Here is a 224959-nt window from a genome sequence, read left to right as displayed (position 1 = left end):
CCTCATTTCTATGTTTGTTCTCCCCAGGTTTTCTTTACCTACTTTCCTGCATCCTGGTTGGTCTCTTCTCCCCCCTGCAGAGGCCCTAGTCAGTGAGAAAGGACAATAGTTTTAAAATGTCAACCATCTCTGGAGAAAACCTTCCTCAAAAACTAAATGCAGGCTGATTTGGGGAGTGGAATGTGCTTCCACTTTATTAGAGTGTTTTCTCCTTCAAAAAGCCAGCCAGCTGGCAAGACAGGGAAGCTAGCCAGCGGGACCTGATTGGCGGTGCCTGTACAATTTGCAGATAGATGGGTTTTGTACCTATAAGCTGGCCAGGACAGTGGAATTTGAAGCCACGGGAGCAGGGTAGTCGCTGCGGCAGGCATAGAAGTTAGCCCAGGGCTCCTGAGCTTTGACTGGTTGTCACTGAATTGGGTTGACTCTCCAGGTTTCTTTGAGGTAGCAATGTTTGACTTTAAACAGATGTACTGCCCCTGGGTATAGTCAGAAAGTGGTGATAGTGCTGGGAGTTTACAATTGGAGTTGGCTTTATCACAGTGCTGAGGTGCTAGGTGAACCAATGAAGCTGATTTAGGCATAGCTCATGGACGATGACTAGGGTGGAACAGAGTAAAATTCAGGCTGCCTTGAGCCTTGTTTGTGCCTTGAGCTGAGAATGCCATGATTCTTCTCCCCACATGGTCTACCATGGTACCCCACAATGCTATGGAAATGCTCAAAGATTCTTTGCTCTACTGTCTCACTGCAAAACATACAGAATCACATGGAATTCCACTTGTGGGTGACAAGAAAAGAACTGATAGGATCTCAGCATTAAGCTAAATGGCAGCCTAGTAACTGGCTCTCTGAGAGAGCTGTAATTAGAAATTAGCTTTAGAATGAGCTAATTGGTTAGGAATGATTTTTTTTCTTTTATTCCTGGCTACTTATAATAGCTTACCCTTAGAGGATAAAGAGATAGTGAAAAAGAAACATGCGAGGATGCACCCTTACCTTCATTAGTTTGAGATTAGTGGGATGGAGAGAAGAAGGATGACTCATGATATTTTTTTTAAATGTAAAATTATCCTTTAGAAAGTATTGTCGGGAAAGATTTGGTAAAAAAAAAAAAAAGATTGCTCTCATTTGAAAACCGTCTCTTAAAGAAGCAGAAAAGAGGAAGAACAGAAAACATAGGTAAAATATGTATTTGAAACTGGCTCTATCACCCTGGTGATGGAAAGAGAAAACTGTCTTCCTGTGGCAAGAAATGAATTGCAATGGGTACCCATAGGGTGGCACCCTATATTGACACAGCATAAACAGAGGCTACAAATTCTGATTCCTAGATGCACTCCTCAGGTGGGTCACAAACAGTGTTTTATTGCTTAAAAAAAAATAAAGTTGACAAAAGTTTTCCAAAGAATGAATGGTCCAGCCTTCCATGGAGCACTTGAAGAAAGTTTTGGGGAGCGCTGGTACTGGAGCTCTCTGTCTTCAGGTTCACACACCTGGCTGTGGCTCCCTGCCCCCCTCCACTTGTAGGTGTCAATGCTTGTTTGTTTAAACCTCGCTTAACATAGCCAGAAAAAAACAACACAACACGCTGGCTTGTCTGGGCATTGAAAGTTCTTCCTGAATTTTTCTGTCCTGCCTACTACCCCCGAGGCATATGGGTGGAATGGGTGGGGTGAGTTTCGGCGTTGGTTGGAGAAGTTTCGAGAACAGGCTGTGGGCTGGGTCTGTTGGTTTTAGTCATTTTGGAACATCTGCAGGGTCAGGAGCATGGCCATCTGGCTACTGGAGGTTGTCATGTTCTTGTTCTACAGTGTGCTCGCAGATGCACCTCTGGGGTCCATTATGGCAGGGAGTGTGCAGTCCTCTTCCATGCTGTGTTCTTACCTGGACACCTGAAAGGCGTGCAGTGTAGAAAAGCCACAGGTAGACCAGTAGCCTCCATCCCAGCCATGTACTTGGCAGCCGATAAAAGTGGGGTACGTGGGCCTCATCCCCAGAAGTCCTTTGCCACTTGTGGTGACTTAACATTTGGCTGCCATCACAAGTTCAGCAAGCTTATATGGTGGTGAGCCTGTCACAGGGAAGTGTCCACAGCCCAACATGAAGCTCTCTGTGGTTCATTCTCCGTGCCCAGCCCCCGTGCCTCTATTTGGGATTCTTAAGTTCAAGTGACACTGTTCAGTGTGGCCAGGCCTGCCTCACTTACCAACACATGACGTGTGGCTCCCATGGGCTTGCAGAGTCCACTGGTGACTTGGATAAAGCCATTCCTGGAGCCTCTCATTCAGATAACTGGGTGGCTGTTTCCAACAAGTTCTTGTGTTTCTACTGAGTTTTCTTTAGCAATTCCCAAGGCTGCTGTGCTGCTGGTCCAGGGAACACAATTGGAGAACCATTGCTTTAGTGTAAGGAAGCTTGCCTTCCTTTAAGGTGAGGGTCTTGAAAAACCGTCCTTCATTTTGCCTAGCCTCAGTTGACTCATTAGCAAAATGGGAACAATACTTACTCCAAGACTTGCTGATGGGTTTGGGGGTGCGAGCAGCCCAGGGGAGGCTTCTAGTAGCTTGTCACTGAGGCTGTGTACAGAGGTGTGCTAGGGGTAGGCACAGGGCATCCTGTCTCTTCAGCCATGCGCCCATCTGAGCTCTCGATGACATAGCAAGCTGATGGGAGCAGGGGATGAGCTCATAGGAGTAGCCATGCCACCTCCCAGGTTGCTGGTGGAATTCTGCCATCTTTCATGTCCTGGCCTCAGAATCCCCACTTCACCCTCTCTGTGTTCTTTATGCAGGGCCTGGAGTCCATTCTCCTTATTCAATGGCTTTAAGTTCTTTTTATCCATTTTTATCCCCTTACCCGCAAACATGCCTGACTGACATGGAAACAAATACCACACACACACACAAGTACGTAGTAAGCTTTTCATTGTTTACAGCGTATGTTTGTATGTGTGCATAAAGATATATCATGAGTTTGCTGAGCATGTTGGCAGCAGTGTTAGTGTGGCTAGCATAATGTTTGCTGTCCACAGGTCACCCTTCCCTCTTTCAGAGACATTGGATATTTGCTGTGGGGCTGTCTAATTTATTCAGTAACAATCCTATTAAGATGAAGTCCAGGAGTCCGTTGAATTTCATGGTTAAATATTTGTTCACATAGGTCACAGAGATGAGATGGCTCTCAAAACCTTAAACTAGTTTTACCACTGTCCCTGCGAATGCCGCTTGTTACCACTAGAGGGCAGTGGCTGCACTGCTGGCTTATCACAGGTGCACGGACGCCCGGGCTTTGCCTGTCCTAGTGGGCTGACCTCAGAGAGCCTGAAGCTTGGTCCTCCCGGCCTGGCCCATCTCTTGCTCCACGAGCACCCAGGCGCTCTGCCACATGTCTGGGGCCATCCTGTGGTCAGAGCTCAGGCGCTGCAGCAGCTCATGGGATCCTGTCACTATGGACTAAGCAACACCAGTGCGTGACTTGTCAGGCTACCATAGAAGCCATTCAGTATTCTGTAAGCTGAGGCTGTTTAAGAACAGTTTGGGCACATCTGTAGATCCGCCTGGGTTGTGGGAGAAATCAGACATTCACACGTAGATCCTCAGCCTGTTCTCTGGGTCTCATGAGCCCCACTGCCCTTCCCTGACCTTGCTGCTCCTCTCTCATTCCTCAGCCACCTGCTCGCACTCCTATCTTCCCTGGCTGTGCCAGGGCTTTTGAGAGAGAAGGGTTCTATCTTTTTCACTTCTGGATTTCCACTCACCCCCACCTACATCCCACTGGGAAAATTCTTTGTGTGGATCACCGGGCATCCTTGTGGCCACAACGAGTGGACTCAATTTCGGCTCTCACCTTCTGTGCCTGTCTGCACCCTGGGCTCTGTGACAGGGCTCTCCTCCGTGGAATGCCAGCCTTGGTGCTTTTCCAACTTTTGGAGCACAACTCAGGAAGGAACCTTTTGCATAGCAACCCAGTAAACTTGTATATGTCCCCACAAGAGTTCCCTAACATTGCATTTATCCATAGAGTATGCAGGAAGAACTCTGGCATCCCCAATTGAATTCTTCTTTAGGTGTTGATCACAACTGAATAAACTTATGGTGCAGCTAGTTAGTGGGCCAGGACATTTTATGTCTTAGCCTTTTGTGACTCTCCTTTCTCTGCTTCTCCCCAGTGTTTTACCATGTTCTCAGACTCTCCCTCAGCCTTCTGTTCTCCATGGATGAATCTTCCTACCATGTCCAGCCCTACACCCCCAAATCAACTTCTGTGTAGAAGTGAGTATTGGCCGTTCAGTTCCCAGAGTCCTGCACTGGGTGATGCTGAGAGGAAATTGGTTACTGGGTGGATCCTGAGTCTCACCCAGGACAAAGCTGAAGGGACAATCCAAATTAGTCTCTGCAAGGGCCCAGCACAGAACAGGTGTCTCTAATGGTGCTGGTTTTTATTTTCATATTGTTACTTTTGAATGTGGGTCTCTAAGTCATCTTGCAACCGGCATTATATAGTCTGCTGTCGGTCTGTCAAGAAGAGATAATGCCTTCCTTTGCTGTGTGGCTGTTATTCTGTGTCAGGTTCTCTAGACTGCAGTGTATCCATTAGCTCAGTTCTGCTTGAGGCATTATCCCCATTGGAAAGGCTGAAAGGCCAGGCCATTGAGGCGTAAACGCTGTGATGGACTTGCCTGTAGTGTCTGCTCTTGTGCAGAAGTCAAGACAATTTGACACCGCCGTGCCTTTTCAAGGCACAACTCCAGCTCTAGAGTTTACAGAAGTCTTCTGATTAAATGGAATTGTGGTGGGGACTGGCACCACGACAGAGATGTAAACAATGACAGCAGTCCCGGTCCAGCTCTGTGGTTTCCCCAGGCTAGCAGCCCCTTCCCCTGGCTATAAAAGTGAGTGGGGAATAAAGCCTCCAAGGGGCATGGCCTGTGGAGGGGGCTTCTCGCCTGCCAGCCTGGATGGCCTGGCTTGACTGGAGAGGCTTGTGCTGGAAGGGAAGCTTGCTTGCTTGAAGGGCGGCATGAGGCAGAGAGAACAGGGAGACACAGTGGTGGGCGGTGCTTGTGTTGGTGGAGTGCAAGGTATGATAACTGGAGAGAAATTGGGTTTGTAACTACAACAGTGTTGATAGCAAAAGGGTACAGAATAAGAATTGCCTGTTGGACAGGCTTCTAGTGAAAACTAACCTCCTGAGGGAGTAGAGCTCTCGAGTGGTTCCTGGCACTTTGGGAGGAAAGCGAATGCAGCCAGGAGGAGTCTGGCAGCATCTGGGCATAGATTCCCGTGGTCGCTTCTCCATTGTGTGCAGGAGAGCTCTGCATTCCTCTGGGCCTTTCAGGAAGAGCTGGTGAGCCTGAGGACAGGAACTCTGCAGGGCTGTGACCCAAGTGATTGCATCTGTGAATACCTCTGGTCCTCAGCACAGCCCGGCTTTGGAGATTTGAAGGAATGTACTGTTTCTAAATCCTGGCTGCTCAACTTTCACTGACATGTTTTCTTACCAACTTTGAATGGCGTGAAAAGGGGATTGCTTCCTGGTTTTATTCTAAAATCCCATGTTTTTTTGATTTGTGTTTTACTGTTGTAAACTGAGTCCCCGATGAGTGGGCTTCCAGGTGGAGATTTGCTCTGGGGAAGGAGCTCAGAGCCACAGTCTTGAGCGAGAAAGTGGGCTGGGCAGGGGGACAAGGTGACGGCTGGTGCAGCTCCACACAGCTCTGGCCGGGCCAGCAGGGAGGTCAGGAGTGGTAGCAGGCCGGAGTGTGTCCTGGTACCAGGATTAGCTTTGGGCTGGCGACGAGGCTCAGGCCTTGGTGGAGGGCAGTGCAGGGAAGGGGACTGAGGGGAGACAGCCAGTGTGTGCGTTCTAGAGGAATTTAGAGCCGCCGTCACCACATCCACCACACACGAGGTCTGACACTCATCGCAGTACTTAAGTGTAAATAATTTCAAAGATTCTGCTGTTTTCAACTCATTTTTATTACTATTGGTTTCATCTAATGAGAAAAATTACGATTCATTGATTTACTGAATTCTTAGCTCATTCCACATGTCCAAAAATGGTCTTCTGAGTCAGAAAAATGCAGTTGACCTTTGTCTTTTGGTTTGCCACACAATCTCAAGTTCCAGTTCAGAAACGCCCTTGACTTTGTGCATCCCAGCCATTCACGATACCTGTATGCCACCAGCCAATCCTTTAGTAATACTTACTGTTAGTTCAAAGGCTGAATAGGTAGTATTATTTTCCTTGTCTTTTCAGAGTCTATATAAAAGAAAGTTTACAAGTATACATTCCGTATGTCTTTATTCATTCCCGTTTCATTCATTCCTCTTGCAAATCGAGTTTTATCCATTTTATTGAACTTCTAAGAATGTTTTAATAGCTGAACTGGACTACAAGCCTGCCCGCCAGTTCCTGTACATCCTCTTTCCTTCTACTGTATTTTGTAGCCTCTAAGACACCATTATGATAAGATGCACCACTGTTTATCTTACCCCTGGGAAAGAAAACACACCAAGAATGAGGTGTAAATGCCCCCAAAGCGAAGTGAAACCCCAGAGTTCTGTTCCTCAGGGAAGGTGAACTGGGGATCACGGCTCCCACTCAACCCTCATCTCCCCCAGAGCAATGAGAGCAGGAAGTAAACACATCACCACAAGGGAAGGGAAAAGAGACGTTTCCCTGGAGAACTATTTCTCGTATTGGTCTGTGGCCCAAATTCATACCAACTGTGGTTTAAATCAAAGCAAAACAAAACAAAACGCACGCATGGCATTTAATTAAAGCTGTTTCATGCAGGGCATGCTCCTGGATTATTGCATGAAGAGACACCAGTCCACTCTGGAAGAAGCAACTTCAGGTCACCAGGGATGACACAAGGGGTCCTGAGAAATGTGAACACATTGCTCTCTTGGGGGAGACAAGATACAGTGGTGGTGATTTCATGGAGACCCAGCCAGGTGGCCAGAAGTAGCCTTTCTCAGGCTGCTCTGCAGCAAAGCGGTATCTGTTTTGAGGCTGACCAGCAGCTTCTGCCCCCCTCCTCCTTCTTTTCCCCAACTGAAAAGAAGGCTATCATTGCAGGACCCTTCAGAGCCCAGGGTCTTCAGACTGGGCCTGGATGACCTGATTGGAGACGGATTATTGATGTGGCAGCCCAGGCGGACTGGATAGCAAAACGAACAGTTTAGGCCCCTCCTGGCCATAGGTGTCTGTTAGAGATCCTCAGCCTTGTTCTTATGGAGGGGAACTGGGGAGAGGACACAGAGCAATGGCTGGGCCTGCCTGGGGGTATAGACAAGTTTATTTACTACACAGATGGCAGCCTGGGTTTGGCCCCTGCTGTGCATTTGGCTGGCCCCTGACTTGGGTACTCACATTTGCATACTAAATGACAGAGAAGAAATGTTGGTAGTGGTTAAGTCATTGTATTTTTTTTTTTTGCTTTTGTACTTATGTATGCATTGTAAGTAATACAGAAGCTCCTGAAAAATCTCTCTAAGTAGTTCTACTGGCCCAGCTCCTGAGTTAGGGTAAGGGTTGGGCCAGAGGAAGAATGGGTTGGGGAGATAGTACTTAATGTGTTGCTTCTGCTTCCACTTTCCAAAACCCATGTCCATATCTCCTCCTCTAACCTGGAATCCTCCCCAAACGTGTCTCCCGATTTCCTTCTTGAAGTGTCTTGTGTGTGCGCCAATTAAAGCCCTTTCCTGTATCTTCTCACCATGGCATTTGAAGCCCAGTGCTCAGGGGATTCTCTTTTATCATGTGTCCACTTTCCTGTGCAAGCAGAGACGCACTGGCCTGGCTTGTTCATTGGTAAAGCGAGCTGGTCATGAAATGGTGTCTGAAATCCTTACCAGAGTGAAGCTCAGTCCTTGTTTGTGAGCAGTCAGTGGGCAGAGCAGGCTCACAGTTACTGAGTGTCTTTCCCTCAGGAAAGTAGGGGGGGGGCTGCCCCTCCCCACAGCTCCCAGCAGGGCAGCCTGGGCCCAGGCAGGCCTGCAGTGAGTGGGGACCCGAGGCCAGTACTCCTGAGGACTCTGAAGGCGGGAGAGCGGCTTGCCTGGATGGGAGGTGGGCAGACCTCTCAGAACTGTCACGCCTCTCCTGGTGACACTGGTGCACATGAGAGAACTCCTGTCCGAGTCTCTCAATTCATATGTTGTTAGTTTTGAATTTTATTTAATAGTTTTAAAGATTATCTTCAGGTAGTTGTTCAAAATAATTACCATTTAACAAAGCAGTATGTGCATACAATGCAACTTGATCCATGTCACCCTCTCAACAGTTCTTACTCACTCTCCCAACCCACCCCTCTGCTTACTGTGCTTAGTCCTGAAGGCTATCCATTGGATTCTTGACTGCATTCTTCTCCTCTTTTCATCTTTATTTTTCTACTCATCCATTGTCCTGCCCCCTCCTTTCTAGTTCCTGCTTCCTAGTATTCTGTCGAATTTTGCCTTTGCCTTTTTTTTTTTTGCCAGTCCTGGGTCTTGAACTCAGGGACTGGGCACTGTCCTTGGACTTTCTCAAGGCTAGAGCTCTACCACTAGAGCCACAGCACCATTTTCAGCTTTTTTCTATGTATGTGGTACTGAGGAATCTAACCCCGGTCTTCGTGCATGTTAGGCAAGCACTCTACCACTAGGCTAAGCTCCCGGCCCCTGCCTTTGCCTTTCTAAGGAATTACACTATTTGAGTTCTCCCTTGAAGCTCCCATATTTCAGTGAATACATTTGTATATACTTGTATATCACCCAATGTATTTGCATATAAGTTTATAATCTAAATCTAGCTTCCACACAGAAGGGAAAACATGCATTCTTTGTCTCCCTGGGCCTGACTTCCTTCATGTGACATGATGTTTTCCCAGGTCTTCCCATGTCTTTTCAAATGGCATGATATTCTTTCCAATGAATGAGCAGAGTTCCATTACACACACACACACACACACACACACACACACACACACACACACACACAGACACACACCACCTTTTTTCTTTTGCCAGTCGTGAGCTTGGGCTCAGGGTTTGAGCACTGTCCTTGGACTTTCTCAAGGCTAGCACTCTACCACTTGAGTCTCAGCACCACTTCTGGTTGTTTTCTATGTATGTGGTACCGAGGAATCGAACCCGGGTCTTCGTGCATGCTAGGCAAGCATTCTACCACTAGGCCAAACTCCCAGCCCACACCACCTTTTCTTGATCCATTTGTCCATTGAGGGACATCCAGGCTTCTAGGAGGATTCTATACCTTAGCTATGGCGAATATTGCTGCAATGCTACCACCCCACCCTTGAGCCAAGCCCTCTTCCTATTTTCTAGAGGTTAATTGGAGATAAGAGTCTCAGGTCATTTTGTGCCTGGGCTGGCTTTGAGCCTTGATCCTCAGGTCTCAGCTTTCTGAGTAGCTAGGATTACAGATGAGAGCTATCCAGCTCAGCTTGAATCTCAATTTTTTTTAAAGAAGTTTTTATGCTGGTTCTGGGGCTTGAACCTAGGGTCTTGGCCCTGTCCATGGACTTTTGTGCTCAAGGCTAGCACTCTACTACTCTGAGCCATAATGTGATTTCTGGCTTTTTGGAAGTTAATTGGTGATGTGTCTCATGGACTTACTTGTCTTGAACTGTAATCCTCAGATCTCAGCCTTCTGAGTAGTGAGGATTACAGATGGTGGTGGTGGTAGAGGTGGAGATGGTGGAGGGGGCTGGGAGGATACAGCTCGGCAGAGAAGCTGAAGCTGGGTCGGATTGCTGGGAGCCAGGATAGACATAGGCCTGGGGCAAGAGAGTCTTGGGGAAATATGGCACCTTTTAAGCCTAGCAAAATGCCAGCAAGGAAAACAGTCTGCTGTATGCCATTGCCAGGGACAGGGACAGGAAGTGAGCTTTGGGCAGTGCCTACCTGGGCTAGCTTTCCTTCCCTTGGCAACAGGTGAGCAAGCTGGCGAGGTAGAGGAGAGCTGCCGCAGCCCCACTGGGCGTGGACAGAAGGCAGCTGCGTTCTCCTGTGCCCACAGCCTCAGGTCTCTGCATTGAGGAGGTTGTGTCAACTACGAGTGCCCGGAAAAGCCGTAGGGACAGGTGGCTTGGTAACTGGGAGCCTGATGGAAGCAGAGCACACAAACAGCATTGTTCTGTGATCCACTTTCTCCACTTCAGACCTGCTCAACAAATCAATGAAAATGTTCTCACCTGTATTTTGAAGTTGTGAAAATAGCATTATGTTTATAATTCACAGTTATTTATTTGCCAAAATGCAAGAAGTTTGGAAGGAGGAATAGCATAGCTTTTGAACCCCAGTCTATACACAGAAGAAGGTGTTATTTGTTAAAAGTGAAAAAATAAAAGAGGCTAGAAATAACGAGCACAAAGAGCAGGAGAGCTGCGTTCTCCGAAGTCTTGTGAGCATATCAGAGAGCATTTTTCATATGTCACATGTCTCTGCGTGAGGACTGTGTGCTATTTTCCATGCCTCTTCTACAGGTTTTTGAAGGGCAAGGCAAACTATTCAAGCTCCTGAGTAGCCGGGATTATAGGTGTGAACCACCAGGACCCACTCATTTTTAATTGGTGAAAGAGGTTTCACCCTGAATACTAAAAAAGAACAAAACAACAACTTTGTTTTGAAAGGACTGGCAGATAGCTCTCAATTTCAGCTCTGGCTAAAATATCCTTATACATCACTGAGATGAATTCTGTGTTATATTCTCATAAAAGACCATGTTTGCTTAAAATTCTGGCCCCCTGGGCTCATCCAATCATTTTAATATACTCTTTTATTGCCCTGTCCTGTTTACCTCAGTTATTTGCTAAAATTATTCTTGTAAAATCTCGAGTGGCTTCTTGTTCTAGGGAGCTGAGAAGTACCTCCATAACAGTGTGTACAAAGAAGAGCGTGCCTCTCACGGCTTTGTCTTCTGCTCAGTTGTGCTCTGCTACTTTGGCCATGTCATTGAAAAACAAAAGCAAAAGAAAAGAAAACCTTTCAAGTTGGGCATTTCAGTTTTCTTGCCCGTTTTTAGCGTTTGCTGAGCGAGTTGGTTTTGGTCTGTATGCAGCAGGCCTCACTGCCCTCGGGGCTGCCTCTGCTCCCTCAGCCATGCCCACAGGCTTCACCAAGGCACAGCTGTAGTTTCCTGCTTGGGGCTGAGCTGGGCTTATCTGAGCTGGAGCCAAGAGACTCAGGGATCTTTCTGATCCACTCACTGTGTGAGATTCTCACCCAGGGTGAACCATGTCTGCTTTCTTCTCAGGTGCCCGGGCTGTAGAGGCAGCCACTGGAAGCTGGGCGGATGGAGGCTGTTCTGTAGTCACAGCAGGACGATTGTGAAGCGGTAATTGGTTTGATGTTGGCCATATCAGGGACAGAACTCCCTGCAGAATTCCTAGTTCATTCATCACATTCACCTGTGGCAGGAAAAACACATTGCCCAAAAACTGAGACTGGATTATCTTTACTAAACAAAAGGCAATGTTGGCGGAATAAGCAATGGCTAGACAAAGTAAACAAAACAAAACAAACAAAGAAACAACAACCCAAAACTCCAATAGCCCATAGAACATTAAAAAGCAATCTCATTTGCTCATAGTGAGGAAACATTATAGCTCGACGTTCCTGTCAGCCATCTCCCACGAGAGCTTGTCTTCAGGGACGTGGACAGGTACTTCCAGGTACTCCCACTGCACCAGCACAGCCACGTTCCTCCAGCTCTGGGCCCCACTTCAAATGCTTTTTTCAGAGTGCTGAAGTCATTCACAAAGCTATTTAAATTAGGAACAACTGTCTTTCTTCAAAGCTATCCATGTCTTTAAAGGTAAACGTAATTCTCATACTTTATACTGTTGACATGTTTAAGAGTACTTTCTGGAATTTTCCACGTACTCTAGAAGTGAAAAGAGCAACTTGTACTGAGGGCAATTATGTATCATTAACTTGACTAAAAGTGGATTCTAGCAAAGCCGTTGGGTACACACCGCACGTATATGAAATGCATTTTAAAACAAATAAATCATCAGCCATGTGGTGGGTCATGAGCTAGGATTATTGGGCCTGGTGGGTGTAGGGTTTGGGGTATGAAGAATGCAGGCTAGCACTGCTGGAGAGACACGGGTCTTCTCACCGCAGAGCCACCCGGGAGCTGGGTTCCCCTCCTGCAGCCCACTCTCCTGAAGGCATCTTAACTGCCTCAAGAAAGTGCACTGTTTTTATAAACGGTAGAACCTAAGTCATCCACCTTCCTGGCACTTTGCCATAAACCCCCACTTTCTCCTGGGGAGGGAGACTTGTGGCTAGATTCTCCGGGTGTTCATTTAGAGAGAATTCATGCTCGCTGCACAAAGGACAGGTTTCCTGGGAGAGCTTCTGCTGCCGAGTTAGGGGAGACAGTAAACACTTGCTGAATACTCACTAAAGGCAGACCCTGCCTGTAGGAATGCACCCTGCAAAGATGGGTGCTGGCCGCTCAGCTGGGCATCTTAGTGACATGGGGGATCCAGCTCAAAGCCAGCCAGGGCTGGCTCTTAGCTCCAATTAACCAGTGAAAGCTAGGGCTGGAGACATGACTCGAATAGGAGAGTGTGAGCTCAGCAAGCAAGAGAGTGAACAGAGGCCCTGAGTTCCAATCCCAGTACCTTTCCCACTAAAAAATTCTCTGCCTAATGTGGCAGCTGTGGGACACTTTGCTTCTGAGCAATGTGAATACAGCAAGATCCAGTGGAGATGAGCCAGAGACAGCACAGACTCTGGATTTTGAAGGCTTGATATAAGAAAGAAAAATTTCTGGGTAGGGGGAGGGAAATGGGGACGAAGACATGAGAAAGGGATCCAAGTATGTGAAGTGATGTGCCTTCTAGCTGGTGAATATCATGTAACCCTTCTAGTAATTACAATAAAAATACATGAAAAAAAGAAAAACTTCCACCAGGAGTATCGACTATTAGTTGAGGTAATATTTCAGATTAAATATAGTATGTAATTAAGAGACTAATCAATTTCTTTGTAGGTTTTCTTGTGGGGGTGGGTAGGGAGGTTGGTCATGGGGCTTGAACTCAGGGCCCGTGCTATCCCTGAGTGTTTTTGCTCAAGGCTAGTACTCTACCACTTGAGCCATCGTGTCATGTCTGGCCTTTTCTGAGTAGTTTATTGGAGATAAAAGAGTCTCACAGGCTTTCCCACCTCACATTCCAGCCTCCTGAGTAGCTGGAAGTATAGGCGTGAGCCACTGGTACTTGGCTCTTTTTAGTTTTCAGTGAGAAGTTGTATATGTGACTCACATTTGTGGTTCCCCTTAGCAGCAGACAGTACTGCTTTAGAGTTTGCATTAGCCTAGTAATATACACAAGCTGTCCTCAATCCCAGGAAGACTGTCTTCAAGGAGGCATCCATGAAGTGAGAAAGAGCTGCAAGCGGTGAGCTCTGAGAAACAGCCAGAGGGCTGGCCTGTGAAACAAGCCTTAAAAGAAAGAGCACAGTTTTCCCGTGCAGGTTACAAAGTCAAGTCAAGGAGAGAAAGACAAGTCTGCCTAAAGCAAGGGAAAAGATCACTTGAGGTTTACAGACGTATCTTCCTTTAGAGAGAGAATGGCTCTGAGGAGGTAGAGGCAGGAGGATTGTGAGTTTGAGGCTGGCCTTGGCTCCGCAGCAAGACCTGTCAAGTTCCAGGAAACTTCAGAAGCAGCTTTCATAATTTCCTTTGGGTCGACTCAAATTCTGTGTCACTTCTTTAGAGCATTTTTATTTGTCCTGCTGTCTAAATGTCAAGAATATTTGACCAGAACCACTGCTTAAGATGACGCATGCAGTACCACAGGGGTCCGCCAGATGGCACTGTGCTCTCCAATCGATAAAAGGCTGGTATTTTTTTTTGTTGTTCTTGTTCTTTTTTTTTTTTTTGCCAGTCCGGGGCTTGAGCTCAGGGCCTGAGCACTGTCCTTGGACTTTCTCAAGGCTAGAGCTCTAACACTTGAGCCTCAGCACCACTTCTGGCTTTTTTTCTATATGTGGTACCAAGGAATCGAACCCGGGTCTTCATGCATGCTAGGCAAGCACTTTAACCACTAGGCCAAACTCCCGGCCCTTGTTTTTGTTTTAAATTAAAACAACACCCTCCCCCCACCACCCCCGAGAAATTTCTTGGCTTAGTGGTGTCTCAGCTTTTCAAAGAAGGATTTCTGTCATTTTTGAGCATAAGAAACAATGTTTCCTTTGTTTTTAAATTATTCAACCAAAACTGTACAAATAGGCTCTGTCACATCTAGAAAGCCATAGAGAGAAGGTGAAATGTAGCAAGTCCTGTTAACTGATGTTCTAATGCTTCCTTCCAGCCCCCAGTGGATATTCTGGGTATACATTCTTGAGCTGTGTGCACCGTACTTTTGGTAAAATGGTGTGCTTCAGGAATTTACTTTTTTAAAGTTCAGATAAACATGCACAAATCTAAAACCCCTTTTAATATGTTCACATATTAAAATATGGATCGTAATTCCATGTCAACCAGTTTAAGTCAAGACAAAAGTAAAACAGAAGTCAAACTTCTTTGTGATATTTATGTATTTTAATTTTACACTAGAGTTTGTCCAGTAAATCAATTATAAATAAGTTAAAGAGGCAGCCTAGATCTTGATAGATTTTTCTCCTCTGATTCAGCATTTGTCATTTAAAAAATCAAAGAGATTCAATATTTAAAGCAATAAAACTAGGAAACAACCCAAGGCTGGATGTCAATAGCTTAGTTAGTGATTGTACCCATAAGAAATAAATGGGTAGAAGTGAGGTAAAATAAAACCCCAAAGGAAAATATCTCTTAGCAGAATATAATCTTATTCCCCCTATTCCATACAACTGACACTATATGATTTTTTCCTTTCAATAATACTGTTCCAAATTCTGGATTTCAGAGCATGCTTTGTTCTTACTGTTTGAGGCTCCTCGCTGGACACAGGGTCCCACTTCACGGGAGATCATCTCATGACTGGGCACTTGTCCCCACGTAGCCAGCTGTGTGGGCCTCTTCCACCCTGGCCTCTGGGCTCCAGCTTCCACTCTCACGGCAGCCTCGCTTCAACTCTTTGACGCGAGACTATGATCCATACTTTATTTACTTAGTTTTTTGGTCAGTCCTGGGGCTTGAGCTCTGGGCCTGGGCGCTGTCCCTGAGCTCTTGATCTCAGGGCTAGCGCTCTGTCCCTTGAGCTCTGGGCCTGGGCGCTGTCCCTGAGCTCTTGATCTCAAGGCTAGCGCTCTGCCCCTTGAGCCAGGGCCCCACTTCCATAGGATCCATATTTTAATATCCGCCCCTATTAGAAGTGGATTTAGAGGTGTGTGTGTGTTTATCCAAATGTTAAAAAGGTAAATTCCTGATCAGATAGGTTAAGTCATGAAGCAAAGCCAGTTGATGAGCTAACTCGTTTTTGCCCCTCAGGAAAGCGCCGTCCCAGAGGCTGGCTCACCTGACCTGGGCAGTGACTCGCCTGAGGGTGTCCACTCAGGAAAGTGAACCATGGAACCCGTGTAAGTTGCCCTGTGTCAGGGTGCTGGCTGTAGGTGCTCTGTTCAGGCCAGTACTTCACCCCCTGTCTGTCTAATGCCTCGCGTCTGCCACATTAAGTCAATATGAAGAGCTGCTTTCTTTTTCTTTTTCAAAAGCTTACAACGAAGCTAATAATGTTGCCCAGACTGGCCTTGAACTTGAGATCCTCCTCCTGAGTCTTCTGAATGCTAGGACTGCTGGTGTCTGCCCGCACACTTGGTAGGAGTTACATCGTTTTGTGGTTGTTACGGGTGCTGAACTCAGGGCCTGGGTTCTGTCCCTCAGTGCTTTTTGCTCAAGGCTAGTGCTTACCACTCCACTTCCGGTTTCCTGGTGGTGAATGAGTGTCTCCTGGCTTTGCTGCCTTTGAACCACGATCGTCTCGTCTCAGCCTCCTGAGTAGCCACCAGTGCCTGGCAAAAGCTGCATTTTTATGATACAGAATTAGTTCCAGATGTCTCTGGACTTTCACTCTGCCATGTTGAAGATCAAGTCCTTGGATTTCCCAGAACGTCAAGTGTAAGACAAACTCATGAGTGTCCTTAGATTGAAGAAAACTTTTGTTCCCTTGCAGAATTAACTGAAGTAGCAACAGGCTGTGATAATATGAAACTCAGTGAGGTCATTGGCGTTTCCGTTGACTTTTCCTGCCGCACACTTCTGCTTTTAGCTCTATTCGTATTAGTGATTTTCACAGTTTTATGACTGTCACGTGGGTCAAAGTCCAAGAACTTTATTATTGGTTTAAAATGCTTGTAACCTGGGGACTGCACTGCAAGGCAGTGTGTCATTTTTCTCATGATAGACTATTCTTTATTGTATTTCCATACCTTGGGAACTTTGTTAGGGAGAAGAGACACCATGTACATGTGTAGTATTTAAATTCACCATGCTATTATTCTCCTTTGCACATTAGAAAAATGTATGGAATTATAGGATCCCATCATAGATCCTGATTTCTCCATAGGAAATGCGGAGGCCCGGCCGGCTGCGAGCTTGGCTGGGCCGCTGTCTCCAGAGGCTCCCGAGACCAACTGCAGCTTGAGAGCAGCCCTGAATGTGTCACCTTGCAAACTGTCCTTGGACCTCCCCTCCCTTCCCTTCCCTCCCCCTCCCTTTCGTTCCCCTCCCCTCCCGTCCTGCTTCACGGCCCCAGGACTTCTCTATTGTCTTTCTGCTGGTGCACATTTGCCTCTCTTTCTGAATCCTGCCCCAGTCTCTAGATTCCTCTCCACATATTTTCTTCTTTCTAGTTTAGGTCTGCTTCTCCTCATTGGTTGGGCTGTCTTCGGCCTTGACTCTCGGTGAAGATGCAGTTATTGGTCACTAACACTCCTACCAGGGATGGAGAACAGGAAGCAGTTTCTGTAAGCTGTGTGGGCTCATTCCTTCTCTCAGTGTGAAGTGTGTTTATCATTAGTCCCCCGGTGCCTTCTGCAGGACCCCCTCTCCATCTGGGAATAGCTTTGGGGTTCTAGGCAGGCCTGGCATCTAGAAGGCTTGGCTCCAGTGGCTGGCCAGCAGGGGGCAGTCTCTCCCAACAGAAAACAGCATGCCTGGTGAGTTTCCTTGGTTGGCAATTGGCCTCTTTTTGTTTTTCAATGAACTTTTGAAGCAGTAAAGTTCTATTTTTATATATTTCAAGCAAACACTAAGTCGGCTTAAAAAGACAGACCAGGTGTGCATCCACCCAGCTTAATCCCCCCAGACTCTGAGGAGTATGCACGCTCTTGCTTACACTGCGGGACGGAGGTGTAGCTCATCATTGTGTTCAGATGGTTCCCATTTTCATTCCACCTGGAGCCGCTCTCCCTCTGTTCCAGCCAGGCCCGCTGTCCTCTGCCTGCGCCATCTGAACTTAAGGAAACAGGCCCAGAAAAGAGTTGCTCACAGACTCCCAGCTGGGAGGAAGAAGGTCAGAATTAGGATTCAGAGCGTGAGCCTGCGTGGCATGTCCGGGCGTGCAGTGGGCCTGAGCTGGGCCACTGTGGTTGCCTAGCGTGGCTGCCATCCTCTGGGATGTCTGTGTGTTCTCGGAGCCTGCAGGGTGGGGAGCTTCAGGCTGTGGTCGCTGCAGCTAGAGTCCCCATGGCAACGCAGCCAAGTGCCTGCTCTTACTGGTGAGAAAGATGATTGCGGGAGGAAAGGAAGGCTTGACAGGAGGTGTTGGGGGCTTGCCTCCTCCCGGGGCCGCCATGGGGAGTGCTGTGAGCAGGCACCCGCCTCTCCCCTCAGAAGAAGAGGGTGGGCAGGAATGGTGTTTGTGGGTGTGTCAGAGCTCTTAGGGGAAGCACTTGGCAAGCCAGGGTGGACTTGTTTCCTTTGCCCACTCCTCCCTTCTCCCCCACCCCACATCCATGTCTTCTTGAGCTGGGAGAGAAGTGCGAGCAGGACGAGTTTGGGGCACAGAGCCCATGCCTCTAAACACTCTTGGGATCATGCAAGGGCTCAACTCTGTTTACACCAGTGAGGAAAGGCTCACCTTGTCAACATCTCAGGAAAAATCTGGCGAGCATTTAACACTGTGAAACTAGTTGGGTCTATCAGTTCTCAACATCATCAACATTTGACGATGGGGAGGAAAAGTTCCTGAGTTGTTGATTTGCCAGAATCATACCTGGAAGCTTTCCCCACTCAGCAACTTCTTAAAGATTGTCTTCCCCTTTTCTCCTGGCTTCTCCGGGTGCTCTGTAGTTCCGTCTACATTCCCAGCTGGGTGCGTCAGTTTCCTTCTAGAACTTGCAGGTCTGCTCTTGGCTTTTTAATGATCTAATTGGCGGGTTGGGGACAGTTTGGAATTTAATGGCTTGGATCAGAGAAGGAGAGAGTCCAAAGGGATAAATGGTCTTGTCTGGATGCCAGTGGGGTTGATATGTGAGCCCTGCTCAATTCTCTGTGCGTAATGGAGTTGATCGTGAGCTGGATGTGAGCTGCAATGTGATATTAGTGTGTGTGTGAAATCTGCAGAATGTGTAATTAAAAGTGACATGGTTACGAGGCCTAGGTCAGATGGTGCACTGGTTTTAATATGATTCTGAGGGCTGCACCAGGGCTGATGATGTCTCCCTCTTATCTGTGTTTCAGGAAGCTTTCTTATTAGAACCATCTCCTGGAAAAAGGAAAAGTTATATTAGAAAGATTGAAACATGAGTTAGTTTCTAGAAGGATGGGACCCAAGATGTGAATCTCCTGGAAAATGGAGTAGCATGGATGGATACCTTAAACAAGGCGCTCCCTAGGGGACTGGTCTTTATTTCTGGGGTTGATCACTTTTGATCAAGCCCAGGACTAGCAAAAAAGAAAGGAGGGGAGGCCTAGCTCAAGGGGTAGAGCACCTGCTTATCAAGCCCTGAGTTCAAACCCTAGCACTACAAAACCAGAATGTGCTGGCACACTTCATAGGGGTCTTTGAATGTCAGCATCATATCTAAGATACACAAAGCCAGAACAGGGAGGAAAAACGCAACTCCCCACCCCTCTCCTGCCTACTCTTTCTTTCTTTCTTTCTTTCTTTCTTTCTTTCTTTCTTTCTTTCTTTCTTTCTTTCTCTCTCTCTCTCTCTCTCTCTCTCTCTCTCTCTTTCTTTCTTTCTTTCTTTCTTTCTTTCTTTCTTTCTTTCTTTCTCTCTCTTTCTCTCTTTCTTGCAGAACTATCCTGGAGATATCAAGACAGTTTGAAGTTCCCCTTCTCACTGTTTCTCATTTCTTTTTTTTTTTTTTTTGCCACTCCTGGGCTTGTGCTCAGGGCCTGAGCACTGTCCTTGGACTTTCTCAAGGCTGGAGCTCTACCAGTTGAGCTTTTTTCTTTTTCTATATCTGTGGTACTGAGGAATCAAACCTGGGTCTTCATGCATCCTAGGCAAGTACTCTACCATTAGGCCAAACTCCCAGCCCCTGTTCTCATTTCTTTATGCTGTGTCAGTGCTTCATTTTTCTTTCCCACTGAGGGTGCTCTCGTTCTGTCATAAAGCAAAAGAAGTCTCTTGGAGGAAGTCTCTGACTTTTCCTTCCTCACTCTGTCGCTCACTCTGGTCTCTGAGGCATCGCTCCGAGGACTGTAAAGGGATGTTGGCTGTTCTGAGAGCGTGTACTCGAGCAAACGTCCAGGGGAGGTTTGTGACTCTGCATGACGTGAAGAGGGGCCAGAGGCCTCCCCTGATTCTGGGCCTGCTTGTCAGCCACTGAGCGGCAAGGACCAAGCCGGGCAGGGGCCCTTCAGAAGATGACCTTTCTGGAGGACAGGGGCCCTGGAGTTGGCTGGACAGCTGGGCACGGGCTGCAGACCAGCGGGGAAGCTCGCTCAGATCATTAGCTCCGATTTCACCACCTCTGAGAATCCACTGTTCTCATCTAAATGAACATTCACCTGTCTTCTGTCTCTTCACGCTGTCGAGTCATGACTGAAAATCTGGCATGGTATGCTATCTTGATAAGGGGAGGAAAACCGTGAATCTTCCCAGAACAAGTTTTCCTTTCTAATCGATTTTGATGGCATTTTGAAGTTGACCAGTCTGTCTGTAAATCACTGCAGTGCCAGCACAATCTAGTGTGAACCCTAACAAGGAATTCATTTTGTGAATTTCCATTCCTCCCATCGTTGCGTCTGCTTGCCTGTCCTGCCTGGTGGCACTTCTGTGCTGCTGTGGTTTCCACTGTGCTTTCCTCCATTCCCTTGGCTGGGCACGCCTGCTCACACTCAGAAATGCATCCACATCTGGGATCTCCTGTTCTGTTTCCCTGCACAGCTGGTGAAGAGCAAACTTGAGTGTGAATGCAGTGGTAAGAACAGAGACATGGACGTGGCTTTCCCAGCGAGGGTCTTCTCCCTGATGTCTGGGACTGTTGTGCAGGGTAGGCGCCCCCCACCCCAACCCGGCCACACACTGCACGTCAGAGGGGCAGAGCAGATCTCCCACAGTCTCCCAAGCTCCGTTCACAGCCCTGCGCTGCCCGGACCTGACGCGCCATTCTACTGACCTTCCAGAAGGAGGAAGAGGAAGATGGTGCCTCATTATTATTATTATTATTTTTTTGAGGCCAGCTCTTCCTGTGTAATCCAGGCTGGCCTTGAACTTTCAGTCCTCCTGCTTCCTGAGCGTGCAGCACCGGCTGGCGTTGAGTCTGCTCTTAATTACAGGTGGCTCTTCTTGCTCATGACAGTGAAGTCAACATTATAAAAGAAGCCACTGCCACTGATATTAATTATAGACATGAAGAAAAGGCAAAATGAGAAGAGAAATAGAAGATAACTGGATACTAATTATAGACATTTAGGCCCACGGCTTATTATTTATTCCTAATTAGCATGCAGTGCAATAACAGTGACAGAAACTGAATGCACCACGCCCGTGACTCGCTGTGTTCAGGTGTGTGGTAAGTTCTCCCTGCGAACGCTGGGCCAGGCAAGGCAAGCTTGTTGTTCAGGTAGCAAACAGTTTGCTTGTCAACAATTTAGCATGATTAGGGGAAGGCAGTTCCCCGCAGACAACACAGACATGCGGGGCCACTGCTGGCATTTCTCCTGTTAATAAGAAGAAAGTTTCCATTCCCACTCTCCCGATAAGAAACAGCTTCAGGGAATGCCCACAACTGCCCTTGCTCAAAGGCTCACACCACTCAAATGCTTAGCTTTTTTCCAGGTTTTTCTTTGGCCCTCCATGGCTTAGCTGATTGGCTGGAAGATGGCAATATGCCTAAATATCTTTAGTCATGGAAATGTGAAGAGAATTAGATTTGCAAAAATCAAGACTTGCAGGTAGAGGGATACATTCTAGATTCAGGGTGTGACTGTTCATTTTCTCCTGTTATTTGGTAGTTGTGCCTGCCTGCACTTTATAGTCAGACTGTAAAAGCTCCAACATCTTAAACAATTCTTTAGTCTCTGTGACGGACCTGACGGGTAAGGAATTCTGCTTCTAGCAGACATTCCCTGCACCCTCCCTCCACCTTCACTGACTCTGCAGTACTCTGCATGCCTGACATGCTCTTGAGAAAAGAAGCCAAGCATTCTTGGCCACATCTGTACAGATCTGTAATCCCAGCACTCTAGAGGCTGGGGCAGGAAAAGAATGAGTTAAAGCCACCTTGGGCTACATAGCTTTTTTTTTTTAAGATGAATTTATGGCTTTCCATGGCTCTTTGATTAGACTAATTCATATTCCTTCTTGCTCTAAAGGGATGGTCTGCGGTCTGTCTGCAGGTATGTGGAGGAGAATTAATTTGGAAGGAAGAGACAATGGCGCGAATGAGACATGTAAAATGCTCTTGGTCTTGAGGCGTTCCTGTGCCCTGTCTGGCCAAAGGCTCTTTGGGTTGCACTTTTTCTAGTTTGCTTGGGAAGCTATTTCGTGGCCCCTGGGAATGATGGATTTACCCAGTGCTTAGTACTCCAATTATGGCGTGGACGTGAAGATGAAAGGCGATCTCTTAATGCGGTGTGAGTTTGATTTTCATAAGGAGGTAGACAAACTCTGGGCTTTATCAACCTCAAGTGTTGAAATTGAAACAAAATTAGTAACACTTGTTTTTATACTTCCTATAAAGGGAGTGATTATTTTCCTCTGAATAATGATAATGAACAAGTTTCCTCTTGTGTTCCTGATCACCTCTGCCTTGAAGCTGGCCCTCCCATCATCACTTGGATGGCTTCATACTTGGGAGTGCATTAACTTGCCCGAGCCTACTAATTCTGAGTTATCCTTCAATAAAAATGTCACATTGTGAGGGATACAGTAAGAGAGAGAGACAGAGACAGAGAAAGGAGGAGGAGGAATGAGAGGGAGAAGAAGGAGGGAGAAGAGGTGGGAAGGAGACAGAGACAGGAGAGGAAGGAGAGGTGGGGGGGGAAGGGAGAGACAGACAGAGGCAGAGAGGAGAGAAGAAGACGACCAGGGAGAGGGGGAAAAGGGGGGAGGAAGGATGAGGGAGGAAGAAGGAGGGAGAAGTGAGATGTCTCCTATTCCTGAAGTTCTGGTTACCGCAGGGCTTGGGTGACGCCTTTTTCAGCGCCCTTCTCCAGCTCAGCAGGCCGGCCTGTGGCCAGCGGCCTGGGTCGAGGATGAAGTGTTCGGGCTGTGACTCACTTCAGAACAGTTTGAACAGCTCGGGCTGTTCTGAAGTCAAGGCTGGGAGCAGAGCTGGGGGTGTGGTGAGGGAGGAGGTGCAGGCAGGTGCAGAGGCCTGCCCGGGTGGCCTCTCCCTCTCTCCTGGACCGCTGTCTCTGTCACAGCCTTGTGTCACTGTTCCTGCACCATGAGGATGATGCATGAATTAGATTTCTAAATTCCCAACAGTGATGGCTGCTGATACTGCTCAGTCTGTGTTTCTGGGTTGGCGAAGGCTGGCTAGCATGTGGGGACTGAGCCTCCGACTTATGCTCCTCATCGTAGGAATAGCAGCAAATGTTCTATCTGCCTCTTGTTTTTGCTAAGGAAACCATTCAGTACAATAGTATTGGAGTCTAATGAGGACAGGTGAAAGCTACTAAAAACTGGGAGAATGAAAACAAGTATCAAACTATAGGACTATAAATATAGTTCAGCATCCCCTTTGGAAAAGAAATTTAGCAGTGCCTATCAAAAAGTTGGATAGAAATTATTTTCTACAATCTGGTGAAATTCAACTTTGGAAGACCACTTTAATTAAATACTTCTATTAGAAAGAATACTTTGTAATAGAAAAACACAGGAAGTCTATACCATTAAATGTAAGTACAGGAAAAGGATAGGAGAAAAATCTTTCCAAATAGCAATATATTTTGGTTATGATTTTGATTTTTTATTCTCCCAGTTTTTAGTAGATCCATATAACAATGCTTTCAGAGCCCCTTGGTGTAGGGAGAGCTCTCCTATGTCTCCCCCACACCCCATCTTGGTGTAAGGAGAACTCTCTTACGTCCCCCTTCTCTTCCCCTGCCATCTTGGTGTAGGGAGGGCTCTCCACTGTCCCTTCCTGTCCTCGGCCCCACTTCCCATAGCAGCTGGCATCATGATGGAAACCTCATTCAGATTGAGCAAATTGGATTTTTTTTTCTCCCGGGAATTTAGATTTGAGACTCCAGAGAGCACAAACTCATCTGCATTCATGCCTCCGATGGAAGGACATGCAAATTTTAGACAAGAGGTGAAGAAATCTTCTCTCCCTTGCACAAAGAAAGCAAATTTTGAGAATAAGAAAGTAGATACATACACAAAAAATAAGAGCTTTATCCAGAGTAAAGAAGTTTTCCAGTGACTTCCAGTGTTTGGTTTTTCTTCCCTTGGGATCTAATGACTCCCTTGAGATATTCTTGAGCAATTCAGTATTACTTTTTTTTCCTCCAGTCAGTGCCTGTTATTAGCAATCAAATCTAAGTAAATCATGCACCATTACCTTTGGCTGTTTGGAAAAACGTCTCTAATGAACGTGCCTTGCTATAATGTTGTTATAGTAACTTCAATGATGGATGTATATTTTAACCAACAACAGATGTTTTGTAGAGTTGTTTTGGCATACCATTCATAGCCTGTTAGACACAGAGGTCACTTAGATCATAGAATCACAGTGTCACCAGGTCTCACTTTTCTTGCTTTTTGGGAAGTCTGATCATTTCATTTGCTTCTCCCATGCAGTTATTTACTAAGCTAAGCAAGCTTACGGTGGCTGGTTTCATTTGTTTTTTTTTGTTGTTGTAGTTTTGATTCTTGGTTGGTCATAGGGCTTGAGCTCAGGGCCTCACCACTGTCCCTGAGCTGTTTTGTTCAAGGCTTACAGCTCTAACAACTTGAGCCACAGCACCACTTCTGTTTTTTGAACAGTTAATTGGAGATCAGAGTCTCATATGGACTTTTCTGCCTGGGTTGGCTTCAAATTGTGATGCTCAGATCTCAGCCTCCTGAGTAGCTAGGTTTACAGGTGTGAGCCACCAGTACCTGGCCTATTTCACTTTAAAATGGTGGCAGGAAGAGCTAGCCTCTAAGGCATGTTATGACATACCCGCCTGCCACTTACCTCTGTGTCTAACCTTTGTCTGTGGCTATTGGCCATGAGCAAAGGTTCAATTTCTCACCATCCAGCCATTTGAAATACCGTTAGATAGAAATACTATTGTGAAGGGAATGGCTCATGTTTCTCAATAAAACACAGGTTATAGAACAACATGCCCCCCCATACTCCAAACACATTAGGAACAGAGATAATATAAAAACTGTGATAGAAATATACACTTTAAGCCGGTGTGGTGGCTCGTGCCTATAATCTAAGCTACTCAGGAGGCTGAGATCTGAGGATTGAGGTTCAAAGCCACTAAAGACCTTGAGACTCTTATCTCTAGTTTTAAACCAGAAGTAGCACCGTGGCTCAAGGGGTAGGATGGTAGCCTTGAGCTGAAGAGCTCAGGGACTGTGCCCAGGCCCAGAGTTCAAACCCCATGACCACCAACAACAGTATAAAGAAATATATGCCTTAACCCTTACTCTGGTATATTTTAGTTGTGGCTTTTTAGCTAACTAAAACTTCCTTTTTTTCGTACGTTCTACGTTTATTTTTGTTTCAAATTTTCTATATTGTCTCTATAGTCATTTGGCACTGAAATAAAGGTGAGTTATACTTTTCATGAAAGAAATAGTAGCCATCTTCACAAAACAGAATAATAGCATCAGTCTTCCTTCCTGATTCCAGGGCTCAGGTCCCCGTGTTCTCATTTGTGAGGTGGTGGAGAGGTGGGGAGCACGCAGTGAGTGGAGCTGCTTTACGGTGGTGGAGTCTTCTTTCTAGCAGAGAACTATGGACTCCATCAGTTCTCCATCCCCGCTTGACAGTCAAGGCCAGGATTCTTGTTCTGAGTTTCCCTGTGCATGTGACTGCCTGGCCATCCTTCTAAGAGCAGTTAACCGGGCTCCTCCTCCCATGTAGTGCCCCAGGGAGAGTCACAGGAGGATCTTGGTTTTTAGTCTTTCTCATTTTTTATTGTAATTAATAGAGGGGTTACGAGACAGAAGGAGCATTACTTCACACACGTTGATACCTCTTCTCATGTTTTTGTCCCCACTTTCCTCCCCCACCCCCTCCCCTCATCTTGTTTTCCCCCTTCCCTATTTCAAATAACAGATAAGCGTATGTACAATATACCCGATAATAAGGTAAGATACTGTAACAACATGAGACTAACCAAGGGACAACTAAGAGATGAGAAATAACATAGTAAAGACATTACGGATAACAATCACTCATTATATGTCTCTTGTTTCTATATCCTGGAGGTCCTTTCATTTAGCCTCATCCTATATGACCTTATGTATCTAGGTTTAGTCTATTGTAAATCTCTTCTAGGAGAGCCCAAGGTTTGTACTGATTATGACGAATGAGGGAAACTATTGAGCCTAAGTTCCTTTGAGTCTGGCTTACTTCACTTAATATGATTGTTTCTAAGTCTTTCCATTTCCTTACAAATGGGGCAATGTCATTCTTTCTGACAGCAGCATAGAATTCCATTGTGTATAAATACCACATCTTATTGATCCACTCATCAACTGAGGGGCATCTGGGTTGGTTCCATATCTTCACTATGGTAAATAGTGCATCTTTTTCAAGGGCAGATCTCAGCTCTCCAGGTCTGGGTGGCACCCGGGACTTGAGGTTTTAGCAGGCCCCACAGCAGGGGTCACCTGCCTCTCTTTTGAGTAGTGAGGACTAGAATGGCCCAGCGAGCCAGATCTGTGAAGGGTCACAGGCTGTGTCCCCACCATTCATCCAAGCGTGTTGTTTCTCCGTGCCATCCAGCAGTGCTTTGGTGTACCTCTGTGATTCTTGATGGAGTGCTCTGCTTCCAGACGTGAACAGAGCCAGTGCAGGGATGCAGAGCTGTGTGGACTCCCCATTTCTAACTTGCTGAGCTGGATAAAACAGAATAAAAATGCTGCCTCAAAATGGCATTGATGGGCCAGATGCCCGGATCTGGGCCCCTCTTGAGTCTGCATTGCTGGCTTCCTTTCACTTCCCAATGCTTAAGAAATATAGTGTGGACATTTTTGCGATCTGAACATTAAGTTAGAAATTTCCAACCCAAAACTGGGCTAGAAGAAATCACGTAAGTCAGTAGAGAGTTGTAGTGAAACGCTGATATATAGTTGTGCGTCCTCCACCCCCCCTTCTTTTTGAAGTGTCCTTTTCTACATCATGGGATGTGGGGAGGGCTGGCATGGTAGGTGGATGGCAAAGCCAGTGTGGGAGAACCACACTCCACACACAATCAGGTACGTGGAGAATCATTTGTTTTCCAGATTCCAAGTCCCTTATGCCATGGTTGGTTTAAATGGTACCTCCGAGAGTACCAGAGCCCAGAGCCGGCGCCTGATTGTGGGCTGGGTGTCCAGTCCCCCAAGCCTGGGGCCACCAGCCCCAGCCCAGAACTGTCTAATTGCTTGTTAAGTTTTTATCAGCATAAATTAATTATACAAAGGAGTGTCATGGTGGCATTTACGTGCACGCATCAATCAAACTGCTGAACTGGGTGAAGTTGAATCCAATGTGCTCTTCTACTTTTGCATGTACATTAATTGCATGGAGGCTGCCTATGGGATTCGTGCCTTCAGGCTGGTCTGGACTGGCTTCTGCGAAAGGTAGCTCTGGAGGAGATTGGGTGGGTGGAGGAGGGGCGGCGGCAGTCCTCTCTGGACACATCTTGCCGGTTGGCTAGCTAGAAATGGCCCTGCTTGATTGTGGAATTTGTTCAGCCTTGTCATGGGCCATCTGGCATATAATTCTGGCTTTTCTTCTCTGGAGAAACTGGCATTTTATTTCAGGAGAACTTTCTATTTAACTTAAAAAAAAAGCCATTCAATTGGAATGGGAAAAGCTCCATTTCAGTGACCTTTCCCTGCCACTTACGTCTTCAGGGAAGCCTGAAGGAGTTTCATCAGCACGCCAAAGAGTGGATGGCTGGAGAGGCTGCACAACCTTTCAACCCTTGACTCTTGAGTCCCACACTGGTGAAGGCTTCTTGTAGGAAAGTCATTTGGGGGACTTACCAGCTGCTGCGTGCATAAAGTGACCGCAGGAGGATGAGGCTCGCTCTCTCTCTCTCTCTCTGTCTCTCTCTCTCTCTCTCTCTCTCTCTCTCTCTCTCTCTCTCTCTCTCTCTCTCTCTCTCTCTCTCTCTCTCTCTGTCCCTCCCCCCTTTTAATTTAGCTTCTGATCTTGTGCCCAACAATCCATTATTAGTTACAGAGTAAACAGTATTTTCTGGAGACAGACAGGGTCAGCTGCCCTGGGAATGTGGTGATGGCTTCTCTGACGGGCTAGTGTCCTGCAGCCGCTTCCACGCCAGCGGGAAGGTAAATATTCTTTCTGCATCGGTGTGCAGGCCGCCTTGGCTCCCCTCTCGCTCTCTCTGGCTAGAGTGGACAGTGCATTCCAGGCGTTGTCCCGAGGGCATGGAGCTGCTCCCGTGGGGGTACAGTGATTGTCATGTCCATGCCGCCATGACCTCTGAGCTGCCGTGGGTAGAGGGCTGGGCCATAGCGGGAGGGGGGCTGCTTTCATGAGGAAGCCCCGCAAATGCGGGAAGCCTTCCACCCCTTCTCCTTAGGAGTCAAGAATGTGCTCTTGTTCATGGTGTGGTCAGTTTAAGTTGGCTGCACTCTGTGAGAGTGGGGTGGGGGAGGGAGAGGAGGAGAGGGAGGGGTGGGGAGAGGCAGGCCTGACTGCTAGGACCCACGTCCATGGGTCAGGAAATGTAACAAACACGAGGGTGAAGCCCTGCCCCGTGGAGCAGCTGTGAGGCAGTGCAGGAACATGAGAAAATGGACCAGAAGCACCAGACAGTCACACCTGCCAGGGGTGGGAGAACTGAAAACAGCGCACGCTGGGCCCTTGTGTTCCTATCTGCTTTTAGTGATGTGTTAAAAAGGCTGTGTGGATGGGTTCCACTGAAACCATTAACATCTCCAGCAGTGCTTTGTAGAAATTGCCAGTTTTGAAAATATTTAGTGTTTTTCCTTTTTTCCGACGTACTGGGGTTTCAGATCTGGGTCTCAGGCTTGCTAGGCAGGCGCTCTACTACTTAGGCCCTGCTTCTAGCCATTTTTTTCCCTAAGAGCTTGGCATTTCTGCCTGACTTAGCCTTAGACCCTGATTCTCCTCCTCAGCTTATTCGCTGAGATGAGCTCCCCTCCCGATTTGCCCAAATGGCCCCGAGCCACGGTCTACCCGATCTTACTTCCTATGCAGCTGCTAGGAGCCCGTAATATTCTTACACCCTCAGATTTTACTTTTCAATAAATTCTGATAAGAAGTGCATTACATACTTAGAGAAAAGAATACTTTTCAAAACTCTGACAGCCCTCATTTAATTAATGTATTTTTTTTGTTGTTGTTTCTTCTGCTCCCAATAATTGCTGAACCTCAGAGCCAAGAAAACAAGTTTCTTTGCATGGATGGAAAATTTTTCTCATCATTTGAACATAGGGCCCAGAGCTTAGATAAGGAAGGAAGTGCTAGAGGGAAAGAGCGATCGTATTTCAGTAGGAAAGGTTGCTTTTTCACTGAAGATTGGTCATTGTAAAGGCACAGTTTTTTTCTGGTTGCTATCGCCATTACCATTCAGTGTGACTTTGAGCTTTTGGCAGTGTCAGCTGACACTCAGCTTTCAGATGGCCGCCCGTGGCCTTTGGCTTTTCACAAGCTGTAGACTTTCCACAGATTTTCTCCCATTGGTGATGGTGGGAGGGGAGAAGTTTGTTGTTTACTCATCTGAGATGTACAGAGAGGAAGAAGCTAGTTGTTGGAGGAAACTTCCAGAGGGTTGACAGGAGCTGTGTCAGTTTGAAGCTGCTTGAGAGGCGGGTTGGAATACTAGACCAGCAGGGGCCTCTTGTTGGCAGTATTCTGCTCTTTCCTTGCCTGGTTGTATGCCATCTCAGGGAACAGGTTCCTGCCCGGGCTCCCGGCAGTGACGGATGGGGACCCCTTTGCGGTTTGCTGCGTTGTTGGAGTGGGACATGTTCTCTGTGCGGCATCTTGGCATGGTTAGGGGCGCTGGATGGTCCCGGAGGCCATGCTGAGCACAGCATCCATGCCCTGGGCAGGAGCGCGGCATCACGGCCTCCGGGGAGCTCTCGGGACCATGCCTCCTCTGGCTGGGGTGGAATCTATGAAAGTATCCTGAGGAGGCCCTGGGTCTTTGTGGAAATGACGAGTGTTGGTGTCTCCTCAGCACACAGGTGGAGAGTTTCCTCCTCTGTGATGTGCGAACGGTGGTTCTTTCCAACAACACTGCACTTGTTCATCCTTCCTTGTGAGTGGCCCGCCATGTGGAGGTGTCAGCGCAAGCGCAGGGGTGTCCTCTGAACGGCAGGTGGGGCCATCACCACCAGGAAAGGCCTCGTGGGTGAATTAACGCGTGTGATTGCCTAGAGCCCACACCACCACCTGCGTGATTTATTGTTTGTTTGCAGAACGCAGGGGGAGGTGGAAAGGAGTGCGCGCTGTGTCTGGACGTGAACCCACTCCTGTGGGGCCATTTCACTGTTGAGTGGAGTTCTTGCTCGCCGGTTGTGGCAGGCGTTTTAATTTCCTGTGTGGAGCCACCCATTGTGTGAATTTATGTTCCTGGGAAAGAACTTTCCAGCCCAGAAGGGAGCTGTGGCCGTGTCCTGCAGCAGCAGTGTCGAGGTACAGCCCGCCATCCCGGAATGCATGCAACCCATGCATGTGGGCATGGCCACAGGTGTGTGTTGTCACACTTATGCCCACAAGGGACCCTGTACCCCTGAGCCGTCTCTCTGAAGCTCGCGCCCCAGCCCCTGGAAGGCATAGCTTTTCTTTGCTTCCACGATTTACCCATTGGGAACATTGTTTCAAGAGAGTCCTACAGTGTGGGACTTCTGGTATTTCTCAAGGTTTATCGATGTTATTGCATGTCCCGATATTTCACCTCTTTCTGGAAATACTGAACAGTATTCCATGAATAATTTGCTCTGCTTACTCTACCATTCCCTCATTTACACACACACACACACACACACACACACGCACACACACACACACACACACACACACACACACACACACACACACACGCATGTCCACTTCTTATGATGAACAGTGTGTTCTGAACGCTGTGTCAACGTGTTCGTGTGGACGTATCCTCCCTTTGTCCACGCACGGGCTGCTGGTCAGGTGGAAGTCTGGGGCCTGACACTTTGAGATCTTCTGTGTTGTCGTCTACAGTGGCCAGACCTGGCTGGACTCTCAGCTTTTCCTTCTTCCACATCCTGTCCATGTTCTGCAGACGTGTGAAGCACTGACTTTGTGATGCATGCTGGCGTCACCTCACGGCTGTATTCATGTCCCCTGGTCGCCATGATGATAAACACGTGCTCAAACAATTCTCCCACAAATGAGCAATAAACCCATAAAACATTATTTATTTTGCACATACCACCACTTTCTCTTCCCTCCATGGTACGACTGATGCATCTTGGAGTGCGGTATCTGCTAAGCTCATGCGTGGTAGAAACCCAGACAGCTGGATGGTGGTTCTCCTGTTTGTGCTTCCTACCATAACTGGGTATGACAGACATGAACCACCACAACCAGTTTTCTTTTTTCTTTTTGTTTCTGTGAGGTGAGATCTCTGGAACTTTTGCTCCCGTTGGCCTTGAGCTCCATCTTGTGATTTCAGCCTTTCCAGTAGCTAAAAAGATAGGGCAGCCACTGTGCTGTGAGGCTCAAGACCATGAAGAAAATCTTGTTTCATGTGCATAAATGTCATGTCACCCAGGGAAGTAACGACATACAGTTTTACTGACAGTGTATTTAATGCATTCAGACAGACAGCTTGTGTTAACTTCTTTGTGCACGATTCATTTCTGTAATAACTCTGGAGCCTGGCATCCTTCCACTGACAGGAAAGGAAATGTAAACTTACAATTCAGTAATTTGCTCAGTGACCCAAGTAGAAAGTGGCAGAATTTCCAAATGAATAAATATTCTTCCCAAGTCAGTTCATTTATTCTTTAATACTTGTTGGAGTAAGTTCAGTGTTTTGGGCAGTATGTATGATCTAGGATAGCATCTTTAACTTTATTCATTTGTTGTTCTTTAAAAGTCAACCTGATTCTTGATACTCACACACAGTGAAACCTAAAGAGGATACTCTTGGGGGAGAATTACAAAGATGCAATTCCTCCATGCCTCTTTGTATTTATATAAAATTATATATATAATATCTCTTTCTATGTAGGCCCCCCCCCCTCTCCTGTTGTGGAGTTTGTACTCTAGGTCTGGGCACTGTCTCTGATCTCTTCTTTGCTCAATGCTCTACTGATTTGAGCCACAGCTCCACTTATGGTTTTCTGATGGTTAAGTGAAGATAAGAGTCTCACAGACTTAACTTTCTGGGCTGGCTTTGAACTGGGATTCTCAGAGCTCAGCCTCCTTCCTGAGGATCTGGGATTACAGGTGTGAGCCATTAATGCCTGATTATTTATTTATTTTTCATTTACTCATTTATTTATTTTTTTTGCCAGTCCTGGGCTTGAGCTCAGGGCCTGAGCACTGTCCTTGGACTTTCTCAAGGCTAAAGCTCTACCACTTGAGCCTCAGCACCACTTCCGGCTTTTTTTTCTATGTATGTGGTACCGAGGAATCGAACCTGGGTCTTCATGCATGCTAGGCAAGCACTCTGCCATTAGGCCAAACTCCCGGCCCCTCATTGATTTATTTTTGATGATTCTTCTTCTTTATGTATGGTGTAGTCACATGTATATCTTTGGGGAGAGGGCATGGAACTCGAAGGAGAAAGGGTGAAAAAGTGCTCGCAGTGGAGCTCACTGGACTCAGAGGAGAGTGAACTCTACGCCTGGTGGGTGGAGGTGGGAGGCGGGGACTGGGAGGGAGGGAAGGAACAGAAAACACTGCACATACGAAAGGAGATGCACTCGTTTCCTGTCTTGTGCCATTGTGATCCCTCTGTACCCCACTTTGTAAAAACGCCTTTTCCCATTGGCAGGGTAACCCCTTCTGTGCTGGAACTCAGCCCCCAGCACTTCTACCTCCTCCCTGTGATCCTGTCTGCTCTCCTACACAGCGTGGCACCGTGGGCTCCTCTTATCCCCCACGCCAGGCCGGGCTGTCACTTCAGGCACTCAGCTGGCATGTGTAGCCGTGTGACTGGATGGCCCATTCCATGCCTTTTCACCAGTGGACTCAGCCCCGATCCTCCATGGGGAGGACTGGGGACGGCAGCTTTCCTCTGTGGTGTCCTCTGCAGCTCAGGGTTGAGCCCAAGGAGGAAGGTAATAGTGGGTTTGAATTCAGCACCCCGAAGCAGGAGGCATTCCTTTCCTATCAATGACTTCACTTCCAAACCCAGCCCTCCTGCCATGTGAACCCGAGAGCCCCGAGCTTGCCGCGGAGAATCTGCTGCTGTCTGTCAAGGCCAGAGCCTTGCAGTCCATTGTCTAGAAAGTCTTCTTAGGAGGCGGAGGGAAAATGGAGGAGACACTTGAGGGGACAGTCGGCACCTCTGCTGCTCCACAGCCATCTGCCTTCCCTCCCATCATGCACCTGGCTGTTTTGCACAACGTACAGGAAGAATGTGTCACCACCAAGCTGTGCAATTGGTTTTCTTGAAGGGCTGTAACATTTCCCAAAGAAATCCAGATCTCATAGCTTATGTCCTCTAACTTTGTCCCCGGAGGGGAAGCGAGGGTATCAAGGAACAAAATAGGTTTCTGGTATTTCTAAACACCATTTGCCAGGTTTTTTTTTCAGAATGAAATAGACGGCAACCTTTTAATATTTCATTGGGCCCCTTTATAGTTCAAATTAATTATCCCTTTGTTTCTTCTGTTTCAGTGCCTTTTTCCAAAAAAAAAAAAAAAAAAAAGACGTGTGTCTCCACTGCCCAGGTGCTGGCATCCTTGGAATTTAAGAGAACTAACCTGGTTTGTCCGTGTTTACCCCTCACTGTTGCAGTCATCCTTTCAACTGGACTGTTACCTCTCTATTCTAAAATATGTTTAACTCTGCTTTTACATCAAGTACTGAATTCTCTGGTTGGGGACTTTTGTTGTGAGCATCTTTCCAGGTTCCGGGAAAACGACGTGTTGGATATTTCTCCTATTGGAGAGTTTGCGTTTGTGTTGAGTGACATTTATCATTCTCTCCGGCCAGCTGCTTGACTCCCTCCGTGCTGTGCTTGTGGGGTTTGGGCATCTATAATTGGAAACACTAGCTAACCAGAAATTATCGCCAGGGTTGTGATAGCAGCCGAGCTCTCACAACCTGGAATGGGCAGCAACATCTCACATGTAAGCACGTCGAGTCATTTTCTAGACTGAATCTGGACCTCTGTTTCTCTCCCTGGCGCTCTCTCTCTTTCCCTCTCTCTTTCGCTGACTTTCTCTCTCTCCCTCAACATGGAATTTAAAAAGAATGTAAAGGAAAGCTTATTGGACGAGGATGTAGAGGAGAAACAGCCGGTAAGATGGAGCGTGCACAGATTTGAAATGTGGTGGTCAGGGCGGAAGAGCGGGTGGTGAGACCGGGAAGCAGGTATGCCTCGCTCGTCAATGACCTGAAAAAGCATGACTTCCATGCTTATCCCGAAAACAACGCCACAGCGCTCTGTGTAGAATTCCATTTACCAGAAAGTGGGCCAGCGTGATTCTAGTTAGAGTGTGCCTGACCTTCATTTTGAAAACTGAAATCCTTCAACTTTGTACTCTTCTGTGATTCAGCATTGGAAGATTGTTTTATTTATTGATCAAAAGCTCTTAGCAAGCATTCCAAGCCCGATTTCTTGTGAGGATTAACAGGAGTATCTGATATGGGAAATATCTAAGCATTAGAGGATTTCGAATGATTTAGAGTACCAGTGAGCTTGTGTTGTAAGCATATAGCTTGCTCTTCAGAAATTTCTGAAGTCCCTTGGCTTGTTTTTGCTGTGTAGGTTGTATAAATGATTTTACCTTGATGCGAAGCAATTAACTGGTAATACATGAAGCAGCTGCTTGCATTTACTGCAACATGATTCAGGCTACCCTCGAGTAGAATGTGTCACCCATGGCTTTTTACTCTAATGGGTATAAGTGTTTGATTATATTGATAAATATACTTAGGGTTATAGAGTTCACATTAGGAAATGGCATGACAAATTGTAATCGCCATTTTAGAAAGTAACAGATAAAGGAGTGTTGACTAGAATGTTTCCACTCCTTCAGAGCAGCATTCATATTCCTGCCCGAAATTGATCTTCACAGCCAAGTGATGATCTTAAAACTTGGGAAATGGAAGAGAACCAGACTGGACTGAAATATAGAAATATCATGGTCTTATATTTTCTCTCTTGGCTATCGAGATCATCATTTTAAATAGAGGTAGGCTTTTGCCTGGGCAAATGTGCAGTGGTTACAGGCAGTTCTGCTTTTTGACTGGATTGGAAGGTCAAGGTAGATAGAATTAAGCAGTGATTGTGACTTAGAGAGGACTAAGGGGAAACTTTTGCTCCTTAACTTCTGAACAGAACGCCCTGGAATTGCGTTGAATCTCACTCAACTTGTTTGTAAGACAAGAACAATAATTCTTAATTTGAAGACTTTTGTGAAGCTTAAAAGTTACATAATCAATGTGGATTTTCTAATTTGAGCCTGTTTTCAGATTATTTTGGCCTGACTTAAAAAGAGCAAGATTGAAGAGTGTGTGTGTGTGTGTGTGTGTGTGTGTGTGTGTGTGTGTGTGTGTGTGTGTGTGTGAAAGAGAGAGGCAGGGAGTGTGCATGCTCAAATTGCACATATAAATATATAAAGAAGGCCAGGAGTTTGGCGGAGTGATAGAATGCTTGCCTAGCATGCATGAAGATCCAAGTTTGATTCCTCAGTACCACATACATAGAAAAAAACAGAAGTGGTGCTGAGGCTCAAGTGGTAGAGCTCTAGCCTTGAGAAATCCAAGGATAGTGGTCAGGCCCTGAGCTCAAGCCCAGGACTGGCAGAAACAAATATATAAAGAAGATACTGGAAAGCATTTCAAAGTAAAAGAAAAACTTGGATGTCGTGTATGTAAAGGTTTGGTGATTATAAATTTGTGGAATCAGACGTGGAGTAAATAGATTTGCACATCAACAGACGCCCTGAACGAATGTGGACATGACCTGAGTTTCCTAACCCTCTGCTGTAGGAAGCTTGGCAAATCAACCCAGGGGATGCAGGGCAAGCATACACAGTGAAAACGACCTCTTAGGATTGGACGTGATTTGATGCATTAGCGGTTCACTTTCTGGAAGGTCAGACATTCTGCCTGCACAGCTCTCCCTTGAAAATAGCTATAAATCCAGAAGTGAGTTAAAAAATGTCTCCTTAGGGGAAGCAGCTGTCATAAAACTCATGAACATTACTCTAGCTGTGCCTAAGGCTAGTCTCTGATTAACTTCCAGAAGATTGAAGAAAGAGTATGGCACAGGTCAGGAGCCATGAGAGCCGCCAACCTGTCGGCAGGGAGGGAGGGCGCTTGAGAGCCGGTCTCTGAAACAAGCGAGGGCACAGGCCCATCCTCTCCTCACACCTGCCACTCTCACTTCAAACATCAGCTTCTCTAAGCCCCTGGATGATGGCTTTTTCTTTGCTTTATTTCTTATTTTATTGATTGATTTGCTTTTGGTGCCACCATGCGAAATGCTGGGCATTCAGCATCCTGGATAATGTGGCAGGTCTCTTTCCTTTTTGCTCGCTCTCTCTCTCTCTCTCTCTCTCTCTCTCTCTCTCTCTCTCTCTCTCTCTCTCTCTCTCTCTCTCTCTCTCTCTCACCCTCTCTGTTTCCCTCTCTCTCTCCCTCCCTCTCTCTTGCTCTCATGCTTTGTTGCCTGCTGTACTCTCAGCCTTCCTTCTTGTACATTCCCTATATGGCCCATTTATCATCAGTATACTTTAAATTTGTTATCCACCTTTCTCTGGAGAATGGCAGAGCTCAGTAATAAATTGGTATTCCAAAATCCTCTTTGGAAGTAATTATTTCCAAGAAACAGATGGGCATCAGTCCACAGAACTGCATGGAAAGTTTCTCAATAAGTCCCCTCAACTGGAAAGCCAGTGGAAAGATTTCAGAACCAGATTCTTGACATTTCTTAACTCAGTGTCACTTGTGGATGGTTAGCCATGATACTGATAATTTTTATTTATTTTTACTCATTAGTTTATCCTCCTCCTTAGTTTATTATTTATGTCTGGGAGTCCACGCTAGGGACTGTGAGGGCGTTGCTGATTTAGGGGGTGTGCCTGAAGGGGAAGAAAGAAACAGTGGTTCCGAGTCAGATGAGCCCGTGTGATGTGGAAGACCAAGTGAATAGTTCCTGTGACTTGTTTTTGTCGTGAGAAGTGATGCCGTCTTCTTCCTCTTTTGAGTCTTCTCTGTAGGGCCCCTGGCAAACTTTCGAGTTCTTGAAGCACTAAATAAGAAAACAGAGTGGAGAGTGTCCCGTGGGGATGGTGGTGGGTCCTGGGGACCAGCGGGGACTTCCTCCCCTGGAGCCCGCGGCTGGCCGGCTGGCGTGATGGCTGGGGGTGGAGGAGCACCGACCAGTGTTCTGGGTGTGCGTCTGACCATCGACTGGGGTCCAGATGGAGACGCTGCCTGTGTCCTTGGGCGGAGGACGTGTGGGGATGGTGAGGAACTTCCAGAAAGCTAGGAGCACACTGAGATTTTTGTTGGCCCAGGCTGGGAGGGACCTGTGTTAGAACAGATTGTGTTTGCGTAGCCTTTAGCAAACCACTTAACCTTGGCTTGCTTTCCTTATCTACAAAGCTCGAGGCGGGGCTGGGGCTGCAGGAATGCTGTGCTCCTGGCATTTTCTTTTTTAAAAAAAATTTTTTATTGTAGTTAATAAAAGGGTTACATGATATTTGCCAGATCTTCCGCCTGCGGGCTCTGAAGTCCTTCCTGGGCCAAACCAGGAATCTTGAAATAGTTTAGATTTGATGTCATCACCAGCTAAAGGGAGAAGAGAAGCTCTTGTGAGACCAAAGCTTCCTCTAGTACACAAAGTTCCCAGCTCAGTACCCAGGGATCAAACTGATTCCCCCCCCCCCTGTTTTTACTAAGAAACTACAAAAATTCAGGATTTGCACCATGGGAGAAGATTGTGAAGTAGCTGGATAAAGTAGCACGTAAGTGCCTTGATCTTAGAAATATAAAAAAGATTTAATTTTCTCATAACATTACATAACATAAAATGGGTGCTGTGATTTCATCAGGAATAAAATATTAGGAAAAAGTAGTTTGTTTCATATGATATTTCTAAAATGGCTCCTTTAGCTTTTATTCGTTCCCTGCTCCACTGCTTACCTTGTGTCTGCAAAGTGCATGGCACAGATAGCTTTATCCCTTTGCTGCTTTAATTTTAGCCCCATTTTCATTTTCTGTCTTCCTTAAAAAGAAAAAAAATGAGGGCTGTGACTATTAGAACCTCAGGAGGGGAGCTGAGAGTTGAGAACTGAAATGGAAAAGGGCCCGGAGTTCTATTTTGCTGCTCAAGTCTTGAAGCCATCCAGCCTTTTGAAAACTGCTGCTAATTAAAAGTCTGCTGATAACGTGAGTCTGAGGCTCAGCGCTTTTGAAGGGATCTTTTTGATGTAGATGGGTGAGGAGGAAGGCAGAAGGACCAGGGGTGGCGGAGGCTGTCAGGGCAGTGGAGTCTCACAGAAACGCTTACAGCTCTGTGCACAGGAGGATTTCTGGGTCCTTGTGGGAATTAAAATTACATATCTAGTCATTCTGTGGGGGAGCGAATGACAAATAGACTTGTCACATTACAGCAGAGACTCATTGACTTGATTTTGCTACATGACCTTCATGAAAACAAGATGATTTTGAAAGAAAAAGAAAGATTAGAGGATGTTTGTGTTTTAGTCCTTGGTCTTTTTGCCATTGTTTACAACTCAAATGTTTCTCGGGGATGCTTGTATGGAATTTCTTCTGGGTGAGTGGACGAGTCCTTTCCTGTATCCCCCGGAGGAGATGTCACCTGGATCTCAGCTTGTTTGCAGAACTAGGCCTTGATGACTAGCAATCCAGAGCTGATCTCGTGGTTTTCAATAAGAACTTGGTACCTTTTATGTGAGAAGAAGGTAGACGAGCCTTAGGAGGGCTTCCTCAAGCCTCTTACCATTTCTCCGGGGCCTCTTGCCGCCGTGGCAGGCCAGTGGAGGGGAGGTCAGCACGAATGAGTGGGCTGTGCTAGCTCGGAGTGGGAGGGGATCTGGGAAGCACTGTCTCTTTCTAGCTCTACGTTGCTCTTCCAGTTGTGCTCGGCTCTCTGCCTGGGAACTCCCCACTGCTCTCTTGACTGGGGTTCTTCTCTCCCGACAGAGCTCCATGCCAGCTCTGACTCTTAGACCCGGAGAACACGTGTGCTGCTGTCACCAAAACCTTACTACATTTCAATTTTGTCTCTGTCCAAGAAAGTTTCAAAAATAAGAATGCTGAAAATAGCTGCTGCTCGTTGTAGAAGGTGCTATGGCCTAGTTCCCGTGGAGAGTGATTATAGTGTAAACAGCTACACGAATGCAAGTGTCATGTAAGAATAAATGGATAAATGATGGGAGTGCAAATTATGAAGACTGGATTAATAATAATAAAACCAAAAGGTTGCTAGGCCTGTCAAGGTGGGATGCTTGTGAGAGGAGAAGGATGTGAGAAGGAGGAGAGCCTGGAGAGGGATGTGGTCTCTGTGTGTGAACGTGTGTGAATGTGGTAGTGTGTGTGCAGGCACGTGGATATGCATGTGTAGCTGTGTGTGTGTGTGTGTGAGTGTGTGTGTGTGAACATGTGTGTAGAATGTTCTAAAGAAGAGAGGTACCCAGCTAATAGAACCAGGTGATTCAAAGAAGTGTCATTAAAACAATTCTTTCTCTGATGCCGAGGATGGGTCAGAGTGCCTCAGACACGACAGGAAATGGGCAGTGCCCTCCGCAGCACCCACAGCCTCTTAACTTCAGCTGGCAGTTTTCTTCCTTGTGCGTAAAATATTTTCTAGGAAACCAACACTTCCAATGGTTTCCTTTCTTTTTCCTTAGTTTTTCTTTCTTCATCTAGTAAAGCTTCCGGGTGGGGTTTAAAGCGTGCAGCCTTTGGTGTGTCGGGTCCCGAGGCCCACTCTCCGGACTGAAGGCCTGTGGGCCTTGTAATCTGGTGTTTTCCCCATTAGCTATTTTCAAGTCCCTGGAAATTCTCCATCAGGACTGCGCCAACTGGTAGCTGAGGACACGAGGAGGAAGGGTGGGGCCGCTGGTGGCAGGGAGCACGAGGCATGCTCCAGGACTGGAGGGCCCGGCCTGGTTCTCCCTGGGCTCTGGGAGGTGCTCCCCCTCGTCTCCACCTCGGGGACTCCCGTCCTGGGTCAGGGATATCATTCCTCTAAGATTCCAGATGATAATACTTTAACCATCTCCTAACTTCACTTCCTATCTGTTAATTTCTTCTGTAAATAAAGAAATGCCACTAGCTAATCTGTTGAAACTTCACCGGGACCCATTTAAATCGAGAGGCATCTCGTGAGGCCTCTTGTTGAAACATGACAGCTTTGGGAGACTCCGTCTACCGGCCAACTACTAGCTAATCTGAGTGGCAAATCTAGGAATGTAGTAGATTCATAACCTATTTTCGCTTCACCTAATTTTAAATAATCTGTTTGGGTGTCTGGTCAGTCACTCAAAGGACGATTTGGAAGTTTCTTTTTCTGACCGTGGCAGTATTGGAGTTCGAAACCAGGCCCTCGCGCTTGCTAATGCCCTGTGACTAATCTCTTCTCTCCCTACACACATCGACACGGTCATCCAAAAGCGTAACCATGTATTATCACCAATGGGAAGCAGAATTAACAGTTCAGACGCTTTTGAGATTGGCTCTTTGCCAGTAAGCACACTTTCTTCGAGGCAGCACAGTTGTGTGGGTGTCTCCTGGTCCCTGTTTACTGCCGAGTAATATTCCAGAGGATGGATACGTGACAGTCTGCTTCAGGGTTCACCTGTTGACGACATGCATGCTCTTTCCAGTCTTTCCCTGGTGTAAAGCAAGCTTCTGCGAACATTTGTGTGTGTGTTTCTGTGTGAAATGCCAACCTAGGAAGGAAAGTCGGAGACTCTTATCTTCAATTAACCACCAGAAAGCCAGAAGTAGTTCAAGTGGGAGAGATCTAGCCTGGTGCACAAAAGCTTAGCAGTCAGGCCCCGAGTTCCAGCCCTACCCAGGATGGGCACAGATCTCGCTTGGCGCCTCGACTCAGCGCACCCCGGAAGGGACCAGGGGGCCTCAGGGGACACTGCCAGTTCCTGGGCTCTAAATGTTGAAAGGACGTCCTGACGGATGAATGGCGCTCAGCGCTGCCCAGCCAAGAGGACGAGGAGCCGCGACAGGACGGCAGGGCCGCTTGCTGGCCTTCGCTTTAAGAGCCAAAGCTTGGCTTAGCTTTGTGTTCATTATGTCTTGCTTCGTTTGGGCAGCTGTGTGTCTGTAAGTGATGGAAACCCACTTCCCACAGCAGGGAGGCTGGCGGCAGGATCTGGATTTCAGCAGGACGGGGCTCTGTTGAGGGCCCTCTTCCGAGTTACACAGCCCACTATTGCACTTGCAGGGGCAGAAGGAGGGTGGGGGGAGAGCTGGGCGCAGCCCATTTCTATGAGGTGCCAGCCCGTGTATGTGGACGCTGCACACGGGCTGCTGGGGCTCAGGACTCGGGTACTTGAGGATGATTGTGAAATGGCACCATGCAGGGTCCCTCCCTAGGTCAGTGGAGTAGCCAGCCTTGAGAGGTAAGGAGAGCAGAGAAACTCAGTGCCTTCCTGCATGGTGCCTCATTTTGCTTGTCAAATGAGAATCCAGGGAGAGGAAGACAATGGCTGTGGTGAATGGCTGTGGCGCCACCGACTTCTCCATGGACAGAACATCGTATTATTTGGTCCGGAGGTGGGGAAATGTTTTATTGAAAGGTATAAATCACGCTCCTTTCCCAGGGCTTGCAGGGGCCGTTGTTCTCATCCTGGCCTTCCTGTGCAGTCAGTGAGTGGGGCCGTATGATATCAGAACAAAACAGGCCAGGGCCCCGATTTAAGGCTAAGTCAAATGGTTTAACCTCAGCCTCCTTGCATTTCAACTTCCTCACACACACACAAAAGGAAAATACTGAAGCAGATCAAATGAAGTTTCTCCTGGTTTCACTTTATGTAATTCTAGAAATTCTTAGGAGAATAGAACTTGTGTTCCTGGAAGCTCTGACTTGGATAACCTCATGCCTAGATTATATAATTTATTGGCAGAAAGAGTCAAATCTGAAAGATCTTTGGATTTGTTATTTTAAACACACACACACACACACACACAGGAGTAACAACTCTTTGTACCAGCATACTTATTAACTAATATCTTTAAAAGCACATATCTGCATATAACAGGAGAGCCATTTTCTGGTGACTCTTTAAATTTGGACAATATAGAAAAAGTATGGAGTAAAGATTTTTTTAAAAAAGAAATAGCTTGTTAATGTAAAATAGTCCCAGCTGGCTTGGCCCTCTGTGCTTGAAGACGAGGGAATTACCTTGGGAAGACTCAGGCGTCCTGGAGGGTCAGGCCATGTGATCTCCTGGCCTCTGCCACTTTCGAGAGATGGAATTAAGGGCAAGTCCTTTGCCTTCTGTGAACACCAGAGCCCTGTCTGTCATAATATGACGACTACAGGCCTATGGCTGCCCAGGGGCTTGTGGGAAGCGCTCGGGAGCTTATTCTAGTCAGCCGCCAAGGCTTTAGTGGGAAGCTATCAAGCTTTATCGGCGCGTATTGCAGAGTGGTCTGTCTAAACTGCTACTGTACGTGGACAGCATACATCACTCAAGCTAGTGGAATCCCACTTTCTGTCTCACACCGTAGCTCTGGAAGTCCAGAACTGGACTCTGCCATGTGTGTTCTCAGCGACTCCACAGCGACTCCAAGGTGGATGTTAGAGTTTAGTTGCTGGTGCTTTGGGGACTGGGGCAAAATGCACCTTACAGACCAGGCCAAGGCCAGGGCCCTTCAGCCCCTCCCTCTGAGTGGGAGGGGGGCGAGGGAGGCGCGTTTGTCATGCTTGTTGCTCTTGTCCTTGGTGCACTCTGGAAGCTGGGCTTTGTCAGGGATTGCAAAATCATTCTCCATGTCCTCGGCTTGATCACGCCGTGTTTGCTCTGTGGAGGGCTGGAGGGCTGCTGAGAACACACGCTGCGTCTCTCGGGTCCTCGGAAGCCAGGTCCATGTCATACACCTGTGGCCAATGGCTGTCTAGGGTGTATCTGGACTCTTCTGCAGTCTTCCTGGATTGACACCATGACTTAGTATGACCGTGTGGCCTTTAAAGAGTATTTGTAGGGTATTAAATCCTTCCAAGATGGAAACGGATGTAAACATGAGAAAAGAGGCCTTGCTGTATGGCTCTCAACAACAACATAATCCTATCTCATGGTTTGAATATCAGGGTTTTATTCTTTGTGGGGTGGAAATGTCTATTAAAGGGAGAAAGGAGAAGCCAGAATGGAGACACAGTCCTGGTCCTGGATGCTCAAGCTGATGTGGAAGCTCTTTTATATTTATGAGGTCAGCAAAAGTTCCACTCATTAAAGTGCAGCTAGAGCTGCAGAAAATCTTTGGATATTGGTATTTCCAGTGACTTTTTAGATTGCATTATGTAAAGTGTTTAAATTTGATTTTCCTCTTGGTTTCCTGGATAATTTGCTAGAGAGAGTGGAACTGGGTGGTGACATTTTATGAACTTTAAATCGTTTTCTTCTGAAAATCATGCTGGGAGCTGCCATTTAAAAACAAACAAACACAAGTAAAATAACTCAAGGGGAATAAATGTGTTGGATTTAAAATGGGTGGATGTTATTGAAGTGTTTTAATGGCCAACCCTGGTCTCCAAGCTTGCCTGTCTTTCCGAATGAAAGACACCGGGCTCCCTTGAGATGGTGAGATGTGCACAATTGTACAGCTGAGATGTCAGGACTGAAAGAGAAACCTTCCATTCAGCATGGCGCTAACTATGAATTGGGCTTCAAATGAGCAAATGGGTAGTAGCTGCTTGGATGGAATGACAGGGTGCTGGTCTACTGACTGACCTAAACAGCCAGAGCGGGGAATAAACAATGGTGCAGATAACTCTGCCCTAAAATGACCCAATCTGTTGACTTTTTAAATTAATGATGGGGGGTATGTGATTTCACAGTTCCATGCATTTCCAATGTGTTCCAATCAACCTCACCTTCTCTGTTACACTCTCTTCGGTTCGCATTCTCAGAACAATTTCACTCGAGTTTATTGTTGTTTTCATAATGCGAATAACCTATTTTAATTGTGTCTGCCTCGTTCTCCTCCCTGTTAGCCCAGTTCTCTCCTATAAGCCCTCATGTCACATCCTTACTGTCTGTTTCTCCTTCCCGGAGCTCCCCACTTCCCTCCTCAATAGCGTTCAGATTCGTAATATTTTCATTTATGTGCGAATGTATTACAAAGTTATTTAGTCTTTCTTTTTCCCCTTCTCCTCAGCAGTTTCCTATTTGATTCCTCTCCAATCTTTATTCATATGAACAATGATATACATGGATATCTATTGAGTTTTTTTAAAAAAATACTTAAAAGTGAAGTTGAAGAGAGTATGGGCAGCCAGACTGAGTGGTGTATGCCTGCAGTCCTAGCTGTTGAGGAGGCTAAAGTGAGAGGGTCGATCGAGTTCAAGGCCACTCTGTGAGATGGCGTAGGGAGGAAGGAAGGAAGAAAGGAAGGAAGGGAGGGAGGAAGGCAAGGAGGGAAGGCGCGAGTTGAGAAATCTTACTGTCTGCTTCCACATAAGTGATTTCTCTTCTTGAATTTTGGGTTTGTTCTAAATATTTTCATTCATGCCCACCCTCAACTTTCTCTAGTGGAAGTTGCTCTACCCACAGCACCGTGACTTGTGCCAAATGTGTTCTCTCCACCCACGTCTGTGTTTAATTTACCAGGAGCCTGGGGCACCCACGGGCCCGCCGGGCGATGGCCCCGGGAGCCCTCCGCTTCTGAGGCAGGCAGAGCCTGCCTGAGCATTACAGAGGAGGGAGGATGTGAAGCACTCGTGCAAGTCACAGCCGAAAGTACCTTCAGAAGAGTCACATTTGTCCAGGCAACAGCGTGAGGAGTGGATAAGCGTGAAGAGAACGGGAAGCACAGGGCATTCTGATGCATTAGTTCTAGTCCCATGGAATTCTTAGAACAAAATATTCAAGGCTGAGAGCTGTATGAAGAAAAGAAATGCATGTGGCTTACAATATGCTCAACAAAAAGCAGGGTGGGCCCACAGGGCCAGGGCCCTCTCCTCCTCCTCTCTCCCTCCTCTGCTCCCTCCTCTCCTCCTCCTCTCTCCCTCCTCTCCTCCTCCTCTCTCTCTCCTCTGCTCCCTCCTTTCCTCCTCTCTCTCTTCTCTGCTCCCTCCTCTCCTCCTTCTCTCTCCCTCCTCTGCTCCCTCCTTTCCTCCTCTCTCTCTTCTCTGTTCCCTCCTCTCCTCCTTCTCTCTCCCTCCTCTGCTCCCGCTCTCCCCCTCTTCCTTCTCTCCTCCTCTGCTCCCTCCTTCTCCTCCCATTCCCTTTGGCACTGGGGATGACACCTGTCTCCTCCAGGCATGGAGTGTGCTTCCTTGCTGTCCTGCCTTGTGAAGGCTCTGCTGCGTCTGAACACCAGCACAGTGAGTGTGCTTCCTTGGCCCTGCCTTGTGAAGGCTCTGCTGCGTCTGAACACCAGCACAGTGAGTGTGAGCTGAGCTTCATGCACACCACAGCGCCCTGTCCATGGAACCCAGGGGTCCAGGGCGATGGGAGCTTGTGTGTTTTGTTATTTTTGTTTTTAATCTTTGAGTCACCAAGGGGGAGGTGCCTCCCCCTCCCCCTGGAAAAGTGGAGTTGGGTGAGATTTCCAGGCCCACTCGGGAACTGGCGTGGCGTGGGCAGTGCCTGGACACAGAAGAGGCCAGCCCAGCGGGCAGTGCTCCAGAGTTGATTTAAAATGATGACTGTCTCACTCACAGGCCTTACCAGGAAACGCTGGAGTGTAAACTTGAAACAAGTATATTTTATATCATGAAAAATAACATCAAAAAAGCCATGATTTTTAAAGGCCAAATCCTCAGATTAAAAAAAAAAAAACAACCCGCCCCATTCTGTTGGGAGAATCAGTGCTGTGCGGCAGCCCAGCCATTTGGTATGTAGTTGTTGAATTTGACAAATGTGCCAACAACCTTGGTCTCTGGCTCTGGGTTCAAGAATTAAAAGCCACCTGTCATGTGAGAAGAAGCCACAGGGTCTCCAGTGAGGGGGACAGACTCCCCCCCCCCCAGGAGCTGCAGGCTTTCTGTGGGAAGCACACCCCAATTTTTCTGCAGAACTCTCCTGGCTCTGTCCCTGTCTGTGTGTCAGGATTGCCTGGCACTGTTAAAAATGTGCCTGCTGCTTCCCCCTCCCAAGCAGTGTGGTGTGAGGATGATTTCAGACCAGCAGGGCTTTGCTCCTGCCTGTCCGTCAGCCACACGCATGGCTGCTTTTGCCTAGAGCTTTGAAAGGAAATCTATTGCACTAACCACATTATTTCTAAAGAAGACCTTGAGGTTCATTTTTAGACCATTACTTTGTGCTCTGAAGCCCTTAGTGGGCTTGAAGCCAGTGAAGCCAATGCTACAGGAATTGAAAAGAGCTCGGGTATTGAAGAATTCCTAGTTCTACGCCATCTACTCCATCTCCTGTGGCGTCTGGGTTGGCGTCGGGGTTTGTGCCTGCTCTGTCGCTGGAAGACAGAGTAAAACTTCCTACAAGAAATCGTTGCTGGGCTTACGCTTAATGCTTGACATGTAGGGATAGAAAATTTTATGTGTTTATCTTTTGTCAGTCATAGAGCTTGAACTCAGGACCTGGCGCTGTCTCTGAACTCTTTGGCTCAAGGATAGTGCTCTACCGCTTGGAGCCACAGTGCCACTTCTGCTCTGTGAGTGGTTAATTGGAGATGACTTTCCTTCCTGGCCTGGCTTTGAACCCTGCTCCTCCGATCTGAGCCTCCGGAGTAGCTGGGATTACAGGTGTGAGCCACTGGCACCCAGCCTAGACATTTTTATCTGAAAACCTTCTATTTAAACATAGTTCTTGTCAACTCCAGTTCAAATTGCCAAGTAATAGCCTCCTTCGTTAGACATTCATGAGGTGCGGTGGCTCAGCACACAGGCCACGTGCTGAGAGCTTTCAGCGGCTCAAGGGCTCTGCGGGCGGGGGCCTCTGATGGGGTTCTCTGTGAATCCTGCCGCCTGTCTTACAGTGCTGGAGCCGCTGGCAGAGGCCGCCCGCCCGCGGCTGCGTTCCTCTCAGGCCAGGGTTTGGCCCAGCTCTCTCTGGCAGGAGGTAATGCGAAGCAAGGATTTTTATCTGCCTCACCTCCAACTTGAGCTCAGTCATGGTGGCTGGGTTTCCTCTCTCCCTGCTTGTGCCTGTCCTTTCTCCAGTCTCTCACCATACGCTTTCCACACGTGTAAAATCTCCTCATTCACATGAACTTACACGCAGCCTCTCATCTCTCAAGGCGTAGGCCTTTCTTAGGTTTTTCTTTATTTTGGGGGGAGGAATGCCATTCTAAATGCTAAGAACACTCTTTTATCCTCCTAATAATGCTTTTTAAATTGAGGTTAATTAAAAGAGTATCTTTAAGTAGATGCACGAAGGGATTTCAAGTCACCGATTCCATCTATGATGGAAATGCGTCTTCAGCAGTGTTTCCCCATGCGCCATGTGTCGCCTTTTTATTGTAAGAAAATATGGGAAGCGGATATCCAATCCAAATGCTTTTAACCAAAGGAATTTATTAGTCAACATCATGAATCCCTGGGAAGCTCTGGGGGCCACAGATTGTAGGTGCAGCGGAAGCAGGAGCTGCAGTGACTGAGTTGGAGCTCGGGCTTTGTCTCCCAGCCTTTTCTCCTTTTTTCGCTAAGGCAAAAAAGATGGAAAGCTAATAGACTGTAATAAGAAGGGCAGTGATAGCTGCACGCAATACAGAAGTATGATGAGGACATGTCTAGCTTTGATCACAGGCATGATTCAGGAAGATTCTCTCTCTCTCTCTCTCTCTCTCTCTCTCTCTCTCTCTCTCTCTCTCTCTCTTTCTCTCTAATTATCCATCTGTCAGTCTGACGGTCTGTCCCTAATCCTGGAGGAAGCTGGATGAACACTAGCTGGGTGGTTCTGGTGAATGTGACCAGCGGACCAGGACCAAGTAGAAGAGGAGGCAGAGGCGAGAGGGCATCAGGGACCGCCAGGAAGCGCGTTCCGCTCCCAGACGCGGCAGAGCTCTCCTACGCAGAAAGAAATTGAACATTCATCCAGGTGGTGTTCAACCATCCAAGAAAGCTGGTCCATTTCCTGAAAAGTCTGGCACAAAAAAACACACTGATTTTTTTTATTAGAAAATTAAGTAGAGCCCAGTGCAACGGCCTAGCTGCTCAGGAGGATGAAGTCTGAGGATCTCGGTTCAAAGCCAGCTGGGCACTGAAGTCCATCAGACTCCCATCTCCAATTAACCACTAGAAAACCAGAAGTGCGGCTGTGACTCAAGGGGTAGGGTGGTTGCCTTGAGCTGAAGAGCTCAGGGACAGCGCCCAGGCCCAGAGTTCAAGTCCCATGACCCACAACAAACAAAAGAAAAGAAAAGAAACAAAAAAGAAAATTAAGTAGACATTTGGGTTTTAGTCAGAATTTTAAAAGACACAGACACTTATTTTTCTTTTATAAAAGCAACTAAAAAAAACTTAAGGATTATTTACCAAAAAATGAACAAACACTGCTAAGTGTTTAAATAAAATGCTCTCAGTGTCATAGAATATAATCGATGTTTTACAACTTAGTCACGTATAGGAGAAGGGAGTAGATGATTGCAGGATGCTTTATTGGCTCCTCAGGAGAGTTGGACACGTGTTTCACAGAAAAGGGGTCTGAGTTGGGGCTAGGGGTCCATCCTGTGTTCTGATCTTCTCCCCACAGAGGCAGTGTGTGAGGAAGGTGCACGCACACACACACACACACGCACACGTGCATGCACACGCGCACCCACATGTGCACGTGGTTTGGAGGGGTCAGGACATTCAGAGGCAAGCGTGCATTCGCTTACAGAAGCCCAGGTAGGGGCGCCAGTGCCACCCTCAGCTTGGTGCCACAGTGGCTCCAGCCTGGCTGCCCCTCCCTGGGTAGCTGTGGATGGAGCCACGTGGAACGTCCACTTCTGTGGCTGTGGACCTCGCCAGCCTGTAGGTGCCTGTGAACAGACGAGTGCAGTTCTCCAGGAGCTCGGGAAGCCTGGAGCGCGACCCTTCTTTCATTGCAGAGAGGAATCACCTTTCATATCCCTGAATTCTTTTTTTCATATATTTTTTATTGTAATTACTGGAAGGGTTACATGATATTCACCAGATGGAAGGTGCATGACTTCACACACATTGACACCCTTTCTCATGTCTTGGTCCCCATTTCCCTCCCCCCAATCATTTCCCTGAATTCTTAATTTAGGCAAATTCAGTCTAAAGTCTGACGCAGCCTCAAGTAGACATGGGGGGTTTGTGCTAAAATCTCAGGGTTCTGTTCAGATGACATTTTCATGTTTTGGGTTTTCCACGGTGTGTCGTTGTGAAACGCACACAGATGCCTGCCTGGTGACACTGGCGTACAGCTTGCACACTTCCACATTAATGACATCTGAACCTCATCCAGTCATTAAGATCTAGGATTGACGCTGCTTCGTAACATCCTGGGGAAATTAAATTAGAACACCATGGAAAAGACTCAGCACAGTGCTCTGATGAACAAATTTTCCCCATTGCAATTTTTTTGTTTTAATTGCGCTTCTGGATTTCAAGTGTGTATTTGAGAACTGTGACTGTGGGGCGATGTGAGAAGTTTGGCTGACACAGTTGTACTAATGACGTAATCAACAATGCAGGCATGACTGCAAATGAGGACGTGTGGAACCCTCCAGCACCCCCGCAAGATGACTTCAGAGTTTAAATTGTCTGCCGTGGAAGCCGACAGCTGCCCCGAGCTCTCCCAGCAATACAGTGTGTGTAAAAGCTGGCTCTTGTGTTGGGGGTCAGGGAGGAGGGGATAGGGCCTTGGCTCCCTTGGGGGTCAGCGCCTCCCCTGGGCCATCTCCAGGCCGGTCCAGAGCTTCTCGGCAGGCGGCTTAGAGTCAAGCCCTGCAGCTATTCTTAGCTGTTCCACACCCTGTGGTGGGTGATATCAGGGGACTGGTGAGTGACACAGCCCAGGGGTGACACGGCCCGGGGGTGCCCGGCCCAGGCTCTCAACCTCTGCTTTCTTCCATGTGCTGAGGAGTGGGGGGGAGGAGGACAAGGCAGAAAAGATGGCCCTCTTGGGCTTGGAGTTTGGTAGAGTGCTTGCCTAGCATGCACAAAGACCCGGGTTCGGTTCCTTGGTATCACATACTTAGAAAAAGCCAGAAGTGGTGCTGAAGCTCAAGTGGTAGAGCTCTAGCCTTGAGAAAGTCCACGGACAGTGCTCAGGCCCTGAGCTCAAGCCCAGGACTGGCAAAAAAAAAAATTAAAAAAAAGATGGCCCTCTGAGATTCAGGGCTCAGATGAAGCAGCTCCTGGTCCATGTCTCTGAATGCACACACATGCACATAGCACACATGCACCCACACCCCACGAATACACACATGCATACATGCACTCATGCATACATGCGCTGCGAGCATACATGCACACATGTATACACATGCATACACACACGCGCACGCACACACCTTCCTACCAGTGAGATGTACAAGGGGTCTCATTCACATTCAGGGTCAGGTTAAAATGTAGCAAGGCAATACGATCTTCTGCTTCACTCACGTGGCTGTGCATGGCCGTGCTCCTCAGATCTCAGCCTCCTGAGTGGCTAGGACTGCAGGAGTGAGCCTGGCTTACCTTTGCATTTTTGCTTAGCCATTTTTACTTTAGTGAGTAAGATTGCCTGTTTTTGTTGGGACTAGCCATAGACTGTAATCTCTTACTCGTGCTTCCTGTATAACCGGGACACCAAGCTTATAGATGTGGCTTACCATGCTTGCCTTGTTTGTGGAGAGGCGGACTTGCTGACCTCTTACCTGGGTTGGTCTAGAACTGCCGTTCTCTGGATATGTCCCCTGCATAATGGAAATGTGATATCTGTCTGTCTGTCTTTTATCTGTGAATCATCTATCATCTCTCTCTATAGCAATATCAGCACATGTGGATATATGTATATATCACATCACACATGTCTGTCTATCTGTTTCATAATTTCAAAATTCTTACAGCTGTTTGCCACTGCGTAATGGAAAAATGACATGTTTTGGTGTGTGTGTGTGTGTGTGTGTGTGTGTGTGTGTGTGTGTGTGTGTGTGTGTGTTGCTTAGGACAAACCTTGTGAGTGCAAGGCAGGGAGAAAGGCTACCTCTGAGCCCAGCCACTGGGCATCCTAATTTTAAAAATATTTGCTGCACGGATTTTGTGAGTGGCCAGCCCGGCCCTCTGGACACAGCCAGGCCACGTGTGCCAACAGCTGCTTCCCCTGCAACCCTTCCTTTACCTGGCCTGCTGCTTGTGCTGGGCTTCTGAGCTGGGCCTAAGGCAGCCCTGTCCTTGACCTAACAGCAGGGCCGTGTGTTTCGTGTGTTTGAGTTAAACAAGTGTGAGAACTGGAAGATTTCCATGGGAAACTGAAGTGGGGTACACTGTGCAGAGGTTGGAACGTGAAAGGTCAGGCAGACCTTCGGGAACAATCCCCAGTCTCGGTCCTCCCACTGTCTTCCCTCTACCAGGCTTCGGAAGACATGGCCGGCTTCTACCCTGCCCTGAGGTCACGCTGTCCCCTGCTCTGAGCTCTGAGGCACTGGGGATACTCACAGAAGCCACCAGTGCCAGGGCCACTCTGCTTCTGGACAATGCCTCCAGAAGCAGAGTGCAGCGTGGTTTTAGTTCACACTGTGATTCTGAAAAGGCCCCATTCTTCTATATGTAGAAAAATGCTAAATCCGTCTCTGAAAGCTGACCATGAAGAAGACCTTTATTCCTATAGCTTTTCCACAGTGATTCTGAACTCTTAGCTCATTTTTCAGTGAAAACAGTTCTCTTACATGAAGAAGAAAGTTTCAAACAGTGCTTTCAACTGCAGGAAGAAAGGAAATAATTTCCTTAGCTGTTTATAGTATTAGCTATATTCATCCTGGCATTTGCATAAATGGTGAAGTATTCCGAAGCATTTTTATATCTGTCTTGTGACTTCCACAGAGCTCTTAGGTAGTAAAGTTATTTTTGTTCATGTTTTATAAATGAGGGAGCAAAGATACAGAAAGGCTTTTACAGGCTCTAGAGTAGTATTTATTGGGTGTGCTCCTGTGCCTGGGACAGTTAGAAGAACTTTATATGCATTCATCAGTTCACCTCTCTAACCAGCCCAGGTGATTGCAATAGTATTTCTACCCTGGCTTTTCATATTACAAGATGACATTAAGAAGCAGAGACTAGTTCAAGGGCATTCCGTGTTAGCACCAGAGACACACCCAGAGCCCTTCCCTTAACCTTCCCCTAACTGAGTTCTATACAGGTCACTCCATGGAGCTGATGGAGTGGGGGCGGAAGACTCGTGGGTCAGCTACATAAAGCTTTTAAGGTCAGGGGTTGTAACCGCTGATAAAATGGGAATTTCTCAGGCTCTGCCTTGCTGGTGCAGTGAACTCCCACCAGCACACATGCCTAATGCTTTTATTATTTTATTTAGCCGAGGTGGCCAGGTAATACATTTGCAGGCGCATTTGTTGCTTTCTTTGCTCGTGTGTAGTTTTTTGGGAAGGTGGGGGCAGACACAGAACCGGAGGGAGGAGGGGGAGAGCTCAGCAGTGAAGATGGCTGGACACGGTGAGAGTGAACTCTACAACTCATGGGTGGAGGCGAGAGGGAGGGGCTGGGAGAGAGGGAGAGCTCGGAGAGGCTGTCCACTATCTGACCCGTGTCCTGGTGGTCTCTCTGTACATCCCCTTTCTAAAAAGGTGGCTGACGTACAGCGTTGTGTAAAGTATGTTTGAATGTAAGGGATGTTCTGACCAAGACACTTTGGTAGTGAATTTATGTTGCAGCAAAGATTTCTCTGATGACAAACTGGAGAATAATATCAACATTTGCTTTTAGGAGAGTAGTAGTTTATCATTTGGTAGAAAGATGTATGTTCTCAGGCAACAACAAGAATGCAGACTTCTCGAGACCTTTTTCCTTCTGTAGAAGCCTCTGCAGAGACTCCATGACAGATGCTAATCTGCCTCTATGTCATGGAACCTGCTGGCGGCAAGTCTACCAAGGCTTTCAGAAAGTTTGTGCTGCTTGGTAATAACTTTATTTTTTTTTAAGTAGTGGGTTGAGGGCTGGGAGTTTGGCCTAGTGGTTGAGTGCTTGCCTAGCATGCATGAAGACCCAGGTACCACATCCATAGAAAAAAGCCAGAAGTGGTGCTGAGGCTCAAGTGGTAGAGCTCTAGCCTTGAGAAAGTCCAAGGACAGTGCTCAGGCCCTGAGTTCAAGCCCAGGACTGGCAAAAAAAAAAAACAGTAGTGGATTGAATCTATCTCAGAAATGCAGTAAAATGTTTTGATTTAAAAATCTCCAAGATACATAAGGAATTCCTTTGATGAGGTTGAGCACCTGTTTTACCCGGGGAATGCAAGAAGCCTTGACAGACTGTTCGGGACAGGGAGGTAAAAATAGAGACTAAACATTCAACAAGTTTATTAATAGCATTTGACAGGAGCGGGAAGCTTGGCCGCGGTGACGCTCTCTCCGCTCACACAGTGGCTGCCATTTCTCCCCTGGGTAAGTTATGCAGAAGGTGATTTGGTCCCCGGGGCCTTGTGCTGCCTTGTGCATGCGTGTACAGGATGGAGAAAGGAGGCAAGCGGGGCTGGCATACCCCCAAACCCATTTCCTCGATGCACCAGCCTGTTCCATAGTGATGGCGTTTGTCCATTCAAGAGGCCTAAGCCCACTTCAAGGTCTGGCCTCTGGGTACTGTTGCCATGGTAACTCCAATCAGCATCATTTGGGAGGGGGCCTGGAACTGCGATTAAAATTGTGTGTATTCAGTAGTGGATGAATTGTCTAAGCGGCTTGCTTGTCTCTTCCCTTCCTGCATTTCTTTCAGTCCAAGTGTGTTGACTCTACTTTTTTTTTTTTTTTGAAAAAAGCAAAAGTCTATGCTTTAGTTCTCAAATAACATTCAGTCTTTTAACTGGAAAGGCTGCTTGGACAGGTGTGAGAATGGGGCTTTGACTTTCTTCCTGCGTCTGACTCTTATAAAAACTCATTGGGTTTGAACTGGCTTATGGAACTCAGGCATCCCGTGTTGTCTTGCGATTCTGTTAATGTGGGACTGTGAATTCTGTCAATACCTCTTTCCTGTAGACACTGAGAAGCAACAAGTAATAGATGAGAAGAAATATCGTCTGAATAAAGAGGGTCTGAAAACAGTGAGTGAGAGAGAGAAAGGGTGGGGGGAGAGAACAATGGAACTTTGTAATCTACTTCTTTGTTTTGTAAATAGAACAATCTTTCCATCAACCTGGCCATGAATTTGATGCCATTCTCCCCTCCTCCCACCCCATGGTTATTTTCCTAACACAAAATATTTTGAAGTCTGATTTCACTCATAATGGGAGTTTGTTGACTCTCTCTCTGCCCCATCTCATCCATACAAGTAGACTAGTTTACAGATTTGTGGTAAGTGTGATGCTCCTGTACATTTCTGAGGCATTCATGTTACACCTGTAGAATGATGTATGAAATTTCAGTGTGTGACCACAGGCACACCTGAGGTGTGCAGAGGCTTTCGAGCCTCTGCAAACCAGGTGCCTCTGCTCTGCTTTTCCAAGACAGCACAGTATCGTGTCTTAACTATTTGGCATTCTTCACAAAATTCTAGCTTCACACTTACGTGACATGTCTTTCCTGAATCTCAGTTATTTTGGTAACTCTCTCTTCCTTCCAAGTTCAAGTGAAATGTACGTAATGTGGCTAGTCAGTGTTAACACGATAGGGAGAGCAGGAGGGCACCCTGGCTGGGCGAGGTGGCTGCTGGGCAGTGTCCTGTGGAGACGCAGGCTGCAGGGTGTACCCCTGACCTTTCGTCTGCTCTGACCTGGCCACCTCCGGGGACGGCCACCTGCCACTTGGACAAGGTAACATTTGATGTCTTCAGATGAACACAAACATCCATGCAAGAATGGATTCCACTCTGAAGTGCAGTTTATTCAGTGTGGATTATAGAAGAGAGGATAGCTCTAACGTCTCATTTTTGAAGATAATGGAAACACAGAACAAAGAGGAGAAAGCATTTAAATGAGGACAGCTAGCTAGAAGGGAGTTAGAAAATTCAGAAAGGAGGGGAATTAGAAAACATGCACGTAGAGAAGAAATACGTATGTGGATTCAGAGAGAGCAGAGTCCAGTGCTCAGTGAGGATGCCGACGGGGTGTGGATGGGCGGGGCAGCCGTTTCTGCTCAGGAGCCTCGAGATGCCAGAGTCCGCTGATGGCTGGAGGATGAGTTTCAAGAGTTTCACATCTGTGTGTTGTGAGTCTAGCCTTGTGGTGCCGACAGTGGTGGAAAGTTCACGGAGGCCCTGAGCAGGCTCAATGCCAGGCGTCCCCAGACTGATACACGCATTTCCGTTTCTGCCAACACCATGTGTGTACAGCATCTTGGGCTCACAAAACGCCCATTATCCTGATTCCTGCAGCTTTCGGAAGGACTAAGGTGTCTGATGTAGGTGTCGTGGATGTGATGGATGGTGATGGCCCGTGGCAGAAATGGCTTCTCAACTCTGTGTCTGTGGACGTGTATCTGCAGCCACAGGGTTGAGAGGGAACTAAATTCTCCTCGAAGGCCGGGTGCCGCAGATGTGGCGGTCAGCCTCTGATGCCATGGGGAGGTGTTGGGGCCTGGAGGCGAGGCAGGTCTCATGTCTCTGGGTGCCTCTGATGGAGGGCATCTGGTTACCCTCTGCCCCCCGAGTTTGCTGACTGAGGGCAGCTAGGCGAGCAGAGCTCAGGGAGATACTACAGGCAGGTAGGGACGGGCACTCGCTGTCGTGATAGTTGGGTGCAGAGTGGGTAGTGTTTGCATATGAAGTGTGACTTCAGCAAGGCCAGAGGGATGAGTAGCTCCTCGGAGGGCAAGGTGGGGCCTGCGCAGATGAGCAAGGCCTGCACTCAGCGTGGACACGCATCCTAAAGGCCCCGTGGGAGGTAGGGGGCAGATTTCAAACCCAGACACGCACCGGGTGACATCCAGATGGGGAAAAGTCCACTTCTGTTTCTAGTTTAAGGTCCAGGACAATGTTTTCAACTCTTGTGCTTGCTTCTGTGGCACTGACGTGGGGAAACGTGTGAGAAATGTTCTGAAATTCCAGCACTCTTGTGGAAAGCCAACATATTGTAATTTGCTTCAGGCATTTATTTACCGAGGCATGATCTCTTTGGGGGGAGATGGAGGTTAAGATTAATGAGAAGACCAGTGTGAATTTTAAAATTCATGAGTTGGCATTTGATCTTTAGTGTGGCACTAAGATTAATTCAGTATATTGCATGCATTTGTAGCTGCATTAATCAGATGTACTGAAATTGATAAAAAGAAGAAGGAAATTGATTTTGACAGACTGTTTGATCGTTGCCATTAATTAAATGCCCACCAAGTTCAATAACATACACAGTTAGTATAGAATAAAACTTTAATTCTTTATTTGAGAATTGCCCCTAATTAACTTTCAGTAGGTTTGACAGCATGCTAAAAGCAATTGCTTCTTTAGCAACAGTCACACAACACTAACGTCTTTACAATTATCAGCTCATTCCAATTGCTTTCCAGAGTTAGATTCCATCTCTTTTCCAAGTCAGGGATAAATAAATTGCACTGCTCCCTTCTGAACTGGTAACCAGCCCTCTGAGATTCTCTTATGTTGAGCTGCACATCTTGTGAAGAAAAGTCTGTATTTTAATATTCAAGGCACAGAGGCAGGAAAGTTAAAAGCTCTCCTGTGCATATCTTATCCCTTGTAAGTCAAGACCCGGGGTACCACGTCTCTCAGTGACCGGGATGAAAACTTCATGCAGCGCAGGTCAAATATGTATTGACTGACCCCTACCTCCAGCTAAGACTGGAAACCCGGGTCTCAGTGGAGACAAAAAATGCACAGGCCTGCAGGGACGCTTGAAGCCAGGGTTTGAAAGGTTCTGGTTGTTTCCGGGGCGCTGTGTCTAGGTTAGTGTCAGCTGCCTGCTTTCTCACCCATGCTGGGTCACCCATTCGGCCGGAAGGCCCAGTACCTCCTGACATTCACATTCTTGTGCTCTGCTGTCTAAGCCGGGGGATTTCAAAAGCTACTTGGCTCTGGCCATGGTGGAAGTGCTAAGGACAATACTGGACGTTCTGAGCACTGGCGGGAGAACCCTTAGACACTTGAGGTGGGAGTTACATTTTTATTTGCCACATGACCTAATGGAGACTGAAAAAGTTGGATAACTTGGGCCAGGAGTTTGGCCTAGTGGTTAAAGTGCTTGCCTAGCATGCATAAAGACCTGGGTTCGATTCCTCGGTACCACATATATAGAAAAAAGCCAGAAGTGGTGCTGAGGCTTAAGTGGTAGAGCTCTAGCCTTGAGAAAGTCCAAGGACAGTGCTCAGGCCCTGAGCTCAAGCCCAGGACTGGCAAAAAAAAAAAAAGTTGGATAACTTGTTAGCAAATCACCAGTTAGTCAACCTCAGGGTCGGAGCCAGGGACTCAGGCTTGGATTCCGTCTTTTTCTAGAACTCTTGTTATCTTCCCTGTCTGTCCTTTGGCTGGCTAGCTTTTTCTGGGTGAGTCCGGATGATGTGAAGGCAGTGGGGAAGACCCCAGAAGATGGGATGGGAGGCGACTGTACCCATCCCTTCGTTCCCGCCCTCAGGTGTGAGATTTCATGGGTCTGCCTCAGCTGGTGTGCTGGCTGCTTTCCAGGGACACAGCTGGTGATTGGTCCCTTCCCGTCAGTCAGTCTGCCTACCATGGACTCCCATTGTCCCCAGTCCACAGGGCTCTCCAGGCCTCCAGGTCAGGGTTGCAAGTTGACTATTTTCATTTACCCCCTTGTATTTGTTTCTTCTAGAGATGATGTTGGGCTTATTCAAAGGATGCCATCCTTGCTTTCTTAAATAAGTAAGTTTGTATTTCTCTTTAGGACGTTTCACACATATGTGTTCAGATAGACACTGGTATAATTGCAAAGCAGTAGAGTAACAAATCAAAACTACTCAACATTTACTAAATATGTCTTTAAAGAGGTAGCACTCAGTTTTGTTTTTATTTCAAACACAGGAGACTGAACCATAAAATAAGCTTAAACTGAATCCCGTTTGTCTGGTTGACAAAATGCTTTGAAGGTTATCAGAAAAAAAAAAAAAACTTCACAAAATGGAGAGTGGTTAGGTTAGATTTAAAAGTGAAGCATTTTGGCTGTCCACAACTTGCTTTATGTAACCTTTTCAAGGTGTGTCCATTAAAGCCATTCCTCATTTTATTTCATTTTTTTTTTTTGGCCAGTCCTAGGCCTTGAATCAGAGCCTGAGCACTGTCCTTGGACTTTCTGAAGGCTAGAGCTCTACCACTTGAGCCTCAGCACCACCTTCAGCTTTTTTCTATGTATGTGGTACTAAGAAATTGAACTCTGGTCTTCCTGCATGCTAGGCAAGCACTCTACCACTAGGCCAAACTCCCGGCCCATTTTATTCCATTTTTAACTCTCTTACTTTTAGGATAAACTGTGCCAAACAATTGTTTTCTCTCCTCATTGCTTTAAAGGGTGGGCACGCAATGCCTGCACATGATGCTTCCTTATTTACTAGCGCCTCCCCCCCCTGTGGCCCCCACCACTCATTTCTGTCACTCCTCACCTCCCCCAGGCAGTGAGTGCCACGCTGCTTTGGTACAGCTTGGCATCCTGTCAGAATTCTCACTCTTTCTCCATGCCTGATATCCTGGTCATGGTCCAGTTCCAAACTGGAATGATCAGGCATTGACCCTCTGCCAGCCAGGTGTACCTGCTAGGTGGTTTCAAAGCCGGTGGCCAGTGTGATATGTCTCTAGAACCACACTATTACTTTTAGTCCTCTACAAAGATGGCCCATGCCAGTTCTTATAGGAAACTCCTGCCCATCTTTACCCATGTCTTGTGAGCCTTCGAGGTACGGGTCCAAGAGAAACAAAATACCTAACAAATGAATTCATTGCACCAGGCAAGGATTCCTATGCTCTGTAGAGCTGTAGCTTTGAGAAAGCCCAAGGACAGTGTCCAGGACCTGAGTTCGACCCCAGGCCTGGCAAAAACAAAACAAAAGAAAGCAAACCAAATTTCCCGCAGTCCTTAGGGCCACTCTGAACACCGCGAGGCAGTGTCTCCCAGCGTGCGTCACCTCTCTCGGCTAGAACCACTACTCCCGGGTTTGTCTAACTTCCAAAACTTCCTGGAAACCATTGTTTCCTGTCTCCTTCACAGTCAGAGAACCTCGCCGGTGACAGTCAGGGGTCCTGGTTGTTCAAAGCTGCTTTTACTTTCTGAAAGAGCCAAAAACTTGTTCAGGATGTTAAAAGAAAAAAAAAAAAAGCCAAAAAATGGTGTGAAGGCAGTGAGACTGATTTTCTTAAATGATGAATTCAGCTTTTAAGATCATTCCAGGGGAGAAATGGAGGGCTATTCTGAAGAATGCCAGAAACAGGAAAATAAAGACACGTCTTTCCTGGGGTGATTTTATAATTCTGTTTCTATCACTGTGAGGCATGGGACGAGACGGGGCCTCCCGCCTGCCTGGAGCCGTCTTCATCCTGCATCTTCCAAGACAGCACTGCACCTAACTGCATTCGTACCCATATGAAGTTGGTTTTTTAAAGTCTATTTTAAATCATACTTTCCGAGACGTGGCTGCGTATATAATGTGCAGGGGGGATGTTGCCTTTGAACTCCCAGCCCACGATTTCGGAGTCTCCCTAGGGTCTGGCTGGGCTGGTCTCCTCCACATTGTACCGCCGGCTGACTGGAGGGGAGGACTGCCCCCTGCAGGCAGCTCCCCGCAGTGCCAGCAATGCCATGGCACCCAGCATGGAGGCCACCTTGACCCCCACTGAGGCCCTGACAAGTCACCCTGCAGAAGCACTAAGCCGGGTAAAACAGAGAGGCTTGTCCAAACTTGTCCGCAGAAGTCATGGCTTCCTTCCGCCATCGTGTCGTGTAAGCGTCGAGTGACCCATGGCCCAGACTCATCATCCTACTTCCCTGCCCCCTTGCTTGTGCTTACGTCACCAGGCTCTGTAGAGGGAGCTGGGTGCTTTCTCTGGCATTTTGCCTCTGCTCAGAAGCCTCTCTGGGCTTCTGTTGAGAACCAGTACTCTTGTCTTTTTTTTTTTTTTTTTTTTTTTTTTTTTTTTTTGCCAGTCCTGGGCTTGAGCTCAGGGCCTGAGCACTGTCCTTGGACTTTCTCAAGGCTAGAGCTCTACCACTTGAGCCTCAGCACCACTTCCGGCTTTTTTCTATGTATGTGGTACTGAGGAATCGAACCCAGGTCTTTGTGCATGCTAGGCAAGCACTCTACCACTAGGCCAAACTCCCGTCCCCTGTTCTTGTCTTTTTTAAAAAAATAATTGTATTGCTCTTTTTAAAGTGTTGTACAGAGGTGCTTCCATTTTGATAACCAGTACTCTTGATTCCTGGAAATTTCTGCCATTATCCTTCCAGCCTCGTCTGAATTCCTAAGACCCATGGTGGAAATCATGCCTCACTCTCTCTTCCTGCTGGAAGGGACAGCTGCCACCCTTCCCCCAGACCCTCACCCAGCTTCCAGACCCTATTGTGTATCAGGTGTAATGGATGGCCCGGAAGTGTGTGTGTGTGTGTGTGTGTGTGTGTGTGTGTGTGTGTGTGTGTGTGTGTGTATGTATAGTTGTATTGCCTTGTGTGGCAGCAAGCCATCACTTCCTGTACCCTGACCCCTCCTGCATATAGTTTTCAGGTTTCCATGGTGACCTGTCTGGCAGCATATTCCTTTAGGATACCCATTAAATGGCAGGTCCAGGACACATCCTCTCATCCTCTCAGTTAAATTGGTTTTGTGGATATTTACTGTATTTACCTAGTAGATTCTTATAGGAAAGATCATGTTCGTGAACTTTGGTTGCACGTAGGTCGAGAATTGCTGTCATCCGCCAGCCCTTGTTGCATCTACTTAAATCAGTGCTCCTAAAGTAGGTCACGGCATTTATGCAGCCTCCAACAGATTCTAGAGCAAAGTCCTCAAACACAGCTCCTGTCCTTTCTCCAGCCCTGAGAATTCCGCTTAGGAACACTCGACTGCGAGTTGGCCTTTCTAATAGTCCAGAAATTGCAATTAATTTGTATAGTTTAATACAATTTGAATATTTATTTATTTATGCCAGTCCTGGGGCTTGAACTCAGGACGAAATCTTATTTTTATTTTATTTTATTTTTTATTTTTTGGCCAGTCCTGGGTTTGAGCTCAGGGCCTGAGCACTGTCCTTGGGCTTTCTTAGGGCTAGAACTCTACCACTTGAGCCACAGCACCACTTCCGGCTTTTTTCTATGTATGTGGTACTGAGGAATGGAACCCAGGGTCTTTGTGCATGCTAGTGAAGCACTCTACCACTAGGCCAAACTCCCGGCCCCGAATCTTATTTTTTATAGGAATGTATTTTAAAATCTTTTACTAAAGATACAACTAAGTGGAAATAAATCCAAGCTCATTTCCTTGTTTACTAACCTCCGCACTTGTGATCAGATGTGAACTCCAGTTCCTCTCTTTTTGGCATGCTGGATTTTGAACTTGTAATCAGATGTGAACTCCCATTCCTCTCTTTTTGGCTGGGATAGCAGGCAGGAGGCCCTGTGCCCACATACTGGGTGAGTGAGAATACTGTGAATTTTTTCGCTTGGGCTGACTTTGAACCTCTGTCCTCCCAGTTTTAAGCTTCAGAGTAGCTAGGATTACAAGAATGAGCCACAGGCCTGGCCTAACTCTAGAATTTATAATAAAAGATTCTTACAAAATGGCATAGTATTCATGAGCTCACATTTTAACTCTGTGCCCAAACAAACTAAATGTATTTATTTGCCATCATTTTTCCTGTCCTTTTTTTTTTTTTTTGCATTTTACCTACATTTTCTTCAGAAATGTCTTTTCATAGTTTTAAAGAATAAGTTGGTTATCTTTTTAGTTTGAAGTTGGTTTTACTTCTGAGACAATACAGATAAATGGCTCCCAGATTGTTCCTGCTGCAATAGGTGGAAAATGTGACAGATTTTATTGTGGCCTCAGTGCTGAGTTCTGGAACCTGCCTGCACTTTGCAGATGTATGAAATGAGTTGCGCCCTCCCCACCCCGAGCTGATTAGGAGACTCATGGCAGAAGATTGCTTTTCTATTCTTGAGCAAAAATGAAATAAAGACTACAGCATCTTCCCCTTTTCTCTCTTGGTGCTTAAGTTCTCCCTGTGAAAGACATTTTCGCTCACTCATCTTCCTTTCTGAAATGTTCGTAATTTGGGTAGCTGGGGCTGGGAAGATTTGCAGATTGGTGAAGCTAGCTGGTTTGGGGGAATAATTTATGCACAAAGATGGAGTGTCTTCTCATCCCAGTATGCTGGCTGAGGACCCCGTGGGCTCTGAGGCACCCACACAACTGAGGAAGAAAGTGGTGTCACAGAGTGAGACCAAACACAGACATTGTTCTGGAGTCTAAAGCTGAGCTACGACTCTTTGTCACCTCAGGCAAACCATGTTCGTCCTTTACTGTCACAGATCTTCAGTTTTCTTGTCTAAGGAATGGGAACAAATGATTCAGAGCCTGCAGGGCTGGAGGAGTTAGAAATACTCAGCTAGTCCCGAGCCGCTGCGGGGGAAGGAGAGCGGGCATGTGCTGTAACCAGCGCAGCTCGTGATGCCTGTATGTCCAGCCACCCGTGCCCACTCCCCCCTTGTTGGTCTTCTCTGTCCCTTCCGGAGGCTCTGGACCCTGCTTCTGAAGAGAAGCCCACCTACCACACAGCGGGGTGAGTTAACAGAGGTGTGTGGCGGCCCAGGTGCTTTCTGAACTGCGATGTGCCTGGAACTGAGGCTTGCAGAGTTAGTGGAGAAGAGGGGAGTGGCTCAGTTTGTGGGGCTCAGCCACTGTCTCCAGGACTCCGAGAGTAAGTTTTACGTCGTGTCCTGAAGATGCCATGAAGCTATCATCCAGACTGAAGCCCAAAGACAACTTGGTCTGAACGGCCTGGCCCAACAATATCCCTCTTCTGTGTTCGCTAAGCTAGTATCGCAGGCCAGCCAGGTGGTGTCATCTCCAGACTTGATTCGGGTGGGATTCCCTCATGGTGAGTGGGATTTTCCAGGGCTGGAACTCGAAGGAGCGTTAGATTTTTTAAAAAAGGTCTGTGTGGGGGGAGGTTTGGGGGGGGGAAGACCGTTGGCCTGATTCTTGTAGCAACTGCATCACTCTTCCTTAGCTCTTCTTCCAGAAACAAAGCGCTGAGGTGAAAGGTGGAAGGAGGCCACTTTCATATTAGAACAACAGTTGTTGTTTTACTGACATTTTTACATCGATGCGTTTCACTGTCTTCGTCTCTGTCGCTCTGTCGTCTCTCTGGTATGCAGTGTAAATTATCGGAGTGGCCATCCTTGGTCCTCTCAAATGTGTCTAACCCAGCCCCAGAGAAATGTTCAGTGCACTCAGCATTGAAAATGTTTAGACCAGAGAAAGGCAAATCATTTCATGTGTCGGACCAGATAGTATTCCAGGCTCCCCTGCTTTCATGTAGAAGTGACCGGGGCTCTCTATGTTTGTGGAAAATGTCACTTTCCACATAGATCTAGAGGCAGAGTTGAGGAGTGAGCCTCTGTGCAGATCCTTGAAAAGCAGATTAAATTATATGTGTCAGCATTCAAAGGAACCATTGAGTATGATTTGCTTCGCTAATGTGCCACATTCCCTCTTTTCCTTAAGAAATATGAAAAAGAAGTCACTCATCTGTAGCAGTGGGAACCAGACCTCTCCAATGTTAGGAAAAGGCCAGGGCTGCATACTTACACACTGGTGCTGACATACTGCTTATAGTGTTTGCAAGCATGCGCATGTCTTCAGAAGTAGAAGATGAAATCCAATCAAGTACATTTATTTTCAAGCACATGGCTCAAAACATATGTTTTCTCACCCAGCATACAGTTGAATTATTTAAACCATCTCTTGAGAATGATGTGAGAAAATAGCCTTGCCTGTGGCACAAATGAGCAGTGAGTCCTCTCCATCTAGAATTCACTCCGCTACAATCCACACCACTCTCATCTCCACCCAGCAATTTCACACAGCCATGGAATGGTGACCTGAATAGGCTGAATGCCCACAGACCCGTCACTTTGGCAGACGTGTTTCCACCAGCTTCGTTTACTTCTCTTTGTGGGATCAAAGCGGCTGTCTTGGAGATACCTAGTGCTTCTTATTGCGACTGATTAGGCTAAGAGTGCTTGAAAGTGGCTTTGTCATCAATTCATTTTCTCTTTAAGAATGGGGGTGTCTGAAACCCCACACAGGTGAGTCTAAGTTGCCCCTCATGCTTGTTACGGTATTAGCTCAGGATATAGGAATAGTGTTGCCAGATTTAGCGGGTGGAACTATAGGACACTCAGTGAAACTTGAATTTCAGATATATACATTTTAGTGTATTTAGTTATAGACTGTTTGGGATAGGCTTTTACTGAACTATTTATTCCAAGGATTTGATTTGAAAATTGATCTAGTATTTATCTCCAAGGATTTGATTTGAAAATTGATCTAGTATTTATCTGAAAGTCAAATTAGGTGGCACAACACAAGCCAACTTGCTTCAGTAAGTGCAGCTTTCAACAGTGTAAAAATATACTTTTACACCTGATACTACTGAAGTTTAAAAGTGTAAATGAGACGGCAAGAGTGGCTCACGGCTGCCAGCCTCATGTCTCAGGAGGCTGAGATATGAGGACTGCAGCTGAAAGCCCAAAGGACCGTCCGTGAGCCTCTGTCTCCACTGATCACATGAAACCACAAGTGGAGCTGTGGCTCCAGTGGTAGAGCAAGTAGCTGTGAGCAAAACCAAAACCTCAGGGATGACATCCAGGCCTTGAGTTCAAACCCCAGGACAGTATACACACATGTGTACCCGCCGTCTTGCTGTGAATCCCTGGGTGCAGTGCCTGTCTTGCTGCTCTCCAGTGCATTTGCAGCAGCGTCATCTGTAAAGGCGCTGGCTGTCTTGCGCTATGGGATGTGTGTTTCTTCACCTCATAACTCATAAATTCCCTCACAATAGCCTCAAAATCACCTAGCAGGAATCCTGAAGAAAGCTACAAAGGAAAGAATGAAACACCGAAGAAAGAAATAGAAGCCAAGGCGCACGGGCGCCGGTGTGCGGGCAGACGTCGTTGTGGGAGCGGTCTTGACGCCCAGTGCGTGTGGAGAGTCAGTGTCTTCTCCCTCAACACCAGTGCCATGCTTCTCGGAACCGGCATCAACACAAATTCACCAGACCCCACATTGCCAAGTCGCCCGTGGAGACAGCGGTGGAGACTGCCGTGCCCTCTTCCTCCAGATCATAGAGCCCTGCAGCGCCCCAGGCAGCGGGTGGCAGCCGCAGACCACAGGAAGCACCTGTATGTCAGCGCGGGCACCGAGTTCACGGCTGGTCCTCCCCACAGCCAGGAAACAGAAGCACCACGAAGCGAGAAGAAAGCCCGTGGAGCTGACCACTGCCCGCATTCCTCCGGCAGATGGTGAAGATGCGGGTCAGGAAGAGAGGGACGACGGCAGGAGCAAAACCCTTACTCAGAAGAGCCCGATCCCCATCAGCTGCCATGGGGCCTCCGGGCCTGGCGTTGGGTTTCAGCCCGGGGGGCGTTCGGGGCGTCAGTTCATGTAGCCTGACATCTTCCGTTTCTTGTCATCTCAGGGTCAGTTAGCTTCAAGCAGGATGGCTGCCCTCTGGGTTTCTGGTTTTGAGCTGATTTCTTAGCATTGAACACTACGTGGGGCCCCTGGCCAGGAGATGTAACAAACTTTTACTCTGAACGGGTGCTTCTGTGACTTCTCCCAGTTTCCAGTGCCGGACTTAGTGTCCCCAGTCCTTACGAGGGTTTATATGAACACTGGTGGGTAAGAAGCTCAGACATGACACATGATTGCGCTGTGCTTTTGCAGATATTATACATACCACCGTTCTTCCTCTCTTCCAACACTGCATTCCTGAGATGTAGGTGTGTGGAGCCATACGATCTTGTAAAACTCTTAGCCCTGCCCTGGGTCCCTCAATGGACACACTGCCTGTGTCTCTCTTCTTCCCCGAGGACGCGTTACCATGTCTGGCCCAGAGCTGCTGGGGAAGCCAGCAGGAAGGAGAGAGACTGCGCAGGTCTCTGCTGTCTCTGCCACTCTTCAGCACCAGCAGCTGACCCAGCAGGGAGGTGATGGCGAGCTCTGTGGTGACACGACCTCTCGTCACGACGTTCTCCACGTCTTATGTGTGACACACGCCAGGGGCCCTGCGTGAATTCGTCCGTGGGCTTAGCGGCACACCTGCGGGCCCCTGTCACGTCTCTGACATCAGCCACCACGGGGCACCACCTTTTGTGTGTGTTGTGCCACAGCTCGGTCTTTGCATGTAGGGGGAGAGTGGCTGTGTCTGACGCTGGCGGATGGAGATGTGAGATCAGCTCTGCACGAAGCCCCCTCAGTTTTGGAGCTGCTCCGGGAAAAGTGGATTTTACAACTGAATATCATGGTTAGGGCTGTGCATCGTGAATTGGAGAAGATGTTTTGCATTGAATATATAACTGTTTTTAAGAGAACACTAAGATTTTGTATATCTAATTAAACATTTCTAACTAGGAAGAACTTGGGAACATAGAAATGTATCACAGTTTTAATGACTCTATTGTGAACTTGGTTTCAAAATATATAATTCAGTTAACATAGCCTTAGTTATGGCTAAGAAATTACATGGCTATGAAAATGTGGAAGCCACACTTTCTACTCTTTCTATTCCCCGTTTTTAACCCTTCCTGAACCTCTGACCTCCCTTTTTCCCAGCCTGCCATCTGAGTATTTTTGTTGTTGTTGTTGTTGGTGGTGGTGGTGGTGTGTGTGTGTGTGTCCATGTGTGTGCATACGCTGGTTGGTCCTGGGTCTTGAACTTAGGGCCTGGGCTCTGTTCCCCAGGCCCTAAGTTTCCCTTCTGGCCTTTTGGTGATGAACTGGAAATTTACAGTCTCACAAATGTGAGACAACCTGCCTGGGTTGGATTTGAACTACGATCCTTAGATCTCAGCCTTTTGAGGAGCAGACAGGCAGGAGCCCCTGGTGCCTGTCAGCATTCTTGGTTCTTACAAGCTTGTGGTGAGCTGAGGACTGACCCCTGGCGACATCTCATCAGCTGCTCTTGTCCAGTGGTGTCCTTTCTCCCGAGAATTCCCTTCAGCAGTCACTGGAGAGCCCTGCTGTTCCCAGTTTCCTGTGGTGGCTGATTGGGGACCAGAGTCTCCCGACTTTCCAGCACAGGGCTGGCTCTGCAGTGTGAAACTCAGATCTCAGCCTCCTGAGGCGCCAGGAGCGAGACACCGTGCCTAGCAACGCAGCCACTGGTCAGTGTGCAAGCTCCCTTCCTCACAAGGATGCAGCAGTCTCTGATGTTGCGAGGGCTCAGTGAGAAAGTGCTCCACGCATCATTTCCCGTGGTGAACATCATGTTAGCTCCCGACTCGTTCATCATGGCGTCCTACCCCTCGCCCGCTGGCCCCAGCGGCGTCCGCACTCTGTGGGGGAATCTGAAGAGCCGGAGACAGGAAAACAAAAGGCTCCGTGAGATTAAAGCACGAAGCCCAGCTCTTAGAGTTTTGCAAGTACAGCGGCAGGATTCTGGGAGAAGCCTCCAGCTTGCCAAGTGTAGAGGAGTCCTTTGAAAAGGTCACCACGTCGCAGCCGCCCCGTTCTCCTGCCCGGTTCCTGAGCCTCGGCGTTCACTGCAGAGTCCCAGCCAGGTCCCAGCCAGGTCCCAGCCAGGTCCCAGCCACGTCCCAGCCTCGTCCCAGCCTTGTCCCAGCCACGTCCCAGCCTCGTCCCAGCCTCGTCCCAGCACCTGCATTATCTCCCAGGAAGCCTGTTTGCTGGGTGTTCGTGGTCTCACCACTTCTCTTCTTACTTTCCAATTCAGATGGGGTGATTTGCTGCTGGACTCTGGGCCCTCTTGCACTCTTTCTTAGCCTTGCTAAATTAGTGCAAACTTCTCCGGCTGTGATTCATGTGCCCTCCATTCTGGACCACCCTGAACTGCTGTATGCATTCTGTGCACACTCCTAGCTCCCCCTGGCAAGTTTGCTCAGGTGATTTCCATAGCTATTTCTTCTTTAGGGTGAGATGATGGAATGCATTTGAGCTCTAGACTCAAATCCAGTTCTAGAGCCTTCAACTGATTGTCTAAGGGACCCCTTCAGTCTACCACAGCTGAAATGAGCTCATACTTTCTCTCCATCATGATGTGTGCATGGGTTACAGCCAGTCTCACCTTGAACTTTAATTCTTGGAATCATTCATTTCTCCTTGGAGCCCTGGCTCAGTTTAGCGGGATGGCAAAGGGGAACCAAGCGTTGGGTGTGTCTGTGTGCTCGGTGCTCCAGGGAGGGAGATCACATTACTACTTTGGTGCAAATATTCTAGAAGATTCTTATGATGGCTTTCCATTAGAGTCATTGACCTGTACTGCACCAGCCCCCACAGTTGGTCTGGATGCTCTTTCATTGCTGGGTTTGAATTCTATGGCTCCTTTCTAATGGGGAATCGGCACGGCTCAGTGCTTCAGTCCCTTACAGACTTTCCTCAAAAATCACCTGTTCATAGGTCTTCTCCCCTCTGATAATAATCACTATCAGATAATGTCACCCTGATCATTTTATTTCACAGTTCCATCCCTTCTAATACATTACATCACATTTGTCTTATTTACTGTCCTTTGTCTTCTTCATGTTCAACATCACAAGATGGGCTTGGAAGTACTGAGTTCAGGGTTCTGTTCCCTGGATCTAGCTCACGGCATGTATCTGGCTAGTACTCTTAGTGGCCAATGAACCAATGCACAGAAGGGAAAAGGCAGAAGTAGGGCGTGGTCTCCCCCATCCCTCCTGATGTGTCAAAGCCCCAAGGGCTGTGCTGTCCCTGGCTAGATCTCTTCTCACCTCAGAGGGCCGGGAGGCGGCCAGGAGGTGTCACAGAGTTTGCCACCCTCCACCCCGTTGGTTCCAAAGAAGAAATGCACACATTCTTAAGCAATGTAGTCTCCAACTTCAGACATAGCGTTCAAGCAATGTGGATTTAGAACTAAGGTGAAATAGTGTGTCTCCTCTGAAAGAAAATACAAGGAAAAGAAAGAAAATTCTATAAGGCCTCTGAGGCATTGAATTCCCTAAATACAGTCAAGACCCGTGCTGGACCGCTGGGGAAGAGTTGAGATCTGTCTGCAAAGGTCCAAGGAACAGGGCAAGGTAGACGCATGGGTCTCACGCAGTTTTAGAAGTTTGTCTTACCTTCCAAGGTAAAGCACACCGACCAGCCATCATTCATTTGTGAGCAGGCAGCGTCGGGCCTGCGAGGTGAGCTATGGCATGAGCCACCTCGCCCGGCTTATAAGGCTTTTATAAGGATGTTTCACATAATACCCAATGCGGGGCCATGAGTTCTCTATTAGCGTGAGCCTTTCTATTAGATGTGCCTTTCTGCACTAGCCCTTAGCACAGTTTTCTGCCTGATTTTGGGTTTTCAACTTCCAATACTGTGGTTTTATTCCTGTTTGGAGCAACTTCCTTTGGCTGAGATGGTCTTATTTTCCCCCCTTTTCTGTTTTCCTCCTCTGTGGAGTGGACTCAAGATTCTTGGGTATCTGCAAGCTCCCTGCACATTGTATTCATGTTAAGTCACCTCAGCAGCTGGCTGGGATGGGAAACAGCCTTCACAAGGAAGCGAGCACAAGTTGTGTGCAAACAGTGCAGTGTGTGTGTGTGTGTGTGTGTGTGTGTGTGTGTGTATGTGTGTGTGTATGTGTGTGTATGTGTGTGTGTATGTGTGTGTGTGTATGTGTGTGTGTATGTGTGTGTGTGTGTGTGTGTATGTGTGCGTGCGCGTGCTCACTCGGTTGGTTGAGAGGGGTTATCTGAGTCTGAGAACCATTTCTGGAAATACCTGGGTGATGAATGAGAACAGAGCCATCACCAATCATTTCTATAGATGCGTGGCTGTTCCTTGGGCTCTGTTCCCAAGGACATCCACCATTCACAAAACTATCACGTACCTGCTTTCATTCTGAGGCATTTGTTAAATATGGAAACAGTACGAGATCACTGAGAGATTATATAACAGAGGCTTCTTAAGTTACATTTAGTAGTTTGAGCTGAATATTATTCTATTTTCCGGTTGAGTATCACTGCACTCAATATAGACATGCTTCTTAACACTAAGAGAAATTATTTGTCATGAGATGTAGGGGACAATAGTTGCTGGGAAGAACTTGACAGAAGGCTGGATTAGTCTTGCATAAAAGATAGAGGGGAGGATGAAATATTCCAGGACTCACAGAAGAAAAACTATGAAGTTTAAAATAAATGGCGACCCTCTGCCAGTGACACTGAGCCACCCCCTGTCCGTGAGTGACCCCGCGTGCAGGCACCGCTCTCCCGATCAACTCCCACCACCGAGCCTCAGTTATCAGTCCTTTAATTGTATTCTCACCTCTGGTCCCATGACTTGTACACACCACTAAATTATTACCGCTGTCTCTCTCCTTTTGTATTTAGCTGATTTTTAAAAAATCAATCCTTCCTCTACTTCTTCAGCTCCAAGCCCCTTCTCTGCTCACAATGACTGACACCATCTGACCCTGTGTCTCTGAATACTAATTCACTAGATGGTTTCCAGAGGGGAAATTGCAGCTAAGCGAAGCGCTGATAATTTGTCATCCTGGATGCTTTATACAGCATGGCGTGACTAGAACTTGGAATTAAATACCCGAGAGAGGGTTAGAAATAGGAAGGGTTTCAATGTCAGAAAACGAATTCTTGAGGTATGTTTTTCTGCCTCTTTCATTTGGTTTATCACACACACATGCACACTCATGCATAGATACACACACTGTCTGCGTCACGTCTGCAAATGAGGCAGTGTGTCCTCTAGGGCTTCCAGAGTGAAACCCAGGCGGAAGGGCTGAGTTCTTTGGCCGGCTGGTTCTACCTGCTGGTGGATTGTGATTGCAAAGCAACTCGTAATTATTGGACTCAGCGGCAGCTACCATAGCCTCTACTTGGAACCGAGAAGTGGAATGTTTTGTTATGGATCCTGATGGAAGTTTGAAACATTTCAAAATTATCCTCTACTTAACAAGCCACAAGCATCTTATTAGATCTTATTAGATGGTACTGTTTTATTTATGGATTTATTTATAGGTAGGCAAATAGCTTCACAAAAACCAGGTGAGATAAGAAGGACTTTAAAAAATATTATCTTCCCAATCAAAACATTTTCTTAAAATGTAGAAATATGGGACCAGGAGTTTGGCCTAGTGGTAGAGTGCTTGCCTAGCATGTACAGAGACCCAGGTTCCATTCCTTGGTACCACCTACATAGAAAAGACAGAACTGGTGCTGTGGCTCAAGTGGTAGCACACTAACCTTGAGGAAAGCCCAAGGACAGTGCTCAGGCCCTGAGTTCAGTCTCTGGGACTGGGAGAAAAAAAAAGGAAATAATCACATATACTTGTGATAGAGCAAAAGTGTCATTACTATTAATATACTACTGTGGAGACTGTCCTATAATAATGAAATAAATAGAAACAGACAACATGAAACATACGATAATAATAATAGTAGAATGATCTTATACAGTCTCAGCCATTATAAGACTGAGACACAGGCGGCTTTGTGATGGTGAGGAGGGCTCATTAAATCTCTGCAGCAGCGTGCAGTGCCATGCTCAGAGCGCTCAGATCTCCCAGCCACTGGCTGTCAGGTTTGTGACCACAAGTGCACTGGTCTATGTGTGAAATCTGAGTCCCTGGAATGGTGTTGCATAGAAAACCTCTAAGGTCAAACTGTTCTAATCCATTCTGGATTTCTCCCTTAAAGATGGTGAATAGGGTTCCCTGGTAGTTAAAATTCTGTTGAAAATCACCTGTTTTTACAGAAAAGCTGGGGGCCCGCCAAAGTCAAATGACTCAGAAGTTGAGATAAGTGGTCTTTGAAGAACACGTATGGACTTTTAAGGAACCTCCATACTGCTTTCCGGAGTGGTTGAACAAGTTCCACTTCCATTCCCAGTGTGGTAGCATTCCCGCTGGCCGCATCCCCGCCAGCATCTGTTATTTTAGTTTTCCTGATCATGGCCATTCAACTGGAGTGAGGAGGAATCTCAATGTTGTTTTGATTTGCATGTCTTTTATGGGCAGAGAGAAGTTCAACACTCCTTCATGTGTCTATTGGCCATTCTTTACGTTTTCCTCTCTTAAAGAGAAATCTGTCTTTAAGTCTTCAGCCAGTTTACTGATTGGGTTGTTGAGTGTTTAAGGGTTTGTTTTGGGAATGCTTAATGATGTTTTTAGCTCTAAGTATATTTTAGATATGAGGTCTTTGTCTGGTGTACAGCTAGTGAAGATTTTCTCCCACTCTGTGATCTATTTGTCTTGCTACCAAATGTCTTTTGCCCTGCAGAAGCTCTGCAGTTTGATACAATCCATTTCCCTATGACCAAGCAATCCCACTCCTGGGCATTTATCCAGTGAACCAGGCCACCAAAGCCACCAGCACAACCATGATCGTGGCAGCTTTGTTACCAGAGCCTAGGGATGGAATCAGCCTGGATGTCCCTGAGTGGATGAATGAACTGAGGAAATGTGATACACACACATGATGGAATTCTACTCATCCATCAGAAAGAATCGTCGTGTACCCTTTGTAAGGAAATGGAAAGACTTGGGAAAAACTACACAAAGTGAAGTAAGCCAGAGTCAAAGAAACATAGGCTTCATGGTTTCCTTCATTTGTGGTAACTAGACTGTGTCTATAAATCTGCAAATAAACATACAGAATAACTAATTAATATATATATATATACATATATATATATGCCTGCACATGCACTGGGATACGATGAACTATACAGATCCCTAGTCTTCACGTGCAGAAGCCAGAGGAGGCTATGCATAGGAATGGTGGACAAAGGCTCAATAGCTATGGACAGATGGTCATTTAAATAATGAACACCAAGAAAATAATAAATAAAATCATGAACTCCAGGAGACATTCTTTAGTTGCCATTGTTGCTGTTTTTGTTTTCCTTTTGTCTTGTTTGTACGTGGGAGGTGAAATAGGATGAACAGACACAGCAGTGACACTCACTTGATTGGCTGTGGAAAATGAGCTGGCTATATTATGGGTGGGGATGGGAAGGAAAGACTGGGAGAGAGTGACGGAGGGGGAGACACGGCTCAAAAAGAATTGTACTCATCCTTCATTACCTGAGTCATGTAACTGTAACACCTCTGTTTATCAGCTCTGCTGTGACAATAACTAACACCATGTTGAAGCAGATAAGAAAAAGAACACGTGTGGAACTACAAATTCCAGTCACTTAGCATTTAGGGTTTACAACACGAAGTGTGACAGGTGTCCCCCGAGGACCATCCAGACCTGGTGACAGAGTCCGGGCAGTCGAGTGCAGGGTCCTGCTTCCACGTCTATGCTCTCTGGCCCTGGACTCGCCAGGCTGGCCAAGCGCTGGGCAGTGAGCATGGCCCCTGTCTTGGACACGACATGTAACTGCCATTGCCTGTGGTGGTAGAGATGAATATTTTTAATCGAGGCAGTATGGTTTCCAGAATATTTGCTTTTGCTCCCTTTGTAAAGGCTCAAGACCAGGGGTGTGGCGCAATTCCAAGAGAACTTGCTTAGCAGGTGCAACGCTCTGAGTTTAACTCCCTCCCCCTGTACGAAAACAATCGACAACCAAATACTTTCTCATAAAAATGAGGAGCGGCTATTTTTGCTATATAATATAGTGATGCTTAAGATGACAGGAGTTGTAATGATAATGTTGGCAGCAATAATAATAATGACAACAGTAACCATGACAATACTAATCATAGCAAAATAAGAGTAAATGATTCCTTTGGCTCCTGACTCTGAATTCTTATTTGGGGGGAGGGGTTCATGGGGCTTGAACTCTGGCCTGGGTGCTGTCCCTGAGCTCCTCAGCTCAAGGCTGCCACCCTATCCCCTTTAGCCACAGCCCCACTTCCCATTTTCTAGGGGTTAATTGGAGATAAGAGTCTCACTGTCTTTAGTGCCTGGGCTGGCTTTGAACCGTGATCCTCAGATCTCAGCCTCCTGAGTAGCTAGGATGACAGGCGAGAGCCACCACACCCAGCCCAGCTCTCAATTTTTTTAGCCAGTAGTAGAAACCACAGGTTTTTGTATCTTTGCCCAGGTGTTTAGCTCTATCAGTTTTCTTTTCTCCGTGGCTGACAATTTCTTCTTAAGATCCAGAACTTGTAAAATGACATGATGGAGACTGCGGATGTTTTAGCCTCGGCTGGGTAAAGGAGGATGTGCTGAGAGTTTGTGCACATGTCAGCGTCTACCTGTTCACGGTTCTTTCTTTTCTCCGGGTGAGCCTCGAAGGTCTCCGTGCTGCTTTCCCTGAGACCTCACTGCCGCCATCTGTGGGCTTGCTGGGGAGACCCGCTGTTTTCCTGGGCCTCTGTGATATCCTAGGAGAATATCTGCCTTGTCTCTGGAATTTTCCTTGCCTGTTTACAAACATCAGAGGAAGAAGCCATTTCTGGCCTTTGGTAAGACGTTTTCCTATTAGCTGTCTAATTTTTACAGTCCGCATGGCCTGAAGCGTGCTCCTCATCCTTGTCACTCACAGACCCCCAAACGTGTCTCAGAGTCAGTTAGACTCACTCAGAAGCGCAGCATCTGTGCCCGCCCTCAGTCATAAATCCCAGATAGAATCCGTTTCTGCTTTTAAAGTGGTTCCCCTGGCAACAGAGCCACACTTCTGTGATCAGAGCCGTTTGTCACTTTTGAAGTCTGACTTTTGGATACAGCTCTCTGGCCTTGGGGGGTGGGGAGTGCGCAAGGAAAACACAGTCATTTCCACAACCCTCCAGTGCCACGTTACACCCGGAGGCCCCGTGCAGGGACTTGGTCACTGCCCTCCTCCACCCAAGAGCAAAGACAGCCATCCGGCCTAGACGCTATCTTTGTCTCAGAGAGCAGATGGGAGTGGATCTCCACGTGGTGGAATTATCATGAGGATGTATTCTGGGAAGCCGTGGGTAGAGACACAGGAGGCTGGCAGCAGGCAGGCACGGGATGGAAACTCTCCTCGGGCTGTCCAGCCTTCCTTCGCTCCCGGCTGGGCTGTTCGCGTGGGGCACAGCCAAGGTACGGGGTGGGGGGCCCGGTTTCTCAGCCCTTTCCACTCGGAGGGCCAGAGCAAAGTGAGGGCGAGGTGGGTCTTCCCTGCTCCTAAAGCTTGCTCTGCTCTTTTCTTTTTTAATTTTTCCTCTGAAACGATTACTAAACTAATGAGAATGTGTGCCGCTCCCCCACGGTTTTGTTCTGTCACACATTGCTATCCAGTCTCCCAGGGACAGGTAGCACCTCCGCTAGCGCCTGGGTTTCCTTCCTGTCCACTACCTGCCCGCCCCTGCTCTACCTAGAATGCGGTGGAGGGCGGAGGAGAGAGGGACTGGAGCAAGCATGCAAGAAGGGAAGAATCACGTAGGAGACCGGGGGAAGTGTGGGACCTGCAGAGACCCCCCCCCACCCCTGGGGAGCTAAGAGTGAGTCCCAAGCATAATAGGTAATCAATGATTATCTTTTATTTCCCTAACTAAACTGGGTCGACAAGAGTTAGTTCCATAGTATTTCCGCCCCCCTCTGTCAGGCTTTTCAAGGAAATATAGCTATACGTAAAGAAGGCCTCTGTCTTCACAGCAGAACGTTTGAACAACTCTGTACTGGAACAAGAGACTTTTGTGACTCGAATTCCTTTGTGCCCACAGCCTGCTCAGTGGAATGTCGTTAGGTCCTCTAGAACTTGTTTTCACATAGTTTGAAGGCCCCGTCTCCCACACGGGCCTGTTGATTGGAAACAATGCATGCATGCGCGTATATACATATATGTATATATATATGATATATATATATATAGAGAGAGAGAGAGATACATCAGGGCCTGCTACTCAGGAGAAGCTCACAGATGTAAGGCTGCAGTGCTCGACTCCACATCCCAATTCCGTCCCAGCCAAGATTGGTGAGTGATTCTTGAAATAGTTCTACTATGAGCATTGCTGATGGATTTTTTTTAAAGTAAAATAATACTGTTACATTGAAAAACAAAAAGTTCTTGCCAATTGCTTAGACTTTGGTGGTAATTAGAACCAGAAGACTTTTCATGCCGATTAACTGACTAAAAAGAAATCATCAGTGACATTGGCGTTTCCTTGAGATTTAAGGACACAACCAGCAAGGTGAGAATACAAGTGAAAGCTGATGAGAAAATAAAGTGAGATCCAAAGAATGGTTTTAAAGGCAAGCACTTTGGAGTGTACCCAGTAAAATCAATTTCACAAACTCTAAAACTAATGATTATGGTGTGGACATGAGTCTCTTTTCAATGTACAGATATTGTTAAGTTGGTAATGGCTTTGGGAAACTCAGTATTCCACGGCATAGCGGAGTTGGCAACATCACCTGTGATGTTTGTTATTCTCAAAAAATTTCCGAGCATTAGATAATGCGTTTTCTGTATGGAAGTGAAAATTTTAAGTATCTTTGTTTTAACTAATGGGAAGTTTGAGGGAACAGGTACGGTACTTTTTTAGGTCAGACGGCTATTCTTTATTAGGATGCTTTTATAATGTTCAAATACTTTCAAATAATCTGTCACTTTATTAACCTGAGTTTTTTCTTCTTACATGCTGTATTATTACTGTATTGCACACTTTGGAAAGAAAGAAAAAGGTTTTCTTTGTACTAAATTTAATATTACTTCTTAGCGTCTTCCTTCGAAATGATGCTTTGTTCTGGCTCCAGGGGAAACAGGCTTTACAATATTCACATGTTTAGTTGAATGCTTTCTCATGTCTAAGGAAGAACATTTTTACTTCAGAATGAAGCAGAGAGCCAGGCAGCCGTGGCCTGGCTCAGGGGAGGCAGAGGCCCCAGGACAGCCCAGGCAGAACAGCTCACAAGCCCCCGTCTGCTCGGGGGAGCTGGGCACGGCTGTGCGCCCTGTCGTTCTAGCAGTGGTAGACAGCAGAAAGCAGGAGGCTTGGAAGGGGGGCAAATATGCTCACACAGGATCAAGACCTGATCTCAACCATAGCCAGTACAAAGAGGGCTGAAGGCTCAGCAGGGCAGCACCAGGGTAGTAAGGTCAAGGCCCTGCATTCTACCCCGAGGACTCCTGAAGAAGTAACAAAGGAAGCAGAAAGACAGTGCTTTCTTTCTTTCCTTTTTAAAGAAAATTTGTTCTTTTCCATGTCACACTCACTACCCATGTGACTCATCCTGGAGAGTAGATCGGGTGGTAAAATATTGAAATAGAACTCTTTCACGGTAGATCATATTGTAAATAACTATCATCATATCATTATGGAATCATGGTGTTGCCACGTAACAAAGTTTTACAAGTTTCTTGGTGTCAGAATTTGTTTCTCTTACGATGCGTGTGGAAGGGATTCCCTGGAGTCTCCAAGCATTTCATCAAGTGAGGTGACTTCTTTTAGCCTCTTCTGTGGGACGTGTCAGGAGCTCTCTGGATGCGTCTCCAGGTCTCCCAGCCATTACCATGGCGGGTCCTGTGATCTGTCCTTGTGACGCTGATCGCGTGGTTTGTGAATCAGTGCTCAGTGCTGGCCCAGCAGGACTGGCGGTGATAGACCTGGACTACAGAGCACCTCTTCTTCCTTCCTTCTTGTCACAGAGAAGGTGTGCTGATGGCTCGTCTCCACCGAGCTCACTGCCCTCTCTTTCCACCCCAGACCAGGAGCAGCTTTTCATTTATTAACTTTGTGGAGAAGTTCTCCCTCCCTCCTTCCCTCCCTCCTTCCTTCCCTCCCTCCCCCCTCCCCCTCTCCCCCCTTCCTCCCTCCCTCCCCTCTTTCCATACATTCATCAAATGTCATGGCTGACAGAAGACTCCATGGACTGTCCAGTCCAGTAGTTTGCACTGTGATTGATAGGTCAGTTTGGATTATTAATCAATGTGTTTTGTAGCTAAATACGTGCAGGACGCAGCAGGACAAGCAGAGCTTATTGAAGGCTTCTTGCCTGCAAGACAACAGAACATACTTGTGGATTGATGCGGGGTTAATGATAAAAGCAAGGAAGAGGAATATAAGCAGTAAAGCCAATGATCTTTATCTAGGCGACGAGAAATAGTAGCTCTATTTCATAGAGAGGAAGAAGTAGACACAATGTACTGAGGTGGGGAAGCCCTGGGGACGTGAGGGAGCTCCTGCTGCCCCTCACCACCGTCCTCACCAGACATGTGCTCGGTTCAGGCTGAGCACAGGAGGCAAGGCGAGGAGCGGGGAGGCAGGAGGGGTGAAGCCTCGGTAGTCCGAGGCTGGGGTTCTGGTGACCACTGTCCACTGGGAGGTGACCACCTCACAGTGCAGCGCCATGACGCCTTCACTGCCTGGCAGGTGGTCTGCGTTCCCGGGCTGTTACTCTTCCCTTCCTTGGTGTCTGTGTGGCGGGGGGGGGGGGGGGGGGGGAGGGGGAGGCATCCCAGGCGTCCCCAGAGCTTCTTGGTGTGAAGATGTTATCAGCTAGTTCTGGAGTCCAAGGTGGTCACAGGCAAGAGAGACTCGGGCTGAAGGAGACAGACGTGACATGGACGCCGAACGCCACGTTTTAGCCTGCTTTCAGTTAGTGTGTGAGCCCAAGGGACGAGTCGGTGGCTTCGTTTTTATTTTTGTTATTATTTTTAGCAAAAAGCAGCTTCTAAGTTTTCCGCACGGTCTCCATCTTGATGCCCTGCCGGTGGCTTTCTGGCAGGTCTGTCCTTTGTGCCAGCCATATTGGCTGCAGGGCCATCAAGAAGGGCGGTGCCCGTGAGCCAGTGCTGGCTGGTGAACAGATGTGGCTTTTATCACTGCCCCGTGTCACCTACACAGCAGAAGAACGGACACATGTCCAAATGGCCTTGCAGTTGGCTTTATCCAGTCACTTACCTGATTCTTGGCAAATGTTTTGTGGATTCATCCTTTCATTTTTCAAATTTGGTACCGAAGTCAGGAAGCGAGATAATTTATCCTAGGTCATTAATGTTTAGAGCCAATCTCTTAAGAGTAAACAGTCTCTTCACAGTGCTTTGGCTCGAAGGCTTTCGTCTAAGGCTATGATCTGTCATCTCTCTTTTTCTTTCTCTCCCTCCTTCCCTCTCTCAACTAGATCCCCACACCTTCTATCCAAATTAGAATGGTTCTTGTAGGCATTACTCTAAATAGATATGCTCTTTGAAGCTATATGTAGTCTCTGAACACAAGGATAAAACATGCTCTTAGAATGTATAACCATTATGTTTTTATTTTAAGTAATAATCATGATTTCTATCATAAAAGTCAAACTAGCTATTGTTAGTGAAGCAAGGTAAATAAAATTATTAGTGAAAAATCGTCAGGAATAGCAAAATAATGGATTAGTTTAATTGTTTTTGATATCTGTTAAAGATTCAAGGAAGAATTTATGTAGGAGCTGGGTGTCTGTAATCTGAGCTACTCAGGAGGCTGAGATCTGAGGATCATGGTTCAAAGCCAGCCCAGGCACAAAAGTCTGTGAGACTCTTATGTCCATTTAATCACCAGAAAACCAGAAGTGGCACTGTGGATCAAGCGGTAGAGTATTCGCTTTGAGCTAAAGAGCTCAGGGGCGGCTCCCTGAGATCAAGCTCCATGACTGACTAAAAAAAAACAAAAACAAAAACAAACAAATAAACAGAAGAAGTCGGTGCGGTGGCTCACGTCTGTAATCCTAGCTCTTCAGGAGGCTGAGATCTGAGGATCAAGGTTCAAAGCCAGCCTGGGCACAAAAGCACCTGAGATTCTTATCTCCAATTAACCTCTAGAAAAATGGGAAATGGGGTTTGGCTCAAGGTTAGGGTGGTAGGCTTGAGCTGAAAAGCTCAGGGACTACAGCCATGCAGAGTTCAAGCCCCATGATCCACAAAAAAGAAAGAAGGAAAGAAAGAAAGACGACAGACAGACAGACAGAAAGAGAATTTATGTAGGTAAACATTAGGAATGAGAGTATTTTCTCTTCCAACTTTGTACCAATTTACCTAAACATTGCTCTATGTTTAGTAGAGAGAATGAGGAAACAAAAAGATCCGATCAAAGGATAGAGGAGAGGGGTTTTTAGCTGTTTGGTTCCACTTGAAATAAACCAAGCCATTAACAGATGGTGGACTGTCAATCTTCTCCCGGGTGTCAAGAGTGTGACTTGACGTAGACACTCTGATTTGATGATGATGACGATGATGAGGATGATGTGTGTATTTATACATGGGTCCCCTATCCCCATTCCTCATTGAGCAAAGATAAAGTAGCTCAATTCAAAACCAGTGATAATCTAGAGTGAATCCACTTTCCTGGTCTTGGTTGCCTGTTTGCATTCTGCTGGTTGTGAATTTTGTAAAGTCACATAGGGGCTTGCAGAGCACGGGGACATACTAAATGTCACCTCTGCAGGAAGTCCTACTGCTACTCTCACCTACCTAGGGAAAGGGCCGTGGCCTCCCACCGCCAGAGCAGTCTGGCTCCAGAGTTCCCTGCTTGTGACGCAGCCTGCTTGCTTCCCACTGCTTTTGCCTTCAGCCAAGCTTTCTCCTGGCGTGAAGGAAGTGCCCTTCCACCTAGCCTTCTCAGGGCGCCACTTCCCATCCTTCTAAATGCAGTCCAAATGGCCCTTTCCCAAATGACTCATGGCCCTGAGCTCATGGCCTCTGAAAGGGCTCTTGTGATGTGCCAGCTGCCCCCCGGGCCCTCACCTGGAAGCTGACAGAGCGGAATGTGAGCTGGCCCCAGGCGCTCTGTGAGACCCCGCACGTCCACAAGCTCCCCGCGGGGACGATGTACACACAGAGCTGGCTTCTGTGTACAGAATATATGTGTATATATAGTATATAATATATATTATATGTGTCGCATAGCATATCTGTTCATAGCCTCAGGTGGACCAGAAGCTCTCCGAGGACAGCATGGGGGATCGTTCCCCTTGAGGTACCCACCACCTCGGAAGAGGGTGACGTAGCCAGCGCTTTCTTTCAGAAACCAGGACCATTTCCAGATCGCCATATCCTGAGCATCGCCAGTGTACTTGTTTTTCCTACTTGTCACTAGCATTGCTGGTGGCAATTACGTCACTCACAGTATTCCCACAAATTTACTTGTGCTGGCATTGAACGAGTTAAGGGGCACCACAGAGGTTCCTGAATGGAAGCTTCTCCCGGTGTCCTAGTTTTGGGTAAATACCTTCTCACCTCGTCCCTTTCCCTGTCAGAGTGCAAATAGAAATAGTAGCGATGTGGAGAAAGATCAATACTTGGGGACTAGACGTCCTGGAAGCTGATGACGACCCTCCATTTCGCCGGGGACGGACGTGGAGGTTTGTGTGTCTGCCGTCTGCCCGCTCAGGGTCTTCCAGGAATGGGGGAATGGGGTTTTTGTGTGGTTTTGGCTCTTGGACCCCCATCTCTGCTCACCACGAATTGTGGCTTTCAGCCCCGGTGCTGCCCCACGCCCTGCTTGTCCTGCGTCCCTGGTGTGGACAGCAGGGGCTGGTTTTCCACGGTGGTCACTATGGACTGAGTCCTTCGCCAGGCACCCGGGCTGGCCTCTGCCTCTGCGCCCAGGAGCGTGCCAGGCGGGTGGGGAGCTGGTGGGGTGGCCCCCTTTACTCTGCACCTCCTGCCATGGGCTCCACTGGGGTCACGGGAGACGGAACTGGCATCGACGCCCGAGGAGAGAAGCGCAGGTGGAGGAGCAGCCGTGACTTCTGCTGACCCCGTGCAGTGGACGGGGCGGCGGCGAGCGCGTGCGAAGGCGCAAGCGTAAGACAGCGTCAGAACCGACCTGCACACCTGGCCGGTGGAATCCCTCATCCTCGGGAGCTCTTGCTTCCTCTCTTCAGAATTCTTTCTCCCCGCTTCCCCTGCGTGAGTGTGGGAGAATGTGTGTTGTTTTAGGAACAGGCTCCCTTCCCGCCTCCCTTGCTGGCTTCCTCGCTCCCTTCTGTGATGAATCAATGTTTCCAGCTTCTGGGAGTCTGCAGCCACCACGACTCCCTCCCGGGTGAATGTGTGAACGTGCGTGGCCCTGTGGGGATTCCTCGGCCGCCCGGGGCGAGGGGACGTGCGGATGTTCTCTGGGAACAGCGGTGTCCTGGGTCCGGGGCGAGGCAGTAGGAAGGTAGGGGCTGAGGTCCTGGGGTGTGGGGGAATGCGCTCCTGTGTGGAAATGAATGTTCTCTAGGTTGCAGACCAGGGCAATGGGGAAAGGCAAAGCGGGTCACCGGGCAGCCACGATGCCGGGATGCCCTGGGCACTGCTCTGTGGCACTGGTACCCATCCCCGGGACCCGTGGGCAGACAGCTGTGAGTGTGGGTGTCACATCAGGAGAGGAGACCTCGCAGGAGAGATGCTGCGAGAGGCAGCAGCCTGAGAGCCAGCAGAGGCGCTGTCAGCCATGGGCCAGGAAGCAGCTTCTCCCGTCACCAGGCGGAGGTGAGGGGCAGAGCCTTCCAAGCATCTCCAGGAGGTCTTTGACCCGTGCAGCCCTCACTAGAGGCCGTTCCCCTCTGCAGAGCTGGGACCTTCTTTCCTTGGCATGGCCCTGACCGCCGAAAGCCGAAAGTGTTAATTGGCAATTGCTAGCGCCATGCTATCAACGCGCTTCCTGTGGAACAGGGCTTGTCGTCACCATAGCGATGCATCTGGGCTCCCGTGGAACGTGGCCACATGCTACGCAGCAAATAAATAGCAGGGATTCTTCTTTCTTCCCTGAACAAGAAATCCACCGGTACCCGGGCTGCACGTGCAGCTCCCATGCTCGCCGCGCCGCTGGGTGTGCTTCCGCATCTCTCTCCTTCTGGCTTTCTTTACAATTGAAGAGCAGATTTGGGTAAGGAGAGAGGACGCCAGGTGGGGCAGGAAGAGAGAGGGGACCCCGGCGGACTCGGCACCGAGGACTTTTAAGTGACAAGCCGTGGTTCTTGGTCCTGTGCCAGGGATTAGAACACGCCTGCAGAAGGATGGTGGTTCTCCTTGGTTCTCCTCAGCTTTGTTACCCTGTGGTAGGAGCCTGGCAAGATGGGGGCCTCGGCCCTGTTAGATTTTTCTCTTTTTGTGTTTTCTGGAATGACATCATAGTGTTTTCCTCTGCCGGTGAAGGGAGTTGACGTTGCATGGAGCTTCCTCAGGACCGCATGGCGACGGAGCAGGGAAGGCAATCAGAGTTGCACTGGGCCATCGCCCTTCTCAGCCTCTGGCTGTGGTTAGAAAGCCCTTAGGGTGTTGTGACAACACCACCTTACTGATGGACACCTCGCTTTCTATGGATGCTCCCTTCCTGTGTCACTTGCTAGAATGCCAGCTATCAACCTGCAACGGGCCTTGATTTATGGCGCATCAAGTGCAGGACTTTGTATTTTGGGGTTGCAGACGCATCACACTGTACAGTTGTGTGGGTTTTCCTGAGAAATAAAATGCCACCGTTGTGTCTGCTTCAGAAAGTAGACACTTCCTGCTTCGAGTGGCTATTTGTGCTTCAAACTGTAGAGCACATATCCCCTAGCCTGGTCCCACGATTTAAATCCTGAATGGCTGAACCCGGGTCGTCACAGGGTAAGAACAGGTTCACGGCCTGACCTTTTCTCTCTTGAGTCCTAACATCTTTATTTGCTTTATTCTTTTGCCCAAATGGCATTGTAGGAAGGATGATCAGTGCTGCCTTGCTTGAACCGCTGCTTACGCCATCGAGATGGGGGTGAGATCAGACTCAGGGGAACCTGCTTGGAAAATAAGACAGTGGGGAATGGGAGGCTGATGGATGGCTGGGTTCCTGGAGCCTGGGGTGTTTGGGAAGAGCAGAAGGGGGCAGGAAGGAGGAACAGGAAGGGCCTCTCCCCTCTCCCCAGGCCCTGTGAAGAAGATGGGCAGGAAAATGCCACCATTGTGAAGTCCAGAGGTGATCAGTTTGCTAGGCTTGGAGGGGAGGAAAGGACTTGGAGGGGAGGAAAGGACTTGGAGGGGGAGGAAAGGACTTGGAGGGGAGGAAAGGACTTGGAGGGGAGGAAAGGACTTGGAGGGGAGGAAAGGACTTGGAGGGGGAGGAAAGGACTTGGAGGGGAGGAAAGGACTTGGAGGGGAGGAAAGGACTTGGAGGGGGAGGAAAGGACTTGGAGGGGAGGAAAGGACTTGGAAGGGAGGAAAGGACTTGGAGGGGGAGGAAAGGACTTGGAGGGGAGAAAAGGACTTGGAGAGGGAGGAAAGGACTTGGAGGGGAGGAAAGAACTTGGAGGGGAGAAAAGGACTTGGAGGGGGAGGAAAGGACTTGGAAGGGGAGGAAAGGACTTGGAGGGGGAGGAAAGGACTTGGAGGGGAGGAAAGGACTTGGAGGGGAGGAAAGGACTTGGAGGGGGAGGAAAGGACTTGGAAGGGGAGGAAAGGACTTGGAGGGGGAGGCGTGGGGGATTCTGCAGCCTCTCACTGCACAGACCACAGGTGCACAGCGAGTTGGGGACAAAACACGATGTGGGTATCGGGGACAAAGGGGCGACTGGGAGCTCTGATGTGAGCCAGGTTAAAGGTCACTCCTGAGGTCACAGATGTCTGGGGGCCAAGTCTTAGATAGGCGGCACAGCTTCAAGGGAGAAGCAGCCTCTTCCGCACTCGCTCGCAAACAGGCAGAATGAGCTGTAGATGAATCGCCAGGGCACAAATCCCCGTCTCCTTCCTGGCTATCTCCCCACCACGCCACCTTCCTGACCATGGCTGCCCTTTATTTACGCTGTCTGGTCTCGGAAGTCCCGTGGCGGCACTCGTCTGTCATGTCAGCCGGGAGGAGCTGGGTGGGGGTCTGCACAGTGAGACCTGCATAGTGAGAACTGGGTTGGCATGCTGGTCTCATCTGTAATCGCAGCTGCGGGGAGGCAGAGCACGCAGCACTGCCAGGTGAGACGAGCCTGGACAAAAAGTACAAGGCTCCTCTGAAAAATAGCTCAGGGAAAAAAGGGGCTGGTGGCATTTCTCAGATGATAGAGCAGTCGCCTAGCAGGCCCGGCAGCTCTGAGTTCAGACGGAGCTGCCCACGCCAACAAAGGAAACAAACGCCACCACTGTTTCCTTTCCTTATTCTCTCCACGTCGTCCAGGATCTTGCCTTTGTGTTCTGCTAGTGTGTTCCCAGGCCTCTAGTTAGGACCGTCTCTCTTTACTCGTGAAGTCTGCAGTCCCATCTCCCTGCTCTGCTGCTTCATTTCGCCCTGCCTTTGGGGTGATTTTTTTCTTATGACTTGAAAAGCTGGGGTTATCTGTCTGAAACTCCAGTAAGTCCCTGTCTCCGGCTCCTCAGCCCAGCTTCAGAGTCCATCCATGCCGAAGCAGGACTAGGCCCGAGGCTGGCCCGCCACCCACTGCCCTCTGTGTAGCTTCCACACAGCGGCTCTCCTGTGTGGGCTTCCTGGCTCCTCTGCCCCTCTTCGTGGGTCTTAAGGTTCAGGGCGCTGGACCTTAAGATGGCTGTGTTGTACCCTCTCATGGGCCTTTCCTGCCTTGACCACACCACTGAGCTCTCCTGCCCCGAGGGCTTATCACTCTGAAAAGGCTTAATAATGTGTCCTTCCTGTGAATTTACCCTCGACACCTCCTTTACGGCAGGCAGTGGTATTCGGGTCGGGAAACTTGCATTTTCAAACCTTGACTTTAGCATTCATTCTAAGCATGAATGTTGACATTTTCCTGCAGGCTTGTTGATCAGGAATCCATCAGCAGAGCCTCCGGCCCTTGCAGGGCTGTTTGGATGATGTCTCCCGGCTTGTAGAGTTTACCTCTAAGCTTCCCACGTATCCACTGCCCCCCTGCTTCATGGCTGCTGGGTGGTGGCTGGCGTTGGTAAATGCTATGCTAAGAAGGGCTCTGATGTTGACAGTGAGAGGCAGGGTCATGGGACGGTGTGCGAGACGGTGCGTCATGCATGGGAAGACGGGAGATAAATATGGCTGTGCACAGGGATCCAAGTCCAGGCCGCACTTTGCCTGGAGGGAGGTCTGATTCCCATGTGTCTCCCAGGTCTCCTCTGCGGACTGTGACGCCAGGCCTCTGTCCTTCACCTTTGTCCCCACGCTTGGAAGACTTCCGGCCCACATTGACTGTGTCGACACCTCCCAGTTCCTGGTCAGAATCCCCGAGGTGGCCAGTGACCACGACCCGGAAACTGTAAATAGGGTAGGTGGGCTTTTCTCCTTTTCATGGCAAGCCAGTAGGCGAAACTGTCCATACCAATGATGCTTGGAAATGTGTACAAATGTCTATTTTCTCTGCATAAAATGAGATGGCTGGGAAATGTAAAGTTTGATTGAAATATAGTAAATGCCGCAGTGGTACTCAGTAGACATGGTATTGAAAATGAACTATATAACTGGTGGGCAGAGACGGGGGAACCAATTGGGAGAGAATGAGGGAAGAGAGGATATTACCTGACTCATGGAATGGTAGCCCCTCTAGACATCACCTTTATAATAACAATACAAATCACACACACACGATTATGGAGGCTAGGCGTGGTGCAGTGTAGACTTTGCCTGGCAGGCACGGTGCCTATGTTCAGCCTCTAGCATCAATACATATATGTATATATTCAGTCTTATCCCAGATTCTCAATAGTGTATTATTAATGTGTTATTATTAATTCATTAGGCATTATTAATGCATTATTCTCAACTCTCCTATTGTTTGTAATTCTCAGGACAAATTCTGTTTTCTGGCACCTTCCTCCACTATAAGTGTTTAAATTCATCTTGAGAGGAAATCTCAGATAAGGAGGCCATTTGTTATTGTTTTATATGTAATAAATTAGCAACACTTAAAAATATTATGCCTATGCCAGGCACCATTGGCTCACCTCTGTCATTCCAGCCATTCTGGAGGCTGGGATCTGAGGTTTGTGGTTCAAAGCCAGCTGGGGGGAGAGTTTGTGCTACTCTCATCTCCAGTTAACCACCAAAAAGACAGAAGTGCTATGGCTTAAGTGGCAGAGCAGCAGTCTTGAGAAAGCGCTCAGGGATAACTCCAAGGCCTTGAGTTCAAGCCTCAGGACAGGCAAAATTAAAAAAAAACAAACCAACAAAAACTTCAGTCTAATGCTGGGACAGTGGGAAATGTCGGCTGCTCAGATTTTGCAGCTAGATGAATACATCTGTAATATTTGATGGAAAATGTCTACCCACCATCATAAAACTGTTCCTGACGGCTCACCGTCAGAAGAGCGCCTTGGTTACTGCTTGGGCTCCAAGCCTGGGGTGATGGCTGGGCTGCTGTGAATGTGCCAGCAGAACCAGGGGGTGGCCTGGTGGACGCCTGGTGGAGGGCCTGGTGGATGCCTGGTGGAGGGCCTGGTGGAGGGCCTGGTGGACGCCTGGTGGACGCCTGGTGGAGGGCCTGGTGGAGGGCCTGGTGGATGCCTGGTGGAGGGCCTGGTGGATGCCTGGTGGACGCCTGGTGGATGCCTGGTGGAGGGCCTGGTGGATGCCTGGTGGAGGGCCTGGTGGATGCCTGGTGGACGCCTGGTGGAGGGCCTGGTGGACGCCTGGTGGAGGGCCTGGTGGAGGGCCTGGTGGACGCCTGGTGGAGGGCCTGGTGGACGCCTGGTGGATGCCTGGTGGATGCCTGGTGGACGCCTGGTGGAGGGCCTGGTAGACGCCTGGTGGAGGGCCTGGTGGATGCCTGGTGGAGGGCCTGGTGGACGCCTGGTGGACGCCTGGTAGACGCCTGGTAGAGGGCCTGGTGGAGGGCCTGGTGGACGCCTGGTGGACGCCTGGTGGAGGGCCTGGTGGAGGGCCTGGTGGATGCCTGATGGAGGGCCTTGTGGACACCTGGTGGACGCCTGGTGGGCCTGGTGGAGGGCCTGGTGGAGGGCCTGGTGGACACCTGGTGGATGCCTGGTGGAGGGCCTCGTGGACACCTGGTGGACACCTGGTGGACACCTGATGGATGCCTGGTGGACAGCCAGGGCTCAGAAGCTGCTCTGCCCCTGGGCTACCCCCGGCAATGTGCCAAGGGTCTCCAAGCACCTGTCTCAAGGCGCCCCTCTTCCCCCTGCAGCCTCGACCTGCCGACGCCCTGCCCGGTGGCCCCCGGGGTCCGCGAGAGGGAGAGCAGGGGACGCAGCCCTGCCCGGCAGAGGTGAGTGGGCAGAGTGCACAGGGCCGGGGGCCCGCGGCCGGGGAAGCCCAGGAGATGCAGCCGAGCGACCTCTTCAAGGCCCGGTGCGTCTTCATCGTGGACTCGGAAGGGGAGGACGAGGTGGCAGGCACCCCGGGGGACCAGCGCCCGCCCGGAGCAGCGGCCAGCACCGCCAGTCGGCCCAAGTCCCTGCCCCTGGGCTCAGATGTGCTCTCGGATGCGGTCCGCCCCAAGGTTCGGGGGCCCCACGTCCAGGCCTCGGGGACCCCCGAAGCCCCCGCGACCCACGCCCAGGTAGGTGCGCCTGCGGGCGGAGGGAATTAACCAGGGTTTTAGCTCTGGGGCTCTGTGTGGAAGGACCTGGGTGCAGACAGACGAGCGGGGGCAGGCGGGCACTCCCGGGTCAGTCAGCCTGGAGACTGAGGAGAAGACGCTGGGACAGAACGCACGGGGCGGGCGCAGCGTGGACTGGACGGGGCGCAGGGCGGACGGGGCGCAGGGCGGAGTGGACGCAGCCCGCGGGTTCCAGGGAGAACCCAGAGCTCTTGGCCGCAGTGGACTTGGGGGGCCGCCGTTCCACTGGAGCGGTTTTGGAGATGAGTGGGGTCTGGCTGGGCGGGGTGTGCCAGGACAACCAAAGCTCCAATGAAAGGAGGGGAAGCCGGCTTGACAGGGACCCCACCAACACTCTGCAGCGAACCCGAGTCTCCTCTAGGGTAGAAAGCCCAGGGCAGGGGCTGGGAGTTTGGCCTAGTGGTTAAAGTGCTTGCCTAGCATGCACGAAGACCCAGGCTTGATTCCTTGGTACCACATACATAGGAAAAGCCAGAAGTGGTGCTGAAGCTCAAGTGGTAGAGCTCGAGCCTTGAGAAAGTCCAAGGACAGTGCTCAAGCCCTGAGCCTAAGAAAGACAACGGGGTGGACTGGAGGGGCTCTTTTTGTCCCTGGCTGGTCTCCCACCGCGGCCCTCCTGTCTCCTGGCCGGCATTACAGAGGTTCACAGCCACAGCCTGAGTTCTGGCTGACGTGGCCGTCCACAGTCTTTTGGATTGAAGAACTCCTTTGGTGTTTGAGAGGTGACCCCAGTATGCCCCTTCCCCAAGAAATAAAAGCAAGAGATGTCTCAGACTGGCTTTGGGTCCAATTTGAATCTGAGGTGACCCTGCCAAGAGGTACTGGAGGCAGGAGCTAGGACATAAGGGCTGGCCTTGAGTGAAGGTAGTAAATGCCGAAGCCTGACTCCGACAGCCACGCCCGAGGTGTTGCTGACATATGGAGCTCCAGAATAGCTGGAGGGCTGTTCATTGGCGAACTGGATTTAGTTGTTGTTGTTGTTGGCCTGCTAAGACGAATACAACATTGCAGTCAGTCTCCAGCATGTGGCGTCCCTACAAGGTTGGCCTCAGCGTTCTCTGCCGCCGTCCCATGCCGCCGTCTCCAGTGCCCAGTGCTCCATGCTACCTTTTGGCAGTGAGTTACTGTGTGTGTGCCATCTCCCACTTGGATCTACTGGTCTAAAACATTTATTGCTTGAACTTTGTCCCCAGCTGAGTATAGTAATAAAGTCTGTGGCTGAAGGTGTGTGTAGCCAGCTCAAGACCCCAGGTTCAAACCACAGAACTGCCCAGGAGAAGCAGAGCAGAGCAGAGCACAGCACAGAATGTAACGGGAGGTCTTCTGAAGAGGCGGGCGGGGCAGTGGAAGCCGTGAGGAGGTGAGGGGATTGCCCCTGTTATGAGGCTACATTGAGCAGAACTGGAGTGGGAGGGTACCAAATATAAAGGAAAATCCCCCTCCCTCTGCCCCCAGTTTGATAGATTTCTTTCACTGGCCATTTGTTTGTTTTTTTGTGTGTGATTAAATATATAGAGGTCAAACTAAAGGCTAAACATGTAACTTGGACTTTTTTTTTTCCTAAGAGGTAGATGGGAAGTTGATGATAGTACATGGTTTTTAGGTTCCAAGAGAAAAGACGAAGCTTAGACTTAACTCCTTGGCACTAAGCTGAAATCTGTGCTGCCAGCGTGGTTTTCCGTAATGAGCACAGGACATCTTGAAGTAAACTTTAGATGGTGATTCCTGCCAATGCATACCCAAGAGAAATGACAAGGGGACCAGGAGTTTACACATAGCGAGTCATAGAGGCTTAGAATTCAGAGCCTGCAGTAACCCCGTGCTGGGGATGGGATACCAGACCGTTCTGTTCAGCTGGAAATGCAGTCTATTGAGAGTTTTCTGTCTACCTGACAAAAATGAATCCATGAGTTGAATTGCCTGTGCGTTGCGACTGCCCATTGATGAGTTAAGTGAGTTCTGAAAAATGTCTTCATCTCTTCCTCTGACCTTTGTCCTCTCCATTCCACAGGCTCTAAGTCCTGGACCCTTTAGTCAGTGCTCTGGCATTGTTAGGCAAGAGCTCTCGCCAGAGCTTTCTCCCACAGGCCCTGTGAGGACCGATGGTTCTTCCTGGGCCCGTTCTGTTTGAGCTTCCACACTCAGTTTTCACTGGCCCCTTCTTAGAGGTGCTCACTCTAGAGAGGAGCTGGAGTTCTTCCATGTCTGCGATTTGCTTGTTCTCTCCCTTCCTGCTTTTCTCCACCATCAATCCTTTTCATCTTGTTGTGATAACCACTTGTACCTTTCTTCCTCAGGGCACTGAAAGCAGCTTGAAGTCAAGGGCTGTCTCCTGTTCACTTCCATATGTCTGGCACACGGTGTGATGCTTTGTACATAGCGAGATTCCTCAAGGAGGATGAGCAGAAAATCCTCCCCAAGTTCCCATCCGCTTCTCCCTTTGAAGTCCCTGTTCAGAGAGAGATTCCACACAGCCTGCCTGAGTTTCCTCTATGGTAGCAGACATTCTGTCAGTGACGTTCAGAGAGCTCTCTTCCAAATCCTCTTTTTTTTAAAATATTTTTATTGGCAATAATTAACTGTAGAACAGGGCTTCAGTGTAATATAGGCTTTTGGATGTGGTACTGGGGCTTGAACTCACAGCTTCTCAATCTTGCTTAGCTCACCCACTCATGGCTGGCAGTCTAGAGAGCCATGTTTTAAAATCTAGTACGTTTTTAGTTCATTGAAGATGGGCTCAGACTATTTCCCCCCTTGCTGGCTTTGAACCACCATCCTCCAGGTCTCTGCCAGCGAGTAGCTAGGATTACAGATGTGAGTTCTCAGTGCCTAGCTGTGATATAATAATCATATAACTGTGTAGGTACAGGTTTTAGTTCCCCCAATAAGCTATAAAATTTTTAAAGGTAAAGCTCATGACAAAGTAATTTTATGTAATATGTTGTTCAGTGTATACTCAGTATGTCTTGAACAAAGTCATATAGGCTATTTGAAATATACCAGCTCTATTCTTTGAAGGGGCATGTTTAAGGAAAAGCATGTTCTCTTAAAATATGACTAATTAAAGTAAAATCAGAGTAAACCTGCCAAGGCTAGGAGTGCAACTTAGTGGCGACCACTTGTCTGGTATGAACAAGGTCTTGGATTTGATCACCACCACCAAAAGAACACGAAATAAAGAAATGAAAAGCAATGCTATTTAAAATAAAGAAGAAATGACATTGGCCAAGAAGTGTGCTACTCATCTAGGGAATTGTCACCCTTCTGTAAAACTACTTCAGAAAAGCAGAATAAAGCCAGCAATTAAACAAAAATCCCCTTAAATAAACAATGTTCATGCAAGTCTAGGAATTGCAGATATGATTAGCGTTCACCGTGAGGTCAGCTGGCCTTGGGGCTCTGTGCTAGAGCTGGAGCTGAGCTGGTGTCAGTGGACCAAAAAATAGCAGCGCTGATTCAATTTCCTGCACCTGGCTGTGGGCAGCAAGTGGGGAAAAATTAATGGCGAATAGAACTTTTGTCCAAGGAAATTGGCTGATTGTGAGCAGGAATCATAGAGAAAGCAATTCTCGGGTATGATTTTCTTGAGAGGAGCGAGGCAGAGATGGAGGGTGTGGTGCTGGTTTGTGGAGCTCGGTGAGGGCAGCTGGGACAGAGACTCGTCCTAGAGAGAGAAGACTGGACACACTGCAGAAGTTGAGAGGATGCATGTAGACAGACAGTCACGCAAGGAGAGGATGTGGAAAAAGATGACAGGATTCAAGCCAGCACATAGCAACATAAGAAAGACCTGGGGACAAAGACAGACACTAGTAAAAAATGGATAAGAAACAAAGAAGTTGAAATTGAAGTATAATAAAAGCTAGACACAGTGGCACTGGCCTATATACCAGCTACTTAAAGAAGCTGAGCCAGGAGGATTGGTTGAGCCTAAAAAGCTCAATGCCAGCCTGGGAGACGTAGTGAAATCCTGGTTCAAAGAAACAAATTTGACATGCAAAGGAAATTCAGCGAAATGAAGTTGATAGTGGCAATGAAAAATGAAGTTAAATGCAGCACACCCTCCAGGCTCGGGTCTGGAGGGAAGGGGCGTTGGAGGCAGTGTGGAGGAGCCAGGCACAGACAGAGTGGAGAAGTGGAGGAAAGCTAAGGGCAGGGCCTACACAGAAGAGAAAAACAGTAATGTGAACAAATCTGAGAGCCAGAGGGCCAGCCAAGGTCATGGAAGTTCAGTTCATGATGGAGCTGACCTGTCCTGAGGTGTGTGCTTCATGGCCTGGAAGCCTTCCCTCTGCCCTGAAGTGCACGAATCAGGGGCAGCCAGCCTGTCAGTGGACCGGGCCCTGCCCACTGCTCTTGTAGTAGGTTCAAATGGACTGGGTGGCATTCGGTAAGACTGATTTGAGAATGAGGATGTGACAGATGGATTGGTAAGAATGTGCTGGAACAAGTCGATGATGAGACAGAGATGGGTAGAATGTGGAGAATGCTGCAAAAAGGGTGAAGGTTGAACCACCTTCTGGTGGAATCTAAGGTGAAAAACAACAGGGAGTCAGGAAGGTGGCACTGAATAGCAAGAAATGCTCCAGTGCTTTGGGCCAAAGAAGTGCTCAGAAGCGTTGAGGACCTGGCCTGGTGGCTCACACCTTTAATCCTGGCTGCTCAGAAGGTGGAGATCTGGAGATCTCCACTGGAGTCTGGGCAGGAAAACCCATGAGACTCCTATCTCCAGCTAGCTGTCAAAAAGCTGGACGTGGAGCTATGGCTCAAGTGGTAGAATGCCAACCTTGAGCAGTGCTCAGGACAGCACTCAGGCCCTGAGTTCAAGAACCAGGACCAGTAGAGTATGCGCGCGCGCGCACACACACACACACACACACACACACACACACACACACACACACACACACACACACACACAGCCTTACACCAAAAGCCGTGGCGGACATAGTGTTGTGTGAGGGAGAATAGTTTCTCCAGCTCCGAAGGCCACTGCTACTCCAGATCCTTTTGTAACTCTAAATAGTGTTTCCATTCTTGCAGCAATAGAAGCACTGAAATTACCTCATCAGTAATATTTGGACTTCACTATCTTTTTTCCCACCCGTATGGATCAGTTATATAAATATCAGCCAAGCAGACTTGTTTGTCAGTAAAACTTGTGCCAGGGAATTAGTAAGTATTTTTTTCTCTCAATTTGATTGAATTCGGCTTGATTTTTCCATTATCCTTGATTTTCTGATATTCTGGATTATGACAATGTATTCAAATACTATTTATGGGGCAAAAAATTTGTGCTGCAAATATGCACATAAATTTACATAGAAAAGGAGTATTCTGGGTACGCTTGTTCAGAAACTAAGACGTTTGTGAAGAGATGATGTCTGAACTGGCCAGTTTTAAATGATTTTTAGAGATCGTTATTTGACACGACTACATTCTCATCTGATCTGAGAGAAATTCTCTTAATACAGAGAGGCCCAGAGTTTAGGAAACCTGACATAATGGGCATTTTCTGCTGTGTGATTGATGCAGTAAGTATGTGTAAATATATACATATGCATCTTAATACTTGTTAATTTTTAAATGACTGACATTCCCCGAAGTCATTTAGGCTTGCGTTTTTATGTTTCTCTAATAGATAGATACAACAAAGTCAATACTTTTGAAGAAACATCTTTAGAACCACTTATTATTCCAGTACTTGTCTTAAAGTACTGAGATTTAAATTTTTTACTGTTATTATAAAGATGAAGATCCACAGGTCAGGTAAAGAGTACATTACTTTTTGGATAACATCACCACTTCCCTGGCTCTCTCCATTTTTCCATGGGGAGATTTGTTTTAATGGCACAGGAACACATACGAATGACCTTTTGTTTATTAGCATCTATCAGTCATTCCAAGGAGTTTCAGTAGAGTATGTCCATATATGCATTTCATTTGCATTCATCAAATTCCCCCATCTTTCAGCTTCTTAAAATTTTGTCCCTGTGGAGTCTCGGCAGGTTCTCTTACAAAATCATCCATTGCTTGTTCTTGTCATCTTGGTTTGTGATTGGGAGGTCAGCTTGATTCAGATAGGTCTGCTTTTTAAATACGAGAGCGTTATTGTTTTTTGTGCCGCCGCAGATGGTGTGTTACATGTTGGTTGAAGGCCCATCCTGGCAGGTCCCTGGACAATGAGCGGCAGGTCTCTGTGTGATCGGAATTTGGCTCCTTCCATTGGTGGCCTATGCTCCAGGGGAGGGCTTCATCTTTTGACACTTTCATCCACTGTCCCTGCACTTCCTTGTTTTCAGGTTCCCTGTGTGTAGAGGCACCACACCTGTGCTGTGGGCATGGTGGAAGGTGGAGTGTGTCCTCCACTCCTGGACTGTGGACATGGTGCAGGTGGAGTGTGTCCTCCACTCCTGTGGACATGGTGCAGGTGGAGTGTGTCCTCCACGCCTGGGCTGTGGGCATAGTGGAGGGTGGAGTGTGTGGCTGTTGGGCTGCTGTGGTCTGCGCGCTGGCAATGGAGAGGAGCTCCTTCTTCACTTGGGAGCGGAGCTCTCCGATGAGGACCCCGTCTCTCCAATCACCATCGCAGGTGTAGACAAGGAGTTAAGCACCGCGGAGACTCATCTCCAATCAGCAAACACAGATGCACCGGCTGTCCTGGCTCCTCTGCGCTTCCTCCAGGCTCAGGGGTGCCCCTTGGGTGGAGCCCAGCCGTCCAGGCCTTCCCGCGGGTCCAGGCCCGGCCCGGTCTACACCGTCCAGGCCGTCCCGGGCCCAGGCCCAGCCTCGGTCCACGCCGTCCAGGCCGTCCCCGGGGTCCAGGCCCAGCCTCGGTCCACGCCGTCCAGGCCGTCCCGGGGCCCAGGCCCGGCCCCCGCGCGTCCTCAGCGCCGCCCTCTCTCCCCAGTTCGCCTTGGCCCCTCGTAACTCGCCTGCTTTCTCCTTTTGTCTCCGCTCACCAGACCACGGCCGTCCCCGCTCACGTCCACGCCGGGGCCTCGCACGCAGGCCGGGCCCCGCCGGAGGAGCCGGCCGAGGCCCCGCACCGCCCCCCGTCCCTTCAGGCGCCCCCGCGCGCCCCCTGCGCGGCCCGGTCCCCCACGGCCACCACGCCGGCCCCGGACGTCCTGCGCTCGGGGCCAAGCCCGGGGCCCGGGGCCTACCTCCCGGTCAGGATCGTCACGCTCGCTCTGTCCCCCGGGCCGCGGCCCTTCCCCTCCGCCCTGCACGGCCCCGCCTCGCCCGCCGGCTCCAGTCGGGCGTCGTCCACCGGCAGCCTGTCCACGGACAAGTGCCCCGTGCCCTCCCGCCTGGCCCTGCTCACTGCCATCCTCCGGGCCAGCCCCCCGCCGGCCCGGCCCTCGTCCCCCGCGCCCGGCCCGGCCTCCTCCGCCCCCAGCCCGCGGGCCTCGCCCGCCCCGGCCCTGGGTCTCCGCGCGCAGCCCGCGCCCCTCGCCCCCCACGCGGGCCGGGCTCCAGAGCCGGGCAGGCCCCGGGGGCCGTCCCCCCGCGCGCCCTCCCCCGGCGCCCCAGCCCCGTCCCGTCTGCGGGACGCGTCCCGGGACCCTGAGCCCCCCAGCTCCAGGCCTGGCTCGGCCCCGCTTCCCAGCCTGGGGTCCTCTGTCTCCCCCGCAATGGCGACGCGGCCCAGTGAGCCACCCCCTCCAGAGGCCTCGGCTCTGCGCTGCAGTCCTGGCGGCCAGGCATCGCCCTCCAGCGCCGGGACCTCCGAGGGCACCGTGGGCCACCGCGGGCGCCACCACGCGGCCCCAGGGCCCGGCTCTCCAAGGGGACCCCAGGCGCCCTCCCCGCCGACAGGCCCTGAACACGAGCCACCCAAGGTATTGGCCTGGTTTTGTGTTGTGTTTGCATGGTGCATGTGCATGCCCGTCTGGAAGTACGGGACATCAGGAATCAGGACCCCGCGGGCACCTGGAGGGGACGCGGACTCCGGGTCCCCACGCGTCCTCTGCACCTCTGCCCGGCCTCCTCAGAGGTGACCTCTGCAGTCCACGACGCCACGGCCGCTGGTTTTAATTCTGAGAATAATAGGAGGCATGGCCTCGGCTGCAGACGCAGAATGAAGCGCAGCCAGCCGAGCTTTGGAAATGCGATACGTTTCTCATGACTTCATCTCCGACCGGGCTCCCAAGCTCTCCTGTCCCGATGCTCCCGTGGAATAAAACCACAGATGGTGGCCCATGTCGTGACCAAGCCAGTCTGAAAGCTTCCACTCCCCCGGCCCACGCTCATTCATAACCATCCCTTCCTCTCCTTTCTAACAGGTTGAATTCTTTATTAGTCTGCACACTGGAAACAGAATGAATGCAGATTTAGCAGTGTGCATGGAGGGCAAAAGGGAACAGAATGTTCCTTGATATGTGAGAATTCTTTGATTTAATACAGACGGGCCAGGTCTTACTAATTATGAACCACAGAAGAATAAACAAGCTGGGCATAGAGAAATCAGAAGAGTGGTGTTGGCTTGAAAAGCTCTGAGGCCGCTGGTGGAGCAGGGATGTGGTGACAGCTGTGTTTTCCTGTGAGAGGAGCGGTACTGGAGGGGGCTGTGCCCCCCACAGCTGGGTGCTGCAGGCCAGCACAGCCAGATCCCGGTGCCTCCAGCCAGCCAGCCAGCGCACCAGAATCCCACAGCCGTTTCTGTGACTGGAACAGAGCAGTAAAGGTGTGGGGTGGAGAAGTAGCTGGGTTTTGTAGCCCCTTGTGTTGGGATAACTCAGTACTGGAGTACCAGAGGGGAGCGTTTGATTGTGCCGGGGAGCGTTTGATTGTGCCATCTTGGGTGGTGAATGTGTCATTGAAGAAATCAAGTGACACACAGGGTCTTGATGTTTTAACCAATTCAAGCTGAAGACATGTATTAAGCATCTGTCTGCACTGCACTAGCTGTCCTTGACATTGACATGATTTTTTTAAGAAGGCAAATTAGAGATAATTCTATGTCTTGAAAAATAAGTATGGTTCCACTGAACAAAGTGCATACACACCACACACATGGAGAAGCTATAAAGAGATGCTGGCCACTGGTGGTTCAAGCTTGTGATGAGGCAGAGCTGGAGGTCACAGCCTGGACCAAAATGTTTGGTTGACTCCATCTAAAAAGAAAACCCAGACAATAAACAAAACAAATCTGCAAAGAGTCAGGGCTGTAAATGTCAAGTGAGAGCCTAGTAATCACACAGTCCAACTTCAAACTCTGGTACAACCAAATAAACAAATCATCAAAATTAATAATAAAACTGAATAAACACATGGTTGCGATGGACGGGAGGCCATTCTGATAACAGGGCTGGTGGTCTGTGCTCAAGCCCCTTGCATAGCAGTGTGTATGTATAAAATGTACAGTCCTTCCATGTGCTTTAGACCACATCTGCCTTACTCAGTTTAAAAAGTAGGGGGAAGAAAAATGTCTGTTCATAGTACTGGCAGTTTTTCTCTCCAACTATTTTTAATCCGTGGCTGTTGGTGCCCATGGATTCAAGGATAAGGAGGACAACATTAACATTTCGTAATGAAATGAAGGCCTAAAGAAGGTAATGGGGGAGGAGTTCAGCGCGGCAATCATGTTCTTCTGGGATGTGGCTAGTGCAGGAGGTTATGACCGATGTAAGCTTTGTCCAAGATGTTTATGGTTTAGCCTGGTGAGGAAAGGGGTTGGCATTCCAGAAACAGAAGAAAGAAAAATGGGTGAAATATACAGAAGAGAATCCCACGGACACTTGTGGAGACATGGGAGATTTGTCTTCTCATTGGATAAGAATAATGACAGTATTAATTCTTGTTTTCCTTTTCTTTTTTTCTTTTTGTTGGTCATGGGGCTTGAACTCTGGGCCTGGGCGCTGTCTCTGAGCTCCTCAGCTCAAGGCTACTGACCTCCCCTGAGCCACAGCCCACTTCCGTTTTTCTAGAGGTAAATTGGAGATAAGATTCTCACAGCCTTTAGTGCCTGGGCTGGTTTGAACTATGATCCTCAGATCTCAGCCTCCTGAGTAGCTAGGGCTACAGGCCTGAGCCACCACTCCAGGCTTGACAGTGTTACAAATATCAAATACTTCCATGGGTCAAGGCTTCTGGTTATACAAAATGGTGAATGAAAATGAATGATATTAGGTGCTTTTTATCTGTAGTATTTTTATGTCTATTTTGTGTCTACCAAGGAAATGAAATATAGTGAAAAACTTGTCACTAGCTCAGGTATCTGCTACAAAACTGACATTTATATTAACTTTAGTCTCCTAATTCTTGAAAGTGGTGTTCTTTATTATTTGATTTATAGCAGTGAAGAAGTGACTCATTAAATATCAGCCTTATTTTTTATTGTTTATAAAGGAAATAATTATTTGGGGATAAAGACCAGATTTCTCTATTTACATAATATCAATATTAAAATACAGTTTTAGAGATGAGCCCTTGCATTTTAAACTTCCCAATCAGATAGTACCGACCAGTTTAACTTTTTGTATAATTATAAGTTTAAAATTATAAATTGAACATTACTGCCTACTTGGATAAATGACCTACTTATTAAGTTTTTAATACTTTTGTGTGATTATAAAATTTATTTGTAATAGATTAAAAATGATTGCTTCCTGAATTCACCAATAATCATTTTTGTAAAGCTTGGTAAAATTATTTATAACCTTCATGCAAAATGATTTTACTCCAGAATCTTTTTTGGGGGGGGGTGCTAAGATTAACCTCAAAGCTTTATGTTCTTGCTTAGCTGCTTTCTCCATTTTGTTTTCTTTATTCTCCAGTTACGAAAATTCATTCTTATAGATGAGATTGCTGGAGTTAATTAAAAGAAGCCTGAGTACAATTTATCTACTGGTAAAAATAGCAATCCACTCCCACTCCTTTGACCAAGAAAAATGTTTCTTCTTGTGGATAAAATTCTGTCTGCTACATTCTGCTCCTCTCCACCTTTATTTCTTTGTTTCTTGCCATATTTTCTCTCCAGATTAAAATCAGGAAGAAAATCTACTTTCTTGTAGACTATTATTCTCAGGGATTCTACCTTGAGTATAAAAGTCATTAAAATTGATGTTGAGAGAGATAAGTCACATTTTCTTTTAGCCTCTTGGCTCTTTTGCTTCAATTGGTGAGATTATTTTATACAATGTGAAGAGAAAAGGAACAATATAGCCTTACTTTATCAGAGAATTGACAGGTCTGTGAGGTGTCTCTTGCTAATCTAAGAACACCAGCACAGCACTTTGTGGGGTCAATGGGCTACAGGTTTAGACTGGCTGCACTTGCTTGCTGATTTTGAAACAGGATCCTGGCTCACAGATGGTCATTAAATTAAAATGGGGAAGCTTGCAGCAGTTAGCTCCGGGACTGGGCTCTTCCCTCCTTTGATAGAGAAGTAAAGTGGGGCAGCTAGATTTAGATGCAGACCTACTGGAGGAGTCTCTCTCACTGATGGAATGTTAAGATTCTTAATCTGATTAGCATTACATAATTGGTATATTAATTTCAGATGTAGGGTCAGGATTTGCCCTCAGAGGCTCAGTGGCTGTGCCTCTCCCTGGACCAGGGTCTCGGCCTGCACTCTGGCCTTCGTCTCTGTGGCCTGATACACTTACTTCCCCCTTAAAGAAACGCAGATTTCCTCTAGGATTGTGTGGGCTCCTGGCATATTTTGTGTTCACTTGTAAAGTGTTTTCCTCAGTGAGACAGCAGAGCACGTGGAAGCTGGAGCGGTCATTAGCTCTCACGTAGTTTTCTGCTCTCTGATCTCTTCCAACTATGAGAGCGTCTTGTGGTCCACCAAGCCTGCAAGAGACTTGGATCCGTGCTTTGTTTACCAAACCAGGGGCCTCTGTAGCTAGCACTCTCTTTGTTAAGCTCTCATTCCTTTAAGGTGTCCAGACATTTCTCCTACCTCCTGCTGGGAACTGGGTGGCACAGGAACTGGTGACGCATGCGTGACATGAGCAGTGAGCAGTGAGCAGTGAGCAGCCTGAAGCTTGTCTCCGTGAGCCAAAGCAAAGTAAGAAATATGTGTGGAACGATACACACAGATTGAACACCCACTGGGTGCCTTTCAAACCAGTGGGGGTAGCAAACAGACTCGGGGCGGCGTGGGGCCAGGGGTGAGGATGGGCGGGGGCTGTCCTGGGAGACCCCGAGGTTTCTGAAGTTGGAGTTTGGCTCTGGGGAAGGTGGAAACCTTTGGAAAGTTTTGAGTGGACAGATGACTCAATTCTGGCTTCCATGTTAGAAGCTGTTGGGGGCCTAGAGAGTCAGATGGCTGCCATAGGCACTCGAGGTCGTCTGTTAGGACAGCTGGAGAGTGGTGGTGGTGTCTCTGGTCAGGGCAGGTCAGTGAAAGTAGAGACGATGACTTTCTGTGTGGGTCACAGGCTGTGTAACAAACATTCCCAGTCCCCAGCCATTCAGTTTCTGGCCCTCTCTCTTCTCTTCCCTCTTTCCCTCTCACAGTAGTTTTGTTCCTCTTCTTCAAGAGGTCTTGTGTCTTTCCAGGGATTTCTGATGTCCACGGTCACTTCTGTCCATGCTGCTTGGCTCCGTGTGCCATCCCCTGGTCTCACACCAGGCTCTCGGGCTGGGCTGTCACTCTTACCCTGCAGGAGTCTTTGCAGGGGTCTTTGCACTCCTGCGGGGTAAATTTTCAGAAGTGACTTTGCAGGAGCACATGGATCCAGGAGCCCAGCGCGGGGGCTGCCCGTCCCTGCGCCTCTGCACACGGTTGTTGGAGGAAGGAGCTTCGATCACTCTTCATCGGGGCTGTAATAAGAGGCAGAGAACTAAAGTCGGGGACTCTAATACAAAGCATCTTCTCCAGTAGGCCCGGGAGGCAGATGGAGAGCTGGACTACAGGGCTCTGAAATATGGATTATATGCGTATGCTGCCAGAAATGCAAAGAAAAGGGGGTGAAGCTGAGGTGGAGAGGAGGTGAGGGGCCTGAGGGTGGAGATGACGGGGGAGAGGACATGTCCCCAGCAGCCACCCCTCCCAGGCTGTCACTGGCCCTGTCCCTGCGGGGCCCGAGCTCCTGCAATGGCGCGGTCAGGGGCAGGGTGCCAGGGGTCCCAGAGGCCCTGCTGGGGCAGCCTCGGGCACACGCCTGCTGTGGACCCCAGCTGGGCTGAGCTTTGAGCGCAGGATGGGTCTTCATAACTAGCAACTCACACTGCCTGACGGGAGGATTAGCATTGGCAAATGGAAGCACCCTAGAATTTTCCCTGAGCTCTGCAGTGGGGATGAGAGAGATGTGGTGCATCGTAACTGAACTCACAGACTATGTCTTGGAGTTTTTACAAAAGAATTCCCTTCAGGTGGTTGTACAAAGGAGCAGTTCACGAACACGGCCTCACCCCATCCATCCTTCCTCCACTCTCCCAACACCGCCTTCCTGACTTCATTCTTCCCCTCCTCCTTCCTCTTCCGCTTTCCCCTCCCCCAGCCCACTCCTTTCAAGTACTCCCTTCCTGGTCTTTATTTTGTTGAAGTTTGGTTTTGCCTTTCTAAGGAATTACTCTATTTGAGTTCTCCCTCCATATTTCACTTAATATATTTGTATATACGTGCATACCACCTGACGTATTTACCGATGAGTTTATAATCTAAATCTAGCTTCCACACGTAAGGAAAACAAGCATCCTTTGTCTCTCGAGTCTGGCTTCCTTCACACCTTGGGTCAAAATACCTACTAATAAACAATGATCAATGAAATGATAGAAAAACTAGACAAGACATTTTATAAATATGATAAGATGAATGAATAATGGAAGAATCTATGACTAAATAAAACACAAAATGAAAACTGAAAGATGGCAAATGAGTCCAATGGGAAGAAAAAGGAGTCATTCAAAAGAAATAAGGCAGGGATAAACCAATGGAGTAAAGATGTCAAGAAAAAGTCTTTAAAAAAGACTTCAATGGTATATCTGCTTTTACCTGTAGGTCTTTGATCCATTTGGAGTTAATCCTGCTGCAGGGTGACAAAGAAGGATCCAACTTTAATTTTCTGCAGGTGCTTAACCAGTTCTGCCAGCACAACTTGTTGAAGAGGCTGTCTTTCTTCCATTGTATTTTTTTGGCTCCCTTGTCAAAGATTAGGTGGCCATAGGTCTGTGGGTTAATATCTGGGTCCTCAGTTCTATTCCATTGGTCTTCAGGCCTGTTCTTGTGCCAGTACCAAGCTGTTTTGGTTACTATAGCTTTGTAATAGAGTCTAAAGTTTGGTATTGAAATTCCTCCTGCGCTGTTCTTTCTGCTAAGAATTGTTTTTGCTATACGGGGAAGGAATAGGAGATACATTAGGTCTCCTTGGCACAGGTTGAAACTTTCTTAATAAGGACCCAGAAACATGACAAATCAAAGAAAGTCTGGATAAGTGGGACTGCATTAAACTGCAGAGCTTCTGTATGGCAAAATACATAGCTAACAAACTAATTAGAAAACCTACAGAGTGGGAGAAGATCTTTACTAACCATACAGCAGCTCAAAAATTGAATCACTCCAAAACTAATCTCCAAAGAAACAACCATCCCATTAAAAGATAGACCAAAGACTTAAAGAGAGTCTTCTCTAAAGAAGAAACAAAAATGGCCTATAGACACATGAAGAAATGCTCCACATCTCTGGTCATAAAAGAAATGCAAATCAAAACAACTCTAAGATTCCACCTCACTCCAGTTAGAATGGCCAGGATCAAGAAAACTAATAACAACAGATGCTGGAGGGGATGTGGCCAGGAGGGATCACTACTGCACTGTTGGTGGGAGTGCAAACTCATTCAACCACTATGGAAAGCAGTGTGGCAGTTCCTCAAAAGACTAAACATAGAGCTCCCCTATGACCCAGCAATTCCACTACTTGGCATTTACCCAACCATCCAGAAACAAGGGCATACTAAATCCACTAGCACAACAATGTTCATTGCAGCACTCTTCACCATAGCAAAGATATGGAACCAACCTAGATGTCCCTCAGTTGAAGAGTGGATCAACAAGATGTGGTATTTGTACACAATGGAATTCTATGCTGCTGTCAGAATGACATTGCCCCATTTGTAAGGAAATGGAAAGACTTAGAAAAAATCATATTAAGTGAAGTAAGCCAGGCTCAAAGGATCATAGGCTCCATGTTTTCCCTCATAATCAGTAGAAACCTTGGGCTCTCCTAGCAGAGATTTACAATAGAACAAAACCTAGGTACATAAGGCCATATAGTATGATGCTAAATGAAAGAACCTCCAGGATATAGAAACAAGAGCTATATAATGAGTGGTTTTTGTCCTTAATGTACTATATTATCTCTCATCACTTTTGCTGTCCCTTGCTTATCTCATATTGTTACAGTATTTCACCTTGTTATATGATATATTGTATATAGGTTTATTTGGTTTTTTGAAATAGGATAGGGAAGGGGAGAAAACAAGATGAGTGGGGGAAGGGAAATGGGGACCAAAACATGAGAAAGGGTATCAATGTTTGTGAAGTAATGCACCTTCTATCTGGTGAATATAATGTAACCCTTCTATTAATTATAATAAAAGTATATGAAAAAAGACTTCAATAAAAAGAAACTCTGAAAAATAACCAAACAAAAGGCAGAGAAATCAGACTATTAATTACAGAGAGGGAGGGAGGAGAGAGAGAGAGAGAGAGAGAGAGAGAGAGAGAGAGAGAGAGAGAGAGAGAGAGAGAGAGAGGGAGAATGATGCCATCATACTGTTTGTCAGATTTAGATTTAGAATTTACCTTCTGTGATGAGCTCATGCTGATTTTTAGCCTATAACACACAGACTAGAATTTCCTTGATTGGAACATCTCACAATCTTAAATGAAGAAAAAATATGTTCCAGATTAGCATGAAGAACTACCTTTGTGGGCCCAGCAGTATTGTTACAAGAAGACAGAGGCGGCAGTGGATCTAAAGATATCATTTATGGCAATAAAAATAATTTTCACACTGAAGGGACATGACAACGATGTGCTATACAATAGAGATCGTTAATTTTCATCGAATGAATTTTCTGGTGGCGTTCCCTTATGAAAACAGCGTTACAGCTGGGCTAATTCATGTCTGTGCTTTTGTGAGGACTCCATATTTGTGGGTGCTTTTCATCAGGATTTGACTTTGGAGTAAAGATTAAAGCGATGCTTGCTGTGTAGGAGTCATGGAAGAGTATAAACAAAGACTCCTCATCATTTCTGATGAGGAAGAAGATGGAGTTGGATAGAGAATGTGCCCCAAATCTGAAGTTTGGGGCTTGGGGGACTGGCCCACGTGGAGGAGAGGGGGCGTAGGCCTGGCGGGGTGAGGAGACCCCAGCTGGTCACCAGGCTTCTCCTGAGGGAGAGGGGGGATTTGAGAAGAGGAAGCAGAAACAGAGCAATGTCCGCTGATTCCCTGGGGCAAGGGCGTAACTTTGGAGAGCTCGTGCATGTTTTGCTGCTGCATGTGTTTGCACATGTGTGTGCATGTGAGGTCATGTGAATTTGCACGTGCATTCAAATACATGTTATAGATGTTGGAATGGGAGTGTATTGAGTTAATGGGGTTGTCAGATAAAGCCGGCTTTGTCTAATAAGCTGGCATCTAGGCCCTCAGTTGCTAGTTTCTTTTCATTTTATTTAACATGGTAACCAGAGAGAAGATGAGAAAGGTGAAAGCAGGGAGTGTTTAGCTTCTAGCTGGGCAGGGCCTGGCACTCAGATGTCTTTCCTTCAACTTCTTCCTAGAAAACAAACGTAAGCTTCTTAGATTTGTCATACTAGTTTAATGAAGGTTCCTTTAATTACATCCACAAACCTTAGGGTTTAATTTTGATTGACTACTTGATCTTGATTTATTTTCCAAGGAATGGAGATGGCCTGGTGCTCTGGGCCATTTCCCTGCAGCACTGCACCCTGGGGCGGTCGCCTGCAGCCCAGGCCTCTGAGGTGACAGGAGGCGCTGTCCCAAGTGCCAGCTTGAGGCCAGAGTGCTGTTCATAACAATGTGGACGTTGTACCCCGCCTCTCCGGCTCATGGCCCACCTTGGCAACTACCATTCTGAGCTTTAGTGAACAGGCAGGGTATTTCCTTTCATTTACTTTATTACCACCAGAGGGAGGTTAATGAAGGGCAGGGAATTACGATGAGGTGCAGGCACAGAGGGCGGGCCCGGGACTCCTGTCCCATGATGGTTACACTACTGATATTAATTGTATTAACATTACTGATTACATTACTGCTAAGCGAAGCCCTATGCTTCATGACGGCAAGGCCAGCTTGACCAGACGTTGTTTCAACGACCTCTGTTCAAACAAACCAAGCCCGAATAAAACTACTACCACATTTTGTGTGTGATAACCTTTGGTTGATGAACATGCACTAATTTATCAAACATTCAACTTGTTGGCACTGTGAAAACAAAGCTCGGTTAAACTTCTTTGTTAGTTTGACCACCGTAAAAGGAAGATGTTCATAGTCCTGGGAGAATCAAGCACAAACTTCTCTCAGGTTCAGTGCTCGTGATAGGGAATGCCGCGCAGGAGAAATGTACATGTCACGTGGGGGGCTCGGGTGTTTCAGCTCTGGGACAGGGAGGCCCATGGTCGCCTGTGGTTTCTGTGCTGATTGTTTGCTGCGAGGTCTTTTCCTGCATGTCATTCTAACACAGCATTAACGCAGTGAGCGACTCTTTTCCCAGAGACACGCGGCTCAAACCCTGTAACCCTTTCTTTAATTACGTGATGCGCGGTTAGCTTGGCAGAACGGCAGGCTCCCTCCTCCCGCTTCTCATCGCCACTCCTGCTTTCTGGTTGTCCATTCCAGCCGTACAAGACCACGTCGGGCTACAAGGCGTTTGCGGCCATCCCCACCAACACGCTGCTTCTGGAGCAGAAGGTGAGTGTGAACGGCCGAGCACGGCGCGTGTCGTGTGGTGATGTCCACTCTGGAATGTGGGGAGATCCGTTTTAGTGTTCTGCCCGGGCTGCCAGATGAACGGGGGGACTCGGGAGACCCCACCGGGAGCACCGTGGAATCCCCCCTGCCGGCCGGGTACCCTCCGTTAAAGCAGCCTTGGCAGCTGGCCTTAGACAGCCAGGTCCCCGCACGGCGGACTTCCAGACAGAGGCTCTATCCGAGATCACCCAGCTCTGTGCTCAAGCACCACCAGTCTTGGTGGGATGAGATCACGTCGCAACTGCCCACCGTGGGGCCGCTCACTGGCCAGCACTTGAGACCTGCAGGGACTCCTCCTCCGCTCCTCTCCTCCCTATCCTCCTCTTCTCCATCCTCCTCTTCTCCATCCTCCTCCTCCTCCATCCTCCTCCTCCCCATCCTCCTCCTCCCCATCCTCCTCTTCTCCATCCCCCTCCTCCTCCGTCCTCCTCCTGCTCCATCCTCCTCCTCCTGCTCCGTCCTCCTCCTCCTGCTCCATCCTCCTCCTCCTCCTCCTCCTCCCCATCCTCCTCCTCCCCATCCTCCTCTTCTCCATCTTCCTCCTCCTCCGTCCTCCTCCTGCTCCATCCTCGTCCTCCTCCATCCTCCTCCTCCGCATCCTCCTCCTCCTTTCCAACCTCCTTCCCCTCCTCCTCCTCATCTTTCTCCTTCTCCTCCTCCTCCTCATCTTCCTCCTTCTCCTCCTCCTCCACTCCTCCTCCTCCTTCACTCTTCCTCCTCTCTATCCTCTTCTTCTCTTCCTCCTCCATCTACTTCCTCCTCCATTCTCTTCCTCCTCTCTTCCCCATCCCCCTTCCTTCTCCTCTCTCTATCCCCCTCTTCCTCCCCATCCCCTTTGCCCTCCTCCTCCTCCACCTCCTCCTCTTCCTCCTCCTCATCCTTGTAGTTACTGGTGTCAAAAGATGAAATGTCATCAGTTTAATTTCCAATTTAATCTGCTCCTACTTCCTAAGGGAATGTAGTGGAACGTCTGGACAGTCTGTACCATTTTATATGGCACAGGCTTTGTGCTTCCAGTTTTAAATAAATTGTTCTGTAGGAAAATTGCTATTTTTATTTTGATACAACTGAAGGTAAACATCATATCTAAATTAAAATAATGTTATTTTAAGGAGGATCATATATAATCAATAGTAATATAAATGGATTATATGTAAGCAGTTGATTATCTTAGTACCATAAATATTTGAATTATTAAAAGTCACAATATACAATGTAAATATTTTCTTCCTCAGTTCCTTTGTGTAATTCTATGTAGTTTTCCACTGACTTTCTCTTTTGCAATGTCTTCAACGGAAACTCTGTAAGCATTTTAAATGAGCATCCAACCTCATCTAAAGGTGTTCTGAGTTCATTTTCCACCACATCTCTTCATCACGTTGTAGATTTCTAACAAGAATCCTGTCAATTTCGGCCTTTCTACCCCTATCCCATGCCATTGAAACCAAGGGATTTATCTCTGAGCTGGGCTGAAAGAGTGGCACTCTGGTCTTCAGAAACTCCTCATCTAATTGGAGAGTAGGTCAGCAGCACAAAGGAGCTTCGCCGCGGCCTTGGATTGCACGAGAACACGGGCAGTTCATCCTGCAGTCTCACTGTCAGTCCGGGCTACTGTTCACTCACTGTTCACACAGCAGAGTGCCCTGGAGGTGGAATTCTTACAAGTAATTCAAGCCCCCAGCTCTCTCCAGATGTACTATATCCATAACAAGTCACTTACAGCAAATTTTCTTCTAGAGCATATTGTATGATTAACAAGATATTGGTATTACATTTTGAATTTTAACTCCACACGTGTGTGTGTGTGTGTCTGTGTGTCTGTGTGTCTGTGTGTCTGTCCTGGAGCTCAAACTGGGGGACTGGGTGCTGTCTCTGAATGCACTCAAGGTTAGTTTGCTCTACCATTAGAACACAGCTCCATTCCCAGCTTTTCTGGTAGTTTATTGGAGATAAGAGTCTCATGGACGCTCCTTCCCAGGCTGGCTTTGAACTGTGATCCTCAAATCTCAGCCTCTTGAGTAGCTACATTACAGACGTAAGCCACCATTGCCTGGCTATATAACTATTTCTAAAACAAGATTTTCTGCAAGTGGACATATGGACATCTCTTGCAGTGAGAGTTAATCTATCATAAAGTCACTGGATTGGTGTCATCCCTGCTCGCCCGTGGATGAAGCCCATTCTTTTTAAAAAAAAACCACCTCTTGTTGGCAGGGACATAAAGTTTCTGATACCTTGGTTCTATACTTTATTGTCCACATCAGAACTTAGGTTTCTAGGCCATTCCACAGCCTGTCATTCCCCAACCCACCCTGTGAACATTTGTGAGGGAAGAATTTTGTGCTTAGGTCTTAGCTAAGGTTTTCTAGGAAGAGACAAATGTGATAGCTGTTGGGTCTTCAGATGAAGCTGCTGTTAATAATTGCTTCTCAGACTTATGGGAGAGGAAATGCAAGGAATTATAAGCTAGCCAGTTCTCCGAGGACTGTCACCATGAGTTCAGCCATGTACTGAAGCCTGGTGATAAAATGCCTTTGATACAGAGGTCAGTTTCAGTCTCAGTATGTGATGGTTACGTGTATAACAGAAGGCTAAAGGCTTCTTTCCCTCTCTCTCACACAACTAATTTTTCTTTCATCTGTGAATGACAGTCAGAAAAATAGTCAAATCACATCTATTAATATGCCAAATAAATGATTTTTGATTGTGTAACTGAAGGAAAGGAAAGTTGAAGGAAGGAATGTGTACATGAAACCAGATTATGTGAATTTTACTATTCCATTCATGAAAAAAATTTTTTTCCTTGAAGGTAATTGAGATTTCTCTATTCACTTCTTTATGAGTATTTATAAGAGTAAAATTAGGCCTAGGGTTAAATAAAACCTTCAGAATGACTGTTTTTTACTTGTTACCATTTTTAAGCAACATTACTTATAAGCTTATATGTCAGACAAAATCCTAGAATAGTTTAGTTCTCTGTGTACCACATACAAATGATAGGATCATTCCTTAAATGGAGAGTGGGAAAAGCTACTCACTTTTCTCCAATGCTAAAGGAAAGTAGATCACAGCTGTTTGAATGACCATAGTAGAAACCATGGTAGAAAAATAGAAAAGCAAAGATTAGCTCTGGCTTGTCGGCTGTCAAATCGATCTATTCTAAATCATCTGTTCAAGTTTTTAAAGCAGGAGCTGCTAAACTATAATCAGATTAAACATGCCCTGGAGTGGAAGTGTTTTAAGAACGCCTTGTGTCTCAGAAAGCCTGGCTGCCAGTTTAGGGCATGTTGTGTACTAGCATGCCACGTATCACGGAACCTCAGTGGACATGAGGGGCGGAGGGCTCAGCTCGCCCAGGGGAAGCTGTCAGGGATTCCAGTCTGCTAACTGGCTGTCCTGGAGCAGGGCCACCTGCCGAGGACCTCTTCCTGCGGACCCACTCCCTGGCTTCTCTGTCTTCCGTGGATGGGAAACTTCTCAGGTGACATAGAGTTCGTGTGACTGATGGACTGAACAAATGTGGTCTGGGGCAGGTAGGTCTTTGACCTATCCCAGTTCATTTTGCAGCGTCTTAATTCCAGGGTGGAGCTGGAGCAGAGCAGCCAGAGGTTTGCATGGGCTAGGAAGAGCTGCGCCCGGGCCCTCCCCACCCCACCACTTACTCCACAGCCGCTAGACGTGTGCTGACTCTGAAATGATGGTGGTGATGATGGTGGTGATGATGACGAATGGTTAGCAGTCAAGAGGTCCTATCAATTATCCCCCCTGTGAATAGCCACGTGAGAGATCTTTGGCTCCAGGTTGGACGGCTGGTTTTGGATGTGGCGCTCTGGCAGGGTGGCTGTCGCAGTGCAGGCCCTGTGCAGTGGGGTGGACACTGAGTGAAGATGCTTTGGCCACCTTCACAGCTTCGTGAAGAATGTGAGGCCTGCAGAGGCCCGGGGAAGCCGCAAGCTGTCAGGGTGCAGCTCGGCACATGGCCCGGCTGGGCCTCCGTGAGAGCTGCTGGTCTCTCGGCCTGACGTGGCTCACTTGGCAAAGGTGCCGTCAGGTTGCTTAACTAAGAGGTTAAGCAAGAAACGAGGCTTGGGGTATTTTTCTCTTGGGCACCTTTTTTCCTGACTTGCTAAAATGTCTTGATAACCTCAGCAAATTAGAGTAACAAAAGTCATTTCTTTCTACGAGGAACGAGTCAGAGGAGCTGGAAGTAGAAGACGTGGATGAGCCAGGCCGGGATTCCAAAGATGCCCAGGCCTTCATGTGAGCTCCAGGTTCTGTGATGGAGGCTTCGGGGGAAAGAGAGACGTGTCCTCGACCCAACGAAGGAGAAGCCGGCGCTGCCCTGCCACTGGCCTTTGATAGAATGACCTTGAAATTGGCTGAGAGTGTAAAGCCAAACCTCACAACAGACAGAAAGATCATCTGCCACAGTGTTGGGGGCCGAAGGCCCGGCAGACGCCCTCAATTCCTACAAGACTTGAGTCCACTGATGCGGCAATTGGTCAGGTTTCTCCCCATCCCCTGGGAGCTGGATCCCGTGATGGGAGGGCCGGAGGCGAGCGAGCCAGTGTGCGAGCGCTCAGGGGACACCTCCTCCATCCTGGCCGTGGCTGAGGTCAGCCCAGAGGCCTGGCTGCGGGCCCCAGGGACTCACCCCCCCAGGCTGACGAGCTGAACAGAAAAGAGAATCGGAGCATTTCCGCCGGACATCGTTGTTTTGGGTTGGTTTATGCGATCATTTCTGAAGTGCGATAATGCAGGCATAAAAATTTAAAAATTCAATTCGGAAGAGGGAGTTGACCAGGCCAGTTTCTCAGCCCCGCCTCTGGCGGTGGGGAGAGCCACGCAGAACACTAAACACTCCTCACCAGATCTCGGCGTCCTCCGGCCCGGCCTGCTTCCTCGGGCAGTGGTTCAGAAAGTGCACTTCTGTCCTCTCCTGAGGTTGACGGCCCAGCTCTCCTCGGGGTGGAAGCAGGGCTGCGATAAGGCTCGTTATTGCAATGTGGTACTGTACCCAGAAGGTTCCATCTGCTAAGCCATGATCTCCAGGCCTCTTTTCAAAATCTGTCTTCAGTTTGGCTACTCTGGGTAAAGTATGAGCACTGCCAATGAGTATTTCTAATCATTTATATTAGGTAAGCCTCTCTTAAAGAAGAGATTTGAAGTCCCCCTATTTAGGCTTCAATTGCTATAGTTGATTTTGCTGGGAAATACGTTTTTAGTGAGGATCTACTATTGGAGGATATTTTGAAAGATTTTTGTATTTACTGAGTAATTTTGAACAAGCTTTAGCACCACTCTGCTGGTTATGAGTCCCAGAAAATCCACCTGGAGTCAGACTCCTTATCACTGTGCTCTTGAAACACTTTACTTAAGTAAATCTTTGGTAAGAGAAAAAGAACTGTGGCAAGCCTACTCCTTACATCAGTGTAGAGGGGAAAACATCTGCAACCGGGAGCTTCCTCTGAGCTGGGTTTGAAACTCTACAGCCAGAGGAGAGGCCCCATCTCTGTGCCAATGGAATTCCTGTGCTGAAAACCACAACCTGAGCTAAATTCATTTTCCTGATTCTACTTTTGGAGCTGGAGCAGTGGTTGGTGTTTGGCAGATTCCTCTGCAGCTAATAATGACAAACTCTTGACAAGATATTTGTTTCTTTCTTTTTTTTTAATCAGTCATGGGACTTGAACTCTGGACCTGGGCGCTGTCCCTGAGCTCTTTAGCTCAAGGCATAGTGCTTGAGCCACAGTGCCACTGACCAGATTTTTCTTTAAGAATAAAATGTGTGCAGGTGCTGTTTGAAAGAGGAGTAGAGGCAGCAGCCGAGTCAGTGGTTAGATGAAGGAAGCGGCAAAGTGCTGGTGTTTTTACCTTAAAATAGACGTTTACTCACTCTGAAGAAGCTACAACTTAGCAGAAATCCTACAGACTAACCAAGGAGGAATCCGAAAAGTGTGAGGTCACACAGAGACCAGAATCTGAGGGGCCCAGCCAAGACAAGTGACAGCAGGAGAGAACGCACCTCATAAACTCTGCACAAGTCTCTGGACTGAATAGTACCTGTGTCCTCGAACTCAGCACAACAGGAAGACACCATACAGAGATTTTAGCTTCTACCTACCTTTAGGGAAACAGAGTGTGGGGCCAAATTAAGCGCATACTAAAAGTATGTGTGTGTATGTATATATATATATATGTATATTTCCTGGAATCATAACACTATCTGGAATTTTTGTGATAGATCTCTATGTTTAACTAATAATTTATAGACATTTCAAGATGTCACCTGCACTCAAGAGAAAATGCAGTCTCAGAGGTCCACTCTAAGATGCCACAGATGTTGTAATTAGCTGGCCAGGATTTTTAAGCTTCCCTGAATAGACTCAAGGCCACAACAGAAACAATGCTTGCAGTGAGCTAATAGGTAGAGATTTGCAGCAGAAAAATTGAGACCATTCACTGGAACTAAAAACAATGTGATAAAATTGATTGAAACAGTGAAATATTGAAAATAAGAAAACTCACTGGATCAGTTTTAGAGAAAACTTTAGGAACAGATGAGTCAGAGAGATTGAAGATGGATGGACAAATTTTCTGATTTGAAAACTAAGAGAGAAAACATCAAATAATTGGCCAGAGCTTCAGTGTCTTGTGGGAAAATACAAAAATTTACCTGGAGTCTCAAAAAGAGCGCAGAGACAAAATAATCTCAGAAAGAGAGGAGAGACTACACAGAATGACAAATGACTCCAGAACAAAGGGCTGAAGGTTTTCTAAAGTTGGTGAAAGATATAAATGTGTGGTTTCAGAAAGCTCAGCTAATCCCCAGGAGCAGTGACAGGAAGGGAACCATGCCTGGGGACAAAATCAACTGCCAACAAAACTGAGTGGGGAGAGGAGATCCTGGAAACAGCTGCAGGAAGCCAAACACTGCACCGAGCTGCAGTGCCCACTGTAGCTGATTCCTCAGGAACCAGTGAGGCCTGAAGACGAGGGAGGGGGAGCACTGCCAGGTGCTGGGAGGGAGGGGATGGAGGAGGGACAAGAAGAGAGAATGCTGCAATGATATCTGTTCTGCTTTGGTGTGTTTCCATGCAAGTTTATTAGTTGTGCAAGGGAGTTGGACTGCTCCATGCATGCACGTGTTCTGACCAGACGCTCCTCTCCTCCCGTCTTCCTTCCTGGACTTCTACTTCATTTCCCCAATCCTGGCACTCTATTTCATACAAGTGCTAAGCACTTGGCATCTACCCACTCTCATGTACCCCCTCCACTCACCCCTACCCATTGGTTCTCATCTGTACCAGAGTAGCTTTTACTTTCTGTTCATTCTTTATTTCATGTATGTGCAATAATTGCACAAGGGGTTTTGCTATGTTGGTACTATGTTGGTACTATATCCATGCTTCACTAACTTGTACCAGAAGTTTGATATCACTTTTAATGGTACAAACTCACATCTGAATTCTTGAGGCCAACAAAGTGTTGTATAGTGGTGCCTGAGATAATGAAGAGTCTGGTCAGCCGGTCATGGCAGAAAATTAAACTAAAATGTAATTTAATTAGACCCCAAATTGGATTCAACTACAATGGAATAAAGTGACATAGAAAAAGTCAAACAAAAGTACACCGAAATAGAATCTCCTTCATGGTATCAATTGACATCAATTTGTGTCACCATATCAATTTACATTACAGATGGTAATCACAGGGGAAACGACAAATGTGGGAAATGCCTTAGGTAAGGAGCCTCGCTCACCAAATGATTCAAGAAAGTTTGTTTTTCTTTTTCATTAGATTTGCCTACTTTGTAATATTTGTTAACTCATAAATTACCTATCATCGGGTCAGGTATGCATGTAGCTAGCTTTATTTAGTCTGTACCTTCATTTCAATCATTTCTTTTTTTTCATATATTTCTTATTGTAGTTAATAGAAGGGTAGAAAGTTGCTTTTCTAGAGATATCTGAACTTTTTAATGATGAGATATAGAGGACTTCTCTCTTGTTAAGTAAAGACTTTGCTCCTCTGCTGGTGTTTGATTAGAAGTCTCATATGAGAACTATTTCATTTATCACTAGGCACTGGATGAACCAACCAAGACTGAGAATGTCTCCACGGACAGCGCCTTAGGCCTTCCTGTGGAGGTATGACCTCACTTCCTGTGGAGGGTGACCTTACATTAGTCTTCTTGTGGTGGGATGACTGCTCTTTTAGGCCAGGTTCCTGTGGAGGGATGACTTCCTGTGGAGGGAGGACTTCCTGTGGAGGGATGACTTTATGTTAGGCCTTCCTGTGGAGGGATGGCTGTCTGTGGAGGGAGGACTTCCTGTGCAGGGAGGACTGCCCATGGAGGGTGGATGACCGTAGAGAACTCTGTGTCGGGTCTGCAGCCCCAGAACTCCCCGCTAACCCCACCTGGTCTCCCTTCTTCCAGTTCTGTTCTCCTGCACAGCTCAGGCAGCGGACGGAAGCGGTCTGTGCTGCCATCGACAAGGCCTTACAGGACTCCTTGTCCATGGTAATGCCGTAGTCCAGAAGCGGCCGCACACACTTTGCTTGGCTTCTCTTCCTTTCCCTCTGTTTGGTGCACTTCCTCACGGGCTTGTCCTTTTCTCTCCTCCCTTTCTCCTCTTCCCCTCTTCCCTTCTCCCCAAATCCCCTCCTCCTCTCCTTTGTTTTCCAGCAGTCTCCTGATTCTCCTTCAAAGTCCCCAAAGATAATCAAAGTATGTATATATTTAATACAATTAGTTGAGCCATAAGATTTAGTTGGTGGAGCGTTGAGGTGCTGTGCAGTAGACTGGGGAGCGGATTATCTATTAGTAACCAGTAACCGGATGGTGGCATGTTGGTGGTTTTGAACTGAAGTGTTAGTTTCGGTGCTCGACCATGAGCATATGAGGAATGTGTATGCATCTAATTCTGTAGGTCAAGGTCAAGGCAGCTTGAAGTCATTCCAGCTCTTTGGGATGTAAAAACGGGAGGATGGCAGTTCAAGGCCAGCATGGGAAATTAGACCATGTCAGTACTCGAAGGAAATAAAAAGCCAGCATACTCCACCTCGTTGCTGTATGTTGCTGTTTCATGGCTGTGGTCGACACTGATGTCACATGATAGCTTTTCTGTTAATGCAATTATAGCTTCTTAGAGTTACAGAAGTGGAACGTGAACTGCACTAACAGAAGAGTCCCAGTCTCAGAGCCTTAATAGAGGTGTCAGCTCTGTGCAGCGTTTTTGTTTTGCTGGCTGAATTTATTTTATCCTCCTTTGACTCAGAGATAGATGTGTGGGGTTGTTAGAGTATTACTAGACTACGCGCCCCGTTTGTTGATCATATAAGCGATTCGCTCTTTCTTACTGAACAGCCCCTTGCTTATTTCACACTTGACTCTTTTGGTCCACCCAACTTGCTACAACTGGATGTGATGACAGAGAGCAGTTCATTGTTTTACTACTTTTTCTTTTTTGCATACGTTTACTATGTTATTTTTGTCAATCCGTTTGTTAAAGGATGTTTAGGCTGATTCCATATGTAGCTACTCGGAATAATGCCAGATTATTGTAAACATTTGGATTTAATCTTCTTGGAGTAGATAAACAGCAAAGGGAAACTGGATCATGTTGCAGTTCTACTTCTAGTTTTTTTTTTTCTTTTGAGGAAGCTCAGTAATACATTATTTTTTCTGCCATAAGTGGGGAGTCTTTTGGTGTGTGTGTGTGTGTGTGTGTGTGTGTGTGTGTGTGTGTGTGTGTGTGTGCTGGTGGGCCCTGTGCAGCACTGTCCCTTCAATTTTTTTCCCTTAAGATTAGTGCTCTACCACTTGAGCCATAGCTTCACTTCTGGCTTTTTTGTGGACTTTCCTGTCCAGCCTGGCTTGGAACTGTGATCCTAGCCCTCAGTCTCCTGGGTAGTAAGATCAGAGCTGTCTGTTTGTGTGACCTATGTAAGTATTTTTATTTTATTGTGTCAATTAAAGGTTTTCTGAGCATAAATGGTAGGGCTTCTCATGTCTACATTTTCTTCCTTAGAATCTCTTTTTTGTACGAGACACTTGGGCAGCATTTTGTCAACATGTTATTTGTTCTTCTGCTAGTGTGGTCATTTCCAATGTGGATTTGTAAGTTCTTATAGTTTTATCTCTATGGGTGGCATTGCCAATGTGTTCTGCAGTGGCATCTAGGTGTGCCTTTTCATCTCTTCCCTCTAGGCTTTTTTTTTTTTGCCAGTCCTGGGCTTGAGCTCGGGGCCTGAGCACTGTCCATGGACTTTCTCAAGGCTAGAGCTCTACCACGTGAGCCTCAGCTCCCCTTCTGTTTTTTTCTAAGTATGTGGTACTGAGGAATCGAACCTGGGTCTTCATGCATGCTAGGCAAGCACTCTACCACTGGGCCAAACTCCTGGCCCCCTCTAGGCTTTTGCCACGTCACCTTCCCACTAAGTCTTCAGTATTCCCTTCCCCTTATATTCTGGAAAAAATAATTGTTCTATTTTCCCCAAATATTTCCCCAAGACTTTTATGGAACTAGTTTTGTCCCTTAGATTCCAAACTCCATGTCTCTTCATCTTTGTATTTCTATTTTGCTTATCACTTTGAGATGATTATGTGAGCTGAAATTCTAGTGCAAGAATTTGTCCTCTGACTCTTCTATTTCAACCCCTGTATTATAATCCTGGTATCTTATGTAGTTTGGATCTTTAAGTCAAGTTGGCTGGGGTATAATGTAACCCCTATAAAAGTTACCCTGCTTTTCCTTTCATAGTTCTGTAAATTTTGACAAGAATGCACAACTGTGTAACCAGCACATGCAAGACACAAAGTGTTTCCTCTGGTTGAAAGCATTCCCTGGGGCTCTATGGTGATTTATCCCCTGCCACTCCCAGCCCTGAGAAGCCACTGACCTGTTTTCTTTTCCATATTTTTCTTCCTTTTTCAAGAATGACATATAGATAGCCAGGCATGGTCTCACTCACCTATAGTGTGAGACCATCCAGCAGTCTGGATGTTGAGCCAGTAGAAGCATGAGTTTCAAGCCAGCTTGATCTGCCCAGAATGACCCTGTCTCTGCTGAGAACAGCAAGAGATGGGGCTGCACACAGAATCGTCCAGTGGACAGTCTTGCAGGCCTGTACCACGTGGAAGCAACTGCACTCCTCTCCATTGTCAGACAGGTCATTATCTGTGCGCTTGTTTCATCGCTCGTTTATCTCCCTACTTGTCACTCGAGTAGGTGACCTCTCATTCAGCTCTGCTGCTAGTGCAGATGTTAAAAATATTTTTAAGCAAGGCTTTGTGTGGATATCGGATTCCATTTTTCTTGAAGGACATCACGGCAAGGTTCTGTCCTCTAACACTATTTACATGTGTTCAAGCATTTTCCCAAGGAAACCCACATATTTTTCAAGTGTGTTGTGTAGCTTTCCTGCCCGCAGGCACTGGGCCTGGTCAGCAGGTAATACAGCCTTGGTTCTTGGGTTGGGCGGTCCTTAAAGGGCAGAGGAGCATGGAGATGCTTGCCAGGACCAACCCTCTGCTGCTGCAGCTCCCTGGGCACTGGAGACCCTGGCCCCTCCGCCTCCCCCCGCGTCGGCACCCTCGGCTCTGACTGCCAGGACTCATGGGCAAGCTGTGCAGTCCTGATGTGAAGTCCTCCCCTTCGCCAGCCCTAGGCGCACTGCTGACACAATCCCATGATGTTTTCTTTTTTTGCCCCCCTCACCTACATGAAGCTGTACTCACACGTCTCCTCCGCAGCTCAGGCCATCTCAGGGGGAGTCACCACCCCCGAGCTCTCCCCACCTCCACGGCATCTTCAGCACTCTAGTCATACCAAGTATTTGTAATGAGCAAAGAAAAATGTCTCAGGAAGACTCTGCTGCCCCCGGCCTCCATTTCTTCCTGCTGCTCTGCACTGCATCGATACCACGTGCAGTACTTATTATTTTAGTGCTCTTTTTTGTTGTTGCTGTTCCTGGTGGACTGTAAGCTCCCTGAAGGCAGAATGTCTTCGTTTCTGTGTTTACTGGCAAGTCTCGAGGCGGGAGATGGAGTCTGTCACCCTGGAAGTGCACCGGGAATGTCTGTTGATTGGCTGAATGAACACGTAGTCATTTCGTGCTGGAAAAGTGGGCTTGCCTGGGGAGTGTTTGCCGGGCACTGATGAATGCCCAGTCAATGCCGATAACCACCGATTTGAAAACGAACGTGCAACACAGTGGAGACAGTTTCTCCAGTGGTGGTGGGCCGCTCAGCTAGGAGGACAGCGCATGTGGATGGTGGAGACCACTTAGGGTTTTATTATTTCCACCAATATATTGTTACAGGAGAGAAGAAGCAAGAAACCTAGAAGTATTAAATGGGAAACTATAAAACATAAGTAAGATAACAGTCCCGTAGCCAGAATCCAGTTGATATGTGGGAATAATTTAGAAGTCAAGCTAGGCTGAGGCAGAGGTGCTGGAGAAAGGAAGGGATGGAGAGAGCTTGGGGAGGGAGGAATCTGAAAGTCAAATTTCAAAGGTTTTCTCTGTCATTCGTGGGGTCAAAGAAGGCCTTTGAAGTATGTGATTGAAGTGGAGTGGATAAATATAACTTTGGACCCAAGGAGCTCAAAGCACCGGAAGAGCGGAGGTTTTTCTGTGAGTTTCATGAGGCCCTGTACTTCTGGAAGACACGTGCTGGAGAAAATGCTCTGACCCCCAAGGTCAGCGATAAATAAGAGGCAAGGATCAGAAAGTCACCAGCAACAGCACACATTATGATCTAGTTTGATAAGATCATTTTCCCAAGAAAAATGGAGCTTTTCACAGGAAGAGGAGAATCATAGAAAGTCTGGAAGGGAGTGGTGGGAAGAAAGCTGCAACAGAGGAAACACTTGAGCATGCAGCTTAGAAGCAAACACCTTTCGTATGTTCTGGGATTTTAGAAGTACAAAATATATACCTACATACATCTATATCTATCTCTCTGGTTGTTTTTTTTTTCCATACAGACTCCGACAACTGTTCCAAGACCATCGGGTCGAGAAACCAAATATGTAAGTATCCCTTTGACTGTACATGCTGCTTCATTTTCCTTTTATAGGATACTTGTGTATGTTTCAGAAGGAATTCATCCCTATCTCCTTTCAACTGAGTAAGTTGGCTTTTGCATCAATGGATGGATGGCATAGAATGATAATGGCTTGACTTAGATAACAGAAAATCAGGTCGTGTCTGGAATAAACCCTCAGGTCAGCTTCTCTGATACATTCCCTCGTAAGCTGGATTAGTATAGCTAAACGAAACAGGACTGCAACATCTGCTAAGTGTCAACACTTAGATGGCATTTTAGTTTTTGTAATTGCTTACTGTGCTTATTACAACACGGTCAACTCCCCTGCGTGAACATTTCTGGGGGAGCTGCTAGTTTAATGGACTGGCTGGTTTGTTGATGCCCTGCCGCTGGTAATCAAACAGAGCAATTATCACTTAGGTGTAGCACTGGGTAATGGTGGACAGGTACACATGGCCCGATGTGGAATTCAAGCGATGTGGCAGAACTCCGAGAGCGGCAGGCTGGCTCAGCCTCACCCCTAGTGGGGCTCTCCATCTCTCCATAGCCACGCCTCTGCACGCTTCCCGCTGCCTCGCCCAAACACAGGCCGGCAGAAACGAGACCGCTGTCTCTGAGGTGTTTTATAGTTCCTCTAAACCGCACAGTAAATGATTCCATTTTTTTCTTTTTGCTAATAGGTAGTTTTTGTCACTGTCCTGAAGAATAGTTATTAAATAGGTATTTTGTAATACCACCTCATCTTTGCATTTGACACATTCCTTCCTTCTTCCAGAAAGCAACTTATGAGCTTGGTGAAATTACTAAATTTTATCACATCTGGGGAATTATGCTTACGGGATGTGGCAGGAACATGGCTCAAAGCATTTCTTGGAAGCTCTTGTTGCCTCTTATTATTTGAAGCCTTTTTGAATAATGCTTTAAAAACATGCAAGTGTTTTGTAGGCTAGGCCTAAGTTAAAACCACAGTCTTATTTCTACTTGTTTCTGGGAAAAGCATGTGATTTATTGTGTGTGTGTGTGTGTGTGTGTGTGTGTGTGTGTGTGTGTGTGTGTGTGTGTGCTTGTTTATCCTTAGCTTTGGTTTTTATTCATAAAATGTAGATACAATCACTTTCTCCCTTGCCTGACAGAAGAGTTAGCTCCTGTCTCCTGGAGTCCTAACTCAGGAATGTTTTAGCATCCCTTCGCCTTTGCCATTGCTTTTGTTTTTGTCTGTAATTCATCCTTCCCTTCCTTCTGCCCATCTAGTTTTGGAAAATAGGTGGCCATTAGTGGCTGACACACCCTTCAGTGGACACAAGGAAAGCAAAGTCTTTAAAAGCATTTAAAGGTATTTCTGTATTTTTGTGACTGAGCTATTGTCCAGATGCAGGGAGCAGCTGCGAGTCTTTGCCTCTTGGCCTCCCTGGCTGTGCTCTCTCCTTGGAGACTTCTCGGTCTTGTTTATAGGATTGCTGGCTCCATGCTCTCCTCCCTGGCAGTCTTAATTTGATGATGGCTGAAATAACTTAGGAGGGTTATTCCAGAGTTAGAGATCACTTCAAATTATTATTGTCAATCTATTTCCAGATCCAATTAAAGCAGATTCACTTTCACAGCCCTGCCTTGTATCTATGAATCATTCGGAGTTAACATTGACTCACAGAACAAGCTCAAGGTGGATTGTAGACATTTATCTAAACTCTGACTCAGATGAAAATCTGGATCTTGATTAAAGTGAGAAGCATTGTTTATTTTTTTTAACTTACTCTTATGACTTGACATTTGAGTTGGCGTTTCAATTTGCCTGTGCCTTTGAAAGAATCATTTGAAGGGGAGTTGGCCATTTCTCCAGTGCCAGCTCATAGATTAGTCCTGCTTGTTAATACCCAATCTCAGTTGTTATGCCCACTAAATGATACCAGACATATGTATTTTGGGAACATATAGTGACATTTTAAAGCTGATACTTATTTCAGTTATAGGTCTTGACCTTATGTGAGCAATCTGCCTTAAATATGGGATGTTTGGATTTTTTAAAACAAACAACAGTGTTACAGTATTTCCGTGTTGGAATTCTAACATTTATATCACATGAATTATGAAACATTTCATCTTATGTATGATGTGGATAATTTTTTTTTACTATGTATTGTCTCCTTTCTCTCATGGGCATTCACAAGCAGCACTGACAAGTCTGCAAATTAACATTAGCATTAGCGTTTTACTATCTCCCCAAGTTTGGAGAGAGTTGGTATCTAAAGAGTCTCCTGCTGGATCTCGGGATGTCCTTCACTTTGGAGAAACTCTAAGATTAGATTCCAAATCAAGTGTCACCAGCTCTGCGCACAGAGGAAGAATTAAATCAGAGTCAAGGGAAAACATCTCACTTACTCGAGGTTCTACTCAACACATTAGAACTGACCACCCCGAGTCCCTGGTTCAAATGTCAGCGACAGATAGATCATTGCTGGCAGGAGAGCCAGTTCGTATTTTCTAGCTGTTACTCAGTTTTCCACTTTGATGAACGGATGATTTGGCTCATGTTTATGGAGCATCTACAGGTAGGTATATCCACTGAGAGGCAAATGAAATGGCGAGACCAGTGGAGGAGAGAATAAATAATCAAATCACTGAACCAGCACGATAGTACTTCCTTGTTGAAAAATCTGTGTTTCCTGATCAACCAGGGTGAGTGAAAATACTATCAGATTATTTGAACTCTGTGTGTGCATGTGTGTGTGAGTGTGTATGTGTATGTGAGTGTGTATGCGTGTGTGTTTCCCCCACTTATGGTGTATTTGGATTGCAGGCTAATTTAGAATAATTAAATTGAGACTTTGCAAGGTCTCAAAGTGTTAGCACTTCTTCAGAACTCTATAGGAACCTATTAGTTGGGCGTTGTTATTAAAAAAACTTCCGTTTTACAGAGGTCAGGTCTCAGAAGTCAGAGACTAGGCCTGATTCAAGCCAAGTGGGCTTTGCCTCAAAGCCTCTGTCATGGATAATGGTTTATTTTCATAGAAGCTGGACACAGCCTGAAGTTTTTAAAGTAGTTCATCAGCTCTGGACTGTGCTAGGGATAGCATTTAGGATCTGGAGCTTGCTGGGAAAGTATTCTACCATTGAGCTTTCTGCAAGTCCCAGTTACTTTTATTTATTCTTGAAGTCTAAATTATGTCTTAGTGCCTAATAATCTTCAGTTTGAACTTGGAATGAATAATTTGATATCTGGTCCTATTAGTGATTAATATGTTTTAATATATCAATGTGATGAATATAGCTTTACTCTTTCTAGGCTTTCAAACTGCTTGCTAATATGTAAATTTATTCACCATTTACCAGAGACATATGAGTGATTATGTCTCATGATACTCATTTTTAGTTTCTTCCTATGTAAAGAAGAAAATATTTTGTTAAAATTGCTAATTTATCATACTTTGGGTCTATCAACTTTCAAATGGAATTTTATTTTTGGTTGTGGGTTATACAACCCATATGATTTATATGAATTGCTACCTGGATGAATCCATTTCTTTCATGTGATTACAAAAAAATCTCAGTAAGAGTCACGTCAGAATATAATGTGTTTGGAATTACTACTAATTTATCAAACAGAAGTCCAACCTTTGTTGAGATTACATTTTATTGCTAACAACTTATATTCCTGCATATTTTCTATATTTCCTGAATCACTTTTAAGTGCCGGGAAAATACATGTGACAGACTTATTGAATATTAGAGAGTACACAGGTAAGAAGATCTCATTGTAATGAGTTTGAAGGACAGAAAGTTCCGTTAAATGAAAACACATATCTTCTAAAATATCACACAATATTGAAATATTGAAAGAATTGTGAAACTTTATTGACTATTTCTTGCTACCTATACAGATATTCAGATAAAGGTCACCTTTCCCATCTAGCCAGATCACATGTCTCTCTGCTGCCGTGTGCATAGCATATTTCAGAGGCGTTGCGTGTTAATGCAGCTCAGATTTTAGGGAAAAGGTACCTAAAGTTTACCTCTGGTTCCAGACCTCTCTTGAGAGGATGAGGTTGGATGAGTTATAGGGAGAGCTGTGCATAATTCAAATAAAATGTTCCACTCTTGTAAGCATTTGTTTCATTGTTCAGAAGTGTTTAGGAAGTGTGTGTGGGTATGTGTGTGTGCGTGTGTAAAAACTTGAAGGTGCAGAGCACCTTGGAGCAGAGTCATCTTGGATCTGCTAAACGAGGAGAAAGAAGACCTTATGCCTTCTGTCCTTTTCACCACCATTTTTTTTTTACTTTATCAAATCTGAGTTGCAAGAAACAGTGGCTTGACACCATGACCAGAGAGCTTGGCTATAATTTGTATGTCTCGACAGTAAGCTGTTGGGAGAAGGATTGGTTTCTCTAAAGCTGGCTTGGCACAGGTGGCACAAGACACTAATGTATATTTTTCAGTAGATTTCAAATGCTTCCCTTTTCCCTCAGTCTTTAAGTCTTTTAGTTTCTCTGTAACTTAAGTATAAGCTGTCTGTGGTGTACATTCCTGAAAACCCATACGAGGAAAGCTAATATGAGGCCAGGCTGGATGTGTAATGAGATCCTGGCTCAAACAAAATACAACTTTTTAATAGAATTATTTTGGGGGAATATGAATTTTGGCTTCCATACCTTTTAAGATGATTTGACTGCTCCATTAGTATTTAATTTAAAATACTCATTTATTTTCAGTGGACAACTGGTCTACTTAGCAAGTGTTCACAGAGTTCAGTGTGATGACAGGTGTGTGGATGACAGGTTCGATCTCACCCACGAGTGCTCTCACCTCAGCAGCGCGTTGTTCTGTGGTGGGGATGGTCAATGACAGTGCTGGCACTGCAGTCAACTGTCCCTGGCAGTGGACGCCAGGCAGAGTAAGAGGTCACGCTCCAGCCTGGCCCACGCGTTAGGGGCCGTCCTTTGCTCACCCTCATGCCGAGGTACACAATCCTGGACTCATCGGTGTGGAGAAGGCACGTGGGTCCCCACAGCTATGCAGAGTCGTGAAGAACAGGCTCACTGTTAGCCATGTGGGGGCAGGAGGTCCAGTTGCTGACAGGAAGACAGAGGGCAAAGCCTGCATATGGCGGAAAGCCCAGGGCCCTAGAATTCCACGCCCTTCGAACTCTCACTCGTGAATGAGGATAGCACAAACATGTTTTAAGAAAGAGTTCAAGGAATGCCTTGCAGGACCCCCTCACCCCAGTCTGTAGGATGGAAAAGCAGGAGGGGAGAGAGAAGTGGGGGTGATTGAAGTTCCTGAGGTGGCTGGAAGCTGCGGGGATCTAGCATGTGAATGTGGGGTCAGTAGTGGGATTATATTGTGGCATCATACACCAGAAATGGATTAGGAATAGATGTTCTTGTGAGAATAAAATTTTTTATTTTAATTAATTAATTAATTAATTATTTCCAGTCCTGGGTTTGAGCTCAGAGTCTGAGCACTGTCCTTGGACTTTCTCAAGGCTAGAGCTCTACCACTTGAGCCTCAGCACCACTTCTGGCTGTTTTTCTATATACCTAGGAATTGAACCTGGGTCTTCGTGCATGCTAGGCAAGCACTCTACCACTAGGTCAAACTCCCGGCCCCGAGAATAAAATATTTTTAAAAGAAGGAAATTATATTCATTCAAGTAGGGATCTAGTGACTAAGAGATACTACTAGCCAGTTTCTAAGGAAAACAATTTTCAAGGCCAAATTACTTCATTTTCCCAATCATGAAAATCTTATTATGCTTTTCTTTTTGTTATAAAGATGTTTTAGGGAAAATCAGGTTTGTTTCAATTCTCTATAAGTAAATATCAAGAATGTATGTTTAAGTAAAGCATGGAGTATACAAAAGAGAGCATGCTGAGTGAGCTTGAAGAGTTTTTGACTTTGTAATAGAGATGAAGGAGTATATGCATCATAATACCATCATACTGTGTGAGCAATTGAATAAAATGTGGAGGAAACATACTTCAAGGTCATTTGCCAAACTGTTAAAAATTATCTGTTGGTGACAACATTTTTCTTTTCCTTTACATTTTTAAAGTCCTTTACCGGGCTTGCATTATTCTAATAATAAAATAACTCCAAAGTAATGAAAACTATGGAGTTGTCATCGTCCTAACATATTAGTTTCATTGAATACATACCTTGCTTCTGTTTTGCAGGCAAACCTTCCTCCAGCGTCCTCTGCCGTGTCTGACAGTCAGCTGGTACGTACCATCTCCCTAAGCCTTCCAAGAGATCCCATTTCACGGGACAGCAATTTCATACGTGCTGCCTGCCAGAGTGTTTACATTCTTGTCCTTCAGAAAGGCACTGGTGCTTTAATAAAGGTCCACAGAGGTAAACCATTCCAGTGCACACCTCCCCCACCTTTTCCCTCTTCCCCTTCTCCCCACCTTCCCCCATCACACCACACAGTCCCAATAGCCTTTCTGGAAGAAACTGGTTGGGTCAGAAGAAAAGTGCTTCTGTAGCCTAGAGAGGAGAGTTCAGTTCTTGGTAAAGAGATCCCCCAGGGGTTCAAGGAGAAGAATGAGTGTGTAAGGATGCTCTGGCCTCGTGGACCGGAGAAGGAGATAGCCACCCAGGAGTGTAAGCGCATGGAGGCTTGAGCTCAGTGCCCAGAGAGAGAAAATTATGTGAAAGATAAATACATGCTACACAGAGAGTTTTGAAATTTCCAATAATCACATAAAAAGTAAACGAAACATAAACGCCTCGGGAATACATCCCCTTTAACTCCAGAGAAGCAGGAAGAGTAAATAATTGAAATATATCATAATTTCTACATGGGTTTTATCCATGGCGAATGGCATGAAAGATTTCAACACAATTTCAGGATGAAATTGATAGGCCTTTGTATGTTTTTGAGGGGCCAAGTCTTTGAAATGGGGGATGCCTCTAACACGGATAGCAGAAAACAATTGGGGTGGGGCTTGTGTGTGCATTGGGGCAGCACAGCTCTAAATTTCCAAATGCAGAATTTATAGGTAACATTTAGAGTGAAAGAGTACTTTTAAAAATGTTTCCTATTTCTTATTCTTCCTAGTTAGCAAATGTAAGGCGTAAGCTTTCTAGATACCATCCGTTAAATATTTTCCTTATGTCTTCAAAGTTTTACTGTCTAAAATATTCTAAATCCTTGAGCAATAGATCCCTCACTAAAACTTATGAAAATTACTACAAATCAATTTGATACCTAAAGGCAACTAAAAGTCACATTCTAAAACAGTCCTTTCTGTAGCAATCCTTCAGGTGTCTTGAGAAAACAATAGTTGATTTGTAGGAAAAGAAAAACAAACCATCCTGAGACTGGAGATGTGGCTGGAGTGGTAGAGCACTGGCTGAGCCCATGCAGGGCTCTGAGCTCCAGCCCGAAAACATCCCACCCCGGCTTCCCGGCCACCCACACCCTGCGTGCTCTGCGAGTCTTCAGATAGCCCTGCTCAACCAACAAGGCTAGGCCTGGGCAGCCATTCAGATGGTAGGGATAATGTGAGTGTGCCAGCTGGCTTACACCAGGACGGGTGCTGGAGCATGTCAGAAGACATGACCCTCCCTCCCTGCTGACCTCGCCCCGGGGGACCTCGGGTCAGTGAGGGGCTGTGGGAGGGTGGGGGGTCCACCTCCTAGCTGGGTGGAGAGCGCCTACAATGGTGTCATTTCCAGGCTCCTCTAGGGCTGAAGCTGTGGTTACTAAGGAGCACAGTGAACAATGGAGGGGTTGCCATGGCAACAGGCACCATCAGCACGGAATGCAGGGCGAGGAGCTCCCACTTTAGATAGGAAATATTACTGCTGTTCTGCTAATTTAAAAGATAATGATACGTATGTTTCTTGAGAGTAAGGTATAAAAATAAAAAATGTTCTGGACATATTCATATGGAATTTCACTCCATGTAGGATATAAAATAGAGAGTTTTGTTGGTGGTGGTAGTGGGGCTTGAACCAGTTCAAGGCTACTGCCCTACCCCTTGAGCCACAGTGCCACTTCCGGTTTTCTGGTGGTTAATTGGAGATAAGAATCTCATGGACTTTAGTGCCTGGGCTGGCTTTGAACCTTGATCCTCAGATCTCAGCCCGCTGAGTAGCTAGGATGACAGGTGTGAGCCACCGCCCCCAACCAAAATACAGATTTTTATGTGTCAGCTGATGAAATGTGTGTTGTACGACTGTGTGTGTGTGAGTGTGTGTATGTGTGTGTGTGTGAGTGTGTGTGTGAGTGTGTGTGTGTGTGAGTGTGTGTGTGTGTGAGTGTGTGTGTGCGCTACATTGGGCTAGTTTTTGCCTCGCTACTTCCATGAACTATTTGAAAAGAACAAATGTGTGTGTTGCTCACATCCATACGCGTATGTGATTGTATTAAGTATAGCAAGAACAAAAGCACTGCAGCCACATTTGGTCTGATGAGATAATCCTGTCTGGGCTCTCAGGAAAAGAGGAAGCATTACTTTGATTTATATGATGACTCCTCTGCACTTACTTCAGAGCTTTACTCTTTAAAGAGTGTTACTCTAAAGCGTTTAAGGCATTTCTCCACCAAGTTTTAAATTGCGTTTTAATCTCAAAACTCCCTTGAGACATAGGCTGGTTTGGGAAGGGATTACTATCAGGCAAGCTTATCACACAAAACAATGACTTTCTCTTGGTGCGATGTAATTACTCAGTCTAACCACTTTGACTTTTCTCTCATGACAACAGCCCTGGACTTACACTTCCTGGGATTGGAAATTATCCTATATCACGTTGTATGTTATTGATTAGTGACGTGACTTATTAAGTTATAAATTTGTTTATGTGATTTAATTTTTAATGCTTGTCCTCTGGAGTACTCTGGGGGATTCAGTTTGGGAAAATGTGACCAAAGAAGAATGCCTTTGAAATGATGGCAAGCATACACATTATATGTGTGCTGATAGCATACACAAAAGCTGACATGACAAGTCATTCTGATTGCACGGATCCATCTTTATGAGTGTCTAACTCTTAAGACGAAAATATTAGTACTATATGATATGGTGGAGTTAAATTATATAATAAAAACTTTAGTGTAAAATGAGAAGTTCATATTACAATGATTTATTTGCTTTTTAAGGGAGAAACATACTAACAGTAGGTTTATATGTGCACAAATAGAATAAGGAAACTCACTAGAATCTGTAAGAGAAAGGCACAGGGAACAGGAGAGGAGAGTAAGAAAGCAACAGAAATAAATGCATTTTCAAAAACTCCACAATGCAACCATAGTGGACCATAAAAAGAAAGCATTTGACAAATTGCTATAATGGCACAAGCTTAATTAAAACCTCAAATGGTGGAGCTCTGACAGTACTATCCTTTTAAAGCTATTCTAGTATATCATTGATATGGTGTTTCAAATTTAAAACGTAACCTGCCTGTTTGCTTGCTGCATTGCAATTGTATCAGATCAGCGTGAGCAGGGAGCAAGACAATTTGTCTAATTAATTAAAATACGTATGCTGTAGCTCAGAGTACCTGCTAGAGGCATGAACACTAGCAAAGTGCGTATGTGTATATGGGTGTGTGCGTGTGCTTTCTGTGTCTTCTGGAAGCTGCATGCTTTTGCACGAAGCTCCGGGAGCCCCTTCTGAAGCTGGTTTTCCTAATCCATCTTTGTAAAATCCACATGCTGGAGTAATTTAATTGTTCTGCCCACTGGAAGGGTCGCCGTGCACAGGGCAGGAACTATCGTGCCTTGCATCTCTGAAAGATGCAGAGATAACAGGAAATCGTTGCAGTGAAATAGAGGCTCACAGAGTTTAGGTGGATCCTCACAAAGCTGGTGCTTGTCGTTGTTGTGAGTGCTTTACAAGGGGAGTCACTCTTCCTGGATTTAAGTACTTGAGGAAAGATAAGCAAGACCTGGTGGCAAACTTGGGGACTCGGATGCCTTCTGCTCAGGGGCATCTGTCTGTCTCTGCTTGGAGCTGTTGCCTTGTCTCGTGGCTTAATGACAACAGGGGCCTAGGCCAGGTCAGTCCCACGTGGAGCTTTGCCCCTGGGACCAAAGCCCCTGGCAGGACAAGAAGAGGAGGAAGGGGAGAGGTGGCCTGTAGAGGAGCGGGCCCTCCGGGTCCAGCGCGAGCGCCTGGGCGGTGTGAGGGGGCCACGCCAGGTGACGGCTGGCTTTGCTTGGAGCTGCCACGTCATCCGCGTGTTTTACTGTAGTTCTGCCTGGTTCTGGCTGGGGTGCAGGCCAGGGGTTCAGGGGTGCGCCAGGCCGAGGCGCAGCAGGGAGAAACACAGTGCAGTGTCCACCACGTCGTAAAGGAGAGGTAGCAAACTGGCAGGGGCTCTCCCAGAGCCGCGCCGTGTCCTGCCGGGAGCCGGGCCTCCTCTTCCTGAGGGCTGGGACTCTCCCAGAGCCGTGCAGTGTCCTGCCGGGAGCCCGGGCCTCCTCTCCCTGAGGGCTGGGAGGCCTCTGTTGTCTGGCGCGGATGTCTTCCTCATGCTCAAGGCAGATTCTCCTTGACAGAACCCACCAGGTACGCCCCCTCGGCTCAGAGCATGCGATTGCTTATTCTCTGGCCACTGAGAGTTCAGTGTGGCCAGTTGTATTGTATCATATATCGTACGTTTCTTCAGCCGTGGGCCGTAAAGATGGCTCGGGCCCTCTGCAGTTATTTTATTTTATTTTAGCCAGTCCTGGGATTGGGCTCAGGGCCTGAGCACTGTCCTTGGACTTTCTCAAGGCTAGAGCTCTACCACTTGAGCCACAGCACCACTTCCAGCTTTTTTCTATGTATGTGTACTGAGGAATCGAACCCGGGTCTTCGTGCATGGTAGGCAAGCACTCTACCACTAGGCTGAATTCCCAGCCCCTGCATTTATTATTATTTTTTTAACAAAACTCTCATAGTTATATATGTATACAATTATAATTCTGTGGGAGAGTCTAAGTCATCTATTAGCTAACATTTCATGTTTATGAATAAATCCATATAAATTCCTTTGTTCCTTCCAATGGCTTTTCTTTTTACAATGTGTCAATAGCCCCATAAGAACAGGTGGCCTAACTGACGAGAGGGAGGGGTATACGTGGAAAAAGACAGCTTTGAGAGCAGAATCCCAGGCACAGAATGCTGCGTGGTCCCCCACTGCCGACATCAAGGCCCTGAGACTCCTTTTTAAGAACTAGGGAGCTCTGAGCGTCCAAGTGACATGATTTGTCGGGGGACTGAGTGATGTCATGCAGGAGGGGCATGGCTTACACTACTGTCACCTGTGGTGTGGTCAGCTGGGGTGTGAGCAGGTCATTCATGAGAGTCTCATCTCCGGAGTGTCTCTGTGGACCATGGAGTTTGCAATGGAGACTCCATCTCCTTCTGCAGAGTGGCTCTAGGCAGTGTCCAGTAGATGTCTGTTTTGGAGCTGCCAGGAAATTGTTCAGACTTTGGGGCACTTCAAGATGTCCTGTTAGCCAGGCATGGTGGCTCACATCTGTTATCCTAGCTACTCAGGAGGCTGAGATGTGAGGATCGAGTTTCAAAACCGCCCCAGGCACAAAGGGACCTGAGACGCTCATCTCCAATTAACCTCTAGAAAACGGGAAGTAGGTCTTGGTTCAAGGGTAGTGTGGTAGCTCTGAGCTGAAGTGCTCAGGGACAGTGTCCCGGCCCAGAGTTCAAGCCCCATGACCCACCAAAAAAATAAAAGTGCCCTGTTCCCAGCGAGAACAGGTTCCTGGGATGTTTGTCACAGTAACGCCCATCCACCATGTGGAGAGTCTTTGTAGGGTTCCTTCTCTATCTCTTGGGCTAGCTTTAAGAACAGACTCTTTTAGCATGGTTTTCCATCTGCAGTTGGTTTCCTTGACAGCATTATCATGACATTTAGGTCTAACTCCTGGGAGTCTACTCCAGTTTTAAAAGCACATAAAAATGAAAGAATGAGGCCAGGTGCTGGGGCTGTCATCTGTAACCCTAGCTACTCAGGAGGATGGGATCAGAGGATTGTGGTTCAAAGCCAGTCTGTACAAGAAAATGCATGAGATTCTCACCTTCAATTACCACCAAAAATCTAGAAGTGGAGTTGTGGTTCAAGTGGTAAGCCTTGAGTAAATTGAGTGATAAAGCTCAAGGACAGCACCGAGCCTTGAGTTCAAAGATCCAAGGTCAGTACCAAAAAAGAAAAAAGAAAAGAAAAGAAACAAGGAAGAAAGGAAGAGAGGGAGAGGGAGGAAGGGAGAAAGAAAAAAGAGGAAGCTCTCTGGGGTTAGGTGAGTTGCAAGCATATTGAGTAGTTGACATGTGATGGCTCATTTTATGGAATTCCCTAATCTGGGTGATCTTATTTCTTTCCTGTTTCTGTGTATACAGACTCAGCAAATGATATTTTCAAAGTGTAAACATGTTCCTCAAGTAATATGAGTTGACTGTGCAAAGATGTCACATTTATTAGAAATTCATGCATCAGTGTGTTTTGAAGTCTCCCCTTCCATCTGTGAAGTAGAAGTAACTAAGTAGAGATCTGTGGGATGGCATGCCAAAATATTCTCACATCATCTATCTATCTATCTATCTATCTATCTATCTATCCATCCATCCATCCATCCATCCATCTATCCATCCATCCATCCATCCATCCATCCATCTATCATCTCCCTCCCCCCTCCCTCCCTTTGTCCAGGTCAGAAGCAGGTTAATGGGATGAGCTCTAGTCTGAAGGGAAGTTGTCTAGGGGTTGGAGAACTTGCAGGTTGGAATTTGGAGGTCTTGGGTGGGGAGATCTGGCATGGAGAAGGCTGAGGGCGCTGCTCACCTCGGGGCTGTCGGATCTAGCAGATGACGACGTGTGAGCAGGCAGTTGGCCAGTCCTCCTGAGGAGAGCCACGCGTGCCAGCAGCCCTGCATGCATGCACCATGCCCGCCCTGCACGCCTGCTGCTTGGTGACTGGATGAAACACGCGTGGAGAGCTCCATTTGGAGCTGGAGTTGAGTACGTAGAGGAAGCCACATGCAACGCTCCTGTGTGGTAGGACCCCGAGGGGACGGAGGACAGTGATAGAACACGTGGATGCATGGCGTGCAGACCTGGGCACGAGGCTTGACTCCTAAGTGGCCCAGCGCCGTGGGTCAGCTGGGCTTGGGGGCTGTGGCGGGGCTGAGAGGCCAGCGGCCAGGTTCAAGGGCGGTGTGTGTCTAGTCTTCACTGTCCTCAAGCGGACTTCGTGCCTGTGAAACACTGACGGCCAGCTACAACAAACGAATGCGCAGAGGCCAAAACAACAACAACAGACAACAGCCAGCGCTTCAAGGATAAGAGGGATGATGGTGTGAAGGCCGAGTGAGAGAGGTGAAGGAAGGAGACGCCGAGCCCATGGCGTGCCAGTGGAATGCGACAACATAGGCACTGCGGGGAATCCAGAATAGAAGTGCTAGGGTCCCGCTCTTCTCCGGAAACCAGACAGCTATGACCGCCGGGAGCCTCCAGGAAACAAGCCTGGACTGCCAGCAACCCACCTTAGTCCCGGAGGCCCTTCATGCTAACCCAGCCCCAGCAGGCTCCTCTGATGCCACCCTCCGTGATGTCACCCTCCGTGATGTTGCCGGCAAGTCCTGTGGTCCCCTGAAGCCCTGCAGACGGCAGTGTGGAGACCCATGCAGGGCATTTTCCACCCATCTTGAGCTGTGGGTAGGATTTCTTTCCCTGCCTGTTGACACCTGCTCACACAGCCCCTGAAGTTTCATTGGTTTTGGTATCTGACGGCCCGAGTGCTGGGTTGCCTTGATTTCACGAAGGAGTAGAAGAGAAGGAAGCTCACCAGCAAGTCTCAAGGGAAGAGAGCAAGGCAGTCCATGCCTGTCACAAGTGGCTGCAGGGAAGGGAAACCTGGGCTTTCTTCTGCTGAGTTGAGGACAAAACGATTGCTCTCATTCTTTCTGACTCCACTGTGTGACTCTTTGTGCACCATCGGACGTCACATGCGTGTGTGTGTGTGTATGTGTGTGTGTGTGTGTGTGTGTGTGTGTGTGTGTGTGTGTGTGTGTGTGTGTTTTCCCTCTTGAGAGAAATCAGTGTCTTAAGTAGGCTATATCTGGTAGCATTTTCCCTCCACTTGTGACTTGCCATCTCATGAAACCAAGTATTTCAGGCAACATGCAGTCAAGACTGGAAATCCATCAGGTGCTTTCTAGAGCAGGGGCAGAGCACAGTGACCGTCTTCCTATGGGAAATGGGGTCGGGAAGAATAATCACGGCAAAATGCTCCCACAGAAAGAGCATCCCAACTTTTTATTGAGTTTTTATGCTTTTGGAAACTTATCAATCATCGCTGTGACATTTATCAGTGAAACAAGATTGCAGAGTTGGTGAAACATCACTTTAAATGGCCCCAAACTACAGCACTCTTTCTCTGTCAAATTAACATTGGGTACAATTATATAAATCATGAGTGATGGATAGATTTGGCTAAAACTCTCCTGATCGCAAGTGAGAGAAATAAAGTTCAGTGAGGAAAAAAAATGTATTCTGAGGGAATCTCAGGACAAGAAACTCAGCTGGCATCAGCCTGTTGGGGAGTCATTTCTGGAAAGTTCTATCATGTTTCTCAGACCTGAGCTGCTTCTCCAGGCACTTCAAACTTCTCAGTGTATTTGGTTTTTAAACTGCACTGAGGTTTCTCATAGCACCCACATTGATGTATTATATTATAGTTCCAGTCTCCCAAAGTAACGGCAGGGCAAATTAAACCAGTGTACCATAGGGTTTTTTTCCCCCTTCTTTTCGAGAAACTATATGTTTACCAGCTCTGGTTCCATCATAAGTAATATAAAGATGGCCTCTGAGGGCCCAGCTCTGTGGATTTGGGGGTTCCAGGAACAGCTTCTAGAAATAGGAACTTGTTCCAGGCACGGGGCTGTTCCAAGGCTATCTCACCAGGGCCACACTGCTTGCCTACCACACAGAGGCGCTGGGCAGCTAAGGGACAGATGTGAGGGAGGAGGGGCGCTCTGACGCACCCTGAAGAGGCGGCCTTTGAACACCCTAATAGGCCATGCTTGGAACTTGATTGTTGCCATGGTCACGCCACTAGCTCATGACGACTAGTTAATAATACTTCAGCTACCTTACATTGGCTTTCCAGGCTGCTTTTATCAATATGTAAAACGATATAAAATTTATATTTTGTGAGGACACCTAATGACTTAGTGACACTCATTTATTTGCTTTAAATGTTTTTTTTCCCTCTCTCATTAAAAAAATTTATTTGTGTTTCATAAAGACTAAACCTGGAGTCATTCGCCCAGTACCTGTAAGAACCAGAATACTGCTGAAAAACGAGGAAGAAGCTTACGAGCCCAATCCCTTCAGCAAATACTTGGAGGAGAGCAGTGGCTTCTTTTCTGAGCAGGTGAGAATGCACTGGAGGAAGCACTTGAGCATTAGATCATAGGAGATCTGTACGGTGTGTGTAAGCAAACGTGTGCTGGATTAGGATATTCTTGGTGACATCAAAGACCAATTTTGAGTCATCAGTGGGAAATCTTATGTAATTCCAGAATGAAAATTTGAAGTATGTCCATCAATCTTCTGAAGAATTTCTCGGTGTTGTATTGTTCGAGAGGCTAAGGCATTAGTCTCCAGGAAGACATGACAGCTCTGCACTGTGATTTCTGAACTCCTCACTCCGCGAGTGAGAAGATGCAGTGCTTTAGGTCTGAGGGATTAGACAAAAGTACTGACGCTGTAACAGGGCCAAGGTAATTTCCTGCAGGGGCTTGCTAAGTGCACGAGGTCCTCAGGTCACTTCAGACTGTTTTGCTTGTGTGTGAAGAGTCTGGGTGATATTTTTCCGACAGGCACTGTACAAGGAATGAGGGACGTGGTCAATGAAGGCTTTAGGAAGGGAAAGTAAGGTAAAGCATGTCATGTGTACATAGGCCCTGGCATGGAATAGGTGGGTGCCCTACCACTCGAGCCAGCCCCCCTAGCTCTGATGGCATTTTTTAAAAAGGATCTCTGAAACTCTAAAATTTACTCATTTAATTTAGAATTAAGTCTATGGTTAGCCTTGACTGTGCCTGAAACTCCTCTGTATCTAGAGAAAGTTCATGATGAAGTTTTATTGTGATTGATTCTGAATACATGATGAGCACAATGCAGATAAAGCCAGGGCTCAACATGTGGTTGCAGCTGCCTGTGGGCCTGGCAGTGTGGCCTGTGGTCGCAGTTGCCCATGGGGCTGAAGTGGGGAGAGGGGTCACTTGAGCGCGTGGTTTGAGACCAGCCAGGGCAGCATCCTGTGGGCCACAACATCCCGTGGTAGGGTCCCATGGGCCAGTCCCAAGCAGAGAAGAAAGCAGAGCTAGATGGGCTTCCATGAGCTTCTGTCCACTTTGTGACAGGTGCTGCCTGGCATGAAGTACAGAAGTTTGAAAACTTTAGAATGTATTAATATAACTAAAAGTATAACTAGAGGCAATTAATGTTAGCTTGGTAGAATAAAATAGGATCTTCAATTAAATTAAATAGACATGTGTCATCGACACAGAAGTGACCTTGCCTAATTCTACACATTGCAGACATGGGAAGCATTTCCTCACCACCAAAACCACTTAGGAAGTAAAGATCTACTGCATGCAGAATATAAATAGTTCAGAGGCTCAATGGGAAGTTTTAGATGGCATCAGACCATTACAGAAAGCTTGGACATAGTCTAGTGTTTACATGGGAAACAAACAAGGACCTGCTAAAATAATTTTCCTATGTCCATGCAACTTATATTCCATAAAATATGACCTAAGGCTATCTAGCAGTAATTTTGTTCTTTGGTACAACGGTAAACCTGTGCGTTCAGCTTCCTGAGTATCAAGCTAATCTGCCCAGAGATGCTCGTCGTTCACTGTCTTCTGGAATGAGGAATTCCTTGTAGAAGCTCAGCAAGCTCTTGGTATTAAGAATGGCCATCGATTACCATCGCTTCTCTAACTCTGTGACAAGTTCAAAGTTTTCTTTGTCTCAGAAGTATTTCCATATTAATCGTTGCTAATACCACCTATTTTGGGAATATCAAGTGGCCCCGGGCCCAATCCTCTTTCTGTTTTTTCAGCTAACTTCTTCTTGCTTGTCTCCATATTTGATGGGACATGATGGGACTCCTGTCTTCACCTCAGAGGAATTGAGTGTTTGGCATGATACTAAAAAGTGCTTTCTAGGCTGTGTGCTGGTGGCTCACACCTGCAATCCCCGCTAGTCAGGGGGCTGCGATCTGAGGATCATGGTTGGAAACCAGCCCAGGAAGACAAATCTGAGTCTTTTCACCAATTAAACAGCAAAATGCCAGACGCAGAGGTGTGGCTCAAGTGGTGGCGTGTCAGCCTGGAGTGAAAAAATGTGAGGGAGCACACCAGGCCCTCCCTGAGTTCAAGCCCAGTGTGCGCGCTCATGCACACACACACAGGCAGGCACACACACAGGCAGGCACACACATGCACACACTCCACACTCACATGCACACACACATGATTTCCAAACGTCCCTTACTTACTGAACTTGTCCAAGAGAAGGAATCATGACAGAGCCCCCGAAGCTCAGCCGGCCTGGGCGCGCTGGCCCCGCCTGAGGGCCCGCAGGCCTTGGGTGGCCTGGATGGGCCCCGCGGCCTGCATGGCCAGTTATTTATTGTCTCAGCGTGGCGACGCCATCAGAGCCTGTGCCCAGGGAAGTAACTCCAATTCAGCTGCAGTCACTTCTGTGGTCTCATTCCCAGCTCCCACCGAGCAAACTGAATGGTTTCCAACTTGGTGGATCTTACCCACCCACGTAATAGAGAATTCTTTCGCCAGGCAGTTGGGCCAAATTGAAACCACTCACACTCACCGATCTGCCTCGCATGGGAACCGTTCCCCATGGCGGGAGGTGCTGGATGGGATTGTTCAGTCAATACATTCTCCCTTGCCCAGTCACTGCCATGAAGTACGATTCCAGAACTTGGTAACAAGATGTCAGATGCTAAAGATGGCGGGACTAGGCAGAGATGCATTTATTGTGGCTTCGACAGGTCCAGCTGGGAAGGGCTTCGAGCTGATTTTGAAGTGAACACTTGCCTGGCACGAGCTCCACAGTGCTAAAAGGAACCTGTGAAGACAAATGTATTAATCAAGTCACAGAGACTTATTATCGCACAGCTTCCATATCACAATAGCTTGGGTCAGGAAGCGGTGTTCTGTGGTAGTAGGCAGATTCAAAAAGAGGTTTCAGTGAATATGAGGGTTTTCTGAAACCATCTCCATGTCCTTCATGTGAAACTTCACGGTCTTTTTGAGTGATAGCAAAATACCTTTACACCTCACCTTATGCATACAAATTCCCATGAAGATGATGTCATTAAAAACAGCCTTCTGTTATGAATTAAAGGCAACGTTAGCAAATAAGGGATAAAATGCACTGGACAAAAGCATCTCCGGGGGATAGACGGTTCTGGAAGATCAATCTTAGAGGGGCACAAAGTCAATACAGAGCTGGCTGATTCTTTTTTCTTTTACTTTATTCTGGCTACTTGTCTGTGTGAAGAGCTGGGTGATTTTTAAAATTTATTCTAACTGCTTGCGAGTGTGAGCAATATAGCCAGTGTTTTCTGATCCTTTTATTGCATCAAACTAAAGAGAATTTCTACACTGACAATAGCAAACTTTTCAGCCGTATAAACAACATAGACTATGTCACATACAAAATGTTGCATCAGATATTTCTAGATAAACTATGAGGCAAAGCTTTCATGTCTTTCCAAATGAATAGTTCAGCCTATACACTTATGGTTGTTATTTCTTAAAGCCCTCAGGAGCCAGAGAAAGTAATCTGGAGAGGATGAAAGAGAGCACATCATATTCTTTGATTTTCCCAGAAGGTCAGGGGAAATATTTTCCCTTTTCCCATTAAGACAAATAATGATTCTTGGCATGTAATTCCTTTTAAATTTTATTTTTCCTTCTAATGTGCTTTCCTATGGGGAAGACCAGGCTTTTGTGTTAAGGGACCATTTAGCAAAATTCCTCCACACTGTTCACAAAGAACATAAAATGGTAATTATAGGGAATTTTCTTCACTGTGGTTTTTCGTTTCTTCATTTCTCCTGGATTTTGGTAGACAGTGTGACTCTGTGCTTTGCCCGCCATTCGGGTTGTGTGACTCAAATTCTATCTGATGATTTAAGTTGTCCTTTGGCCAAGGCCTTCAACATCTCTGCCTTACCTCACCACTGGGGGAGTCCTTAGGCAAGCACCTTTGTCACTGGGGCGGCAGACAGTTATTGAATTTTATTCTCAGTGATCCTGGCTTTGCCAAAAATGACTGCATTTCAATGCTTGTTTTTCCCGTGAAGACAGTCCATTCTCTTCTGTCATAAATTTATCTTTCGTGAGAGCTAACCTCTTACTCAGAAACATATTTCAGTGAAACTGCTATGCAAACCCTTTTTGACTCTATAGAAACACAGTGGTTGGCGGGGTTGTGTTTTCGTTTACCTGAGAGAGAGAGAAACTGAGGTTTCTTGTGGTGTTGGAAGGATTAGGCTGAGGTTTCCTTGCATTTCACTTGTCCCATCCTGCACGTTACCTGAATGATACTCCACCATGCGTATAAGCCACGTGTGTCAGTCCACTCCTCTGTAGTGGGTAGCTGGCCTGATTCTGTACCTTTGCTCTTAGGATAAATGACAGAAACGAACATGGTTGTGCCAGAATCTTATCAGAAACTAATGTCCATCCTTTCGGGAAGATACTTAGACCACGGCGTGGACTTCCTTCAGCATGTATTAATTATGAAAGGGGTTCATTCCAACGCAATCACGCATCCATAGGCAGGCCCCAGCCAAACGCACCCCCCACTCCTCACTCTTCCTCACCCCTTCTTAAACAATTCCAACAAGCCTCTGTGTGAGCCTCATAACGTGTATAACGTGCCTGCGCCTCTCCACCCCTTCTCCTTCTGCTGCGCCCCACAGCCCGGCAGTCCCCAGGGACTCCTCCCGTCATCCATCCGTGTGTGACATCCGCGTGTGACTCCTGAGTGTGACGCCTGTGTGTGACAGCCCTGTGGGTGTGACACCCTGTGTGGGGCCCGTGTGCTCTCTGTCTGTCTCTGTCTGGTTCTTTCCTGTAACATGACGACCTCCAGTTCCTTCTATTTTCCTGCAAGTGATGTGATTTCCTTCTTCTTGATGGCTGAGTAATACTGCCCCGTGCACTTGTATGCAGTGCCATTTTTATCTCCTCCTAGGCAGACGTGTACCTGCGCCGGCTCTGTTGTTTGGCCAGGTACAGAGTGTCCCGCAGACGCAGCGTGAGGGGTCTCATCTTGGTATGGTTGGTCTGCTCTTGGTTTTCTGAGGATTCTCCATACTAAGCTCCACCACAGCTGTGCTGGGAAGGTTCCTTTGGCCTCAGGTCCTTCTCAGTATTTGTTTATCTACTTATTTTTTCTGGGTGACAGCCATCCCGGCTAGGCTGTGATGGAATCTCAGTGTAGTTTTGATTTGTTTTTCTCTGACAATCAAAGTGGTTAAGCATGCTTTTGGATTGAGTTTTGGTCATTTCAAATTCATTTGAAAAGCGTGAGTTGCCCGTGTATTGTTTGGAATATTTGTTCTCTGAGCATCTAAGGTTTTAGCTCATGGCCTATAGTGAATATTAATCATCTGTCAGAGGAGCATCTGGCAAGGCTTTCTTCCATTCCAGATCAAAGTTATCTCTTCATTCTGTTAATTATTTCTTTTGCTGTGTGAAAGCTTTTAATCTGATGTGAGCCCATTTGTCAGCTCTTGAAATCATTTCCAGAACCATCGGCGTTATATTCAGAAAACCCTTCTCCAGGCCTGTGTCTGACATTGCTCCTCTTGTGGTTTTCCATTGGATTTAACGTTTTAAGACTTACCTTAAGGTCTCTGACCCACTTGAAGTTTCTTTTTGTCATGTGAGAGCCATATCCCAGCAGATCTATAGAAATAACCATGTGGGTTTTGTTGTCTTTGTGCAGCATGACCTTTGTTGACTTGTGCCGGTCAAGGTGTCCTTATGTTCATGCTGGAAAACAATCGGATCCTGGCACATGCTCTTATATCTCTTTTTTCAAGGGTGTTTTCCAGTGAGCTCTTGAGGAAGTCTGTCTATAGTTGTTGGTTAAAAAAGTTTTTTGGGGGGCCGAGAGTGTGGCCTAGTGGTAGAGTGCTTGCCTAGCATGCACAAAGATCTGGGTTCCATTCCTTAGTACTGCATACACAGAAAAAACCACAAGTGGTGCTGTAGCTCCAGGGGTAGAGCTCTAGCCTTGAGAAAGCTCAAAAGCAGTGCTCGGACCCTGAATTCAAGCCCCAGGACGGGCTTGGTAGCTAGATTTGTTTTCCTTTTCTATGGTAGCACCCCACTGTTTGGTTTACTATAGCCTTTTGTTGTTGTTGTTGTTGGTGGTGGTGGTGGTGGTGGGACCTGAACTCTGGGCCTGGGCGCCGCCCCTGAGCTCTTCACCCCAAGGCTGGTGCTCTTCTCCTTGAGCCACAGCACCATTTCCAGTTTTCTGATGGTTAATTGGAGATAAGAGTCTCATGGATTGGTGCCTGGGCTGGCTTTGAACTGTGATCCTCAGACCTCAGTCTCCTGAGTAGCCAGGAGGACAGGTGTAAACCACTGGTGGCTGGGCCTTACTGTGGATTTGTCAGATATTTTGATAGCAGATAGAATGATATAAAGAACATTAAATACGATGAAGAACATTAAAAATATAAGGCTGGTTTTTCTCAACCTGTGCAAGTGAATTAGAAGATCTAATGGTATTTCTCACTCTGAAAAAAAGATGTTGAATTGCTTGGCAGATCATAGAATTGAGAGCAGTTTTAATGTGGTCTATTTAGCTTGCTTATATACTTTGATTTTTTTTCTGTAAGAAATCACCTGCTGTCTTATAATAATATTTAACCTTAAAAATGACAAAAGATCTACAACTGAAAAAGTAAACATTCTATTTGGTGATAAAATCATTATTCTTAAAACTAATATCCATTAGAAGGCAAGAAATATAGTTAAAACATTTTGAAACAAAAATTTAACTCTATGTATGTTCGATACATGAACAAAATAGAATGCAAATTAATTATTGAAGAATCCAAGTTGGAAGATTCAACAATAAGAAATAACACAGGAGAATTTAGAGAACGTACTAGTTATAGAGAAATCCCTATTGTATATACATGAAAAGAAGAGAAAGAATCCATATGGTCTGAGGAAAGACAGCTGGAAGCACAAAATCTACAGAAATCATTAATTAGCAATGCAGTTTTTTTGTTGTTGTTGCTGGTTTTTTTTTGCCAGTCCTGGGCTTGAGCTCAGGGCCTGAGCACTGTTCTTGGACTTTCTCAAGTCTAGAGCTCTACCACTTGAGCCTCAGCACCATTTCCGGCTTTTTTCTATGTATGTAGTACTGAGGAATCAAACCCGGGTCTTCGTGCATGCTAGGCAAGCTCTCTACCACTAGGCCAAACTCCCAGCCTCGTGAGAAATGCAGTTTTTTTAAATGCAGAAAATAGCAAATTTTTAAAGAAAATGTTAATAAAAAGGGAGAAAACATAAAATACAAAGTAAACCTAGAAACAGTCATTATGTGAGGAACACGAGAAACATGAGGCTTGTTTCTCTCAACCATATGCAAGTGAGTTAGAAGATCTCATTGTATTTCCAATTGTAATGCAAATACCTATTATTCACCAAACACAATTATTCGGAAAATATGAAGAAAAAAGTCCAGCAGGCCACTTGTCCGAAGCAAAGGAAAGCAAACCAAACAAAAAGCTGAGAGTCATCACGGCCGAGTCTAACCAGACCGCAGGAAGGTGTTCTCCACCACTGGGCAGTGAAACAGCCACAGCCACCAAATAGCTCTCCTGCAGCTCAGGGCTCTCCAAAGCTCTGTTCTCCATGCTAGGAAAGCTCCGAGAGGACGGACCCCAGACAGCAGAGAAAGGGGCACGGAAGCCAGCATGCTCATGGGCTTTCCTTCCCCCATTCTTTCCTTCCTCCATTCCATGTCTGTCCTGGCTCCTGGGCCAGCTCTGGGCCCTGCTCTAATGGTTCTTTGTGGCTTTCTTCTCCCTAGGGTGTGACTGTCCCTTCCAGGCGGGTTTCGCTCCATCCTTTGTATCAGACTAAACTCTCTCCTCCTGCTCAGTCTCTGCTGCAATCCCAGCCGCTCCTGCAGGCTGAGCGCCTTAGCCCAGGACCCTTCAGCCACCTGTCCTCCTCCTCCCTGCTGGACAAGCCGGAGAGCGCCCGGCCCCTGCTCAGCCTGGGCGCTCACAGCAAGGTGAGAATCCTCCCAGAGCCTTCATAGGCTTTGCTCCCTAAAGGGAAATGTGGAGGGAATGGCATTGAGCTTTCCATGCATGGCTAGAAGTTTAAGTAACAAAGCATTTCCTGACCTCTGCTCCTCCCTGCCTCATGCACCCCTGTGGGGCCGCGTGGAGAAACCTTCTACTAACTGACCTGATGCCTTAGGTGGTCCTGGGCTGGTCCTGGCTCAGGGGCCTTTCAGGTTCCTGGAAATCCAGGGATTCCATGAGCAAGTGCTTCGATTTATGCCTGGTAGTCAGGCATTTCCTTAATCACTCTGGTGTGTGTGCAACTAAGATGACTATTGTGCTTCATTTACACCTGTATCCACCTTATACGTGCATATTTCAGGGTTGACTCAGAACATGAACTCTTCATGTGCTTATGAGACTGAACAAGCGAAGCACATTTAGGGTTGGCTTTGGCACCCGGCCAGGGCTGGGATAGCGGGAAGAAGCAGTGCAGCCTGGGGCGGCAGGGACTCAGCCCTGAGCTTCTGCCGAGACTGGACCTCAGTGGATCTTTCTGTCAAGTTCCAAATCCTGTTTAAAAGCATTTACCTTGCAAATTACGTTTAATGAAATACATTTCTGTAGTTAAAAGTTAATCAAGGTCATCTTTCGAGATGTGATTGGATGTAATTGCTTGGGCCCTGAGACATTTATTATAGAAATAATGTTCATAACTTTAAACACATCCAGCCATCCAAAAAATGAGCACTGGCAGATGAGGATGCATTAGCTTCTTATATTTTATCTACAGTGACTAAGCTATCAGTCTTGAACAAGCAACTTTTAAAATATCCATGTTCTGCCAACCAAGTTCATGATGACATTTTTATGACTTTTGGTTATTTCTTGCTCTTGATATTTGAAAAAGAAGTACATCAGGAAGAGTGCAATACTTAAAAAATGTTTTTATATTGTTTGAAATTCTCCAGGATTGAGTGTTGCCCACATTTATGAAGACCATTTAGTTGTTAGGGATAATAATTTAGATAATAATATAGTTACATTTCTTATAAATGATCATCTCTGAGAGGATTGTAATTCATAGATATCAATGACAGGAAATAAATCTCTTTGGATAGTTTCTCAGTGTTTTTTTTAACTGTTCAGCGAGGACAGACTCCACATCTCATTTGTATTTTAGCCTTTATTTGTTCATGCTGCAAAGAACGGTTATTTTTATTAAAAGCCACGTGAGCTGGGCATGGTGGCCCTGCCTGCCATACCTGACACTTAGGAGACGAGGTGGAAGGTCCCTGGGGCCAGTGAGTGTGGGGGTAGGCTGGGAATCACAGGGAGGCCCTGCGTCTCCAAGTTCTAAAAACATGAAAGCTGTATGGGTTGGAAGAAATATTTGCATCTCATACCATCTTCTGAACCAATTCCGCCTTCCAGAGTCTGAGATTTATTGATATTTATTAAAGAGCCATTTAGACCCAAAGTACTAATATAAAGTGTTACGATCCTACCCTTCAGTCAGACATCTTTTGTTAGTGGATGACTCAATTGCTTAGTCTAGTATCTCTATTTCTCCTATTAAGATCTATGTAAAGTAACCAACTTAATATCTATGTTTTGGGCCAGGAGTGTGGCCTACTGGTAGAGTGCTTACCTAGCATGCATGAAGACCCAGGTTCAATTCCTCAGTACCACATACAAAAAGCTGCAAGTGGTGCTGTGGCTCAAATGGTAGAGCTCTACCCTTGGGAAAGTCCAAGGACAATGCTCAGTCCCTGAGTTCAAGCCCCGGGACTGGCAAAAATATCTATGTTTGTAAGGATACAGCTGAAATTGAGCCTGTTTGCCTTTTCACCTGACCCATCTCCTTTCCTGGAATTGTAAAGCCTGAGCTGCCATGGAGATGAAGTTTCCCCAAATGCTCCCCTTAGTGCACATCTGACTTTACAGGTTTATTTCAGGGCTCATCTTCAAGGGCAGGTCTTCCCAGTTTCCCCTCTGGAGCCCCAGACCTGATTATTTATTGGTCTTCAGGCTCTCTCATCACAAGGGGTGACAGGTTTCAGTCTTCCATTGCTTCTCCAGTAGTTTCCTCTCAGACCCATCGGACCCCTCCTCTCCTTTCTGTCCTCCAGGGGCTTTAATATGACCTCACAGGTCGTCTTGTCTTGTGTAAACCACGAGGTCCACCTCTCATTCTTCCAGGCCCATGAAGGTTCGCAGTCTTTGCAAGGACTCAGGTAGCCGGTGGAGCAGCGTAAGGCTTTGTATCAGTCTATTTGAGTTTATTTCTCAGTCCTGCCTCTTCCACACTGTGTTCTCAGGAAGCCCCCCAGCCTCTGCTCTGCCTCTTCCACACTGTGTTCTCAGGAAGCCCCCAGCCTCTGCTCTGCCTCTTCCACACTGTGTTCTCAGGAAGCCCCCCAGCCTCTGCTCTGCCTGCCTTCATATTTATCTTCAAAGTGGAAATTATCGCAGTACCACCTGATTACAGTATTGTGAGGATAAGATAGACTAGTTTGTGTAAAGCACATAAAACAGTGCCTCACCTAGAACGGTTGCTTAGACTTTGCACTGCTAAAATATACAGAGTAAGCAACTGTTGATGCTGGCCTGATGTCACATCATGTTCTGTGCAGAACCACACAACTGTTGCAAGGTTCATGTAAAGGGTAGATCTTATTTCCAAGCACCCAGATGTGTCCTTTATTGCTCTAGTGAGTTTTCCTTTCTTCACCAAAGGCTTCTTCTTAAAATGCATTTTAAGAAGCAAACAACAAATACCAAGAGGTGCACCTCTCCTTTTTTGGGGGGAGGGCGGTCATGGGGCTTAAACTCAGCCTGGGCACTGTCCCTGAGTAATTCAGCTCAAGGCTACCGCCCTACCCCTGGAGCCACAGCGCCACTTCCCATTTTCTAGAGGTAAATTGGAGATAAGAGTCTCAGGTCCTTTTGTACCCAGGCTGGCTTTGAACCTTGATCCTCAGATCTCAGCTTCCTGAGTAGCTGGGATTACAGGCGTGAGCCACCAGGCCCGGCAACCTCTCCATTTTCTGTTGGGGAGTGGATGTCATTCAGAAAGGTACACCTGTGGGAAGCACGATTCATATGTTGCCATGGCCACTCAGCTCTTTCCTTGGCCTTCACGGAGGAAAACTAACATATACATGCGGTATAAAGCCGGAAAGCTGAACGCTCTCTATCACTTTCATCCCTGTATCCACGCATCCAGGCTTTCTTCTGTCTTCTCATCTCTCAATCTCTAGGGTCTGTCTGTTTTCCTAAAACAATTCCAAGTTCCCATTTTTCTGGTCTGCCTTAAACATTCTGGACGCATCTCAAAGTTGTATGCATTTCCTTAGCCCACTGCATTTCCTGTGGTTTCACATGATCGAGTCGTGATCTTTGTCACTGTGTCCCTCCAGTCTCCACCAACCCCTGTCAGTTCCATCTTTTGAAAAGAAATATTTTTAACTTTCTACCATCAGAAAACCTTTTAGCAAATAAATAATTATTTTAAGACAAATATGAGTTTATCTCATTGTCTCCTTTCATTAGCAAGTGTCCCAATTGGGTAAAGTAACTATAAGTCATTCTTTCCCAGTGAAATACACGTGAGAATTCATTGCAGAGCCCATTTATAATGCTGCTGGCTGAGCTGCTCTCGTCTATCCAAGAAGTCTTATATCTGTATTTGAAAGGAGAAAAGCAACCCAAATTCTTGCTTTAATGCTCTTACTCTTGAAATGATAATTACAACAGCCCAGAGAATATCTGTCACGTAATTACCAAGATCAAGTGAAAGAGGCAAGTGAAACGTTCACCTTGTGTCTTACTCGGTTTTATCCACCTTTTGTTGACATCTAGCTTTATGAATAAACTGTCGATGCTGGAGTGAGCAGGCAGGAAGAATGGCCCTTCTACTTGAAATGACTTTTTTCTTTTCACATCAACATTGTTATTCCTTTAGTCCTTTCTGTTTTTACTCACACACACACACATTCCTTTTGATGTCCACTTCTCCCCTGGTGTCTTGCACAGGAAACTCTGCCAAGCACAGGATTTATGGGCTTGTCTGCACCATTTCTCCAGAGCTGCCTGGGTATTTTCTGTGCAGAGAGGGGAACCTTTGCACCAGTGCCACTGCTCTAGTTACACCATTCGTTTCTGTCTCTTCCACAGTCGTCACAGGGGTCTGGGGTTTACTTCAGAAGATGAACCCTAATGCCCAAACTGGGGTGACTGTGTTACAGTTGACAGGAAACTCCACAAAAGTATGAATTCTTGACTCTGCGAGGGACTTCTCAGTTCAGAGCTTCTCCATTAGACTCGAGGGCCTCAAAGGAGGAACACTGATGAAGGCTCACTGCACTCCTAAACTGACATGTGGAATCGAAAGCACCTTTGTAGTTGTACAAAAATTACTATTCCAAAAGTAGATTTTACTTCCCACAAAATGCCATGTGTCTCCCATGATAACAAATGACTCCTCTATTGCCTTTTGATTCTCTAGTGACTCAGCAAGGAAGTGAACTTCATTATGGAAGATAATTTTAAAGGCAAATTATTTATATTGAGTGATTATGTGTCAGATTATAATTGTTCTTTAAAAATTTAGTAGCATCAATTAGTTGTCCAAAGAGATTTCATTTTATGGGTGCAATGTATCTTGATCACCATCAATCCATCCATCATTACTGAATTTTTATTCTCATAGAACTCCCGATTAGAGAGGGTTGGGGGGAAGTTGGGAACAGATGGGAGCCATGGTTAGCAGAAGGAACAAGGTCTGTTGTCTAGAACATGGCAGACTCGGGAAGCAATAACGTAGACTATGTTTCAGCTAGAGAAAGGACTTAGAACCATTTCCCACAAATACGTGACAAAGGCACAAGGAGGTAAGTGTGTTTGCATGATTGAACACTGCACTTGTATGCATGATAGCCACACAGATTCAACATTTTTATGTCAACCAAAACCTATCAAATGAGCAAAATGGACCACCACCCAATAAGTCCAGGAAGTGAAACGTTTACATTCAATCATCTATCTATTAGATGAAATAATAGAATTCATTAGACTTCGTCTTAAGTTGTTGGAGTTAGCTTTTAATGAAGATTATCCTCACAGGATTGTAATATGTGCAGTTGGCCCCAAGTGTTTAGAGACTTACTATCCTGGATTATTGAATCAGAAGGCATATTTTTTCCTGTGTACTCTAATAATCGTTAAAAGTAATTTCTTTATGGAAAAATACAGCTCCCAACATGTGCTTTCATACGTGTTTTTTTTTTTTTTGGAAGAAAAGAGTGTTCTTTGTGGAAAGATGTAATTACAATGTTTCATATTTGAATGACAAGAAAGAGAAGGCATTTTATTTGCCATGTTTTGTGTTTGTGATGTAACAGAATATCTATCCTAGATGTTTCCGCGCCTTTTCTCAAAGCTGTGGCATTTGAGATTGTAGATTAAGCAAGAGGAAACCTACCTCCTCTGCGATGGCAAAGGGTGAGTGAAGGAAGCGCAGAGAAGGAAGGGAGGGAGAGATACCGGACAGAGGCTGGGTCTGAGGCCGGCCTCCTCGCCCTCGCCTCGCTGCCTTCCCGGGACTGGGCTCTCCTCCCTCTGTCCCACGGCTTTCCACTCTGTCACTGGTCCCTTTCCACATTGGCTCCCCCACTACCACTCACTTCGTTTCTCATTTGTGTTAGAATCTAGTGCCTTTGTGGTTTGTATTGCTTATTCTATTGGCAGCGTCTTGCCTGGTATTACCATCCCGGGTTCACTCAGAATTGCCACGAGGGAGTACGAGTGAGTACACAAATGGGTTCAAAGCCAAAACGCACGGACGTTGTTACAAAGTATAAGCTAAAGACTGCTAGTGGCTTCCTTGAAAGGAGACTCCCTTTGTGAGATTTCTTCACGTTTTTAGCAAAGACGGAGACCCCATGGGGAGGCAGGACCCAGCAACGCCTCTGCCTCTTCCCTCTCGTGGAAGCTGGCAGCATGTAGATCTAGGGATGTGACACCCCTCTGCTAGAGTCCCCGTGGAGAACCCTGAACAGCAGGCCAGGCAAGCCAAGTGACCTCATGCGAGGTCACGAAGGCCTGGGCCAGCTCACACCCTCATCGCCTACACAAACCAAGAGGAGAGACTTAGCAGCTTCTGTGGTTTTCCTTCTTAATTCCATGTGAAGTCTAGCAGCCCTGAAGTTTAGAAGAGGACACAGCACCATTATTTATTCCTATCACAGACATTTATTGATGATCTGTTAGGTCCCGGGCCTCTCCTGGGGCTTGGCATGCCTTAGGAGCAAATCAAGACATAAAAGACCTCCCTGGTGCGTATTTCTATTTAGAAAAAAAGAAACAAAGCAAGAAAAGAAGTCATGACTAAATAAGACTATTGACAGCTGCTGGAAAGCAGAGGCGGGTGCCCTGTGGCCTGGCTGGCTCTCTTCTGACGAAGCAGGGAGCATCGCCCGAAGGCACAGTGTTTGGTCTGAGATCTGAGAAGAGGAGAGGGTGAGGGCTGCACTGGGCCTCCAGCGCCAGAGAGGTCTCCGTCCCCAAATCTGCCGGTGAAACGCGCTGTCTACCATGGCCAGGACGTCCATTTGAGCAGATACAGCACCAATGCCACTCAGGCTCTGGAGCTGGGCCAGGCCCCGCCTCGACCTGGGGCACAGACTGGCAGGCGTGGGGTTTGTTCCTAGGGCCAGCACGGGAGCTCTGGGCAGAAGCTGGTTCATCAGGAAGAACCTCTAACACAGACAAAAACTGAGTAGCAAAGGACAGTGGAGCCACTGCTGGCCCCTGCACTGTGGAGGCCGGGCAGGAGAGTCGTCAGAGTGCGGGAGTTCTAGGCCCGCCTGGGCAACAGGATGAGTTGGTGTCAGAAGGAAACATAACAAAAAGTAATTGACGGGGCCGGGAGTGTGGCCTAGTGGTAGAGTGCTTGCCTAGCATGCACGAAGACCCAAGTTCAATTCCTCGGTACCACATACATAGAAAAAAACCCGGAAGTGGTGCTGAGGCTCAGGTGGTAGAGCTCTAGCCTTGAGAAAGTCCAAGGACAGTGCTCAGGCCCTGAGCTCAAGCCCAGACTGACAAAAAAAGGCAGGGGGCAGGAGTTTGGCCTGGTGGTAGAGTGTTTGCCTAGCAGGTACAAAGAGTACCACATACATAGAAAAAGCCACAAGTGGCACTGTGGCTCACGTGGCAGAGCTCTAACCTTGAGAAAACCCAAGGACAGTGCTCAGGCCCTGAGCTCAAGCCCAGGACTGGCAAAAATAAATTTAAAAAATCACCTAAAAAATGAAGAATCCGTGCTGTCTCCTGGTGGCTCACACATGTGATCTTAGCTGCTCAGGAGGCTGAGAGCAGAGGTTTGCAGTTTAAAGTTAACCAAGGGGGGGGAAGTCTGTGAAACTCTCATTCTCCACTTCACCACCAGAAAGCTGGAGTGGAGCTGTGCTTCATGTGACAGAGGGCTAGCCTTGAACAAAAGAAACTCAGCAACAGTGCCCAACCCACAGTTCAAGACCCAGAACAGGCACCAAAAAGTAGACGGAGAATTGGCCAGCTGGAGGAGATGTGAGGTCACCTGGGGGCCTGGGGGCCCTTTGTCGTGAGGCAGCGTCCACTTGGAGAAAAATGGTTTTATAAGCTGTGGGCCCCTGGCAAGGTGTGGAGGAAGCTGGCACTTCTTAGGCACGGGACAATCAGTGTCTTCAGCGTGGTTGGGTGTGGACGGGGACATTGGGTGTGTGTGAGGCCAGCTCCTCAGGTAGCCTCTCCTCCGCAGAAGCAGAGGCTGCATCAGGGGCTGGGGGCTCCTCAGAGGTGCCTCTGTGAGGGGCCGGGAGGGGGCAGTGCAGCCGGGAAGGCTGGCTGGGCCAAGGCCTGTGGAGGTTCAGGGGGAGGGCACTGGGGCCCAGAGAGCCAGCTGGTCTACACGGGAGACACACGACAAGCAGCCACTGGCAGAGAGACCCAGGCGGCTGAGAGCAACAACTTGTTATCACCAGAATTCAATGAAAGCCAGCGTAGGCGTTTTATCTTTGCAAATCGAGGCTCTGAATTAGGAACGTTTGGTTCGTTGTTAGCACAATGGCCCATCAAACCTTGAAATACAATTACCTATTTTTTCAAGTGTCTCCTACACGTGGATCCACATCTGATATTGTCATTACTTCGTTTAATGTGCAAAAAACACCAGTTTGATTTTTTTTCTTATTTAAGCCCTTATGACAAGACAAGTTTAAAGCAGGTCTTTTAAAAACAGATTTTGGTGAATTTTTCAGAAGTCTTGCACGCCCAAGAACGTATTTTCTGTACAGTATTTCAAAGACAATTGAGTGTTTATCAGATTCTAAATGCTGTCCTAGAATTCTGTGGTAGTATTAAACATTTTCTCCCATATTTGCAAGAAGTCTCACTCTTTGACTTGCTGAGAACAGCTGGCCGTGTCTGGCTTTCCTATAGGCTTCTTTGTAATCAATAAACACGGCACCTGGTTCGTGGTCTGAGGTTGGAGTAAAGGCACTGGCCTTGGTGTAGAGTAGAGCTGGGAATAAGAAAGGAAAACAAAGCCTTCCAAACAGAGACGCACCTGGAGGACCTGACTGCCGGTGAGAAGAGCAGAGCCGACAGTAGGCAGAGGACAGAAGTGCAAAGATGTATGAAATTGGAAAATCTTGATATAAAGCCATTTATTTTCTATTCCATTGTATCATGTGAAGAGAAAGGGGATACCCAGCAGCATTACCTTTGGTGAAGAAGCAGGTGTTTGCTCCATGTTGGACTAGACCCACACCATACTGTGCACAGTCAACAAGGCTTTGCTGCAGCCCTAAGCAGCTGACCTCAAGTGAGAGGAAGAGAACACCCCGCATGTTTCCTTGCCAGCTCCTGTTTCCATTCCTTCAATGCTGTTGCAACATAGATTCCTGGGAGCTGGTGGCATGAGTTGTGAAGCTGGTACCTTAGGCAGTGAGGCAGTCGCTGAGAAAGGGGCGGTGCTTGTGGTGAAACGGGCAGAACATGTCGGGAAAGGTGGGGGAAGACTCCACCATGGGGTCGAGGTTGTCCTCAAGGGGAGAAATCCTACAGCCTCACTCACAGCATGTATGGGAGAAGGCCCAGGGTAAGTGTGGTCTAGCGTGGGAGTTTTTGGGCATCGATCTCTTGTGAGTATCAGAGGAGGAGTTTTAAGTAGTTGTCCAGTGGAGTTGCCATTCACCAAAGCAGTTGACGAATGCAGCATGTCTTTAATGAAAGTATTGCCGCAATGATTTCTCATGCCTCTCTGTGAGAGGTAATTTTAAGGACGTTGTACCCTAACTCCACTAGTCCCCCGTTACATCCTGGGGAGAACCAAGTCTGAGGTGAACGCATGTTTGTTCCTATTCCATCTGAGCATTCCATTTCATGCGCCCCCCTTCTGACCATAGGATAGTGTCTTTCCAGTTCTGTTCCTTCAAGAGAAGCGGCACTGTGCTCTTCCAGGCTTGTGACTCGGAGCCGACGGGCCAGGCCACCTGTTGTCATTCACACTCCCCAGAAGCCTTGCACAGCCAGCCCGGGCCTATGTCAAACTTACTTGAATGCGGACGAGGGGAAGATTTTTATACCATGCTTTATTGCTCTCTCCACTTGGCACCTTTATGGCCCACCTTTATGGCATCGCAAAAGTGGGAGTCAGCAGAGATTTTGGCAATTTCCCGACATTTTCCCCGGTGCTTTCCCGATTCCTTGCTCACTGTAAAGTGTGTGTGTGTGGGGGGGGAGACCAGAAATGCTCAGATCTCTGCTCCTCCAGCTCATCTTTTCATTCCCCGTCACTTCCTTCTCTGTCTTTTTGTGATTTCTCCCTTTCTTCGGATGGTGAAACCCTTCAATATCTTCCGACGTCCCGTCTCCCTTTTGTCCATCCGTCACAATGGCATTTGAAGATGGAGTCAGGCATCTCCTTGCCTGCTGATGCCTTTGGTGACTCCTCGGTGAGAAGGAGGACTCGAATCCCACACGCAGCCACACTGGGTGTCTCCTGAGCGGCTTTCCCGGCTACGCCCGCCACCCCTGGCCCACTCCGGGCCCCGCGTGGGGCTCTCTTGACTTTGCTGTGTGGCTTCTCCTTGTATAGAAATCTGGGCAGGCCTCCCCTGCCCTCTCCCGGCCCCTTCCTCAGGCATCTATCCCCATGCCACATCTTCTCCACAGCAAGGCCTCTGACAACTGTCACCCAGCTCTGGTGGTGGCCGCCCACGTGCCCTGCGATCTTGAGTCAGTTCGACCTCTTGGTGCTTTAGTTGTAGGCACAGCGGGATACAACGTGTATGAAAAGAAAGTGGAGCCTGCACTGCCGGCGTGTGGGAATCGGAGGCAGGTAGTCGACAGGTTTAAGGAAAACCTGGATGCGGTTGTAAATTTCAGACCAGCCTGGGCTCCATTTGACATAGTGAGACATATCTCACAATAATAGAAGCGCCAGAATGAACAGATGCGTACAATCCTTCATGTCCCTGCCTTGTGATTTAGTAGGAGGAGCCCCAGAAGATAGTATATAACAAAAGGGCACACCTATTGTGTTAAAAGAACATTAAGTAGAAGAAAGCATTCCAAAGCCATATATAAATAACGCAGGGCTTCATTATTACTTAAGGTCAGTTATTTTCTGTTTTGTTGATTAGCTAATAGAAACATTGTTTCAACAGGAAGGATTATAATGAAATGGATTTAACTGACTGCGTCTGTGTGGGGCGGAAAGAAGGGGTATCGGGGTGGCCGTTTTGGGTTTGGGAGATGTTAGCAGCTGTGACTTCCCTCAGTATGATTAGAAGAGCAGGAGGCCGAGCTTGGCATTGAACGCACTGTGGCCATCCCGTAACACTGTGTCAGGTGACCCTCCCATACCGAGGACTCTGCCGTGCAGAAGGCCGGGTCCTGAGTCTCCTGTCTGAACACTGGAAGGGGTTTGAGCCCGGCTCACAGACTGCGTGAGCCGAGTGCTTTCAGCCTGTCATGGAGTGCGTCCACGTCCCTCCCTGACTCCGCTTCTTCCTCACACAAGTCTGTAAAGCCAAGGTGTGGGCAGCTAGAAACCCAGATGCGATGAGACACAGGGGGTTAGAGTTGGGAGTGGAGTGGAAGGGCTGAGATTTAATGTGGCTGCAACTCTAAATAGAAGCAAGCTCCGTTCCTCCAAGTCTACAAGAGCAGAGCCCGAGGAAACAACGCTGGGGTCTCCTCGCCCAGCGGCTGGAGTCCTCCCTGCCCAGCGGCTGGGGTCCTCCCCGCCCAGCAGCTGGGGTCCTCAGCGGCTGGAGTCCTCCCTGCCCATCGGCTGGGGTCTCCCCACCCAGCGGCTGGGGTCCTCTCCGCCCAGCGGCTGGCCTCCTTGGCCTTGCTCTGGAGAATGTGAAGGGAGTTGAGGGTCAGGCAGGCCATGTCCCCATCGTGCCTGGGACACTAGCGGAAACCAGGAGGTGCTCTCGCAGCCCTCACTTGTGATGACCCTGAAGTTGGAGCGAGGTGCCCATGCTGTCCCCCTGCCTGGCCGTCCCTGGCACGCGAATGCCTTTCCTCTATCTTAGTAGGTTTAGGTGTTCAGAAGACTCACTCAGGAATAAAAATCCCCACAGAAGAAAGCCACCTCCCTCGTGCTGATGTCCCATTAGGTGTAAGTTACGTTACAAGAATGCCTCCTCATGGGGGCCGGGAGTGTGGCCTAGTGGTTAAAGTGCTTGCCTTGCATGCACAAAGACCCGGGTTCAATTCCTCAGCACCACATACATAGAAAAAAAAGCTAGAAGTGGTGCTGAGGCTCACGTGGTAGAGCTCTAACCTTGAGAAAGTCCAAGGACAGTGCTCAGGCCCTGAGCTCAAGCCCAAGACTGGCAAAAAAAATTAAAAAAAAAGAATGTCGCCTCATGGGACTGCAGCGGCTCTGAGCCCTGCATGCTCGGAGGAGGTTGTCATTCACAGACTGCACAGCGGCTCGCGCTCCTCTGGTCTATCTACATCTATTATGGTCCAAACGTGATGCGACGGTTCGACTTTTGAACTTTCTTATTGCAGGCCTGCATGGAAGGTTTGTTACATAAGTCTAACTTCATTTCCTCCCGGGGAAACCTGCCAGTATGTTGTAACAAATCATGAAATGAATAATTAACAGCAGTCCCCATCACAGGATAAACTTTATGTGACACGAGAATGAAAAAAAAATAGGCTCATTCTGCAAATACCATCTCCCCAAATACTTCCCCTGTTGGTTAATGGCAATCAAATCTTGATGTTTATATTTGGCAGAATCTCCTATTTTCTGTGCTAATACACCATCATCTAATAATCATCATCTATCTACTTACGTATCTGTTTCTCCTCATCCTCCTGGCTACCTCTCGGGCGTCTTTCCTATGAAGCCAAGTCATGCAATGATGACCATTCCTGAACTCGAAACCTATGATTCCAAAGAGGTAAATATAAGACCTGGCTGGAGACCTCTTATTTACTATCACACCATGCTGACAGTAGAAGTAATTGCATTTCCTTTGGAGCCATGTTTCTCAGTCACGCGGTGATGCAAGGACTGTGACGGGTGGTCGGAGCGTCAGCTTCTCCTCCGAGCCCCGATTGCTGCGTTGCTGTGTGGGCCATGTGATGAGGTTCTGTGCGTGAAGCACGTGGCACGCCACCTCCACCTCGCAGTGTGTGTGCATGCAGCCGTGCCAACACCGGCGTCCTTGATGGCTAGCGGGTCCTGCTGTGTCTGGAACAGGTGCCGAGTCTGAGCACAGAGGACGCAGGAGCTCAGGACAGAGGCCATGACTGCTTCCTTCTTGGCCCATCCACACCTCTACCAGTGGATGTTTTTTTGTCTGGTATGTCACACACAGACTGAGGCGCATCCAGTTCAACCTTGGCCTCTGAAGTTCGTGGGAATGCTCACTACTTTTCATATAGTCAGAGAAAAAAAGCTAAATTTAAAAATCAAGCCTTTATTTAATGATTTTTAAATCAATGCTACACCAAACAAAGAGAAAACCTGCATAGAAAAAAAATCCTGTGCATGGTTTAATTATGTACTCACAGAGAGAAAGGATAACTGAACTGTGTGTCCTCTTCCTCCCGTCAGATAGCATAGAAAAGGCAAGAAAAAGTAAAATTTTCAAGGACTGCCATTTAGAAGAGAGTGAGATTATACATGTGTTTTAGATCATTTTGCCAGGCAAAGTAAATGGACAGTGAATTGAAGATGCTTCACCTCCATTTATTGGCAATCTGGGAAAATCAACCCAATTATTTGTCTTTGAAAACAGATAATCAAGCCAACAGAAAAAGAAAATCAAAGCCAAAGAAATTGCCACTGCCACTATTTTCAGTTACCAGACAGTGGGTTATATATTCTTGTCCAGTGGCTTGAAGTTATAACACGGGCTGTATCTTGTGGTAGATTAATTTTGAAAGATCTCTGTAGAGCATCACTGCAATTTCCTGAGTAAGGTCCGGTCCTCTCTGCTTTCCTTGGCCTTCTGCGCCCTCTGGGTCTGGGCCCAGACCTGGGCGTGAGCGGCATCTATTGGAATCAAGGCATGGTAGACAGTGCTTCACGTATGTTTCTATGACACGTGCACGGCAGGTGCATGGCTGTTTATGAACTCTCACGGACATGGGTGGCTCCCCACATAATCGCTTGACCAACTAAGTCTCAACGCCACGTGACCGACTGCCACTGAGTACACCAAGGTGGGTGTGGGCCTTTGTCACCAGCTGAGAGCATGCTCTCTGCCTGCCACAGACGATTGGTTATTCTGATGAAAATCGCATTCCAGTAGCAGTGAGCAGTCCTCATGGTGCTATGAAGAACACAGCACGTGGGAACCTTGTGAGTTCAGCCTGGGACATGGCTGAACCCCGAGATGTGGATGTCAGGCTGGAGACTGGGGTAGGAGCACCCTGGCTTGGCCCCGGCTGCCTGCTGCCTGCTGCCCCAGCCTGGTTCCGTCTCACATGGAGGCGGTTGTTTTCCCAAACATGATTAGACAGATGGACTGGATTTTGGCCTCTCAGACTCACTAGTTAACACAGTTAAGAATTGACTACTAATTGCCCTTAAAAACACATGGCAGCTGGGCGCGGTGGCTCACGCCTGTCCTCCTAGCTGCTCAGGAGGCTGAGATCTGAGGATCGAGGTTCAAAGCCATCCCGGGTACAAAGGGACCCGAGACTCTCATCTCCAGATAACTTCTAGAAAACCAGAAGTAGCGCTGTAGCTCAAGGGGAGGGTGGTAGCCTTGAGCTGAAGGGCTTAGGGACAGCACTCAGGCCCAGAGTTCAAGCCTCATGACTGACCAAACCACACGGTCGTAAAATTCTTCTGCTTCCACCTTTTTATTTGCTTACTCTCATGGTGGTGCTCGTGATTTACCCCTATCTCGGTCTCACACTTGATTTCCACTGAGCTACGTCCTCACTCCTTCTCATGCCTTATCCCTTGTCTGCATATTCTGACAAGCATCCAAGCACCGAAAGGTTGACAACATTACAATTCTGATAGCAAGATTTATATATATAGATATAGATATAGATATATGGTAGAGGCTGAAGTTAGCGCCTTATCCTATCTGAGAAATAGAAGCTAGGGATATTATAGGCCTGGCGTATTTACACATAAAGGGGATGTTTTATTCATGTCCTGGAAAGCCTTTTCTAGGTCTTTTAAAATAACTTATGAATGGTTTAAAGAGAGAAAAATATTTGCACTGGCAAATGGTCAAAGGAAAAAAAAAGGGAAATGTCTGTCTGTCTAGTCCACAGTGAGTTTGAAGCGCTGCTTCAGCATCATTCTATCTCCTGAGTGGCTGCAGAGCCCTCCAGGTGGAATCTGGGTCTGTCACCAGACTGGTCAAATCCAGCACCAGTCTCCTTTGTCTTTTGCTTTCAAGAACTCAGGTGGATCTACTATAGAAGTGGTGGACGTTTTGACAAAGTAGGGCTCTCTCCTTGAATGTCATGTCAACCGCAAGCTGTAGTGAGTCGCAGGAAGGAGGAAGAGGAGGAGGAGGAGGAGGAGGCACAGGCAGAGAAGGAGGAGGAGGAGGAGGGGAGGAGGAGGGAGGGCCTGGAAGACCTGTAACTCCTCTGCTTGTACCTTGTGAAGATGACTTTTCTAAGACCAGCAGTCAAAGCCATAGGAGCAGGGTTAATACAGAATTTAGAGCGCAGGTCTTCTGGGATCACGTGGCTTTGATGCTGGTCAAGGCTGGTTAGCTGGTGGTTTTCATCATGGTGTCTCTGTTGGGCTTTAATTGGTGGGTGTCTTCTAGATTCTGACATAGAAATAATAAATTTAAGTGCCAAGCCTGAGATGTTTACACCAAAGTCAGTAGTTAAATACATATAGAAAATCCACTTAAAATCTACCAGAAAAAGGAAAACAGCATGTAATAATAGGAGGAATACATTTCCTGGAAAAAAATATATATACAGGCATATGTAGACATGTTGCTTTCATTTGGCAGGAAAAAATATGTATATGTGCTTTTTTACTTTAAAAGGGACTCTAAAAACCAATTTATACAGCACATTCCTTTGAAAAGTGCTTTTGGTAATATTTGGCTTAATGTTTCACAAGACTTAACTCACTTATTAACTAGAGCTGGAATTTGACTCTTCCAAGTTTTCAAAGCGTCTTAAGTTCATCCCTACTTGTCTTAAACAAGTAAGTGATAAAATACCGAATCTTAACTGTCAGCGTGCTAGCCCATGAATTTACTTAACGATCTTTAACTGGATTAAATGTTTATCTTTGCTTCTCTTGGGTTATTTCATTCTGGACCTATGTTAAGATCAGCCGGGAATGTAAGAAACTCATTAAAATGCCCGAAACGGTGGCTCTGTCTGCCATGGCCCGCTCAGTCGCTCTCAGCCAGTTACAGAACCGTGGTAACAGATAAACAACACCGGGAGCAGCTGCTGGGCTCCGGAGGAGCTGAGCCACAGGGCTGGTTGGCCGGCATGGCGGCAGGCGTGAGCGGGGTGTTCTGCTGAGACGGGCTGACGGATTGATTCATGCGATGATAAGAATTTCAATCCCTGGGGAACATGGAGGGCACTCTGCACGTGACCTGCACACGTGTGTGCAGTATTGTTTAAGACTTTCTGGTGACTGTTCGCCATCTCACAAAGCCACACACCGTGGATGCTTATGCCTGACTGGGACAAGGTGCCCAGCTCGAGCCCAGCACTAAAAGTGAGCAGGAAACACTGACAAACAAAGACACACTCTGGGGTTTTGTGGACTTGGGTGTGACATTGAATCTTCTTGAATCTTAACTTCATTTTCTTTAAAATGGAATGAAAGGATTCTGATGGGCACTCACATTAAGATGTACGCCGCATTCACTGTATAAAATACATGGGGAAGGGGTTACACAAGGAGGAAGAATTATTTAAATCTCTTGTACAGCTGTGGGGTGTTAGTGCTCTCAATGAAGTCTTTCTGCCTTTGGTTGTTTATTTGTAGTACTTTTGTTTGTTGGAGAAATAAAAGACACAAGCTAGTGGCTTGATCCTTCCCTTCTTTCAAGTAACGTCTTGGGATTGTCCTGGATGATGGAAGATAGTGTACTGTCGGCCACTTACGCCATGTCTGAGGACGGTCAGGACCGCACAGTACCAAGGGAGCTGCCTCCTCCCCGCAAAGCTTTTCCCTTCTTCTTCTCCTTTTCCTCTCCTCCTTCTCCCTCTCCTTCGCCTCTCTTTCCTCCTCCTTTCTTCTTCCTCCCCCTCCCTTCTTCCTCTTCTTTCTTCACCTTCTCCTACTTCACCTTCTACCTCTTCTTCCTCCTCTTCCTCCTCTCCTTCTACCTCTTCTTCCTCCTCCTCCTCCTCCTCCTCCTCCTCCTCCTCCTGGTTTATTGTAAAGCAGCACAGGATAAATACATCCATATTCACTGAGCGGCTTGGCTTTCGGCTAGGTGTCACCAGGTCTCTCTTCTGCCTTCCTATACATGAGCCATGTTGGTTGTGGTGCCACTGCAGCCTTTTGCTCCTTCACCCCGCAGTCTGGCACAGGACATAGCAGAGGGAGTTGCCGACAAGGTGTCAAGGAGGCCCCTGGTTCTCCAGCAGTCATTTTGGAGAGGTCCATCGTCAGCCACGAGTGGGCACTGGGAAATAGAAAGTTCTGGTCCCTTCGCATCCCAGTCTCCTCTATCACAGTGTTCTATCAGAGCAATGCTAGGGAGGAAATTTCTCCTGTCTCCTCTCCAGTGCTTTCCTTTGCCCGCTCTGACTTCACACCACGAAACCCGTCCTCACCCAGGGAGACTGTCCTTATCTGTTCCAGACAGTGTCATCCGATCACATGGGGACACACAGAGCCAGGACGAATATAGAAATTACTGGAATTGCTCCCCTACTGCAGAGCAGCATTAGGAAGGCAAGAAAAAAAGGCAATCTTTAAAGCAAAAGTAGGACTGGAAAGGTGGCTCAGGCAGCAAGCACAAAGTTCCTAGCTTGCTTCGCTGTACTGCACAGAGGAAAACAAAACAAAACAAAAAACAACAAAAAAAGAGAGAGAAGCCAAGCACTCTCCGTGGTTCTCCATCTGACAAGAGCTGGGCCTGGCTCCCGTTCCTTTCGTTCCTTTCCATTTCTTGCTGGAGGTTAGCCATCAGGTTTTAGGGAACGGAGTCAGTGTGAGAGGAAAGGTAAGGCGGCCTCTGGTCATGTGAGTAGTGGAGAGTGGGGGGGGGTGGGCCACGAGGGGCGGCTGCTCCCCAGGGCACGTGGGGGCTCCAGGCCCCTGAGGTCCTTGGAAGGAGGCCAGGATGCTCCCCCCTCCCCCCGCCCAAGGCCTCAGAAGGAAGCTGCACTGCTGGGCTGGCCAGGATCCCAGGATGAGGTGAAAGCGTTGCTCACCCTCTCCAACTCCATTCCTCATAGCAAGGAAGCAGATACCAAAGTGACAGAAATTAAACCTGTCCTGCCAGAAACCATTTCACATGAAATATATGTTCAAAATACGAATGCATGCTCTTCTGAGTCTTTTTCTGATTGTTCTCTCCCTCTCCACCAACCTGCTCATTCTGTCTTGTTTTGCAGCAATGAAGTCGGAGCAGAAGTCCAGGCGCACGCAGGCTTGCTGGAACGTTCTAGAAGGCTGGTGCTAACCAGTTGCTAGATTTAACATTTGTTTTCTTGCTTCAGAAGGAGTGCTCTTGTCCTGAACTACAGTGCAGCATTGCATACACAAGACTCAAAAGCTTTCCGCAGGTATAGAACAAACAACTCGGCAACCTTACTAAACCCAGAGCAGGAGAGATTTAGCCATCGCTTCTCGCTCCACGGTTTAAGCCTTTAATACCTTCCACTAAGCTGGGAGCAATACTAACGCCTCCTCCATGTCCTGGCCAAAATAAAGCTGAGTCATGTGCAAAGACAGAATGGCTGGGATTGTTTATCAAAACAATGCATACAGCACTGACAGAATGCCAGGCTATATGTTCCTTTTGCTTCACTGTTTACATGTCTGAAAAAAGAAAGAAAAACAAAACAAAACCCCAAACAAAACAAAAACCCCCATTAACATCTTTCTGAAAGGGTCCCGGCCTGATTTTCACGGGTCCATTCAGCAAATGGTGAATGTGACAAATACTGGCGCGTGACTAGGTTTTCAGGCCACTGGAGTGCACTGTGTCGGGGCTGGATGGATGGAGGGTCCGGAGAGCGCGCCTCTGCCTGTGGCCACGTGAGTCCTGTTTCCTGAATGATGTGTCCTGAGAATCTTGGGAAAGGCAAAGGCCTCAGACAAGGCACGCGACGGCAAGCTGCCCTCCGGTGGGTCTGCTGGCACCTGCACACCAGCCATGTCCCACCTGAGCCAGCTGCCGTCCCAGCTCCCCACGTCATTTCCCTCCCTCCTCTGGAAAGCTCAGAGGAGTGGAAAATTCCACAGACTGAACAGGGACTGACCTCTGGGGACAAAGCGGTTTTACTCCCGGTTCTCGCCCCCGAGCCATCTCTCCACCAGGGCTCTCTTCACAGCCGACACCCTGCCCCCAAGAGTTTCTCTCCTGCAGAAGAGTAATGGAATCCTTCCCTCTCCAACATCCACGCGGGAAGTTTCCATGATCATCTTGTGCCTATACAGTTCTTAATCAGGCGCTCCGCTCACCTGTCCCTCTTCCGACAGCTACCTCGTCAGGAAGGACGGATGGACTCCTCTTAGCATTCATTGTGCTCCTGTCCTGCACCCGTCAGCAGCCCAAGTGCTTCACACGATCGGAATGCACGTTCACAGATCCCTACCCGGCGGGTCATTCTCTCAGTAGACCTTTCATGACTGTAAGAACAGATTCCTCACGGGGAATCAAACCAGGAGCTGGCAGGGGCAGAAATCCAGGTGACCTAAGACCAGTCTGTTTACTCATTCATTCACTCATTCATTTTTTAAGCTCATAGGTGACCTTTGAGTTGGTCATACTCCCCAATTACAGCAGACTGCGGTCGTAAGTGTGACTGTATTTCCTCTGTGTACACCTGTGCGTGATTATTAGTTCTAGTTCCCCCTCTCCTGCAGTAGGCGATCGTGCTTATGTGGTAATGTTCTGGGGCTTGAACTCAGGGCCTGGGCACTGTCCTTGGACACTTCTTTGATTAAAGCTAGCCCTCTACCACTTGAGCCACAGCTCCAGTTCTGGCTTTTTCTCTGTATGTGGTATGGAGGAATCGAACCCAGGGCTTCGTGCATGCTGGGTGAGCACTCTACCACCAGGTGATGCTCCAGGCCCATATTCCTCTTTTTAAATCAAATGTTCTCATTGTTATTATAAAGGTGATCTGCGGAGGGGTGACCTTCAGCTAAGTCAGTCGTGAGAACGTTTCTGTTTGGACAGTGTCCCCCTCCCCCGCCCTCTCCCGGGCCTTCCCCTGTCCCCACCCCAGTTGTATAGTTTACTTTCAGTGGGGTGTCCAGCGAGCCCCTGCATTGGTTCAGCCTTCGCCCCTCCATTTCTTATCCTCCCAATGACAGGCAAACAAGTAAGATGAAAAGAAAAGGGGGTACGCCCTCTTATTTCCATTTCCTGGAATCAATATGGCAAGTACGATTTTCTCTGATCAGAGGCCTTCATCCTTTGTATATGTGTTTTGGAGACAAGCCTGTGCTTTCTTTTCATTGTCAGGGTAGTGTAGAGAGGGGCTACAGTTGTGCTCATCAGGTAATAGGTGCATTACTTCTCACACATTGCTACCTCTTCTCCTGTTTTTGTCCCCATTTCCTCTCCTTACCCCTCCCAATCATCTTTGTTCCCTTCTTTCTTCTATACGTTCTGCCTATGTATTTAATGAACGCAAACGGCATTTCACATATTCTTTGTTCACTCGGCACGGTATTTTCAAAGCTCTGCACGCACTGACACTCTGGGACTCTGGTTCCTCGAGGGGTTCTGAGGCCTCCCATCCTAGTTTATCCTCTGCCTCTCTGTTGTTCGTCTCTGCCACAATCCATGGTGATGGGTTCCCACGTGCACCTGCTCGTGGATCATCATCAGAATATCTAGGAAATACATGCCCAGGACTGGAATTGATTGATCCTCAAGACTTCACACACACAGGGCTGTCTAGAATAGGTGCAAAGGCCTTGTTGTCCCAACGCCCAGCTCTGCTTGGAACGACTCAGCTTTAAAGCAGTCGGCTATCCTGCTACTACGCAGCTCTCCAGATGGGATGAGCACTTGATTGTGTCGACTTCTCCTCCTGCCGTCTACACATTCTCCAAGGTGTGTGGTCCACTGCTTGTGTGTCATGGAGATATCGTGACATAACAACAGAAGGAGCGAAACACTTTGACTTCTGCTGGCCTCGTAGTCCTCTGGGTTCTGAGGAGCTGATGTCACGACGGTGCCTCTCTGCAGGCAGGAAGGAAAGGAGCCCTGGGTGGGGTACGGCCTTCTGAGGAATGCACCAAGTGAGCCATTCCCTGCAGCTCAGCCAAACTGCCTCGGTTTCTAGAACCTTCCAAAGTAGCGCCAGCAGCTGGAGAGTAGGCATTCGACACATGAGTCTGTCAGGGGTATTTCACATTGAAACTATAACACTCGTGAACCCTGCAACGCATTGCAAGCTTCCATCAAGTATTGTTGTATTTATTTCATTGGTAAAGTGTTTTTTTATTAAAGAATTTATTAACATTAATTTTTACAACCTATTTCAAATGACATGTTTAACAAACAGGCCAGGAGTTTGGCCTAGTGGTTAAAGTGCTTGCCTAGCATGCATGAAGACCCGGGTTCGATTCCTTGGTACCACATACATAGAAAAAAGCCAGAAGTGGTGCTGAGGCTCAAGTGGTAGAGCTCTAGCCTTGAGAAAGTCCAAGGACAGTGCTCAGGCCCTGAGCCCAAGCCCAGGACTGGCAAAAAAAAAAAAAAACTTGATGAAAACAAACAAGTATTTAAGAATGGAATCTCTATATACAACCACTGGCACTTAGATTTTAGAACATAATTAAAATTAGGCTAGGGGTTTGTATATCATAGATACATATTAATTTATGAAATAAAACATTATGTCTATAGAGTCATAGGTTTTTATGTCTATGTAGTTGTGTTTATATTTGCAATACCATGTTCATAGCATTGGGTATGCAACTATTGAGTCCTCGCTCTTGTACTGTTTGGATCTAATAGCCACATATTAAGGATACCATGTGCCTTTTGTCCAGAAAGTATTTTTTAATTGAATCACCACATTGGTAAATTATAAACCTAGTAGGATGCCTTTTGATCCTCCTGCTATGTTATACACACACACACACACACACACACACACACACACACACACACACACGTCCCTGGACATGGTGTTTTAATTTATTTGTTTTGTATTTCAGCAAAGCTTAGTCTTGAGAGCATGAAGACAGGACAGAAAGTGCTTGTTTGTTTTCGTTTTGGTTTGGTGGCTTGGTGGGTCTAGCGTCTCATGCTCTGAGCTTCACTGTAATCATGGCAGTCTTTCAGGGCGGAGGCAGCGTGGACTAGACAGACACTGGGGCTCTATGTCCTTCCCGGTTCCCCGGAAAGCTGCCTCTGAGTGAAGGATTTAGTGTAGATCATTTATTTCAGATGTGATCGCCACAAAACCACCGAGGAGCATGCGAGGACGTGAGCTGTGGAAGGGGAAGAAGCCACTGATGCTCAGACGGGTACGTGGGACGCAAGGCTGACGAGTGCCCGCCACGACCAAAGGGACGCAGACGGGAGGGGCCTGGCGTCCTCCCTCGAATGCTGGTGGTTTCCATGGACACGGCCAGGACTGCCTCTGTGTAAAGCATTTTTACTTCTCTGAGCCATCATTTTATTGTGGAATTTTAATTTCAGGAAAATGGATGGTGTATTGAATAGTGTTCTTTGTTGTTTGTGACGTGAAGAACAGGAAGGAAGAGCTGATGGAAAGCTAATGTAACAAGAGAATATTTTTGAGAATTGTATCAATTGGGTTAGCAGAAATGTTTTCCAGTACAGATGGGAACAAAAACTTCCTTTAACCAGAATGCTGCTCATTTCCACCTTTGAACACTTTATCTTCTAGAAATGAAATCGACTGAGTATGAGATGAGAGCTTGATCTGTAAGAGGGAAAGATTGTTTTGCTTAGAACAAGCCCAGAGGCCCTAGAATAATCAATTAGTAATTAAGAAACATTTTTTACTTTCTTCAAAATATATTGAATTCTGGGGCTATTTCCCATGACATACTGGTAAATTAAATATTATATTCCCCCAATGCTTTGAAATATACTATTCTCAGTTTATCAGACTAGGAATCAATTTTATTTTATGTCTAATGAACACACTTTAATATTTTTTAGGTTATCTAATGTTACATAATGGTTTCTTCTTCCTTTTTTCTCAGTTGCTCTCCAACCATTAAAGCACCTGAGCCCAGATTTCCTTTCACTGAGAGCTCTGGAGTCTAAGTTAAAAAATATGGTACTATCCAAAAGACAGTAGAAGCTTCATGAATAATGTGCAAAAAGGAAAGAACAAACCATTGAAAATTTCCAGGGGCTACAGATTGCAACTCTGCAGTGCTGAGCAGAATGTCTAAAATAAAAACAGTAGATGACTCAACATAAAAGCAAACTCTGTGCAACATTTAGCCAAAAGTATGTTTTGTGAGATGGCTTAGGGTGGAAGAAGTTCAGATAACAATGTGAAATGAGACAGGAAAGTGTTTCTCACAAGGCTTAGGGAATGTGTTCAAGCCTGAATGGAGTTTAATCACCCAAGGGAGAAAGGATTCCAGAGAGTCTGCTATATCTGCTATGAGGTCAGAGTTGAATCTTCTAAGCCAGAACCAGTCAAGGTAAAGAGCGAGTAGCACATGGAGAAATTTTAAAGTTAACAGCCCGTGTCTCTTTTCAGATAAACAGAGATTTAGGAAAAATTCTTGACCCATGTTGCTTACTAGTAGAGAAAGAAGCAGACGTGGACAAAGGTGGAAAAGGCCGGGCTCTGGATTTTCTTAAACGGGTTCTCGGTTGTAAGAACATTAGAAAAGCTCAACATAATTTGAGAAATTACACCACAAAGGACTCATGCTTTTCTGAATGATTCTGTGTTAAACTAGTGGTCCTAGGGTGGGTTAGGCTTTTACTGAAAATGTGTTCTTACTGCTGAGAGCTGAGGAGACAATGAAATACAAGATGGGATCCAATAACACACTATTCAATTAGATTATAGCTCCCTCTGTTCTTGGAATGAGCTATTACGATGGATATGTCTTGGGTCTCCCTTCTAGGATCTTTTCTCTAGGTTCATTCCCTCTGCAAACTGCTTCTTAATTTTTATGCCACTGCTTTAATATCTCTTTCTCTGTCTTCTCACTGCCAATCCAGGAAGCTCACTGAATTCCCTCTATAAAAGTAGTTTCCATCCTTAGAAGCTCCATAGTGGGCCAAACAAGTCATTATTGGAACAGACTATCCAAAAAAGTCATCAGAACCAGCTCTTCTTCTTGCTCTGTAGCAAAGGGATCATCACAAAACTTGAGAATCATCACCACAAAGAAGTGAAAACCAAACCACAAGGACTTCAAGGCTGGCCCGAGGCTGTCAGCACTGCTGCGTGAGGAGCGGCCTAGAAGCCCGCTGTCTTCCTAGCCGGGCATTCCCTCACCATCAGGTTCTCCGCCCTGCAACTCGAGTTAGGACCAGATCCCGGGCTCTGAGCTGCACGTCCCCAAGGGGCTGACTCCTTGGTTTTATACTCCTTTACCCTCCTCAATTATTGATTAGTGCTGGGAGTTTGGCCTCGTGGTAGAGTGCTTGCCTAGCATACACGAAGACCGGGGTTCGATTCTTCAGTACCACATACATAGAAAAAGCTGGAAGTGGTGCTGAGGCTCAAGTGGTAGAGTTTCTAGCCTTGAGAAAGTCCAAGGACCGTGCTCAGGCCCTGAGCTCAAGCCCAGGATTGGCAAAAAATATTTGTTCATTTTGGCCAGGAGTGTGGCCTAATGGTAGAGTGCTTGCCTAGCATGCACAAAGACCCAGGTTTGATTCCTTGGTACCACATACATAGAAAAAAGCCAGAAATGGTGCTGTGGCTCAAGTGGTAGAGCGCTAGCTTTGAAAAAGTCCAAAAACAGTACCCAGGCACTGAGTTCAAGCCCCAGGACTGGCAATAATAATAATAATAATAGTATCGATTAGCAAGACGTTGACTTACAAACCGTGGTTGAAGGTAAATCTGCATTTTCTACCATGCTGTAAAAGCAGACAGGAATGTTGAAGGAAGCACTACAAAATGCTGATGAGTAAGGAAGCACTTGACTTCTTGGGGAAAAAAAAAACCAAAACACCCATGCTCATGAAATTTTCAGTTTCTATTGATTCCCTTTTCAAGAGTTCTACATATTTTAGCAAATTTAAATGGAACAGAATATATGAGAATGACCCTGCATATCATTTGGGAATCCTAAGTCATTCTTATTATGTAAGATACATTTTTAGGGTCATTAAAATAGTATACACCAGGCAATTTCCTAAGTAAGGGCTTGAGCTCTACAATTAACAGAGGATAAAGATGGAAGCCTTGCAGGGGACTGAGTTTTTCTGGCGGCTCATGTGCCGTGTCCATTTGTGCCTAGAGCAGGGACTAAGTGAGGCCTTGACGCTCTGTGCTCTGGACAAGCGTCTGTGCCTCCAGCTGCCTTACAAGAGAGAGCTTCAGATGTTTCCTACACAGAGAGGCCCCGTTCCCTGTTCCTATCACCCCTGACACAACCACAGTGAGGGTGGCACGTGGAATGTGCGGCCGATCTGGCCTTTGCCTCTGGTGGTGTCACAGCTCACCAGATTTAGACCCGGGCACAGGGGCCGGGAAGGAAGAAAAATGAGCAGATTCACTGTCCTGGTCAGTCTTTCCTCTTCAATCCCAAAACACTCTTCCAGACTCTGAGTACCACAACTTCTCAATAGAACACACAGGAACATGTGCACACAGGCACACACACACTTCTTCCTCACATATATGTGTGTGTTAACTCAAATGGGCACACTTTCTATACTTCATGCTTACCAGCTGATTTCAAGTAGTATTTTGTTATTTTGAAAGCTCAAGGCTAGACTTCTAACACATATTCATAAACACTGGCATGTGCCTGCAAGCAAGCTGTCGGAGAAGTCAGCTATTAGAGGCTGAGAGAATCCATTCTGATCAGAACAGAAAAATCTGACATCCTTCTTCCCAGCCTCCCTCCATCACGCAGGCTGTTTCTGTCACGATGGCAACACGCTTTCTTGCTCATGGCCTCTTGAGCTCTGATATCCAGATCTTACTGCAGATGCATTAACATCTCTGCCTGAAGAGATGCAGGTGAGCTCTCAGGAAGCTTTCTCTCCTGAGCATGTGCATTCTCCTCAAAGACCATTCACTGGGAATGTCTACGCCGACGAGGTCTCTCGGCGTGTGGCGTCTGTGTGCTCTGTGCTCTGTCCTTCGGGGCCCTGAGTGCTGGGGACAGACTGGGCAGGGTCTGTGCTATCCTGCCAGCAGCAGCAGCACAGCCGGACCTCCCTCCCAGGCCCCGCGCACACGGCTCCTTCCCCAGGATAAGTCACCTGTTACACCACGGAACGCGGCTCAACAAGGCCAGAGAGATTAAGACGACATCACATTTCTTCTTTGCATACAAAGAAATAAAACTGTAGGTCAATAGCAGATCAGAAGACTGGAAAACTCACAAATCATAGGTGGAAATAATACTAAACAGAGAATCAAAGAAGACATGAAGGGACATTCGGAGACATCTTGAGATAAACAAAAGGGAAACATGACACACCGACATTACGAGATGAAGCAAAAGCAGCCCTAAGATGGAAAGTTATGGTGATGAATGTCTTCATTATAAAAGACAAAACATCTCAAATGAATGGTATGACAGTACATTTCAAGTAGCTGAAAAAGGGACAAATTACCAGATATCGTAAGAAATTAACCCTGGACAAAAATAAAGAGAATAGAGAAAAGAAAAGCAATAGGAAAAAGACAATGAATCAAATAGTTGCTTATTTGAAAGGACATGGCCAAAATCTTAATCTCCAAAAAAGAAGGGAGATTCAAATGAACACAATCAGGAGAAAAAAATTACATATAAAAATAGTATATGCCAATGTGTTCAATACCCAGAAGTATACAAACCAGTAAGTCTGGATCATGGTGAAAGGTAAACTTTGGTCAGACCCATTATTAGGAAGCCTAATAAATTAATTATTAAATAATTCTGTCCAACAAAGAAAAGTCCAAGATTCACTGGTGAGTTTTACCAGACTATAAAGAAGAATTAACGATAGTTCTCAAACTCTAGCCAACAAAAATAAATGAATTCATGGAAGGAACTCTTCCAGACTTGTTGGTATCATATTAGCCTTACCTCCCGTCTCATCAATGCATAGTCTAGAGAAAGTCACTGCAAGAGAGGGAAGCTTAGGACTCTACCCCGATGATTCAGATTTAAAAATGCTAATGAAATGCTGTCAAACTAAATTCAATGGTCCATTAAAGGATCATATACCACGACCATGTTCAATTCATCTCTGGACTGCAAGGATGTGTTAACGTTGGAAATTCAATCAACGTGATACGCTACACTAGCAGAAAAAAGGCATGAAAATCACATAATCATCTCAATACGTTAAAAAATATTGATTAAATTTAACACATCCTTTCATGATGAAACGACTTAACAAACTAGACGGAGAATGAAATTGCCTTCAAAGAACAAAGACCATATTTCCGTAGCCCGGAGCTAACACCATACTAAATGGTTAAAAAAACAAAGAAAAGCAGAGGTTTATTAAGACAAAGCAATGTCATAGTACACTTTGGGAGCAGGCAACTTCAAGATGCAGTGCCTGCCCAAAAGGTCTTAAGACTTTGAGCTCTCCTTGCTCATTTCCCTGGAGATGAGACTGCGCTGCTGTTGGGAGCCCCAGCGGTGTCAGGAGCCGTTCCGTCCCTATCAGCTCTCTGTTAGTCTCGGTCCTCAGGCCTCCTCTGCCTGACTTGGATGTCAGTGGGTGTCACACGTGGAGAAGTCGTCCAGGGGGGAGACTGTGACTAGTAAACCAGTGTTGATAGATTAGTACTGGTGCCCAGTCTCTCACTGGTGGCATCAGCTGAGTCTCATGGCAGCCCGCGGCCACAGCCCGAGGAGCCGGCCTCCGCTGCTCAGCCCCTGGGCCAGCTGGCCGCCCCAGGCTGGAAGCATGAGAGACTCGGGGTTGACAAGGCCTGGCGCTTCCCAGCAAGGTGTCCCTGGGACATTTAGAAGAGCAAACTGCACGAGGAACCCGAGAGCCTTCGAATCAGTGATGGCGTCCTGTGGGGTTTGAGGCCATGAGCTGGGGAAGGGCTTCGAGCAGGACGTCAGGTCAAGGCGCTGATGATTGTGGCTCTAAAGATCGCTGTGGCTGCCGAGCAGGAAACAAACCTGGGCTGAGAGCGCGGGAGGCAGGCAGAGGCCTTCAGGAGCTGGCCCAGTCCAGGCGGGGAGGAGAGCGGAGAGCCTGCAGTTCGTGGGCAGGGGCTGGGGGGCCTCGGGGCTGAGCGCTATCCCCGCAGCACTGCGGGGGACGCAGAGAACTGATGGTGTCTGCAAGTCACATCTAGCCTGTTTGCAGGTGTGGCTCAGGGGAGCGCCTCTTCTCTAGGCATGACCATGGGCCCTCCTCTCCTGCGGGGAGCTTTCCTCACCTGCACAGGACGCCAGGGAGGGCCTCAGGACGAAGGTCTTCATGAGCTGTCTTTAAGTGCCATTAATATATTTGTCCTCTGAGTGCAGCAAAGTGCTTGGCACATATTTGAAGCCCAGTATATTTTTAAGCTGACATTTCTATTCATGTACATTAATTAGACAAAGAGCTTCACTGTAATGTTTCCATACATGCAGATAGATTGTACACTAGTACAGCCTTATTTCTTCTTCTTCTTATCCCTCTTGCTTTTGCTTACAGATTTTTTGTCAGTTGTGGGGCTTGGACTCTGGGCCTGGGCATTGTCCCTGAGCTCTTCAGCACCCTTGAGTCACAGCACCACTTCTGGTTTTTTGGTGGTTAATTGGAGATAAGAGTCTCATGGAGGCTGGGAGTGTGGCCTAGTGGTAGAGTGCTTGCCTAGCATACACGAATACCCGGATTCGATTCCTCGGTACCACATACATAGAAAAAAAAGCCAGAAATGGTGCTGAGGCTCAAGTGGTAGAGCTCTAGCCTTGAGAAAATCCAAGGACAGTGCTCAGGCCCTGAGCCCAAGCCCAGGACTGGCAAAAAAAAAAAAAAAAAAAAAAAAAAGAGTCTCATGGACTTTAGTGACTTTAATGCCCATACTGGCTTTGAACCATGATTCTCTCAGATTTCAGTCTCCTGAGTAGCAAGGATTACAGGTGTGAGCCACCACGCCCAGCTGTTGTTTACAGTTATTAATGGATTTAATTCTTCCATTTCAGTGCATGGCTCACACCTCACACTCCCTCCATTTTCCCTTCCTCTTACCACTGTTTTTCTCCCCAAAGACCAATTTATATAACTCACATTTTTTATATTTGTAAATATAGATTCCTCATATGAGAAATGTGGTATTTCTATTATTAGGACAAGAAAGTGAGTGAGTGAAACTGACTTTCCTCAGAGCACTACAGCCCAAGTGTGCTTTCATATTCAAGTGCCTCTTGTGAAATCAAGCACTAATTAAACATTGTTATTGGCTCTAGAAGTCACACTTTTGCATGCTCCATTATTTCCTGTTTAATGCTATTGAACACAGAATTTTGCTGTGAAGGAAAACTTCTTGCTCACGTATGCAATATCCCCTCTGATGACCTGTACTTTCCCCCCAGGAAGTTGTCGGCTGCTCTGTCTTACCATTGTGTATTCCTGTTTTTCTCTTTGGGGTTTGCCATTACTCAGTTTTCCTGGCTTCTCCCAAGCCCACCATGAGGCAAAGAATTGGCAGCATGTTGAACCAGAGCAGAAGCCGGTGGGAGGAGCCACGGGGTTTGCGTCACTGCCTCTTCTTTTGGATTAAAAGGACATGTCACCTTGGAAGCGTCTGTTGGTGGTTGGTGGGGAACAGTGTCTCCAGGATGCCTCCATCTGGAGAGACACCAGCCACCCCGCGCTTCCCCTCTGGATGGGATGTCAGCAGGGAAATGTGGGATGAACAGAAGACAAGAGGCAAGAGGAACCCAAAGTTCCTGTTTGATATTAATGAGAAATAAAAGGCTTGGAGCAAAATTGCTAAAAGCTGGGACCGGGGCCAGCATCCCAAACCATTATCATTTGGAAAAGCATTGGAAGCTTTTCTTTTGTACTTCGTTGAGCTAGCTCTTCTTGTCTCCCAGCGTTCTCAGCCATACCTCACTGGAGAAACAGGCAAGTTTCCCCCGAGTTGCCACACCATTCTTCATTCTTCCCTCCCTGCCAGCTCTCCCAGCCCCCTGTCATGCTCTGAGGAGTCACAGAATTGGGAAAAGATGGGACAATCGTCTCCAAGGTGTGGGCTGAGCTCTGGCTTTAGACACCAAGCCAGGTGAAGCCTTGGACAGAAGGGCAGATGGGGGCAGGCGGGGACGGGATGTGTGCTGTCTGAGTTTGGGGTCCAACATGGTGTAACCTGGCTTGCTCAGGAGGCTTTGCCCTGCCTCTGCCACAACTGAAACGGACAGTCATTAGAATCTCCACCATCCCCGATCATAAAGGTCGCCTGAGGTTCTGCACAGATGCTTGCATGTGGCACAGAGACCTGTTCATACCAAGATGTCCCGGTGACTGTAGCACGCAGACCCTCCAAGCTCCCTCCAGAGCCTAACCCGAACCTCTCTTCACCCTGCAGTCTGGAAGTGTTCGTCCTAATAAAACTCTGCTAAAGTTAGAATGTACTCGGTGGGGTGGAATTAAGGAGGTAATGTCCACTAATTAATTGACTAATAAGTAGCTAGCTATTTCTGATCCATCAAGTCTTTGCCCTCTTTTTCTCCTGCTGAGCTGAAAAGGGTTAAACGTGGACCTCTGAGAGGTGAGTGCCAACTCCTTCAGTGTCCTTGTGAAGGAAAGCTCTCCAGCAAAGCTAAATCACCCTTCAGTTTTCAAAGTGATTAATCTCTGATGATAGAATTTAGGACACAGGGTTATGTTGATTGAGATATAAAATGTGTTTGTCCAAAATACCATGGTAAAAGGCCTTGTTGCAATTAAAACACGCTTAGGAAATGCACGGTAGGAAGGTAAAAGAGGTTCTGTTGTGGTGATGGGCACTGGTGAGCGGGGAGACGGTGAGCACAGAGGGCAAGGGGGGGAGTAGGGGAGACGGTGAGCACAGAGGGCAAGGGGGGGAGTAGGTGTCAGCGTAGTTTGCTGGCATGTATGAATATGGAGCTGTCACGCCTGGTGACATTGTTGGACGAGGGGGAAGGGAAGGGAGAGTGAGGGAGGGTGGGCGAGTTTCTCTGCAGGCATTCATTATGTGCACGGGATGTCCCCATGAACCTTCTTCCGAAATCCAATACAAGCTAATCAAGACTCATAAAAAATGGAATCTGGGTCAATCAAATTCTTTTCAGCAAGCAGACCTTCCAGATATCGTCTGTGGGTCCCAACACAATGCCCGCCAGGGCATTCACCAGCCTCTTTACCACTTCCCCTAACTCCCATTTCTTCCTTCCTTCCTTTCTCTCTTCCTTCCCTCCCTCTCACCTCCCATCTTTTGGCTTGGAGCACACGTGAGGCCTCACCTGCTGGATGCCTCAGAAGAGTCGTGAAAGAGCGGCCCTCGGGCCTCCACGGTCACCTTCGGGACTTGCCGTGCCTCGCTGACTCTGTAGCCAGGGAAGGAGTGGACTCAGTGTTGTTGAAGTGGAAAGAGGGAGATGGTGGGCATCTCATCTAGGTGCTGGGGGATTTTTTTCAAGTTAGGCTTCTACTTCTTTATACCTGGAGAGGAGGTGTCAGAAGCCAGTGACACAGGCCGATAAATGTGTAGGTGGAATAAATTGCAGACAAGGCCAGGGAACAAGGTGGAAGGATTTGCTTTATAAAATAGCCACACAGAAGAAAGTCCTTGTTTCACAGCAAAGTAACCAAGGTCCCGAGAAGTATGGGTGTCTGTCCATTAAACCAGAGCTTGGGGCTGGGGGTCCAGGCTTCTGATGGCCTGGCAGGGCCAGTCCTTCCCTGCATGCAGCCAGCCTGCTCACTGAGTCACTACCTAGGGTGCCCTCGTCCCTGTCCCGAGGGAATTATCGTTAATGAATACGTCAGCAGAGCCCACTGTAAATGCACAGCTCTACAGAAACACCACTGGCACGGCGACCTTTGAGTTCTGTCCCCCACACCCTCCCCCGTGGTGTCGGGCACCTGACTTTCCTTGGCTGGGCGCTGCCTTCCGACCCCGTGGCTCTCCACTGCGGCTGGGCAGAGCTCAGGAGGGGGTGGAAGGTCACCACGGGGAGTTCTAGCCAAGGGGGCCCCAGGATGCCTCAAGTCCCACGGTTTCTGATGGCTGTGGTCAGAGCTCCCCTGACCGGCACAGACGGGAAAGCCGACCGAGTCAGTGACTGCAGCCATGAGGTGAACGACACGAAAAGGCTCCAGATGAAAGCATCCAGGACGCGGGGGGGGGGGGGGAGATAATCACCAGAGGGTCGTTTGGGCAGATCGTGGATTGGTGGGGTCAGCTCTTTACACTATGAAATACCATTTTTAACTCTGATGGAATCATAGGAGTCTCTTTCTAACACTTGTATTACCTTGGGCAAACATTGAAATGCTTGACTAATGATTAACTAAGAGAAGTATGCTCAAGTAAAAGGTGTGTTTCAGGGTTCAGGCTGAAGCGTCTTGATGATTAGATTTCAGGCTCCAGGGACCTGTCAGAATCCCGAGAGGACAGGCTAACCAGCCAGGGAGCCTCACCTGACACCTCCAGAGAATGTGGGCCGGATATAAGATATTCATTTTCTCTTATCTGGCTGCAGAAATATGGACGGAGAGGAATTCCTTGTCTGGAAGAGAGGCGGGCCCGGGGGGGTTCCCCAGCGGGAATGGCAGCAGGCGGGAGGGGACGCGCGTCCGGAGGGCCGCGTTCCAGGGCCGCTACTGTAGAGCGCTGGGGTGCTGTGAGGACAGAGATGACACCTGTGCCACACAGTTCTATGAGGCAAACGCCGTGTGTTACTGCGATAGATTCTGTGAAAGGGACAATTCCGATTGCTGTCCGGACTACAAGTCCTTCTGCCGTGAAGAAAATGAAGAACCACTTCAAGCTCTGCCTTGGTCTTCGGAAGGTAGGCTGGAGCATGCGCTTGAGTGCATAGTAAGAGCTGATTGTCCTCCCTCCCTCCTTGCCTTCTTTTCTTCCTTTCCTCCCCTCCTTCTTTTCCTCCTTCCTTCCTTCCGTCTCTCGTCCCCTCCCCTCCCGTCTGAGGAGCCAGCAGTTTCTGGGATGACTTGCTCTGAGCCGTCACCTGTCCACTGCTCGGGTTCAGGAGCAGGGTACTTGCATTTTATTAGCATCTTTAGGAGAGTTCCGGCTGGTAAGGGTTATCTGACACTTTAGCTGTCTTTTAAAACGGGTGGCAGCTACAGAGCGGTCTCAATGGTGGATTTGCCTGCCATGTGTATTACTCTGGGTTCAGTCCTCAGCACTGGAAGACAAACACAAAATGTGCCTCGATCAGAGCTCTGGGGGTTTTGAGTTAACATCTTTGCAGCCTCAAGATGGATACAGGGTCCTACAGAAGGGTAGACATTTTATTTACTCACCTTCCTGCTGTCTCCTGGGACTAAAGCACCCCTGCCACCATGCTGTGTGATAATAACACTGCTGTTAAAGCCTAGGTGAAAGCAAACTACCTCATGTATGTGCTCTGTGAGGCTCTGCCTTAGAGTACGTGATCTCCTCTGCGGGAGCCCTGAGTTAATCAGTGCTGTGGCATTATTTTCCGTGGGAGCTCATGTCTAGAAATAGCACTTAGAATTCCTGATTTCACCATCCGGACACTGTTCTTGCCTTCAGTTCACCAATCCAGCTCTCAGCAGACATGGACCCTGCCGTGTGCCGGCCCTGCGAGGAGAGTGGAAGAGCTAGCCTTTTATAAAAATCCTACAGGGGCTATTTAGATGTCCGCACTTTTAAGCTCTTAATATAAATAAATAGGGTCATTTTATTCTTTTTTGTGGGTGTGTGAGGGTGATGGGTCTTGCTGTATTTCCCAGACTGGTCTGAAACTCTGGTGCTCACTCAATCCTCTTGCCTCAGCTTCATGAGTAGCTGGAACTGCAGGCACACATCAACATACCCGTCTTCAATCTGAATTGTGCCTTGCACTTGAGCCTTGTAGAATACTCACCCAAACTTGTAGTGATTTAGATACATCTAAGTATATTTGAGAGTTTCCTATTTAATGCATATAATTCATCCAGAAAAAAGCAATTGCTACTTCTTCAAAATTTATTTTTGCTCAAGAGCTAGAATTTGGGGAGCACGTGTTTAAGGTCATATTTTATGGAGAGTTTACATTCCTGATAGAGGGTTTTTTTCACTGCATTCATTATGAAAAGAAGTAATCATTTTATTTAGTAGCAAAAATTTCATATTGAGCTATGATTGGTCTCATGAAGATTATCTTCCCTTTATCTTATCTTTAGAAGTCATTGGCTGAAAAGGAAAGAGACCTTCACAAAATTGGAAATAAATGTATAAAATTAAAAAAGACAATTGTGATTTATTTTTTTGCATGTAAAAGCAACACCCCTACCCCAAGATGTCATACTATTTGCTCATTAATTTATCATATACAACTTTGGCTCTACTAGAGTTTGAACTCTGTAACAATTCTGAAGGAAAAAAAATAGAATTTAAGATTGGGGGTGTGACTAAAGTGGTAGAAAGCTTGCCTAGCAAGCAGTAGGCCAAGTTTAATCTCTATTAGCAGAGCAAGAAGGAAAAAAAAAAGTAAGAAGGAAAGAAAGAAGCAAAAAAAGCAAGAAGGAAAGGAAGGCATTTAAAATATAATTTATCTATTTTTAAGGTAGATCCAATGACCTTTTTTTCTATTTTGTGGCCACACTTATGAATGACTTGCTCTGTTCACCTGTAATGAACTATACCCATGTGTGAAATCTGATTAATATGGGAGAAGGGTCAAGTGGAGTTTGAACTCTGGGCAGGTGCCCTAATCTCTGAGTCCTGCATCCAGCCAGAGTTTTCCTTGTTATTTTTGCAACAGGTCTTCCGTTCTGGCTGGCGAGTTTCTGGGCACAATTCTTCCATGTACCTGGTCTAGCTCTTAAGAAAGGATCTTGCAATTCAACCTCCACCCTCCCCCTCCCCAACCCCCGACCCACAGGCAGGCCTCAAACTGCAACCCTAACATCGTAGTCAATCTTAGTATCTGAAGTAGTTAGGATTGTAGCTGTGGGTCACTGGCCTCTGCTCTGATTACTATTTTTTAAAATAACATAACTATAAATTAATTCAAATGCTGTTACATTACTTACCTAGAAACACATTATTTTTTGGTGTAGTGATTGAGTCTGTGACAATCCAGATTCTATGCTTTACAAATCCTTTCTGTTGTGGCATAGTAGCGATTTAAAGTTAAAAGCACTTTCCCAGAAAGAACTTGAGACACAAACCCAGACACAGCGGCACGCAGAGTCCATCAGATGGGAAGATGAGCCAACAAGTTTAGATTCTTGTCTTGCCCGTGCGCTGCAGCCCCCTGAGAGTTCTAATCTGTGTGCCCATTCTGCTAACAGGTTGCCTCAGGGACGGGCAGTTCTTCAAAGAAGGATCAGTGATCAAGGACAACTGCAACCCCTGGTAAAGACGGAGGGCGCAGGCCCGTGCCCTGGCGTCTGTGTGTGTTTTCTTCAGCTAAGAGGGACACCGGCTGCACAAAGCCCATGCTTAAATATGTTCTGACAGTCCGTTACATGAAACGTTTCACCACATGTGGGGCCACCCTGCAAGCACATGTCAAAACATAATTACACGCGTGTGTCATGTGGATGATAATGAGTCTCCAGCAGGGTGACCTCACATGTGCACACCCCTTCACTGCCAATATTTTAACACACTAGAGGCAATTTGCTTTGTTGTGAGTATAAGAATGCTATAAAAACCAGGCTGCTTTCTAGAAGTTTCTAAGTACCAGTATGCTGAATCTACTGTCCCAACTGTATGTTTTTGTTGTTGTTGGTGGTGGTCATGGGGCTTGAACTCTGGGCCTAGGCACTGTCCCTGAGCTCTTCAGCTCAAGGCTACTGCCCTGTCCTTGAGCCACAGCCCCAGTTCCAGTGATTAATTAGAGATAAGAGTCTCATGGACTTTAGTACCCAGGTTGGCTTTGATCTTTGATCCTCAGATCTCAGCCTCCTGAGTAGCTAGGATTCCAGGCGTGAGTCACCACGCCCAGTCCAACGATATTAAAAAAGAAAAAGATTCAGTGCATATGTGCTCATATCCTTTCTCAAGTGCTGGAAGCAGAGGCTAGGAGCACATAGAATGGCAGCTAACGCCTATGTTACGGTGATTTGCTTTCCACCAAGAATCAGACAGATATGGGCTTGTGCTAAGCAAGCGGCGATCTTTGGTAGTTTGGAAATGCACTCGGAAAGGGCAGGCCGCCTTTGTGACTTTTGTGTCTTCGCAGCACATGCTCTGGACAGCAGTGGAGATGTGCCAGCCATGCCTGCCTCATGCGCCCGGAATTACTCGAACACATCAATAACGGAGACTTTGGGTGAGATAAAGCCCCTAGTTCTCACTTCTTGGCACCCCAATCACTCTTTCTGTTTAAACTATACCCAGTTCCCTTCTGAACATGGTAATTATCTAAGAAGGAAAGTCAGGAGAGGATAGGAAGGAAGGCAAAGTACAAAAGGTGTGCAAACTTGGAATGCATGAGGTAAACCTACATAAACAAAGAAACAGGGAGCGCAGTCTCCAGTTCTGCAGGTATTATCAGTGGAGGTGGGGGGATGGGGGAGCTTTGTGCTGTGTGGGTATTTTGACAGTACAAGAAGTTGGCTGGGTTGCCTTTTTCATGTTAGTCTTCTCTCTACAATGCCACCCCCTGCTCCTTTGCTGTGCATTGAGTAAGATTGTAAGAGGACAGTATTGTCTCTGGGTGACCCCCAGCCTCACATCCATCTAGACAGGTTCACCGCAACAAGTGACATTACAACTGAGTTACAGGGGGCGATGGGGACAGGAATCCTGGCACCTGGGGCAGTGAATTTCAAGTGCTGGTACTTAAAAATGTTCTGAATGAGAGCCGGGTCTCTGCAACAAGCTAGGACTTTGGGCGGCCTTGCTGCTGACCTGGGGGCACAAAAACCCCTGCCCCAGCCCTAACTCTCCCTGGCTCTGTAGGGCGGAGGGCGGAGAGACAGCCCAGGGTACTCCTGTCTCAGGGTTTTTCCACTGGTCTGAATCTCTATCTGCCCTGGGCCACATCTCCCCTGTTCTGGAAAATGCCTCACAGGAAAAGCTGGATTTCTAAGCAACTAGAAAAGCACGGAAGAGCGGTTTCTGTCCTCTCACATGCAAGCCTCGCCTGCCCCAGTGGGGTGGGATTCGGGCTTCCTCAGATCCAAAGCAGTCTCCTGGCAAATAGAAAAATGCACCAAAGCTCATTTGTTGACATTGTTGTTCTTAAAATCACCCACGAATCCTGTGTGTGTGTGTGTGTGTGTGTGTGTGTGTGTGTGTGTGTGTGTGTGTGTGTTAGGTGAGCACTTGATGACCAGGAGACTTTTCCATGGCTAGACAGGTAGTTACATCACGGGAGGACACGCAGCCTAGAATGTAGGAGCCTGTGGCACTGGAGAAGCCACTGAGCCAGGTTCCTCACCTGCTCACACCTCCAAGAAACGACAAAGCAAACCTCTCCAAACGCGGTGTCCTCTGCTCCTCAGCAGTCTTTGTCCCGTCAGTGACTTGGAATGGCTGCAGCTGAGGTTGCATTGGTTCGTCTGCTTCACTGGTTTGTGTGGTGGGTTTCTTGGGTGTGGCTCGTTTTATTTTTGTGTCTTCAGTACTAGAGATTGAAAGTTCAGCCTCATGCTTGCTGGACAAGCCAATCGCCCTAGAGCCATTGCTCTCACTCTTCCCCTTTCACCTTTTTCTTTTTCTCCCGACAAGGCCTCTTGCTAATTTCCCTGCCTGTGGCTCTCCTGCCTGTCCCTCCAGAGTGGCTGGGACCCAGACTGTGTTTGTGATGTAGGATCGCTCTCTTTTTTCTCTCAGCTCTTTCCTGGCTCTTATGTTCTGCCTTCAGAATTTAGATGAGATTAGAGGCCTGTGCCATTTTTTGATTCGTTTTGTTTGGTGACGAAGCCTTGCTACTGGTCCAAGATGGCTTCAAAGCAGGGGTCTCCTGCCTGTCCCCTGAGTGCTAGAATTAGGAGTGTGCGGTGCTGAGCCTGGTCAGCTGAGGCCTCGCTGGTCTTTGCAGGGCTCTTCCTGTATCTCTAGACACTAAGGCTGAGTTCCAGATGCACTGTGGCCTGTGTCTGCTGGGGCATCTGGTGGCATGTGTCTGCGGCAGGCTGTGGCCTGCGTCTGGTGAGGCGTCTGGTGGCGTGTGTCTGCGGCAGGCTGTGGCCTGCGTCTGTTGGGGCGTCCGGTGGCGTGTGTCTGCAGTAGGCTGAGGCTGGCCTTTGGCTGTGGGGCTGTGCCTGGGTGGGACAGGCTCCTGCAAACTCCACTGGAAGCCTGGGCCTTCCTGGGGCACAGAGTCAATTCTGTTCTTCTCTTACCCTTCAGCCATCCACAGCAGTTGGGAAAACAGAGTCCAACCTGCAATAGAATGAACTGGAAGTCTCTTATGACTCTTCTTCATCTGTGCAGTTTCTGATTGTCGCTTTCCTAATGGACTCAAAATCTAATCTCTTGGACATCTGCCTTGATGTTTTTTTTTCAACTTTTTTTTTTATTGTGAATAACAGAAGGGTTACATTATATTCACCAGATAGAAGGTGCATAACTTCACAAACATTGATACCCTTTCTCATGTCTTAGTCCCCATTTCCCTCCCACCCTCCCCTTGCTTATCTTGATTTCCCCCCTTCCCTATCCAATTTCAAATAACCAATTAAGCACATATAAAATATATCAGATAACATGTTGAAAAATTGTAACAATATGAGATAACCAAGGGACAGCAAAAGAGATGAGAGATAACATAGTACATAAAGGACAACAGTCACTCATTATATGGTTTTTGTTTTGTTATTCTGGAGTTCCTTACATTTAATGTCATACTATATGGCCTTATGTATCTAGATTTTGTTCTATTGTAAATCTCTGCTAGTAGAGCCCAAGGTTTCTATTGATTAGGACAAATGAGGGAAACCATTGAGCCTAAGTTCCTTTGAGTCTGGCTTACTTCACTTAATATGATCTTTTCTAAGTCTTTCCATTTCCTAACAAATGGGTTGATGTCGTTCTTTCTGACAGCAGCATAGAATTCCGTTAGTGTATAAATACCACATCTTGTTGATCCACTCATCAACTGAGGGACATCTGGGTTCTGCCTTGATGTTTTATCTTTCTCCACATCAGCTCAAACTGGATGGGCCTCCTTTCCTCCCTCCCCTCAGTGAGGGCCTCCGCCTGCACCCGGCCAAACATGCCCTGACGTTTGCAGGCCCCGGCTTCTTCCTTGCTCGTAATTCTCAGGTCATCATCGTGGTGACTCAGGTGTGGACTGTCCCTGCTCCTGGGCTCTGCTCTAGAGGGTCCTCTATCAAGTTTACAACCCGACTTACCTCTCTGGGTTCAGTCTGATCCAACACACTCTGCGGTTTACACTTTCATACGCATCCTTTGGGAAACAAAGTTGGATGCAGGCACACCAGCGGTTCCTAAAATCCCTCCCTTCCATAGTCCCTTCTGAGGACTAAGTTTCTCCTCCGTGGAAATGACTCCAACACCTCCACTCTGTCACCCTCATGTCACCCTGTGCCACCCCCGTGCCATCCCTGTGCCTCTCCTGTCTCCCAGCCCATCTTCGGTCCATCTTCTTCTGAGCATGCACCTTCTCTGTGCCTCCCCTAAAGTGCAACTCAACCGCAGCCCTGCAGGCTCTGCTTAGGAGTGCCTTTGTTTGAGGTTAGTGCTTTCTTACTTCGTTTCTGGCCCCAGATCCATTCTTCGTCTTCATCAAACGTTAGATTCACTTCCTACAGACTGGTGGTAGCTTCTCTGGAGAGTTCCGCTTGGCTCCTCTGCCAAGCTGCTAAGGCAGCTCACCATGAAGCCTTTGCCTCTCTTTGTAGTACAAACTCTGGAGTACCAACTCCTGGTGGGGAGAGACATTTATTCATTTTTATCTCTGTCTTTCTGGTGTCTACCCTTGTTTTGTTTTAAAATTCCTCTTTTATTAGTAAGCAAAGGCCCCTGGCCTAATATCCACTGAGTACTCCATTAATTTCAAGTCCTTCATTGGTTCTGGTGCGAATTATACTTTAAAATTGCAGCTGAGGAGGCCAGGAGTGTGGGCTAGTGGTGGAGTGCTTGCCTAGCATGCACTCAGTACTACGTACTACGTACATAGAGAAAAAAGCCAGAAATGGTGCTGTGGCTCAAGTGGCAGAGTGCTAGCCTTGAGGAGAAAGCCCAAGGACAATGCTCAGGCCCTGAGTGCAAGTCCCAGGACTGGCACAAATAAAATTGCAGATGAGAATTACTTAAGATTTTATGCCCTGAGTAGCGGCAGGTCTTTGGAGTGGGGAACTTGCATCCCCAGCCCAAGGTTCTGAGATCAAAGCCTGCATTGCAACACAACGTAATTTGTTGTGTTTATACTTTCTAAGTATACCTGTGAACAATGAGCTGTATTTGTCATCAACCCATCCCATAGAAAATGACGTGGGATACAAACGACAAGATAAAGTTTAGATCTGAAAATGTATTGCCCTCAAACAATCAAATGACTTTCCTCTCTATAATTTGTGTTTGCCATCTCCCAGAGAAATTTACGTACAAATTTAAGTGTCTCAGTTTTAAAAGAAAATACCTTAATCTGAATATGAACACAAAATATCTCAGAAATATGTACCAGACTTTTAACTACCTAATTTCACACCAATTGATTTTATATTACTAACTGAGCTGATCTAGCACTGAATACACTATAAAATAGCCTATCACCATATCTAATTATCATACACTATAAAATAGCCTATGACCATATCTAATTAGCCACTGGGATCAGGATGCAGCACAATGATAGAGTATTGACCTACTAAGCATGAGGCCTTCAGTTCAACTCCCAGAATGAAAAAACAAAGGGGAAAAAAGCATAACTAGTTTATTCTCATTTTTCCACAGAAACTTCTTACCTGTTCTCTATTCTTTCAAATCTAAAACGTAAGAGAAACTAGAAGTACATTTCTATGTATTTATGCTTCCTCCTAAAATCCATTTAATGACACATCAAGGAACTTCTTTTATTGCTCTCATCACTTAACCCTTTAGAGTACATTGCTTGAAGATTTCACAGGCATCGCTTTAAGCTTTATGTGTCTCATATGAATCGCTGCAATCATTGAAATGCACCGAAGTTGGGAGGAGTGTCTGGGAGGTTTGATTATCAGGATAAAGAATATGTATCCTGCAGGGATGGCTTCCACCTCAAGAGAGCTGCTGCTGTGTGGTTGCAGATAGACAGGTGAATTGAGAAGCCAGTGTCTTACCTGTCCGTGTTTCCTCTTTCCCCGAGGGCAGCTGGAAGGCCCAGAACTACAGCCAGTTCTGGGGAATGACGTTAGAAGAGGGTTTCACACACCGCCTGGGCACGTTGCCTCCTGGCCCCACGCTTCTGAGCATGAATGAAGTGACGGTAAGCCTGCCTCCCGGCTCACGTGTGTGCCCGTGTGTGTGGGTGTAGAGCTGTGTGTGCGATGCAAGTTTAAAAGAAGCCCAGGGCTGTGGCTCGCTGTGGCTCGCAGTCCCAGCTACGGAGCTGGCCAGGGGAGGTAGGAGCAGCAGGCCGAGGCCGTTATGGGCAGAGATCCATGAGACCCCATCTCAACCCCAGCTGAGTGCAGCTGTGCACGGGGCCACCACAGCTCAGTGGGAGACAGATCGGAAGGACTGGAGTTCTGGGTCAACTCAGGCAGAGAAGTTTGTGAGACTCCATCCCAACAGAACGAAACTGGCTGCTGCCCTCATGTAGCTGTCCCCTGGCTCAGGCAGTAACCTCAAAAGAGGTGGATCTGTAGCCAAGGATGACAGGTTAGCCACCTTGTAAAGACAGGCGGATGAACCCTGAAGGAGCTGAAGTCACCCTGAGACCGAGCCAGGTTCACTGAAGTCACTGAAGGAAGTGCGTTCAGAGCCAGGGCATCTACAGGGTCTGGGTGGGCAGATCGTCCTTGGAGTTTCTGTTGAATCCCTCAGCTAAGGTCAGTCCAGGTTCAAGGCAGCGGAAAGACTTCTCCCATCTCCAAGACCATCCGCACAGGATGGCTCTGGATTGTTCCTGCCACGGCTCCACTTTGGCCTTTCTCCTGTCTTAACTCTAAAATTGACGTGGGGTTGGGGGGAAGGAGCTGGCTTTTGTTTAAGAAAATCCTTCCATTGTAGAGGCGATTCCCAGGCTTGGTTTTGTTGGTGGACTAGGTGGGCCCGACACTAAGCTTTCTATCCATTTCCCAGGGACTGTTTCCAACATCCCCTTTTGTAAACTTCAGTGCTTGTGGTTAGGGATGATCTGAAATCCAGGCCAAACAAAGCGCGGTTCTTTCTCCAGCTGACACTCATCATAGTGGAAAGACAATCTCATTCACAATCCTTTGTTGGCACCCGGGGATTTGCTTGCATAAAAACATCTCTGCAGTGACACTTAAATGAAAATTCCTGATGATTACACTTTAGGAGAGCTCTAAATTAACAGAAGACAGTGACAGGTAATAACAAGAAACAGATCAGGAAAGTCCGCTGACCCATCAGAGTTCTGCTACCACTTAGCAGGTAAGACACGGAATCGGGTTCTTATGTCTGCATGGGGGAGCTTGAGGACTGAGTTCTGAGAGTTGATTTGATCCTAATAGCTAGCTAAATAAAAGACAATTGGACAGACAGCTGTGCTTAGGTCAGTGAGGCCTGACGTGAACTGGCAGCCATGGTTTGTGCGGCGGGTAGGGAACCCAGAAAGAATGACAGGTTAATATTTTAGCCAGATGACGATGTGGAAATTTCCAATACTTGATATCAGACTGTCCTCGCATGCCCTTGCATGCTTCCCAGTAGGAGAAGCCAATCCGTTCCACTTAACCCTAAATCTCTCCTCCACCCTGCCTGCACAAGAGCTTTGATGCAGCAAGTCCTTCCTTCTGGGTGGGAAGAGGGAGCCAGGGGGCCCCTGTCCTCCTCTCTCGGCTTTGTTCCCTTCCTGGCCTCATCACCAGTCTATGAAGCAGGAGGGAGAAGAGAGGCCTGGTGCGAGGCAGAGATCTCACCATTTGTGAATGGTACTAAAATATTAAGAAAGCTGCTGTCACATTGGAAAATCCGCAGGCATATGGCATCACCCTGATAGAGGAGCACGAGTGTGTGCTAACTTCGTAGTTAACTAGTATAACCTATCCTCTCTTGCTCCCCAATATAAACGAATTATGTTGGCATGACTAACAAAACAATGCCATAATGTGGTTTGTTGGGAGTTTAGATAAGGTAACATTGTACGTCCCATCCTGCGACCTTTAAAGACAGAAATGTTTGGATGAGAAGTGCAAACGTCCTCTAATTCTCCAAACACATGCAGCTGGTTGGCTGGATTTAATTCCCTAGCCATTTAGATATAACAGGAAGAAGTCAGTTTTCCTTCTAAAAATATGTTTCAGTAATTACAGGACTAAGCCATTAGAGAGATATTTAGGAAACCAAGGCAAATATTTCCAGGTTTAGGTTTCTCCTTTCTTTTCTTTTAATAACTCACGGGACATTGACATTTTTAATTGGATTAGCAATAACTATGGGAATGAGCCTCTTTAGCCTCATTCCAGCAGCTTCTTTACTGTACACGGAAGCTTCTCTGGGACCCCAAATGCTGACCACAGAAGGGAGAACACAGTTAAACAGAGATTCACATGGCCTGAAATTGAACAAAAGACAACAGTGATGTTTGCCTGGCACCTGTTCTTTCCGAAGCGAGCAAGTCCGTGTGCAGAATGGAGGACGTGGCCAGGTATCCTGATGTAAACGCCCATGACCCTCAGCTCACTCAGAATCTTCCCATCCGGGAAGGGGACGAGGTCAAGACAGCACAGAATGCTAGCTGTGCCGTCTCTGAATTCAGGATTCGAACAGCGCGGGAACCCTTCTTGACTCTCGAAGAGTCTTCAAGACTTCCTTTTTTCCATCCTTTCCTCAGGCTTCCAGTTAACTTTCGAAGATCTGCACCCCGATTCTTGCACACTCACCTGTCCTGGTAGCCATTCTCATAGACACATCCACAAAAGCAGCTCTTGCGTTTTCAATCTGCCATTCCCTCCTGGTCACAGCCCAGGCAGAGCACAGTGATATAATCGAACACGACTTGACACACAGTGGGGCTGGATCCCTCACTGCAGACAATCCTCTGAAAAGAAAGGTGAAAACGTAGCTTTCCTCCGCAGATAGAAACATCTGGGAGTGTGGCAGAGCATGCTTCTGTGGTTGTCTGGTGATTTGGTTCAACAAGTGCCTGCTCTCTGGCCCCTCCTCAAATGATCTGTCATTTCCATCCATCCTCTGGCTCTTCCCACAGTGTGAAACACAAAATGAATGGCCAGCTCACAAAAAACAACAACAACAAAACCCCCGATACAGAATGAAACAAAGCAGCCTCGTTTGTCCTGGCCTGAATCATGAATAGTTGAAGCCATTCCCCCTTATTTCAACTTTTTGTAGTCTGACAAACACTGGCAGTTTTGAAAAATGAAAATGAAAACACATTGCAGTGATGACAAAAATCTTTTTAATTTTTGGAATCAAGATTCTCAGAACTGTTTGATGAATCAAGTCTTTGGAAAATACCCGTTACAGCTCTGCAGAGCTGGTGTTCTGTGGAGTGTGTCTGGGGAAATGTCACCTCTCCTCCACCCCCAGGCGCTCTGGACTTGAGCTGATACCTGGCAGGGTCGTGGCTTCAGGAACACGTGGCACTGCCCGAGTGGCTTTGGGAATCATTACGAATGCCACGTTAGATGTCTTCCAGGTTGGTGGTGAGTGACAAAAGCCACACATGGTAGCGACACACTGCAAACCTGGACAGGTCTCTCCACATCTCGGAAGGCTCCTCCCTTCGGACTGTGGGTCCTGCCAGGACCCGCACTCCACGGGTCTCATGACGAGTCTGAACAACGTCCTGGAGCCATCAACAATGTCCACATTTCCACCCGTAGGAGATGAGCAATCAAGGAAAAGATGAACAGTCAAGTTCCTGTTGCCTCTCGGGGTCCTCAGGCGCTCTACAGGACACACCTGGAGAAGCATTTCCCACCCCGGCCCCTTATCCTGACCCTGCATGTGTCCAGATAAAACATTCTTTTCCTCTGCAGAAAGGCCGGGCTGGAATCTTAAACCCTGTCATGGGGTCCTCAGGTAGTGATAGTTACATCCTTAAAAAACATCATTCCATCCTGAGGCATTAGAGAAGAATCAGAGATGGCCTTTTCAGTGTTAAAGGCAAATATGGTTGAAGAAGAAAAGACATTCCCTTGCTTCTTTTTTCTTTTTGCCAGTCCAGGTCTTGAAGTCAGAGCCTGAGTACTGTCCTTGGGCTTTCTCAAGGCTTGAGCTCTACCACTTGAGCCACAGCACCCCTTGTGGATTTTTCTATGTATGTGGTACTGAGGAATTGAACCTGGGTCTTTGTGCATGCTAGGCAAGCACTCTACCAGTAGGCCTGACCCTGACATTCCTTCACTTCTTACAACCTGAAAGTGTTGGGGGGTGCTGACTTCAGAGGGCAAGGAGGGAGCAAAACTGTTGTTCTGTTGCTTTGGCTGAGTCTCGGCTCACTCGGGAGGCGTGGGTTGACTCTGAGGAGGTTGTCACACTAAAGTAGGGGATGCAGAGCCTCAGGGGAGGATAACCCCTGACGTGTTCTGCTGGGGCATAGAAGCCTGTGGACTCCATGCCCAGTTCCTCAGGAAAGTGACGAGTGTGTCCCAGGCTGCGGGTGACAAATTCCCCTCACTCCCACAGGGAGTCCAATTCAGTGACATGGAGGAATTACTGCAATACAAAATTCCCTGTGTTTGCCACCGCGTCTCCTTTGCCCCGTGTCCGTCCTGTCTTTCAGTTTATGTTTTGTCATTCCTAGATGAAAACACGAGAACTGGGAGATGTCCAGGCAGAAGTGTATGAGAAATCTTGCTTTACAATATGTTCCTGTGTTGTTTAAGACAAGCATTTGGTGGCTTCTCTTTGTTAATCTTGCTTTACTGGCAGAAAATAAGTATTTTAAATGTATCATCTCTTGAAGCCAGACTACTATTACCTGAACTCTGTTATTCTGTGTTTATTTGCAGTCTCAAAAGCATTCTGACTTCACAAGGGACTATGGTATTCGTGAAATAATGGGATATGAAATTTTCTCTGTATTCATTTTGTCAGATTATTGGATATCATGAGGGCAATAAAACTACCGGGTAATCCAGCCTGACTCATGTCCCCAAGGTTCATTTTTATGGAAAACAACATTAAATAAATTTAAAAAAATCTTAACAACAGCCAAATAGGTGAACATCAGGAAGTCATCTGGCTCAGTGGATTGTTACACATGTTTTTAAGAGAAATGTCACTTTGGGGCTGGGAGTTTGGCCTAGTGATAGAGTGCTTGCCTAGCATGCACGAAGATCTGGGTTCGATTTCTTGGTACCACATACTTAGAAAAAGCCAGAAGTGGTGCTGAAGCTCAAGTGGTAGAGTTCTAACCTTGAGAAAAATCCAAGGACAGTGCTCAGGTCCTGAGCTTAAGCCCAGGACTGGCAAAAAACAAAAAAAAAAGAGAGAGAGAAATGTCACTTTGTTGTTTCTCTACTGCTGTATCTTATTTGAAAAGGACTTCCCATTCATACTTTTTAAAGAATAAATCATGAAAGCAACAAAGGCATATTGGTATAATAGTTTAACTGAAGGTGCCTGCAAGGGAAAGCATTCCTAAGAGTTGAAATTTACCTGACATATATCTCAAACATTATTATCAGTCTGTGCAAATGCCACGTGGGAAGTGGTAAGGCGGTCTCTCAAATATGGGGCCTGCTCTGGAGTCACCGGTCCCACTGAGGTGGGTTTAGAGCCATAGCTGTATCTTTGTTGCTCAGACAAAGATAAGTTTTCCTTTGCTGTGTTATTAAGTTGGCCTCTTCAAGTGACAGTGGGAAGCCGACGTCCTGCATAGTTTTCTGGAAACTTCAGGCAGCTTCCCCCGTTCAGGGGGTAAAGGCGATCTGGCGAGGCAAGATGAGAAACGAGGGAGGTGTGAGCGGCGTGCGTACACGAAGCACTGCAAAACGAATGTCCCCTCCGGATCCCACATGCTCTCCAGAGCGGCGGGGTGGAGAGCAGATCACCTGGTTTCCAGGGTGTTCAAGATGGCAGGGACAGGGGCCGTGGATGATTCTGGTGCGCTGGCATTGCACCACGGTCCCCCACAGTGAATGGTCATGTCTAGCATAGAGTGACATAGAACTCACACATAATGACACTTGACTGAAATGTCAAGACCTTGGATACAGGAAATAGAGAGGCATGAGGGCTGTTGGAATACACTTGAGAAAATCTAACCTCTCCACCTCTCTTTCCTCTAGGCTTCTTTACCTCCCCAGACTGATCTTCCGGAGATTTTTATTTCATCTTATAAGTGGCCTGGATGGACTCATGGTCCATTGGATCAAAAAAATTGTGCTGCATCTTGGGCATTTTCCACTGCAAGTAATAAGATCATTTTAATTATGTTTGTACAGTCTCCCCTCTCGACTCTACAGCCTGAGAGAGCAATGTATAAGTTTTAAAAAGTAGAATATACAAATATTAACAAAAGGTTAATTAAGATACGATCCTCTCCTGGCCTAGCGACTCTGACTATTCTGACCGGGGAGTGACGTAGCAGTGGCGTGGACGGGCGTGGATGGGCATGTACCAGGTGTGGTGCACATGTCTGTAATTCCAGCCAGCTACTCAGGAGGGCTGAAATTCCAGGTGCCTGGCAGACGGTTAGCGAGATCTCATCTCAGTCTAGTAGTGGGATGAGGTGGTGCAAACCTATGAGCTCACCTATCTCAGAAGCCATGGGCAGGGTAATTGTGCTCTGAGGACAGGCCCAGGTGAAAACACGAGGCTAAGAAAACAAAAAAGAGCCTGTCTAGCAAGCTTGGGGCCCTAAGCTCAGGGTACGAATGCATGAATAAGACTCAATAGTGATGTAACCTGTTAACGTAGTCCACAAGTACGCATGACATTTCTCTTATGGCGGCTTTGATCTAGCCCACAAGCCCAATCATTTCAGACTCATCCCAAGACTTTATCTCCTGATTTGCTGCAGTCACATGAAAACATCAACAGAAGCACATATATACATGGGTTCTTTTGTAGTGTATTTGGAAAAAAAATGACATGGCACAGACAGACAATTTTGGTGTAAAAGACCAACTTGCACTGACAAAAAGCAATTGGTAAAGAAAGACTATAATTTTATTGTCTTTCTGTAAAAGAGAGCAAGGCAATCTCTTGGGGTTAGTCTGAATGTAAGCATTGAGAAGGAGACGGTTTTAGGGTATTCCGCAAGAAAACGTCTCTAAGGAAAGCGAAGCCAGCCCCACCCTCTCTCCCTCGATCTCCATTATCTTCTGAGCATGGGCTTTCAGCTATGACATCAGCTAGATCTTTAGCAGTCTGACTTAGCTGAAATTCGGGCTTCTGGGTAGTTCCCTGGACGACAGAAGGGCCCTGTGGGTGCCACTTGCCTGTTAACTGGTATTCTGTTTGAAACAGGTGTGGCAGCCGACAGGATAGCCATTCACTCCCAAGGTCAGTACACAGCTAACCTGTCCCCCCAGAACTTGATCTCGTGCTGCTCCAAGAGCCGTCACGGATGCCGCAGCGGGAGCATCGACAGAGCTTGGTGGTTCCTGAGAAAACGTGGGTAAATAGCTGCTCAACTCGGCTCCTTCCTTTTTCCCCGAGCTGCTGCAGGTCAGGAGACAGACAGGGACGATCAGAGAGCTTACCAAGAATTACCTCGAGCCTGTCCTGCGCCTATGTAAAGATGGTGTGAAATTCGAGCAAGCACTTGGAACTGACCAAACTTATAAGATTCTGGAAATGATTATTGAATAATGGCGACGTGTCTTCTCTTGTTGCTCTGGATCCCCACAGAGGGCGGAAGAGAATCAGAGCTTTTTTTTTTTTTTTTGCCAGTCCTGGGCTTGAGTTCAGGGCCTGAGCACTGTCCTTGGACTTTCTCAAGGCTAGAGCTCTACCACTTGAGCCTCAGCACCACTTCTGGCTTTTTTCTATGTATGTGGTACTGAGGAATTGAACCCAGGTCTTCGTGCATGCTAGGCAGACACTCTACCCCCAGGCCAAACTCCTGGCACAGCTTGCTTTTTTTTTTTTAATATTACAACAATAAAGGACGAGGGGGACTTGAAGTGACGGGTCACCACTGGGACACCGCTGAATCTCAGTGGGACACCATGAGGAGATGTACAGTGGCTCGGAGGGTGGGTGGAGTGTTCTGGAGTGGGAGCTGGGAGTCTCTGCTGGAAAGGCTCTGTTTCCCTTGGCCTCCTTATCTCCATCACCCCCACCTCGAGTCAGCGCCACAGAAGCATCAGGGCTCCAGCATAGGAATTCTTGTCACCTGCTGGGTTCCCATTCCCAGATGAAAGCTCTGTGGATCCCTCTTTGCGCGGCCGTGAGCCTTGAGCCTTGCACGTCTGAGACAGCCCCCTTGTGTCCCTGGGCGCGGCCACTGTCTACCTCTCTGGTCAAGAGGGTTGTGTTGGATTTGGCGTGTGATCATTTGTGGTCTGCTGTGTGGTGTTGCCACCAGAAATCAAAACTATTTTTAGCCTCCCGGGTAATGTGTCTGATAACTCTCTACCATATCAAGTTTTATATAATATTTATTGTAATATTTACTATACTCCTTTCCCAAGGCATCAGGAACTACAGACATGTCATCTTTGAAGAGCTATGAGGAAAGTCTTCAAGGTTAATGAGCATGCCAATACAAAACCAAACTCTAAGCAACAAAAAAAAATAAATCAACCCATATTTTAAACATGGCACAATTGATCAGAAGCTCTCAACACTTCTGTGTTGGTTGTTTTCCACCTGATCTGGCCCTTTCACAACTCTTCTTCTTCTTCTCCTTCTCCTTCTCCTTCTCCTTCTCCTTCCTCTTCCTCTTCCTCTTCCTCTTCTTTCTTCTTCTTCTTCTTCTTCTTCTTCTTCTTCTTCTTCTTCTTCTTCTTCCTCCTCCTCCTCCTCCTCCTCCTCCTCCTCCTCCTCCTCCTCCTCCTCCTCCTCCTCCTCCTCCTCCTCTTCCTCTTCCTCTTCCTTCTTCTTCACAACAGGTAGAAGGAGTCTTTTATTAAAAACATCGCCACAGAGTTTATTGACGGTCTCTTTTATCCTTGGGAAATTCCCTGCTGAGTAGAGCCTAGTTTAGTACATACGCTGGAGTAAGATGCAGAGATTCATAGGAGGAAAGAGCGAGGAAAGTGAATAATGGAGGAATGAAATGCCCTGCGCCCGGGCGAGGTCAGCAGGCACTGGGCGCGGGGCGGGGTCCCGGGCGCGGGGCGCGGGGTCCCGGTCACCTGCACCCCGGCTGGGCAGCGCGGCCTTGTCCCGCAGGACGCTGCTTTCTGTGCTTGCCCCCGCAGACTGGTGTCGCACGCGTGCTATCCGCTCCTGAAGGACCAGCACGCCGGCGCCGGCGCGTGCGCCATGGCCAGCCGGGAGGACGGGCGCGGGAAGCGGCGGGCCACCAGGCCCTGTCCCAACCCCATCGAGAAATCCAACCGCATCTTCCAGTGCTCGCCTGCCTACCGCGTCTCCTCCAACGTGAGTCGGAGCCCTGCCCGGGCGCGCGCCAGGGCACGCACACGCGCGCACACCAGCGCACACACCAGCGCACACTCACGCACATCAGCACAAACTCACGCGCGCACACCAGCACACACTCACGCACACCAGTGCACACTTACACACCAGCGCACACTCACACACACGCGCGCACACCAGCGCACACGCACGCACACCAGCGCAAACTCACGCACACCAGTGCACACTCACACACACACCAGTGCACACTCACGCAGGCCCCCATTACGGTGGTGAGGCTCGCTCACTCACGTCTCTCATTCCAGGAAACAGAGATCATGCGAGAGATCATGCAGAACGGACCCGTGCAAGGTACATGGGCTCGGAATGGAGGCTTTTCCTCCAGCCCTCCCCGTCCTCCTTTCCATCCTGCCCTCCTTCCTCCTGCCCTCCCCGTCCTCCTTTCCATCCTGTCCTCCTTCCTCCTGCCCTCCCTGTCCTCCTTTCCATCCTGTCCTCCTTCCTTCTGCCCTCCCCGTCCTCCTTTCCATCCTGTCCTCCTTCCTCCTGCCCTCCCTGTCCTCCCTATCTTTTCCATCCTGTCCTTTCCTCCTGTCCTTGTCCTCCTTTTCCTCCTGTCCTCTTTTCTGTCCTATCCTCCTTTCCGTCCTGTCCTCCTTTTCCTAAGCGCAGCACTGAATGGGTGTGAATGGAGTTCAATTACAGAAAAAAATAAAAAAAAGAGAGAGAGAGAGAGATTTCAGTCTGTAAAGTTAGGTTTACCCAACCAGCTGTCGTTTTATTTTAACATGATAAATTGGATTCTTAAGTATTAATGACCCATGGTAAATATTGGTGACCTGTTGGTGGAAATTTGAAGTCTTTCAAAGTGGTCCTGGACCAGCCATGGGTCCCACGCGACATCGCGTGACCATAACAAAGCTCCCTATGTTCCTCTGATCCTATTTAGAAATCACAAGTAAGATCGGGTATTTCATTCTTTTCAGTGTTAATGAATTAGGTAATGGATTAGAAAAAGTTGAGGATTAATAGAGACAAACTTGATTCTTTTCTCCGTGAAAAGCAAATTAAATAAGCTAGTATGATTACTTTGTAGCTTTCCACAGGCTTTCAAAGCAGACCAATTTTGTAAATGTGTTATTCAGTGCAAACTGGTAAGAAAAGATAAAAAGCGACTTGATCAATATAGACGTCTGTTTTTACGGTATCATCTCTGATAATGTTTCCTTTTGTTTGTTAAATTACTAAATTTTGTTTTGTACCAATATCATGAAGTGTGATAAATTCACAGAATGTTTTCTCCGCACCCTGACGTGCTCATGAAACCGGACTAAACAAGTCATAAGATGGGAATTCCAGTTTTGAATTCTGAAAGGAACTCAAGAGATTATCAATGAAGTCAAATTTAGAATAAGCCACAAGAAAGTTAAAGCATGATACACTCTAGAGAAAGTATTGATTAGATTTTCTTTCTTACTTTTTTTCTGAATATTGATCTAATTTGTCAGACAGGTTCAGTAGATAGCTGAAACCATAGATTTTTCTAATTATATTGAAATAACTTATTTATCTAGAAATAAAAGCATAGAGTAGAATGTTGAATGTAAATGTAATTGCTGGAACTGTACACAAGATCTGATATCAGTGAGCTCAAGCCTTCAAGTCCTTAAACCTGCACAGTTGGTTGGCTGTTATAAAGGGTGGGGGAGGCTCATGTCTAATTTCCATCTGTGATTTATTGAGAGGTATTTATTGATTTGAAGGGAGGGAGATATATGACTCAAAGCCAAACTGAAGATGCCAATTTTGACATTCATTCCTAAATAACTTTTGACAAGTAACTCAACCCTTTCTGTATTTTGACTCTTTCTCGAACCAATCAAAGTCAGCTCGAATCCTGATCTTGAGAAGCTGGGTACATATTAACTTTTACAAAATGTACCTATTGCTTCAGAATGAGTAGGAACTGAAGACCACAAAGTAAATGGTGCAGTGCTCAGTTTTCAAGGACGTGTTGAGATGTGCCAAGGCCAAGAGAGAGCAGAAGCCATCCCTCCACACGGCCCTCACACGTGGTAGAGTTGTGTCTAATGACGTCACAGTGGTTTTCCAAGAGTAAAATCACATCATGGTTGCACACAGGTGGTGGCCGTGTATGAAGTCACGTTTGTCTTGTGTGGTTATTTACACTAGATCTGGCGCAGGGTGGTTGAGGGTTGAATGGAAGAGGAAATCCCGGGGTGCGTCCTTATTTTCACCGGCGGATAGTATGCCTGTGGCTCTGCTGCAGATGCAGCGTGATGGTCCGTGATGTCAGGCTAGCCCGGGTCTCCTCCCTGCCTGGGTGCAGAAGGAGGTCAGAGCCCTGGTGACTCCAGAATCCTCCCCAGTCCGTAGAACTGCAAAGACAGATGGGAACGGAAGGGGCACAGAGCAGGGATCTTCGTAGCGTACAGTTTATGTAAAAACTTTCGAAGTTCCATCGGAATGTGTTTTTGAGGAGATAAAGATTTAGCCTCAGCTTCAGAAAAGACACGGACCATTCAAAATGGACTAAAAAGCAGAGCATTAAGAAGCCGTCTTTACCTCTGGAGCCTCAGCTTTTCTCTTTAGGATCTATCAGCTGCCAGTGATGTCGGCTTGTTTTATCTTAAATGCATGCACTCTAGGCAGCTAAATCCTGTTTATAGTTATAAGGTGTCCCTGTCAAAAAAACAAAAGCGGAACCTGAGTTCTGGCTTTGCGGGAGCTGTCGGAGGCCTCGGCCCAGCGGCTGCTCAGCCGCTCAGGGCAGCGCTGACTTCACCGTCCTGGCCGCCGTCCTCTCCGCGCTTTGTTCTGCATCCCAGCTCTCCAGATCAGTGGCATTAATGAGCCCAGATGAGGGACGGTGACTTTCCGCCTGTGCTGCCCAGGTCCTCGTTCTCTGTTACTGGAACTGGGATTTTCAGGGCCTGGTGAGGACATCCAGGAGCAGTGAGGAAGCGCCGTCCCCACCCCATGAGGCAAGGGGCTCAGCCTGGCACGGCACGCTGAGGGATAATGGTCACTTACGGTGTACCCACACCAGACAGTGCTTGTTTCTATAAGGGGATGAGCAAACACCGCAGCAAGTTAGATTAAGCAGGAAAGCAAAGCAGGCGGCGTAGCACAACCTCGCAGAGATCTTTCGGGGGAGATTTCCTGAGGGTTTCTAAGGCTGAGGTTTTCAACCCCACCCTGTGTCGTGTTGGTTTTCCTCCAGCCGTAATGCAGGTCCAGGAGGACTTCTTCCACTACAAGTCGGGGATCTACAGACACGTGGGCAGCTCCTGGGAAGAACCGGAAAAGTACGGGAAGCTGCGGGCACACGCCGTGAAGCTCACTGGGTGAGGAGTGTCTGGAGCATTTCCAAGTCTGAAAACACTTTCCTAAGCTGAACCATGGCTGCAGGCAGATACCAGAAGTCTCCTTTGTACGAGAGAGGCTGGTACAAGCTACAAGGTGATCTAAGCTTTGCCTTAACTTATAGGCCATGGCAGGCTAACCCCAGTATTCTGGGAAAGATGGCCGGATGGGGCCTCTCACTGTGAATGTACCCTAAGCAGCTGTCCTGAGGGTAAAGGAAATATATCACCAGGACAGAGGTTACCAGAGGCATAAAGGAAAATGTACAGTCCTAAAGTATTGTGATCTGCAGAGGTGATGGTCACTAGAATTATTGTGACTTGTAGTACTTGAGTGGGTATAAAAGGAAAGTCACCCGAGCTTCAATATATGTCTATTTTATATTCTCTGCATTGCAAAACTTAACCTTCCTCAAATTTAGCAGTCAACTATGCCCCTATGCAAGGGCAAGAAACAAGTTGAAATGTGCTAGTTAGGTAGTTGTGTTCCAAGAGTAAATCGTGTCACACAGAGTCCCTCCTCTGAAAGACAAGGCGGGCCAGCAGCTGCCTTCGCCCCCATTCTGTGAGCTTCTGCCATCTGCAGCTCTTCCTCACAGGACCTCCCTGCAGCTCTGGCCCAGCCTGCTGGGGTAAACACGGTGTTCCCGTTGGCAGCTCACACTGGACAGCTTTACCGAGCATGTGCAGAATGCTTACCTGTCATCACGCCTTCCTTACCCATCTTGGAAGCTGCCCTGCCTCAGTGCTGAGGCACCAGGGCCAAGTCAGGTGGCTTTAACCACAGCAGCTGCTTTATTCCAAATAGTCTATTAGTTCAGTGACTAGATCAGCGTGTTTTGGAATCTTCCAAGACCTGCCTTGATTCAGGAGAAATGAAAATATATGTATATTTGAATTAAAGTCCTGTGTATGTACTATATGGATAAACTTCAGAAAAAAAGCTGCAGATGAAACAGAAAAGAAAAACTCCCCACAAACATAGATTTGATTTCACCTTGGAAAGATAGACACCTGTCTCAGATTTCAGAACACACACACACACACACGATAGGTAAAATGGAATATACTTACGTATGTGGGAAAGAAGGAAAGAAAGCAAAAGAAAAGATGTCATGAGAAAATGATAATACAAAACTACTTGAAATTTTATAAAAGGGAAAATATCGCTTTCATTTGCAAGAATATAAAAATGTTTCTCTACATTTGCTAATCTTTGGATATTTCCTTTCTCTGTTTTCATAGAGTTGCTAACTCAATGCCTCTGGGGCTTAGAGGCCTATGGTAGGTAGGACAATAGCTCTGCTTTTTGAGGTGCTACTGAGCATGGCGCTTTCTTCACTTGGGGGAAGAAGGTTCCATTGGTTGTATTTCTACAGAACTCATCTATGAGGGAGTCAAAAGCCCCCAGGGCATCTGTGCACCACCCTTTCTCTCACTTCCTGGGCTTTCTGTGCCTCACAGACCCATCATGATTAGTGTGGCCGAAGCTCAGTTGTAGATTAATTCTGTTTCGTGCCCGCAGCTGGGTAAGGACATGGCTAGAAAAAGCAAACAAACACGCAGCTATGCTGATTTCACCTGAATTTGTAATGGCCAATGTGAAGCAGGAAGTCCTGTTTCAAGTCCTCAGCCCTTTATTCTCCCACTCTTCAAGCAATGATCTCAAAATGTGTCCATTTTCCTCAAATATTTCTCAGTATCTCACTTTCTGTCCCTAGATGATAACTCTGTGCTCTATTTCACTGCAAAGACTAAATAAACAGAAAACCCTTCCTGGCCTTACAAATTCACCTTTCCTCCTTTGGATGGGGAGCTCTTTCCTCTGTGTTTATCCAGGTGAACCATCCCCCTCCTCTCTAGATTCCTCTCCTATCACAGACCCCACGCACCTCAACTGCTGAAAAAGCACACCAGGTAATTTCCTGTTTCTTCTCAAGATCCCTTGTGTGCTGTGAAATGTTGGGCATATTTTGGGAACAGACCCTTTGCTCTTGACTCTGCTTCTTCTGCAATTCACTTGTGCAACTCGTTTGTGCCAACTCCTTGCAAGATTTGCCGGGAACTGTTTTCTTCCTGTTTCACCATCCCCCTTCACTCCTGCCTTTCTCATCACACATGGCCTCACTCAAGGATGGAATGGCCTGGACCTCAGATCTTTCATTCTGTGTTCCTTGCTGGCTGTTTCTGTGCCTCCCGTGTTGGCACTCCCTCCCCTCCCTGAAAAAGACGACGCTGACCACATTGTATTTCCAGCCCAGACCTCTGTTCTGAGTTCTGCACACAAACAATCCACGGTCTAGCTAACATCTCTGCTCAGAGTCAGGCAGAATATTCCAAAGCTGAACTCGAGATTCTCTTTCCTCTCATGCTTGCTGAATGGCATCCATGTTTGCCCTCTCTAGGTAGCGACGACTTTCATATTTCTGGAAGGAAATCTTGGAACCTTCTCCGCTCCCTTCCTCACAGCTGACTTCTAGTGTGTCACCCAGGGCTGGCCGTGTTGGCCCTCTTTACTCTGACCCACCTGCACCTCTTCCGGAATCACCACGGCTGCTTTCCTCAGGTCTTTGCATCCTTCCAGGATAAAATAGCCAGGTTTTCTTTTTTAAAAAACAGAATTTGCCTCCCCTTCTGTGACTTCCCCACTTTGCTTGCAGAGAAGTGGAGCTTCTCAGAGCCCTGGCTGGGAACTCCCCTCACCATTGCCTTCTGACCTCCCTCGTTGTTCATCTGTTCCCTGCTCTCCACCTAAGATAGAAAACACCTTCCACCACTCGGGCTGGCTCTTCTCCCGTCCCTCCATCCAATCTTGTCTCAGGCCTTCTTCTGCTCGTTCTTATCTCCTCAGCTCTCTCTTCCAGGACTGGCCCTCTGCTCAGCTAGTCTCCATCCCTGTCGCCTGCTCTATTTCCCGCACCTTTCTTGGAGTTATGATTTTCTAAGGCACCGTGTGATTTCATGAGCTGTGTAGGTCAGTTGTGTCGGGCACAGGAATGAAGCTCGACCACACTGGTGTTGCTGCAGGGTATTGTGGCATCACCTGGCGCATACTTGCTGATCTTTGGCCCGGGCCCTGGGCTAGCCCTCCTTCATGAGTACTGACCTTCACGTGGACGGTCTCCACCCACCATCTTCATACACCTCCTCCTGAGGACCGGGATTGCAAGTAAGAGCATCCCCACGGCAGGACCGCTTTCTGGGGGGCTTCTCCAGGGATGTTTTTGATCTAGGAAAAAAGATGCTCATAAGCCACAAGGAGGTGGCTATAGATATATATATATATAATTTATTTATCATCCTCAGAGTCGCAGGGCTGGCAAGGAGTGCCTCTCGACTTCCCGGAAGTGGTCACCGACCATCTTGGCCTCCTACCAGCCACGCTTTCACGTTTTCTTCGCTCATTGCCCCTTTCTCTTTGTGCTGAGGCTGAACAAGATGCCCGTGTGCTTCCACGCCACCACTCTGGCATTTGTGGTTTCCCACTGTAAACGAAGCGGTCACGGGATTGTGAGCCTCTCCTGTGCTCCTAGGAAAATAAGTTTCTCTCCCATGGGGGAGAAGTCACAAGGCTAGATTCGCTTGTGGGCGAAGTACTTTGGTAGAGTGTGTGTGGTTTCCCACAGGCTTTGGGGGATCTGAATATTGTAGATTTGTCCATTAGTGACTTCTCTTAGGTGGTGGTGACGTCGAGGAATGGATGCATCAGTGAATTAAAGAGCGATTGCTTGTTAAGTTAGTGCTCCTAGGCGGACAGCGTCACATTTCCGGTCTGCACCGCACACATTTATCTCCCTACGTCATCTGGTGCCCTTGCTGGAAAAAAGAAAGTCATTTCATCACTTGCACAGATGACTGTGGGTCTGCGTGCAGTGCGCAGCCACGAGGAAGAGGAGGTGGGTGAGTAGATGGCCTCACTCTTAAGAAGTTTAGAGTGTAAGGCAGATGCTGCCCAGAACCAATTCCAGACCTGGGCAGAGCTGGCACAAGGCGGCGAGAGCCACCCGCGCTCGGGCAGCCGAGGGAGTGTCACTAAGGCCTGGGGACGGCAGCTGGCCAGGAGAGGCCTTCCGAGGAGAGGCCAGGGGTCCGGGGGGACGGCCCCCACGGGGTCCTCGGTGGGTCCCTCCCACCCCACTCCCCGCACTCCTCCCTCCACCCTCCCACCACACTCCCGCTCTCCCCACTCCTCCCTCCACGCTCCCACCCCACTCCCTGTTCTCCCTGTGCTCCTCCCTCCAGCCATGGCCAGAAATCCAAGGCTCTGAGCTTTCTTTTTAAAAAAATATTGATGATGAGGAGGAGGATGATAATGAGGAGGGGGGGAGGAGAAACATTATGATAAGGAGGAGGAGTAGGAGGAGGAGGAAGATGAGGAAGAGGAGGAGGAAGAGGAGGAAGAGGAGGAGGAAGAGGATCATTATGATAAGGTGGAGGAGTAGGAAGAGGAGGACGAGGAGGAAGGGAGGAGGAGAAGGAGGATGATGAGGAAGAAGAGGAGGAGGAGGAGGTGGAGGAGGAGGAGGAAGAGGAGGAGGAGGAGGAGGAAGAGGAGGAGGAGGAGGAGGAAGAGGAGGAGGAGGAGGAGGAAGAGGAGGAGGAGGAGGAGGAGGAGGATATATACACAGGGTTGCGCTCTTCTAGGTCAGGTCACGGTCAGGTTTCTTTTCGGATGCCGTCACCCCTTCCTGTGCAGTTCCATTCTTCTCCAGCTGCAAGGCAGTTGGGTGTCTCCTTCATTGTGTAGAGACTTCTCATGACTCATTCAGAATTCAGCTGAATCGATTCACTGGTTAAAATTTTAGCAAATTAATGAAAATCATGGGGCAAAAGTTGACTTTTTTCATCAACATTTCTTTTTGTAGAGCAGAATGTGTCACCAGGAGATATTACCAACAGATAATAAAATAAGCATGCTGAATAAATGCATGCCAAGTTATGCAGATAGACATTTCTTAAGCAAGTATTTTTCTCTATCTGTGTCTCAGCTACTATTTTAGGTGATATAGACATATTCATGAGCAAAACAGACAAAGATTCTGACCCTCATAAAAATTATATTCTACTTATAAATTTTTGCATGAGCCAGTTTTGAAACTGTACCGTGTGTGTGTGTGTGTGTGTGTGTGGGTGTGGGTGTGGGTGGGTGTGCTGTTGAATGTCAAAAATACCAAGAATCTTATTTATAAATATTCAGTGGTTTTCCAGGGACAAGGAGGCAAACTATTATGAATAAAGCCTGGAAGGAAAACAAACATTAATAGAAGAATTTTTCTAATTGGGTTGTGAATAATTGCTGTTTATTTTCTTAATTGAATTGAGCCCTTTCCACAAATATGCATCAAAATTCCATCACCAAAAATGATTAAACTTTCAGAGTTCAAGTCCCACCACTGACAAAAAAAAAAAGGGATGGAAACTGGCACTGCCTTCATTCACAGCTGTGAAGAGGTGCAGCGATGGAAGAGCCAGAGAAAAACAGTAACTCAGAAATGTCTGTAAGCCAATTATAGGAATTAAAGTGGGGGACCAATAAGACGATTTGTAAATGTCCGTTCCACAGATATTGGAAGCGAATCCTGGTACTGTGTTGAGGGCTCGGCGAGGCCAGGAAAGTGGAAAGCCTCTTTCCCCATACCGCACAGGCAGCTAAATGGGAGCAAGCGTATGGGGGGCTGCCTAGGTCCAAGGGTCTGAGAGTAAGCCAGGAGAAAGTCTACCTGTTCCTTGAGGAATAGGCAAGCGGTGGGGATAGGGACAGAGGCCAGAGAGGTTCCAGGAAAACAGCTTTTTATAAAGCAGGAATGCTGGAAGAAATCCAGAGAGCTTGGTCTGCGGAGTCAGGTCAGTGCTGAGGGCCGGGTTACCTTAGAAGGGTGACGTCCTGGGAGGAAGCGCAGCCAGAGAGGGAAGGAAAGCAGGGCTGGCCTGCAGTGGCCATCCAGATGTTTCAGAGAAGGGGCAGGGAGGGCCTCTCGGGCCTTTCTGTCCTCTGCTGGGTGCTGTCTGCAGGGGTGCAGCCGCTCAGCGTGAAGATGGGGTTGAGTCCACCATTTCTAATGGTGGCGCGAGGAGTCCGAAAAATAACGCATGTGTTTAGTGTGCACGCGGCATGACAGAGGCTTTAGTAATATGTAGAAGGAGAGGATTTACACATTTAGGGAAATCTAGAAGAATTGTTGAGCTTCAAGCTCTGCTGATGCTATGCTGTGATTTTGTGGTTCTCGAAGTTTCATTCCTTATTGGGTTCAAGTTTTAAACTACTTAGGAGAAAAGCATGATCATGTAATAATAAGCTGGCGATACTTGAAGGATGCAGTCTTGCTGAGTAACTAAAAATCATCTTTTAAAACAATAGCTGCCTAACGATGGTGTCATACTGATTGCCTATTTTGTAGTCATAAGCATTTGCTATTTCCACATCTATCAGTTACCTTGTATCTATAGTACTGATACTTGCCCCTTAAAATAACAAAGATAATCTTTTAGTAGTGGCTTTCTAGTGTGTTTTATCCCAATTTTCTATACATGTAAATTTCAAGGACTACACAGACATACATTATTATTTAGGACAATGATGCAATGATTTGAGAAAGTTTTATTGGGCCATTACTTTTGTCCCCATTTTTTACTTTTTTTTCTATCTTTTTTCTCCATGGCACATATAATTTGTTTTTCTCTCTGGCTATTTGAATAACAACAAAAAGGCTACGCTTGAGTTTTGACGCTATGTTTTGTTTAACTTCTGGCAAATTCTGAGCAGATGTTTTAATTTGAGGTTTTTAACGCTTGGAGAATCCTGTTTCTACTGTGGTTACTTAGCAAATGCAAATAGATGTGTGATAATTAGTGTAGACAATGGCAGACGTTTAATTTGTGTTTGGATTTCAACAGCAAGATGGCTTAGTTCTTTCATACCTTTTCTTTTCTGTTGGAGTGCAGGTGACACATGTCCAGTTAAATATAATTCCTTGATTTTCTTGAGGGGAAACTTAACCAGAGAAAAATTTAATGTTTCTGATGTCCTGTGTAATTTTCATTCCACATCTGAAACCTACATATTAGCATATGTGCAATGTACTTATAAAGATAGTATGCAACTGAAAACAATGTTTTGTCTCTTCAATAATAAAATAAGGTAGATTACTGATTTTCTTGAGTTCAGCAATTTGGGGTTTTATAATTTGCAAGGAGAAACTAGCATTTCTATTAAGGTGGAATGTGGAACTTCTGAATATACTTCAGTGAAACATCAAATACGAAATTATATATTTAAGCTGGGAGTTTAGCCTGGTGGTAGAGTGCTTGCCTAGTATGCACGAAGACTGGGTTTGATTCCTTGGTACCACATACATAGAAAAAGTCAGACGTGGTGCTGTGGCTCAAGTGGTAGAGCTCTAGCCTTGAGAAAACCCAAGCATAGGGCCCAGGTCCTGAGTTCAAGCCCCGGAACTGGCAAAAAAAGAAATTATATATTTAATATGTGCTTAATATTTGAAGTTTAGTAATACATTGAATATATATTTAAAATGGACTTTAACATTTCAGACCAAACACTGAGCATGATCAGCATTTTGATGGCTGTAAAAGTTTCAGAAGTAGTTAGGATTTCATGGGAAGATGGTTCAGGCCCAATCCCGAAGGAAAGAAACACTTTATGGTCACCAGGGAAGTGTGGCTGGTGGTGCTTTCTGAGAAGGACGGCTGGGGAGGGGAGCTGGAGGATGGCTGGGGAGGGGAGCTGGAGGACGGCTGGGAGGAGAGCTGGAGGACAGCTGGGAGGGGAGCTGGAGGACAGCTGGGAGGGGAGCTGGAGGACGACTGGGATGGGAGCTGGAGGACAACTGGGATGGGAGCTGGGGGAAGGCTGGGAGGAAGCTGGAGGACGGCTGGCATGGGAGCTGGAGGACAGCTGGGATGGGAGCTGGAGGACGGCTGGGATGGGAGCTGGAGGACGGCTGGGAGGGGAGCTGGAGGACGACTGGGAGGGGAGCTGGAGGACAGCTGGGAGGGGAGCTGGAGGACGGCTGGGAGGGGAGCTGGAGGACGGCTGGCATGGGAGCTGGAGGACGGCTGGGGAGGGGAGCTGGAGGACGGCTGGGAGGAGAGCTGGAGGACGGCTGGGATGGGAGCTGGAGGACGGCTGGGAGGGGAGCTGGAGGACGGCTGGGAGGGGAGCTGGAGGACGGCTGGGAGGAGAGCTGGAGGACGGCTGGGATGGGAGCTGGAGGACGGCCTGGAGGGGAGCTGGAGGACGGCTGGGAGGGGAGCTGGAGGACGGCTGGAAGGAGAGCTGGAGGACGGCTCTTCTTGCAGCACAGGGAGAGAGCGAGGAAGGCAGCCAAAGGGAGCAGCGTGGTACACGCCACAAATTCTTTTTTAAATCTTGACTCCTGACAAGCCTGATTGAACCTTACCTGAAAGCAAATTGAGTGAACACATACGTGCAATCGTGTGATTCATCTGTCTCGCACGCTGGTTCTCACCTCTCGGTGTAGGTGTTTTAGTGAGCGGTGACTGTGTACCAGCCCTGTGTCAGGTGCTGGAGACACTGCGATGGATAAGGAGACCAAGAGACAGCAGGCTGCCCTCTGCTTGACGGAGCTGGCCCTCCGCCATCACGCAGGAAAGCCAGGCCGCCGTCCAGGCTCTGTGGGGCTCGCGGGTGAACTCCTGAGGAAAGGGCACACGTGGAGGCCTGGGAGGGAGGCCTCGACCCACCGGCATTATGAGCTCTCTTCCCTTCTCAGTGCAGCTTGAACCCCGCTGTCTCGTCTCTCAGCACCAAATCGGACTGACAACATGGTTTGTTTTCTGTGGTTTGACCTTGGCCTTTCCTGGGTTTGTCATTAAACTACACAGAGCAGCATCTCAGGAAGCCATCTCATCGTGCATTAAAATGTGATAGCTGAGCTGGGCACTGGGGCTCACGCCTGAAATCCTAGCTACGCGGGAGGCTGAGATCTGAGGACCGAGGCTCAAAGCCAGCCTGGGCAGGAAAGCCCATGAGACTCATCTCCAATTAACCACTAGAAAAGGGGAAGTGGGGCTGTGGCTCCAGGGATAGGGCAGTAGTTTTGAGCTGAAGAGCTCAGAGACAGTGCCCAGGCCCAGAGTTCAAGTCCCATGGCTGACAAAAAAAAATATATGGTATGTAAAATATGGTGTGTGTGTGTGTGTGTGTGTGTGTGTGTGTGTGTGAGAGAGAGAGAGAGAGAGAGAGAGAGAGAGAGAGAGAGAGAGAGAGAGAGAGAGAGAGGCTAAAGAAAGAAAGAAAGAGGGAGAGAGAAAGAAATCTTGGTTTCACGTGAAGTATAGTATATTCCCGATCATAATGCGATCTTAAGGTGTGGTTCAGGCGCAAACTTATGCTGCACTTTCTCTTCACAACTCAGTTTTCTTAGCTCTCATACTGAGATCACAATACTTTTCTCCTTTCCCTGTTGCCAGGATTAAAGGCAGCAGTGTATTTTCGATCTGATAGACTGCTCAGTATACGTTTTCTTTAAATTTTAAAGTTCATGGTTTCCCCAGCTATTTATTAGGTGGAATCTATTTTTATAATTATTTTTAATAGCTATCCATAGGCAATTTGGGTTACAGTATTAGTTAGATACTTATTAATGAAGAGCTATTTCTCTTATTATTTTTCAATTACTATTTAGGACCTGGGGTTATTTTGTGTGTGAGAGAGAGACAATATAAGGGTGAAAGAGAAATGTGAGTGTAGGAAAAAAATAATTGGCTTGAGAAATCTGTTAAAATTCTTTATGATCTCAGATAATATAATTCTATCTGTACCAAGAGAACCAAGTTAGCTCATTTATTCCTGAATCCCTAGATTATATAAAACCACAGTGGTTGAACATAATAAACTCCTAGCTGGGAAACACAAAGGGAAAAATGTGCTCCAGAGCAAATGACTCATTTGTTGAAATTGACTGTAGATAATTTCTTTTATTAGCATAGGATGTGTGGCCCGTTTTTCTCCTGTGTGCCTACATTGCCTGTGGGAGGGGAGATGAGATTTTACCCCCTGCTGCCGTGCGCTCCGCCCAAGCCTGCTTTAGAGGCTCTTCGTGCTGGTTTCTATCTGAACTCTCGGGCCTCCTCAGCAGGGGCTTTGCAGTGTAACTCGGTGGAAGTTTGGGTTAGATGCGTGGTTCTGGCCTCCGGAGGTGAGGGAAGCCCTGACGCAGCTCGCGGCTCGCTTGTTTCCATCAACTCAGCACTGGATGTCGGAAGAGAGACACTCGGGGAGTTCCGTGGCGTGTCTAGGTGCAGCACAGGACACTGGATTACCTTTGAAGAGCTCAGATTAGGATTTTGTCTGGGCTCTATAAATATTATTATATATAACCTGGGTTCATCAGGACTGCCATATCTATGATAATCATGTAAATAATATGTGTGTATGTTCTATATTATATAGTTGTCCTATGTATATGACAATTCAGGTAAGGAATGACAAGTATAGAGTTTTTGTTGAAAAGGAGGATTAAAGGACTAGAGTTTTCCCTTACAGTATCATCCCGACACCCTGCTTAGTTGTGTTGACAGAGATGGATCATGGCTTCTGTCTTTCCTTCTTCTTTCCCCACCAATGCGCTTCTCATGAAGTTGCACCTTGGCGCACACCTCTGCCAAGACCCAGAGTGAAGACGCTCGGGTTGGTCCCGTGGCGAGGTAGCAGAGCAGAGCCATCCAGCCATTTTCCAGTGCATCTCTTATTTCAGGCTACTGTGCAGATGGGATTATCTTTAAGTAGTTGTCCAAAGGATTCGCTGTTCCACAAAGCAGTTTTAGCAACACAGGGTATCTTGATCCATGTCACCCTTCCCTCATTGTCCCCATTCCTCCACTGTCCGACTTTCACAGGACAGGCGTTGATGTCCGTGACTGCGCTAGAGTATGGGAAGGGCGCCATCGGGGCATTTAGGTCCTTGAAGGAGACTGGCTTCGTTGTCCTAGGAGGTCACTAAGATTCGTGTCTGATTTCATGCTGTTCGTAGACGAGTCTCTTCTGTGCGTATAAAAAACGCCACGTGGAAGAAGGAGGCCGCACGTCATGCTGCAGAGCACTGACGACGCCCCCGTGGTGACACGGGTGGAGAGGGAAGGAAAAGTCACAGAGACACGGGGGGACCAGCCTCCTGAAATGCATGCAAACTTTACCCCATGTCGTTGCTATTACTGTTGTCACTTACTATTTGTAGGTGGGGCACAGAGAGAGGAGCGCGGGGGAAGAAGGAGAAGTTCTGGGTATGTATCTCTTCTGTTGTCTACATTGTGAGAGAATTACAGCAGAGGAATGTCTTTTGCTTTATGGATTGAGCACCAACAGGACTGCGCCTTGGCATCTGAGTCAAGCAAATCGTGGACTTTCGTTCTCCTCTCCATATAAATCTATACATCGAAGGATATATCTCAAGAAGCGTGTGAGGAGTTTGCAACAATAACGTTGCGTCTTGTCTGTAGCATAATGTATGTAAATGCACACACACACACACACACACACGCGAGGATCAGGAGGGATACTCTCCCTCTAGTTGTGTAAACAGTGGCAGACATAAGGTTTATCTCTTTCCCCCCAAAACAACCAAACTAACTCTGCTTTGTTCACTGGGATGGTGTTGAGGGGCCTCATGTTTGCACACTGGGTTTGGGAATCTTGCGCTGCCCCTCCGAAGGCAGACAGACCCCAGAGCAGGTAGGCACGGAAAGACTGATAACATCCCAGCTCTGTGCCCCTGAGGCTTCACCTAGGACCTGCCTTCCATTCCTAACTCTCTGGCTGTGGAGGGTAGATAAGGAAAGTCCCTTTCCCCTCCCACCACATTCTTTAGCTGGACTGAGGGCGGGAGGGTTACCTCCAGAGGTGGGAGAGAGAAAATATTTCTAGAAGTGAAAGCCAGTACTCCTTATCTCTATATTCTGTCCATGTTTGTTTGTGAAGAGTTTAGGGCACCACAAATCTCCAAGAAACCCTGATAAGCTTCATTTGTAAATACTTTACAAATGGGCCAGCAGCATTGTCCTGTGTTAGAATAAAAGTGCCCGGACGGCGTCCAATCCCGAGTGAGGCACAGTAAACACTGGTGTGTAGTCAACTTCACCGGTACCGTCACCATCGCAGGGACGTCCTGTCTTACTCGGGGGTAAGGAGGCTTCCCCTCCGTGGAGAGCAGAAGCGTGCGCCTGCCTTGTTGGCCTTCCAGTCGAAGGGCACTCTGCACAGTGAGGCCGGCGGCAATCATGGGCGACTGCGTGGTGAGAATGCACCGCCTGTGTTCCCAAGGAATCTGCTTCCGTATGGAGAAAATTCCTCCGACAATCTAAGAAATAAGAAAGCGCACTTAGCCAGGCTTCTGGGCGGGGTGTGAACAGGAAAAGCTAAAGAAGCCAGATGTCAGAGTGCCAACCGTCTCTGGGCGGTGCTGGCTTCTGCCCCATCTTCTGCATCTGGATGCAGGTGGAGAGTATACCACATCCGCGTCACCAACTCAACTCAGTAAAGACTCGACACATTGGGCACTGAAGATAGAGCACAGTGCACAGGAACTCAAGAAGTTCAGTAATTAAATGGGAACCGATGTAGGCATTTAAAAGCAGTAAAGCAGGGGAGGAGTGAACACGAGAGTAGGAAGATAAAGCAAATGAACAAAACACAAGCCCCAGGTGCCTTGCAGAGGTCCTCACTCATTTACAGAGATCGCGCCTTTTCTAATTACATCGCTGGCCCGGCTCTCGTTAGCCTGGAAACTCGAGCCTGAAGGGAAGTCACGACAGACACTTCTCAGGTCCACCAGAGATCGAAGGACAAAACGATGAGTGTGAACAGTCTTCAGGTACGCGAGTGAGAGTGGGCGCAGGGCTGTGCATCTAGCCAATTCTAAAGCAGGATTCCGTTCAAAAGCTGTCGTGCCCACTGTTGTGTGACGTTGTGGCCTTCATGTAGGTGTGTGTGCATGGACGGGGGTAAAGAACACCGCGTGTGCGCTGTTCAACGCACCTGTGTTTGGCTTTTCTTGCAGATCGCTGCCAACTCCTGGGGGAAGTCCTGGGGAGAGGACGGCTACTTCAGGATTCTCCGAGGAGTCAACGAGTCTGACATTGAGAAGTTGATCATTGCAGCCTGGGGCCAACTGGCAAGTTCAGAGGAGGCGTAGGGGCCAAGCCCCAGAGTGCTCCCCTGAGGCCGTGCTCCCAAAAGTGCTCCCCTGAGGCCGAGCTCCCAAATGCTCCCCCAAATCCGTGCTCCCCAGAGTGCTCCCCAGAGTGCTCCCCCAGGCTGTCCTCCCCAGAGGGGTCCCCTGAGGCCGTCCTCCCCAGAGGCTCCCTCAGGCTGTGCTCCCCCAGGCCGTCCTCCCCAGAGGGCTCCCCCAGGCCGTGCTCCCCAGAGGGCTCCCCCAGGCCGTGCTCACCAGCGGTCAGCATCGCCTCTGTGTCCTCGTCGCTGTGGAAGCGCCGCGTCCCCCGGAGTGCGTTGCAAGCGTCCATGTTCATGTTTCACCCGGGTTCTGTTCCTTGGCCTCCTCCACACTTCCATTAATAAACGGTGGTGGAGGGGCTGACGCCGTTGGAGCTGTCAGGGTGTGGTTTTCTCTGTCTCCGTCTGTCTGCTGTCCACAGCGAGTGTGCAGGGTGGGTGTGACAGTGGCGCCCTGCCAGGCCTGTAGCTTGCACTCACGGTTGCACACCCTCTCCCACCTGAGCCCATTGCCATGGCCCTGCACCCTTTCGTTGCCTTCTGCTACTTTACAAGCCATGGATAACCGGCAAGCGTCATCCCACATAGTTGATTTTTAATTGGTTATGGTGAGAGTGAAGGGTCTCCCAAACTTCTTGCCCAGGCTGGCCTTGAGCCACGGTCTTTCCAGTGTCCCCCTCTGGAGTATCTGGGACTGCAGGCAGCCCCCAGCAACAATGCTGCCTTGATGCCCGTCTTTTTTTGTGCTGCCGGAAGAAGCAGAAAGTTTGCTCACTGCTCTCCCAAGTAAGCAGCTCACGCGCTGAGCCTGGCCTCGCCTTGCAGCCTGGCCTCTGGAGATGGCAGGACTGTGCAGCGGTTGGGAAGTGGAGACCAGGCCACGCAGGGGAGAGGGAGGAGCTGAGGAAGGCCAGAGCCTTCACACAGGCACGCTCGTAACCTCGGAAGACCCTGACTCTCCAGGAAAGTTGACTACGATTAGCTAGGAAACTGCATTTTGAACAGAAGTAATGTACTTTTATTCTCATTCCAGGTTCTTCTAGAGGCAGTCCCATGACCGCTCATTTATTTGGCTCTCAGATGGACCGCAGAGGGGGGGCTTGCCAGGCAGAGCCCACCGTGGGGAACGGGGAAATCTCTCGTTCCTTTTCTGTACAATCACCAGGGAGTAGTTGTACACAGGGTTTCAGTTGGCCACGTCCATTTATGAAGACACCGCATGTCCACTCCACCAGCCCAGGGCCTCCACCCACCCTCCAGTCATGGCCAAAGAAGCCAGGACCCTGCCTAGCAAACAGCCAGGGACTGGGAGGTGACTAAGGATTAGACAGAGGAGGAAGAATTCTAGGACATGTGTGCTGGGAAAGAGTTAGTTCAGCTTTTCTCTCCCTCCTTGACCAGCTAGGATGGTAGTAGGATGGGGTGTGGAAGAACCAGAACAAGGAAGCAGAAAGGTGGAAGGCAAGGTCTGTGTGGACCTGCAAAATGAAGGGCTCTACCTTCCCACGGGTCTAAAGTGACACATTTCTCCAACCCCTCCCCCTCGCTCCCCCCCCCTACGAACCCCCTCCCTACTGCCCCCCTCCCCAACAGGCCCTAAGAGTTAACTGCATCCAGAAAGCATTCAGAAAGGGCAAAACCACAGTCAGTGAGTTTTGCCACAGAAAATCAGACTAATATTATGTTTTCCCATTATAACAGATATATAATTAAACTAGAAATTGGACTAGAAGTTACACTGCATTTATTAGTGTGTATGTATTTAGCACTCACACACACACACACACACACACACACAGAAGGAGGGGAAAAGGGGAGAGAGGTAGAGGGGAAGGCATACAATACATGCGTCCTCTTCTTCATGGAAATGTTGAATGTAGAAGGCTTTCATTGCCAATAATGCTTAATGCCATGTTTGTTTCAAGCAGATATGTAATACATGCTTACTGGTGATGAGCTAGTATTTTAAGCACAAATTATAAATGAATGAATTATTGCAAAGTGTTGTGATCATTCCAGTATTTGGACAAAATTTTAAATCAGGAAGGTCTGCGGAATGAGCTCATCATGATGAAGCCTAAGAAAGCGAAGAGCAGTTGAGTTTTAATAGCACCAGACACTTGATAGAGGCTGTTCTAATGCAAGTGCACAGCGAGTTGCTACCAAAATGGAGACAGCTCCTTCCTGACTGATAATGTAAAACACTGGATTGATGAACCTGAGTCCTTCTGAAGTCTGGACAGAAGTGCAAATAAGAAAAGAATGACCATTTCTGCTGATATTTTTAGTCTAATAAAGTCCAAATCAATGATAAAAGTTTGATTTTAGCAAAGAAAAAGAAGGCACGTGCATGGGCTAGGAATGTGGCCTAGTGGTAGAGTGCTGGCCTAGCATGCTTGAGGGCCCGGGTTCCGTTCCCAGCACCACACAAACAAACAACAACACAAAAGGCAAACACAAGTTTTAGAGTCTTTGTTCATAAACACAGGGAGCAAGAGCCAGAACAGCAGGAGTTTTGCCTTCTGGCTTCACAATGCTCTGTATGAAATCTAATTTAGACTTGGGAAAAATTATATTGCCACCAGAGCTAGCTTTGTACTTTAAGCATTAATGAAAAAAAAAAGATCTTTTCAGTGAAGGAAAGAATAATCCTTAGAAAAGGGGGGAAAAACAAAAGATGTAATGACTTGGATTTTTTTTTCTCCAGGGGAATTGGTGGCTCAGGTGAAGGAGGTATTACTTACTGTACAACTGTTTGGATCATCAAACTTCCTCTGCTTGTCAACACAATTCTCCAATGTCCCCATGTACTTTGCTTTCTGGAAAATAATTTAAACATTTGAATTAATTGTATGGTTAGGCTCACACAAAAATTTGTGTATTTGTATACTATATAGATAATATTACGTTTAAAAGATGTAAGAGATAGTGCAAATATAGAAAACATCACTCCCCCTCCTCTTATAGACATGAAGCTACAGTGTTAGAACTACGTATCGTGAGATATTGTATCTATGTAGTATTAGCGTTTGAATTCACCTGCTAAGCCCTCTCAAAACCCAACTGACAGCGCTAAGCAGAATAATTAGGCGTATCGACTTCTTCACGATCCACCTAGGATTCTGGTATCCAGTTGGTCTCCCTTGGGGAGGCTCACAGTGCGAGCCTATTTGAGAAGCCACTTTGGGACAGGCTCTCACACGGGAAGCTGCCTGGCCATCTCCCCCCCAGGAAGCTCACAGGGCGCCACTGACTCAGGGGAATGTGACACAGCCCGGCCCAGAGATGAGGCCACCAGGGTTGGCTCCTTGCTCTCCTCCCCTGCGGTGTCGCCCAGCTTTAGTCTTTCTCCTGGTGTGTCATGGGGACGAGTCACGGGTGTGAAGCTTCAGGCTTTGCAGCTCCCGCCTCTGACAGCGGTGGACCAGCGACACCAACAGTAGCCACACGTGTGTGAGAAACGAATTCCTGGGCCACATCAGACCTTGTTTCACAGAGACCCTGGCGTGGATGTCCACCAGACTGGCCTCCCAGCCCCCGGAGGTGGCACAGCAGACGCGGTGCCCTGCCTCTCCTGTGAGCACAGAGCATCTCAGGAGGGACTTTGGCTGGTTTGGCGGCCACCACAGCTCCTGGATGGGGGACTAAAGGCAGGAAATGGAAATTACACTCGGCTTGGCCACAGCAGCACATCCTGTCAGGGAGAGGAGCCATAGCAGTCACGAGGGGCCGAGCTGCAGAGCTGCAGCACTGCAGAGCTGGCTCCACACAGCCAGAGGCCCCCGCCCCACACAAACACCACCGCAAGCTACACTTGCCTCCCAGCACTTCTTCTAGTTGGCTCGCTTCATTTGGCAGGACAGGGATTAGAACTCAGAGCCTCGCCCATGTTGGGAATGCATTCTACCTATGCCCTGTGTACGGCCTCCTTGTGTTGGTGGTGGTGGTGGTGACGAAGATAAAAAAAAAAAGTGAAGAGACGAAGGGGAGAACTGCAGCCATGACTTCGTATTGAAGGACACTGAGGTGGGGTGGCTGTGGGAGGGAGAGGTGAGAGTACTGAGAGAGGAGACCTCACCCAAGACACATGGTCTTTGTGAACAGTTGTGTTGAGCGGTAAGTCCTTCATGAACCCAGGTCATGGTCATTAAAACAGAATCTTAAAAAATTAGAAAAGAAAAGCAGCGAGGTTCCTGAGAGGCAGTCCAGCTCCGGGCAGTGCTGCAGCTGATTTCGTGTTGCCCAGTTCTCTGCGCAGGCGCGAGTTCAGAGGGATGGGCTGCATAGGGAGAGCGGGGGGTGTGCTGAGGTGCTCGGATGCTCGCACCCCTGCAAGGATGGGCAGCCAACTGTGGTCTGATCTTATGAGCCAGTCTGTTAATCCCTCTCCCTCTCTCCCTCCCTCCTTCCTTCCCTCCCTCCCTCCCTACTCTATCTCTCTCTTTCTCCCCCACCCCATCAATCCATGGATGGTTTGATCTAGTTCCACCTCTCTCCACAGACACACACACTCTTAGCTCTGTGTCTCCAGAGACCCCAGATTTACATGTGGATGCAATTCTTCCATCAGCATGGGGGAATTTCCATGGCCCATCGACAGCATGAGAGGCCCAGAGAAATAAGCATTTTTGTACACCGAGTAGGAGAAAGCTATGTCCATTTGGCAGTCCCACACTCAAAATGATCTTTTAAAACTCATTTAAATACAAAATCTGAAGTAACCTTCACTTAGACTTTATTGTAAACTGGAGAGTGTGCACCCAGGAAAGCGAGAAAAGAGGAGATTGTAGAAACACTCACCCCTCAGTATTCCTTTATAATTGAAAATCAGGGAGAAAGTAAAACATGAAAATCAAGTCATATCAACCATCAATTTAAAGTGCTTGAATTCTTCTGCCTTATCTATAAAAAAGTCAAGCTCCCCCAGGACCGAGAGCACAGGCCTGCCATTCTGCACTGCAGAGCATGGGCCTGAGACAGGAGAACTGAGAGTTCGAGGTCAGACTGAGCTAGCTAGTGAGATCCTGCCTCAACAACAGACAGCACTGAAATGCCCAAGACAAGACAAGGAAGAAGACGGCAAGAAGCAATGGCAGAGAAAAGGAGGAATAAGAAACAAAAAGGCTGCGTTAGAGTGTGCCATGCAAGAGCCACAGGGTGAGACTGGGAGGAGAGGGGCAGGTCTTCAACTTCCTCCAGTCCTCTCACTGATTGGTTTCCTCCTCTGTTCCACTCGCAGCAACTGAGGAGTGGGTAACTGCACTCGGTGAGGAAATGAGCTTCCACGCACCATGGAAGCTGAAGGCGAGCAAAATAATCATTCAGTGAAGGCTTCGGAACGTATCTCTTTGTATCCATGAAGGAAGAGATGTTCATCCTGTAGGACAGAATGGAGAATCCCCTGCACACACACGCAGGAATCACTCAAGAAGGAGCTCCTTACACCGAGGAATGAAACCACAGGAGGACTCGCAAAGGGAGTATGGCGGAGGGAAAACTGACGTCCTCACCTATCCTGCCTCCTCTCTGTGTGCGTGCCTCATCTGACTCCATTGTATTCGGCTCAAATGGAAGCTCCTGTGGAGATCGCAGGATATCATATTGGTAATAGAGCCTTCTCTAAAGAAGCTCATGTTTGTCCCACAATACATTCACTCTTCTTGCCCCCCAGCCCGTAAAGACCTCATTTGACTATTAAAATGCAGCATTTATTTGTAGAGAGGGGCCATGGAGGGCCGTGTGGGTAGGAACTCTGCCAGTAGAACTGGAGTTTTACTTGAGCAAATCTCTGTGAGACGGACAGCCTCGGTTGACAGATGTCATCATAAATACGGTAGGTGCGTGCGAGCTCTGTGTCGTCACCACTGCGAGCTCTCTTTATGCTGCCGTGTCTTCTTGATCCCCACTCTCACTGGTGTCTCGGGTTGTCCACGAGAGTATGACTTCCTCCCTCCCCACTTCCCACATCTTGATATTTGCGAGCAGGCATGATGGTTAATGGAAAGGCATCTGATGTGGACACCGGGCCCCCATTTCCTTCCACCTTCTCCCTCCTCCGTCTGGAGTAAACCATCACTCGCCCTGTTTTCCTCCCCCCTTCTCCACAGCCTCTCTCACACCCTGCTCTGTGTCTTGGATGCTCACATCTTTCTCAGGTAGCTGGTGGCATCTGGATGTACAGCTGCCCATTGGGCTGGAAAAGGAGCGATGGAGCCTGGCTCTGTGCAGAACCAGGAAGAAGAGGCCGGTCTCCTCCCCAGTGGAGCGGGGGCCATTCACAAGCCCTGCTGGGTGGCCTCCCGTGTTTTCCTCCTGCAGACTGGCTGTCTCTTCTCACGTCCACGGTGGCATACAGATTTTCTGGGAACTTGCCATACCTCCACTGTGTGTTATGGCAGACCATAGGCCTCTGGTGTTCTATCCATGAAAGGAAGCAGTATCTAGTCAGAAATCATACATTGCTTCATTTTTGCACCTTTCAAAAATTGCTTTTCTGGCTTTAAGAAATCATAAACCAAGAAATGATATTTGCGTGCACACCAAACAATAGTTGTGTTATGTAACTGGACGGACGCGAGGCCTTGGTAAAGACAGCGGTCACCGATTGCCGGTCCCCGTGGGGCTGGAGCAGCATGCCGGCCTGTTTGCCCTCTGATGCAGCTCCCTTCCTCACAGCGCTCGGGGCTTTCTGGAGAACTAAAAGGTCCAGGCAGCTGGGAAAACCTTCAGCTCAAAAGGACAAAATGGAGGCATTTAGCTCCCTGCGGACCAAAGGAACCTCAATCAGGCCGGCAAGCACGAACCCCCATGGCGCTGGAATCCTTAGCTCTGACACAGAAAAGGTTGGCCGAGGCTCAGTGAAAAGCCAAACAGGGTTGAAAGCCAGTGGTAATTTTTGACCAGCAAATTATCAAGGCACAATCCACGTGTTGAAATAAATCCCATTTAATTTAATACTCGGGAAAATGACGGTGTTTTTCTAATACCATTTCGAGACAGTTAAGGCACTGAAATGTTGCTTCTCCATAATTCCCCAGTTGTAGACAAGGACTGCTAAATAACCCGTCCACGTGTCTGCACTATGGAAGTGCACCGGGGGTTGGGCTGCCGCTGGATGCATCTGGCTGGGCACCACTGGCTCAGGCCATCATCACAGTTGCTTGGAAGACTGAGATTGGAAGGTTCGCAGTTTGAAACCAGCTAGGCAGGAAGTTCATTGGGCCTCTTCTCACTCCGCGCTGGGCTGGCGACACATACCTGGTAGATCTGGAAGACCGTGGGACCCCGGCACCCTGGGCAGAAAGAAATGTCCTCTGAGGAAGGAAGACCAGACACAGTGGCTTGCTCCTGTGATTCCAGAAATAGTGGGAAGCTTGGAAAAGACGGGATGTGAGAAGAGCGGGGCGAGCTCCACAAGGGTGGTGTTCTGAGAAGAAAGGGGAAGAGCTCTACAAGGCTGGTGTTGGGAGAAGAAAGGGGAAGAGCTCTACAAGGCTGGTGTTGGGAGGGATGCTTTGGAATAGGACACAAAAGGCAAAAATGAGCAAATTAAGACTACATCAACCTAAAGTATTTCTTCATGGCCAAAGAAATATAATGAGAAGGCAGCCACACTATGGAAGAAATACTTGCAAAACTTATATCCACTTAGGGATTCATTTTTAAAATGGACTAAGGGGCCATGAGTCTGGCCCAGTGGTAGAGTGCTTGCCTAGCATGCACAAAGACCTGGGTTCAATTCCTCGGTACCACATACACAGAAAAAGCCAGAAGTGGTACTGAGGCTCAAGTGGCAGAGTGCTAGCTTGGAGGAAAAATCCCAAGGACAGTGTTCAAGCCCCAGGACTGGAATAAAATAAAATAAAACAAAATGGACTAAGAACTCGAATAAACCTCTCTCACAAGAAAACACACACATGGGCAGCAAAAGGATGAGAAGCTGCCAATCACCAGGGAAATGCAAATTAAAACCACAAAGAGATAAGACCTCACACTAATTAGGAAGGCTGTTTTCAAAATGTCAAGAGATGTAACAGGTGTTTGCAAAGATTTAGGGGAAAAGGAATCTTCCTATGTTGTTTGTAGGAATATAAATTGGTACAATCACATGGAAAACATGAAATTTCTTTATCAATATTAATGATATACCTATGAGATGAGCCAACAATCCAAAATCTGTATACCTGTGTGCCCACGCTCACACACCAGTGCACACACAAACATGACGGCAACAAAAACTAGTATATCAAAGAGATATCTGCACTGTCCTTTGCCACATTATTTCATAAAACCTGAGCTATGGGATCGACCTATGTCCTTCAACAGACGAATGGGTGAAAAACCAGGGGTTAAACGTGTGATGGAATGCTATTCAGACTTCCATGGAAAGGACATTCTGACCTTAATACTGTGTGAGTGAATGTTGAAGCCCTTATTTGTTATGGTCAATAAAGGAAGTCAAGCAAAGGAAGACAAATCCTGCACAAGCTCATTTATAACAGGAGCCAGGAAGTGTGCGCCAGAAGCAGAGTGCAGAGAGGTGATGACTAGGATCCAGGGTGCTGAGCAGTGAAATGTCGATGGAAGGGTCCACACCGACTGCTTCACAGGTATTAAGCTCTGGAGACCCAACGCCTGACAGAGACCGGAGTTAGTAATACAACAGATTCTGCACTTGACATGTGCTTAGCTACCGTGTCTTCTCCAAAGTCGTAGTGCAGGCTTGCAGTCTTCATTTCATAATGGATACATAAACCAAAATATGCCGGACATTACGGCAGATAGCACCGCAGGTTAGTGTAATCCAAGTTACCAATATCTTGGAGACACATCATTTTGTCAGCTGTGGCTCATAAAGCTGGAAAATTGAAGCCCCAGAAAGCACAAAACCAGCTGTAACATGCCTGTGTCTCAAGACTAATTCAAAGGGCTCATCTTCCAAGAACTTTTGATAGCAGCCCATTCCATAAAGCACGCTTCCCTGGGTCCTGTCATTATCTTAATGACACCATCGTCTCGCAGAGGGGCAGGCTTAGTGCCACAAAAGGCCAAGGGAAATTTTGTGCCGAGGTCTCTGGGGGCGGGAGAGAGGGGACATTTCAGGAGGACGTCATCTAGGACTCCTGAGGATGGCAGACGTCTCCCTGGAGCTCAACTTCCTCTAGTCAGATTTTGACTTTTGGTATCTGTTCCTCACATCCAGTAGCCACTCAACGAAGTGCTAGGAAAAACTACTTTCCGTCTCTCGGGAGCAGTACAAATGACCACCGAGAGGGAACCCAGGCCAGGGTGGTGTCCCGAAAGGCCACCCTGTGATGGAAGGCCACTCCTGAGGTCCAGAGGGGTCCCTTCCACTTCCTCTAGAAGCAGGCCTGACACTCAGCGCTGGGTAGACGATTAGGGGAAAGATGGTGATTTTGCCTATCACCACAAACAAGTTCAAATACCTTGGAGTTCCAGGGTTCGTGGAACCTGCTATTATGTTAACCTGCTATTAATATCAGTAATTTTCACAGTGAGGATCTGAGTCATTGAAAAAGGCTTTCATTCCTCCCGGATGGCTTTTATTTAATATGCTACATGACGTGCAGTAAAACCTTTGGGTTTAATAAGAGGCAGCCACGAGCCGCTAAAATATACCAACAGCGGTTTATAATATCCAGTTTCTATGAGAGAGCTCTGTGGCCTTGTGTATGTGACTAAGTTCTCATGTGCGATGTGTGGAGCGGGTTGCCTGGAGGCTGGACTAGAATGTCCGCAGAGCTGTCCACACAGGGGCTTGCAGGGAAGACGAGTAATCGCCATGATTCAGCCTGGGCGCGCACGTGTGTGTACACACACACACACACACACACACACACACACACACACACCATCACTTAAGGTTTCAGTCTGTGTAGTATCTCTGTCTGCAATCTCACACGCACTCCCGGTGAGTGTAGTCCTCCATTTTTTTATAGTGAGCCCTCGGCAGCAGGGTGTTCTATCAGAATGGGTGCTGGAGTGGGGAGGCAGCAGAGGGGCACGGCGGCTCTGGTGCCATCCCGGCTTTCAGCACGTTGTCTCTGGGTGGCAGGTCAGGGAGAATTGCCGCCTCCCGTGCACTCATGCTTTTCTAGGTGGAGGCATGCTTCCTTTTAAGCCTGTGTTGCCTTGGAGATTTGAAGGTCGAATGGATTCTGAGTATTTTGCTTGGCCTGGATGCCTGCAGGACAGGTTATTTTCCAGCCTCTTCAGGGCCCTGGGTGACTCCTGTGCACCTGGGCACCTCCAGAGTTAGCCCATCTCGGCCGGGCCTCTGCCTAAGCCCAGGCTCCTTGGCATCCATTGTCCTCTGTGTCTGGGGGTGGCTTGTTACTATTTGTCCGTATCGCCGAGGTGTGTCTCCTCTGCTAATGCCTCCTGTTGTGTCTCACTGAACTGTGCCTGCACACGACACTGCAAGGGTTCAAGGTTGGACTTTAGTACGTCCACTGCCACAGTGTCAGCTTCCTGTGCTGGAAAAGCTGGTCAGTCCAAACACAATGAAATTCACGTCTTATGTGAAGTGAGACACTGGAATCAAGGTTTTGGTTTTGAATAATGATGCGAGAATTCAGTTTCTGGTTTCTGTCTTTCAGCTCGATTTCTCTGAAGTTGGGTCTTTGCTCAACGAGGCCTTGTGTATGAGAAAGTTTTCTTAATTCATGTATCCATTTACTTATTGGCTTATTTTTTCTTTGGTACTTACTTTTATTTTTAGGTCTTATTACATTCCAGGCATTCATCTCTTCTCTGATGATGCCAGCGAACATTTTCCTCCTATTCTGTAAGATGTCTCTTCTGCTCTGCCAAAGTTTCAAAATCAGAAACCAATTGGTTCACTAGGTCTTGGTCTTATTTACTGTGCTAGAACTCGATTCAGGAAGTTATTGTTTGTCCTACACTTCCAATTTCAAAGTTTCAGGTCTGACACGAAGGTGTTGGATCCCTTTTGAATTGATTTTCCCACAGTGTTTTGAGCAACAGGTATGAAAAGGTCGTGCTGAGAACCATCTTTAAAAATGAGAAGGAGACAAAGGGAGTGGGGAGGGACAACCGCAAAGAGCAGCGGGCAGTGAACGAGAAGAGAAGATGGACAACTCCGGGGTGCTAATGGGAACAGGCCACTGGAGGCTGCCTTCTCCTTAGCCGGAGGGTCCCACCTCTGCCCCCAGCAGGACAGAGCATTCCTCTCCTCAGCTCCCCTTGCCGAGCGTGCTGTGACCACTCTGAGCCCATCACTGCGCCCAACAGATACCCAGGGCTGGGGGGTTTAGCCCTGGGGCCCAGTCCTGGGTCTCTCACGCCGTGCCAGCAGCCGAGCTGGAGGAGCTCAGACGGAGCGGATGATACGGGCATGGCGGTGCCTCCACGCTCGAGGGCACTGCTCAGAGACGGCCAGAGTTCTGGCACTGTGTTCCTCAAACCGGTCCAGCAGTCCTCGAGACATCAGCGTTGCTGATGCCTGTGTCTCAGACGAGGGCAGGAACAGGGTCTCCCTGCCAAGGTCTGTGTGAGAGGTAGTATTTATAGAGTACTGCTCCTGCTGTACTCACTCCAAAGCTGACGGGGACCAGTGGATTCTCTTTCCAAACCATGAGGGCCTGACCTGAGTACAAAGGTCTAACGAGCTCTGCTCAGTCAGCAGATACCTGTTGCAAGAAACCAGCTTACCTTTCTCATAATACGCACTGATATTCAGTTCCCTTCATTCTACGGAACCCTGGCTGTTCTCCAACTTTCAATACCTCATTTACCCATGATTTACATCCATTTACCCAGCCCCATGATTATAGGCTGGGTAAATGAATGTGCCAACCTCAATGTTTTTTCCTTCCTTTTTAGTCACTTACAAAGGTTTTCAATGTCCTGTTTTACCACCAGTGGAAAGCTCAGAGTGGCACAGAAACTCCCCCTCAGTCGGCGAGTGATAATTCTGCCTCCGGTGGGTTTCCTAGGCAACTGACATTTTCTTCCGGAACATGGCTTTAGTCACAGTTTGAGCCCCTTCTATCATTTTTGACATCTGGGTCTGGGAAATATTTTATGTTTTGTTTTTTTCAGAGGTTTGTTAGTCTGTGGGACTGAGAACATGTTGAAGACCAGTCTTGAAATAGGCTAAAAAAAAAAAAAAGGATGGAAGACTGCTTTCTGGGAATTTGTTTGAAAATCGAGGTTTTCTTTTTCTTTCAAATTTGGAATGTTTGCCTCTAATTATGAAGATCATCTCTGTCAGTTAGGTTTGTGGGGAAGCCCCCCGATGCCAGCTCATCTGCAGTGCTCTCAGGTTTGGCAGGATGGCTTAGTCGACACGTGGTCCTGGCCACAAGCCCTGAAGTGATGTGGGGCCTCTATCCTCCATGCCGTCGCTTCTCTGAGGCACTTCGTGGCCAGTCCTGGGTATTGGGATTGTGTTCCTCAGTTTCCCCTTTTGTGTCTCGAAGGGCCTCGAACCAGGAACCCTCACGGGGCCTTCCTGTGCCTCTCCCTGCATCCACGTGGCACAGGCTCAAGGCCCTAAACAGACGGGCAGATCTACTGCGTTTGTCCTGCTCTGCAAGGTGCCAGGGAGAGGACTGTATGTGGGAGTTTTCTGAGTAGAAGCCCTGTATGAGGATGAGTGTCCATCAACTTGAGGAGTATTTGAGTGTCTGTGTATGAAATCAGAGCCCCAGACCACTCACAGACCTTGAGCTGAAGAGCCCAGGGACAAGGCTCAGGCCCAGGATGAGGGCAATAGCCGTGAGCTGAAGGGCTCAGCGACAGCCCCCACGTCTAGTTCAAGCCCCAGGACCCACCAAAACAACAACACCAACAACAAAAAACCTTCAGGGCATCGCTTATCTTTTGAGTGCGTGTCAACTTAATAGTACAAGGTTTTAGTCTGCATTTATTTCCCTGTGCACCGTGGGCTTCATTTATCAATTAGCTATATGTCTTGAAAAATTCAAACTCTCCTTGCTCATTTTTAAACAGGGGTATTTGTTCCCAAGAGCTTGAGCATTTTGATTAGCTTCCCCCCTTGACCGTGGTAGGGCTTGAACTCAGGAGCTGAGCTCTGTCCCCAGCTCTTTTGCTCAGGGTTAGCACTCTACCGCTTGGAGCCCCAGCTCTATCTCTGCTTTTCTAGTGGTCAACTGCAGAAAAGAGTCTCATGGACTTTCTTGCCTGGGCTTTGAACTGTGATCTTCAGGTGTCAACCTCCTGAGTAGATAGGATTACAGACACCAACACCCAGCTTCTTGATTATTTTCTATATTAGCCCCTTATTCACCCATGATTCGCAAATATTTTCCCCTGGACTGCAGTGGTTCTTCAGTCTTATTTCCTTTGCTGTGCAGGTCTTTGTTTAATGCAATCTCATTTGCTTATTTGTGCTTTCGCCACGTCTGTTTGTGAGATCACATCCAATTTCATGAAATTTCACCCCTATGTTCTTTTTCAATAAGGTTTTAGGGTTAAAACCTTGAGAAAGCTCAAGGAGAGTGCCTAGGCCCTGAGCCCCCCAAGACTAGCAAAAAAACCCCAATCAACCTACCCCCACCCCAAAATAAAACAATGTTTGTCACATTACATAAAACAAATGGAGTCAACTATTGATCCCGTAAACAAAAATTTCTTAAAAAACAACCCTCGAAGATTCAAGGGTCTTAATTATGGATGGCTCCCACCTGTCACACTGTATTAGCTAAATGGAAGCATGGAGCTCGTGGTGGACATGGAGAGGAGAGGGGTCCGCCCGCGGAGAGCGCTCCACCCCCTGAGAAAGCAGTCTGTCTGCCATGTGGCTTCCAGCCTTTGGGATGGAGCCCTTGTTAGCATGTCAAGTACTGACCGTCCATCATCTTCAGAGAACCAGTCCATCCACTGCCTAGAGTATCCATCTTGGTAAACCTTGATTCATAGCAGACTCAGAAGCAGGCTTTCCATGATCACCAGAAGATGGGGATTTGTGTGTTCTTTTCACTATCCTACCCGGGTGCCTGGAGCGAGAACAATGCACATAGGAAATAAACATGGAGGAGTAAATTAGGGGGCACTCTGCCCTCCTCCTCCTGAGTCTAAAGGAGCTGTCACCTCTACAGCCGTGCTGTGGTCCAGGAACACCCACGAACACTGCTTGGGAGTGGTCAGAGGTGGCCAAGGAGGTGTGGCCCGGTCTCTGCTTTAGTGGCCACGAGATGAGAATCACAGAGAAGGGAGCTGAGGCCAGGCCCCGGCGGCCGGCCTCTCCCTTACCTGGGCTGGGGTCTCGCGCATGGCGGGCTTTACTAAGTCACCTCTCCCACGATTCGTCTTTCCTCTCTCTGGGACCTACGGTTGTTACCTTGGTTATTATCTTAGTCTTATGATCTCATTAATCTTAATATGTTCATCTTAACATCCTCACATCTTTATCTCTTAATGTAAGTCTTCATATGGGTCTTGATAGCACAGTCTTCCTATGTCCGTTCAGTTAGCCGTAACTTGACTCGGCAGTCTGGGGCAGCGTCTAAACTCCAGGCCTTCGTTCCCTGCACCTCTGGGAGCCTGGAGCTGCTGTGTGGCAGATGCAGCTTCTGGTGGGGAGGTTTCCTGCTGTGCGGCAGATGCACAGGGGGAGGTTTCCTGGCCTTTGTGGATGGGAGCTTCTTGCACTCAGGTGGGGGGGCAGGCACGGCACGGGGGCCTCGCAGTCCTTTTATAGAGGCACCCATTCCACTCGCACAAGGGCTCCAACCTGAAGGAGCGGCCGTGCTGTGGGCCCTGCCTCTAAGGCTGTGGCTGGGGTCTGGGAGTGACAGGGGCCTGGGGACCACAGAAGAGGCTGCCTGGACTTCTCTGTAGGCCAGGAGCACCGGAGGACGCACT

The 224959-nt window shown here is 47.4% G+C and overlaps 2 protein-coding genes across 2 annotated transcripts; both read left to right on the top strand.

Moving 5' to 3' along the window:
- Positions 1 to 27745: 27745 nt before the first annotated feature.
- On the top strand, positions 27746 to 161554 carry Mlip (muscular LMNA interacting protein; the record flags this gene model as incomplete). Its single annotated transcript, XM_090356510.1, has 13 exons — positions 27746 to 27847; positions 86066 to 86221; positions 88097 to 88471; positions 95497 to 96375; positions 106353 to 106424; positions 114569 to 114634; positions 114925 to 115008; positions 115174 to 115215; positions 119480 to 119524; positions 125709 to 125753; positions 134792 to 134920; positions 142651 to 142857; positions 161066 to 161554. Coding segments are annotated over 13 exons (2274 nt in total), but the record flags the coding sequence as incomplete, so codon positions are not given.
- A 13712-nt stretch (positions 161555 to 175266) lies between these two features.
- On the top strand, positions 175267 to 210147 carry Tinag (tubulointerstitial nephritis antigen). Its single transcript, XM_090355471.1, has 11 exons — positions 175267 to 175700; positions 178177 to 178240; positions 179073 to 179162; positions 184154 to 184268; positions 190228 to 190351; positions 191411 to 191561; positions 193312 to 193492; positions 193798 to 193843; positions 196737 to 196860; positions 208095 to 208140; positions 209913 to 210147. The coding sequence occupies exons 1-11, from the start codon at positions 175346 to 175348 to the stop codon at positions 210045 to 210047; spliced, it is 1431 nt and encodes a 476-aa protein (XP_090211597.1). The 5' UTR covers positions 175267 to 175345; the 3' UTR covers positions 210048 to 210147.
- The last annotated feature ends 14812 nt before the right edge of the window (positions 210148 to 224959 follow it).

Source organism: Megascapheus bottae, chromosome 22 (assembly GCF_031878675.1).
Source record: "Megascapheus bottae isolate mThoBot1 chromosome 22, mThoBot2.hap1, whole genome shotgun sequence".
Classification (NCBI taxonomy): Eukaryota; Metazoa; Chordata; class Mammalia; order Rodentia; family Geomyidae; genus Megascapheus; species Megascapheus bottae.
Note: the sequence above shows the minus strand (reverse complement) of the source record. Positions and strands in the feature narration are given on the sequence as shown.

Bases quoted from the DNA above. Each gene is read 5' to 3' on its own strand.
- Tinag (XM_090355471.1), top strand. From the start codon at position 175,346: ATGTGGGCCGGATATAAGATATTCATTTTCTCTTATCTGGCTGCAGAA. The intron at 193,493-193,797 runs GTGAGTCGGAGC...CTCTCATTCCAG, and splicing joins CCTACCGCGTCTCCTCCAAC to GAAACAGAGATCATGCGAGA. The intron at 208,141-209,912 runs GTATGTATCTCT...CTTTTCTTGCAG, and splicing joins GGAAGAAGGAGAAGTTCTGG to ATCGCTGCCAACTCCTGGGG.